This window comes from Chiloscyllium punctatum, chromosome 13, assembly GCF_047496795.1.
Source record: "Chiloscyllium punctatum isolate Juve2018m chromosome 13, sChiPun1.3, whole genome shotgun sequence".
Lineage (NCBI taxonomy): Eukaryota > Metazoa > Chordata > Chondrichthyes > Orectolobiformes > Hemiscylliidae > Chiloscyllium > Chiloscyllium punctatum.
The window spans coordinates 79,922,258-80,204,835 of NC_092751.1; the positions used below are offsets into that span (position 1 = coordinate 79,922,258).

Below are 282,578 nucleotides of genomic sequence, written 5' to 3' on the forward strand. Positions count from 1 at the left end.
AAAGTCTTTTTCCTGTGGTTGGGGAGTCCAGAACTAGACAGCATAGGGTTAGGGTGAGAGGGGAAAGATAGAAAAGGGACCGAAGGGGCAACTTTTTCAGGCAGAAGGTGGTACATGTATGGAATGAGCTGCCAGAGGAAAGTGGTGGAGGCTGGTACAATTGCAACATTTAAAAAGTAGCTGGATGGGTATATGAATAGGAAGGGTTTGGAGGGATAGGAGCCGGGTGCTGGCAGGTTGGACTAGATTGGGTTGGGATATCTGGTTGGCATGGATGGGTTGGACTGAAGGGTCCGTTTCCGTGCTGTACATCTCTATGACTCTATCCCCACTCCCTATTTTCTGCCAGTCAGCCAATCCTCTATCCATGCCAGTATCTTGCCCCTAACACAATGGGCTTATCTTATTTAGCAGCCTCCCATGTGGCACCTTATCAATGGCCTTCTGGAAATCCAAATAGATCGCATCCACTGGCTCTCCTTTTTCTAACTTGCAAGTTACTTCCTCAAAGAATTTCTAACAGATTCTAAGAGGTTTAATTCCCATAGCAACTGAAACCACCAATGGAAGCCCTGCCTTTTCAACCTTGCCTGATGTGTGGTGACCCTCAAATTAAACTCACCACCAATTATCGCTAATGAATTAATGAATGTAAAGTCCCTCTGGAACTATGGCAAGTTTACCACTTTACTTTTCACCTTCACTGGTTCTTCCTTTCGTTGTGTTATAATAAGGCCTCAACCCTGTCAAACACCACCATGTTTTCCAGCAACACTCTTTATGGGTGAGATTTGTAATACCAAAGATCTATTTCTCATGGTATCAGTTTGTATTCTGTGAGCAACCATTTCACTTTAAGGAGGACAGCAAATCTTATGTCTGAAAAGTTTTTATTGTTTTCATTATTCCTGAACATTCCTTCAAGCAGTAACGCTCCAGATGATGCACATGTTGAGTGCTCAGGTCGGATTAACAAAATTTTAGGTCCTAAATTACAACTTTGTTGAGCCTTCAGAGACAGAATTGGAAAAATACTAAAGAAGTCAGAGTAACGTCCACACGTATAATGGAGATACCATTTTCATGCAATGGCAGGCAAGATGTAAAAAGCCACCCAAAAAATTGTCACACATTTATACACCAAATTAATTTGTTATCAGAAAAAGTACTATGTAATAAATCTGTACATCCAAATAAATTTGGGTTCTACGCCTAAAGTTACATTATAAGGTTATATACATTTATTACCCCCTTTCATATTATCTTAAGTAAAGCCTTCATTCCCACCGCAACATAAAACAAGACTAAGCTGCAAGACTAACTCTTGGAGAGAAGGAAAACAAAAACAAAGAAAAATCAGTTTATACGCCCAATTAAAATATTTCACTTAGATCTTTCTAATAAAAACCATTAACAGACCACCAGCCTTTCAAAATGCATACTCCCAGTTTGTTTTATATGCTAACTACTGTGAATTTCAGTGCAGATGATCATCTCTGTCCTTAGTCTTCACTCTTTGGATGGACTGAAGCTGAGAACTAATTTATAACATATCACAGACTTGGCTTTTAGATACAGATATTGAGTTGGTCCAATTATAATCATGACTGATGTGCATCCTATTACTGAAGATAGTATATAAACTGTATCAGATTTACAAATTAAAATAAATGCAATAAGCTCCCATTGATAAAGTACAAAAACATAGCAGTTTGGGTAACGGTCACAAAAACCAGAATGGTCAGTTTTTCCAATAGCCACCTCTCTGATCCACTTGAAAGGTAACTATCTCAGCATGGAGGCTTGAATAACTTTAAACTAGTCAGATTTTTCCCTCCTCAATGGAACAAATGATTTTAAATAAACTGTTTGTCCTCTTCATTGAAGAGAGCTAGTCTATTCTTCATTAATAAGCTATGTTTTATGTGGGAAGATTAGCACTGTATTGTAGTAATGCTTACTGCATATAATCCAAGCGTTTTGCTGAACAGTTGGTTAAAGCAGTCAATACGAGCTCAGGATCAAAGGAAACAAATGTTGCTTTAAGCTTCCATGAATGGAACCCACACTTTACCCAGTGTTAACCCAATGTCTCCTTGCAGTTTAAACTGTGCAAGTTCCAGCTGAATGAACAAAAAGCAGTAAGTGATCCTCAGCTCCCTGGGAGTCTGGCCTTCCATTAGTCAATTTTCACATTGGTGTAGATCTTTCGGACAAAGGCACTTGTTCCCATATAACCAACAGCACCTGGAAATAAAGAACATTGTTTTGCAGGATGAGTACATACTTTTATACAACATCTGATGAAAAATTAACCTTTGTATGCCTTGTGGAAGCAGCACACTGCTACATACAGACATGCAAAGTTTGCAATCTGATGGATTGGAGGAGAAAGAACAGCCAATGTTGTCCATTTCTGATGCTTACCCACCTGAATAAGATCCAGGCACAAGGGCAATGATGGGTGGAGGGAACCTGATGCCTGATGCTGCCAAGATCAAATATATGCCCACACTCAAGTATGCATTTTACAATGCAAAAACGCTCATTTACACAAGGCACTAGATTTGTCAATGGAATCCCACAGCAACTATTTTAAAAATAAGACATTGAATAGAGCACTGGACAAAGACTGGTTGCAGCATGGGTTCATTTTACTTTGTTAAGTGACTGCCTACTCCAGTAATATTTGCCAATAAGCTGATCAAATGCTCACGTGTTATTTTCAGCTGAGAATGCAATGGTACCATTTTGTTTCATGCCAACACTGCAACTTTCAGTTTCCATTTTGGTGTCTAAAATCATTCATTAATTATAACAAAAACAATTGAGTTGAAAGTGCAGGCTAAATGTACAACTGATAATGTTGAAGATCATAGGACATTCTTGAAACGTGCCAAGAATTTTCAAGTCACTGATGGTTCATTTCTTGCAGAATTAAGAATGCTGGCTTACCATCTTGTCAAAAGTAAATAAGGATCCAAGAATTTGCAAAGGGACTCTCATCGGCAGCAGCGAGTGAGTCCAGTGTGGACTCCAAGGTGACCCCAGCGCTTCAGCATTGACGTGGTGGTCCTACTGCTGATTCATGCCTGCTGTGACTTTCAGTTCCTGGTGCTGCCTGCGCCCAGCATAGGCTCATGGCAGCGACAGTCACGTTTGGGCCAGGGCAGTACCCAGCAGCATCAGTGCCAGCTGCATTCACAAGATCCAGCAAGGATGCCGGTGGAGGGGAGATAGCACTGAAGAGTAGGGCAACTCTCAGCCCAGCAGCAGTGGCACAGCGAGAATGGTGGGGCACTGAACAAGGAGGACTGGAAAGTTGAACACTATTTCTTTCTTTTTCTTCCTTAGTGTTCTATCTTTTGGTGTTTTGAGGAGGAATTGGACAGTGACAACACAATGAAACACTTCTCGCTTTGCAACAAAATACATGTGACAATAAATAAGTCAAACCAAATTAATTTGTGGAAAGATAGGGATACTGCTCCATGCAACTTGACTGGAAAGCACGACCAACATGAAGGAAATTAAAAGCTGTGGGGCTGGTCGACACAAATGAGGGACACAGAGGAGCTGAAGGACGAAGGTGATCAGCATACTGATACATACACAGGGAAAAAAAAGACAAATGGGGTGGGGGGGGGTGGTGTGGAGAAGAAATCTCTTGCAGGAAGGAACAAATCATTTGCAGGAGGCAGCTAGCTTTCTGGTTGGGAAGAAAAGAAGGCAGGAGCTCCAACTGATACCGTGCAAGCAGGCTAATAAAAATTTAACATCGCGTGAACTCTAAAAGAACTCCGATCGTAGAGAGGTGAATGTTTTCCCAGAATAATTTGAACCAGGGTGTTATTGGTTGTTCAGTTCAAAAGGAAATCTGGGAAGTTATATAATCAGGATTGTCACAGCTAGAGGAACAGTGTGTTTGTAGAAGTGATGATTATTGCACCCAATCAACTCAAAGTGAAAACTGTTGTCCATTGGGCCCTTGAACTGCATGAATTAAGAAAATAACAAATTGAGGAACAAACTAGCTGCATCATTGGACGTGTGTTCAGGGAGTGATCTGGTGGCACGATGCATCTTTGTATATTGACGATTTACATTTATTTGAAGCATCATTACCCTGTTCATTCATGTGTAATTTGCACTGGTTTGGATTAGTGTTAAAGTAAAGGCTGTAAACAATGAAATCCTTTGGCAAGTTCTTCATTTGAAGGGTCAAGTAAATTGGCTAGTTTGGTTTACAATGAGATCATTTATGAGGTCACAATATTATTGATGTTGAATATTCTACATTGAAGTGTTCTTGGTTTCACACTGCAGCTCAAATGATTGCATTGCTTATAAAGTTGTAAAACATTTTTCATAGCATGACAACATCACTGGCTCAACCAGCATTTATTGACCATCCCTAATTGCCCAAGGGATAGTTAAGAGTTAAGCAAGGAGTCACAGCAAAAACTTGGGTCTGGAGTCACATGTAGAGCATACTGGGTATGGTCCCATGCAAGGGATTATTTATACGAGATTGGAGCTCATGAAGTTAGGAGTAATATAGTAGGAATATAAAGAGGAGCAATAGGCCAATTAGTCTCAGGGGAGGTTCCAATATGCAGCATCATCATGATGATTCTGCAACTTTATTCTCTATCTCTTACTACCTTTGATTGGTTCATGTAAACCTCTCTCAGACTGATATTAGATCAATCATTATTTGCAGAGGAGAATTCTAAAATTTGAAATAGTCTTCATAATTAGAGTTTCCTAATTACACTGCTAAAACATTTGGCTTTTTTTGGGATTACGAACTCTCAACCAAGCCTCCCCAATCAGCTGCACTCCTTAATATCCTGAAAGCATCCCTCAACCTTCTACGTTCCAAGGAATATAAAGCTAATTTATGTAAATACTCAAGTTATCTAATTCAGGTGAACTTATGCTGTATTCCTCCAACGCCAATCTCTGTCACCTAAAGTGTGGTGTCTAAAACTGCTCAGACAACTCAATATTTGAATAACGTTATTACAGCTGAAGCATCTCTCCTTCTGTTATGTCGTGTTCATAGATGTGAAGGCCAGCATTCCATTATTTTTGATGCGTTTCTGTTCCCGTCTATAACATTTAATGTACCTGAACTCCAAAGCCTCTTTGCTCCTCCACTGTTTTTAGCTATTGATCAAGTACTCCATACATTTTAGGTCCCACGTGGATTACTTTTAATTTGCTTACTTTCAAATCCATTTGAATTTTTTCCAATCACTTATGACATCAATAATTCTTTGTAAATTCATACCACAGATTAGGTTAATGGATAAAACAGAGAATCACATTGCCAGACTGCAACTAACAGGAAAATGCAAGAATTGCTGCTTGGGTCCCAGCTATTTATAATCTATCAATGAGGGGGGAGAGTCAAGTGTACTGTATCCAGGCTTGCTGATGAAGCTAAGTAAGTGTGAAAGTGGGTGGCAAGGACACAAAGAGGCTGCAATGGAATGTAGGCAGGTTTATATGAATGGGCAAGATCATGGTAAATGGAATATAGAGTGAAATGATCCACTGTGAAGAACAGATTTCTTTTGTTTAAAATGCTGATGGAGAAATTCAAAGAGACGCGTGTCCTTGCACAGGAATCTCAAAATTAATATGTTGGTACAGCAATCAAGGAGGAAGATAATGGCATATTATCCGATAATAGAAGCAGATTAGGGTACGACAGTAAAGACGACTTACAGATGCTGTACAGGGCCTTGGTGTGTCCACTTCTGGAATACTGCATACAATTCCAGAATTTGGGATCACAGCCTCAGAACGAGGGGTTACATTTACAATTAACTTGATAGAGGTTTATAAGATGATCAGAGGAATAGATAGACAGTCAGAAACTTTTTCTCCGGGTACAACAGAGTGTTACAAGGGGACATAAATTTAAGGTGAAGGGTGGAAGGTAGAGGGGAGTTGTCAGGGGTGGGTTCTTTACCCAGAGAGTGGTGGGGGCATGGAATGCTCTGCCCGTGGGAGTGGTAGAGTCAAAATCATTGGCGACCTTTAAGCGGCATTTGGATAGGTACATGGATGGGTGCTTAATCTAGGATAGAAGTTCGGCACAACATCGTGGGCCGAAGGGCCTGTTCTGTGCTGTATTGTTCTATGTTCTAATTGTGATTCTGTGGGATTCCCATTTCTCGAGAACTGCAGGTAGTCAGTTGTTGAGTACATTCAAACGAGAGGCAGTCAGATTTTCAGAAACTAAACAAAAAGGGACATCACGCAGGAAGGTGCTGTTCAGGTAGAACAGCCTTAATGAATGATGAAACAGAGCTGTGGGACTGAATGGTGCACCCTGCTCCTAGTTATTAAAAGCTTATGTACATCATAAACATGGAGTGTGCAATCTTCATCCTGGTTACCAGCAAATCTGCGTGTTTTGGCTTGCTGCAGGTTTTTTCTCAATTTAGTGAAACTGTCCTTTTATTATCCTTTCCAAAATGACCAACTTCACATTTTTCCACATGTATTCCATGTGCTAACTTTTTGCCCATTTACTTGACCTATCAATATAGAGTCAGAGTCATAGAGAGGTAAGCATGGAAACAGACCCAACTTGCCCATGCCGACCGGCTAGCCCAAACTAATATCCCATTTGCCAGCACTTGTCCCATATCCCTCTAAATCCTGCCTATTCATATATCTATCCACATGCCTGTTAAATGCTGAAATTGTACTAACCTCCACCACTTCCTCCGACAGCTCGTTCCATACATGCACCACCATGTGTGAGAAAAAAGTTGTCCCTTTTATATCTTTCCCCTCTCACCCTAAACCTATACCCTCTGGTTCTGGACACTCACACCCCAGGGAAAGATTTTGTTTATTTATCTTATCCATGACCCTCATAATTTTATAAACCTCTATAAAGGTCACCCCTCAGCCTCCGAAGCTCCAGGGAAAGTAGCGTCAGCCTATTCAGCCTCTCCCCATAGCTCAAATCCTCCAACCCTGGCAAAATTCTTGTAAATCTTTTCTGAACCCTTTCAAGTTTCACAACATCCTTCCACTAGGAAGGAGACTTGAATTGCACACGATATTCCAAACGCGGCCTAACCAATGTCCTGTACAGCCGCAACATGACCTCCCAACTCTTTTACTCAATGCTCTGACCAATAAAGAAAAGCATAGCAAATGCCTTCTTCACTATCCTGTCTACCTGTGACTCTACTTACAATGAGCTCTGAATCTGCACTCCAAAGTCTCTTTGCTCAGTAACACTCCCTAGGACCTTACCATTAAATATATAAATCATACTCTCATTTGCTTTTCCAAAATGCAGCACTTCACATTTATCTAAATTAAACTCCTGTTGGCCCATCTGGTCAAGATCCCATTGTAATCTGAGGTAACCTACACCTCCAATTTTGGTGTCATCTGCAAACGTACTAACTATACCTCTTATGTTCACATTCAAATCATGTGTATAAATGAGAAAAATATAGTGGACCCAGCACTGATCCTTGTGGCACTTCACTGGCCACAGGCCTCCAGTCTTAAAAGCAACTCTCCACCATCACCCTGACTTCTACCTTTGAGCCAGTTTTGTATCCAAATGGCTAGTTCTGTGCATTAGATGTAACTTTGTCAACCAGTCTCCCACAGGGAACCTTCTTAAATGCCTTACTGAAGTCCATATAGATGCTGTCCATCGCTCTGTCCATCAATCCTCTTTGTCACTTCTTTAAAAAACTCAATCAAGTTTGCATCTCTCTTTAAGCCGTCTGTACGTCTCTTGTAACTCAACTTTACACCTATTTTTCTGTCATCGGTATATTTATTGACAGCATATTTGCTTCCTTGCTCCAAGTTGTTAATATATATGGTATAACGGCTGCAGAAAGGAAGTTTGAGGGGGATCTGCCTCTGGAGGTAGTATGGGCTGAAGTCAGAAATAGGAAAGGTGCAGTCACCTTGTTGGGTGTTTATTATAGGCCCCCCAATAGCAGCAGAGATGTGGAGAAACAGATTGGGAAACAGATTTTGGAAAGGTGCAGAAGCCACAGGGTCGTAGTCATGGGCGACTTCAACTTCCCAAATATTGATTGGAAGCTCTTTAGATCAAGTAGATTGGATGGGGCGGTGTTTGTGCAGTGTGTCCAGGAAGCTTTTCTAACGCAGTATGTAGATTGTCCAACCAGAGGGGAGGCCATATTGGATTTGGTACTCGGTAATGAACCGGGACAAGTGGTGGGCTTGTTAGTGGGTGAACATTTTGGTGATGGCGACCACAATTCTGTGACTTTCACCTTGGTTATGGAGAGAGATAGGTGCGCACAACAAGGAAGTTTTTACAATTGGGGGAAGGGAAATTACGATGCTGTAAGACAGGATTTGAGGAGCATATGTTGGGAGCATAGGCTGTCAGGGAAGGATGTGGTGGAAATGTGGGACTTTTTCAAGGAGCAGATACGACGTGTCCTTGATATGTATGTACCGATCAGGCAGGAAAGAAATGGTCGTGTGAGGGAGCCTTGGTTGACGAGGGAGGTTGAATGTCTAGTAAAGAGGAAGAAGGAGGCTTACATAAGGTTGAGGAAACAAGGTTCAGACAGAGCAGTGGAGGGATACAGGATAGCCAGAAGGGACCTGAAGAAAGGGATTAGGAGAGCTAAGAGAGGGCATGAAAAATCCCTGGCGGATAGGATCAAGGATAACCCCAAGGCATTCTATGCGTATGTGAGAAACCTGAGAATGACGAGAACGAGGGTAGGTCCGATCAAGGACAGTGGTGGGAGACTGTGTATTGAGTCGGAAGAGATAGGAGAGGTCTTGAACAAGTACTTCTCTTCAGTATTTACGAACGAGAGGGACCGTATTGTTGAAGAGGAGAGTGTGAAACGGACTGATAAGCTAGAAGAGATACCTGTTAGGAAGGAAGATGTGTTGGACATTTTGAACAACTTGAGGATAGACAAGTCCCCCGGGCCTGACGGGATATATCCTAGGATTATGTGGGAAGCAAGAGAGGAAATTGCAGTACCGTTGGCAATGATCTTCTCGTCTTCACTGGCAACTGGGGTGGTACCAGGGGACTGGAGAGTAGCGAATGTTGTGCCCCTGTTCAAAAAAGGGAATAGGGATAACCCCGGGAATTACAGGCCAGTTAGTCTTACTTCTGCGGTAGGCAAAGTAATGGAAAGGGTACTGAGGGATAGGATTTACGAGTATCTGGAAAGACACTGCTTGATTAGGGACAGCCAGCACGGATTTGTGAAGGGTAGGTCTTGCCTTACAAGTCTTATTGAATTCTTCGAGGAGGTGACCAAGCATGTGGATGAGGGTAGAGCAGTGGATGTAGTGTACATGGATTTTAGTAAGGCATTTGATAAGGTTCCCCATGGTAGGCTTATGCGGAAAGTCAAGAGGCATGGGATAGAGGGAAATTTGGCCAATTGGATAGAAAACTGGCTAACCGGTCGAAGGCAGAGAGTGGTGGTAGATGGTAAATATTCAGCATGGAGTCCAGTTACAAGTGGAGTTCCGCAGGGATCAGTTCTGGGTCCTCTGCTGTTTGTAATTTTTATTAATGACTTAGAGGAGGGAGTCGAAGGGTGGGTCAGTAAATTTGCAGATGATACAAAGATAGGTGGAGTTGTGGACAGTGAGGAGGGCTGTTGTCGGCTGCAGAGGGACTTAGATATGATGCAGAGCTGGGCTGAGGAGTGGCAGATGGAGTTCAACCCTGCCAAGTGTGAGGTTGTCCATTTTGGAAGAACAAATAAGAATGCGGAATACAGGGTTAATGGTAGGGTTCTTGGTCAGGTGGAGGAACAGAGGGATCTTGGGGTCTATGTACATAGATCTTTGAAGGTTGCCACTCAGGTGGATAGAGTTTGTAAGAAGGCCTATGGAGTATTATCGTTCATTAGCAGAGGGATTGAATTCAAGAGTCGTGAGGTGATGTTGCAGCTGTACAGGACTTTGGTTAGGCCACATTTGGAGTACTGTGTGCAGTTCTGGTCGCCTCACTTTAGGAAAGATGTGGAAGCTTTGGAGAGGGTGCAGAGAAGATTTACCAGGATGTTGCCTGGAATGGAGAGTAGGTCGTACGAGGATAGGTTGAGAGTTCTCGGCCTTTTCTCGTTGGAACGGCGAAGGATGAGGGGTGACTTGATAGAGGTTTATAAGATGATCAGAGGAATAGATAGAGTAGACAGTCAGAAACTTTTTCCCCGGGTACAACAGAGTGTTACAAGGGGACATAAATTTAAGGTGAAGGGTGGAAGGTATAGGGGAGATGTCAGGGGTGGGTTCTTTACCCAGAGAGTGGTGGGGGCATGGAATGCGCTGCCCGAGGGAGTGGTAGAGTCAGATTCATTGGCGATCTTTAAGCGGCATTTGGATAGGTACATGGATGGGTGCTTAATCTAGGATAGAAGTTCGGCACAACATCGTGGGCCGAAGGGCCTGTTCTGTGCTGTATTGTTCTATGTTCTATACTTATATATATTGTGAACAGATGCGATCCCAGTACTGATCCCAGTGGAATTCACTGGTTACAGGTTGCCAAACTGAAACAAACTATTAGTCCCATTTGCTATTTCCTGCTCATTAGCTCATTCTCTATCCATGTCAATATACTACCTCCAACAGTATGTGCTCTTATCTCAACTTAAACTTTTGTGAGGCACCTTGTTGAACACCTTCTTGAAGTCCAAACACAATGCATGTACCTCTGCCCTCCTATCCACTGTGGTTGAGAGATCTCGGAATATTCTAATAAATAGGTCAGACACCATCTCCCTTTCATGAAACTATGTTGATCCTGCTTGATTAAATTATGATTTTCTAAATGTGCTATTACTTTCTTAATAATTGATTCCAACTTTTGTCCAACAATAAATGTTAGGTTAATCAGCAGACAGTTACCGTCTTTATGCCTCCCTCCATTTTTGTATAGGGAGTTACACTGGCAGCCTTCCAAACTTGTGGTACTTCTCCAGAATCCAAGGATATTTAGAAATTACAACCAATGCATCCATTATCCCTGCAGTTTACCTCTTTCATGATCCTGGGATGGAAGTCTTTAGAGCCAGAGGACCAGCCTGTCTTCAGTTCCATCAGTTTGTCTAACACTACTTCTAGATGGTACTCAATTTCTCCTCTGTATTCTTCAGCATTAATGGGATGCTTGAAGTATCCTCCACAATAAGAATCGATGCAAAACATCTGTTTTAACTGCTCTGATGTTTTCTTGCTCCTCATAACTCTCACCCCAAATTCATTCTCAAGACCTATGTTCACTTTGACTGCTCTCTCCACCTTATACATTTCAAGAAGCTCTTATTGTCAGTTTTTATATTCCTCACTAGTTTACCATCATGCGTATTTTCTCATTATTATCTTTTAGTAAGTTTTGCTGGATTGTGAATTTAACCCAGTGTTCTGGGCTATCATTAATTTTTATATCCTCATATGCATTTTCTTTCAAATTAATACACACTTTAATCTCCTTGGTTAGCCATGGCTAGCTTATACCTCTATCAGAATCTTTCCTCTTTACTGAGATGCATTTTAGCTGAAATATATTATTTCTTGGATAGCCTGATCTGATGAAAAGCAGGTAAGAGACCATCCTCTCATTTGACTATTTAATTCACATAGAAAAACTAATTTTAACCCATTCATCTTGACCCTTTATTTTCCCCTTATGAATAGCTCAATTTGGTAAAATCCTGTATTGCTGTCAACAATCATATGGTGTACTATACAAATCACAGAGACTTTTGAATCATTGAGAAGAAAAAGAAGATTTCGATTAAACAAATCAAGGCCAGGATTAAATATATTTGAATTGCAACTTGTAATTTACACCATCACTGCCCTCCAACTCTGGATTCCCCCAACCTCAGACCTTTTCCCTGGGGTGGGCGAGTCCAAAACTAGAGGGCATAGGTTTAGGGTGAGACGGGAAAAATTTAAAGGGGGGAACCTAAGGGGCAACTTTTTCACACAGAGGATAGTGTGTATATGGAATGAGCTGCCAGAGGAAGTGGTGGAGGCTGGTACAATTACAAATTTAAATTTAAATTCTGGATCGGAAGTAAACTATCCTCTGAGGGAAGGGATTACTCCTCATCTGTCATAAATATATGACTCTGTCCCTAGATTCTCCCACAAGAGGAAGCAACTTTTCCCTATCTATTTTGTTAATTTCCCCAAGAATCTTAAATAAAAACCAAACGTTGCTGGAAAACAGAAACAAAAACAAATTTCTGGAAAAGCTCAACAGGCCTGGCACCTGTCATCATTCTACATATATGAAGAGAAAGGGTTTAGAGGGATATGGACCAAGTGTTGGCTGGTGGGACTAGATTGGGTTAGGATATCTGGTTGGCATGGACAAGTTGGACCGAAGGGTCGGTTTCCATGCTGTACACATCTCTATCCTTTCCCAATTTAGATCATCCGATAATCTGTAAAATGATGGCAGAATTAAAATGCTTATGACGGCTTAGTTCTGTTCTAATCTCTTAAAATTTGACCTGTCATAATTTCGCAGCAGGAGGTAGATAGTGAACGCTGCTAGAGACACACCAAACGTTTTATAAGTAGCTTTTATGAAGTGACAGACTTTTCTGTTCATAGAAAGAAAGGCTGATTTGCAACTTTAAACCTCAATATGAGCAAACCTGCTTTACAGCCACTTTTGTTGTGCACTTCCTGTAGTAGTGTTGGAGGTATACCTCTGGCCATTGTAAGTACAGCAAGATCCCATAAACAGCAATGTGCTCAGCATCATATTTTGGTTAAAAACCTGAAACATTAACTCTGACTTCTGTCCACAGATGCTGCCAAACCTGTTCAGCTTTTCTAGCAATTTGTGTTTTTGCTTCATATTTTGGTTATGTGCTTTCAGGGAGCAATGCTACCAAATAATCAGCGAAGTATCACAAAATTCACCACACATATACTAGGTGAGCAATAAATGCTGACATAACCAGCAATGTCGCATCCTACTAGGGAATTTAAAAAAGACCCTACGCTTAAGACCATACACATATACCTAGTATACTAGGTATATGTGTATGGTCTTAAGCGTAGGGTCTTTTTTAAATTCCCTAGTAGGATGCGACATTGCTGGTTATGTCAGCATTTATTGCTCACCCCTACTTGCTCTTGACAAGGTGGTGACAAGCTGGATTCTTGAACTCTGGCAGTCCATGTGGTGTAGGTAGACTCACAAAGCTGCTGGGGAGGGATTAGGATTTTGACCCAGTCACAGTAAGTCATTTCCAAGTCAGGATGCTAAGTAAATTTGCAGGTGGTGGTATTCCCATCCAGAACTGTGTTTTAAGGAAGGGTCACTGGACCGAAAACGTTAACTCTGATTTCTCTCTACAGATGCTGCCAGACCTGTTGAGCTTTTCCAGCAATTTGCTTTTGTTTCTGATTTCCACCATCTTCTGATTTTTATTTAAGATTCTTGGGGAAATTAACAGGATAGGGAAAAGTTGCTTCCTCTTGTGGGAGAATCTAGGACAGAGTGAGGAGTCATATATTTATGACAGATGAGGAGCAATCCCTTCCCTGAGAGGATAACGAATCCGTAGAATAGTTTACTGCAGAGGACTGTTGGGACTGCGTGATTAAGTATGTTCAAGACTGATTTTAATCTGTCAGGGATATGAGGGGAGTAAAGACAGGAAATAGGAGTTGCGAATTATCGGATTCCAGAATGGTGGAGCAGATTTATTTGGCTGAATGGCCTACTTCTGCCCCTTTGTTTTATGCTCTCAATTCTTCAGCTCACTAAAATGTGTTCTTGTAATACTGTGATAATTCTGCACCAGACTTAAAGATCAGTACATTGGTACGTGGGAAGAGTTAGTTAAGGTAGAGCGTAGAACAGTACAGCACAGTTCAGGCCCTTTGGCCCATGATGTGCCGAGCATTTATCTGAATCTAAGATCAACCTAACCTCCACACCCCTCAATTTACTGCCATCTACGCGCTTGTCCAGCAGTAGCTTAAAAGTCCCTAACGTCTCTGATTCTACTATCACCACTGGCAGATTATTGCAGAAACTGACTCACACCATTTGAAGGTAGCATGGACAGAGAACTGGATAAGGGACAGAAAACAGCTAAAGAATAAATGGGTCATTTCCAGATTGGCACACTGTTACTAGTGGGGTTGTGCAAGGAACAGTGTGTGGGTTTCAGTCATTTACAAACTACATTAATGTCATGGATGAAGGAACTGAGTAAATATAGATGGGTAAGCAAGATGAGAAACCTGTCTATTAACCTGTCATTTAACCTGTCTATACCTCTGTATCTGCAGAGAGGTATAGACAGGTTAAATGCACTTATAAGAAAGCAGCAGATGAAGCTGAGATAATTTCTGATTTTGCCAATGTAAAAGTACAATCATTTTTAAAATGGTGAATAATTGATGGTGTCTCCAAACATAGAACACAGTGTTAACATGCAAGTATAACAAGTAAACAGGAAAGGAAATGATACATTGACCTTTGCTGAAAATGGTTTGGAACACATGAGTAAAGAGGCCCAGCTGCAATTGTGCTGGACTTTGGTGAGGCCACATCCAGAGTATATTGTGTACATTTTTGTCGCCCTACCGTTGGAAGCCAACATAACCAAGGTTCACAAGAGTAATTACTGGGATAAGACAGCTGTTTAGTGCTGATCCAAAGACACCCAGATGCCCTTTCCAATCCTATCTTCTTGCACACAGTCCACAGCCATGCAGCCTATAGCACTTAAGGTACAGATCCAGGTAATTTTAAAGAGGTTGAGGTCTCTGCCTCCACTATTAATTCAGGTATCACCACCCACTGCGTAGAAATATTTTTCTTCACATCCTCTCTAATCCTTCTGCCATTTAGCTTGAATCGACGATCCCCGTTTTTTTTAAGTCTCTGCCAAGAGAAACAGGTTCCACCTGTCTACTGCAACACTCCCCCTCACAATTTTACATACCTCAATCATGTCACTCCTTAGCCTTCTTTGTTCCAAGGAAAACAAATTCCCCAGTCTCCCCTTGTAGGTACAATTCTCTAGCCATTGAAACAATCTTCCCTACACTCGCCCCAGAGCAATTACATCCTTCCTGAAATGTGGCAACCAGAACTGCACACTATACTCCAGTGTGGCCTGAGTTTCATCATGACTTTTGTCTTCTATACCTCTTTCAATGAAGATAAGCATTCTGTATGCCTACTTAATCCTACCTGTATTTCTACCTTTGCACTTGCATACCAATATCTTTCAGTTCATCTACCCTTCTCAGTATATTCCTGTTACTGTGCATTCCTTTTTACTGTTTGAGCTCCCTAAGTGCATTACCTCACACTCTGATGAGTTGAACTCCATCTGCCAGCTGACAGGAATGGACTCCCTACCCATTCGCTCAACTCATCTATATCATTTTGGAGCTTGCACCATCTTCTATACTATCCACTGCATGGCCATTTTCTGTGTCATCTGCACATTTCCCAATTGTGCCCCCCATGTTCTGGTCCAAATCATTAATGAATAAAACAAACAGCACGGGTCCCAACATCAACTCCTGCGGAACACCACTTGAAACAGCTTTCCATTCGCTAGGGCAGCTATCGGACAGCTAAATTACCCTTTATTTCCTGTTACTGATCCAAACTGACACATTACCCTGTATCCCAAAGGCTTTTACTTTTTAGACCAGTCTGTCACGTGGAACCTTGTCAAACGCTTTAGATCATAGAACAGTACAGCAGAGAACAGGCCCTTCAGCCCACGATGTTGTGCTGACCATTGATCCTCATGTAAGGTAAACCTAATGTACGAATCCGCAAATTTCTGTGACCATATGCATGTCCAGCAGTCTCTTAAATGTCCCCAATGACCTCGCTTCCACGCTCTCAACTCTCTGTGTAAAGAACCCGCCTCTGACATCTTCTCTATACTTTCCGCCAAACAACTTAAAACTATGACCCCTCGTGTTAACTATTTCTGCCCTGAGAAAAAGTCTCTGGCTATCAACTCTATCTATGCCTCTCATTATCTTGTACACCTCAATTAGGTCCCCTCTCTTCCTTCTTTTTTCCAATGAAAAAAGTCAGAGCTCAGTCAACCTCTCTTCATAAGATAAGCCCTCCAGTCCAGGCAGCATCCTGGTAAACCGCCTCTGAACCCTCTCCAAAGCATCCACATCTTTCCTATAACAGGGCAACCAGAACTGGACAAAGTATTCCAAGTGTGGTCTAACCAAAGTTTTATAGAGCTGCAACAAGATCTCACGACTTTTAAATTCAATCCCCCTGTTAAGAAAGCATATGGTGTTTTGGCTTTCATTAACAACCCTGTCCACCTGGGTGGCAATTTTAAGGGATCTATGTACCTGCACACCAAGATCCTGCTGTTCCTCCACACTGCCAAGAATCCTTTCTTTAATCCGGTACTCAACTTTCAAATTCGATCTTCCAAAATGCATCACTTTGCTATTATCCAGGTTGAACTCCATCTGCCACCTCTCAGCCCATCTCTGCATCCTGTCAATGTCACGCTGCAGCCTACAACAGTCCTCTATACTGTCAATGACACCTCCAACCTTTGTGTTGTCTGCAAACTTGCTAACCCATCCTTCAATCTCCTCATCCAAGTCATTAATAAAAATTACAAAGAGTACAGGCCCAAGGACAGAGCCCTGTGGAACACCACTCACCACTGACTTCCAGGCAGAATACTCTCCTTCTACTACCACTCGCTGACTTCTGTCAACCAGCCAATTCTGTATCCAGACAGCCAAGTTTCCCTGTATCCCATTCCTCCTGACCTTCTGAACGAGCCTACCATGGGGTACCTTATCAAATGCGGTACTGAAGTCCATATACACCACATCCACTGCTTGACCCTCATCAACTTGTCTAGTAATACCCTCAAAGAACTCAATAAGATTTGAGAGGCGTGACCTGCCCCTCACAAAGTTACGCTGACTGCATTTAATCAAGCCATGCTCTTCCAGTTGGTCATAAATCCTATCCCTCAGAACCTTTTCTAACACCTTGCAGACGACAGACGTGAGACTGACTCGTCTGTAATTGCCTGGGATTTCCCTATTTTCTTTCTTGGAGAGAGGAATTACATTTGCTTCCCTCCAGTCCTCAGGTACGACTCCGGTGGCGAGCGAGGATGCAAAGATCTTCACTAGCGGCGAAGCAATCACATTTCATGTTTCCCAAAGCAGCCAAGGACAAATCTGGTCTGGCCCTGGCAACTTGTCAATCTTAATGTTTGTCAAAATTTTCAGCATATCAGCTTCCTCAATCTCTATCCGTTCCAGCATGCTTACCTGCTCTTCAATGGTTTCATTCACTACAAGGTCCTTTTCTTTAGTAAAGACAGACGCAAAAAACTCAATTAGGGCTTCCCCTACCTCCTCAGACTCTATACTCAAGTTCCCTATGCTATCCCTGATCTGCCCAACTCTTTCTTTGATCATTCTCTTATTCCTCACATATGTGTAAAATGCCTTTGGATTCTCCCTAATCCTTCCTGACAAGCCTTTTCATGCCCCCTCCTGGCTCTCCTCAGACCATTTTGAGCTCCTTCCTCACCTGCCTGTAATCCTCTAGAGCTGAGCAAGACCCTTGCTTCCTCCACCTTACGTAAGCTGCCTTCTTTCTTTTGACGAGAAACTCCTCCGCTCTTGTCATCCACGATTCCTTTATTCTTGCCTGTCTCAGAGGGACATATTTATTCATCACTCGCAACAATTGTTCCTTAAACAGTCTCCACATGTCTACAGTGCGCTTTCCACAGAACAATTGCTCCCAGTCCATGCTTCCCAAGTCACTTCAGAAAGCATCATAGTTTCCTTTTCCCCAATTAAATATCCTCCCTTTGTGCCTGCTTTCTCCTCCTCCATAGCTATGTAGAACGTGAGGCAGTTGTGGTCACTATTACCAAAATGCTCTCCCACCACAAGATCTGACATCTGCCCCGGTTCATTGCCGAGCACCAAATCCAAAATGGCCTCTCCCCTCGTCGGCCTGTCAACATACTGAGTTAGGAAACCCTCCTGAACACACCTTAATGAAACCCATGTAAAACTCATGGATTTATCAACAATTACTTCTTAGCATTTGAATTTATCCTTAGTTTGCATATTTCCACTATACTTACCACACATGATCCCAAGTGCAGTGCTGAATACTGCCATGTATCCAAAATAGAATGCTGTTTGAAACAGTCCATACATCCTGTTGTGGGACGAAAATAAAATGTCAAGTAGCACAAATTCAATATGTAACACACAAAATTGTATGTCTTGACGTTACCACGTGTAAATGTCAACGCTCCTACAAAATTCTGCATTTTTATTCTTACATATTTAAAACATCCTTTATATGAAAGGCAAACAAGGATATCATTATACCAAAATGGAATACAAATGTAATGGCTTTTGTTCAAAAACATTAAAATTTTGAAACGAAGATGTCACAGGGCCAACGGTTTTCAGTACTGACTTGATGCAGGTACTGTTCAAACATCTGTGGACAGCTCAATGTATACAGGAATACATACAGTGGAGAGAAATGCAAAGAAATTGGTGATGTGGCATCATTGGTAGTATGAAGCATAAATGTTACATTTCAAACTTGGGTACTTGCGAATATAATTGGGTTAGACATTTTACTAAGTACATTGAGCATGCAAAAATGCAGACACTGATATAGCATCAACAGTGCATTTTGACAATAGATTTTCACAGTGAAAGAGGATAAAACATGGAAGGGAACCTGAAATTGATGTTATTGAATTTAAGCAATAGAGGCAAAGGTAATGGGAATTAAGACATTCAAATGTCTCAAACTACAGGAGTTGATTATATACCTTGGCTTGGAAATAAAGACATGGGTGAAAAATTCCAAGTTGGTTTAGTCATAATTTTTCAGGCTTCACTACATACAGGTATTACCCCTCTGTGCTGAAAACTACAACGTTGCTCAATTGCATTGGAAATCATGCACCCCTCCCCCCAATTGCCAAGTAATGACTGTCAGCAATAAAAGATAATTGCAATTTACATTTCACAAAATCCAGTGGCATTATCTTCACTGGATTTCCCTCCACAAGCATCCAGGGGTTACCACTGACCAGAAACTGGACAAGCACACCAACACTATGGCTACAAGACTAATCAAAGGCGAAGAATTGTGGTGAGTAATTTACCTTATCTCTCTCCACAAACCCTGCACATCTACGAAGCACAAGTCAGGAGTGCGATGAAGTATGTTCCACTTGCACAGATGAGTGTAATTCCAAACACACTCAAAGTTCAACATGATCAAAGACAAAGTAGCTCACTTGATTGGCAACTTGTTCACCACATTCAACATTCACTCCTTTCACCAATGCAGTGGCAACAGTGTGCACTGTCTGCAAGATGCACTGCAGCAGTTCACCCAGGGTCTTTTGACAGCACCTTCCATACCTGCAGCACCTACCAGCTCGAAGGACAAGGGCAACAGACACAAGGAAGATCACCATCTACAAATCCTCAAGCCACACACCAGCCTGATTGGAACTATGTTGTCATCCCTTCATGTCACTGGGTCCTGGAACTCCCTTCCTAACAACTATGGATGCACATACACCCAAAGGAAAGCAACTGTGCAAGAAAGCACCACCACCTTCTCCAAGGTAACTGGAGATGGGCTACAAATGCTTGCCCAGCCAATGATTCACACTTAAAGTCATAGAGATGTCCCAGGAACGAATGAGGAAACACTTAAAGGACAGTCGATATTTGGAACTTAGTATTACAGATGAGAAATATGTCATATAATGCTCACGAGTAATCAGGTAGCAACATTAAATGAAAAGTAAACCTTTTCAACTCTGGCATTCAGAGGAAACTTCCTATAGTTGCAAGGGTTTATTATCTCCAACAGAATTCATCCTGTGGAGTGATCAATGGTGACTTGATGACCCCAATATAGTCTGAACTGGCCTCCCACATTCCACCACTCTAAACTTGATATCAGCCAGAGCTCGGCTGCCTTTGCTCCTAACTCACAAGCTCTATTCACTCATCAGCCTTGTCCTCACTGACTGCTCAGCTGTTAACCTGATTAAAACACTTCCATTTTAAAATTCTTAACCTTGTTCTCATACTCTTCATAGTCTGCTCCTTTCCTATCCCTGAAATCTTCTCTGGCTCCACAACACTTCAGGTTGTAAGTTTGCTCGCTGAGCTGGTCGGTTTGTTCTCAGACGTTTCATCTCCTTGCTTGGAAATATCACCAGTGAGCCTCTGGTGAGACACTAGTGTGCTGTCCCACTTTCTATTTATGTGTCTTGTCTGTTAAGGTTGGTGATATCACTTCTGGTTCTTTTTCTCAGAGATTGGGGTCCAATTGGGGTCCAAACTGATGTGTTTATTGATGGAATTTATTGAATGCCAGGCCTCTAGAAATCCCCGTGTGTGTCTCTGTTTAGATGTGCTGTCCCAGTTGAAATGGTGTCCTCCTTCACCTCTGTGTAAGAGTACTAGTGATAGCTGGTGTCATGTCTTTTGGTGGCTAGTTCGTGCTCATGTATCCTGCCTATCTGTCTGTCCGATCTAGTGTTTGTTGCTGTCCTTGCAGGGTATTTTGTAAATGACATTCATTTTGCTGGTTGTTGGTACAGCGTCCTTTAGGTTTATCAGTAGCTGTTTCAGTGTATTGGTAGGTTGGTGGGCTATCATGATGCCAAAGGGTCAGAATAGTCTGGTAGTCATCTGTAGTGTGGCTACAGTTTCTGGGCACAATGTGCCTTCTTGTTTGGGTTTGTTGTTTAAGAATCGGCAGACTGTGTTTATCAGGTACCCACTGCTCTTGAATATACTGTACAGGTAATTTGCTTCTGATTGTTGTAGTTCCTGGGTGCTGCAGTGTGTTGTGGCCCAGTTAAATCATGTCTTGATGCAGCTCAGTTTGTGGGTGTTGGGATGGTTGCTCCTGTGGTTTGAGTATCTGGTCTGTCAGTGTTGCTTTCCTGTTGACCCTGGTCTGCAGTTCTCCACTGACTGTTTGTTCCACTGTGACATCTAGGAAGGCGAGTCTGGCATTGTTCTCTTCCTCTTTAGTGAAATTTATGCCAGTAAGGATGTTGTTAATGATATTATCGGTTTCCTCTAATTTGTTCCATTTCATGATGACAAAGATGTGATCCACATGGCAGACCCAAAGCCTGGGTTGGATCCAACCTCTGAGAAAAAGAATCGGAAATGATATCACCCACCTTAACAGACCAAGATACAAACAGAAAGCAGTACAGAACACCAGCACTTCAATGGAGGTTCATTGATGATGTTATCTAGCATGATGACGAAATGTCTGAGAACAAACCTACCGGCTCAGTGAGCAAACTTGCAACCTGAACCACAAATCTTCTCAAACATCACAAAGTATCCACATTTCTCGAATTTTGACTTCTAGCATATGCCTGTTCTGAATTGCTCCACCACTGGTGAGCTTTCCTATAAGCTGCCTGGACCTTAAGCTCTGGAACTGCCTCTGACCCCTCTTTTTTTTTTCCCCTCCTTTAAACCATGTGCTGCAATCAACCTCTTTGGCCAAGCGTTTTCCTATCTCCTATGTGACTTCACATTAGCGCTTGCTTTCTAATGTTTGTGAAACACAGCAGATCATCTTACTTACCTTGAAGACTGCAAATAATAATACTGCTGTCAATTCAATGTAAAGTGCTACTCTGACAAAATCAGACATAGATTTAAAAAGAGTTTAGAGGTGAATAAAATAACAAACTAGATTAACTTTTTTAAGATACTCCAAAGCCAATTTGCTCCAACTTTAGTTCAAAATCTCCAGAATACCAGACATGAACAACTTTGTTTTGGAACAGTTGCTTAAATATGAAATATAAAATATAACTGCTTACTTTGTTTTGAAGAAATAGTAGTAGAAGGAGTACATGTAAACGTAGACTGCAGTGGATGCTGCAGAAAGAAAGCTTGTCCACTGCCTGCAATAGCAACAAGTTTATTGTTTAAAAATGACTCATTAAGCAAGAATGATGGCCAGCATGCAATTGAGAATGAAAACATTCTATAAACTAGACAAACTTGAAGGACAATACAAGTTTTAGGTAGAAAATGCACTCATCTGTGGAGCTTAGTTTGAGAAAAGAACAGTGCCACAATTGTTTTAAACCAGCCGTTATTTTATAATGTAAAACCCAGTCCAAATTCTGATAGCTATGCCTGTCTTGTCTTAGAAACAGATCTTTGTGCGATAGATTTTTTTTGTCCTGAATGAAAAGCTGCATCTAATTCAAAAAGCAGAGTCACATGGCAAAGGTCTGACCCCGCTCTGTACGGGGCTCTTTATTGCAATAGGCTGTGGGAAGGAGGTGAATGGTTCAAGGTTGATGCTTTTGCAATGAATGTCAAAGAATCCTACGATGTTTATCACACAAAATGTCAGTTTTACATGTAACTAGTACAATGTCAGCTCTTTCGGTCATCATGTTTAAATGATGATTTTAATCTGAGGTTTAAACTCTGAGCAGGATACTTAGCACAAAAAAAGTTAAAAATAAATTTGTATTATTAAAGGTCAAAATAACCATGTCAGGAAATGGGGATTTTGTGTGCAAGGCCAGGAGTCCACAGCAGTGAGCATGTGGCACTTTATGAGGAAGGCGAGGTTGGGGGGGGGGGGGGGGGGGGGCCACTACAAAGCTCTCGAAGACTGATAAAATGTGATTAGGTTTCTACATGAACTGCCACTTGAACAAAAATATTACAGATCATCTGCAAAAGTCAGAAAATGAGATAGAATCAGATTGCTTTACGACAGTGGCAGTATTCGCTCATTCTGGTCTCCCTGCTATAGAAACGTTGTTGCGAAACTTGAAAGGGATCAGAAAAGATTTATAAGGATGTTGCTGGGATTGGTGGATTGGAACTATAGGGAGAGGCTGAATAGGTTAGGCCTTTCTTCCCTGGAGCTTCAGAGGATGAGAGTTGACCTTAGAGGTTTATAAAATCATGAAAGGCATGGAAAGGGTGAATAGCCAAGGCCTTTTGCCCAGGGTAAGGGATTCCAAAACTAGATGGCATAGGTTTAAGATGAGAGGGGGAAGATTTAAAATGGCCCAAGGGGCAACTTTTTTATGCAGACAGTAGTGCACGTATGGAATGAGCTGCCAGAGGAAGTGGAGAAGGCAGGTACAATTAAGACGTTTAAAAGACACACAGATGGATACAAGAAGAGGAATGGATGAAAGAAATATGGGCCAAATGTTGGCAAATGGGACTAGATCAGTTTAGGTTATCTAGTTGGCATGGATTAGTTGGACCGAGTTTCTAGTTGTTGCAAACTATGACTCCATAATAAATTTCAGACTCAGGTAGGATTAACTACTGCCAAGGTTTAAACAGATGGATAGGAGCACTTCAACTTACCACCTATAATCTTCAGCATTGAGCAGAAAATAAGTGCAGACAATGGTCACACAGACTGTCACGATGCAGAGAATAACCAGGACTAGCATCATAAAGCCATAAACATAATAAATCTTGTAGGCCCAAAAAGAAGTGAAGATGAAGTACCTAAAAAAAAAGAGAAAATTACCCAAAATAAATTTGCCAAATAATCTGCTTAATTTGATCAAATGATTAGGCCCAGAGGTAATATAATATCGCACAATTATTGTACACAAATCTGTTCTCTCACACCATAATATACATTAACTGACACACCTGGTTTTCTATTTTACACAAAGGGAGACAGGACGTTGATTCATGCACTGCTGCGATTAATTCAGTAACTAGCACCAAAACGTGTCTCAAAAATATTTAAACTAACACTCTTTAATACTGAAACATTTATTGAGCAATCACCTCAAACTACCTCCAACAATTGCCACTGATACGCCTGTATTAACGACCATGGGCTGAGTAGCTTAGTGGCTGTGTTAAAGGCCCAGGAAAGCAGAGTAATTCCAGTCCTAACAAAGCTTATCAAATGGAAATGGTAATTATGTTTCTTCCATCATGCATGCTGTTACACCATTTGAACACTTCCAGAATTTTATTTAATGTTAGTCACCTAGAAGTTTGGATTGACAGTCTAGACCCAAAGTGAAGTGACACCTTGCTTTTGAAATGCTCATCTCTTAGTTTTCAACTCCTTTCTTGATCTTGTATCTTTTTGCCTCTAACCTCTGCCAGTCCCAAAACCCTCAGACATCCACACTCATCTCATTCTTGAGCACGAGATGGATATGTCCTCATCTGCTGCAGCAGACATTTTCAAATATACCTCTGTCTTTTTTCTCCTTTAAGGTGCTAGAAGCTCTTGACAAAATACCTCAATATGCCTAGTGAGGCTCTCTGTTGAATTTACATCATTACTCTGCAGACATTTTATTTTACAAAATAAATTTATGCAGATCCCACCAAGGCAGCTGTAAGATTTAAATTCAGCAATTCAAATAAATAGAACATAGAACAGTACAGCACAGAACAGGCCCTTCAGCCCACAATGTTATGCCGACCATTGATCCTCATGTATGCACCCTCAAATTTCTGTGACGATATGTCCAGTAGTCTCTTAAATGTCCCCAATGACCTTGCTTTCACAACTGCTGCTGACAATGCATCCCATGCTCTCACAACTGTGTAAAGAACCCGCCTCTGACATCCCCTCTATACTTTCCTCCAACCAGCTTAAAACTATGACCCCTTGTGTTAGCCATTTCTGCCCTGGGAAATAGTCTCTGGCTATCGACCCTGTCTATGCTTCTCATTATCTTGTATACCTCAATTAGCTCCCCTCTCCTCCTCCTTTTCTCCAATGAAAAAAGTCCGAGCTCAGTCAACCTCGCTTCATAAGATAAGCCCTCCAGTCCAGGCAGCATCCTGGTAAACTTCCTCTGAACCCTCTCCAAAGCATCCACATCTTTCCTATAATAGGCCTGGATGCAGTATTCGAAGTGCAGTCTAACTGAAGTTTTATAGAGCTGCAACAAGATCTCACGACTCTTAAACTCAATTCCCCTGTTAATGAAAGCCAAAACACCATATGCTTTCTTAACCCTATCCCCTTGGGTGGCCATTTTAAGGGATCTATGTACCTGCACACCAAGATCCCTCTGTTCCTCCACACTGCCAAGAATCCCATCCTTAATCCTGTACCCAGCTTTCAAATTCGACCTTCCAAAATGCATCACCTCGCATTTATCCAGGTTGAAGTCCATCTGCCACCTCTCAGTCAATCTCTGCATCCTGTCAATGTCCCGCTGCAGCCTACAACAGCCCTCTATACGGTCAACAACACCTCCAACCTTTGTGTCATCTGCAAACTTCAATCCCCTCATCCAAGTCATTACTAAAAATTACAAGCAGGAGAGGCCCAAGAACAGAGCCCTGTGGAACACCATTCACCAGTGACTTCCAGGCAGAATATTTTCCTTCTGCTACCACTCGCTGTCTTTCTGTTGGCCAGCCAATTCTGTATCCAGACAGCTAAGTTCCCCTGTATCCCATTCCTCCTGACCTTCTGAATGAGCCTACCATGGGGAACCTTATCAAATGCCTTGCTGAAGTCCATATACACCACATCCACAGCTCGACCCTCATCAACTTTTTTATTCACATCCTCAAAGACCTTGATAAGGAATCAAGCCATGCTCTTCCAGATGGTCATAAATCCTATGGTCAAGAATCCTTTCTAACACCTTGCAGACGATAGACGTGAGACTTACTGGTCTGTAATTGCCGGGGATTTCCCTATTTCCTCTCTTGAAGAGAGGAATTACATTTGCCTCTCTCCAGTCCTCAGGTACGACTCCAGTGGAGAGCGAAGATGCAAAGACCTTCGCAAGTGGAGAAGCAATTGCATTTCTCGTTTCCCTAAGCAGCCGAGCACAAATCTGGTCCGGGCCTGGCGACTTGTCAATCTTAATGTTTGACAAAATTTTCAGCACATCAGCTTCCTCTACCTCTATCCATTCCAGCATGCACACCTGCTCTTCAAATGTTTCGAAGTTCGTTTCTTTCGTAAAGACAGAAGCAAAATACTCATTTAGGGCTTCCCCTACCTCCTCAGGCTCCACACACAAGTTCCCTATGTTATCCCTGATCGGCCCTACTTTTTCTTTGACTATTCGCTTCTTCCTCACATATGTGTAAAATGCCTTTGTTCTCCCTAATCCGTTCTCCCAAGCCTTTCTCATGCCCCCTCCTGGCTCTCCTCAGACCATTTTTGAGCTCCTTCCTCACCTGCCTGTAATCCTCTAGAGCTGAGCTTGACCTTAGCTTCCTCCACCTTATGTAAGCTACCTTCTTCGTTTTGACAAGAAGTTCCATCGCCCTCGTCATCCAAGGTTCCTTTACCTTACTCCTTGCCTCAGAGGGACATATTTATTCATCACTCGCAACAACTGTTCCTTAAACAGTCTCCACATGTCTATAGTGCCTTTACCATGGAACAATTGCTCCCAGTCCATGCTTCCTAACTAATGTCTAATCGCATCATAGTTTCCTCTTCCCCAATTAAATATCCTCCCATTTTGCCTAAGCGTCTCCTTCTTCATAGCTATGTAGAATGTGAGGCAGTTGTGGTCACTATCACCAAAATGCTCTCCACAAGATCGGATACCTGCCCCAGCTCGTTTCCGAGCACCAAATCCAAAATGGCCTCTCCCCTCGTTGGCCTGTCAACATACTGAGTTAGGAAACCCTCCTGAACACACCTTACAAAAACAGCTCCATTCAAATCTTCTGCTCGAAGGAGGTTCCAATCAATATTGGGAAAGTTAAAGTCACCCATCACAACAAGCCTACTATGTCCACACTTTTCCAAAATCTGCCGACCTATGCTTTCTTCCATCTCCCTGCAGCTATTGGGGGGTCTGTAGTAAACCCCTAATGAGGTGACTGCTCCCTTACTGTTCCTAATTTTCACCCATACTGACTCGGTAGGCAGATCTTCCTCGACAATCTAAGCTTCTGTAGCTGTGATACCCTCTCTGATTAGTACTGCTACACCCCCTCCTCTTTCCCCCCCTCCCTATTCTTCTTAAATGCTCTAAACCCTGGAACATCCAGCAACCATTCCTGCCCCATGTCTCTGTTATGGCCACATCATAGCACCAGGTACTGATCCATGCTCTAAGTTCATCACTTTTATTCCTGATACTCCTTGCGTTAAAGCAAACACACTTTAACTGATCCCTTGGTTCCTTCCCAGGAAAATCCTTCTCACTAACTGGCCTACCTCTTGCTATTGCCTCATCTGCATCAACTCTCACCTCTGGAATAAAAATCTACCATTAACTGGCACCACAAAACTACCGCAAAGTTGTAAAACACTCTAAGTATTTTCTTTGGGGGAAATAGACCTGCCATTTTAATCCAGCCTCGCCTATAAGTGACTCCAGATCCCAAGCAACGAGGATGACCTAGAATTCTCGGAAATGGCCTAGCAAGCCATTTATTTGTATTACATGTCAATGAAAAAGTCTAAAATTGGACCGATCACTGGACTACACAGGTGTGGACTTTACAAACTTACACCTAGCCCAATCAAATTTACATGTTCTTTGAGGTTCACAGGTTGGTTACAGTACCTGATGTGGTCATTTGGCTTGTTATATCTGTGCTGACTGAAGTAGAATTCACCTAGTGCCATTCCTGTGCATCTTCCCCATAGCTCTGCAAACACTTTCTTTGCAGATTATTATGCAGCTACCTTTTAAAAACTTCAATTGACCCATCTCCTCCACACTGCAAAGCAGTGCACTCCAGATTTTAACCATTCTAACCTCTGGAATAAAAATGTTTTCATATTACCATTGCTCCTTTTGTCAACTTACCTTAAATTTGTGCAGCTTTCTCCTAACCTAAAATGTCCAGACCAGTCAATTCTGAATAATTTAATCAAATCTCTCTCAATTCTGCCTCCAAACAGAGCAACCTCAACTTATACAATATTTCTGCATAACAATCTCTGGAACCATTCCCACAAACCTTTTCCGCATTCTCTTGCTGTCTTTCCAACCTTCCTAAAGTACGGCATTCAAAACTGGATACAATACTCTAGTTCAGGCTGATCCAGTTTAGATTAGATTAGATTAGATTACTTCCAGTGTGGAAACAGGCCCTTCGGCCCAACAAGTCCACACCGCCCCGCCGAAGCGTAACCCACCCATACCCCTACATCTACATTTACCCCTTACCTAACACTATGGGCAATTTAGCATGGCCAATTCACCTGGCCTGCACATCTTTGGACTGTGGGAGGAAACCGGAGCACCCGGAGGAAACCCACGCAGACACGGGGAGAACGTGCAAACTCCACACAGTCAGTTGCCTGAGGCAGGAATTGAACCCGGGTCTCAGGCGCTGTGAGGCAGTTGTACAGGTTTAAAACAAAGAACTATAAATCTGAAACAAATGCAGAAATTGCTGGAGAAACTCAGGAGATCTGGCAGGATCTGTGGATAAACAATTAAAAAATTAAACAATTCAACTCTGGTGACCCTTCTTCAGAACCAGGTTGTGGTCACAGAGATTTAGGATGGCACAGTGCCTCTGTGGTTAGCACTGATGCCTCTCAGCGCCAGGGACCATAGCGCAATTCCAGCCTCGGGTAATTGTCCGTGTGGAGTTTGCATATTCTGCCCGTGTCTGCATGGATTTACTCTGGGTGTTCCAGTTTCCTCCCACAGTCCACAAATGTGTGGGTTAGCAGGACTGGCCATACTAAATTGCCTATAGTGTCAATGGATGCATAGGTTAAGTAAATTAGCCATGTGAAATGCAGCATTATGGGTACGGTTTTGGGGGTGTGTGTGATCTGCTTGCAATGTTCTTCGGAGGGTTGGTGTGGACTTGATAGGCCGAATGGACCGCTTCCACACTATAGCGATTCTATTCTACTAGTAAAGCATCAGCTCAAAATTCTACTTTCAGAATCATGCCTTTTAGATAACATTCCAGATTTATCTAACATATTTGGGTATATCCTATCCTAAGAGAGATGACAGCAATCAGTCATGAATGTACATTGAGGAGGCAGTGGCCCCTCAGCATTTCCAGGAAGCCTCATGATATCAAGTCAACAATGAATGAGATTGATTGCCATCTATTATCCAATGCTCAGCTAATGAATCAGTACTACATGTGGAATACCAAGAGTAAGGACACAGACTGGGGACTGCAACGGTTAGCACCAGAATGGCTCCTGGCAGTCTAAAAGCATAGTTGTCAGACTGATCTTGTGACAGGTGGTGGGGAGAGCAAAGGGAAAGAAAAACTTAGTTAACCTCAACTTCATAAGTCTGTTACAGATGCATCTGTCCATGATCATAATTGGTAGGAATGGCAACCTCAGAGTCTGTTTGGACTTGTTCACCTTGACACAGAATGCCCTCTTCCATGTTGCATGACATCACCATTGTGCTAATTTGGTAATTTTAGAACGGATCTAATTGCACAAAACTGGACTCCAAGAATTGTTGTGGGCTACCAGCTGCAGAATTTTATTCATCGTAATCTTGAACTTAGCAGTTGGGATTATTCTCACTGTACCATCACTAGCAAGTCGAGAGATCAACCCTGTTCAATGAGTGTAGAAAAGCAGTCCCAAACACCACCAGACATATCTAAAAATGCGGTGCCACCATGGTGATGCTGCCACACAGCACATGTGTGCTAAACAGCAGAAGCAGCACGCAGTAAACAGAATGAACTGATCCCACAAATATGTGAGATAATACTTTTGTTTAACAGAACTTTAAGGGCCAAAGACAGGCATTTAGAGTTACACCACATTCATCTTACCAAATGGCAGTACAGGTTCACGGGCCTTAATGGCCTACTTTAACTCCTGAAGGATGAGACCCAAGCTCCAGAGTCCTGTCAAACCCATTTGTGGATGAGTGGACAATTAATTAACCAGAGGGTGCTGCTCCATGAACAATGATGATAGAGATGCACATGAATATAAAAGACAACACTGAAGTATTTCTAACCATTTTCAACCAGAAGCACGGAATAGACAATCCATTTCTGCCTTCTAAGATGCCAATTATCAGTCAATTTTATTCACTACAAATGAAATTTAAAAAATTGTATGGAATACACACAAATTCTTGCCCACCCATGTGTTAGAAATGATTCTATTGTTGTGATCCTAGTTGACTTTTCTACTTGAAAAGTCGGATGCCAGATTGAGATTTGCTTAACAGATCGTATTTTTGTTCAAGTCTTCATTCACTGAAACATAAGCAGATTTTATTTGATGATTTTATGTTATCATAACAATAATGACAATAAGAGTATGATACAAAATAAGCCAAGCTATCTCAATATAAAAGTTTGTTTGCTGTGTGTTTTAAGATCTCTCGAAACCTCATCTAATTCCCAACATGATTGCCTTACAGCATTTCAAATCCAGAGAAATTATCTGTCTATGTCAGAACTACTTAGCTACACACTTCATTACAGTCTTGATCCAAACATGGAGAAGAACGTTCAGGTGAATGAATGCCCTTAACAAAAGAGCCTTTGGCCAAGCATCAGGAGCCAGAGTAAGGTTAAAGTCAATGGGATTAGTGGAAAATGCTCCACTGGATAGTGTGATGAAAGGCATGCGATTTGTGTATTTCTATTACCATTTTTAGAGTCTGCGTTTCAAACTAGTGTTGGTTACTTTTGTGAAGTGTTAGACCATCCTTGCTGGAACAGTGATCCAATACAGCATGCGTCAGACAGTAGGTGACTTCAACTCCCCAAGAGTGTTAATGAATGATTGTTGATACTGTGTGGTTTATGACAGAGGTAGTAAACACAATGTATTACCTTGATTTAGGTTTAGGATAGTCAAGGAACAATTTTAACTTAAAAACCCAAAGATTGAAAGCATTTACGGCAACTTTGGAGTCACCTGACTGGGGCAGAAGCAAATGTAGTTTCTCTCCGAGAAAGTATAGAGCAGTTAATTGAAAGCTAAGTGACCTTGGTGCAACTGACAACTTGCGAAACTTCTAAATCAGACCGGGGTGTTTGGTTAGAAATGAATACAGAATGAAGAAACCAAGAAAGTCTAAGCTTTCCGTTTTATGAATATTCACATCAGCAGACTTTACATTTAACTGCTTCTTCCCAGTTGTCCCGTTACATCAAGCCTAAAGACTTGACATGGACATAATTTCTCTGGATTTGAAATGCTGTAAGGCGATCATGTTGGGAAATAGATGAGGTTTCGAGAGATCTTAAAACACACAGCAAACCAAACTTTTATATTGAGATAGAAATGACTAACACGAGGGGTCATAGTTTTAAGCTGGTTGGAGGAAAGTATAGAGGGGATGTCAGAGGCGGGTTCTTTACACAGAGTTGAGAGAGCATGGAATGCGTTGCCAGCAGCAGTTGTGGAGGCAGGGTCATTGGGGACATTTAAGAGACTCCTCGGCATACATATGGTCAGAGAAATTTGAGGGTGCATACATGAGGATCAGTGGTCGGCACAACATCGTGGGCTGAAGGCCCTGTTCTGTGCTGTACTGTTCTATGCTCTATAGCTTGGCTTATTTTGTATAACACTCTTATTGTTATGATAACATAAATCGTCAAATGAAATCTGCTTACGTTTCAGTGAATGAAGACGTGAACAAAAATATGATCCATCAAGTAAATATCAATCTGGCATCTGAAAAGTCAGCTAGGATCATAACAATAGAATCATTTCTAACACATAGGAAGTTGTTGTGGCTGTTGGAGGTCAAGGGCGTTAGCTCCAAAATTCCTGTGATGTGTACTTGGTCCAATCATCTCCAGTTTCTACAGCAAATGACATTTTATCCTAAGTGGAAACATCCATTGATCACTGCAATGTTCAAGCCCATTTGCAATGCCTCATACCAAAGCTACCTGTGCTCCAATGCAGCAAGACTTAAACAGCATTGAGATAAGGAACATTTGCAGCTCACAGGTGCAAGACAATGGCCATCTCCAACAAAGCAGAGGCAAACCAACTCAGCATCACCACTACTAAATTCACCATCTTCCTGAGGAGCAGCATTGTCCAAAAGGTAAACTGTACCAGACCAGACATATGAAGGCAACAGCTAGAATATGTCAGAAGCTGGGCAATATGCATCTAGTGACTGACCGATGCCTGTCCACCATCTACAGGACAAGTCAGAAGCATGATGAAACCATCTCCTCTTGCTTGTCAATGACCTGGTCAAAGTTGCACACCATCTGTCACATTAGACTTTCACTTCCTCCTCAAATCAACACAGAGTGGCTGCGGCATTTACCATTTTCAAGACGCAATGTAGGTACTCTCCAAAGTTCCTTCAATATCCCATTTCAAATCCAGGATTTTGCACGCCAATATGGCAAGGGCAGCAAGTGCGTTGGAAACACAACCATCAATTCCAAGACATACACCATCTTTACAAATATATTGCTGCTCTTTCATCATTGGGTCAAAACTCTGAAACTCCCTATTTCATTGCACAAGTGAGAGAACCTTCTGAAAGATATCTCACTAGTACCTCCTCAAGGACAATAATAGGGATAGACAATAAGTACTAACCTTGTCAGTATCCTCCTAGCCCACTGTATAAGTAAAACAAAATCTTGAGTCACGTAGTTTGAAACAATGACAACACTGGATGAGTGAAAACTACATGTTGAAACTGCTCCTCCTTCCTCTGGTTCAAATTGTTACAGAACAAATGTCTAATTATCGATTTTCCACATTGACTGTTACGTTTCAACTGAAGTACAAGTGAAAATGCTGCATCCTGATATTTCAATACAAGAGTCATCTAACACTGGTTTTGTTATCCTACATCAGGGTATCCAAGCAAAAACTGTCTCAAGCACATTTTCAAACTTTCCGAAGTTTCAAAAATGCACGTTGATAGAATGGTGCATCCAACAGTATTCCCAATAATGATCAGAGGAGATGGATCAACTTGGAAATCAAGAGCACAAGGTGCATTTCGAGCCACTGTGTTTTCTCCTTGCAAGTTAATGCAATGAAAAATAGGACAGAAACAGAAGATTTGCCAACTGAGAACTCTTTCATACATGCCCACACATCTGTCAGAACAGCAAATGATGTTCTAATTGGCCTCAGGAGGAAAGAAACTATTTCACTACGGTCTTTTTGCTGCTTTTTATTCTGTGACTTTCGTGAAACAGGATTGGAGTTAGGTGTGATGCCTACAGAAGTTAAATAACTGGCTAACGCCAAAAATGGGCATTTTGATGAGGAAACAGTCGTCACAGAGTCCTACAGCACTGGGACAGGACCTTTGGGCCAAAAGGCCCAACTCTGCTAACAACATTTCCCTGCACTTGGCCCATATCCTACTAAACCTTTCCTATCCATGTATTTGTCCAAATGCCTTTTAAATGTTGTTAATGTACCTGCCTCAACCATTTCCGCTGGCAGCTCATTCCATATACATACCACCCTCTGTGTAAACAAGTTGCCCCTCAGGTTCCCATTTATTCTTTACCCTCTAACCTTAAACTGATGCCCTCTAGTCCTCAATTCCCCAACCTTGGGAAAAAGACTGAGTGCATTCACCCTATCCATGCCTCTCATGATCTTATACACTCCTATGAGATCCCCCTCAGTCTCCTATGCTCAAAAGAAAAAAATTCGAGCTTGTCCAACCTCTCTCCCTATAACTCAGGCCGTTGAGTCCTGGCAACATCCTTGTAAAATTTCTTCTGCACTCTTTCCAGTTTAATAACAATCTTCCTAAAACAAGGTGATCAAAATTGAACACAAAACACCCAAGTATTGCCCCAAAGTCCTGCACAACTGCAACATAACTTCCCAACTTCTATACTCAGTACTCTGACTGATGAAGGCCAGTGTGCCAAAAGGCTTTGTCACTGCTCTACCTATATGTGACTCGCCATGCCAACCAGATAGGCAAACCTAATCTAGTCCCATTTGCCAGCACCCGGCCCATATCCCTCCAAACCCTTCTGGTTCATATGCCCATCCAGAGAACTTTTAAATGCTGCAATTGTACCAGCCTCCACCACTTCCTCTGGCAGCTCATTCCATAGATGCACCATCCTGTGTGAAAAAGTTGCCCTTTAGGTCTCTTTTATATCTTTCCCCTCTCACCCTAAACCTGTGCCCTCTAGTTGTAGACTCCCCCACCCCAGGGAAAATACTTTGCCTATTTACCCCATCCATGCCCCTCATGATTTTATAAAATCTCTATAAGGTCACCCCTCAGCCTCCGAAACTCAGGGGAAAACAGCACCAGCCTATTTAGCTTCTTCCTATAGCTCAAACCCTCCAACCCTAGCAACATTCTCGTAAATCTTTTCTGAATGCTTTCAAGTTTCACAACATCCTTCCGAGTGAAAGGAGACCAAACTTGCACACAATATTCCAAAAGTGGCCCAACCAATGTCCTGTACAGCCACAACATGACCTCCCAACTCTAATACTCAATACTCTGACCAATAAATGAAAGCATACCAAATGCCTTCACTATCCTATCTACCTGCGACTTTGCTTTCAAGGAGCTATGATCCTGCATTCAGCAATACTCCTTCGGAGCTTACCATTAAGTGTATAAGTCCTGCTCTGATTTGTTTTTCCAAAATGCAGCACCTTGCATTTATTTAAATTAAACTCCATCTGCCACTCCTCAGCCCATTGACTCATCTGATCAAAATCCCATTGTACTCTGAGGTAACCTTCTTCGCTGTCCACTACACCTCCAAGTTTGGCGTCAACTGCAAACTTACTGTGCCTCTTATGCTCATATCCAAATCATTTATATAAATAACAAAAAGTAGAGGACCCAGCACTGATCCTTGTGGCACTCCACCGGTCACAGGCCTCCAAGACTGAAAAACAACCCTCCACCACCACCCTCTGTCTTCTAGCTTCGAGCCAGTTCTGTATCCAAATGGCTAGTTCTCTCTGTATTCTACGAGATCTAACCTTGCTAACCAGTCTCTCATGGGGAACCTTGTCCTCTAATAAATCTGTGAGGCAAGATCTCCCACTCACAAAGCCATGCAGACTACACCTAATGAAATCCTCTTGCTACCCTTCAGTCTTCAGAGACCTTAAATGTGGCTAACAATGATGAAAATGTATCAGCCAGGGCCTCTGCAATTTCTTCTCTAGCCTCTTGCATTGTTCTTAGATATATCAGGTCAGAAACCAGGAGATTTATCCACCTTCATACATTCTAATATGTTCAAACCTCCTTTACTGTGATACAAACTGTTCCCAAGATATTGCCACTAACTTCCCCAAGTTCCCAAGTCTTCATGGCTTTCTCCACAGTAGATAGAGGAGAAATATTTGTCAAGGACCATGACCATCTCCTGCAGTTTCACACATACATGTCCACTTTGGTCTAGTCATTCTTTTTCCTTTAATATACTTAAAGAATCTCTTTGGATTCACGCTAAATCTTCTCAGCCAAAGCTATCGCATGCTCCCTTCTCACCCTCCTGATTTTCTTCTTCAGTAAACTGCTGTATTCCCTATACACCTCCAGGGAATTCCCTTGATTCCATCTGTCTGAATCTGAGCTATGCCTCATTTTGTATGGTCATCCAGGGTTTCCTACTCCTGCCAAATTTGCCCTTCACGTTCAGTGGAACATAGAGATCTTGAACTCTAGCTATCTCACTTTTAAAGACCTCCCAACTTGCCAGAGGCCCGTTTGCCTGCAACAAACTACTCCAATCAAACCCTGCAAACTCCTGTCTAACTCATCAAAATTCACCTTGCTCCAATTTAGAACTTGAATCTATGGACCAGTTTTGTCCCACTCCATAACTACTTTAAAATTAATAGAAGTATGGTCACTGGTCCCAAAGTGCTCCCCCACTGTCACCTCAGTCACTTGGCCTACCCTATTTCCCCAAGAGTTTTGCCTCTTCCCAAGTAGGGTCCTCTATACTGCTTGAGGAAACTTTCCTGAAAGCACTTAAATCCACCCCCATCTAAGTCCTTAACACGTTGGCAGTCCCAGTCTATGTTAGGAAAATTAATATCCTCAATGACCACTCTATTGCTCCTGAAGTCTCTCCAATGTCCCATTGTATTTCTTCCTTTAATTCCCCATGACTACTTGGGGGCCTGACCATCCCCTTATTTCTTAGCTCCACCCACAAAACCTCACTGGATGATTCCTCAGTTATTTAATCTCTGACGACTGCTGTGACACTTCCCCCAATCAAAAATGAAACTCACTCGCCCCTCTTCCTCCACTTCCTGCCTAAAGCACCTGTACCCTCACATTAAGCTGCCAGCCCTGTCCCTCCCTTAGCCATGTTTTAGTAATGGCTATAATATCACAGACCCACGCACCTGTCCACATCTTGACTTCATTGGCCTTACCGGTCAGCCCTCTTGTATTGAAATAGATGTAATTTAATCCAACAGGCATTCCTCGCTCCCTGTTGTGTTGCAGCCTGACCTCTCTCTCTTGAACTTGCGGTTTCTGATTACTGTATGTATCTCCTTCCAGCTTTGCACTTGTCTCCTTGCTGTTGAGGATTTCACTCCCTTGCCAATCCAGTTTGAACCCTCCCTTGTAGCAGTAGCAAACCTACTAGTCAGGATATTGGTCCCTCTCCAGTTCAGGTGCAACCTGTCCCTCTTGAACATGTCACCTCTACCCCAGAAAAGATCCCAACAGACTAAGAACCTGAATCCCTGCCCCCAGCACCAATTCTTCAGCCACGCATTCATCTGTCATATCCTCCTGGTCTTACCTTCACCAACTGGTGGAGAGAAAATTAAAATCCCCTACTGTGACAATCCTATTGCTCCTGCAAGTCTCCCCAATCTCCCTGCATATTTGTTTCTCTGATTCCCATTGACTAGTAGTCTCAGAACTAAATCCCAGGAAGAGTCAGCAACTTCAGGACAGAAAGCAAACCAAAAACAATTTATTAAAACTCCCTTTTCACAAAGCAAAATGTCTCCAATTGTATCTATTTCACATCCAGGCAGGATCTCGCTGTGCCCTTTCTTTGATCACTGAAGCATAAGTTCAGGCATAAGGTAGGGATAGTTTTGAGATGTAGGCACTCAATTTAATTAAAGATAGAATGGGAATTACTACAGTTAAACGACATCAAGAACTAGATTTGGCTTTGACTTTTTGCCCCAAGGCTGAACCTTGATTGAACACAAGTTTAAACAGAAAGGATATAAAACAAGTTGTAATCTGACAACACATCTTCAAATAATGAAACAATATGTTGTGTATACAATTTTACAAATGCTTCCATATTAAATTTCCCTAATGCGGTGTGAATTAAAAATTTTAATTGTCTCAACAAAAGGTGGCTGAATGAAATTTCCACTTCAATGGTAACAAGTGAATTTAAATCTGGACAAGAAGTTATTTCTGGACAAGAACTTGGATCTGTAAATGCAGGTGGTTACTAGGTTGTTAAAACTGTCAGTGGAGGTATGACAATCCTACGTGACAATGAATTAAGTGAAATGTACAGACTACAGTGCAATATTGCCTTCTAGTATATTTGCTGGAAGGTTTGTTTTCAGACATTTTATCACCATACTAAGTAACATCATCCGTGAGCCTCTGGATGAAGCACAGGTAGCATGGCCCACTTTCTATTTCGGTGTTTAGGTTTCCTTAGGTTGGTGATGTCATTTCCCGTGAAGTCATTTCCAATTCTTTTTCTCAGGGGTTGGTAAATGAGATCCAAGTCAATGTGTTTGTCAATAGAGTTCCACTTGGAATGCCATGCTTCTAGAAATTCTTGCCCGCATCCGTTTGGCTCGTGCTAGGACGGATGTGTTATCCCAGTCGAAGTGGTGACTGAAATGTCTGAAAACAAACCTTCCAAATCAGAGAGCAAACCTACATCCAGAACCTCAACCTGAGCTACAAACTTTCTCAAAGCTAGCTATTTGCAGCAATATATGAAGTCCCGATAAAACTCTAAGAATTTCCAGCAACTGGCATATTTACTTTATTGTAGCCAACAAAATGGATTTTTCTTCTAAAAATTTTGATCCAAGCAACTATTCAAAGTTAGTTAACAATTCATTTAGTATTATAAATTTAGCATTTTAAAAATGTCAACTGTCTCCATTTTTCATCCTGACGCCATTTTAACCATTGATGCCAAAATTCCTATGAATATAACATTCAATACATCATGCAGCATCAATGTAAGTTATGAATTCAGCATTGAAGGGACAAGACAATGTGCTAGGACTGAAGGACCATGAATATTTCAAAGTATAAAGAAACTTACATTTCAATAAAAATGGATCCAAAAGGCAGGATTCCACCCAGGCATACAATAACAGCTGGCTCCATGAACCTATAATACAAGACAAAAATTAGCAATAGTCAATTTAATGCAGGATGTCAGAAGTGCGATTGGTATACGAGTCACAGAATCCTATAGCATGGAGACAAGCCCTTCAGTCCAAACTGGTCCATGCTGACCAAAACTGTCAGCCCACTTCCCTGTACTTCGCTTATATCTTTCTAAACCTTTCCTAACCATTTATTTGTCCATGCATTTGTGGTTCTGGTATTTTCCGGAAGAGATTCCTACTATGGAGAAACTCTTTCTTTTGGCTGTGTTCCAGATTCTTTGGCACAAGGTTAGAATGTTCACAACTTCTACACATTTTTACCAACAGAGGAAGGACTCTTTTTTTTCACGCCAATGAAGAAAACTGAATTTTCTCTTGACCCTCATGAGAGGACTGAAGTAAAGCTGGATAAACATAGTATTCTACAATTCATTCGTCATTAATTCAAGTCTATTAAAAAGGTTAAATTACAAGCTTAAGTACCCTGTTAAACGCTCGTGAGGACTATAAGCAAAATTAAATTTATGAAATCAATTTATGTGACAACTGCAATTATATTATCATGTCTTCTACAGAATGGAGCTGATAAATAAGTCAGGCTGAAACATTGGTGGTGGCGAGGATGGGGGTGGGGTGGTGGTAGAGAAGAATCAATCAGATCTGAAATGGTTAAAGTTCCTAAAACAAGAGGCCTGCGGCCACTTATTTTTCACTCCCATTTTGGAGCCGGCTAAATCTTGCATTTTCTCTGCTTGAGATAATTTCTCAGTCACGCAGCAATTCATCTTTCTCAAAATCCGTTCACAAAAAATAATCCTAAATTGTTAACCTCGAACTATGTTGTGACAGTTCATATTCAGAACTCTTGGCTTCTTTCTTCTAGTTTTCTACCTCTCTTATTTTAAAGGGTATGCTACTTCAGTTTCTGAACAAGCAAGACAGGGGTCATAAGTTCAAGTCATGGCAAATTGTGAATCTCAATTTGATAAATTGCCTCTCAACATCCTCTGAAGTGGCCTGGCAAGTCAGTAGTAAAACCACAATCAACAATAAATGCAGCCCTGACCACATCACAAGGATGTAGCACAATTATTCAAGTTTATATGGGTGTAAATTCAAACAATAATTAACCCTTCCTCAAAACAGAAGGACTACTATTTAATAAATATCTTTCACAACTTCAGGACATTCCAACCCGCTTCAACTTCCCAAGTATTTTGGCTCATATTTTCTGCTAGTCAGAAAGTCATAACGCCAATGTTGATCAGGCATGGGAACCCGGTGAAGACCCTCTAAAGAAATTGCCCAGGAAATTGAATTTTCTGCTGGGCAATTCCTCTACACCTGGAATCCTTAGAAAATCTCAGTTTAAATTGGAGTTGTTGGATGTTGTCAATATAATTAAGGAAAATAGTTACTCAGGAAAACTACTAAATACCCAAGTAACTATTAAACTGGCACCTTAACTCTCACATCCTCAACTACACCAGCTCCAGTTCCCTTAGGGCCCCCAGACCCTGATCAAACATCTTACACCACAACTGCCAGACCTGACATCTACCCTTTCCATCCACTGCTCTGGGCCAGAATTCTCCCACCCACTCAACCTGGCCTAAACGTACATTGCCACCTTACACCCTACCCTTATCCCATCTGACATCCTGGTAACCTGGCATCCTATTCCATTACCAATCTGGCAAACTATTCTTCCAACGCCCTAACATCACACTTCGTTTATGCACTTACCATCTTAGTGCAGCTGTCAAAGCTGGTGTTAGGATCTTTAAATTTCAAAACAGGGCAGCTGAAAGCTGTGAAAAGAGGGTACAATTTGCTTTTGACAATTCTGCACTACAAAGGAATGGTCAGAATGGAAATATGGCTCTGCACCAAGCCAAATCTGTTTAGAAATGTAGAGCTCCTGTCTTAGATTTTAAAAAAAAGGGCAGAATGGCAATCTGCATGAGAGAGTGTCTACTTCAATTTATTTCTCTACAGTAAATTACCACAAACAGCACTTTTTAAACAACCAAATAATCTGCTACAGAAATACACCATAGCAAAACGGTCACAATTTCAAAACTTGCATTTGTGAACTTCAAAAAGGCATTGGGGCAAGACGGTGAAATGGGCAGACAAGTGGCAGACGAAATGAAATGCAAAGTATGAAGTGATTTGGTAGGGAGAACAAAGAGGCAACTGAAAGTTACAATTCCAAAAAGGGGGTGCAGATGTATATGCAGCAGGTGAAGGCAGTTTCAATCAGGTATTTAAGGGGAATTGGATTATCTGAGAAGGAGAACAAAGGAAGAGAAGAATGCAGAGGGTTATGGGAAGAAGTGACAGGGAAATGGTGCTTCTTTTCCCCCTCAGTTGGAGAACATCTGCAGACATGAAGGGTCAAATGGCCTCCTTCCATACTTTAACAGTTCTGTGATTCTGGAAATCATGCTTTTTGATGGATAAATATCACCTGCAACATAGGTCTTAATAGTGCTATTAAACTTTTTACATCCATATGATACAATGACTGATACTCTTTAGTATTTCATTTGTAAGGTGTTACATCAGACAGTTAATGCACTTCCTTTAATACTCCAATGGAAGTGTCAGTCTATTTTACTTGCTCAAGTCTTTGGGGTGGGATCTTTGGTTGACACGTTCCAGGTACATATGTTGACGGTCCAACTGTGTATTCCTTTTTTTTAAAATACATAATATAACAACTTTTGCTAAGCAATGAAGTGCGACTCATGTCTCCACAGCTCCAACAGGAAAAAGTCAATGAAATTTGCACAACTGATCATTTTCAAAGAACAAAGAAAATTACAGCACAGGAACAGGCTCTTTGGCCCTCCAAGCCTGCGCCAATCCATACTCTCTATCTAAACCGACAGCCTATTTTCTAAGGATCTGTATCCCTTTGCGCCCTGCCCATCCATGTATCTGCCTAGATACATTTTAAATGATGCTATCGTTCCTGCCCCAACCACCTCCACTGGAAACACATTCCAGGCACCTACCACCCTCTGCGTGAAGAACTTTCCATGTATATCTCTCCTAAACCCTTCCCCTCATCACCCCTTGTAATTGAATCCTCTGCTATAAGGAAAACGTTTCTTGCTATCCACCCTGTCTACACCTCTCACGATTTTGTAGCCCTCAATCAGGTCCCCCCTCAACCCCCATCTTTCCAATGAAAATAATCCTAACCTATTCAACCTCTCCTCATAGCTCAGCACCCTCCATACCAGGCAACATGCTGGTGAACCTCCTCTGGACCCTCTCCAAAGCATCCACATCCTTTTGGTAACGTGGTGACCAGGACAGTACGTGGCATTCCAAATGTGGCTGAACCAAAGTCCGATACAACTGTAACATTACCAGCCGACTCTTGCATTCAAAACCCTGTGCGATGAAGGAAAGCATGTTGTATGCCTTCTTGACCACCTCTACTGACCTGTGTTGCCACCTTCAGAGAACGAACCTGAACACCCAGATCTCTCTGTACCTCAATTTTCCACAGGACTTTTCCATTTACTATATAGTTCGCTCTTGAATTGCATCTTCCAAAATGCATCACCTCGCATTTGTCCGGATTAAACTCCATCTGCCACTACTCTGCCCAACTCTCCAATCCATCTATACTCTGATGCATTCTCTGACAGTTCCCTTCATTATCTGCTACTCCACCAATCATAGTGTCATCTGCAAACTTGCTAACAAGGCAACCTACACCTTCCTCCAGATCATTTATGTATATCACAAACAACAGTGGTCCCTGCACGGATCCCTGTGGAACACCACTGGTCACAGGTCTCCATTTTGAGACGCTCCCTTCCACTACTACTCTCCGTCTCCTTTTGCCCAGCCAGTTCACTTTCCATCTCGCCAGAACACCATGGATCCCATGTGACTTTATCTTCTCCATCAAGCTTCCATGGGGAATCTTATCAAATGTCTTAATGAAGTCCATGTATATGGCATCTACATCCTTTCCCTTGTCAAAGAATTCGATTAGGTTTGTTAAGACATGACCTTCCCTGCACAAAATTATGCTGCCTCTCACTGATAAGCCCATTTTCTTCCAAATGGGTATATACCCTAAACCTCAATATCTTCGCCAACAGCTTCCCTACCACTGATGTCAGGCTCACAGGTCTGTAATTACCTGGATGATCTCTGCTACTTTTTTTAAGCAAGGTGACAACATTAGCAATTCCCCAGTCCTCTGGGACCTCCCCATGCTGCAAACATGACTTTCTACTTTTAGACACGTAATATTGCAACACAAATTAGTGTTGCTAGATTTGTGCACAATCATAGAACATGGAACAATATAGCATAGGAACAGACCCTCTTGCCCACCATGTCTGATGCCATTCCAAATTAATCCTACCTGCACACTGTTCATGTGTGTTTAGTCTCGCCCTCGAAGTGCCACTTTCATTGTCTTTGCTTCTACTACCTCCCCTAGCAATGTGTTCCAGCCATCTACCACCCTCTGTATAGAAAGAAACTTGACTTGCACATCTCCTTTAAATTTTCCCCACCTTATCTTAAGCCTATGTCCCCAGTATTTGGTATTTCTACCTTAGGAAAAAACTCCGACAAACAATGACACTCGATTTTGTCTACTTCTATCAGGCCACCCCCTCAGCCTCCAACATTCTAGCAAAAAAAACCCCAAGTTTGTCAATTTCTCCTTATAGCTAATATTCTCTAATCCAGGCAAAAGCCTGGTAAATTTCTTCTGGATCCTCTCCAAAGCCTCTACATTCTTCCTATAGTGATCAAAACTGTATATCATATTCCAAACGTGACTTAACTGAAGTTATATATAGCTGCAACATGACTCGCCAACTTTTATATTCAATGCCCCAACTGATGAAGTATGCCATATGCCTTCTTTCAGGACTTGCACCCAAGATTGTTGTTTATCAATGCTTCTAAAGGTCCTGCCATGTACTGTACACTTTTCTCTCGTATTTGACCTCCCAAAATGCACTACCTTACACTGCTGTGGTTTGTTCGCCGAGCTGGGAATTTGTGTTGCAGACGTTTCGTCCCCTGTCTAGGTGACATCCTCAGTGCTTGGGAGCCTCCTGTGAAGCGCTTCTGTGATCTTTCCTCCGGCATTTGTAGTGGTTTGAATCTGCCGCTTCCGGTTGTCAGTTCCAGCTGTCCGCTGCAGTGGCCGGTATATTGGGTCCAGGTCGATGTGCTTATTGATTGAATCTGTGGATAAGTGCCATGCCTCTAGGAATTCCCTGGCTGTTCTCTGTTTGGCTTGTCCTATAATAGTGTTGTTCCAGTCGAACTCAAGTTGCTTGTTATGTGTGTGTGTGGCTACTAAGGATAGCTGGTTGTGTCGTTTCATGGCTAGTTGGTGTTCATGGATGTGGATCGTTAGCTGTCTTCCTGTTTGTCCTATGTAGTGTTTTGTGCAGTCCTTGCATGGGATTTTGTACACTACATTGGTTTTGCTCATGCTGGGTATCGGGTCCTTCGTTCTGGTGAGTTTTTGTCTGAGAGTGGCCGTTGGTTTGTGTGCTGTTATGAATCCTAGTGGTCGCAGTAGTCTGGCTGTCAGTTTGGAAATGCTTTTGATGTATGGTAGTGTGGCTAGTCCTTTGGGTTGCGGGATGTCCTCGTTCCGTTGGACAAATTCCCAGCTCGGCGAACAGAACCACAACAATGAGCACCCGAGCTACAAATCTTCTCACAAACTTTGAATTAATTTGCACTAGTCTGCCATTTACCATTTCTCTGCCCAACTTTTCAACTGATCGATATCCTGCTGTATCCTTTGACAAATCCATAACTCCACCAATTTTTGTGCTGGCTGCAGACTTAAATCAGATCACTCATGTTCATCCAATTCATTTATATATTATAAAACAACAGATGTTCCAGCACCAACCCTTGCAGATCTTCACTGGCTACAGAGTCCAGTCAGAAAAACACCCTCCCACAATTACACTCTGCCTTCTATGCCAGTTTTGTATCCAATTTGCCAATTTACTATGGATGGCATGAAGTTTAATCATCTTGATCAGCCTACCAAGACGGACCTTGTTACACAGAGTCATATAGCATGGAAACAGACCCTTCATCCAGACTAACCACATTCCCAAACTAAATTAGTCCTACTTGCCTGCATTTGGCCCGTATCCCTCAACATTTCCTATTCACGCACTTATCCTCATGTCTTTTAAATGTTGTAACTGTACCTGCAACCACCACTGCTTCTAGCAGTTCATTTCACACATGAATCACGATGTTTTTAAAAAAAGTTCCTCTTCATGTCCTTTTTAAAATGTTCCCTTCTCACCATGAAAAAAACCTAAGTTTTGAACTCCCCCACCCTAGGCAAAAGACCCTTACTGTTCACCTTATTTATGCCACTCATGATTTTATAAACCTTTATAAGGTCACCCATCAACCTCCTACACTCCAGCGAAAGTCGTCCCAGTTTATCCAGCATCTCCTGACAACCCAAACCCTCCATTCCCAACAACATCCTCGTAAATCTTTTCTGAACCCTCTCCAATTTCCGAACATCCTTCCTCAAGCTGGGCGATCAGAATTGCATACGGTACTCCAGAAGAGGTCTCATCAATGTCCTGTACGTCCTTAACATAACATCTCAACTCCCATTCTCAAATACTTTACTAATGTCCACATAGACAATATCCACTGCCCTACTGCCTCAATTACAGAGTCATAGAAATGTACAGCACAGAAACAGACTCTTTGGTCCGACTCATCCATGCTGACCAGATAGCCTACATTAATCTAGTCTCATTTTTGCCAGCACTTGGCCCATATGCCTCTAAACCCTTCCTATTCATATACCCATCTAGATGCCTTTTAAATGTTGTAATTGTATCATCCTCCACCACTTCCTCTGGTAACTCATTCCATATATGCACCACCCTCTTCGTGAAAAGGTTGCCCCTTAGGCCCCTTTTAAATCTTTCCACTCTCACAATAAACCTATACTCTCTAGCTCTGGACTCACTCACCAAGGAAAAACCTTGTGTAGTTACCCTATCCATGCCCCTCGTGGTTTTACTTACCTTTATAAGATCACCCCTCAGGCTCTGATGTTCCAGGGTAAACAGCCTCAGCCTATTCAGTCTCTCCCTATAGCTCAAACCCTCCAACCCTGGCAGCATCCTTGTAAATCTTCTCTGAATTCTTTTAAGTTTCACAACATCCTAAAGCAGGGAGACCAGAATTGCACACAATATTCCAAAACTGGCCTAGCCAATGTCCTATGAAACTGCAACATGACCTCACAACTCTTATACTCAATGCTCTGACCAATAATGCAACTCATACCAAATACTTTCTTCACTATCATAACTACCTGCAAATCCACTTTGAAGGAACTATGAATTTCAATCTAAGGTCACTTTGTTCAGCATCTTCCTCACAAAGCACAACTAAATTTGAGACACTAGCATAAAGCCACACGGACTATCCCTAATAAATTTGTTCTTCTCCAAATGAGTAAGTCCTGTCCCTCAGAACATTCTCCAATGATTTCCGTGCCACTTGTCTATAATTTCCTGCAATATCTTTGTTGCTCTTCATAAAGGAAGAACATTGGTTATGCGTCCGTCTCGGGGACCTCGGCTGTGGCTAAAGAAGCTACAAGATCTCTGTCATGGCCCCAGCAATTTCCTCCCTTGCTTCCATCAGGCTCTGGGGATTTATCTATTTTAATGTTTTCAAGACACGCAAGATCTCTTCCTTCTTAATATTGACATGACCCAAAATATCAGCATACCCTAAATCTTACCATCATTAACATCCTTCTCCTTGGGTGAATACACAGTACCCATTAAGGATCTCAACCACTTGCTCCATACAAGTTCTCTCCTTTGTCCTTGAATGGACCTGCCCTTTCTCAGCTAGTCTCTTATTCTTAATATATGTATTCACCTTAATTCTACTTGCCAAGGACATATTATGGTCCTTCTGGCCTTCCTAATTTTTATTTAAGCTCTTTTCTCCTTTTATATTCCTCAAGGGCCTTATTTTATCATAGAGCTTCAATCAACAAGACAATGAAAACACTTGGGTTATGTACCTTCAAAAAAGTTACTGCGCTGTCACAGCACTGCAATGATGCTCGAAGTCACAGAATACATGTGCCCGATATACTTTTGTGACTGACCATGATAAACCATCCTTCGTCATTCATCTTGACACTGACATCATGCATTCACCAGCTTGGCTACCAACCCTGCTCCATTCCTGTCTTTTTAATCAGAGCCAGACAATTACATGCAATGGTTTATCTAACAGCTATTACACCATGAGCTCTGGCGTCCTCTACCCATAATGCTCTATTGCTCACCTCCAGAATCTTTGGTCACATTAGCCAATAACATGCCAGATTCTACATATACGCTGACAAAACAACTCTATCCCATCACTATCTATCTCAACTACTTCAGTGCCTTTGGTTTGTCATGTTGCTTGCCTGGCATCCAGAACTGAATAAGCAGTTGTGCCTTGCAACTAAGTATTTGGAAGACTAGGACACTGTCTCCAGCAGCTACTACAAACTGCCACGGGTTTTCCCTGGAGACATGTCAGAGTCACAACATAGATACAGGTCCTTCAGCCTAAGTTGTCTTCACAAAGCCATCAAGAACTCAAACAGACAATACCAGACTAAATCAGGGTCCTAGACTAACTACACAAATACACATTGACTGCAGCAAGACATACACCATATTATGGAATACAAGGCAAAGTGAAGTAGAGTTGCTGACAACAACACATCCTTCCCTGATGGGCTCAATGTACTTTATGCTCATTTTGAACAGGTTAGTGAAATGATGTCACCTGCCCCAATAGCCTTGGACACACCTGTACCCACAATCACAGCCACAGCCACAGCCATCAGATCGGCCTTCTTGAGAGTTTGAGCTGAATTTGACCAGAGAGAGTATACAAGGAGTGTAATAAGGGGCAGTCACCGCTGTACACCCAGATCCTACACAGACCAGCTGGCAGGATCATTTGCCAACATCTTTAACCTCTCCTTGCTATAGGAGGTTCCCACCTGCTTCAAGAAGACCACTATCATACTGGTGCCACAGAAAAATCAGGCAATGTGTCTTAATGACTATCTCCTGATGGCTCTGACATCCATCATTATGAAGGCCTCAAGAGGTTACTGATGGCACATATCAACTCTAGCCCCCAGACTGCCTCTATCCACTACAATTCACTTACTGGTGCAAAAGTTCAAAGGCAGACGCCATCCCTGGCACATCTGCATAATGCCAGACTCCCATTTATTGACTTTAGCTGGGACTTCAACACCATAATTCTAAGCAAACTCCAAGACATAGGATTCTGCTCCCCTCTGCAAATGGATCCTCGACTTCCTTACCTACAGATCAAAATCAGCAAGGATAGGTGACAACACCACGCCCACAATAATCCTCAATACCGGTGCCCTGCAGGGCTGCATACACTCCTTATATACTGTGTGGCTAAATTCAACTCAAACTCTATTTACAAATTTGCTGATGACACCACTGTAGTGGGTTGGATCTCAAAAAGACAGAATACAGAAAAGAGATAGACAGCTTAGTGGCATGGTGTAGAGACACCAATCTCTCCTTCAATGCCAGCAAAATGATGGAGCTTGATCATCGACTTCAGAAAGCACAGTAGAAGACACGCCCCTGTCTGTATAGGTCGTTCTGCTATAACATGCGATTCATTAACATAAGTTCACTATAACATGATTAACAAATTGGATGCGGACACGGTTTCCAAAGTTGTGAAGTTTAAAAGCATGCATTGGTTATAATGCGATGCTAGCCCCATTAGTCTCAATGGTGCTGCTACCACATGATTTTCTTATAACACTGGATTACACGAGAACAGAACTACCACATTATAGCAGAACTGACTGTACCAATGATGCTGAGGTGGAGATGGTAGAGAGCTTCAAGTTCAAGGGATAAATATCACCCATATACTCTGGTCCATCCATGACAATACTACTGTCAATAAAGGACACCACTTCCTCAGAAAGCTAAAGAAATTCAGTATGTCCACAATGACTCTTGACAATTTTTATAGATGCACCACAGAAAGCATCCTATCTGGGTGCATCACAGCTTGGTATGACGACTGTTCTGCCAACACTGCAAGAAAATACAGAGTAGTGAACACAGCCCAGTCCATTGCAAAAACCAGCCTTCCTTCCATTGACTCCATTGATACTTATCACTGCCTCGGGAAAGCTGCCAATATAATCAAAGCTCCTTCCCACTCCGGTTATATTCACTTTCACCCTCTTCCATCAGGTAGAAGATATAAAAGGTTAAAAACAGGCAGCAGATTCAAACAGCTTCAAGAACAGCTTCTTCCTGCTGTTATCAGGTTTATGAACTGATCAACATTATAGGTGATCTTTCTCTGCATCCTCTCTGTAGTTAGAACATAATACTGTGTGTAGTGTTACATCACCCTGATGAACGCATGTAAGGTATGATTTGTCTGGTTAGCAAACTTTTCACTGTACATGTGAAAATAATAAATCAAATCAAATCTTTACTAACCAACAAACACCAAGCTATACTAATCCAATTTACCTGCTCTTGGTCAACTGCCTACTATGCCTACTAAGTGTTAACCCAGATGCTTAAATGTTGCAAGAACATATGCCTCCAACAGCCTCTCAGGCAATGATTTCCACATTTCTACCACCCTCTGAATGAAAAATGTTCCTTAGTTACTCCTCACTTTAAATTTGTAACCTCTGGTGTTAGACATGTCTGCCTTGGGGAAAAGATTCTCATGATCTACCTTATCCAAGATTCTCATATCTTTTGCATGCCTCAATCAGATCACACCCCTCAGTCTCCTCTGCTCTAAGCAAAACAAATCCAGCCTATCCAGTTTCTCCTCATAACAGACTTTCCATTACAGGCAACATCCTAGAGAATCATCTTTGCACCCTCTCCAGCGCAATCACATCCTTCCAATAGCATGGCGAACAGAACTACATGTAGTATTCTGACTGCAGCCTTAACCAATTTTTTAAATGACGTTGTAATAAGAATTGCTTGCTGCTATGTTCTATACCCAGCTTTTGAAAACAAGCAACCAGTACACCTTCACGTAGGGGGCGGAGTCAGAGGGGATGTCAGATGGGCTGGGTTTTGGGGGCTCGCTCAGGGGCAAGGTGGGGGGGTGGAAAAGAGGGCAGGGTTAGGGGAGTCTGACAAGAGCGGGTTTTGGGGGGGTGGGGGGTGGATGGGTCTCATGCACAATGTGCTGCTGCCTAGTCTTCTGAATGGGGAGCAGACTTAACGAGTGCTAGCTGTGTCAACCCCTTTCTACTGATTTGTATGTATGTATGGGGGCGGGAGAGGGTGCAGGAGGGCTTCAGCAATGCTGCAGGTTCCTTGCACCCGTGTGTGTCTGCTCAGAAACAAACCCTGAGACAGAGAGGGGGAGCAAGGCGGGCAGAATGAGGGAAAAGGAAACTTAAAAAAAACCTCAGAGCCCCAGAGGTGAGGCATTGAATCGATTAACCGAATAATTAATCATCCGATTGAAATAGCTCCCACCCATCTCATTTGGATAATCGAGGTTCCTCTGTACTGACACACTGTTGAGCTTTTGTTATCTTCTCCATCACGAAGACTGCCTCCTAACATCCATAATCTTGAACTCACCCAAACTCAGCTGCTAATGTCCTAACATACTCCATCTCCTGTTTACCTATCAGTGACCCATACTGGGTCCTGATTAAAACAATCATTTAAAGAGTCTCATCCTTGTTTTCAAATCTTTCTGACTTCCGCCATCACCCTCTCTGATCTCCAGCCCTCCGACCTTCAGAGATGATTGCACCCGGCCAATTCTAGCCTTTGTTATCCCTTCCCTGACTCTAATGATTCTAACTCCTCCAAGACTAGCAACTGCACCCCCACCTGCCTCAGTCATAAGCTCTAAAATTTTCTTCAGAAACATCTCCCTCTCTTTTCCAAAATATTTCTCAAAACCTACCTCTTTAACCAGACTTTTAGCCATCTGCTCTAAGTAATTCTCAAGTGTTATATTCTGTTTGATACTTGTTCTTCAGTTTACTATTCATCAATAGTTTGAACATCTGCTCACGAACTCAGTACTATGTGACTTAGACTGGTCCCAAAGACAACCTGACTACATTCCACAATAAAAAAGGTTGATTCTTAACAGTACAGCTGATGTCATGAAGGAGAAGAAGCAGTGGCATAGAGGTTATGGCACTGTACAAGGGTGCTAGGCTAATGATCTGGGCAATACTGAAGAGGAGTTGTATGGAAGTTGAAACCTGAACTTTGTTTCTCTCTCCACCCATGTTGTCAGACCTAGTTTCTGCAGCACTTTCTGCTTTAATATTCTGCCGTCAGAGCTCAAATCCTTCTGTAGCAGATGGTTGAAATTTGAAATTAAAATCTGAAACTTAAAGCTAGTCTAATGGTGATCATGTAACCGTTGTCGATTGTTGTAAAGACCTGCCTGGTTCACTAATGTCCTTTATGGAACACAATCTACCACCTTACCTTGCCTGGCCTACATGTGCCTCCACGTCTTCGGCAATGTGGTCGAATCTGAACTACCCTCCCTAATGATCCAACAAGTCACTCAGTTCAAGGGCGATTTGCGATGGGCAACAAATGTTGACCGTACCAGTGATGCCATTCCCCATGCAAGAATAAAAAAAATTCAAGGTGTCCAATGTCATTTCAACAACACAAAATGAAACTGCAACCTGTTCAGAGCTTCTCCATAAAGTTTAGCTGCACACATGCAAAACTGAAGTTTTAACAGATCTGAAACATGCAAAAAGCAATTTACATATTCAACTTTTGAAGAACAAATCATCCATATCGCAATATTTAATGTTGTCCTGTGTACTTACCACTTCTTTTCTGGAATTGGGCGTGGTACTGCATTAACACGACAAGGAAAGTTGGGCTGTCCTGACATGTTCCGACCAAGAATAGTGCCCACCAAGTTCAGTGGAAGGATGACAAAAAAGCAGATGCAGCACACAGCAACCTTTGAGAAGAGAGAGAACATTCAAAAAATCAACTCAACTTGACTTCATACTTTGCTTATATTGCACATTGGAAACATTTTGATAATTTGTAAACCCAAATCATATAAACTCACATCAGTGTGAACAGCACCCACTGCGATCGGATACATGTAACTGCCAGTGCTGCACAGTCTTTATAAAAAGTGAGCTCAATCCATAAAAATGGAGATTATTCTGAATTTACTTGTACAACATAGGAATGATTAATGGATACACTGGATCCGGTAAGATGGGAAAATTCAAATGGAAAAACAGACGTATTAAGATGAACATAGCTAGAAAAACCTGCCATCACAAAGCATACAACTGATCTGCAATGTCTATTCCTGGTCACTGAGCATCCCTTGAAAACAAGTGATTTCTTGCTATAGACAGCAATGTTGGCCACGAGTCTGTCATTCTTGCATTTTGAACTAAGGGAAAGCTGAACCAATTGCTATTTTTAAAAATCTCTGGCCTCAGGTTTTTGTCCTTTATTATTCTTCTTCCCAGCTCACAAAACAAGCTTGAAACATCAATGCTTATTCACATACAATTCAACAGAAGCTGCCCAGGTATCTTTAGATTAATAAAACCATTTAAAATAACACAAGTGCATTCTAGATTGGAATGATGTGGCCATCCTGACAAAGTGCAATAACCTACATCCAGTTCACTAAGGGAAAAGGTCTGAGCCTAAACAGTGAACGGAAAAGAAAAAGGAATTTTCAATTAGATATCCCTGGTTAATTCATTTATCCAACTTGAGATCCTCTGTCCACCATTAGAAAGACAGTGTACATGCGCCATCCAGAGGCAGATTGAGGCACTGGCATTCATAAGCAACACTCAAGAACACAGCACAGGTTCTTAAGGCAACAAGGAGAACTTAAAATTGGCACTTTTTCTCTGTTGTTTATGTATCGATGTGGTTATCTCATATTTATCTTAAATCAGTGGGCCCAGTATTCAGTTCTCAATTCAGAGGTATACAGTTGGGAGGAGATTGAGCGCTTTGGAAGCATCACTGACAGTCAACAATGAGATGCTAGAAGACTGGAGGATGGCTCATTATTTCAGAAAGGTGGCAAAGAAAAGCCAGGCAACAACAGACCAGTGAGCCAGATGTCACTGGTGGGTAGGTTGTTGACGGGGATTCTGAGGGAAATGATTCCGGTATTTAGAAAGGCAAGGACTGGTTAGGGATAGTCAACTTTGCTTTGGGATGCGAAATCATGACTCATTAACTTGACTGAGTTTTTTGAGCGGATGACAAAGAAAATTGATGAAGGAAGAGTGGTAGAAGCTTCAGCAAAGTATTCAACAAAGTTCTGCATGATAGACTGGTGAGCAAGGTTAGATTACATGCAATCAGAAAGATGCCAATTAGACACAAAATTGGCATGAAGATAGAAGACAGAGGAAGGTGGTAGAGGGTTGTTTTTCTAACAGGAAGCCTGTGACCAGTGGTGTGCTGCAAGGATCATTGCTGGGCCCATTGCATTTTGTCATTTATGTCATTGATTTGGATAAGAATATAGGAAGTATGGTTAGTAAGTTTGATACCAAAATTGGTGGTCAAGTGGACAGTGAAGGTGACTATCTCAAGGTACAACAGACCTTGATCAGATGGGTCAATGGGCTAAGGAATGGCCAACGAAGTTTAATTTAGATAACTGTGAAGTGTTGCATTTTGGTAAGGCAAACCAGTGTAGGACTTATACAGTTAACGGTCGAGACCTGGGGAGTGCTGTCAAACAAAGAGACCGAGGATCCAGGTGCATAGTTCCTTGAAAGTGGAGTCACAGGTAGACAGGGTGATGAAAGTGGTGCGTGGCACGCTTTCCTTCTTCATTGGTCAGTGCATTGAGTGCAGGAGCTGGCATGTCACGTTGCAGCTGTACAAGACACTGATGAGATCATTTTTAGAATACTGTGTTCAATTCTGGTCTCCCTACAACAGGAGAGAAGTTGTTAAACTTGAAAGGGTTCAGAAAAGATTTACAGGAGTGTTGCCAGCATTGGAGGGTTTGGGTTATAAGGAGATGCTGAATTGGCTGGGGCTGTTCTCTCTGGGAGTGAAGACTGAACCTTATGATTAGATTAGATTCCCTACGATGTGGAAACAAGCCCTTCGGCCCTACTGGTCCACACCGACCCTCCGAAGAGTAACCCACCCTCTGACTAATGCACCTAACACTATGGGCAATTTAGCATGGCCAATTCACCTGACCTGCACATCTTTGGAGTGTGGGAGGAAATTGGAGCACCCGGAGGAAACCCACGCAGACACGGGGAGAATGTGCAAACTCCACACAAATAGTCGCCCGAGGCTGGAATCGAACCTGGGACCCTGGTGCTGTGAGGCAGCAGTGCCAGAGGGAAATGAGCCAAATGCTGGCTAATGGGACTGGAGTTTTAAAAATGTATTTGTGGGACTTGAGCATCGCTGGCTGGCCAGCATTGATAGCCAATTCCTGTTTGCCCTCGAGGTGGTGGTGAGCTGCCTTTTTGAATCGATGCAATTCATTGCTGTGGGTTGACCCACAATGCCGGTAGGGAGAAAATTGCAGGAGTTTGACCAACGACTGTAAAGGAACGGCGGTATATATCGAAATCACCATGCTGCCCACCAGCAAGGGAACGTTATTACCTTGGGGTGATTTGCTGAGGAGAACACCCCAAGAATGGCTGGGCCTCCCTACTGATAAAAAGTTTCAGACTCAAACAAATAGTCCTGGTACACAATACCCTGCTGAATTATTGGTTCAGTGGTTAGCACTGCTGCCTCACAGCACCAGGGACCCGAGTTTGATTCCATCCTGGGGTGACCATCTGCATGTGCTAGTGTCTGTATGGGTTTCCTCCAGATGCTCCAGTTTCTTCCCACAATCCAAAGATGTGCAAATTTGGTGGACTGGCAATGCTAAATTACCCATAGTGTTCAGGGATGTGTAGGTTGGGTGCACTGGTCATGAGAGATGCAGGGATGGGATGTGTGATTCTCTTCGGAGTGTCAGTTTGGACCGGTTGGCCCAGGTGGCTTGTTTCCACACTATAGGGATTTTATATTAAAAAAAGCCAAGCTGCATTTGATGAATTTCAATATGCATGAGATGCTGAACATTAGGAGAAAGTATTAGAAGCGTTAATTCATCACGTGCCACTGATCTAGTTACAGAGAGGCTAGACAATCTGAGAATGCTAACAGACAACAATTGAAGTTGAACATCCATTATTAAAGGTAAAGGAATATATTACTTTTATCATAAAAATCAACCGATAAAATGAAGGCTATCTTGCTGAACTGAAACTTTACATTGTTCAAGTCACATTGAGTGCTCCATTCAGTTTCAGAAACTGAGTCAACAAAGGGAGGTGCTGCATTCTGGAACAGTAAATCAGAGCAGAACTTATACACTTAATGGTAAGGTCTAAGGAAGTGTTGCTGAACAGAGAGACCTTGGAGTGCAGGTTCATAGATCCTTAAAAGGAGAGTTGCAGATAGATAGGATAGTGAAGGCAGCATTTGGTGTGCTCAGAGCATTGAGTATAAGGGTTGGGAGTTCATGTTGCTGCTGTACAGAACATTGGTTAGGCCAGTTTTGAAATATTGTGTGCAATTCAGGTCTCCCTGCTATAGGAAGGATGTTGTGAAACTTGAAAGGATTCAGAAAAGATTTACCAGGATGTTGCCAGATTTGGAGAATTTGAGCTAGAGGGAGAGGCTGAATAGGCTAGGGCTGTTTGTCTGGAGTGTCAGAGGCCGAGGGGTGATCTTATAAAGGTTTATAAATTCATGAGTAGCATGGATAGGATAAATAGACAAGATCTTTTGCCTGGAGTTGGGGAGTCCAGAACTAGAGGGCATAGGTTTCCGGTGAGAGGGGAAAGATAGAAAAGGGACTTAAGGGGGCAACCTTTTCACACAGAGGCTGGTACTTGCATGGAATGAGCTGCCAGAGGAAGTGGTGGAGGCTGGTACAATTGCAGCATTTAAAAGGCATGTGGATAGGTATATGAATAGGCAGGGTTTAGAAGGATGCGGCAAAAGTGAGGACTGCAGATGCTGGAGATCAGACTCAAGATTAGAGTGGTGCTGGAAAAGCACAGCAGGTCAGGCAGCATCCAAGGAGCAGGAAAATCAACCTTTCAGGCAGGAGCCATTCTTGATGAAGGGCTCCTGCCCGAAACATCAATTTTCCTGCTCCTTGGATGCTGCTTGACCTGCTGTGCTTTTCCAGCACCACTCTAATCTTACAGGGATATGGGCCAAGTGCTGACAAATGGGACTAGATTAGGTTAGGATATCTGGTCAGCATGGAGGAGTTGGACCAAAGGGGCTGTTTCTGATTACAGAGATAACCCTTAATGGTAGACAGTACTACTGAGAGTGAATACTGAGAGCAAAGTCTTGATACTTTAGCTTTAAAATTATTTAAGAGATACACAAAATACCAGTGAGCAAGCTTAAACTAGTTCAAGACTAAACTCAGCCTAATGGCAAGGAAGAAGCCTGCATATAACATCATTCTATACTGAAAGAACATCAAATGTAACAAATGCAACTCAAATCTACTACAGTAAAAGTCAGTAAAACTTTGGTGTCGGGAACAACCATCTATGGGTGGATAAGATAAACTACTTTGTGTATTTACACTCATTTTTGTGAAGACTACCTAACATGCTTACCATTGTTCCAAAAGGAATAGCTCGTGATGCATGATAATACATTGCAATGAAATTTATGAAGAATGCAGTTCCGCACACCATGGCTGGGATCAAGAATGCTCCAATGAACATCTGCTTTATCCACCTTCTGCCTGTTTATAAATAAAAAGTAGAAAGCCAAAATTAAAGCTCATTTCAAACAACTTCACCTATTCACAGAGAAAGCAAGGAACTGCATTTACATAACATCTTTCACAGGCCAAGGAAGTTCAAATGACTTTCCAGTTAATAAATTATATTCCTCCCAATGTGCAGCAAATGCTTCATTCTCTCAAGTTCCCCAAACCTGACACCAAAGTGTGTTGCTGTTCGTGCGTGGCAAATTGATCTCTGCCTGGCCGAGGTAGAACACCACCAACTCCGGGATACCTACACCTTGAACATAACCACCAGTGAACATCAAGCCTTTGTTTCAAAGATTGCCACTGGCATAATTTCACTATAATTTCTTATGCCAGTGTCCAGCACCTCTAAGCACAGTCCACAAATCTACTGATTTCTGCCTCTTTTATTGGATCCTCGAACAGGACAGCTCCATGAGGCCACTGTTTCAACCTGCTCTGTGTACTCTAACTTGTATCACTCAGAACTAATTTTTTCGCACCTTGTCCAGTCTCTACCCACCCCCTTGTGACTCTTTCAACACCAGTCACTAAACGGTTTCCTAATTGAAACTGACGAATTTTCTTGGCACATCTATTCTTGAGCAGGAAGGCTCCAGTGTTATCATTTCTCTTTTGACCGGAAACCCAGTCACACTCCACCCCACACCACTTGAACTGGTTCTCACATGGAACAATTTCTCCTTTGTCTCAATTTATTCATCCCAATGCAGGACGTTGCCATGGAAACCTGCACAGGTCCCGTGTGTGTTTTTTTTTTGAGAGATGCTTGGAACATTCCTTGTTTTGGTCATACTCAGGTCCACTGCCTCACCCCTTTTGTCTGTGACTACGTATTCAGGGCTCCAGGTAAACAATAACGTGCTTGTAATTCTTTACATTTAGTATACTGCACTCACTCTGCTCGACATGAAGTGAGGAGAAACCAGGAAATTACAGAACCGGCAGTGTAACGTTGATGGTGGGGATGTTACTAGAATCTATTGTCATTTAGAAAGACATGGGTTAATAAAAGAGAGCAGCTGGCATGGGCTTGAGAGTCCAGCTGGCAGGGGGGTGGGAACTTATGCAGGGAGACAGAATTGAAGGAAACAAGGGCAAAAACAAAAGACAGAATGGGAAATGAGAAAAGTGATTCAAGGTCAAGAATCAAACAGGATTATAGCACAAAATAATGCAAATGGGATTAAAAACATGAAAAAGACAAATCTTAAGGCCACGTGTCTTAATGTGCAGAGCATTTGCACAAATCCGTGTGGATAAATTAACAGCACAAACAGGTAAGTAAATAAACAAATAAACATTAATACAATCTGGCTAAAAAAGCAGAGCTGATGATATGAAGCTGTTTAGATTTCAGTAAAGGGGACAAAGGGATTGATTATGACAGAAATATAGAGTACGAGAATATGCTTGCGGGGAGGCATGCAAACTCATGGTAAATGCTTCTATAGATATGTGAAGATAAAAAGATTAGTGAAGACAAAAAGAATAGTGAAGACAAATATAGGCCCCTTACAGTGAGGAGTGGAGCAGCTTATAATGAGCAACAAAGAAATAGCAGCCCAATTAAATACAAACTTTGGTCTGTCTTCACAATAATAGTTCAAATATTGCCCCAAAAATGTTGGGGAACACGGGACCTAATGAGGTGGTGGATTGGAGAATATTATTCGTAGGAAAATGGCATTGGGGAAAATGGTGTGATCAAATGCTGAAAAATATCAGTGCCTGATAATTTACATCCTGGAGTATATAAGTGCTCTGGAAATAGTGGATGCATCCACGGTCATCTTTCAAGATTCTGTGGAGTCTGGAACATTTCCTATGGAGTGGAAGATAGCTAATATAACCCCACTAGAACTGGGGTTAGCTAGAATTGGTCGTGGGGAAAATGTTGGAGGTCATTATAAAAGATTTAATAGCAGAGTATTTGGAAAACAGTGACAAGATCAGACATAATCAGCATGGATTTTGCGTGGGAAATCATACTTTCCAAATCTACTGGAACTTTGAGAGGATGTAATTAGTGAAGTTGCTATGCGGGAAGAGAATTGGAAAAAATGTTTATTTTGTTTCCTGCATGCCAACCAGGTCTCTAACCATGCCAGGACACTAACTTAATCCTACATGCTTCAATTTTACATACTCATCTCTTACGTGGAACTTTATCAAAAGCTTTCTGAAAGTCCAAGTTAAATTCCATATTTAAAGAAATGAGCAGAAAAACGAGAGAGAAAACTGACAGGGAGTCCAGAGCAAGGAGTCACAGTCTAAGGATACAAACTAGGCCACTTAGGACTGAAACAAAGAGAAATTTCTTCATTTAAAGACTGGTGGGCATGTGGAATTCTTTGTCACAGAAAGCAATTCCAAACAAAATACAATGTTTTCAAGAATTAATTAGATATAGTTTGCAGGGATCAAAGGGAAGACAGCGGGAATAGGTACCGAGTGAGCTGATCAGCCATGATCATATCAAATGCCCCGAAGGCTTGAAGAGCCAAATGGGCCTATTCCTATTCATCTTTACTCAATTTCTCGGACTTGTTAAAGGCAAACTGCACCAATCTAACTTTAATGACAGTCATAAAGCATTGAACCAGTCCAAGCCGAACATACTCCCACCTACTTGGTCCTAGCCCATATCTCTCAAAACCTCTCCTATTTTTGTACTTGTCCAAATGCCTTTTAAATATTGTAATTGTACCCACATGACCCCTTATACCTTTTTTAAACCTTTCTTCTCTCACCCTAAAAATGCGAGCTATAGTCTTGAAATCCCGCCATCCTAGGGAAAAGATAACTATCCATAGGGGTGGCACAGTGCTTAGCACTGTTGCCTCACAGCAGCAGGGTCCCAGGTTTGATTCCAGTCTCGGGTGACTGTCTGTGTGGAGTTTGCACATTCTCCCAGTGTCTGCGTGGGTTTCCTTCCAGGTCAGGTGAATTGGCCATGGTACATTAGTCAGAGGGAAATGGGTCTGGGTGGTTACTCTTCGGAGGGTCGGTGTGGACTGATTGGGCCGAAGGGCCTGTTTCCTCACTGTAGGGAATCTAATCTAAACTCATTATTTTATTAACTTCTATAAGGTTGCCTCTCAAACAAGGTGACAGAGAAGAGTGATCAACGTATTGAAGTAAATGTTGCCTTTCACAACTTTCTGAAGGCATTCAATGAAGTGTTGCAAAGGCATTTTAAGACGGAAGCCCATTTAATTGAGGACAATGTGGTAATTTGGATGCATAATTGATACTCTGACAGGAAGCAAAGGGTTGACGTTATGTGGACGTTTTTGGCAGTAAGCTGGTTTGTTGTGGTACTCCCAAAGCATTAGCTTTGGTCCTGTAACTCTTGTAAATGATCTGGACTTGGGTGCAGGGAGAAGCATTGTAATACTTGGAGATGGTATGAAGCTTGGGAAAGTAGATCATGATCCTGACACAATACCCAGTCAAAAATCAGTTCCTTAGAAACTGATGATGGGAGAAGACAGGATATTGAAGTCAAGGCTCAATATTTATTTCTTTTATTTCTGTGTATCACAGAAAATTGTGGTGCTGAATTTGAGATGGTAGCGTAACTGTAAATAACAAAAGCAGCAAAGGAGCAATGGAAGTGACAGGATCATGCAAGCATAAGCAACACTGCAGACCAAATAGGAGCCAAGCTAAATCATAGAAACTTCATGAGTGCTTGGCATTCCTCACATAAAAGTACACCAGGGGGTCAGCTATTCCTAGAGGTTACATAAACTCTATTTAAGACAGTGTGAAACAAGTGGTGCTGTTTAAATAGCAATAGAAGGGAACCAAAGGGCAGTTTCCATGCCTCAGTTTTCCAGCAGTAATAGAAGCCTATTACTGGGAGGATGTGAAAACATAGCAAATGTGTGGTTCAATTACCTTCAAGATTCACACACTTGCGCGAATTAACCAGATCACACTGCATCTCAGCTAAGGCGACAGATGAGTTGCAGTTTGATTCAGGAATGAAAAGAAAAAAAGCCAACCATAATTCATGGAACTGCTAAGTTAGCCAGGGAAATCTCTCGGATAGTATTGGACAGAATGTCATGCAAAATCTTCTGCAGGTGAATGGCCAATCATTTTCTGGTCTAGTCTCATACTCAAGTATAAGCCAAAATCAGAGATTCAAGCTCACGAAGCTCATCTCCTAACATCCTGAATTTCTAACTGCATCCTAAACTGACATTCTGGTCTTCATTATCTTGCCTGGCAGGTCAGTGGAAAGAATTTCAGGGAGTTTAGAAGGCACTCAATTTTTTAAAAATAGATTTTCCACAGTGTGGAAACATTCAGCCCAACAAGTCAACCCACCAAACAGCATCCCACCCAGACCTAATCTCCTCCTCTATCCCTGTAACCTGCAATCTGGTAAATTTATTTCTACCTATTCTTCACTAATTTTCCTTTATGTTTGTGGCTGCCCCAAAGCAGTGTTGCAGTAGCTCCTAGACATTTACATGCAATCGAAAATACTAACCACCATCACAAAGGAATTCCTGTGAAACAGTGACACAATATTTTTACATCATGGATAAAAAGACCAAGTGTTGATTGGGAGGGTATTACTTGCACTGTGTGGTGGATGAGTGAGCATTGTTGAAGCTCCACGAGGGTTCTTCTGTCTTTAATATGCTTATCGCAAGTACAAAACGCGAGGTGGACTTAAAAATAAGGTTACAGATGTTTTAGCTCTGATTCACAACAGCAACTAGAAAATCAATTTTTACAATATTCAGTTCAACTACAACCTTTGTTAATGACTGAGCTTTTCAATCAGAATGACTTCTCATGATACAAAAACAAATTGGAGAATCTCAGCAGGTCTGACAGCATCTGTGGAGAGAAAATAGAGCCAGCATGTCTAGTCCAGGAACCCTTCTTCTAATGTTAAGTGATTTCTCTTCACAGATACTGCCTGACCTGCTGAGTGTCTGAAGCAAGTTCCGTTTTGTTCATTTCAGATTCCCTGCATCTGCAATTCTTTGTTTTATTTTAGGGACCTTCCATAAAAGGTCAATTAAGGTGATGAACAGCCAGGGAGCTTTGCTAGGTAAATCAAAGAGTAGATGAAATTCCACAGCATAATTATAATGGTAAATTTTAAAATAAGCTACGAAAAACTTCCAGTAAGTTATCCAAACAAGTTGGGCAGATGGATGTTTGCTTTAAAACTTTATTATTTTTTTCCTCCAGAGAAGATGAGTCACCGGTATTAATTTTTAAAGTACCCAGAATATTTCAGTGTTCGACTAACACCACAAACACCAGTTCAGCTGCTGCATGCAGCAAAATTTAAGCAGGTCCCATACTACCAAAATCCAGTTGTCCACAGATTACCTTACCACAGTGATCATTACACTTTGTAATGGAGTACCATATGGTGCTAACAAAATTAGCAACAGGAAAAAGCCATTTGGATGAACAGACCCAGCCTTGTTGTTTAGTGGAAAAGCGCAGCAGGTCAGGCAGCATCCAAGGAGCAGGAGAATCGATGTTTCGGGCATGACCCCTTCTTCAGGAAGGGTTTAATTCCTGAAGAAGGGCTCATGCCCGAAACGTCGATTCTCCTGCTCCTTGGATGCTGCCTGACCTGCTGCGCTTTTCCAGCAACATATTTTCAGCTCTGATCTCCAGCATCTGCAGTCCTCACTTTCTCCTTGTTGTTTAGTGAACGAGCTTCCTTTTTCACCACAAATTCTCTCTTTAACCAGTTTATGCTGTCCCCTTTGAGTGTTTTCCTATGAAATTTAATCCATAACTCCTCTCCATTCCACAACAGCATCATAGATTAGTTCCTAGTTCCTTGATAGTTAAACTTATTCTCTTGGATCTGCAACCTTTGCTTTTATAAATTTGTTTGGCTTAATTATGTTAATTCTTTTCAATCTTGTCCATTTTCAAATATCCATTTGGCCATCTCAATTTTCCTGTTTTTAACTAACTATGGCTTAACCTATTCCAAGAAATTATTGTTAATTCAGGACTCCAAGAATGGAATAGTTCTCATCACCAGCTTCTCTATACATGTATGTTGCAACAAAACATTGATTTTCTTCTAAGCTATCCTAAGAGTAAAAATCCACAAGACAGCTGCAGCCTGAGGCCGCCCTGACTCGTGCAACCAAAAAAAAACTTTCCAATTCAATTAATGCATTCAACAGCTTTATGAATGGTTCCAGAGTTTTAATCTGAGATCCCCAACAATCCATCCATTTGCTGATCACAGAGAGATACTCTCTGGAATTGTCTTACATTTGATTGGCTTGACCTGGAGACCAATCTTCCAGTCAACAAGATCAAATATATTTCCTCACTGGTATCAAAATGCAAATATATCTTGATGGTGCTATTAACCAAAACCAGATACAATGCTTAATTCACATACTAATCTTTTGCTCACAATAGTTTAGCTCTGTTTACCTCACGAGTCATGTTCTACAGGCCATGATGTGGATGAGCTGGTGTTGGACTGGGGTGTACAAAGGTAAGAATCACAGCATCATATTATAGTCCAAAGGTTTATTTGGAAGCACTTGCTTTCGGAGCACCGCTCCTTCGTCGGGTGGTTGTGGAGTCCAAAGATCATAAGACACAGAATTTATAGCAAAAGATTACAGTGATAGAAGTCTTTCATCTTTTCGAATGCAGGTTTCAGTTGATTAATATGTAAATTCCACCTTCCCGAGATGACGCAAGGTATTATAACAAAAGGTGACATCTCAGCTCAGATAATGCATGAAAGGTGTGAGGTCAGAATCTGTCTGCATCCCAATCTTGAGTCAGACTGGTTCTATTTCCAAAGTGGAATTTACAAAATATTACATGGATTGACTGCCAACAGATTGAGCGTTTTTTGAGCAAAAATAGAACGTTCTGCAAATACAAATTCATCCCATAGACTTGTATGTGTTTGTGGGTGGGTGTGTGAGAGAGGGGGGGAGAGAGGGGGGGTGGGGGGGGGAGGGAGAGGGGGGGAGAGGAGAGGAGGGGGGGGGGGGAGAGGAGAGGAGGGGGGGAAGGGGGGGGGGGAGAGAGGGGGGGGAAGAGGGGGGCGGGAAAGAGAGGGGGGGGGAAGAGAGGGCGCGCATGTGAATGTGTGCACGTGAGTGCATGTGTGTTTGCTTGTGTGAACGCTTGGTAAAATGTGGGAGAGGGTGTGGTGGAGTATAAGCCTTGTGAGAGGGTGTCTGCATAAGTGAGAGTGTGGGGTGTGCGTATGAGAGAGAGTCTGCGTGTGTGCGTGCGTGTGAGAGCGTGCGTGAAAGTGTGTATAGTGTAATGGGGCCATCTGTAGTTGTGACATGAACACAAGATCCTGGTTGAGGCCACCCTCATGGGGACCACACACACACACTTTACCAAGCTTTCACACAGGCAAACTCTCTCTCTCTCTCGTGCACTTTCAAGATTATGGGGCAAATTTGTATCTGCAGAATTATATTTGCTCAAAAAAACGCTCAATCTGCAGGCAGGACAAAGTGAGGAGGATTCCTGTTGAAGAGCTTATGCCTAAAACTTAGATTCTCCTACTCCTCAGATGACGCCTGTCCTGCTGTGCTTTTCCAGCACCATTCTCTCAACTCAATCCGCAGGCTGTCAATCCATGTAATATTTAGTAAATTCCACTTTGGAAATAGAACCAGTCTGACTCAAGATTGGGTACAGACAGACTCTGACCTCAGACCTTTAATGCATTGTCTGAGCTGAGAAGTCACCTTTTGTTATAAAGCCTTAAGGTATAAGTATGCGCAGCAAGTTAATTTACATACTTAACAACCTGAGCTACAAATCTTCTCAAAAACTGTTAACCTTAAGTTATCTCGAGAAGGTGACTTAAAAGACGTTCTAAGATTTACATATTAAATGAACCGAAACCTGCATTCTAAAAAATGAAAGGCTTAACAATCCAGGTTTGTTCACTGTAATCACTGTATGACACTATAATCTTTTGTTACAAATTCTGTGTCTTATGATCTTATACTCCACAACCATCTGATAAAAGAGCAGCACTCGGAAAGCTAGTGCTTCCAAACTAACCTGTTGGGCTATAACTTGGTATTGTGTGACTCTTAACTATGTTCTAGAGGAGTCAACGTAGAATGTTGACTACCAAGAATTCCTAATCTCTTAGCTCAATCTCTAATCTCAGTTATTTCAACAAGCTATGGAATATTTATGTACCTAAATATTTATTTTCTGTCACTGTTATACCCAGCTATTTCACTCAATCCTTCATGCATTTACTAATCTCTCTCTTCAGCATTAACTCTCCCTCCTGGCACTCTGCCAATCACCAGGTTTGAATAAAATGGATTTAGCAATTTGATTAGAGAAAAACTTCAAAACATTCTGATGATATCAAAGTTGGAGGTGTGGCAAACCGTGAGGATGATGCCAATTGAGGAACTGAATACAAAAGAAGGGAAGTTCTGTTGGACATTCATTAAGCTAAAGAATTGCATCCAGTTCTGGTTGCTAATTCAACGAAGGACCTGATGAGGGTCAGGAGAATTCAGAAGACACTTAAAACACAGCTAAAAAGCAACACAAAGTTGAAGCTTTTCCTAATGCACTCAGCAGGACTGGGACAAGAAACCAACTTGGAAGGAAACACTGATTTCCACAGCCCAGTAAGATTAGTTTGACTGTGGCTGACATTGAGAAGCAATCTGTCAACGGTCACATATTTCTGCTTTATTGTATGTATTATAGATGATTTATTTATTCTAGTTAATTCCTTTAGTTTAATATTGGAATGCACACAAATGCAGCTGATCACATCATTGTGGTTGGCCTGTGCACCCTAAAGATACTGAACAGAAAGGTTAATCTTCTGCTGCTTTCTAGTAAACCCTGCCAGATGATCAATGGTCATCTGTCTCCCTTTGCTATATTCCCTTCTCACACATCACCATTTCATGCCGTTCCCCAAGGTCATAGAACACTGTGACATTCAGCAGTTAGTTTCATAGATCAATTCTGTACACTGGCAAAACACCCAGAACATAGCAAATCAGCTATTACATTGAACCCTACAGCAAGAAATTAAAGTACAAAATACACAATGAAATGCACAAAATACCTCCTTGTCGTGCATAGAGGCTCCCTCCAAAGTAACCATTTAGCGGAGATGTTGCCGCAAACACAAATATGGCCGTACTTAGCATAGATCCTCTCCTGAAAAATGAGGAAAACAAAAAGGAGGTCATGCCTAAAAATTCAATAGCACTTTTGTAGGTAGTTCATAGACACTCAATACAGAAACTGAGAATTTCTCTCTTGCTTGAAGCCAAAATAGTCCAGTTCTAAAGAAACAAGTAGTCCAACTCACTTTAAACAGTATACCATAGGAAATCGTTGTGATTAAACTCAGTAAATCAGAATTCCTAACAGAAACATTAGTTTGTGACAAAGTAGGCAACACAAATCACATAAGATGTGAGGTCATGGCTTTAGCAAATATTAAAATGCCATGACTTGCTGTTAAGCGTATCACTGATGTCACAAACCTTATTAGTTCTTTGAGAACCAAACAGGTGGATGAGGGTAAAGCGGTTGATGTGGTGTATATGGATTCCAGTAAAGCATTTGATAAGGTTCTCCATGGTGGGCTATTGCATAAAATACTGAGGCATGGGATGGAGGGTGATTTAGCGGTTTGGATCAGAAATTGGCTAGCTGAAAGAAGACAGAGGGTGGTGGTTGATGGGAAATGTTCACCCTGGAATTCAGTTACTAATGGTGTACCGCAAGGATCTGTTTTGGGGGCCACTGCTGTTTGGAATTTTTATATATGACCTAAATGAGGGCGTAGAAGGATGGGTTAGTGTCACCCACAAATTTACTAAGGTTGGTGGAGTTGTGGATAGCGCTGAAGGATGTTGTGGGTTACAGAGGGACATAGATAAGCTGCAGAGCTGGGCTGAGAAGTGGAAATGGAGTTTAATGTGGAAAAGTGTGAGGTGATTCACTTTGGAAGGAGTAGCAGGAATAGAGATTACTGGGCTAATGGTAAGATTCTTGCTAGTGTAGATGAACAGAGATCTTGGTGTCCATGTACATAGATCCCTGAAAGTTGCCACCCAGGTTGATAGGGTTGTTAAGGCAGCATACGGTGTATTTGTTCGAAAATTCTACCAATAGAAGCTATGTGGCCATGCAGCAGCTGTATAAAACTCTTGTCCAGCTGCACCAGGAGTATTGCATACAGTTCTGATCACCGCATTATAGGAAGGATGTGGAAGCTTTGGAAAGGGTTCAGAGGAAATTTAGATTAGATTCCCTACAGCATGGAAACAGGCCCTTCGGCCCAACCAGTCCACATCGACCCTCCGAAGAGTAACCCACCCAGACCCATTTCCCTCTGACTAATGCAGCTAACACTATGGGCAATTTAGCATAGCCAATTCACCTGACCTGCACATCTTTGGACTGTGGGAGGCAACTGGAGCACCCAGAGGAAACCCATGCAGACATGGGAAGAATGTGCAAATTCCACATAGACAGTCGCCCGAGGCTGGAATTGAACCTGGGACCCTGGTGCTGTGAGGCAGCAGTGCTAACCACTGAGCCACCGTGCCACCAGGATGTTGCCTGTTATGGAGGGAAGGTCCTATGAGGAAAGGCCAGGGGACTTGAGGCTGTTTCCATTAGAGAGAAGAACGTTAATTGACACATATAAAATAATCAGAGGGTTTGACAGGGTGGACAGCAAGAGCCTTTCTCTTCTGATGTTGATGGTTAGCATGGAGGGGGCATAGCTATAAATTGAGGGCTGACAGACATCGGACAGATGTCAGAGGTAGTTTATTTATGCAGAGTGTAGAATGGATGTGGAATGCACTGCCTGCAACAGTAGTAGACTCACCAAGTTTAAGGGCATTTAAATGGTCATTAGATAAACATATGGATAAGAATGGAACAGTGTAGGATAGATAGTCTTCAGATTGGTTCCACAGGCCAGCTCAACATAGAGGGCTGAAGGGCCTATAGAAGGGCTGTAATGCTTTATGTCGTGCCAAACATGACACCAAATTAAACTAATCCCTTTTGCTTGCCCTTGGTCCATATCTCTCTATTCCTTGCTTATTCAAGTACTTATCTAAAAGTCACTTAAACACTCCTATCGTATCTGCCATCACCACCACCACCCCTGGCAGTGTATTCCAGACTTCTGTCTCTCTCTGGGTACACATCTCCTCATATCTCACATTTGCCCTTCTCACCTTAAATGCATGCCCCTAGTTTTGGACATTCCAACTCTGGGAAAAAGGTTCTTACCATAAACCCTATCCATGCATCTTAATTTTACAGACTTCTTTCAAGTCTCCCCTCAGCCTCTGCCACTCTAGAGAAAATAACACGAGTTTTTCTAGCCTCTCATTATAGCTCATAGCCTCTAATCCAGGTAGCAACTCTTCTGCCCTCCCCAAAGCCTCAACACCTTTCATTCAGAACTGAATTAAATACTCTAAGTATAGCCTAACCAAAATCTTATAAGGCTGCAACATAACATCCTGACTCCTGTACTCAATTCCCTGAACAATTAAGGCAAGCTTGACATATGTCTTCTTTATCACCCTGTCTACTTTTGTGGCCAATTTCAGGTGGGTATGGACTTGAAACCCAAGATCCATTTGCACTTCAATGCTGTTCAGGGTTCTGCTATTAACTGTATACTTTTCCTTAATGTGTGACAAAGTTGCTCCTTTAACAAGGGTATGCAGTCCTTGGCTTCTTTTTTTGAGGAGGTCGTAAACGACGCAGACTCTGAAAAGTCTGGAGGTGGAGGGTTTTAGGGCCAAGTTGATAATAACTAACAGAGCCTGCCTCAGGCAGTAGGCTTATAAGTTTATAAAAAACCACATGCACAACAAAAGGGGTGTGGCCTGTTCTCCCAGCTCAGCTTTTCTCTTGTTTGGGTTTGGTTTTTAGCAGTACAGGTATTCCCCTGCTTTTCGCAAGTTTGCTTTATGCCATTTCGCTTTTACGAAAGACCTACATTAGTACCTGGTTTCACTAACCAAAAGAAATCGAAAGAGCATTTTTGCTTTTACGAAGAAAGACAAGAAGTGAAAACAGTGTTCAGCATTTGTTTTGCAGCGAACCGTTATAGAGGCAGTGCGCACCCTAAGCAGTGAGAGTGGTGCTGCCAAGCTCCTTTTCCAGAATTGTTAATTGATGACCCTCTTCCTCTCTCTCCAACATCCCAGTCTCCTGTATGTCTCACCAATAACTCAGCTGAACATACCATCACCACCACTTCTTAGCCTTCAGGGTGCTCGCTGTATTCCTGATTCTGGTCGGTGAAACAACATTGGAAATACATTATTTCTACTTTATAGAGGCTGTGTATTTATCATACTATTCCTGCTTTTAACGTATGTTTGTGTTATTTGGTAGGTTAGTTATTGGGTCTGAGAATGCTCAAAATGTTTTCCCATATAAATTAATGGTAATTGCCTCTTCGCTGTATGCTATTTCGGCTTACGAAAGGTTTCACAGGAACGCTTTACTTTCAGATAGCAGGGGTTACCTGTTGTGTGTAGAAATGCTGCTAGATCCACAGAAGCAGGTCCAGGCTGGTACTCTGACTTCTTTCCTGTAAGAACTTGTGTTTGTTTCACCTTTTATGCCAAAGGGTGTGTATGGGGATTGTTGCAAGTAGTTGGAACAGCATCATTAAATTTAGATAGTCTGCTGGGTTTTCGGATAGGATAAGTTATTTGGCATTCTGGATTTCTGTTTTGTGTTTCATTCAGTAATCCTGTAAATAAATTCTGTTTTTTTTTAAAAACTAAGTGGCTTGACCAGCTGATTCTGCCCTGGAACATCTACTTTACACCTGCTTAAAAGAACCAGTAAAGTTAGGGTCTGGGCTACCTTCTTGAAATGTTTTGAGGGATCTGACCGGGTCTGTAACAAATGCTCGATCTCCCAAAGTGCAGCACCTCACACATACCCAGATTAAACTCCATCTGCCAGTTCTCTGGCCGTATCTGCAACTGATCTATATCCCACTGTATCCTTTAACAACCTTCCAGACTGTCCACAACTCTAAACAACTACTGTATCTTCTGCAAATTTACTAATCCACCCATCTGCACTTTGTCATATATATAAACGACTTGGATCAAACAGCAAAGGTCCCAGCACAGATCCCTACGGAACATGTTAAGTAAATGTTAAGCAGGTGGCCTTAAGTGCAACCTTAAAGACAGTCTGAAAACTGTGTCTCAGTTACTTCCACAGTTGAAATTTTAAAAAAATTTAATTTCTCCATATCTTTCTGATGATACTAGGAACACCTCACCCAAGAAAATATTTCTCACCTGAAAAGGCTTAGAATGAGTGAGTGTTGCAGGTTGGTGAGGTACATGTGCTATTACAACCAAGCCTGATCACATTCTCACCGAATGTGCTTGCTTGAAAAAGTGTGCGCATATGCAGATAGTAATCAAGGACAGTAATCCTGGCCAAAATTTTAGTTCTCCAAGCTAGAGGACTGATGCTATTTGATACAACCTGAAGATTGTTCGGAATACAAGGTACAGTTGTATTCATATGTACTAATGTTGCCCTCTGTTGGAGGATACCAGTAGCAATATCGGAGAACAAACAACCCCTAATATTGTTACTGAGAAACTTGTTAAAAATGCAGCTTGACACCAGGAAAGTGAAGTTACATCTCACCAGCCTTCATGTCCACACAAAAGTCAGGTGGGAGGTAGAGTGTGGAAGTTTGCACAAAAAAAGTCAGAGGCAAAATTGTGAAAGCTGACAGTGTGTAACAACAGAGCAGACAATTCAGCCACTTGAACCTGCTCCATCAGTTAATACCATCATGGTTAATCTCACTTGGCCTCAATTCCATTTTCTTGCTCACTCTCATTAACCCTTCAACCCGTTACCAATTTAAAAATCTGTAATCTCTTTAAATCTGCTCAATGCCCCAGCAACCATCATGGGCTCAACATTTTGAGAGAAGTAATTTCTCCTCACATTTGTTTAAAAACTGCCACCCCTTATTCTAATACTATGATCTCTTGTTCTACACTGCCCCATAACAGGAAACATCCTCTCTACTTCTATTTCGTCAACCTCCTTGGCCATCGTATAAACCTCAATTAAATCTCCTCTCTTCTTCTAAACTCTTAGCAAGTATCGGCCTAAACTGCTCAACCTCGCGCAACTACACCACTCCTCAAGCAAAGGGAGCAAAGTTGTTCATAAAACTCCAGGTGCAGTCCCACGAATGCCTTGTATAGTGGCTGTAATATATGGCAATAGCCTGGATGTGAGAGGTTCCAATGAATTGGAAAGATTAGAATTTTGGTATTTATTGCTAAAGGTAAAAGCAGTTAAGTGTTGCTGCAACTACACAAGGCACTAGTGAGACAGCACCTGGAGTACTGTATACAATTTTGGTCCCCTTGCTTGAACAGAGATGGAGTGCAGCTGGAGGAGATTCAGTAGGTTTATTCCAGACTTGAGCAGATTTGTCTTATGAAGCGAGGTTGAGCAGTTTAGGCCGATACTTGCTAAGAGTTTAGGAGAGGAGATCTAACTGGAGGTTTATACGATGGCCAAGGAGGTTGGTGAAATAGAAGTAAAGCGGATGTTTCCTCTTATGGAGCAGTCTAGAGCAAGGGATCATAGTTTTAGGATAAGGGGTGGCAGTTTTAAAACAGATGGGAGGAGAAATTACCTCTCTCAAAATGCTGTGAACCTTAATCTTTCAATTCACTGGAACCCCTCACATTCAGGCTAATTCCATATAGTAAAACCAATGGAGCCACAATCTCTGCTGTCACTTCTTTTTAGATCTTAGGATATCGTCCATCAAGCCCTGGGAAATAGTCTGCCTTCAATCTCAAAAGCGTGCTCAGTACATTTTTGCCCTAGTGATGATGATTCCTCCCTTTCTCTCACCTCTGCATTACATGTTACTATTACGATAGTCCTCCACAAAAAGTAAAAGAAAAATATTGATTTTGTGAGTACCGCACTATTAATTCCGTAGTCTCATCCTCAAAGGGACCAACATTCATTTTTGGCTACTCTGTTCCCTTTACATATTTGTAGGAGCTTTTGCTCTGTATTTTGCATTTGTTTTGCTTCATAATTTACTTGTGCTCTTTATTACGCTTTTTAGTAACATTTGTTGAATTTTAAAATGTTGCCAATCACCCAGCCTGCCATCCACCTTTGCAATATGGTATGCCTTAACTTTTGTCTTTATATTATCTTTAGCCTTGTTGTTTAGCCCCTCATTTTTTCCTCTTTTCTGAAATACATTTTAGTCGGGAGCAATTGAGTATCTCCTTAAACATCGCTCAGTTACAACGAGATCAATAACTGATCCCACCTCATTAAACAATCCCAAATTCAGAATAGCCTGTTCCCTCATTGATTCATGAACATAACTAGGAGCAAGAGCAGGCCATCTGGCACTTTGAGCCCTGCTCCACCATTCAATAAGATCATGGCTGGTCATTTTGTGGTCTCAGTTCCACTTACCCGCCCTCTTACTGGAACGCTTAATTCCTTTACTCTTCAAAAAGTTAACTTAGCTTTCAAAACATTAACTGAGGAAGCTTCAACCATTTCACTGGGCAGGGAAATCAACAGATTCACAACCCTCTGGGTGAAGACGTTCCTTCTCAATGCAGTCCTAAATCCGCTACCCTTAATTTTGAGGCTGTGGCCTCTTGTCCTAGTTTCACCCACCAGTGAAGACATCCTCTCTGCTTTTATCTTTTCTATTCCCTTCATCATTTTATATGTCCCTGTAAGATACCCCCTCATTCTTCTAAATTCCAATGAATATAATCACAGTCTACTCAGTCCTTCTTCATAAGCCAACCCCCTCAACTCCGGAATCAACCTAGTGAATCTCCTCTGCACCCCTTCTAGTGCCAGTACATCCCTTCTCAAGTTAAGGAGACCAAAACTGCATGCAGCACTCCATGTGTGGCTTCACCAACACCCTATATAGCTGCAACATAACCTCTCTGCTTTTAAACTCAGTGCCTTTAGCAACGAAGGACAAAATTCCATTTGCCTTCTTAATCACCTGTTGCATCTGCAGACCAACCTTCTGTGATTCATGCACAAGGACACCCAGTTCCCTCTGCACAGCATGCTGCAACTTCTTAACATTCAAGTAATAGTCCTTTTTACTGTTATTCCTACCAAAATAGATGACTTCACATTTATCAACATCGTACTCCACCTGCCAGACATTTGCCCACTCACAAACTATGCCTCTTTGAAAAGTTTCACAGTCAGAGTGCCATCCACAAACTTCAAGATACGACATGTGGTCCCCAATTCCAAATCATCCATCTAAATTGTGAATAATTGCATTCCCAATACTAGTCCCCAAGGCACACCACTAGTCACTGATTGCCAACCAGAATAACACTCATTTATTCTCACTCTTTGCTTCTGGTTGGTTAACTAATCCTCTATCCATGCTAATACATTGCCCCTAATGCCTTGTACCTTTATCTTATGCAGCATCCTTTTGTGCGGCACCTTGTCGAATGCCTTTTGGAAATCTAGATACACTACACCTACTGAGTACCCGTTGTACGCTGTGTTCGTAATGTCTTCATAAAATTCCAAAAGATTACTTAAGCATGACCTGCCCTTCACAAAACCATTCTGCATCTGCCCAACGACACAATTTCTATCTAGATGCCTTGCTATTTCTTCTTTGATACCAGACTCGAGCATTTGCCCCACTGCAGACGTTAAGCTAACTGGTCTATAATTCCCTATCTTTTGTCTACATCCCTTTTGAAGATAGCTTTCAATGCTCTCTTAAATAACAATGGATTTTACTCTAACAGTCTATCCAAAGTGCTTATGTCACAGAGTCAGAGATGTACAGAACCTTTGGTCCAATCCATCCATGCCGACCAGATATCCCAACCCAATCTAACCCCATTTGCCAGCACTTGGCCGATATCCCTCTAAACCCTTCCTATTCATATACCCATCCAGATGCTTTTTAAATGTTACCATTGTACCAGCCTCCACCACTTCCTCTGGCAGTTCATACCATACACACACCATCCTCTATGTGAAAACGTTGTCCCTTCGCTCTCTTTCATATGTTTCCCCTCTCACCCTAAACCTGTGTCCTCTATTTCTGGACTCCCCCACCCCAGGAAAATAACTTTATCTATTCATTCTATCCATTCCGCTCATGATTTTATAAACCTCTAGGAGGTCACCCCTCAGCTTTTGACGCTCCAGGGAAAACATGCCCAGCCTATTCAGCCTTTCCCTATAGCTCAAATCATCCAACCATGGCAACATCCTTGAAAACCTTTTCTGAAGTAAAGAACTTCCTCACATCAGCCCTAAATCCTTTTACTTAATCTGAAGTTTTATATAAAAAAAGTCATACATTGCTAGTGGTCCATGCTTTATTGCCCCAGGGAAAGTGATAGTTGTGAATTTCCTTTTTGAAATGCTGCAGCCCATCTTGTGTAGGCAGACCTTTAGTACTGTGAGAGAACCCCAATACTTTGAATCAGCAATAAAGGGAGTGAAAAATGCCCAATGAGGCTCAGTGGAAAGTTTTCAAGTGCTGATGGCATTCCCACATGACTCTGACCCAGATAATTGGTTTGGAAGGTGCTGTTGAAGGAAGCTGAGTGAGTTGTAGCAGTGTAAAATATAAATGGCACACACTGCTGTGTCAAAAATGGAAGTAGTAAACAAAGATGAGGGATCAGTGCCAATCAAGTGAACTGCTTTGTGATGAACAATTAAGCTTGAGTATTGCTGGAGTTGTGGTCATCCATGCAAGTGGAGAATCAGACTCCCTACTTGTGTAAGGTAGGCAGCATTTAGGAAGTCAGGTGGTGAGGTATTTGATGCAGTTTTTCACCTTCTCTTGTAGCCACAGTATTTATATTGTTAGTCCAGTTTAGTTTCTGGTTAATGGCAAATCCAGAGATGTCAACAGTGGAGGATTCAATGAAGGTTAAATCATTAAATGCCCACTGAAGATGGTTGCTTTTGGCAGTATTGCTACTTGCACAGAAAGTGAGGTGCATAGGTCATTTCAATTCAAAGACAAATGGGTGAAAGTATCAGATTTCTGCTAACACAAAAGAACATAGCAGCTTAAAACTGAATCAAGGGGCATGCAGAAAACTATACAAAATTTCTTCAGGCTATGGTCATTTAAATTTTCAGTCTGCTCATCTTTGCATATTGAGTTTGTTACTGTTGTGTTCAATGTATTTACATTCTCTGAGTGGGGGATGAAACTGAACATAAAATTAAGGACTCTATATTTCAGTCTTGCATGGCACTGGTGAGTCTACATCTCAAATACACTGTAAGGAAGATGTATGTGCATTTGAGGCAGTTCAGAGGTAATGTCATTTATGCAATTGATATTTCAAATGAGCAGCTGCCTTACGAAGTAAGGTCGAATAGATTGTCACTTTTTCACTGGAGTTTAGAAGAGTAAACGGTGATTTCACATTGAAGTATACAAAACCCTGAATGATCTTGATAAAGTAGACATGGAAAGAATGCTGCATCTTGTGAGTGCAGAACTAAGAGACATTTTAAAAATTAGGGTTTGCCCCTTTAGGGCAGAGATGAAGAGATTCTTTTTCCCTGACATTGTCGAACTTTGGAACTCTATCGCATAGGACAGTATCACTGAGATCATTTAATATTTTTAAGGTTGCGCTAGGTAGACTCCTGTCAGGCAGGCAATCAAAAGTTATTGAGAATAGGTAAGAATGTGGAACTCAAAACAAAAAGAGACCAGCCATGATCCTGGTGGAGGTGGCTCACAGAGCTAAATGGCCAACTTTTGCTTACAATTTGTTTGTACGATGGGTCAGTGAGGAGCAAAAGCTCATTTTCCCACACCAACTTAGAATGGGTCTTAAAGCAGTAGCCTGGGAAAGTTCTACATGGTTCATTGCTTAGAAGTCCTTGCCGGAGAGCTAATGTATCACACAAGACAATACAATCACCTACTCAGCTAGAAGAAAGCGATAAAGCCACTCACAGCATCTTAAAAAATGAACTTATCCCCTCAGAGCTGCCACATTTTTCATATCGGAGGAAGCGCTACACACTTTTTCAAAAATACTAATAATTAAAACAACAAATGAGACGCATACTTACTCTGTGTATAGGTCTTCAACCATTGCCACAACAATAACAATGAAGGACACAAAGAATATCTGGCAACCAGATCCTATCAGTGATGAAAATATTAGCGGATGGCTAGATGGTCTGAATACATCACCATGAACTTGTTTCCAACCATACTCATCTCCCAGGTCTCTGTCCTATAAAATACAATTTCACAATGGATTAGATCTCTATCTCAATAAGCTGGGCAAAAGTAAAAGTATTACGAGAAACATTAAAGATCCAATATCAAAACTGGAGAGCAGTGTGAGCCAATTTCAAGATGACTTTGAAAAGACTTACAGTATGACTTGTTTGTGTTTGTCCCTCCTATAGTACTACAGCTTAAATGGCCTTTTTGATGTAAACCATAAAGCCTTTTCTTTGATATAGATTACATCTAAATACTGCAGCAGTAAGTAGATAGGATAAGAACATTTTGATCTTCAAGATAGTAATAATTCGAAGTGCGAAACTGAGACACCATAAATGCTGCAATGTAAGTGCTTAAGAGTATTTGAATTTTATACTAATCCAAAAAAAAGCACAGCAGCATCTCCCAGGCATTAGGTTCTCAGCTGAAGTAAGTAAAGGACAAAATAAAACATACAATAAACAGCAACTGTATAATATCCTCATTCACTCCAAAGAAAATGTCAAGTGCAAGTTAGCCAATCAAAAACAACTGGAGTTATCATTTTAACATTACGCACATCTAGCTATTAAACCTTCACTAGAAGTGCAAAACAGATTTACAGATGGATTATAATCATTGCTACATTTCCCTAGATCTTACAACCAGTTTAGAATTTAGTGTTATGTTGGCATGATGTGCAACTGCACATCTGGAGATGGGTTTGGCAGCCATTAACTCTTAGACAGGCAGAAAGCTGGAAGAACATGTGGGCGGCATGGTGGCACAGTGGTTAGCACTGCTGCCTCACAGCACCAGAGACCTGGGTTCAATTCCCACCTCAGGCGGCTGCCTGCGTGGTGTTTGCACATTCTCCCCGTGTCTCTGGTTTCCTCCACAGTCCAAAAATGTGCAGGTTAGGTGAATTGGCTATGCTAAATTGCCCGTAGTATTAGGTGCAGGGGTAAATGTAGGGGAATGGGTCTGGGTGGGTGCGCTTCGGCAGGTTGGTGTGGACTTGTTGGGCCGAAGGACCTGTTTCCACACGAAGTATTCTAATCTAATCTAAACACAGTGAGCCAGGCGGAGAAGTCAACATTTTGGGTGTAACCCTTCTTCAAAACTGGAGATGGGTGTAGGGGTTGGGGTCGAGGGGGGTGGGGAAGACGAGGCAGGGATAGGTGAAGACAGGTACGATCTGTTTGGTCAGTGAGAGGAAGGAATCCAGTAGGTGGATGGAAGGAGTGAAAGGGAGGGACAGGGTCTGTGAAGGGAGTCAGGAGATGGGAAGGGAGGTTATCTGAAATTGGAGAACTCAATGTTGAGGCTTCCGGGTTGTGGCTGCCCAGGCGGCAGATGAGGTGTTGTTCGTCCAATTTGCAGTTTCGCTCATTGTGGCAATGGAGGAGGCCAAGGATGGTCATGTCAGAAAGGGAGTGAAAAGTGGAATTACAATGGGCAGTGACTGGGAAGTCCAGTCGACCCCTGTGGGTTCGTCTGAGATGCTCAGCAAACCGCTCCCTAAGTTTACGTTTGGTCTCCCCGATGTAGAGAAGACTACAATGGGAGCACCTGGTACAGGAAACTAGGTTGGAAGAGAGGCAGGTGAACCTGTCTCACCCAACTGTGTACCATCTCCCCTCACCTCCATTCAGTGCCCCAAACAGTCCTTCCAGGTGCAGGTGGTGCAGTAAAGTTAGAGGAACACCACCTCATCTTCCAACTGGGCAGCCTACAGCCTGAAGGGCTCAACACAGTTCTCCAATTTCAAATAACCTCCCTTCCCATCCCTCAATTCCGTCCCCAGCTCCTCCCCCTCCCTACCACTCCTCCCAGGCACATACCAGATTCATTGACCCTCTGCCTGTCTGCATCTATCCCCATTTCATCACCCTGACCCTGCCATCCCCTTTATCTGCAGCTCCCCCTACACCTACCTCCAGTCCTGAAGAAAAGGTTAAACCAGAAACTTCTGCACCTGCTAATGCTGCCTGGCTTGCTGCGTTGTTCCAGCCTCATACCTGCCTACCTTGGATTTCAACATCTGCGTTTATTTTTGTCATTAACTCCTAGACATCAAAGTTCAATATCTACTCAGCAAGCATTGGCTGGCATGTACTATGGCTGAAGGCCTCAAGCAGCTCTATGCTGACAACACAATGCAAAATCATTCTGAAAGATAAAAAAAATGTTCTTGGGATGCAGGCATTTATTACCAGGTTCTTTAAAAGTTCTTGAGATGACAGTGAACTACTGCAGTCCATATGGTACACCTAAAATGCTGTTGTGGAGTGAGTTCTAAAAATTTGACCCAGCAACATTATGAAGCACAGTAATGTACTTTCTTGTTAAAATGTATGTGGACTAGAGGGAAACATGGCTAATATTTCTCTGCACCTGCTGTGCATGGCCTTTTGGGCAATACAGTTTGTGGGCTCCAAGTGTATTGTGAAAAAAATTGACAATTTGTCTCATGCATTTTTTTTGTAAATATTTTAACTTAAATTTTTTAACTTCACAAACATATAAAATTAATGAAAATACAATAACAAATATCAGTATAATAAAAAAACACAAGTTACAATACAACTACTGTCGACTTAACCTACCCTATGATACCAAACAAACCCCAACACTGTGCAAAGCAACACCAAAAAAAAGCAAAAAAACCCACAAAATACAAATCTGCTATGCTCGGCGCAAAGCTCTCAAACAAAGGAACGGGAGCATTGTATATATACCTGTATTAACTCAGGAGACCCCCCTCCAGGACCCAGGGCTTGACAAATCTAACCATCCTGGTTAAACAAATGCCCTAGTTAAGATAATTGACAAATCTGTATCCAAATAACTCAAGTAGGGCTGCCATGTCTTATAAAAATAGCTTGTTGTGTGGTGCACCATGTTTGTAAAAATGTCCAAGGGAATGTGCTCCATAACTAATTTCTGACAGCCCAGCAAACCCGGCAGGTTCTCAGACACCTGATTCATCAGGATATTCTTCCATGCACAGAATGCAAAAATATTAAATAGTTTCTTCCCATGCCCATCTGAAGGTAGTAAATTTGGTAGACCTAAGAGGAGAGATATCGGGTCTACTTTGACTTCTGTCCTCAATACCCTCCCTATCTCTCCCGTCATGGCACTCCAATAAACACTGAGTCTGTGGCATACCCAGAAGCAATGGGTAAGAATACCTACACTTATTTTACATTTGGGGCAGACTGAAGATGCCCCTTTTTAAAACTTCGCTAGATGGTCTGGTGCCAGATGAGCCCTGTGCAGAACATTTAACCACGTAGCGCATGTCCTATTACAGATTGAGATCGTTCGAGTATTCTCCCATGTTTCAGAAGAGATCTCCACTCCTAGCTCTTGCTCATAAACCTCACATAACCGGTTAATATCCTGCCAGGCCCTGCCACCCAGCAGACGATAGAGGGCACTAACCGAAAGGGTGCTTGTGGAACATAGCAACAAACTCTCTTCTTCTGGATGAATTCCCTAACCTGAAAAAAAATCTCTGCAAACCCGTATTTGCGGCTCAGTTGCTCAAAAGACATCATTACCTCCCCCTCAAACAAGTCTCCCAAACTAGAAACTCCTCTTGCTGCCCATAGTTTGAACCCTGAGATCATCATCCTTGGTTGGAACCCTGGCATGCCAACTATAGGTGTAAGTGATGAAATCTTGGATAAACAACCCTCACTCTGACGCATTGCCCTCCATGCCTTGACCAAACTAATGACAATGGTCCATAACTGTCCTCATCTTACCCATGAATAACATGTTAATAAGAGGGCACTTTGCCTGGAAGGCCTCGATATCCAGCCATATTGAGTTTGGATTGTTACCTACCCAATCGCAGACAAAGGACAGCAGGGAACTCAATTGATACCTCCTGATGTCTGGGAAATCAACTCCTCCCCCTCCATGAGGCAACTGCAATTTAGTAAGTTTGATGAGGGGCCACCCACAATGCCAGACAAAGGAACCAAACCACCCCATAAGCTTCCGCAGCATTGACCTGGAAACATTATAGAGAGCATACGCATGGGATAAAGCAAGCGAGGAATAAAATTCATCTTAATGAGATATATATGGCCCAGCCATGAAATTGGAAGAGCCTCCCATCTCTGGAGATCTCGCCGAATATTGTTGCGCAAGTGGGCAAAATTAGCCTGAAACAAAAGATCAAACTTGGGGTAATAAAAATGCCTAGGTATTAGAACTCCACCCGTGACCACTTAAAAGGGAACTTCAACTTCCGGCACACCCTTAAGGTTCCCCAAAGGTATAGACTCCCATTTTGCGAAGTTAATCTTATATCCTGAAATAGCACCAAATGAATCGATACATTGTATCAAATGGGGGTTGGAGGTCATCGGGTTTGATAAAAACAGAGGGACATCATCCGCATACAGTGTAATCTTGTGTGCCCTCAATCCCACTGCAGAGCGGTTATGTGGATGTTCTGATGAATGGCCTCTGCCAGCGGCTCTATCACCAATGTAAACAACAACGGTGAGAGGGGACAGCCTTGCCGACTACCCCAATCCTAAAATTCCCACACTTCACCCAGTTGGTGGCGATATAAAATGGCCTCCACCCGGCCATTCCACCCGGTCAAATGCTTTCTCTGCATCTAAGGAAATCACCAACACCTGAATCACTGCTGACAAACTTGGACCATATTCAGCAACCTTCTAATATCATTAGATGACCTACAGCCCCTTATAAAGCCTGTCTGGTCCTCTTTAATAATATGGGGCAACTCACTTTCCAATCTCAGCACCAGGATATTGGACAGAATCTTGAAATCTGAATTTAGTAGAAAGATGGGCCTGTAAGAGGCACAATCCTCAGGAACCTTGCCCTTCTTAAGAATTAAGGAAATATTAGCTTCTCTCAAAGATGGTGGGAGGCACTCACGCATATAGGAGCGATTGTACAACTCCAACATCAGCCCTGACAGAATCCCTTTAAACTCTTTATAAAACTCACCCGGAAGACCATCAGGGCCAGGCGCTTTCCCACTCTGAAGTTGCCCAGCTGCCTCCTGTATTTCCTGAACTGCCAAATGGGCACTAAGGAGAGAGGCCTGTTCCAAGGTTACCCCTGGAGGTCCAAGTTCTTAAAAAAGTCACCATTTTAGCTCTCTTGTCCTTGCAACCTTCAGACCGATACAGTTCAGAGTAAAAGCTCCGAAAAGCCTCATTAATCTTTTTAGCATCATATGTAAGGACTCCGCGCTGTCTCTGATTGCAGTAATGGATTGGGGAGCACGCTTTTTCCTAGTCAGGTACGCTAAATATTTCCCTGGCCTATCCCCATATTTGAAAAGCCTTTGTCTAGCAAAAGCAAGTTCTTTCTTTGTATTTTGTGTCAGTATTGAATTCAAGGCAGCCCAGAGGGCTGTGATCCGTTGTACCTTAGTCACCGAAGGCCGCGTAAAATGTGCTGTCTCAGCGGCTTTTAACCACGTCTCAAGTAGACACTGCTGTTCCTCCTTCTGTCGTTTCCAGCTAGTCGAATACGAAATAGCTAATCCCCTAGCAAAGGCCTCAGCAATCTCCCATAGCCTAGACGGATTACTAGCCGTGCCTGAGTTGATAGTCAAGAATTCCTGAAACTGCTTCAAAACTTACTACACAAATTTGGAATCCTTAAGGAGAAAAGGGTTTGCGGCACTGGCGTTTGGACCTAGCCCTTCACTCTTGGCCTTAACCTCCAAATATACTGCTGCGTGATCAGAGATAGCTTAATTCCCAATTTTACAACCCATAATCAAATCCAGAAGGGCTGAGGGAGCCAGAAAGAGCTCAATCCTCATGTGACATTTGTGGGTTTGAAAAAAAAAAGGTGAAGTCCCTGACAGTAGGGTGAAGACATCGCCAAGTATCCACCAGCCCCAACTCCTTGCATAAGCCAACCACCTGCTTGGCCTGCGAAGAAATAGTTGGGAACCCGCAAGGCATCCTGTCCACTGTCAGATCCAAAAGACAATTAAAATCCCCCCCATAGTAATGCGCAGTGTACCAAAAGCACTCAACTTAGAGAAAGCACTAATCAAAAATTTGAAGGGATGAGCCGGAGGAGTTAGACATTTAAAATGTCATATTCCTCCCCATATATCAAGGCTTTAAGTATCACAAACTGTCACTGCTCATCTTTCATCTGCTCTAATAATGTGAACGGAAGATTTTTCTGGATAAGTATCGCCACTCCCCTACTTTTAGTAATAAAGGATGAAAAGAATACTCTGTTATAACCCTTCTGTTGTAATTTCAGCTGGTCCCCATCATCAAGATGGGTTTCCTGCAACAAAGCGATTTCAACCCTTTCCCTCAAGGCTAGAAAGCATTTTTGTTTCCTTTTAACAGGTGAATGACTTCCCTTAATGTTCCAGGGACACCATTTAATAAGACACTCGCCATATCCCCTTTCAGAGACTCTTGAACACCTCAGAGGGAGAACCCGGCTTACAAAGCGCCGAGCATAAGTAAATAAAGACTCTGAGTCGAAGAACTATATATACACAAAAACTACTCTACCATAACTATAAACACCTATTACTATCAAAAAACTACAAAAAAAATGATAAAACCTTGAATGGAAGACTCTTCCCCCTGCCCACAGATGGCACTCACCCTACCAATCCCCTCCTTCACAGCTCCTTCAAACCCAGACTGTGCCCTAGCCTGAGGCCGACAAAAAAAACAAAGGAGACAATCCTTAAATCAACAGAAAAAAGACAAAGTCAGGATGAGCACTCCACCTATCCCTGACTTCATGTCACCCCTACTTGTGACTAAAAGAGAAACAGAACAAACAAAAGGGGAAAAGACAAGAAAGGACATCCACAAAATTTCCCATCAGAAAATCCAGTTATTAAAAGAAAAGGAAAACATGGGGAAAGATAGAAAAAAGAACAAGCATTAATCATATTCTTCAAGCCAATCCATCTATTTTAAAATGTCCACAAAGGTTTTAGCTTTTTCCGCTGAGTCAATGTATAAAGTGAGTCCTCGTGGCAGAAACGAAACACTGCAGGGTATCTCATGGAGTATTGGATGCCCAGGTTCCTCTTTTTAACTTAATTGAAGGACTTCCTCTTTCGAATTAGTTACTGAGAAATCCTGGAAAAACATGATTTTTGACCCCTTGTACAGCAGTGCCTGCGGATCTTTTCCCAGGGATCTGGAAGCTTCTATGACTTTTTGCTTGTCCTTATATGAGTGGAAGTGCACTGGGCCTGACCTGTGCAGTGTAACCTGATAAGCCCTGTCAATCTGCAGCCTACTGGACTCTATGTGAAAGCCCAAAAACTTGAGCAGCCAGCTTCCAAAGAAGCTGACTGGCTGCTCATCTTCAGGGAGCTTGGCAATTCGGAGATTTATCCTCCGACCTCGTTTCTCAAGGTCGTCGATGCGGTCTCGCAAGGCCCGCACCTCTCGCTCCAGCACCTGGATCTGACTGGATGAGGACTCCATCGCAGTTTCCGAGGCCTTAGTTTGACCCTCAACCTCCTCCAGCCTCTCCCAGAAGCCCTGGATCTCCTGCTCATGCTTCTGTAGCACGGATGCGATAGGTTGGACATGGGCACGAATCTCCCCATGTATCTCCTCAATCACAGCCCCAACTTTCAAGGTATGTCTCTCCATCGCCACAGCCAATTCCTGTGAGTCTACCAGGTCCCCGGGGGTTCAGGAGAGACTGCTGCTGCAGTCTCTGGTGTGATAGGTGCTCAGGGGAATGTCCTCCCTTCTGCAGTTTGCTCGCTTCTTTTCTCTTTGGCATCCTTCCCATTCCCAAATATTAACAAATGTGTGTTCTCTAAGGTCTTAAACTAATAATTCCACCACATAAGTTGGCCAGGGATGGCAAAAATCACCAGTAAGCCTTGGCTGTTAGGCAGAACTGTCAACAGCAGTTCTACAGAATCGCTGCCATCTTGCTGAGTCTGTCTCATGCATCGTATAGATGGTAATCAGTGCACTGAATGTGATGGATGAGGTTATAATCAGGCAGAATGCGTTGTCCCAGATGGCATTTGAATGCTGCTTTTGGAGTGACATATATCCATCTAGATGGAGATATTCCACCAGACTCTGCAGCTAGTAGACAGGCTTTAAGGTCTGGAGTCAAGCACTCAGTCATGTAGTATGGGAACAGACCCTTCGGTCCAACTAATACATGCCAACCATAATCCCAAATTAAACTAGTCCTACCTGCCAGCTCCTGACCTGTATCCCTCCAAACCTTCCATATTCACATCCTCACCCAAATCCACCACTTCCTCAGGAAGTTCACTCCTTACATGAACCACTCAGTGTTAAAAGAAATTCCCTTTATGTTTTTAAATCTTTCTCACCTCACCTTAAAATTGTGTCCCCTCGTCTTGAAATACCCCCATCCTCGCAAAAATATAACTGCCACCAACTCTATCCATATCCCTCATCATTTTATAAATGTCTGTAAGGTTGCATCTCAACTTCCTACACTCTAGTGAAAAAAAATCCCAGTTTCTCCAGCCTTCCATTATAACTCAGACCTTCTATACCTGGCAACATCCTGGTAACTCTCTTCCGAATCCTCTCCAGATAAACAATTCCTTCTTATAACTGGATACAGTATTCCAGAAGAGGCCTCACCACTATCTTGTACAACCTCAACATGACTTCCCAACTTCGACACTCAAAGGTCTGAGCAATGAAGGCAAGCGTGCCAAACATCTTTTTAACTACCCTGCTTATATGTGATGCAAACTTCAAAGAATTATGTACCTGAACCCTTAGATTCCTCTGTTCTACAACACTACTCAACACTGTACCCTTAGTTGTATAATCTTTACTCGTTTGTTGTACTAAAATGCATACCTCGCATTTATCTCCAATGCCATTTTTGAGCCCGTTGACCCATTTCATTAAGCTCTCTTTCCAAGACTAGCATCAGATTTTGGGACATTGGTTGATTTGGATTTATCTCTAATTTTGTTTATGTGATGTAGCTGAGCAGTTTGCCAAAGATGAGACTACATCTTCACAACTATTGATTGGTGGTCACTCACTGGCACTGTGATAGACAAGATGCTTCTACTATAGGTAAACTGTTAAGGGCAAAACTAAGTGGGTTTTCCCCACACGTCAGTTTTCTCACCAACTGGTGACAGGCTCAATTTGGTAGATATGCCATTTAGGACCTGGCCAGCATGGTCATAAAGTGCTACTAAACTACCCTTGATGATCTGCATTGAAGCATCCCAACATTCTTGCTCTTGCTATTCTCAGTAGTACTTCTAGCTAGTGTTCACATGCAAGAGTGCTGAGTTATTAACTAAGGAAGAGGTGGTAGGTGGCAAGCAGATTTCCTTGCTTATGCGCGATGTGATATATGAGATCTGATGTCTATGTTAGAACTCAAAGTTTGCATAAAGATTTGTAGCTCGAGTGCTCGTTGCAGTGATTGTGGGTATGTGGGTTGTGGATACTCCCATAACTTCATCTGCAGGTACGAGCAGACAAACAGCGCGACAAGGACCTGCCATGACCCAACACACTAGCCACACTACCTGATATCAAAAATGTCTCAGAACAGCTCGACTTCAACTACTGATTCATGAAAGCACATAAACCAACAGCCATGCTCAGATAACAGCCCACCAAAACAAAAGACCCTATACCTATCACATACAAGACTAACCTAATTTACAAGATTCCATGCAAAACTGTACAAAACGCCACATAAGATAAACTGGCAGAGAACTAGCCATCTGCATCCACGAACACCACCTAGTGACTAAACACCATGACCAGCTGTCCCTAGTAGTTATACAAATAGGTGACAAAGACCATAAATTCAAATGGGACATCACAACAATAATAGAACAAGCTAAACAGAGCAAAGCCAGAGAATTTTAGAAGCATGGCACTCATCAATCAAACACATAGACCTAGACCCAATATACTGGCCAGTACAACGAACTACTGGAACCGACAAACTGAAGCAGGAGGAATGGATACAAATAAATTCCAGAAGAGAGTCCAGCAGCACTTCACAGGAGGCTCGAAAGCACTGAAGATGTTACCTAGACAAGGGATGAAACGTTTGCAAGTCAACTTCCTAGTTCGGTGAACATACCCACAACCACAGCACTGTTGGGAATTCCTCAGAGCACACGCTCTCTCTCTCTCTCTGGCAGGCTGTTTAGGATTGCAGTCGGTTGGGTAGAAGTGAAGAGTGGATGCGTGCAGTGAAGTAGAAAGTTATCCAAATTAACCCAGAGAAGGAACGTCCACAATTCTGGTCTCCCTGCTATAAGAAAGACGAGGGCAGCACGATGGCTCAGTGATTAATACCGCTGCTTCTCAGTGCCAGGGACCTCTGTTCGATTCCACCATTGGGCGACCACCTGCATCAAGTTTGCACAATTCTTCCTGTGTCTACGTGAGATACTCCCCCCTCCCCCCCCCCGCCCAGTTCCAAAGATGTGCAGCTGAGGTGGACTGGCCATGTTCAATTGCCAATAGCATCCAGGGATGGGTGGACTAGCCATGAGAAATGCAAGGTTACAGGGACTAGGTAGGGAGGTGGGATGCTCTTCTGAGGGTTGATTTGGACTCAACAGGTCAAATGGCTTGCTTCCACAGTAAGTATTCTATGGTTTCTATGAAACATGAAAGGATTCAGAAAAGCTTTACAAGGATATTGCTAGGAATGGAGGGTTTGAGCGATAGAAAGGGGCTGAATAGGGTGGGACTTGTTTCTCTGAAGTGTCAGAGACTAAGAATGAGGAGGGGCATGATAGTCAAGGTCTTTTACCCAGGGTACAAGAGTCTAAAACTGGAAGGCAGAGGTTTATGGTGAGAGAGGAAAGATTTAAAAGGGACCTGAGGGGCAACTTTTTCACGCAGAAGATGGTGTCTGCGTATGGAACAAGTTGCCCAGAGGTGGAGGCAGATATAATTAGAACATATTGTGATGAAACTGCTACTTTAATAAGGCATCCTTGGCATTTTTTTCTTCAGAGAGGTCAGAAAAGACACAGTCTTTGAAAAGTCTGTTTGAAGGGTTTTAGGGCAAATTTGATTGTCGCTAACAGATACTGCCCCAGGCTTTAAAGTTTTAAAAACTCACTTGCACAATGAACGGGGAGTGGCCAGTTCTCCCAACTCAGCTTTTCTCTGATTTGGTTTTGTTTTTAGGCATTCTGGCTACTCACTGAAAGCAGTCAGGCAGTTTTAAAGCTGCTGGACCCAAAGAAACAGGTCAGTGCTGACCCTCCTCTCTCTCTGACATCTCTCCTGTAAGACCATGTGTTTAATTTTTACCTTTAGCACCAAGTGGTGTTTATGGGATTGTTGTAAGTATTTAGAAGAGCATCATTAAGTCTGTTGAGTTTCTGGATAGGTTGTTATTCTGTATTCTGTTCTCTTTGTGTTTCATTTGGTAATCCAGTAAATAAACTTTTATTTAAAAACAAGTGGTTTGACCAGCTCCATCCACCAGAATATGTGTAACACCTGCATAAAACAAAGTTAGGATCTGTGCTACTTTGTTGAAATGTTTTGAGGGGGTCTGGCCTGGTACATAACAACAATAAATGAGCATCTGGACGGGTACACGAATAGGAAGGGTTTAGAGGGATATTGGTGAAATGCTAACAAATGAATCTAGATCAGTCGAGATTGGCGCAGATAAATTGGACCTAAAAATTGGTTTCCATGCTGTATAACACTAAGGCTTTATTCGCTTCTGACTATCATTGCGTTGTCAACCCTCATGCTTCGGTCTCCAATGAACAAGACATATGCATTAATGGTGAGTGAAGAGTGTGGGACACTGGCAGGAAAGGTGCGATTCGGAGACCATGACAATATCAGATTGCTATTCAACTACCCTCTGGGATGACAAGTCTACTGACCTTAATCAGGGGAACTACACAGTGTTGTTGGGTTGGGTGTACTGGGATCAAATACAAGAGGGTCATTATAGTTTTATTCATATCAGACTTTCCTGTAGTTCTTTGACATAACTGGAGGTTTATTAGACTACTGTACTTCAGAGGATAGTTCAAGTCAACAGCCTGTAATAGCAGATAGATCACACAAGGGTAAGAATGCAAATTTCCTAACCTAAGGAACATTAGTGAATCAGATAGGTTTTACAATAATGTAGAAATGTCACAGCCACTCTCACAAAACCAGCTGTTTAATTCCAGAATTTTGAAAACAGGAAACATAACCAGGTAATAATCTCATGGTTTTCAAGTATTTCAGAATCCTAGTCAAACATTTGGGTTCAACAAGGATGTTCAGGTTAAGTGGATTAGCACTGATAAATTGTCCATAGTCCCCTGGGATATACAGGCTAGGTGGATTACCCATGGGAAATGCAGGGTTACAGGGACAGGGTCTGGATGGCATGTTCTTTAGAGGGTCAGTGTGAATTTGATGGGTCGAATGGCCGACACCCACACTGTTGGGATTCTATGAATTGGTAAAGAATTGAACTTGCATTCAGGAAAAAAAACTGAAATTGGAAACCACATTCAGTAATGGTGCCCATAGAACCAGCACTGATTGTCGTAGAGACCCATCTGACTCATTAATATCCTTTAACTCAGTTGATCAGACCCTCAGCAATGTGGAGGACTCAAACACCCTCTGATATGGTCGAGTAAATCACTCAGCTCAAAGGCAATTAAGGATGGATAACAAATACTTGTCTTGCCAGCAATACTGATATCCAAGCAAGAATAAAAGTAGCTAATGCATTTAAATTCAGTTCCTATCGTGTCGATATTTATTCATCAAGATCCCTGGATTTCCAGTTCAATAACAAGTCCACTACATTTACTGGTCAGAGTATTAAATACAGGAAGTTGGAAGGTCATGTTGTGGCTGTACAAGACATTGGTTAGGCCACTGTTGGAATGTTGCATGCAATTCTGGTCTCCTTCCTATTAGAAAGATGTTGTGAAACTTGAAAGGGTTCAGAAAAGATTTACAAGGATGTTGCCAGGGTTGGAGGATTTGAGCTATAGGGAGAGGCTGAACAGGCTGGGGCTGTTTTCCCTGGAGCGTCGGAGGCTGAGGGGTGACCTTATAAAGATTTACAAAATTATGAGGGGGCATGGATAGGGTAAATAGGCAAATTCTTTTCCCGGGGGTCAGGGAGCCCAGAACTAGAGAGCATAGGTTTAGGGCGAGTTGGGAAAGATATAAAAGAGACCTAAGGGGCAAACTTTTCACACAGGGTGGTACATGTATGGAATGAGCTGTCAGAGGAAGTGGTGGAGGCTGGTAGAATTGCAACATTTAAGAGGCATTTGGACGGGTATATGAATAGGATGGGCTTGGAAGGATATGGGCTGGGTGGTGGCAGGTGGGACTAGATTGGGTTGGGATATCTGGTCGGCATGGACGGGTTGGACCGAAAGGTCTGTTTCCATGCTATACATCTCTATGACTAGTGTGCACACCTAATCAATGCTAAAAATGCTTTTGACATAACCTATTTTTGGCTTCCTTAATAATTTTCGTCTTTTCATTATTCTTCTCTATTGATTTGTGGGCTCTTTGAAAGGCTTTTAATTAACCTTACTGAGTAAAATGATCAGTACCATATGAAACCTACAGAAACTACAGTCAAATTTATATCTGCTGTAGCATCTCTTCAGTTATTACAACATCACAACTAAACATTAGTATTAAACTACTGATTGTTTTAAAAACAATAAGTGCTTTGGCAAAACAAAATATGTTCTATTTTCAAGTACAAAATGAAAGTTTGTGGACTTATGACAAATTGTTGTTCAAATAACTGTTTTAATAAACATCTTCTGCTCTCAGCATGAACAGCGAGGGCACACAAAAATTCTCAGTCCAACTGGGAAGATTTGGATTATTCATTTCAACAAAGAGTTTGCAGAAAGGAGTAACTCCCAGTCCATTTGAAAAGTTACTAAATCATCATCATGAGGCATAACATTTGATTTTCCAAGATGCAAAGACTCCCAGTGACCAGCAAAATGCAGATCGCTTATGAGGACAAACCTCATAACACGAAACCACACAGGCAGAAACCGTGCAGATGTTTTTTTAAAAATTTGGTTATCATGTGGTGCCTAAAGGAATTATCAGAACAATACAAGGCAGAACTGCTTCACAATTCTTTCAAGCCTCAAGCTATTCCCATATCCGAAGAGATCAGATCAATCATCAGTGTGAAAGATAACTGTCAAAATGACCATCATTGAAAGTCCTTACCATGTCATCCATTTCTTCTTCCTTACTATACCTAGCGTAATCTTTTCGTAGCGTGCGCATTAAAATCATGGAGACCAATCCAACCAGGAAAATAACCATCATGAAAGAATTGAAGATAGAAAACCAGTGAATCTGTCAGCACAAGAAAGGTGACATCTTACGAACTTGCAATGTTAATTTCACTTTACAAAACTGATAGAATCTAAATGCTTGTTTAGTGATTCAAGTCTGTTACTCCCAGCTTCAATGTACTCTTCAACTAACAGAGGAACTCCATAGAAGAGTTAATGTTGCAAAGTTGAATTTTACAACTCAAAACACTGTTCAATAAGGTAAACATTTATAGAATCACTCGTTACAGTGGCTTGGAGCTGCCAGGCTAAACAATTGACCAACGATTCCAAATTAAACTTTTAGCCTGTGTGAAGTTCAACTCCGCAAAGTCAAATCACCTGTGGCACCACCTGCGCAGAAAAATAAATTCCAAAGGCTTCTCCTAGAAAATGTGCTCCTGGACATAGATTATTCTGGGGTAGGCACAGCAGTGACAACTATCATTATTAAAAACCATGGAAATATCCAAACATTGGACACACAAGAGATGAGGACAATCAACCTTCAGTCAATCTGGCTGGAAGTCAACAGCTTCAGGAGAGGAAAATGGAAACATTAACAAAGACATTAGAAGACTAACAAAAATTGTTACACAGTATTTTGCTGACTTACAATTAACACCAGAAATTTGAGCTAACCTAGCTATTAAATAAGTTTACTTTATTTACATAAATATGAACCAATGACATGATTCATAGTGCACTGTGGCAATTAGACAAATGTTTACCAAGTATCAGAGGAAATACAAGATACTTGAATATGTAATAACATTTATTGTCCAGCATAAACTTTAAAATTGGTACATTAGTTCTCAGTTATCTTGTAATGCAATTTTTTTCCAGTCTCACACTGTTTATAGCTTCCTGGGCATTAGATGGGAAAAAAAAGAAGGCCCATAGTGCTTCTAACATATGTCAACACTCAAAATACGTTTTATTTTTTATTAAGTATCTGTTTAGTGATTCTATCTTTCGCTGCCAAACATATCTCTTCAGTTAACTGCGAGAAACCCCACAGAAGAGTAAAAGTACATTCAAAGTTGTGAACAACAAAAAATTATGCCTGCATTATAATGTCCCAGCAGAATAAATTTTGTCAACCAAGCTATAATCCACTGGTCCCACATTGCATAATTGTGTCAGCTGTGGTTCACAGTTAGCAGCACTCTCACCTCAGTCACACTGTTGCTGAGTCTTGTGTCTTAGATTTGTTCAAAAAACAAAAGAAATCGAAACGGACATTCGACTGCTGTACAGGCAGGATGCACCCGTTCAAGATGCTGTCTCAAAAATGAGTGACTAAGCTGAGGCATTGTCTACTTCCTCAGATGAACCTAAAAGATCCCTTGCACTACTTTGTAAAAGGGTAGATGAGTGTCCAGCCCAATTTTTATCCCTCAAGTGCCACAAGTTGACAATTGCTAACTTTTACATTGATGTTTGTGGAAACTTGCGGCGTAAAAATTGGTTGTTGTATTTCCAACACGACAAAAAACAAATCATTGCCTGCCGAGTAATTTGCGATGTTCTGGGGACGTGAAGAGTGCTATGCCACAGTAAAATTCCTTCAACCACAGCCTCGAGCTCATTGCAAACAATGCTGTGAAAGGTGGATGATCATTAAGACTTATACTAAGGCCATGTGCAGAAAGTCAACGACAACTCTTAACAGAGCTGAAAATGTGTTGCTCGAAAAGCGCAGGTCAGGCAGCATCCAAGGAGCAGGAGAATCGATGTTTCAGGCATAAGCCCTTCTTCAGGAATGAGCCCTTCCTGAAAAAGGGCTTATGCCCGAAATGTCGATTCTCCTGCTCCTTGGATGCTGCCTGACCTGCTGCGCTTTTCCAGCAACACATTTTCAGCTCTGATCTCCAGCATCTGCAGTCCTCACTTTCTCCTCGACAACTCTTAACAGTCTAGTCATTCTGTTGGTTAAAAGCATGATACAGCACAACACGTCATATCATCAGATTTAAATTATAATCCATAGAAGGTTAGAATATAGTAATTTTAAAAATGCAACATACTCTGTGCTGGAAGAAGGATGGGTCAAGATATTTATCAAATCGATCCTCAAACTTCACGTCTGATTTCTTCCATTTCATCTAAAAAGCAGAAAAGATAAATTAAGGAAAACAGAAAAGAGCAATTGACTTGCAAACAATACACTGTGGCACACAAGGTTCAACTGGCAGAAATATTATGAGAAAGGAGAGAAGCTTTTGTTTGAGCATGACTGTATAACTTGATTTATCTGGTCATGAGGTTTTACAATATGGACTAACCAAAATTGCATGTACATATAAATCTTAAATGGAATAGTTTTATAACATTTTAAATGCTGCTGCATTGTCAAAAGATAACTTCATGACATTTTTTCCCCTGGAGTGACATGCTCGCTTGGTCAATTGGCAGATTTAGACTGAATGCAGCTAGGAATTTTAGCCAAAAATCTATTAGAACACTTAGGGTTATTGGGGCAAAGTATACAACCTTCTTAATCTTTACAGCTATCCATGCAACTCTTGAAATCCAAATCTTTCAATCAGAGCAACACAATCATCTAATAATGGGTAAACCAGCGATTCGAGTGTGTGGGGAGTTCCAGTGAGCAACAGATCACCGTCACCACCAACCACAGCCTTGCTACTTAGCCATAATTGTTTCAAGATTTCAAAATGGGAGGATCCTGGGGTGCATGGCCACAGATCTCTGAAGGTGGCAGAGGAGGTTAATAGGATAATTAAAGTGCCATATGGACACGTGCCTTTATCTACTGAGATGTAGATCATAAAAACACAGGTTATTTTGGAGCTATACAGGTCTTTGGTTGGGTCATATGCACAGTTCTGGTTACCACATAAGAACAATCTGATTGTACTTGAATGGGTACAGAGGAGAATCACCATGACATTGCCTGGGACAAAGCATCTTAGTTATGAAGAAAGACTGGATAAGCTTGGCTTGTCTTCTCCAGAGCAGAGAAGGTTGAGGGGCAATCTGATAGAGGTACATATGATTATGAGTGGCATGGACAGGGTGGATATAAAGTAGTAGCCCCCCTACTTGGGTTGATTGGTCAATAACAAGGGGGCAAACGTTTAAAGTGAAAGGCAGGTGGTTTAAAGGAGATTTGAGGAATTTGTTTTTCACCCAGAAGTGGTGGTGGTTTGGAATGCTCTGCCTGGAAGGGTAGATGAGACAGGTAACCTCACAACCTTTAAAAAAAAGCACCTGAACTGTCACAACATTCAAAGCTACAGACCTCATGCTGGAAAGTGGGACAAATATAGATTTAGTGTACTTTTGGCAGTAGACTTGATGGGCCAAAGGACCTTTTCTATACTGCATGATTCTGTGATTCTGAACTGCAATCCCCTTGGGTAAAGGTAATTTATTCAGTGGCCAAACACATTAAGTCTATCAATGGCAGTTCACATAAATTAGTGCCATTGAAGTATAAAATGTCAGTGAAAACGCATGAGGAAATCATTCTCTAAAATTCCTGTAATAGTTTGCTTCATGACACCCACTCTAGTTCCACTCAGTGGAACTAACATAAAAAGTTAACTATTTCCTGTCCAATCAGTAGGACAGATCAAGCAGAGGTGGCAGTAGGGTGGTATACATTCAGTCTCTGGGAGTCCTCAACATTGATTCCAGACTCCATCAATTCTCATGGCATCAGGTCAAACATGGGCAATGAAATACCTGCTGATTATCATGCTTCCACTTGCCCCCTCAGCTGATGAATGGATAGAACAACGAACGAAGAATGCATTAGCAGGCAACACTATTGCAGATACACACTGGATGGTGCATTTCAATGTCTATTAGCAATAGTGGCTTAACGGCAGCACTAATGATCAAGCTGGTCTAATACTAAAGGACACAGCTGCTAGACTGGGTTTACGGGAGGTGGTGAGAGAAAAATATACTTTACCTCATCCTCTACAATCTGCGTTCTCCCAATCGCATCTGTTCGTTATAATATCAGTAAGGGTGACTGCCACACAGTCCTTATGGGGACAAAGTCTTGTCTTCACATGGAGGATACTTTCATATGTATTTTGTGGGGCTATCACTGTGCTGAATGGATTAGACTTCAAAACAGTTCTAGCAACTTAATACTGGACATCCACTAGGCAATGTGGGCCATCGTGGTGGCACGGGTGGCTCAGTGGTTAGCACTGCTAACTCACAGCACCAGGGACCCAGGTTCGATTCCAGCCTCGGGCTAGTGTCTGCGTGGGTTTTCTCCGGGTGCTCTGGTTTCCTCCCACAGTCCAAAGCTGTGCAGGTCAGGAGAACTGACCAAACTAAATTGCCCATAGTGTTAGGTACATAAGAAAGAGGGAAATGGGCCTGGGTGGGTTACTCTTCAGAGGGTCAGTGTGGAGTTGTTGGGCCAAAGGGCCTGATTCCATACTATATGGAATGTAATCTAATCTAATCAGTAGCAGTATTGTACTCTAAAACAATCTGCAATCTCATGGCACAGCATAACACTCACACTAACATTACCATCACCATCAAGTCACAGGATCAACTATGCTTCACTGAAGAGTGCAGGAGCAGCAACCTTAGCATTAACCTGGTGAAGCTGTATAACAAGATCCAATCAATCATTTTCAACTGCTTCATCAATGACCTTCCTATCAAAACAATGTCAGAAGCAACAAAGAGGAATCATGAGGTCAGAGCGGTAGACGTGACCTCTATGGACTTCAGTAAGGTGTTTAACAAGGTTCCCCAAGGTAGACCGATTAGGAAGGTTAGATCTCATGGAATCCAGGGAGAGCTAGCCATTTGGATAAAGAACTAGCTCAAAGGTAGAAGACAGAAGGTGGTGTGGAGGGTTGCCTTTCAGGCTAGAGGCCTGCGACTAGTGGAGTGCCACAAGTATCTGTGCCGGGTCCACTACTTTTCGTCATTTATATAAATGATTTGGATACGAACATAGGAGATATAGTTAGGAAGTTTGCAGATAATGGGGCAGCACGGTGGCTCAGTGGTTAGCACTGCTGCCTCACAGCACCAGGGTCCCAGGTTCGATTCCAGCCTTTGGCGACTGTCTCTGTGGAGTTTGCACATTCTCCCTGTGTCTGTCTGGGTTTCCTCTGGGTGCTCCAGTTTCCTCCCACAGTCCAAAGATGTGCAGGTCAGGTGAATTGGCCATGCTAAATTACCCATGGTGTTAGGTGCATTAGTCAGAGGGAAATGGATCTGGGTGGCTTACTCTTCGGAGGGTTAGTGTGGACTGGTTAGGCTGAAGGGCCTGTTTCCACACTGTAGGGACTCTAGTCTAATCTAATCACACCAAAATTGGAGGTATAGTGGATAGCGAAGGCTAGCTCAGAGTACAACAGGATCTTGATCAGATGAGCCAATGGGCTGAGGACTGGCAAATGGAGTTTAAGTTAGATAAATGTTGGGTGCTGCATTCTGGAAAAGAAAGTCTCAGCAGGACTTGTATACTTAATGGTAAGGTCCTAGGGGGTGTTTTTGCTGAACAGAGACACCTTGGTCTGCACGTTCATAGCTCCTTCAATGTAGAGGCGCAGGTTGGTAGGATAGTGAAGGCAGCATTTGGTCTGCTTTCCTTTATTGGTCAGAGTATTGAGTATAGGAGTTCAGAGGTCATGTTGTAGCTTTACAGGAAAATTCTGGTCTCCTTCCTATCGGAATGATGTTGTGAAACTTGAAAGGGTTCAGAAAAGATTTACAAGGATGTTGCCATGATAGGAGGATTTGAGCTATGGGGAGAGGCTGAATAGGCTGGGGCTGTTTTCCCTGAAGCGTTGTAAGGTAACCACTCAGCTTCCCGAGGTTTATAAAATCATGAGGGGCATAGATAGGATAAATAGACAAAGTCTTTTCCCTGGAGTGGGGGAAAAACTAGAGGGCATAGGTTTAGGGTGAGAGGGGAAAGATATAAAAAGGACTTCAGGGGCAACCTTTTCACACAGAGGGTGGTACGTGTATGGAAAGAGCTGCCAGAGGAAGTGATGGACACTGGTACAATTACAACATTTATAAGGCACCTGGATAGATATATAAATGGAATGGTTTAGAGGGATATGGGCCAAGTGCTGGCAAATGGGACAAGATTAGGTTGGGATATCTGGTCGGCATGGACGAGTCGGGCCAAGTGGTCTGTTTCCACGCTGTACATCTCTATGACTCTATGACCAGGTAGGATGATTACTGAAACCAATGCAATGTTCAGCACCATTGCTAATTCCACAGATGCTGAAACATGTCCAATTCAGCAAGACCTAGACAATGTGCACATTTGGGCTGAGAAGTGACAAGATGCATCAGGCCACACATATGTAATGACCATCTCCATTAAGAGACAATCTAACCATTGTGCCTCGACATTCAACAGCAATACCACTGAATTCCCAACTGTCAACATCCTGGGGGTTACCACAGACCAGAAACTCAACTGGACTAGCCTTATAAAAACCGTAGCAACAGGAGCATGTCATAAGCTCTGAATCCTGCAGCAACTCCTCACCTTAATTCCCAAAGCCAGTCCACCACCTAAAAGCGCATGCCAAGAATGTGATAGGATACTCCCCAGTTTTCTTGAAGACTGCAACTCCAAGAAACACTTTAGGTTGACAACACCAGGGACAAAGCAGCTGCCACTTGATTGGCAGACTACCCTCAAACATGAACACCCTCAACTACAACGCTCAGTAGCAGTGAATGACATTCGTAAGATGTATTACAGAAAGTCAACAAGTTATCTTGGATCGCACCGTCCAAACCTAACGCCACTACCATCTAGAAGAACAAGGGCAAGCTCCCCCACCTTTGCACTCACTATTTAGGCATGGAAATACACTGTTGTTGGATCAAAATCCTGGAACTCCTTCCCGAATGGTGTACCTGCACAAAGTTGACTGCAGCAATTCAAGGTAGCAGTACATCACCGTCTCCTCAGGGGCAACTAAGGATGGGCAATAAATACTGGCCCAATGATGTGTTAAAATTCATCTTGAAGAAGGAAACAGTGGTAGAGGCATGCAGAGATCTGGGGAGTAAATACAAGACTTTGGGACCAGGAGATGACTCCAGTTCCCTGGTGATTACCTCACTGTCGCTGTTTTGGCAAGAGCAATTTATCAGCAAGCACAGAAGAGAACCAGCCTGTGATGGAGAAGAACCTCCCCACACATTCCGCCTACTCTTCCTTTAGGAAGGTGACTTATCTTCCCATGTGCACACATTGTAGCTTACTCTGGGCATTTTGGTACTTTTTGGGAGCCAATTTGCCTACTGACTACATGTATTTTGTGCTCTAAAAGAGTTGTGAACATCAGTTTGCAGGGACAAATTTATTAAGAGCAATGTGGACAGTTTAAAACTGTGAATGATGATCTTCCAAATTATAGAGTGGCACGGTGGCTCAGCGGTTAGCACTGCTGCCTCTCAGTGCCAGGGACCCAGGTTTGATTCCCACCTCAGGCAGTTGCCACATTCTCCCCATGTCGGCATTTCCTCCCACAATCCAAATCTCTGCAGGTTAGATTGGCCATGCTAAATTGCTCATAGTGTGCATTAGTCAGGGATAAATACGGGGTGGGGAGGCAGAGTTGGTCTTCGGAGGGTCAGTGTGGATTTGTTGGGCCGAAGGGCCTGTTTCTATACTGTAGGGAACCTAATCAAATGAAAACGAGGTGACATACATGTAAAATAAAGCACTTACATGTGGGGAAGAGGACAGCAGCATGTTGTCATCAAGGAAATTAATAAGGAACCAGTGAAAGAGAACTAGCAAAATTAATGCAAGCATATCAACAGTAGAACATAAAATACCAGTTCTGAACACTGGCAAATTCTCAGAACCAGATGGCTTTCATCTGAGAGTTTATAAGAACACTGCAACTACCCAATGCCTTTAAGATGATTTTTTAAAAAGTCCTTAGAATGTGAATTTCTCAGATTTGACTACGATTGAAGCAATAACAATAAAGGTTAAGGGAGATTAAGATGTTAATGGAATAAGAGGGTTATTAAAAATGATTAAAAGCAGTGATAAAATGGGATACTAATAGATAACTCATACACAAGACAATGCTGGCATATTCTTTGAATGATTTAGCCACCTGTTTTTATTTCAGAGTACCATGATTAACTTCTGTAAAAATCAAACTACAAAATAAAGCATTGTGTTTTATTTCACTCTGAAAAAACAAAAAAAAAAGAGAAATTGCATTCTGGAAATCCACAATCAAAAAAACATAACATGAATGATCAGAGTTAACCAATGATTTCCACCTAAAGTGTTGACATGCTTTCTGAGTTCACTGTATTCTCAGCATTTTCTAGTTGTAATTGTGAAAATAATTTTCTTACAATAAACAATACTTACAGAATATGACATTGCGATTTTTGTGTTTGGTACCAGCTTGACCTTTCCCTCACTGGTCAAGTTCACATCCACGATACGATTGCCATTGTAGCCAATCTCAAGTTTTTTGTATGTCCAGAGGAAATGATCCTCTCCATTTTCATCGGCTTCCCCTACGATTCCTGCATGCAACAAAAAAAATTGTATTATATAAGTTAAAAACAAGCACTTTCTTCTCTGGAGAATTTGAAATTTCTTGAACGCCTAATAGTGCTTTCTAAAGTGTAAATAATGCATAATATCAAATGAGTAAGGGGACCTCCAATAACAACAGTAAATCTTCAGACCAGTAAATACAAAGTCCAGCAGTGTATGTTGCAGTAACTGATCTGAGTGCAAACAGCAGTTGAATAACCAGAAATGGTATAATTACAATGGGCAATGGTTAGAAAAAGCAAACAAAATTCAGCCAAAGTTCCACCCCTACTTGCTCGTCAGCAGTAAAAGTGGATGATAAGTGAACATCAGGCTGCACTTAACTATGAATTAAAAGCTCGTCAATACTCATTGTCTAAAAATGCACATGCGTGAACCCAACTGCAGCAACACTAATAGATTGTAGAAAAATGGTGCACTTATCCCATAATTCTTCTGCACTCCAATGTTAACATTTCTAATTAATCTTATGTTCACAAACAAAAAGTGTCTTAATCAAGGAAAGATAAAGCTAACATAAATCAATTAATTGCATTCTTTATTTTGAGCAAAATGGCGCTCACAAAATCATTGTCCTTCAATCACTGAAATGTTGAGAAAGAGGAGACGCTAGGTCCGAATATTTGAGATTTCTGATTATTAATAATGTGTCAGGAGTCAGCAAGTGAAATTACCACACAACTGCAAAGGCACTGTCAACAGACGACCTTTCCCAATGAGAGTGGATCATTCTCTCGGTTGACTGTCACTCATCATATCCTGGGTCAGCTCGTACAAATCAATTTTAATTAATTGAAATACCATACATACACGCTCCATGAATGTTACACAATTCCTTGAAGAGGTAACATGAACACGATAAATGGGGTAAAAGCAGAGGATGAAGTATACCTGGACTTTAGAAAAATCTTTGACAAACATGGAGATTATTGGATAAAGTTACAAAATAGACAATTTATAAAGAGGGGAGCCAACAATTAAGAACTGGTGTGAAATGTCAGGGATAAATTTTCAGAATAGTTGGAAATGCTGTCCATCAATGTTCAAATCTATAGTCACTGTGTTTATTGAGTAATTTACTGGATATAGGCTGAGTGGATAGAGTCAAAATTTGTTGATAAGGTAAGTTATAGTTAGGTATTACTAGAAAAAGGTGACATTGTCAAACCTTTTCACCGTCTTCACTAAGACACGCTCCCAAGAATACCATAGAGACAGAGTCATAGAGATGTACAGCACTGAAACAGAATCTTCGGCCCAACTCGTCCATGCCGACCAAATATCCCAACCCAATCTCGTCCCACCTGCCAGCACCTGGCCCACATCCCTCCAAACCCTTCCTATTCATATACCCATCCAGATGCGTCTTAAATGGTGCATTTCTACTCGTCTCCACCACTTCCCCTGGCAGCTCATTCCATACACGTACCAGTCGCTGTGTGGAAAAAGCTGCCCCTTAGGTCTCTTTTATATCTTTCTCCTCTCACCTTAAACCTATGCCCTCTAGTTCTGGAATCCCCCAGGGCAAGGATCTTGTCTATTCACCCAATCCACGTGTTTATATTGCATCTTACTGAACACGGTCATTGCCCAGTATTCTTGTGACATGAACGTTACTTACCACTTTTCAGCTCAAACCTGGTTATTGTCGAGGTTGAGTTGCATTTGAACATGGAATGTTTCAACATTGGAGGAGTGACAATTGTTACTGAACATTGTGGATGTTTGTTGATAATTGCACAATCAGAATTGTTTCTTAAGTGCTATCCACTTTTAGTATCATGTAATATTAGACATTATATTCAGAGCTTTGCAAACAGGGAACGGTAGAGTATGGTTAATACTCTGCTTGCTATAATGTTTTTTTCATAAAAATCAAAGGAATCGCTAAAGGATTATCACTAGAATAGGGGGATGAACTCAAGTGTGAGAAATGAATAACAATACCATTAGTTACAATGGTCCCTTTGATTAATCCTGTGGAAAAACAGGTTATGAGGCCCAGTTTAATTGAATATTAAATACATTATAAAATTTATATTAAAAAATTGAGATCTAGGTTTAAATCACTCAGGGTATGAAAAATGAGACTCAAATCTATAGATGACCTCACCTCAGTTAGAGATCAAATTCCATATTATAGAGAAAGACTTGAGAGAATACAACGTGGATCCACAAGAGCTCCCCAGTATGAGAAAATATAGGCTTGAAAGATGGGTTATTTATTTCATATGAATAATGTAGAAAATAGAGTTAATGCTATGGAAGTGTTAAAAATTCTACAAGGATGGGACAAAATTTAAAACCGTCTCTTTCCAGTAATTGATGGGTTAAGAACAACAAACCAGAAATACAAGATTAAATGAATATAGAAGGTGGGGTTGAAGTCGAAGGCAAGTCATGAACAATGGGGGAGGAAAACTGAAAAATAAATCAATCTTTAGCTTGCCTTGTGATCATCATTTATTAAACTCAACTCCAATAAGCACTTACCCCAAATTGGTAAGTCATCAATGTACATCTGGTACCAATAGTGGTTCTTGATGGCATAAACAAAAGCATCCCGTTTTGGCTTGTCCAGATCAATTTCACAGTAAGTACTCTGCATAACATCCTCTAGATAGAAAACAATGCAATATTAAATACTACCACAATTACACCAGGATATAAATATTAAATTGGATGATTTTATGTACTTGTCGCACTTTATTTGTTTTTACCTCTACCATCTTTATAATAGCAGTGCTTCATTTTCGTAAGTTTAAACATTCTGGATATACAGGTTTCTCCATGGTTCCAAATACAAGTTTTATTGATCACAAAATTGAATCAGACAAACTTACCATAATCCTAAAAGCCTGACCTCTCTCTCTGAGACCATGATCTCTTTCCTCAGAACTTGGAAGGTCACATAAATGAACATTAACTGTTTCTCCCTCAACAGATGCTGCATGATCTGATTTGTTCCAGCATTTACTTCTTGTATTTCAGATTGCCAGCACTGCAATATTTTGATTCTAAAGATCAAGAACTGGTTGCAATTGATCAGTGCTGCTGTTTTTTCACTTCTGGCACCTGAATTTCACATCCATCTTAGATTAAAACCTTCATTTATAAAACTCTATGCTCCAAAATAAACATCTACAGCAGAACAAAAATACAAAAGCTTTCAGTAATGACACCAATGTTGTTCAACAACTAGGGTTGATTGGACTTGGGCAGGAATATTGAATACGAAGAAAGATAGCCATAAGATTTTCAAGATGATGGAATTAAAGGGTAGTCTTCAAAGTTAGGATAGGATAAAAGCCAGAAGATCTCAGAAAGGAATTGCAATGTAAGGGCAACAGCCTTTTAGCACTCACTCATTCAGGATTGATTGTACACTGCTTTAGATTTGCAGCAATCACAAATAAAGCACTGAGAAGAAGAATGTTTTGGGACAGAGTAGGGTGCTTTAGTGTTTGTATGGACATGGTTTTAAGCCCTGAGCAACACTGATCAGGAAAATCAATACTACTGGATTCAGTCTCAGCAACCAGCAGCCAAAGGAAATGGAATCCTAGCAATGTGTTAATGATCGCTTGGAATGTTTCTAAAACTTTTGCCGCCTATGTTAAACTGACTGATCTGTAATTATGACGTTTATCCTTCTCCCCTTTTAGAGCAATGGTTGAATTTATGTAACCCTCCAGCCTCCTGCCACCATTCTAGTGAGAAAGAATCGGCAGATTTTTGCTAGAATCTTCCAAGTTCTTTCCTTCAGCAACCTATGATGCAGCTCACGAAAACTATTAACGCCTACACTCCCAAATACTGCCTGAAGATCACCATTGCCTTTCCTCTTTTGAAAGCCACTTATCTACTCTCCAGTTGAAGTGCTGATCTGATTAATTTTAAATCCAATTCAAACAGCAATGTGCATATATCAATGGCTTCTCTGCACTGATCAAGGATAGTGACAGTAGGGACTTCAGCAGTATGTCAAGGGGCAGTTTGGCAGCACCAAGATGAAGATTCTTCTACAAATTTGCTCAGAGTTTAATGCATAATGCCAGTAGGTTTGTAAATATACTCCATGAAAGTAATGCTAAACTGGCAGTTTGCTTTGAAAAAACATGAATTTAGAACTGCATCTATTCAATTTAGCTTGGTATGAAAAAATTAATACCCCTTAAATTTGCCATTAATTTGAATTTGGGGATCTCTGCCTTCCTCTTCCAGTTTCACAGTTTGGTATCCCAAATGTACTTTCACCATAATCTACTGCTAGACACTCCATTTTACATTTGAAAACTTTTTCAGTCCTCCATCACAGATCAGCTAGTATGGGGAGGTCCCACTAATCTACCTCATTATCATTCATCTATCACCTCAGAACCTCATTATAATAATTACAGCAGTTCAAGATGACACAGCTCTACCATCTGTCAAGGTAACTAGGAAGATGCAACAATTTTTCTTTATGCCTTCATAGTGTATGGGCATTTCAGGAAAGGTCAGGATTTGTTGCTCATCCTTAGTTGTCCTTGAACTGAGTGATTTGACAGAGACATTTCAAAGTGCAGTTAAGAGACACCTAAATTGCTGTGCGTCTGGAATCACATGTCGGCCAGACTTGGTAACGAGTTCCTTGGTCACCAGTATTAAGATTACCATTATAGAACATAAAGCAGTACAGCTCAATACAGGCCCCTCGGCCCTCAATGCCATGCCGACCTTTTATCCTACTCTAAGATCAAACTAACCTAAATACCCTTCATTTCATACCACTCTGTGTAGAGTCAGATACATGCCTATCTAAGAGTCACTTAAATGTCCCAAATGTATCTGACTCTACACAGAGTGGTCGGTGCATGGAATGCACTGCCAGCAGCTCTGACATCTCCCCAAAAACTTCCTCCAGTCACCTTAAAATTATCCGCCCTCGTGATAGCCATTTCTGCACTGGGAAAAAGTCTGTGACTATCCACTTTATCTATGTCTCTCATCATCTTGTACAGCTCTATCTAATCACCTCTCATTCTTATTCACTCCAATGAGAAAAGCCCTAGCTCCCTCAACCTTTCTTCATAAGACATGCCCTCCAGTCCAAACAGCATCTTGGTAAATCTCCTCTGTACTCTCTCTAAAGCTCCCACATCTTTCCTGTAATGAGGTGACTAGAACTGAACACAATATTCCAAGTGTGGTCTAACCAGGGCTCTATAGAGTGGCAGCATAACCTTATGGCTCTTAAACTCAATCCTCCTGCTAATGAAAGCCAACACACCATATGCCTTCTTAACAACTCTGTCAATTTGGTTGGCAACTTTGAAGGATCTATGGATGTGAACCCAAAGATCTCTCTGTTCCTCCACACTGCCCAAATCCTACTTTTAACCCTGTAACCTGCATTCAAATTCAATTTTCCAAAATGAAATCATTTGCCACTTCTCAGTCCAGCTCTGCATCCTTTCAATATCCCCTTGCAATCTCCAACAACCCTCCAAACTATCCACAATTCCAATCTTCGTGTCATTGTCAAACTTACTAACCCACCCTTCCACTTCCTCATCCAAGTCATTTATAAAAGTCACAAAGAGCAGAGGTCCCAGAAGAGACCTCTGCAGAACAGCACTGGGCACCGAGCTCCAGGCTGAATACTTTCCATCTAGTACCACCCTCTGTCTTTTATAGGCCAGCCAATTCTGTATCCAGACAGCCAAATTTCCCTGTGGCCCATGCCTCCTTAATTTCTGAATGAGAACTGCAGATGCTGGAGATCAGAGCCCTTCCTGAAGAAGGGCTCATGCCCGAAATGTCGATTCTCCTGCTCCTTGGATGCTGCGCTTTTCCAGCAACACATTTTCAGCTCTTAATTTCTGAATGAGCCTAACATGGGGAACTTTATCAAACACCTTGCTAAAATCCAAATACACCACATCCACTGGTCTACTTTCAATGTATTCTGTCACATCCTCAAAGAATTCAATGAGGCTTGTGTGGTATGACCTGCCCTCACAAAGCCATGTTGACTATCTCTAATCAAACAATGCTTTTCCTAATAATCATAAATCCTGTCTCTCAGAATCTTCTTCAATACTTTGCACACCACCGAATTAAGACTGACTGGCCTGTAATTCCCAGGTCTGTAATCTCTATTCCCTTTCCTGAACAAGGGAAGAACATTTGCCATCCTCGAATCATCTGATACTACTCCAGTAGACAGTGAGGATGCCAAGATCATTGCCAAAGCCGCAGTAATCTCTTCCCTTGCTTCCTGTCGTAACCTAGGGTATATCCCGTCTGGCCCAGGGGACTTATCTATCCTCAGCTTTTTCAAACTTTGCAGCACATCCTCAACATCAACCTGTTCAAGCATATCAGCCTTTTTCACGCTGTCCTCACAAATGACAAGATCCCTCTCACTAGTGAATACTAAGTAAAGTATTCATTAAGGACCTCCCCACCTCCTCCGACTTCAGGCACAAGTTCCCTCCACTATCCCTGATTGGCCCTACCCACACTCTGGCAATCCAGTTGTTCCTCACATAAGTGTAGAAGACCTTGGGGGTTTTCCTTAATCCTACCTGCCAAGGCTTTTTGTGCCCCCTTCTAGCACTCCTCAGTCCATTCTTCAGGACCTTCCTTGCTACCTTGTAACCCTCTAGAGCCCTGTCTGGTCCTTACATCCTCAACCTTAATATTCCTTCTTAATCTTGACTAGATGTTACATACCTCTTGTCATCCAAAGTTCCTTCACCCTACCATCCCTTTATATTCCAAATTAATTGATTGAAATTAAATTTTAGCAGCTGCCATGGTGGGATTTGAACTTCTGTCCCCATAGTAGTAGCCTGGTCTCTGGATTACTAGTTTAGTGACACTCCCACTGTTCCACAAATGGAAACAACAGCTTACCTGCCAAGAATTAAGAGTCTGCCATTCTATACTCATTAGCAACTCATTCACTCCACACACTCAACTTGCACACTTACCCCTTAAAATAACCTGCTTCTGAAAAAAAAAAGATGGTTTAGCTTTCAAGTAGCACTCCGGAGAATTAATCTCAAAATGTTTAGGATTACACTCCATTTCAGTACTTAGAAATCCCGCATAGTCTTTTGAGTGAATGCTGAAGCCACACCTGCTCTCTCAGGTGGATAGAAGGATCTCATGGCACTATTTTCAGTGTGAACAGAGGGATATCTCCAGCATCCTGGTAAATATTTATTCTACAATCAATAGGATTAAAAACAAAATTACTTAAATCATTAATTTACTGTTTCAGTTGGTCCCTGCGTTACTACCATGACTACATTTCAAAAATACTGCAGCAGTGTAAAGTGTTTTGCATCATCTTGAAGGCAATTAAATACACCACATAAATCCTGTTTCTTTATGACATTTGGAATCAATGTTCAGGTGGTTATTTTGAACTGATAAAGCAACAGATGCAGGGTGGAAGAAACTGTTACGATGTAAATTTGCAGGTCAAAGTGGAATCTTTTCAATAAGTGGATTACAAGTCAAGTACACAACCCTGGAACGCTAAGGAGGAATCACTGAATGAATGCAATCACGGCTGGAATCAATATCAAACACAAAGCAACAGCAAATACAAGGTCAAAGAATGTGAGCAAGAATTAGAGCTGTAAGAAAAATATACAAAAAAGGACACAAAATATTCATGACGGATCTAAAATTGGCTGATGGGCAGTAAACAGGGCAATGGCAGAGGAACAGTTCTCTGACAGGTAGTTCGTTTCCAGTGGCATTCCACAGGACTTTGGGCTATGCCCCTTCCTGTTTGTGGTGCATATTGGTGATTCAGATTTAAATGCGGGGACACAGTCAAGAAGTTTGCAAATTAAATAAAAATTAATATTAAATATTAAAAAGGATAGTTATAGAAAGATATCCAATGGAATGGCCAGCAGGGCAGAAGAAGAACAGATGGAATTCAACTCGAGAAGTGTGAAATAATGCTCTTGAGACAACTAACAAGAGAAAGGCTTACACTACTGCTATAACCTTGGAAAGTACTGAGGATCAGGAGGGGACCTGAGGGTGCATATCCACAGATCCCTGACAATAGCAGGGCAAGTAGATAAGATGGTCAAGGCAGCTGGGATATTTGCCTTTATTAGCTAAGGCATAGAATACAAGAGTAGGGATTTTATGCTGAAACTGAAAAACTCTGGTTGGGCCAGAACTAGAGTGAGAGCAAATCTGGTCACCACATTATAGAAGAAGGTGATTACACTGGAGGGAGTACAGAGGACATTTATCAGGATGAGGTCTGAGCTAGAGGTTTTGAGTTCTACGGAACTGTTAGATAATCTGAGGATGCTCCCCTTGGAGCAGCAAAGGCTGAGAGGGACTTGATAAAAGTGCATAAGATTGAGGAGCATGGACAGGTTGGATAGGAAGGCACTTTTTTCCATTAGTAGAGGGGTGAATAACTAGGGAAAGTAGATGTAAAGTTGAAGTAGAAGGTTAGGAGAGTGGAGGAAGATTTTTACACCAAGACAAATCTTCACACACATTTGAGAATGCTGAATAATCCACACCAGAAAAGCTACAGATATAGTGATGCAACTGAGAGGTTTAAAAGAGATGCTTACTATGCTAAGAGACGTGTAAAAGGTCACTGAATTAATAATGTGAAAGACTTAGCTGATAATGGGTTCCTGGTCACAGGCCAGTACCCTGAAAACACAAATTGTCAACCATTCCTCCTCCTGATTGGTGTGACTGTACTCAGAGTTCCATCAGTTATGAGGCCTTCTATTACTGGTATTTCCTCCACCCCTTTGGCAAGGAGAGATACAGAACCACAACTTATTCATGAATCCTCAGTGGGCAGCACAGTGGCACAGTGGTTAGCACTGCTGCCTCACAGCGCCAGAGACCCGGGTTCAATTCCCACCTCAGGCGACTGTGGAGTTTGTACATTCTCCCCATGTCTGCGTGGGTTTCCTCCAGGTGCTCCAGTTTCCTCCCACAATCCAAAAATATGCAGGTTAGGTGAATTGGCCATGCTAAATTGCCCATTGTTCGGTGCAGGGCAAATGTAGGGGAAATGGGTGTGGGTGTGGGTGTGTGCGCTTTAGCGGGTCGGTGTGGACTTATTGGGCCGAAGGGCCTGTTTCCACACCGCAGGTAATCTAATCGAATCTAACCTCCGCGGGTTTCAGCCTCACCTAGAACATTCCAGTATCAGGATTAAATATATAATCACACCCTCTTCATGTCATAAACATTAATTCAGTGACCTTTTACACGTCTCTTAGCATAGTAAGCATCTCTTTTAAACCTCTCAGTTGCATCACTATATCTGTAGCTTTTCTGGTGTGGATTATTCAGCATAGTATCTTACCAGCATAAATGATGTTAAAGAGGAGCGAGTTCATAGTCTTACCTTTAAATTTAATATCAAGACCACTGAATTCCAGCTCTACTCCTTGTAGAGCTTCTCCTAATGTTTCATGGTAATGGTTAATAGTCTTTTTTTTCCCTGCACAAAAAGGTAGGGAAAAGTACTTGTATGTTTCTTGTCGATTATGATAGGGTCCAACAGTGTTCATCCATAAGACGACTTCCTCTTTATCTGCATACTGAAAGAAATAAAATCAGAAGATTACACTTACCAACTGTTCAGCTGTACTGTAGACTAATTAAACAAATAGATTGTTCAATTCAACAAATATTAAATTACTCAGTGGACATTTTGAGTAAACACTGCAGGAAATTTTGAAAAATAAAATTCCTCATAAAAGTGCCATCCAGTGGTGGAAGGTAAACTAACCACTTTAAAAGGAAGGTCCTTTAGGGATGGCATTTGCAAAATATGGCCCCCTTAGGTGTCCTGGCACATTTGAAAGGGGCCACAGACTGAAAACTAAGAGGAGTCCCAAGGGCTTATGGGGGCCATAGTAACTGAACTGATGAAACACCTAAGCAACAACCTTCATTGGAATCAATAGTTCTCTCCTATTTGTAATATCTTTCTAACACAGTTTGAATTCGGTGCACCTGGTAAATTAATTGCTTAAGCTCGTGCCACACAGCCTCACTTCAAAGTCAGTTGTGAATCAGACTGCACCGGGTCAACATGTTCAATCAAGTGTTCTCACATCTATTATCGCCATACTTCATTATCCGAAGATCAGCATGGCTCAATAGGCCTTTTTTGTAAAAATCAGAGTTCATTTGTTCAATATTTTCCTTGTAAGAAGTGCCTCATGAGTATTTTTAGTATTTTCAGAAATAATTCTGTCCACGAGTTCCTTGGCAAAAAAAAATGTCTGCAGTATTCAGTGGAATACTTATTGTATAGTTTCATCACATCCCCGCAAAACCCATCTTTGCCTGTGTGTTTGAACTGCATGAGCAAGTTCAAGAATCGCATTTGGCCTGATAGATGTTTAATTTCATACAGGCTTTTTTTAAGTTTTGTCCAGTGTGTCAGAAAATACAAATTTTCTAGGTGTTTAATAGTAAATGATTTTCTGTCTATCTGTGCACGTTGTATCCCTGTTTGAAAGAAGGGCCATGGAAGCTGAGAAGAGCTCCTTGGGATAGCAGCAAAAAAAAAGGGTGAGAATTACTGGTATAGAGTATTAATTCAGAAGCAAAACTTTACGATTTCCCATTCGATTCAATTACTATCATCTCAGAATACAACTTACCAATATTTATACAAATATATCAAACAGCTTCTAATGTCAAAATATACAGAACATAGAACTGTAGAGCACAGGAGCGGGTCCTTCAGCCCATGACATTGGGCCGAATGTGACATCAAATTAAATCCCTTCGCCTGCCTTGGTCCACATCCCTTCGTTCCTTGCACTTTCACGTACTTACCTAAAAGTCTCTTAAATATCTCTATCGTATCTGCCTTCGCCACTACCCCTGGCAGCACATTCCTCTGTGTAAAAAAATGTGCCCCTCACATCTCCTTTGATTATTTTCCCTCTCTCACCTTACATGCATGCCCACTAGTTTTGAACGTTTCAACTCTGGGAAAAGATTGAGCATATCTATGCATTTCATAATTTTACAGAATGCTATCGAGTCTCCCCTCAGCCCCACCGCTCCAGAGAAAACAACCCTAGTTTTGTTGAGCTTGTCCTCTTTGCTCTCCTTGAGGCAGTATCGTGGTAAACCTTTTCTGCACCCTCTCCAAAGCCACCATATTTTTCTTGCAACACGGCAACAAGAACTGAATGCAATACTCTAGATGTGACCTAACCAAAGTCTTATAAAGCTGCAACATGGCATCTGATTCTTATTCAATTTGCTGACGAATAAGGGCAAGCATGTCATACACCTTCTTTGCCATCCTATCTACTTCTGTGGCCACTTTCAGAAAGCTATAAGACTTGAACCCCAAGATTGCTCTGAACAGCATTGATGTGCAGAGTCCTGCCATTGACTGTATACTTTTTCCTAACATTTGATCTCCCAAGGTGCTGCATCTCACACTTAGCTGGGTTAAACCGCCATTTCTCCGCCCATATCTGCAACTGGTCTACATCCTGTTGTATCCTTTGAACACCTTCTACACTAACCACAACTCCGCCGAGCATTTTGCTTCAACTCAGTATAGTTTTACCTACTCCATCTTTATTCCAGGCCCTGTACAGAAAGAACGATTGCACATGTGCACAGAAATATGAGTTCACTGTCTTCTCTCTCAAAACAGCAGTTTCTTAAAGAATTATATAGTCATTTTACAGGGAAGAGCATCCAGATAAGGCAACATTCATACTGAATGTTTCCAATATGGTTAAATAGTTCAACGTAATTAATGCTTTTCCACCTTGTTAACCCATTACCCTTGCCTCCAGCACCCCACTGTCAACTACAAGTTCTTACCTGATCTGAGTCATGCTCAACTGAACTTCTTGTTTCATAAAACTCAGAACTTAATTCTTTCCCTACCTGCTCATAGCCAATACACATTCACACACCCAGACCCATTCCCCTAATTATAACTCTATATTGCCCCTAACCTACACATCCCTGAACACTATGGGCAGTTTAGCATGGCCAATTCACCTAACCTGCATATCTTTAGACTGTGGGAGGAAACCGGAGTACCCAGTGGAAACTCAGACACAGGGAGAACGTGCAAAGTCCACACAGTACCGTCTGCAAACTTACTAACCCACTTATCTACATTTTCACCCAAGTCAGTTAGTTATAGGTGTCACAAACAGCAGAAGTCCAAGTACAGATCCCTGTGGAATGCCACTAGTCACAGACCTCCAGCCTGAAAGACAACCTTCCATCACTACCCTCTGCCTTGTATGGGCAAGCCAATTCTGAATTCATGCGGCTAAGTCACTATGGATCCTATGCATCTTAATCTTCTGGATGAGCCTACCATGAGGGACTTTGTTGAAAGCCTTACCAAAATATCAACAAGTACATTACCAAGCCTTACCAATCTGCCTACCCTGAAGTCAGTCATATTTTTATCCAACCACCAGTTGTCATTTCTTTGCTCTGAGCATCTCATTGTTCCATCAAAGAAAACTACAGCACAGGAACAGGCCCTTCATTCCTCTAAACCTGTGCCGATCCAGATCCTCTATCTAAGCCTGTTGGGTATTTTCTAAGGATCTGCACCCTTTGCTCCCTGCCCATTCATGTATCTATCTAGATAAATCTTAAGTGACGATATCATGCTTGCCTCTACCACCTCCGTTGGCAATGCATTCCAGGCACCCACCACCCTCTGCATAAAGACCTTTCTGTGCATATCTCCCCTAAACTTTCCCCCTCTCACCCTAAACTAGTGACCCCTAGTAATCGAGTCCCCAACTCTGGGGAAAAAGGTTTCTTGCTATCCACCTTGTCTATATGTCATAATTTGGTAGACCCTTATCAGGGGTCCCCCTCAACCTCAGTCTTTCTAATTAAAATAATACTAATCCACTCAACCACTCTTCATTCCTAGTACCATCACTACCAGTCAACATCCTGGTGAACCTCCTCTGCACCCTCTCCAAAGCATCCACATCCTTTTGGTAACATGGAGACCAGAACTGTACTCAGTATTCCAAATGTGGCCGAACCAAAGTCTCATACAACTGTAACATGACCTGCCATCTCTTGTATGCAATACGCTGTCCGATGAAGGAAAGCATGCCGTATGCCTTCTTGACCACTATCAACATACGTTGCCATCTTCGGGGACAACGGACCTGAACACCCAGATATCTCTGTACATCAATTTTCCCCAAGGTTTTTCCATTTACTGTATAGTTTGCTCCTACAGTTAGAGTCACAGGTGTACAGCACGGAAACACACCCTTCAGTCCAACTTGCCCACACTGACCAGATGTTCCAACCCAATCTAGTCCCTGCCAGCACCCAGCCCATATCCCTCCAAACCCTTCCTATTCATACACCCATCCACGTGCCTTTTAAATGTTGCAATTGTACTATTCTCCATCACCACCTCTGACAGATCATTCCATTGGATCTTCCAAAATGCATCACCTCACATTTGCCTGGATTGAACTCCATCTGCCGTTTCTCTATATTCTGCAGCATTCTCCGACAGTCCCCTTCAGTATCTGCTACTCCACCAATGTGGAGTGTCATGCACAAACTTGCTAATCAGACCACCTATACTCTCCTCCAGATCATTCACCTACATCACAAACAACAGTGGTCCCAACACAGATCCCTATGGAACACCACTGGTCACAGCTCTCCATTTTGAGAAACTCCCTTCCACTACTACTTACTGTCTCCTGCTGCCCAGCTAGTTTTCTATCCATCTAGCTAGTACACCTTGGACCCCATGTGACTTCACTTTTTCCATCAGCCTACCATGGGGAACCTTATCAAACCTCTTACTGAAGTCCATGTATATGACACCTACAGCCCTTCCCTCATCAAGCACTGCCATTTCTCATTAAAGATCCTAATTTCAACTGACTGCCCAAGTACAATCTGGAAATTTGAACTGAACTAGACCAGTCATATAAATGACATATGAATGTTCATATACATGATCAACTAGCCACAAAAAGACATGACCCACTCTCACTAGCATAGAACATAGAACAAGACAGCACAGAAAAGGCCCTTCAGCCCACGATGTTGTGCCGACCACTGATCCTCATGTAATCTCCACATCCAGATGAGGAAGGACACTACTTCACCTGGGACCAGACATCCATCCTCGGACAAGCCAAACAGACACGCACAAGAATTCCTAGAAGGATGGTATTCCAACCAAATTATCAACAAACACATTGACTTGGATCCCATTTATCATCCCCAGAGGAAACAGGAAATGACACCGCCACAGGAAATGACATCACCAACCCAAGGAAACCTAAACACAAATAGAAAGTGGGCCATGCCACCAGTGCTTCATCCAGAGGCTCCCTGGTGTTACCTAGTATGGTGACAAAACATCTGAAAATGAACCTTCCAGCTCAGCGACCAAACCTACATCCAGAACCTCAACCTGAGCTACATAACTTCTCAAAATTTGCTAATATAAATAACACCCTTAAATATTTGGGGGTGCTAGCACAATAGAGATTATCTCCTAATGGAAATAGTCATTGCCTGGCATTTGTGCACGATGAATGTCACTTGCCACTTGTCACCAAAGCCTGAATATTGTCCTGATCTTGTTACATTTGAAAATGGACTGCTTAGTATCTGAGGAGTTGTAAATGGTGCTGAATATTAAGCAATAATCAGTGAATATCCCTACTTTTGACCTTATGATAATGGAAAGGTCATTGATGAAGCCGGTGAAGATGGTTGGGCCTAGGATACTACCTGGAGAAGCTCCTGCAGAGATGTCTTATAGCTGAGGTGACTGCCTCTACTAACTAAAACCATCTTCCTATGTGCTAGGTATGGCTCCACCCAGTCAATAGTTTGTCCAGTGATTCCCATTGATTCCAGTTTTACTAGGGCTCCTTGATGCCACATTTGGTTGAATGTGGCCATGGTGTAAAGGGCTGTCATTCTCACCTCACTTTTCATATTCAACTCTTTTGTCCATGTTTGAACCAAGGCTGTAATGAGGTCAGAAGCTGAGTAGCCCTGGCAGAACACAAACTGGGCATTACTGAGCAGATTATTGCTGAGCAGGTGTTGCTTGATAGCACTGCTGGTAACTCCTTCCATCACTTTACTGATGATCAAGAGTAGACTGATGGAGTGGTAACTGGCTGGGTTGGATTTTTCCTGCTTTTTGCGTGCAAGACAAATCTGGGCAATCTACCAGATCGTTGGATAGATGCCAGTGTTGTAAAAGTACTGGAAGTGCTTAGAAAGGGTATGGCAATTTGTAGAGTAGAAGTCTTCAGTATTATTACCAGAACATTATCAGGACCCACAGCAGTATCCTCTGCCTCCAACCAATAGCACGTGGATTGAATCAAATTGGCTGAACACTGGTATCGGTGATACTGGGGACCTCTGGGGGAAGACAGAGATGGATTATTCACTCAGCACTTCTGGCTGAAGATTTCTACGAAAGCTTCAACCTTATATTTTGCATCGATGTGCAGGGCTCTTCCATCATTGAGAATGGGGATATTTGTGGAGCCTCCTCCAACGAGTTGCTTGATTGTCACCACCGTTCACAACATTCCACAACTCTTCTTTCTATGTAATATTATCCTCAATTTATTTTATTAACCATGATTGGATAACTTTTCCAGTTGCATTTTGCAACTGAAAGGAAAGGAACGTATAAATGATGCAATGCCCATATTCTTTCCTGAAACATTAGCCATTGCCTAGCCACCACTGTACCCTTTAATAAAGTTGTTCAATCTAATCAAATTAACTCACTCCTCAATTCCTCAGAGTTTCCTCAGTTTACGTTTATGACAGATTAGACTACTTCATTTTGTCAGTGTTAGAAATGCAGGCCCCTAGAAAATTCAATGAGAAGATATTTTTAATCAATCAGCTCAAAGATGCTATTACACACCTATGGAGCAGGTAGGAACTTGGGCCTTCTGGTTCAAAGAGAAAGTGAGGACTGCAGATGCTGGAGATCAGAGCTGAAAATGTGTTGCTGGAAAAGCGCAGATCAGGCAGCATCCAAGGAACAGGAGAATCGACGTCCTGAAGAAGGGCTGATGCCCGAAACGTCGATTCTCCTGTTCCTTCTGGTTCAAAGGTAGGGACACTATGACTGTGCCACAAGGGCCTGAAGAGTAAACCAGACAGCTCAAGAATGTTTCAGAGCAAGTGATGCTCATGAGGCTATATAGTTAAGAATTGGGCTTTCAGGGTTCCTGTGTAGTGGCAGCATCCCTACCTCTGAAACTGGTGTTTGTGCTAAAATATAGATTTATTAAAAAAAACTTTGGAAATCTCTGAAAGTCTTTTGTTGCCTCATTCATTATATATTAAAATAAACTATCCAATCAATGAAAAGTTCTGATTGGTGATGGTCACTCTTCCCTAAAGGATTCAGCACAACAAAATTATTAATTAACCCCTTCTCATTAAGCAACACCAAATCTGTGATAGTTTGTTCCCTAGGTGGTTCCTCAGTTTACAGATCTTAAACGAAACAAATCTTGTACTCATTTCAGGAATTCATCTGTCACAGTCTCATTGCTAATGTGATTAGCCCAGAGTCACACGATGCATGTTTCAATTACTCTGCAACAAGCAACTCACCTCCTGACTCCCCAGTGCCTGTCCAGCAAACCAGGACTGTGATAAAATACTCATCATCATTGGTGGTCCCTTGCAGATGAGGACTCCTCTCACTCTCAGGGTGAGTCTGTAGGTGGCTGCACAGACCGATACAGCATTCGCAGGGTAGAAGGTGGTCACAGGAAGACGTGGATGGGGCACTGGTGTGGCTGTGAGCTCTTTTTTGTTTTTGTCTGGCTTCTGCTTTTTCCCTCCCCGCCACCCCACAGCAAGTCACAAAACATTCAATGCCTTCCCAGATGTTCCTCCTCCACTTTGGACAGTCTTGGGTTGACAATTCCCAGATGTCTGTGCTACATTTTGTCAGCGAGGTCTTAATTCACTGACGTGCTTCCTCTGTCTACCTCGGACTTACCTGCTGTTTTGAAGCTAGTGCACAGTACCTGGGGAGTCTCATGTCGGTCATGCCGACAACGCGCCCAGCCCATTCTTCAATCTTCAAAATTTACTGCTTTGACCACTGACGCAAAAGGGCAGTCATGTACATCATCTACAAGGTGGAGTGCAACAACTCACCAAGGCTCCTTTGACTGTACATTCCAAACTGTCAATCTCTATCATCTAAAAGGGCAATGGCAGTGGATGCACAGGAACACCATCACCTGCATGTTCACATTCAAGTCACACTCCATTCGGACGTGAACTATATTGCCATTTATTCACTGTCAAAATGTTGGATTTGCCATGCTAATGGCACCATGACTGTTCCAACACTGCTATGGACTGCGGCAATTCAAAGCGGGAGCCCATCTTCTCAAGGAGCAATTGGAAATGGATAAAAAAATTTCTGCGTATCATGACCCCTCATGGTCTGTAAACAAATAAAAAACTATCCTAAAATGTGTTCCCATCATATCCACACTGTTTTTAACCCCCAGCTCTCAATTTTATTAGGATTAAATCAGCTACCACTATCACTCCCTTCCCTCACCCTAGCCCATCAGGCAAAATGTCCCTCCAAAGGTTCCTCCCAGCTAAACCTAGAACTTGCATCTTTTTGTAGTTTCTTTCCCATCTCCCCTCACATCCTTTTAGATTTCAAAGTCTCATTCTGTTCTCTTGACCCTATTCTCAAATGACTAACCATCCAACATCATCTTCTCGTTCCCATGATATTTCACATAATTAATGGTTCTCTCCCTCTTATGCTGCTCCTTTAATTCAGCTGTTATCAATCCTCACCTCAAAATACATCACTTAACCATACTAGGCTTAGTCATCTGATCCCCAACCATCCTTTCCTCTCCATTGTGTAGGGATAGTTTCTGCCAACTACTTCACACCCAACTTTTCTGGAACTCAAATGAACTCAGAATGCCATATGTAACTAAGGTAATTATTCTAAGTGCTCTTCCTTCGGTCTACTGTTTTGCTGTGGGTGACTACATCTTCCTTCTGCAATGTCTCTCCGCTGTTATACTTGCCAGATTTCAGTTACAGTATCAAGTTTTCCCCCCACCCCCGACCCCGCTCCTGGAACACCCAAGGATCTAACCTGGGTTTTATCTTATTTCTCACCTTCGCTCTGCTCCATGACATCAAAAATATAATAACAGTGTTCACGTGAAAGCCACCCACTCTACCTCACCCACCTCTCCTGACTCATCCACTCAAGAGTGCTGTAGATTAATATAGAGATGTACAACACAGAAACAGACCCTTTGGTCCAACTGATCCATGCCGACCAGATATCCAACCTAATCTAGTCCCATTTGCCATCACTAGGCCCATATCCTCCTAAACTCTTCCTATTCATATACCCATCCAGATGCCTTTTAAATGCTGCAATTGTAGCAGCCACCACCTGTTGTAGTTCATTCCACACACGCACCACCCTCTGTGTGAAAAAGTTGCTCCTTATGTCCCTTTTATATCGTTTCCCCCTCACCCTGAAGTCCTAGTTCTGACCTCTCCCACCTTAGGGAAAAGACTTTGTCTATTTATCCTATCCATGCCCCTCAAACCTCTAGAAGGTCACCCCTCAGCCTTTGACACTCCAGGGAAAACAGCCCCAGCCTGTTCAGTCTCTCCCTGTAGCTCAGATCCTCCAACCCTGGCAACATCCTCGTAAATTTGTTCTGAACCCTTTTCAAGTTTCACAACATCCTTCAGATACGCGATGAACAGATACTTACTCCAATAAAGCAATTTTCTTCAGCTCTGCTGCAAAAAAGTTGTCTAGCTCATGAAGTCCATCAAATCTATGTATTTACATACATTAACAATTTATTACATGTTTGAATTTTGAATTAGTGGCACATGGATTTTTCTGTATCTGAAAGGTTTAATAGTTAACTCGTAAGTATTTCAACAGCCATTATAATTTCTTTTAGAATGACCCAACAGAGAGGTAGATTTCAGAACAAATGGGTTTTTATCTACATTAGGATAATTTATGACAGCCAACGGAAAGAACGGATCAGAATTTCTTTTGGAAATTATTGGAGTAATTCTTTTACAGATCAGGAAAAACACCCACAACTTGAAATTAACGGCTTTTTACAGTTTCAGCTGGAGGCAGCTCCATGTAAGTTCTTGAATGAAAAGGGAAAAGATAGTGGAAAAAAGACTACCTTCGAGCATGAAGTTTAATAATACTGCAGACAAGGACTATGACTGAATAAAACTCTGAAGAGGTTATCTGAAACAAAGAACGTTTAAAGGCAGGCATATGAGACCTCCAGAGATAGGCAATTAGACTTTCCAAAGTGGGAGTTGTAGACACAGTGAAATTAAACATATTGAGGCATTCGACAAAGGTACAATGGTGCTTTTCGGTACTGTTCAGAGATACTTTTGTTATGTATACATATAGTTTGGGTTGAAGTTGTTTTATTTTGTTCAAAGTTTTGTGAAATAAATTTGTTTTACAGTGAAAATCAAAATTGCAACATTGCATGTTTATTGTTTCAGTGAGAGATCATGCCATTAAAACCAAAACAAAATAAAATTATAATCTATCAAACCAGATTTCAGTCCGGGATTCGACCTGTCCAGTAATAACACAAGCTAGGATTATAATACTGGCAACAGATGAACTCAATCCCTGCCTCAACTTATACAGTCAGAGTCATAACGCATGGAAGAGGACTTTTCGTTCCCGCCTCAGTCGAAGCAAAACGCTCAAATACAATATAGCTTTACCTCCTTCATCTTTATTCTGCCACTGTATCTGGGGTAACATGTGACTGAGTGACTGGGGTTGTCTTGACTGGCATGTGAGTGTGGGGGAGTGGCCAGAGCATCTGTAGGCCAACTGACCTGTAAAAGAGGGATTTGCTTTCTTTTTAAGTGCCTCACTTTGACTCGACCTCACATGCCTGCAATGGGAAAGGAGTGTCACCTTGCTTGTACAAGCTTTAATAAACATTAACTGTTTCCTTTGTTCAGAAAGAGCTTTTTGCCATGACCCCGTAAACTCTTTGAGGTATGTTTTAGAGGTTCCTCCAGAAAGCCTGTACTATACTGTGTTTAATAACTTTGGTTGCTTGTTCACAAAAAGTTGGCGTGCTGCAGTCGCATCAAGTATGTAAGAACCTCAGGAGTAAAAGGACGTAACATTTGGTGGCAGCAGTGGGATTCCAACATACATGGAGCTTCCATATGGACTGAATAAGTGATCGTCTGAGTGCCGGTTGTGAGAGATAGATGGGTGCAAGATTTACCTTGATCTTAACTTACCACTCAGTCGACCCCTCGTCCCCTGTGATGACTCTGTGATGACAGAATCTCCGAGGTAACCTATGCACTTGCATGCCAATGAATTTGCTTTCTGAATCATAAGTTACTGGGAATTTGGAGGTTAAAGACCCCTGAAAAAACTGAGTTAAAGTCCCCCAAACGAAAAGGGGCTAAAAAAGTCAGAAACCAGGAACTTCAAAGAAAGATATCGAAACAAAATTTGATGCTTCTTAAACTTATCGTCTTTATCCCCCACACCTCTCCTTAGAAGTACATTTAGGACAACATGACATCACTGGGAAAAAGGAGAAGAAAGTGGACCCGGTCTGCTCAGATCCAGACAATAAAGTGCATTGACTGCCAGGGAAGCTTTGTCTGGATTTTTGTGTTGTGCTTGACTGAATGTCATAGACTGCGGCTCCATGTGGTCTGCTGCAAGGCCTTTCTCTTTTTAGAAGTGTAATTTCATCGAGAAGATGCAAAAAAAAAGAGAAGTGCTGAAATTAAGGTTATACTAATACTTGGGTCAGAAAAGGCAGTTTCAATGTAAATTATGCCATGCTTTGAGTGTTTAATGTTAAATATTTTGGTTTGTTAAAATACTAGATCAGCAAATCCCTTTAAGTAACTGTTTTGCCTTGTTTGAATCAGGATTTCAATTCAATGTGTTTTGTGGGCTATGTAATAGGGCAGACTTTGTTTCTACATTAAAAAGGACATAATGTTGTACAATTTCAAAATTATCAAACTTGTAACCTTTAAAGCAAATTGATTGAGTGCCTTGAGCCCCTGATTTGTTTGAAATTCTACAATGCCTGTTTAAAAAAAACTTGGGTCTATGGTCATGCTTTAGCCACATGAGAGTATTGTATTAAAAATTCTTTGCTGCGGTATTTTTAATGCAGGGTGCTCATAAAGAGTGCATTTTAATTTTAATGTTTTGTTAGGATTTTAATGAATATTAGAACTAGAGACTGAGCTGTTTCAGTTGTTAATTATTGTTAAGACCTTCATATTGAAAATTCAAAGAATATTGATCTCTACCAAAGTTGCCACTGTAATTTCAACTGCTTTATTTGGAGAACATATTTTAATACATTCTGCATTTGTTTCCCACGAATATTTGAGATGTAAATCTGAACTGAAGCTGCCTCTTAAATGGCTAGAGCACACGAAACATTTTGGTTGTTTTCTTTGTTCCAGACTTCTGAAATAATTTTCCTAACAGCTTTCACATTAGCCAAGAATGAATTTGTTAAAGAAAAATGATTTTTGAATAACCTGAATGGGGTCCCCTGAGGATTTGATTGTAGGGCCATTGATTGTTGTTTATAATTTGAGTGAATTGTTTAGGCAGTACAATTTAGACGTTTATCAAGTTTTGTACAATTCATAATGTCATAAATAGTGAACACAATAATAGATTTCAAGACAACTGAGAATATTGAAATAGGCACACACGATTTAGTGTAGTTAAATATGTGACTGTCTCCATATTGTAAACCACCTTGGCAAGGAAGGAATGAGAGAGGAAACGCAAAGATACTTTCAGCAGCCAACATTGTCTCTGGAGTTTCTCCATTCACAGGTAAAGCACACCTTCGGACCACTACCCGCCCCTCCACAACCTAATCCAACAGATTCAATCAACTCCCCAGTCATGAGCACAAAAAGTGAACAAGCTAACAACAGTGAAGAGGAGGTCGGTACGCTTTTTGTCAGTGGCCTTTCTATGGACATTAAACTACGTAAGCTTTTCCTTCTCTTTCAATCATTTGAGGGATATGAAGGTTCACTGATCAAGCCAACATCACAACAGCCACTACATTTAACGCAGATTGGGAGCAGAAGCAGCAAAAAGATGCTGAGTTTGCCTGGCCTGCTGCTGCAGCTGCAACTGCAACTGCTGCACTGCACACTCAGATGTGTCCATCTAAAGCATCTCCGGGAGGCTGGAAGTCTCATCAGTGTTGTGAAGCCCTTGTGAATCAGATTTCTCCATGGAGTGGTGTGCAAGGACAGACTGGATTGTGTTTTCAGGTTGGACTTTACTGAAGGAGATTTCGGAGAATTGGCTTGTTTCCACTCAACGTGGAGGGGATGGAGTGGTCACTAAGGCATGTGAATTTAAGAACTTTATTATGATCTCTTTTCCACATCGGAGGATTCTTCAAACTCTAATTACTGTAACTGTCTATTAATTTTTGTTATAATCATCGTCTGCTATATATCAATAACTTACTTAAATACTGACTGTCAGAGTCTTATGAAATCTGGTAATGCCATTGGTTATCATGAAATGATAAAAGGAGGGAATGAGAATGAATATCGGGTATGCGCAGGTAGGGAAAAAGTTAAGTTTGAGTTTTGTGAAAAAAAGAGGTTCAGCTGAAAATGACACAGATCAGATAAGAACTTGCAGTTAACAATGGGGTCCTGGAGGCAAGGGTGACACACACACTAAACAAGCCCACTGCCCTGTGGCCAACCACTGCAACTCCCCTTTCCCACTCCCCCAAGGACATGCAAGTCCTGGGCCACCTCCACCACCAAACCAAATTCACCCGCCAATTGGAGGAAGAATGCCTCATCATCCGCCTTGGGGCCCTCCAAACACACGGCATCAACATCAACTTTCACCAGTTTCCAAGTCTCCCTTCTCCTCAACTCATCCCAGATCTAACTCTCCAACTCTGCACGGCCCTCTTGACCTGTCCATCTTCGTTCCCGCCTATCTGCTCCATTCTCCCACGGATCTATCACAATTACCTACCACCTGCATCCACCTATGTTCCTGTGCCCCCAGCCCCACTCCCCCCATTTATCCCTCAGCCTTTCACATTCCTGAAGTGCTTATACCCGAAACATCAACTCTCCTCCTCCTCGGATGCTGCCTAACTTGCTGTGCTTTTCCAGCATCATACCTTGACTTTTCCCAACTTTTATACTCAAAGGGCTGCTGCTGAAACTCCTCACCTCCCATGGGTTTATTGCTTTTCAACCACTTCAACATACTTTCACATTTTAACACACATTAACTTGCTCATTCAGTGTTTCACTACCCATGTCCTGACTCACACCAAGTCTTGTTCATCTATCACCCCCACATTTGCTAACCTACACTGGTTTCTGGTTGAATTATGCTTCAATTTCCAAAGTTACCTATGGTATTGTTCCATCCTATCTCCTCACTCTACTGCAGCTCCCAAATCCTCAGCTACCTGCACTTTTCTAATACTACATTCTTAGTTTTGATTAAGTCATTACTGGTCATACTTCAGTTGCTGAGGGCAAGTCTTTTACACATATTAATAAATCTGTTCAGACTTCTGATGCAAGTGCAAGGTCTATTTGCTTTTCCACATCTCTTTCCTCCTTGACAGTATTCCTTAAATCAAGCCTGTTACCTAATATCTCACTATGTGGCACAAATATCTTTGATGGGAATGCCCTTATTTTAACTATGCCCCTACCTTAATTCTAACTTCCCATCCTCAGAGCATCCGCCCTTTCAAGTCTCTTCAGGATCTTTTATACTTCATTAAGATTACCTATGTGAACTTTGTTTACCACCTGATCAGAGATTATTTACAGAAGCACATTCCAAGTGAAGCTGAATTGTGACCAGGGATTTATCCAATACTTTAATATAGCAAAGTAACTGAAATGTGATTGACTCTTGGTAAATACATTATATTTTCAGAGTCATACAGCTCAAACAAAAACTTTTGTCCAACTCGTCCACACTGACCAGACGTCTAATACTGATCTAGTCCCATTTGTCAGCACTTGGAACATATGCCTCTAAACCCCTTCTGTTGATACGTCCATCCAGATGTCTTTTAAATTTTGTACTTATACCCATCTCCATCTCTTCCTCTGACAGCTTGTTCCAACATGCACCATCTTCTCTGCGAAACGGTTACTGCTCAGATGCTTTTAAAATCTTTTCCCTTTCATCTTAAATCTAAGGAATCTAGTTTTATACTCCTCCATCCTAGAAAAAAAGACCTATGCTTGAGACAGAATATAGGGCTGCATGGTGGCTCAGTGGTTAGCCCTGCTACCTTTCAGCGCCAGGAACCCGGGTACAATTCCACCCTCAAGCGATTTTCTGTGTGGCGTTTGTACATTCTCTGTGTCGGAGTGGGTTTCCTCCAGGTGTTCTGGTTTCCTCCCACAATCCAAAAGATGAGTAGGTTAGGTGAATTGGCCATGCTAAATTGTCCATAATGTTCAGGGAAGTGTAGGTTAGTGAAGTAGTCAAGGGCAAATATAGGGTAGAGGACTGGGTCTAGGTGGGTTATTCCTCAGAGGGTTGGTGTGGACTTATTGGGCGTGTAGCGATTCTAAGTCTAACTGGTAGCTCAGTGGTTAGCACTGCTGCCTCACAGCACCAGGGTCCCAGGTTCAATTCCAGCCTTGTGCGACTGTCTGTCTGTGTGGAGTTTGTACATTCTCCCAGTGTCTACGTGGGTTTTCTCCGGGTGCTCCGGTTTCCTCCCACATTCCAAAGACGTGCAGATCAGGTGAACTGGCCATGCTACATTGTCCATAGTTGTTAGGTGCATTAGTCAGAGGGAGGTGGGTTACTCTTCAGACAGTCAGTGTGGACTTGTTGGGCTGAAGGGCCTGTTTCCACACTATAGGGAATCTAATCTAATCTATTCCCAGTGTTTGCTGAACAAAACATGCTGGGTCACTGATTTAACTCTTGCAATGCTTTGAAGTTTAGAAGACTGGTTAAGTTGCATGTTAGCTTTCCACAGACTCCATATTTTCATTTCTTGACTTTGTTTAATTTGTCCTCATAATAGACTTGGCAGTATTGTATAGTATTCTGGATTAGTGGTGCTGCAAGAGCACAGCAGTTCAGGCAGCATCCAAGGAGCAGTAAAATCGACGTTTCAGGCAAAAGCCCTTCATCAGGAATAAAGGCAGAGAGCATGAAGCGTGGAGAGATAAGCTAGAGGAGGGTGGGGGTGGGGAGAAAGTAGCATAGAGTACAGTGGGTGAGTGGGGGAGGGGATGAAGGTGGGTCAAGGAGGGTGGAGTGGATAGGTGGAAAAGAAGATAGGCAGGTAGGACAAGTCATGGGGACAGTGCTGAGCTGGAAGTTTGGAACTAGGGTGAGGTGGGGGGAAGGGGAAATGAGGAAACTGTTGAAGTCCACATTGATGCCCTGGGGTTGAAGTGTTCCGAGGCGGAAGATGAGGCGTTCTTCCTCCAGGCGTCTGGTGGTGAGGGAGGGGCGGTGAAGGAGGCCCAGGACCTCCAAGTCCTCGGCAGAGTGGGAGGGAGAGTTGAAATGTTGGGCCACAGGGCAGTGTGGTTGATTGGTGTGGGTGTCCTGGAGATGTTCCCTAAAGCGCTCTGCTAGGAGGCGTCCAGTCTCCCGAATGTAGAGGAGACCGCACTGGAAGCAACGGATACAATAAATGATATTGGTGGACGTGCAGGTTATTGTATAGTACACTAATTGGCAGATACTTGATTCTTCCGTCCTCAAAAGTTTCCTTTTTAGCAATATACTGTGGGCATTGCAGGGTGACAGACAAGTCATTTTAACACAGTGTCCTGCTTGTATACCCACATGTCTGTCCTTGGCATGTTGCAGTGTTCAAGTGAATAACTGCGCAAACTTGAAGGAACAATACCTCATCTTCAGGGTCGACACTTCATAGCCTTCTGGACTTGATATCAAGTTCAACACCATTAAATTGTGAACTACCGTGTATTTCTTTTGTTTCTCTTAGCTTGTTACCATGTCCTCCCTTCCCCCCATCCGAGTTACTGTCCTTTCAAGTCTGGCAGGAGACATCATTGTTCTGCCATTCTCACATTCTGATCACTTAATCAGAACTATTAATATCTTTTCTGCACCAGCATCCCACACACACGACCCCTACACCACCTCCAACCTCACCTACCACACTACAGCCAAATTGCTGTCTCCTCCACACTTCACTTCAACTTTGATGAAGAGTCAACTCGACCTTAAACGTCAGCTTGCTCTTTCTCCATGGATACTATCAGACCTGCTGTGATCTCCAGCATTTCTTGCTGTTGGAACACCTTTTTCCCCTTGCTTGCCCAACTCTATTGCATTTAGTTGCAGTGGGGCACTGAGTTTATAGGTATTTTCTAATCAACCAGTTCAGAGATGTTATGACAGATCCCTGGAGCAGGTGGGTCTTGAACCTGAGCCCCCGGGCTCAAAAGTAGGACACTACCCACAGCATCACAAATACCCTGTCTGGGTTGATTTGCCGAGTTAGCTCAGCTCTATGTGCAGAAAACCAGCTGAAATTAGTTTCCTGAAACAGGGAGGCAATTGCTGAGTGGCTTAATCACTGAACTCTTAACCCAGAGACCCAGGTCTTCTGGAGACCAGGGTTCGAATCCTGTCACTATAGATGGTGGAATTTGAATTCAATAAATATCTTGAATCAAGACTCTGAGATGACCAGGAATCCATCGTCGATTGTTGGAAGAACCCAATTGGTTCACTCATATCTTTTAGGGAAGGAAATTGCTGTCTTTATCTGGTCTGGCCTGCATGTGACTCCAGACCCACAGCAATGTGGTTGATTCTTAACAGCCCTCTGGGATGAGCAATAAATGCTGGTCATCCAGCGATGCCCTCATCCTGTGAATGAGTAAAATAAAACTGCTCACCACTTTGTATATCCATGCTTAAGCCTGCATAAAATTTTGATTTTAAGTCGTAAATTTCAGTTAAATATGGAACAAAACTATTTGATTACAAGAATTAAGATTTTTATTGCCCAATTCTCAGCAAAGCGATCAGACATGTCTGTTGTTTGAAAGGCTAAAATTTATAAAGGGAGAGACTTAGCAGAGAAGAATTTAAGTTCCATTGTTTGGAGTCCCTGAAAACAAATGGGTTTGAGCTGCATAAAGCAGATCTTCATCTGGACCGAGTAACAATTTCAGACTGAGATAGAATCATTGAATAACAAACAGCATTATTTATATCAGGTAGCACATGTGTATATTTTGCAGTTTTCAGTCTGGTTTTCATTTTATTCTCTCAAAAGTACTAATCATGTACGGAAGACCAGTGAGTCTGACATCAGCGGTGGGTAAATTATCAGAGGGGATTCGGAGAGACAGATTTACATGGATTTGGAGAAGCAACAACTTCTTGGGAAATTATATCTCTCAAACTTCATCAAGACTTTTTGGGATATGAGCAAGAAAACAGATGAGGGGAGAGTGATAGATGTTGTCTAAATGAACTTTAGCAAGGCCTCAGAATCCCTACAGTGTGGAAACAGGCCCTTCTGCCCAACAAGTCCACAGCAACCCTCCAACCCAGACCCATTCCCCTACCCTACCTGATATTTACCCCTGACTAATGCACCTAGCCTACACATCCCTGAACACTATGGGCAGAAGATCACATCTTAAAAATTAGAAACAAATAAATAAAGAAATAGCCCAGCATTAGAGACCATAGGAATAAATTAGAAAAATAAACACATGAAAAGTTCAGTTTGACTCTCTCTGACCCAGTCCATGCCTGCACCTAACCTCAGAGGAGGCATCCACTGAACCCACCAATGTGGAGGCACCATCTCTTCACCACTTGGTCCACTTTGGTGATGTCACTGAACTCAAGAGTCCTGGCTCCACTGCTAGGCCAGGCTGCCGCTGACCATGAGTCATAGACATGTACAACATGGAAACAGACCCTTTAGTCCAACTTGTCCATTCCAACCAGATATCTTAACTGAACTTGTCCCAAGTCTGCTTCAGTTGTGGGTATTGTCACCTTGTCAGTGCTACCATTTTAAAAGGCATCTGAGGTGCAGCTTTTTCACACAGAGGGTGGTTTATATGTGGAATGAAGTGCCAGAGGAAGTTCCCATCTATATTTGTGCTATAAGTTGGGCTCTATATCACATTATCCATTATGCTGCTTCTTTACTTCTGACAAACCTGTTTAGTTATGCAAAAAAGATGGGGTACTGGGCTAATGGTCGGATACTTGGTAGTGTGGAAGAGCAGAGGGATCTTGGTGTCCATGTACACAGATCTCTGAAAGTTGCCACCCAGGTAAATAGTGCAGTGAAGAAGGCATATGGCGTACTGGCTTTTATTGGTAGAGGAATTGAGTTCCGGAGTCCTGAGGTCATGCTGCAGTTGTATAAGACTCTGGTGCGGCTGCATCTGGAATATTGTGTGCAGTTTTGGTCGCCATACTATAGGAAGGATGTGGAGGCACTGGAACGGGTGCAGAGGAAGTTTACCAGGACGTTGCCTGGTATGGTAGGAAGATCCTATGAGGAAAGGCTGAGGCACTTGGGGTTGTTTTCATTGGAGAAAAGAAGGTTTAGGGGTGACTTGATAGAGGTGCACAAGATGATTAGGGGGTTAGATAGGGTTGACAGTGAGAACCTTTTTCCACGTATGGAGTCAGCTATTACAAGGGGGCATAGCTTTAAATTAAGGGGTGGTAGGTATAGGACAGATGTTAGGGGTAGGTTCTTCACTCAGCGAGTCGTAAGTTCGTGGAATGCCCTGCCAGTAGCAGTAGTGGACTCTCCCTCTTTATGGGTATTTAAGCGGGCATTGGATAGGTATATGGAGGATAGTGGGTTAGTGTAGGTTAGGTGGGCTTTGATCGGCGCAACATCGAGGGCCGAAGGGCCTGTACTGCGCTGTATTCTTCTATGTTCTATGTTCTTTTTTTTCCCCTATACACCTGGATTCTAAATTTTCAACTGCTAATCAGTTTGGCGGGTAGTACACATACACTAATTTTTAGGTGGCTTGGTATACACCTCTAGAGACTAGGCTCCTGGTGATGTTAACCTGTTGCAAAAATTTAATTCCAAAATATATTTTTGGAAAGGGTAATTTCCTTTCAAGTTTACTGGGTACTTAATCCTTGCGTTCAAACTTCCTACAAAGCTCCAAGTTGCCTACCTCTTGTGCATGTATGCAAAAACACTAGGAATACTGGTCAGATAACTAACCAATAGGTTATGTCTCAATTATTCTAATTCATTCCCCTCCATGTCACACACTATTCTAACTTTGAACTATATCACTGTACCATCACTGTCACTGGCGTGGAATCACAGATGAAGGTACAGAAAATTTCCCAAATATGCGACACAACAAATGAAAACTAAATGAAGTTGGTATTAGTAAATAAGCAGTTAATGAAAAATAAATTGGATTGAAGATTGTGGAATATGCATATTCTCCCAGTGTTTGTGTGTGTTTCATCCAGGTGCTCTGTTTTTTACCCCACATTCCAGAGATGTGCAGGCTAGGTGGGTAAGTCATGGTAAATGCAGGGTTACAGGGATTTGTGGGGAGGAGGGGAGGGTGGAGAAGAGAAGATGGGATGCAGACTCAAATGGACCACATGATTTCTATCTGCACTGCAGGGATTCTGTTCCAAAGTAAAAAAGGATTTCTAGTAAATGTCTGGTTGATAACACAAATGAGAATCCAACTAAAAAGATCAGAGAAGTGTAAAAATACAAAGGGAACCAAAGGAAATGAGACAAAACTGGCTGTTAACATAAAATGGAATGAGAGGGATACAAGCAGTAAACGCATGGTAAGGAGGAGGAGTTAGGGCAATGAAGGATCCACAAGAAAGGTTCCACACAGAGGCAGAGGTACTAAATGTTGTCTATTCTGACAATGATGCGACTACAGTTGCAATGAGAAAGATAAGTGAGCCACTAAATAAGTTAAAAATTAACAAAGAGGAGGCATTACGAAGGCTGGCTGAATTATATATTAATAGGTCACCATGACCATATCAGATGCACCTGAGGATGCTAAGGGAAGTAGGCATGGAAATTGCAGAGGCACTTCTTATATTAATCTCAAACCAATTTTTTTCACAAAATTTGATATGTTTTGAATGAGACAAGTTCAAGAGAAGTACAGTAAAAGAGGTGGATTATGGACTCCCAAAAGGCATTTGATACAATGCCAAACAACAGGTGTGTCAGTAAAGTTGAAATCCATGAAATACCAGGAACAGTGGCAGCTCTGATAGAAAGTTGATAGAGTGACAGGCTACAGAATAACGGTGAACAATTGTGTTTCACACTGGAGAAAGGTGTAGAAGGATGTCCAGGGAAGCAAGTATTTGGATTACTCTTTCTTAACCTAGTTTACGATCTAAACTGGAGTGTAAAGATTTCAAAATCTGTGGGTGATCGAAAACTTCGGAGTATAGTGAAGTGAGAGGCTGGTGGAGACTTCAAGAGGGTGTGGAGAAGCGGCAGATGAAATTTAATACAGGAAACTACAAAGTAATACAGTTTGATAAGAAAAACAAAGGTTATGCAAAATAAAAGAACACAACTCTAAAGGAGATGTAAAAATGGCTGTATGAGGCATAAAGAAAGTATTTAATAAGACTGCAAAAGAAAGAAAATTACATTGACCACTTATCAAATCCTGGTTCAGCCTGAACTGCAGAAGTATATCTAGTTCTGACCAAAGTACTAGGCATATCTCAAGGTATTGCAGAGAAGGTGTTGAAAAGATCAATGAGCAAGTTGCCAGGAAGACAGACTTTAATTACACCAACTGAATGGATAAGTTGGGACTATGCTCTCTGACCTGGTCAAAAAGGAAATTTGACAAAAGTGTTGAAAATCACAAGGGGATCAGAATACAGTAAAAGGAGATTAAAATTGCTAAGAGACATAAACCAGAAGACACTGACTTAGGGTGAACAAAAGAATCTGTGACGACATAACAAAACTTTTGTGCACCACCTGTTCAGAATCTGGAGCATACCACTTTAGAGAATGGTGAAGACAGATTCACGCTTTTCAGAAGATTACATTAGATTCCCTACAGTGCGGAACCAGGTCCTTCGGCCCAACACATCCACACCGACCCTCCAAAGAGTAACCCACCTGGACCCCTTTCCCTTTGACTCATGCACCTAACACTATGGGGCAATTTACCTGACCTGCACATCTTTGGACAGTGGGAGGAAACCGGAGCACCCGGAGGAAACCCACGCAGACACAGGGAGAATGTGCAAACTCCACACAGGCAGTTGCCCGAGGCTGGAATCGAGCCTGGGTCCCTGGTACTGTGAGGCAGCAGTGCTAAGCACTGAACCACCGTACCACTCCCAATAATAGATAATTAGACAAGTACATGAAAATAACAAAGATCTTTTACAGGCAGGACTTGTGATTAGATGATTTGCTGTTGTAGATTGCCTATACAAACTTAATGGGCCACCTATACTGCTGTATTCATTCTTTAATCTTTAATTGTCCCACAATGCAAAAGTAGCATAGGACTAATCTGATACTCCTATTCTAACAGGTTGAGAAGGGTCAAGTTTAAATTTTACAAAACCTTAAGATTGCAATGCAATTGCGTTGATGACTGTTGTTTAGTAGTCGGCAACTTGAGTAATATAGACACTTGAACCAAGTTTGTTCAGCATCCACTAGTGCCCCGAAATAAAAATCCCTTTATTTTCACTGCCAGCTTTTTCAATACTCCCCCTTGAGCCAGTTTGCAGTGACTGCAGTGTTGTTCACTCTGCACCAGATTTGAAAGTCTTGATCTCTTCATTCTTGCACTAGGAAACTCATTCTGAAGCAGCAGTATATCAGACTTTGGTCCTTTCTCCACAGATGCTCGCTAGTTTCTCCAGCATTCTGTTTGTTTTAGGAAACTCAGCCAATCTGCTCTGGATTATATTGAGCATCTCCCATAGCTAAGAACCCATCTCTCTCCAGAGACCATGAAGATAGAGACTGATTTTCATCAGTTAATGAATTGAGGTTTATGGGGAAAAGGCAGGAAAGTGCAGTTGAGGATCAGATCAATTATGATCTCATTAAATGGTAGTGCATACCCGATGAGCTGAATGCCTATTCCGCTCCTACTTGTTATTGATCAACTGGTCATGTCAACCTTCAACAAACTGCAACGGCAAGATTTTAACTGTCCTCTAAGTTAGCAGACGTCCAATTGTACAGGGCAGTTGTCAACCATGCTCTCTCTCTAATGTGTCTCCTTCCAGCACTGGTCGTTGCATTCCACTTGCCTTCAAGTTTAGCAATTCCGCTTACATTTTAAAAGGGGACACTGCTCATGAGCAACCTGTAAGTTGCTTGATTAGTGCACTTGATCATCTCTGAACCATGCAGTTGGTTATGCAGTGATGTCAGTTGTCATTCCCAAACTCCTGCATTGCAGTGAAACTTCATCGTCAGTGGCAGTCTTTTGCAGATGAGGATGACTCTGTTCCATACTCAGGATGGGTCTGTAAGGTGGCTGGATAGACTGATGAGGCTTCCGCAGGCACTGTTACATCTGGGCAGGTGGCAGCTGTGGGAAAGACTGGCTGAGACATTGGTATGGCAGCACTCTCCTTTTGTTGTTTTCACCTGTCCTTCGTTTTTTCCTGACGGCAAGCATCGAGGAGTTTGCCACTTTCCTGCATGTTCCTCCTCCACTTTGGACAGCCTATGGCCAGTGATTCCTAGGTGTCCGTGGGAATGCTCAATTTACTAGTGAGGCGTCGTGTCTCACTAAAGTCCTTCCTCTGTCCACCTAGGCCTCATCTGCCATTTCAAAGTTATGAGTAGAGCACCTGCTTGGAGAGTCTTGTGTTGGTCATGTGGATGACATGTTCAGTTCATCGTAGTTGCTCAAAGGTGGTCAATACCTCAATGCTGAGATGTTAGCCTGCTGGTATTGCACTTTTCTTCCCAGTGAATTTGCAGGATGTTGTGCAGGCAGCATTATAATCATGGAATCCCTACAATGTGGAAATAGGCCAGTTGGCCCAACAAGTCCACACCAACCCTCCAGAGAGGATCCCACCCACACCCATTCCTCTACTATTTCCCATGACGAATGCACCCAACCTATACATCCCTGAACAATTTAGCATGGCCAATTGCGCATCTTTGGATTGTGGGAGAAAACTGGAGCACCTGGAGGAAATCCACGCAGACTCCACACAGACAGTTGCCAGAGGGTGGAATTGAACTTGGGTCCTTCATGCTTCTAACTACTGAGCCACCATGCCGCCCCAGTGTTGATGGTACTGCTCCAGCGCCTGAGGTGTCTGCTGGAGACAGCCCACATATAGGAAGGTGGGAACAAGCACAGCTCTGTAAACCATGATCTTGGTGACGAATCTGATGTTGTCCTCAAACACCCTTTTCCTCAGGCAACCAAAAGCTGTTCTCACTGGGGGCGGTGCTGGACCTCTTCATGAATATCTGGTTTTTCCGACAGAACACTCCCAAGGTACTGGAAACAGTCAATGTTTGATAAGGGCACTCTGGGGACCTTGATGATTGGGGTTTCACTCCACACCAGGCCAGGTTGGAGGTCCTTTGCCTTGCCAATGTTCAGGGTGAGAATTTATGTAAGAGTCACAGATAAGAATGCTGGGGAAATTTCAACAATACCTGTAGGTCCAAGTTTAACAAGTGAACTGACTTACAAATGTTTCTGACCACCTTGAAGCTAGCTCTCCAAAATTCAGGCAGAAGTCCTACAAAATCAACTTTGATGAACTGGAAATGGTGTCTAGGTAAGTTCATAAGGCACAGAGGCAAAATTAGGCCATTCAGCCCATTGGGTCTGTTCCACCATTCAATCATGGCTGATATGCTCTTCATTCCCATTTTCCTGCCCAATCCCCACAACCCTTCAACCTATTACCAATTAAAAATCTGTCTCATTCTTCTTTAAATTTACTACTCACTGTTCCAGTATCCATCGCACTTTGGGATAGCAAATTCCACAGATTCACAACCCTTTGGGAAAAGTAGATTCCTTAACCATTTTAAATTTGCTACCCCTCATCCTAAGATATAACCGAGAATGCCTCACAAAAGGAAGTATCTGCTTCACGTGTATTTTAGCCATACTGAATATCATCTTGAATACCTCAATTTGATCTCCCCTCATTCTTTGAAAGTCCAGAGAGTATAGGCCTAAACTGTTCAATCTCTCTTCACACAACAAACCCCTTATCTCTAGGATCAATCTAGTGAATCTCCTCTGAACTGCCTCCAATGCTATTACATCTTTCCTCAAATAAGGGGACCAAAACTGCGCACAATATTCCAGCTGTGGTCTCACCAACAATACTGTGCAACAATACTTCCTTACCTTTATATTCTATTCCTCTATTGAGGACATGTCTGCCCTCAATCCTAACAGCTTGCTGAGTATTTTTTCCCTATCAATGTTGCTTGTTCTAAGTTCGACCTCTGACTTGCCTGTTCTAATAGGAATGGTACTGTTGTCCTCCACCATGAAAACTGAGGCAAAGTATTGATTTAGTATTTCTGCCATTTCAATGTTCCCCACTGATAGCTTTCCAGTTTCATCTTCCAAGGGATCAACATTCACCTTAGCAACTCTTCTCTTTTATGTACCTACAGAAGTTATTGCTATCCTTCTTGATATTTTGTGTTAGTTTTCTTTCATAATATCTTATTACTTTTTATTAATGGTTAGTATCCTTTTGTTTATGTTTCAAAGTTTCCCATTACACAATACCAAATCCAGAGTCGCCTGTTCCGTAGTTTGTCCCATAACACACTGCTCCAAGAAACAGTCCCTAACACATTCAATGAACTCTGCCTCCAGATGGTCAATAAATATCTCTACTGCCAGGCCCGCTATATTTAAAGGCCCCCTTTAAATCGCATTTCATCAACATGATTTGGGCGTAACGCGATTGGTGAATTGGTGAACAATTTTTTTTAAATGTGAAATTGTTAGCTATTACATGATTTCATTCCCAGTTACCTTAAGTCTACTCTAGGTGTTTAATTCCCATTGTGCAATCTTCTACAACACAGTCGCATGAGAACACAACTACGACATTATAGCTGAACAGACTGTATTTCTAAAGTTCAATTGTGCAGGAATTGGTGGGAATGTGTGATAAAATCCATTTCTTGTGTATCCAATTGTATCAGAGAAGCATACATTTTCGAAGAATGCAACATTCAGAGCACAGTCAGTTCTTAATTCTGCCCTGTGACTATTCGAAGGACTATTGTAAGTTCTTCGATAGGTAATTGGGGACAGTTTAGGGGACACAGGCAGCTGGAGAAAGAGAAAGAGAAAGAACTAGGGGTAGTATATGCCATAGAAGAACAAAAAAAAGGGGCATGAAAAAGGACTTGTGAACAAACTTAGGGAGAATCCTAAGATACTTTATATTAAAGGGAAGAGGTAGTGAAAGGGTAGTGCCCATTTGGGACCAAAAGGCAATCGGTGTGTGAACCGCAGGATATCAGAAGGATGTTCAATGAATATTTCTCTTCGGTTCTCCCTTTCCAGAGTGAAAACTGAAGTATGGCATTCAGGAAAAGGCACTGTGAAGAACTTACACATTTTGACATAGGAAGTGGGGAGGCACCAGATGTTCTTACAGGCTTAAAAATGGACAAATCCCCTAGCCTGGACAAATTGTATCCCAGACTGCTATGGAAGTGAAGCAGGAAATTGCAGGGGCATTAACACAAATCTTTCTCTCCTCTCTGCCCATGGGTGGGGGCGGGGGGGGGGGGGGGGGGGGGGGGGGGAGGAGGAGGAGGAAGGGAGGGGGCGGGTGCCGCCAGAGGACTGGAAGACGTCTAATGTGGTTCTAGTTTTCAACAAAGGTGGTACAGATGAACCAGGAAATTATAGACTGGTCAGCCTCATGTCAGCAGTAAGGAAACTACTGGAGAAAATTCTGAAGGACAGAATTAATATCTACCTGCGAAGACATGGGTTAATTAGGGATAGTCAACATGGCTTTGGCAGAGGGAGGTCATACCAAACAAATTTGTTAGAATTTTTCAAAAATCTGATCAAGTGTGTTGCTTGGGGAATTTCAGTTGATGTTGTTTATATAGATTTTAGCAAAGCTTTTGACAAGGTACCACATAGGATCAAGAAGCTTAAAACAGAGTTCAGGAAAACTTGGCAAGAGGGAGCAGAAGCTGGCTTAGTAATAGGACATAAAGGGTAGTATTAGAAGGTTGTTTAAGTGACTGGAGGCCAGTGTCCAGCAGCGTACTACAAGAATGAGTACTGGGACCTTACCGTTTGTTCTCTAATGCATGGTTGCATTCTTTGCAAACCCACATTATAGAAAAATCACACTTTAGAAACAGCGCTTAAAGTTGGTGATGGAACTGCTTGACAGCCAACACACATTTTAAAAAGGTTTGTGCTTTAGAAGCAGTGTCCCCAATTTGTCAATCACATTACAGCAAATTCACATTAACAAAACACATTTTACAGTAGAACAATCTGTATATGAAAATGTAGGGGGAATGTTAAGCAAGTTTGCACATGACACCAAGGATGGTTCTTAGTGAAGATGATGGTTGTAGATATATAGATGGGTTGGTCAGATGGGCAGAGCAGTGGCATATGGTATTGAACGCTGTTAAGTGGAAGGTGATACACTTTGGAAGAAACACAAGATGAGGGAGTATTTAATAAATGGCAGGTCACTGGATTGCTCAGAGGAACAGAGAGTTCTTGGGGTAATTATTCACAGAGCCCTGAAGTCAGTAGTACATGTGAATAGGATAGTTAAGGCGGCAAATGGGACTCTTTCTTTCATCAGTTATGGCATAGAGTACAACAGCAAGAAGGTAATGCCGTTGTACAGAGCGTTGGTTAGGCCACAGCTGGAGTACTGTGTGCAGTCTGGTAACCCCACTAGAGGAACGATATAGCACTCAAGAGATATACAGAGAAGGCTCACCAGGATGCTGCCTGGGATGGAGCAATTGAGATATAAGAAAAGAGACAGACTTGGATTGTCTTCTTTAGAGCAGAAAAGGCTGAAGGAGGAAATGATTGAAGTGTATAAGGTTATTAGGACTGGGGTCAATCACAGAGGAGTTGTAATTTTAGGGTAAGGGACAGGAGATTCAGAGGGGATTTGAGAAAAAAAACCTTTTCACTCAGAATTTGGTGGGAATCTGGAATGCACTGCCTGGAAAGGTAGTAGAGACTGGAAACTTTACAAATGTAAGATCATATTGTGGTGGTGCCTGTAACTGCGGCAGAGTGAGTGATCTCTTAGTCATCAGGAGTTAACTTGTATAGTCAATCGATTCTTGGAAGCTGAAATGGGGCCTGGTCCACCAAACTTGGGGCCAGTCACCTGGCTGATGCAGCAGCTGGAGTATTGGTGGTGATGAGGTGGCGTTGGCAGCAGTGATATTCCAGGTCAGGTCAGCAGGGCTGCTTCAGTGTGCTTCTCCTTGCTGTTGCATCCTCAAGCAATGGCTTGGCTGCTACAGAGTGTGGCAGCATCCCATAACTATTTAGGAAATGAAGAAGCCATGTATAGAACAAAATAATGTAATTGGCCCTAAATTTTTATTATAATTTATGTAACCAAAGTGGCAGTGAATTATGGCAGCTTCTATACATTTTACTGTAACTGCATAAATACATGTAACAAAAAATGTCTATTACTACTACAACCTTTTAAAAAATCTGGATGAGCACTTGAAATATCATAACATTCAATGATATGGCATAAGTGCAGAAAATTGGAATAGTACACCTTTAGTGATGGATATCGTTCGTGCAATTTGATGGGTCTAATAAGGGCCTTTTTTGTGCTGAGGGACCATATAACTCTGATTCTAAATGGGAAAGTTATTTGTGAAGAAGAGATAAAGAAGCTAAAAAGGCATTTACATAGGTTGAGCAGGAAAGCATCCAAATGGAATATAATGTCAGAAAATATGAAACTGACCATTTTAGTAGAAAAAGTAAAAAAAGTGCACCATCTAAATTGCGAAATATGCAGAGATTGGAGGTTCAAATATATCCTCATGGAAAGGTTGCAAAAGGTTGGTACGCATGTACAACAACTAATGAGGTAACCTAGTAGAATATACTGTTAATTACAAGGGGAACTAAATACAAAAAACTAGTAAGGTCATGTTTCACCTCCACAGGGTACCGGTGAGACCTCATCTGAGGTAGGTGTACAACATTAGCGCCCTTAGTTAAGGAAGGATGTAAGTGCACTGAAAGCATTTCAGTGATTCACAAAAATACCTGGAATGGGTGATTTATCTTATGGTGAAAATTTGAATAGTGAGTTCAGGAAAGAGAGAGACTACTGAATTGAAACATAAAACCCTGATAGTTTTAACATGTTACATGGCAAGAATGCAAATAACCAGGAAAGCTAATAGGATGTTATGCTTTATTGCAAGGGGAAATTGAATACCAGAATAGGGAGGCCATGTTTCAGTTATAGAAGGCATTAGTCAGACCACAACTGGAGTACTGTGCACAGTAATGGTGACTATATTTACAGAAGGATGTTAATGCATTGGAGGCAGTTCAGACAAGGTCTACTAGACTAATAGCTGGAATGAGCGGATTGACTTAGGAGAAAGAGTAGACAGCCTCTAACCTCTGGAGTTTAGCAGTCAGAGGGTGAATTAATTGAAACATTTAAGATCACGAGGAAACATCTTCCACCCCGACCTCGAATTTACCTGGACCGTCTCAGACTCCTCCCTCCCTTTCCTAGACCTCTCCATTTCTATCTCGAGCGACCGAATCAACATGGACATTTACTATAAACCGACTGACTCCCACAGCTACCTAGACTACACCTCCTCCCACCCTGCCCCCTGTAAAAACGACATCCCATATTCCCAATTCCTTCGCCTCCGCTGCATCTGCTCACAGGAGGACCAGTTCCAATACCGAACAACCCAGATGGCCTCCTTCTTCAAAGACCGCAATTTCCCCCAGACGTGATCGACGATGCCCTCCAACGCATCTCCTCCACTTCCCGCTCCTCCACCCTTGAGCCCTGCCCCTCCAATCGCCACCAGGACAGAACCCCACTGGTCCTCACCTCCCACCCCACCAACCTCCATACACATCGTATCAGACGTATCCATATACGTTGTCATTTCCACCACCTCCAAACGGACCCCACCACCCTCCCCTCCCCTATATTTCCCTCCCCTCCCCTACCCTATCAGTGTTCCAAAAAGACCACTCCATCCGTGACTCCCTCGTCAGGCCCACATCCCCCACCAACCCAACGCCACTCCCGGCACCTTCCCCTGCAACCGCAAGAAATGCAAAACATGCGCCCACACCTCCCCCCTCATTTCCCTCCAAGGCCCCAAGGGATCCTTGCATATCTGCCACAACTTCACCTGCACCTCCACACACATCATTTACTGCGTCCACTGCACTCGATGTGGCCTCCTCTATATTGGGGAGACAGGCCGCCTACTTGAGGAATGTTTCAGAGAACACCTCTGGGACACCCAGACCAACCAACCCAACCACCCCGTGGCTCAACACTTCAACTCCCCTTCCCACTCCACCAAGGACATGCAGGTCCTTGGACTCCTCCATCGCCAGACCATAGCAACACGATGGCTGGAGGAAGAGCGCCTCATCTTCCACCTAGGAACCCTCCAACCATAAGGGATGAACTCAGATTTCTCCAGTTTCCTCATTTCCCCTACCCCCACCTTCTCTCAGTCCCAAACCTCGAACTCAGCACCACCTTCCTAACCTGCAATCTTCTTCCTGACCTTTCCGTCTCCGCCCCCATGCCCACCCCTACTCCGGCCTATCACCCTCAACTTATCACCCTCACCTTAACCTCCTTCCACCTATCGCATTTCCAACGTCCCTCCCCCAAGTCCCTCCTCCCTACCTTTTATCTTAGCCTGCTTGGCACACTTCCCTCATTCCTGAAGAAGGGCTCATGCCCTAAACATCGATTCTCCTGCTCCTTGGATGCTGCCTGACCTGCTGCGCTTTTCCAGCAACACATTTTCAGCTCTGATCTCCAGCATCTGCAGTCCTCACTTTCTCCTGGATATTGAAAGCATGGGTCCTTTCGTGGGATGATGTAGAACTAGGGGTCACAGCTTAAAAAAAAAGTGGGGTGCGGAATCATTTAATTTTAAGAGTGAAGAGTCTTTGAAAATCCCTTCCTCAAAAGGCAACAGATGGAGAATTTTTAAATATATCTACAGCAGAAGTAGATAGATTCTTGACTACCAAGGGAATGAAAGAATATTCGGCATATGCAGGAATGTAGAACTGAAGTTAAAATCAAATCAGCCGTGATCTTATGAATGGCAAAGCAGACTCATAGGGCTCGTTAGAGTGGTTGCCTACTCTTGTTCCTTAGAACATAGGACATTATGACAGTTCAGGCCCTTCAGCCCCCTTCTTTGTATGTTCGTGTCTATCCCTCAACGTGGGAGTTCTAGAACGAAGAATCACTGTTGTACTGGTGAAGAGCAGCCTTTCTGAACTGCTGCATTCTATGTGATCTAAGTAAACCCATAATGTCGTTGGGAAAGTATTCAAGAATTTTGACTAAACAACACTGAAGAAACAGCGATGTATTTTGATTCAGATGGCAACTTGCTCCTGTTAGGGTCATTCACTGCATAACTTTGCAGAACCACTGCTTACTCATGATCAGGATCACTCATGGTGTAAGTGTCCAGAGTCACTGTCTGTTTCAGGTAACCATGATGTGAAAGAGCCGGTGCTGGACAGGGGTGGGGGAGGAACAAAGTTAAAAATCACAACACCAGGTTTAGTCCAACAGGTTTATTTGGAAGCACTAGCTTTCGGAGCACTATTTCTTCATCAGGTGGTTGCGAAGCAGGACCGTAAAACAGTGTCATGCAAGCAAAATGATGCATTTAACAAATCTGTGTGTTATGGTCCTGCTTCACAACCACATGAAGAAACAGGGCTCCGAAAGCTAGTGCTTCCAAATAAACCTGTTGGACTATTATGTGTTGTGTGATTTTTAACTTATTCCAGGTAACAATCAGTCACCACATCACACCTTTGAGTACCTCAAACCAATTTTTAAATTGTCTGCTTCCTGTTCTGGAGGCATCAGTCCATTGAAGTTGTAAAATGTTGTTCACAAATAGGTCATTAAGGTACACATGCTGTTGGTCTGTATGAAGCTGGCACTGGACAGCAATGGCATCACGCACAAAATAGGCATAATTTCAGTGAGTCAGTATTACTGTTGCGCTTTATACATTGTTGAGGGCCAATGTTTGTGTATTAGGGAAAAAATGCAAAGCTAACTAAGGTTTGGATTCAATCTGCTTAAGCACATGCAACGTGGTGATAAGTTGCTACCGTGCAGACACACTGGAACGGAGAGGTAGCAACACAATTGAAGCCCTGGCTCAAATTAGGAGATGATTGTGAACTGACTTTCCTGACAAAGTATTCAGGAAAGGCAAGGAAGGAAAGAAAGAAAGATGGGAGACTTGGCACTTTCTGTAGAAGGAACTGTTACAGCACTGGTAGGGCTCACATACTATGGCATACAAAGACAGAATCTATTGGTTAAAATAGATGAACTATTTCACTTCTGGGTGATGGCCACCATAGTGGGAAAGAGACAGAAGAGTAAATCTGCACGCAATTACAGGATTAGACAAGTGCTAATGGAGAAATTTCATTTTTCTAATGGGATAGTTTCAACAGAAAGAAAATAACTGCGTAAATGTATGGCAAAGCACTTTGGCAAGAAGAACATGAATAAAAGCGAAGGCAAAGTCACCATCATTCTAGCAGATTATAGGACTGTTCTCTATAAACAGAGTTACTACATATTTCAAAGAACTAGATTCTATCTGAAGGTAAAACAATTTATAAATCACCAACATATAACTGTATCAGTTAAAAATCTACCCCCCCGCCCCCCCAGTCTCACTTAATTCCACCTCAAAACATACACAGACTCAAGAAATTGCTGTTATGGGCAGAGTAAAAGTCTGGGAAAGCATTGACATGGTGCCTGTCCACAGAGTTTGTCCTTTTGTCAACCAGAAAGCTTCTTCTCAATCTTCCTGCTTCCATTATTTTCATTTGTTTGCAGGAAGCACACGGTGACTGGTTCACATTTATAAAACTCTCTGATGTATTAACTGAAAGCTTACAACAACCGATGAGGGGAAACAAACAGGCTATCTTCAGGCTTGAGATGCTTTTTATTGCTGAGCAAAAATAGCTTCCTTCCTCTTCCAGAGTTCAAGTAATTTCTGAACATTCACACCATAAGCTATTCAGCTACCTGGGAACCAATTACAGTTTGTCTTGATGACTGGTCTCTAGCCCACAGACCAATCAGCTACTTGTTGTCAGCCAAACTTTGATTTGTACACACCTCTTGGCTCCAGCTAATCTGCAACTCGACCTTCTCTCACTGCTTAAACAAGCAATTGTGTAAACAGCACTTATAATGAATATCAGGAAACCTGTTTTTAAAAAATCTTTCAACAATCTTTGGTTTCTAAACCAGTTCATTCAATTTTACCACATAATCAAAAATACAGAAAAATAAACAAACTTTACACTGTTTAACAATAAATTATACCTATTCAAAGCAAGAGATTAGACTAAGTATTTTCTCACAAAGAATTGAAGGACTTTGGAACTTTCTTCCTTGAAAGGCTCTGAAAGCAGAGTCTGTGAATATTTTAAAGGAATAGATAGATAAATTCTTGATGAGTAAGACAGAATGTCCATTGGGGTAGACAGAAATGTGAAGTGATCAGATCAGTTAACAATTTACTGAATGGTGGAACAATCTCAAGAGGCTGAATGGCCTACTCAAGTTCCCAATTCAGATTAACTAAACTCATGACTTTCATTATTTGGCACTTGTACCATGGCTATCAGCCCTATGTCATAACAAAGGAAAATTGCTCATTTTAAAACGAGAAAATGTCATCAGATCACAAGCAGACGTCAATATTGGGGAAAAGCATGCCAGCAGAGCAGATCCATGTCACAAATTGCACAGGTCAGGTGCTGCTTTAACAATCCCCTATACTGATTAACTAATACCATGCATTAATCGTTATCCACACAGGAGTTTGAATTTGATCTCAAGTTTCTTTGGTGCGCTGATCACAGAGCTTCAGTTCTACTTGATGATTTGAAATCAATGACCATTTGCCCCGTGAAACCCTGCATTGTTAAAGTCTATACAAAGTTGATTAAACCGCAAATAGATTTTGAAAAATACATTTTGACCCATTTATCACAGTTTTGTATTTCAGTAACATGTTTTAACTATGAATCAGTGTCTTTTAGTGGCTCCAGCTGTGTTAGGCCTCACTGTATCCAAAATGCCTACAGAAAGGTTTGCCTTTCAAAACTAAATGGTACAATTTTAAATGAGAGCTGGAGGCTCACATACACAGGTTTGACAGCAGCGGGATAAGCTAGTGAGGTTGCTGAAACAGCAAACAGGATCCTCAGGCAGCAAACACAAAGGCAAGAAAATATTGCATCTTGCTGCCTCTCTCTCTCTTCTCCTTGTAAGATGCATTGTACAAACAGAACTACACCTTTATTCAAGATGTTAGTCACGTGCTCTTATATCCCAAATGGCTCAGCCTCAAAATTTGTTTGATAATGTACCTTGGGACATCTTAGGAGTATAAGGTGCTTTACAAATGTAAACTCGTCTTGTAAATTTCTGTACATCACTGCTTATGCTACAGAGTAAAGTGTACAATTCTGGATACCATTCATTTGAGAAGGTTCATTGCCATAGTGGTATCAGTCATGAGGGAGTTTAGCTACCCAAAGGAACAGAGAAGCTGGATTTGCTCTCATTATAGCAGAAGAGAGACTTAAATGGGGCGTTCAATACTGTTGAAAGTTAGGAGGTTTATTTCAATAGCACAAAGGGCACATTGGTCTGTAACAGAAGAACAAGTATGAAAATTAGGAGTAACAATTTTATAATGAACTGATGTGATATGAAATGCACTGTCTAAAAGAGCAGAAATAAATCCATTCATAACTTTCAAAAATGAACTTGAGCATCTATCTGAAAAAGAAAACAATGCTGTTGTGGAGCAAACCAGAGCATTGGAACTAACTTGAGCCTTCAGCTCATTAAACTGAATTCTTTCAGGCAACCCCTATAACTTGCGTGGAGGTGGTGAGGATAGTCCAGAAACCGAGGCTAATCTTGAGGACATGGAGTCAAATTCTAACACTTCTGATGAAATTATCATGTAAACACTGCTGAATGATTTAAAACCCATCTGGTTCACTAATTTCTAAGGGTAGGAAATCTACCATTTTTACCTTAACTGGCCTACTTTTGATTCCAGATCTAGTAATGTGGCTGACTCTTAACTGCCCTCGCCATTCACTGAGTTGTCAAAACTGCTGCAAAGTCTAAAGAAAGGAATGAAAATCAGACAGACCACCGCATTGATCTTGGCCCTGTTGATCCTTCAAAGTCGTCCTTAATAACATCTGAGAGCTTGCATAAAAATTGGGAGTTGTCCCACAGATTAGTCAAGCAACAGCCAGACAGTCACACTCACTGAATCATATCTCAATGTCCTAAACACCACAATTCCTGGTCTTCACCTGTCCTAGAGGTGTTCGCTCAGTTGTTTATAGTTAGGAGGATGATACTCAACATTAACTCAGAACCCCACAAAGTCTCATAGCATCAGGTCAAATATAGCCAAGGAAACATCCTGCTGAGTATCACCTAGTCTATGATCCTCCACCCAACAAGAGAGAAAAACATTTGACCTTGGCCCCAGTATTCTATCACTGATGCACCTGTCCATGACAGTTTTGGTCAGAATGCAGAGATAATATCATATTATGCATATCCTGCATTGTGCAGTGTGGCACTAACATAATGTTAAATGGACAGATTTTGAACAGATCTAGCAATATAAAACACCATATCTATGAGGCATTGCATGCCATCAGCAGCAGTAGACCCAACAAGCAGGAAGCTGGAAGAACACGGCAAGTCAGGCTGCACCAGGAGGTAGAGAAGTCAACGTTTCAAATATAACCCTTCTTCAGGACTAGGGTCGGGTGTAAGGGGAGCCACAGATAAAGGAGTGGGGTGCAGACTGGTGAAGTGGGGATAGGTCAACACAGGTAGAGGGTATGACTTGGCTGGTCAATGGTAGGAATGAACCTGGTTGGTGGTAAGAAGGGTCGATGAGAGGAATGGAAGGGAGGGGACATCCATCAACAGCAGTAGAACCACATTTTATAATCTCATGGCTTGCATATCTCCACAATCTACCATGATCATCAAGCCAGGTGTTGAACTCTAGTTCAATGAAGAGCTCAGCGTCAGGTGTATCTAAAAACAAGGCAACTACTTTGGAAAGCTATAACACAAGACTGCTTGCATGCAAAACAGAAGCAGCTTGCAACAGACATGGCCAAGTGATCTCACAAACAATGCATTGTATTAGGTCCTGCTGTCCTGTCACATCCTTGAGGTTAGAAGAGCAAAGTAAACCAGGCAGTATCAGGAGGTGAAGTCGTCCATGTTTTGGGTATAACTCTTCTTCCTGTCATCAATGGTGGTGGACAATTAAACAACTCACTGGAGGTGGGGGCTCGAAAAATATCCCATACTCAATGTCAAGATCAATGAACTTTAAGCCAATGCTCCATGAATTACCACCTTAAATTTGAATATTAACAGAATTAAGGCTGTGGATTGACCTTTTAAATTCACCAATGTCACAGAGTCAAAACAAGCCCATCTAAACCTCCAGTCCCACAACATTTTAAGCAGGAAAAAATAGAGTGAATAAAATTAAAAGGACAAATTGTCCAGTTGCTTCCTATGGACTAGTTTAAATATTCTGCTCCAAGATACACTCCTGTTCAACTTTTAGAAATTATTTGCTCTATAAACGGGTTGCATTCCACCTCTCCTTAAAACAGCTGCATTCCAAGCAGTCTCATACTCAGGTCACAAATTTTATTTTCACCAATCTCCAAAACATGAAATCCATCCAGACTATAATGCAAATTAAAAGCAACTGCCATGCTGAGTAGATCATTAGATTATTTGGAAATCAAATCTGATTTCGCTCATTTCTTCCCTCCTCTGCATAATTCAAACTGAAACTGCAAGAGTACTCAGGGAGTTGTTAGAAGTGTTTTACTAAAGACAATGTTCAACCAAAGCCGATCTGCTGTTCCACTGGTGCAAATTGATTTTAAAATTTTCACAGCCCTACTAAAAGCAGGAAACTCTTCAATATTCATCTCCATCATAAATAGCACAGCTACTTGAAATCTGAAAAAACAAAATTTCTTATATCATGACTCTTCCCCCCATTGTACATTTTTTGAAAAAAGCAATGGTCTACACAATTCTCTTCCCTTGCTCTAGTTTTTCCTAGAAGCTCTTCATTGTAATATCTTCTACTCATGAGTTATATCTGAAACATTTACTTCTATGTTTTCAACAGATGCTTCTTGATCTACTCAGAGTTGACATAAGTAGAGACCAACTCACGAGTACTCATTTGTAGGACATCTTGTGTTCAAAATGACAGTGTTGTGAAACTGACAAATGTTTGAACATTTGGGACACAGTAATCTTTTTCCTGAAATTGAGTTTTGCTTGCTTTCTTTGTTGTCTGACTTTTGAGGTTTCTGGAAGCTATTCATAGAATCCCTACAGTGTGGAAACAGGCCATTTGGCCTAATAACTCCACACTGACCCTCCAAAGAGTAGCCCACCCAGACTCATTCCCCTGACTAATACACCTAACTGATACATTCCTGAACACAATGGGCAATTTACCTAATCTGGTCATCTTTGAGTTGTGGGAGGAAAGCCACGCAGACACAGGCAGAATGTGCAGACTCCACATAGACAGTTGCCTGAGGCTGGAATCGAACCCAGCTCCCTGGAGCTGTGAGCCAGGGCTGCTAAACACTGAGCCACCATGCTACCCCTCAGAATCTCTTCTTGAAATTAAAGTTCACTTAAGATTTGCCTACTGTGGTTTTTTCAGTCAAGGACCGCAAATTATGAAACTCTCTTGCCCAACTTTAATAACCTTACACAGCTCAAGTTTAAGCTTATCACCTAAAAGCAATTCTGATTTACCTGGTCTTTTAAGCACATTTCCTCAGCCTAATGTCCTAAACTATGCACATACTAGCTCAAAAGAACTCCCTCTTTTTCACATTCCATCCATTTATTTGTGCTGAATTTGACACTATTTACCTTGATTACAAGATAATTCTACAATACAATTCAGCTACTACAAAGATTACTGCTCTGCTTTTTAGGTTATCAAAATATCTTATCACCAGCACAGCACCCCTACTAAACAGGGCCTGGTTCTTTAAAATAAATTGCTGCTAAACATATAATTTGCAAGACAAAATGTAACAGTTTATCGAATACTTTCAATGTAAACAGAACAGGAATGACAAGTAAACAGACATTTCAAGGTTCTGGATGCATTATCAATTACCACTGATATATAACTCTGGTAGTTCATAAGCACCAGCTCAGTTCTAGCTCCAGATCTAACTTGCTATTTTAGTATATTAGCAAACATTTCTGAGCTCTGGTACAAAAACCAAGAAATAAATAAAGAAGTAATATAAACCGATATATTCCACCATTAGTACACAGTGGAATTATTTCACACATAATAAAAACAATAATAGAGTGGGACTGGATAATTATAATTAGTTACTGCTGAGAGAGTGTATAATCTTCCCAGAATCTTCCCTTTTATAAAAGATTGCAGATAAAAGTACAACTTTCAAATAAAACCAGACATCCGATGAACATTTGGCAGCACAACTGTGAAATACGCTTTTCTCCCTTGATTCAACGTAGATTTTAGCATTATATTTTACTTGTAATCTACCCATTACATGTTCAAGGCACAACAACTTGAACTATGACTGCCACTAACTTAAAATATAATACAACATGATAGTACTCTCTTTAATATTGAAAGAATCCCAAGACCACAACACAATAAGTCTCTTTACCTCAAGTTCCAATGAGTTGCTGCTCAGTGTTCTGGAATACAGTGAACCAGTCTGGCTCAGGTATTAGACCGCAACGGTTACAGAAGGATGAACCTGATTCCAATTTTGCACCATCAGGTGTATTATCGAGTTGAAAGCTCAGCCCAAATGGATAGAAAGCAAGTTTGCCGTTTTCTAGTTGAAAGGTTTCTAATTAAAATGCATTTGGGAAAACACCTATCCAATTTCCTGAGGATATTGTTCCACAGGACAAACTTACACCTCAGTACTAAATCAGCAATCTCACTTGGCCAAAGGATCGGCTTAGATATGAAAGTGATACTTTGAAGTTGGGATGAAATGGAAGGGAGCAGTACTCTGCAGTAACTTGACCTGGCAGAGCTGAAAGGCAACAGTGAGTGCCAAAACAGACGTTCATTCCTCTTTTGATAATGTCATTTAGTACGAGGACAAAGTACACAAAATTGTTCATGTTGCTGTCAGTATTTCACATCCTGTGATTTCAAAAACAGAATAAGGCATTGAGTGCAAAAGATTTATCTTGTACATCAAAACTTAATTTACTGGAAGTTTTACAGACTGCTATTACTGGATAGTGATCAATTTGGAATAGTGATTTATACTGAATGTGGAGAGTATAACTACATATTTCAATGGCAGGACAGTATCTGTTCATTGCTTCTTTACTTGAGATCAGGTTGATAAATTCACTGCTCACTATTCATCATCTATCAATCAGGTCCTGTGCAATCTCTAATTTTTTTTCTGTTTAAGATTGCAATTAAGCAATAGTTCTCAGACTTTGCAGAATTTTTTTGCAACGGAGTTGAGGCAAACAACTATTAATAACATATTCAACTGGAGAGAAACACAGATTCATAGAACTTTATCCTCCCAAGTATCTCAACAGGAGACAATGAAAAGGAACAAAGACTCAGAGCATGGGTCATCTCCCTCTTATAACCCACAAGGACTGAAATCTGCATTAAACATGGAACTTCATGATCTGTAATACTTAGAAGATCATTCCTGTATTACAGAACCTTTTCATTACAAATCGCATTATAACTTTCATCTCCTACTTGCTCATACCTTGGGACCTGTCAAGCCTGGCCATGAATACTTAGACTGGATTTTCTTACAAAGAGAAAGTATGCTCATAAAGTTATTTCAAATGCTATCACGATAAGCACAAGAACAACTAATAAAAATAAACGTGTTTGGTTACTGGCAGCTGTCACAACCAATGTGAACACAATTCCATCCTGTCCTTATGTACAGTTCAGAGAATCAGGAATAAGGCTCCATCTGTCTGAACTACTAACAGAAATAGCGATAACAGTCAACCAAGCACACCCAAAAGTCAATTATTTCACACTTTACAACACAGATTAATATTGGAAGCTGGAGCAAGGAAATTAAAAGGTTGTTTCTATCACTGCCTCACTGTTAAAGTACAATTTCAAAGCGTTCAGACACTTGCCACAACTACACAACATAGATCCGCGCCGCTGGCATCCCCGGCCCGTTGTCACACGCGAGGCCCAGGCCGCAGGCCAAGTCCGGCCTGGGGAGCGAGAGGCAGCAGGGCAAGGTCAGCGCCGGGAAGGGGAATCCATCAACAGGGGCCCAGGCATTAACTCCAGGCCGGGGCCTGAGCGAGGCCGGCCGCTGCGGTCCACGATCCGGGCCCCCGGCCGCCACCAACACCGGAACCAGCCTCACCAAGGCCCGCATCCAGCGGGAGACACGGGCCCTCCCCTCACCCTCGGCTCTGGGACGCCTGCCCGCCGGTATTTCCCCCTCGCCGCTTACCGTATGATCGTGTTCGTCGGCTCGGGCCCTCAGGATGCCGATGGCGAGGCCGACACAGGCCAACAGTAGGAGTTTGCAGGGGGCCATGTCGTGTGGGGCTCTGGCTCCGAGCGCCGCTGTCGCCGGGTGCTCACCAGGCACTCACAGGCTCCGCTCCGGCCCCGCCTCGCCTCGCACTCTGCTCGGCCTCAGGAGGCGCGCGCCACCAGCCCGCCGTTCCGGCAGCGCCACGTCATCGGCGGCTCCGGGGGGGGGGGGGGGGGAGCACGCTGCAGCGTTGGGAGAGGGCGGGGGTGAGCGCGCCGAGGCGGATCAGGGCGGGAGCCACAAGGTTCAGTGGGCGAGGCTCAGCGGGTCAGTGGGCGGGGTCACACCGCACCGTGGGCGGAGTCACAACGCATTGTGGGCGACGTCATTTGACTCAGTGGGCGCGGGGGACGGGCGAGGTCTGCAGCGCCGCGTGGGCGGGGCCAAGCTTGACGTGCAACGGAAGCGTCAATAGGCGAGGCCATGACCCGAGGGGTAAGGTTGGGTTGACCAGCCCGGGGGTGGACCAACAGCCGGTTGTGGGCCAGGCGATCAGCGTTGGGGGCGGGACAATGAGATTCAACCAACGGGCGGGACCATTAAAGCCCAAGGGCGGGGCCAACAGTATTGGGGCGGGGAAATCAGGCCATGGGCAGGGCCATATCGCTGTGGGCGGGGCCATATTACTGGCGACGGGGGGGGCCGTGTCACCGGGGCGGGGCCATATCACCGGGGGCGTGGCAATCAGCCCTTGGGGCGGTGCTACCATCTGGGGGCGGGGCTAGTGACACGGGGGCGTGGCCAATGGGAGGGTCAGGGTCTCTCGCAAAAAGCTAGCCATGCCTTTGGAAATGCAGAAAGGTTCACTGGACTGATCCTTTGGATGGAAGGTTTCACAGACTCATATAGTCTACAGCTCAGTGAAAGGCCCTTCGAGTAATGTGTCAATCAAAAAAAAAGCACCTAACTATTCCAATTACAATTTTCAGCACTTAGCCCATAGAGTTGTAAAGTGCACATCTAAATACTTCCTAATTATTCTGAGGGTTTCAGTTTTCTGGTGAACACTGGAACAGTGAATATTGGCATGACTGAACCTGACCACACAGTAGATCCTAAGCTGTTACCCCCTTGCAATTCCAATTGTAAACAGTAGAAAGGCAGACGTTAGAGATGTTTCTCACTCCAAGGGTCATGAGTACCTGAAACTCTCTACCCCAGGAAGTGGCAAAGGTAATGCTACTGAATTATTTTTCATTGGACCATGGAATGTGCGAGTTGTTACCTGAATCACTATTTATTGCCTGTCCCCAATTGCACTTGAGAAGGTGATGGAGGAGTTGCTTTCTTAAACTGCTACAGTCCATGTGCTGCAAGCAGACCCACAGTCATTTTAGGAAGGAAGTTCCAGGATTTTGACTTAGTGACACCAAAGGAATGGCTGTACATTTCCAAATCACGATGGCAAGTGGCTGGGAAGTGAACTTGCAGGTGATGCGTTCCCATGTATCTCCTACCGTTGTCCTTTGAAGCGGTCATGAGTTTGGAAAAAGTTATAATCACTCAACACCAATATTCCAATCTTGAGTCAGAATGGTTCTATTTCCAAAGTAGAATGGGAGTGAAAAGACTGCCAGGCATCTCTTGCTGAAATGTACCTTTGGAAAGAAGGTCTGGGAGCAATGCAGTGATTTTTGTGGGATCTGTCCCAAGCAGATTTGTGACATGGGACTGTGTTCTACAGGCTGTTTCCTGGGATGCAAACCGAGGCAAACATTGGCTGCAACTAGAAGACCATCAACTTCGTGAAAGACGCTTTTAAGTCTGCCCAAACCTTGTTGGGCTTTCAGTGCAAAGAGTTGACAATGACCAAGTGTGCAGACTTGCACATTCTAAGGTCCAGGATTACATGCTGAGGGATGCATTAAAGCTTAGAGCAATTGTCACCAATGTACAGTGAGGAAAGACCACCATCTAAGGAATTTTTGCCAAGACCCAAGAGTATACACATTCTTAGACCCGAGAGTGCCTCCAAATTTATGTAGATATTTTTCCTGCATGAGGGAAAAATGCACAGTAACTCCAATTGTGTTTCTTTTCTTGCTCTGCAAAGACTGTACAGAACATTTGAGAGCCCTTTGTTTGTATATACTTATAGACAACTTTGTTATGAATAAAGCATATTTTTGCAATTGAGAAAGCAGCCAGAGACTAGGAATTCACTATTGTGTAATGCACATTGCTTGTTTACAAGGCATTAGTCAGTAGTATGATGGAATCCAATTGTCTGGATGAGTGCAATCCTAACAACAGTCAAGAAACTTGACATTACCTAGGATAAACCACCCTGCTTGATTGGCACCACATCCACAGACATCTACTCCCTTCACCACCAACATTCAGTTGCAGTGTGTACCATCAACAATTTAGAAATTCATCGAGGCTCCTTAAACAGTACTTTCCAAAGTCATGATGTGGAGATGCCAGTGTTGGACTGGGATGCACAAAGTTAAAAATCACACAACACCAGGTTATAGTCCAACAGTTGATTTGGAAATACTAGCTTTCAGAGCACTGTTCCTTCGTCGGGTAGCTAGTGTAGCAGAATCATCGAACACAGAATTTATAGCAGAAGATCATAGTGTCATGCGATATATTGAACAAATCTAGATTGCTGTTAAGTCTTTCATCTTTTAGAACGGGTTGTGGGGTTCAATTCATTAATATGTAAACCCTAGAACTTCTTTCAAGTCACATTCCCGGATAACTTAAGGTTTTATAAAAAAAGGTGACATCTCAGCTCAGACAATGCATTAAAGGTGTGAGGTTCGAGTCTGTCTGTAGCCCAATCTTGAGTCAGACTGGTTCTATTTCCAAAGTAGGAATTTATAAAATGTCAAATGGATTGATTGCCTACAGACTGTGTGCTTTTTGAACAAAATAGGATGTATCTGCAAATACAATTCTGCAAATGCAAATTCATCCCATAGACTTAGATGTGTGTGTGCATGCATGTGAGGGAGGAAGAGAGAGAGAGAGAGTGAGAGATAGTATGTAAGTGTGTATGCTTGACAGAGTATATGCATGAGTGTGATGGTGTATATGCCTGTGAGAGTGTGAGAGCATGGGTGTGACTATGTGGGGTGTGTGTGTGTGTGTGTGTGGCGCATAGCTGTGCAGTTCACAGTGCTTCACATGCAGATCCAGTTTCTTATAATCGACATCAAGGTTTCCACCTCAACCTAATAAACTGGGCCACAAATTACTGACACCCACCACTCTCCGAGTGACTGTTTTTCTTCATGATGTGTCTAATTCTTTTACCATTCAACTTAAATCCGTGCCTTTGACCATTAGCCTCTCCACCAGGAGAAACAGGTCTTCCTTGTCCACTGTGTTGAAGCCACTCATTATTTATCTCAATTAAGACCACCCCTCAACCACCTCTTCAGAAGAAAACAATCCTACAATACCTTGGCATTTTTAGTGCTCATCCAGATGCTTTTTAAGTGTTGCAAGGGTATCTGCATCCATCATCCTCTCAGATAGCACATTCAATTTTTCTACCACTCTTGAGTGAAATTATTTTTCCTCAGATCCTCTCCAAACCACTTACCCCTCACCTTAAACTTACACCTTCTGGTCTGAGATACATCTGCCATGGAGAAGAAATTCTCATGATTTATTCTACCTATGTCTTTCCTATTTTTCTTTTATCTCAATCAGATCCCCTTTCAGCAAGTATCCCATATGCCTTCTTTACCACAGGTGCTTTACCTGTGCTCGCACCTTTCGGGATCTATGGACTTGAACACCATGGTTCCTTTGTTCCTCAGTTTACAATGTGTAAAAGACATTTGGATAAATACATGAACAGGAAAGGTTTGGAGGGATATGGGCCAGGCAGGTAGGATTAGTTCAGTTTGGCATGGACTGGTTGGACCGAAGGCTCTGTTTCCATGTTGAATGACTCTATGACTACTCCCTAGGATCCTACCATTCATTGTGTATATCCTTCCTTTATTAGACCATCCAAGATGCATCACCTCGTACTTATCAGGATTAAATATCAAGTGCCATTGCTCTGCAAAGTGAACTAATTCCCAGCTTTCAAAAGTCTCCAACAGCATCCACCTGTACCTGAGTTCCTACTCAGGTAGTCTGCCAGATCAGATCAGACAACTGCAAGAAACATTCACTGGACACTGACTTACTGGACTCTGCTTCACATGAAGTAACATTCATAACTTTTGATTTTTAATCTATTCCGAGTTGCAACCTCTTTTTTATTTTTTTCTGTATCTTCTTCTTTGTATGTTTGTGTTTGCATGTATATGTGTTTCAACAATTATGTCCTAGTTTTGGAATGCATGAATAAATCATACTTTTGTTTTAACTGAAAGAGATTTTATTGCAGTTCATTTAAGAACTGGATTCACAAACAAAGAGTGGTGAGTGTTGATTATGGGGGAGTGGGGGTGATGGTAACACAACACAATCTATTTCCAAAAGGAACAAAAGAAAAAAATAAGTAAGAACAAATGTTTAGAAATCACCTTTGCTTATGGCAAAAAATTAAATCATATTTCTCTTTTGTCCATGTGACTAATGTAACTTGTTTAGATTCATTTTAGATTACTTACAGTGTAGAAACAGGCCCTTCAGCCCAACAAGTCCACACCGACCCTCTGAAGAGCAACCCACCCAGACCCATTCCCCTACATTTACCCCTTCGCCGAACACTACCGGCAATTTCACATGGCCAACTTACCTAACCTGCACGTCTTTGGACTATGGGAGGAAACCGGAGCACCCGGAGGAAACCCATGCAGACACGGGGAGAAAATTATTATCTTTATTATCATTATTATTATAAAGATAATAATTTTATTTCCTCTGAGTTCTCTTTGCTAAGCCTCATTTCAAGAAACCTGAAAGTTATGTTACATGAAGCTTTAGGGATGCAAACCCCAGGTTTGTAGCACTGGTTTACCTACTGTTGGATAAAGAAGGATGGAGTACCTGTTGCTGATGTCCTCTGTGTGAATCACCGTGCTGTGGAGAGTCATCATGTTGGCACACCTTGCTGACATGGGAGGAGGCAAATTGTGACACGTGTCAGCCCAATTATTGCTGATTTGGCACCTGAGCTGCCAACTTGGACTACTCCTGTAAATTCTGTGTCCTAAGTGTCCTAAGCTAACCTGTGTTCAGCTGGGTGAGGGATTCCCCCAGCTAGGACATTTAAAAAACTTTGCTGTCTACCCTCCAGGTGAGGTGCTGTTTATCCATTTAATTGCTGTTGCAGAATTACTGGAAGTGTGGTTTGCATTATCAAGGCGTGGTGCTTTTTGTCTGGAAAGGATTTTGTGCTTCAGTAAGGCCCTTGAGCATACTATCTACTGCCAACTGGTGGGGCAAGAGGAACTATATTTGCAGTTTCAACAGGGGGAGGTTGCAATATCAGAGAGAGAAAGTACAGAGGCTGCAGACATTGCACAGAGAAGAAGAGTCCCTATAAAAATGAATATTGGTGTTTCAATAAAAAGTTATTACATTGTGTTTGTTTTTCTAAGCAGGTCCGCAGTTCTTGATGAGGTAATTTTCCTACAATCTATACATATCCTGTAACTTAAACCCTCAGGCACTCCTTTCAGAGTTACGAAAGCTGCAATTGTGAGAGTTTTATTCCTTGGCAGGTAAACAGGACGTCATTCCTTTACCAACTTCCTAAAACAATTGCTCAATCATCATCACTAAAATGGCTTGACTTTAAGCAAACAGTCCCTTATTGCACAATATGTTAGATCAGCTGCTACTTAGCACCTTCAGTATAAACCTACTAACAGAAACAATTGTGCAGACACACTCCAGGTTTCCCACAATGAAGATTCTTTTCCTCCAAATACCTAAATTACATGCTCTTTGGCTGACTCTTGATTGGTTTTTGCACAGAAACATTGAACTATTAGAGACACAAGTCTTTAAATTCAACAGTCATGTTCCTGGTAAAGCACACATATGGTGAATTCCCCATACCACAACATAGCCCCCAGGAAAATTGACCTTTATAACCAAAGAGTGGATTTGAAACTGAAGTAAAATTCAGGAGATTGAATAATTGAGATTACAGTTGAGATAATTTTTATGCCGTTTCAGGCACATTTTTCAGGCTTGTAAAGATATGGGCGGCATGGTGGCACAGTGGTTAGCACTGCTGCCTCACAATGCCAGAGACCCGGGTTCAATTCCCGCCTCAGGTGTGTGGAGTTTGCACATTCTCCCCATGTCTGCGTGGGTTTCCTCCGGGTGCTCTGGTTTCCTCCCACAGTCACAAAGATGTGCATGTTAGGTGAATTGGCCATGCTAAGTTGCCCATGGTGTTAGTTGAAGGGTCTGGGTGGGTTGTGCTTCAGCGGATTGGTGTGGACTTGTCAGGCCAAAGGGCCTGTTTCCACACTGTAAGTAATCTAATCTAATCTTTCACTTAGGTCCTCACTTGGCGAACAGAGGAACTTAAGAACAAAATTAGGTTATCTAGCTCCACAAACTTGAGCTGCCATTCAATGAGATCATCAATGATCTGTGGCCCAACTGCATTTATGTATCTTTGCCCCATTACTTTGCATTACAGAAATCTACCAATCTTAGTCTCAAAAACATCAGTCATTATTTGGGAAGAGGTTTTCAAAATTCTCGCACACAGACTTTGCTTGCAGAAATAGTTCCTAATTCCAAGCCTGAAGGTTCTGGCTTCAATTTTTAGTTGGTGCTCCCTGGTTCAAGACTCCTCAGGAGAAAGTGAGGACTGCAGATGCTGGAGATCAGAGCTGAAAATGTGTTGCTGGAAAAGCGCAGCAGGTCAGGCAGCATCCAAGGAACAGGACAATCGACGTTTCGGGCATAAGCCCTTCTTCAGGAATGAGGAAAGTGTATCCAGAAGAAGGGCTTATGCCCGAAACGTCGATTCTCCTGTTCCTTGGATGCTGCCTGACCTGCTGCACTTTTCCAGCAACACATTTTCAGCTCAAGACTCTTCAACCAACATTTGGTCCTCTTCAAACTCTCTGGAACCATATCTATTGTATCAATGTAAACTGTAACCACTTGCTAACATGAAATAAACGATATCTTGTTAACTGCAAGGGATTCCTCTATTTAGACCAGAAAGTGGGTTTCCTCTACCTCACTAAACTAAACTGATCCTGCAGTTTTCTACATTTTAAAAAGCTGCTTACATAAACATTTCACCAGGTTGTAGTCCAACAGGTTTAATTGGAAGCACGCTAGCTTTCGGAGCGCCGCTCCTTCATCAGGTAGTTGTGGAGGACACAAGTGTAAGGCACAGTATTTATAGCAAACGTTTACAGTGTGATGTAACTGAAATTGTACATTGAAAAATACCTCGATTGTCTGTTAAGTCTGTTGGACTATAACCCTGGTGTTGTGTGATTTTTAATTTTGTACATCCCAGTCCAACGCCGGCATCTCCAAATCATTACTACACAAACATTCTTCATGAGCAGCAATTCTTACATTGTTGTGAGCTGACATGCCCAGACAACAGCTGCCATGAGAACAAATTAAATGAAACATAGTGAGGAAAGTGTGAAGTTGAGGTTGGATGATTTTTTTTTTAAGAGCTGTTAAAGTGCCAGCTACAAGAATAATTAAAACTGTGGTCTGCATCTTTGAAGTGCTGAGGCAGTCAGGACTATAACTTTTCCACTCCATTCAAAGATTGAGATTAATGGAGTTATGAAACAGAATTGCATTCTTTTTCCAATCTCTGTGGAAAAACAATGAAGTAGTTATAGAACTGAGTAAATAGACTAAGCAAATAAGCATTGTAATCCTGCTATCAAAACTGGGAATAGCGTACTGCAAAATGTATTGCCACTAAATCTCACTGAGTAGGACCCCAAACAGTAAAGATTATGAAGGATTTGAAGACATACTTTGAACCCCACACTAATGTTATTTGTGAACAGCACGTGTTCAACACAGGAGCTCAGAAAGAGGGAAAATAATGATTAACCTGTGATCTGAGGAACACATGTCACTGAATCCTATTAATTTGTAAAACTGAAACTTGATCTAATCAGATGATATTGTCTTAAAAATTACAGACCCTATCATGAGAGTATGTCTACTGAGGAAAGAAAAATGTACTTTTAAACAAACTATCAATATGCAGAAGCTCTGAGATTATTGCTTCTCACCAAGAGTGTATTAATAGGCGAATGGATGAAGCTTTGCATTATGCTGAGAGAGATTCTAAGCCAAATGAGAACAGCATATTAGAAAACAAAATTGTAGTAGAGCCAGCAAACAAGACAAAGCCAGAAAGCAGGATGTAGTCATAAATAAAAGAAGCAAAATAAAGAAACATGTCCAATGAGAGAAAATTAGTGCCCAAACTGCTCAAACCACTTTGCACATCAGTGTTTAGCAGGCACATAACGGAGGCTGCTGGAGAGATGCCAATTGATTATTCTGATAAATCATGTAATAATGTATAGCAGGTTGTCAGTGTCATTGTCAGGATTAAAGGTGATAAATGGTTTGTGACTCACAATGGTGCTAAAAGAAGGAAAGCAGCACGTGAATGTGGTGATCTTGCAAAATCATAGTTTTGCACAACTGTTACCAAATAATGAATACCTAAAAGTAAGATTGAGGCCATATGATGGAACAGTACATATCCCAAAAAGACAAATGAACCTAAGAGCCCAATGCAATTGGATAGTAGACATTTCGCAAAATCCATTCATCTCCACACAATGAAGTCTAAAGATTGGATTGGAAGCTCTGCATGTGCCATGTACAGTATTTCATACTAAGACATAGAATGCTCAATAGATCCTTGAAGATTCCAATAATGTTTTTAGGAATCTTGAATATCTTCTGGTGACTAGTATCTCAAAGTAGATGAGAGTGTGAGACAACTCAACATCTGCTGAGGATGTTCCAGAATTGCCTGAAAATACAACCTGAAAGACAAGATAGAGGAGTTCGCAGCCAAGCCAACTGTGGAAACCCTAATAAATGGAAAGAAAGGCAAGAAGATGAATAAATTATTCTTTGAGGAGACAGTAATCAATGATAGCAAGTGAAAGTAAAAAAGGCAGTCATCATGGAACAGCAAAAGAGAAAGCATGATAAGAGAAAAAGAATGGAACAAGAGGAAACTTAGATTATTGAGGATGACTTAGGAAGGGTTTGGAGGGATATGGGCTGGGTGCTGGCAGGTGGGGCTAGATTGGGTTGGGATATCTGGTTGGCATGAATGGGTTGGACCAAAGAGTCTGTTTCCATGCTGTACATCTCTATGACTCTATGACTTGAGTCAGGTATATGGAATATGTACTGAGAACAAAAGGACTTCACTTGAATCATGACAAGGCAGGGGATTGTAGTGAGATACAGCAACCAACAGATATTAAAACATTGTAATGATTTGTTAGATTTGTGAGCTACTCCTCGGAGCTCTTGCCCAATTTGTCATTAGAGTGTGAATTTCTATAGAATCCCACAGCTAAGAAGGTTCAGTGGAGTTGGGACACAGGACAAAAAAAACTGCTTTACTTGAATCAAAACACCTGGCATCAACAAGCCCAATGTTTGTAAGGAGCACAGTCAGGGTACAACTCCAGCAGAGTGGGAGAAAGACTGATTGAATTGGGCATTTGATGCAAAAGGGGACAAGAGGTACTTTAACTATTGTTTATTACAAGAGGCCCTCTCGAGAATGAGTAGTGAGTGTGAGATGACTAAAGGCATAGATCTACAGGCTTACTGGCAGTGAGACCGGCGGCAGAGTAGTGGCACAAGCCACAGCATAATGCAGATACACGGAAAGAAGCTGAGTAGGATTGTTTAGGTTTGTGTTTAGGTTTTCCATGCTTTGCTTTTCCTTTAAAAGTAGCTGCTGAAGTATTAGATGGAAGCTGGTGATTTTTTTTTAGTTTATGAAAACAAAATATTATTACAGTGAAGTGTAAAAGATAGGGAATCTCGAGAAGTTAAATCAAATATAGGATAGTGATGGTAGGAAGGGAGGTGTGTTGTTGATGCATCATGTTGAAGTTGCTGAACAACAATATGATCCAGAGGAATATATTTGTCGCGAGTACCTTGTGTACCCTCTTCACTAGGCCCACACACATTGGAATTTATAAGAAAAGGCAACCTTATTGAAGTACACACAATTCTTAGGGGATGTGAGGTCCTAGTGGTATTATGGCTGGATTGTTAATCCAGAGATCCAGGTAATGTTTTGGGGACCTGGATACGAATCTAACCACAGCAGATGGTGGAATTTGAATTCAATAAAAATCTGGAATTAAGAGATAATGATGACCCTGAATTCATTGTCAATTGTTGCAGAAACACAACTGGTTCACAAAAGTTTTTTTAGGGAGGGAAACTGCCATCCTTACCTGGTCTGGCTCCAGACCCACAGCAATGTGATTCTTAACTGTTCTCTGGACAATTAGAGTTGGGCAACAAATGCTGGCCTCGCCAGTGACATCCTCATCCCATGAATGAATAACACAAACTTGACAGGGTGGATGTGGAAAGGTTATTTTTTCCTGTGGGTGTGTCTAGGAACAAACAGCATAATCTCAAAATAAAGGATTTGATATTTAAGACTGAGATGAGGAAGAATTTCCTCTCTCAGAGGACAATGAATGTGTGTAATCCTTTACTGCTGGGTGGTTAAGTACAGTATATCCAAGGTTGAGAAAGGCAGATTTTTAATCAGCAAGGGGATCAAAGGTTATAGGGTATACTAGAGTTAAGAATGATAAGGTCAGCTGTGTTCGCATTGAAGAGCAGAGCAGACTCAATGGGCTGAATGACTTATTTCTACTCCTACACTCTATGGCCTTTTGCTCTGGAAGACTTCAAACTAGCAGAGGCTGAATCACAAAGACGAGTCTTGTTCTGCTCAGTCATTCACCTCAGGTACAACAATCACCAGCCTAGGACCAAACAAAAACCAGAAAAAGAAACCACACGTCAAATAAATGTGATTAGAGATTTGAATGCTTTCGGATGAAAGTGAGAATTATAGTTTTGTCCATGAATTTCCTTTTCTTTGTTGTTTATGAAAATTGAATGACTTGGTACTGTTTTTAATAGCATATATACTTTTTTGTATTTTGTTTGAAAAGAGCATTTGTGCATAGTATGCTGTGTGTCCCAGTGGATCAGTTTTTACCATTTGTTGCCTCCAATGTGATGGTACCATCAATTCAACTTCTCCTCTCCCACTTCAGCATTCTGAGAGGATTGTTCCCTCCATGACATCCTGGTCTAATCTGTGATACACACTAAAACCCTCCTCCCCATCCCACATAAATGAAGAGGTGCAATACCTCTCTCCCCATCTTCCAAAGACCCAAACTCAATATGAAGCAACAACATTTATTTTTCTTTTCAATTTAGCATACTGTGTTCACAGCTCTATATTGTGGAGACCAAAAGCCATTTGTCTGAATGCTTTGTGGAACACCTCCACTTACTTGGGAAACATGACCCTCAGCCCCCAGTATTTTGTCATTTTAATTCTCCACCTTGCTCTCGTGCTGACATCTCTACTTTCAGCCTGTTGCACTGTTCCACTGAGCATCAACGTTGAGGAATAGCATCTCATCATTCAATTAAGCATTTTACAGAATCAACATTGAGCTCAACAATTCTGACCTCACCCACCATGCTGTTCCCTTTTCTTTGCGTGTTTCTCTTCTTTTAGCTTTCAGACATGAGCATACATGCTCTTGGAGCACCTTTTGTTTCTTACCTTTGAAGAGAAAGTGAGGAACTGCAGATACTGGAGCTCAGAGTCTAGAGTGTAGTGCTGGAAAAGGTCAGGCAGCATCCGAGGAGCAGGCGAATCGATGTTTTGGGCATAAGCTCTTCATCAGGAACATCGATTCTCCTGGTCCTTGGATGCTGCCTGACATGCTGTGCTTTTCCAGCATTACACTCTCAACTCTTGTTTCTTATCTTGCCTCATCTCCATTTCTGTCAACAATGTAAGACCACCCCTGCTGTCATTCAATCTATCCTGCTTTCCACTCCATCACAGACCTTTCTGTTGTCCATGACCCATCTGAGCCCAAGACTCGAAACCTTTTCCATTTCTTACTCCCTCAGCTCTGAGTGATTTGAAGGGTTAACTCCGTTTCTCCACTTGCTGAGCATCTTCAGGGATTTCTGATTTTATTTCAGATTCACAGTATTCCACTATTTCATTAATACCTATCTTTTATAAGTTCTCTTTGTATTTTCACCTTTAGTATTGAAATCCAGGTATCATTTTGTAAGGGCCAAAAAGACAAACATTCAAAATAAACAGTATCTGATTAAAAATCAACACGAGTAGAGATCTTTTTTGTAATCAAAAACATGAAAAATGTATTTTATTTCAGTGTTCAGATTAAGGGATTAAATCCGACACTTCCAACCAGAACTCCATCAATAAACACATTAATTTAGATCCTATCTACCTTCCCTTGCAAAAAAAGTGGAGTGGAAATGACATCACCCACCTTAAGAAACCAAGACCTGTAAATAGAGAGGTGGGACATAGCACCAGCATTTCACCGGAGAGTCTCACTGATGATGTTACCTAGTCATGGTGACGAAACGTCTGAAAACAAGCCTTCAAGCTTAGCGAGCTAACTTATATACTTATCATCAACCTGAGCTACAAATCTTCTCAAAATCCATCCTACACTTCAGTTCAATTTTCTGTAGAAGTTGCACCCCAATGATCCAATCTATAACACATCAAGATAATTAGCTGTGATGAGAGTGTAGGACTTCAGCTGTCGATAAATGTCAATATTCCATCACTTTCATCACAAGAAATCAAATTAAAAGGAGGAATAAGTAGAAAGTTAAGACAGTTTTGGAAGGAGAACCAGAGTCACATCCTTCAGCCCTGAAATCTATTCATTTCAACTCCTTTCCTGCCTGTTAATAATGTTCTCAATTGAGAAAGTATTTGGGCAGAGTTGTAGAGATAGCACTTTTTAAAGATGTAGATGAGCCTCTGAGGTATGCCGCGATGTCACTTGGACGGCAGCAATCATGTGATAGCATTCTGTTATAAGGCTTTATCTAAAGTGGTTCAGAGCAGAGAGCTCTGCCGCCTTATTATCATCAATGCACAATAAACATTGTTTAAAAGAAACGTAGAGCTCTTGTCTGGTCTGAGCTTGTAGGAAGAACTAAAACATTGCTGCTCTCTCTGTTGTCCTTTTTTTCTTTCCACTGTTGAGTTGGTCCCTTACTTCGTTCTCACATTGATGTCCTTCCTCTTTCTCTATGTTGTTTACCTCTGTCTCTCTCTGTCACTACCCTCCCTTTATCTCTGTCAATTGCCTCCCTCTGTCTCTGTCTCTGGTTCTCTGCCTCTCTGTCCCCTTTGCTTCTATCACTCCCTATTCTCTCTCTGTCCCTTCTCTAGGTTATTCCTCTTTCTCTATTTTGTTCATTTCTCTTTCTCTCTTTCAGCCATTCCCCTCTATGTGTCACTCCCTTTCTCTCTCTGTCCCTATCTCTGTCTCTGTTGTTTCCCTGCCTGTCAATCTCCTATCTGCTGATGTGTCACACCCCATCTCTCTCTGACCTGCTCTCTGCAACTCTGCCCCCTTTCTGTCACTCCCCACTCTCTCTTTCACTCTTTTCTCTCCCTGTAATTCCCATCTCTCTGTCACTACCCTCTCCCTGTGTCACTCCCCTGTCTGTTTCTATGACAATCCCCTCTCTCTGTGTGCCACTCCGCTCTTTCTCTCTCTGTCACTTCCCTCTCTTTCTCTGTATCACCCCCATCCCCGTTGTCACCCCCTCCTTGTCACTTCCCTCTCTCTTCTATTGATCCCCTTCCAATGTTACTCTTCTCTCTCTTTATTCCTCTCCTCGCATTCTCACTGTTTCTTCCTTCTCTTTTTAAGTCTCTATCTCTCTCTACCTCTCTCTTTGTTGCTCTCTCTGTTGTCAGTTATAGTTTCTTAGTTTCTGCTACAACAGCTGCTGCTGAGCTGATTATCGGATGAAGTCCAATTGAAAGCAGTCCTGGCTCCACCAATCTCGTGAAATAATAATTCCATCCTGTCAAAATAAAACTCAGCAACAGTGTTACCAAATTCTTTCCAAATTGACACTGGGAAAGGAGCTGTGAGCACTAAGCTTTCAATAAACCCGGGACCTCTGCCCCTTAACTGCTTTATTTCAATGCTGTCCAACCATATCATGGCAAACCTGCACTCCCATGCAGAGGCTGATCAATTCAAACCAGTGAAAATATCTTTTAAATGACTTTAGCTGAAAAAGATGATCATTAATGCAGGTTCCAGAGCAGGTTATTCACACATACCGCAATCCTACAAAATGGAAGTGGGTACATTGGAGATTGTTACAATTAGGTTTGGATTTTTTGTGTTTTTAACTTTCAACAGCAACTCCCCCCCCCCCCCCCCCCCGAGCCCACGTTCACCACCTCTCTCCTGCTCATCACCAGGGATGAACATTTCCTCAGTACGGTTGAAGGATAAATGTTTGAGACCCTTAGTCGACACCAAGACTGCCAGCAACCCACTTTCCTCTGCTTATTCCACCGATGTACATCATGGTCTGAATTGAAGCTGCCAACACTTAGCATGTTGCAAACAGCAAGTTAGACCAATCAAATTTTAGATGCTTTTTAAAAACTAAGAGGGTGTTCCACAGATTAACAATCCTCTGCAAATTAAAATTCTCTTCACCGCTGTTGTTCACGACCAATCCCTGAGCAAGGGTCCCAAATTGGTTCTGACTTCAGACAAAATACCTTGAACCATCAAGCTCGTGGGTGGGGAGGGGTGAACTGGCTCCCATTGGCTGTTCACCTGATTCCATGGTTAGTTGCAACAAGGTTAATTTGAAAAGGACCTCTTCCCTTGCACATACCTTTCTCTGAGACCCAAGTTAACTTATGATTTGAAAGGAGCCAATAAAAGCAAACTTTCTTGAATTAGCAAAGAAAAACATTATTAATTACAAAACACAAGATGAAAGTTAGAAAATATATACAAATTCATTTCTGAATTGTCTGTGAAGAGCAAATAGTTGAATGTTGCAGCTGTCACTTTGCTTATTACCGGTTATATTGATATGAGCAGTTGAACAATCAATTTGAGATGCTTGGCTGTGTAAGCTGATTAAAATTCTTTTATCCTGATTCCTTTCAGCACTGCCCGACTGGTAACACTCAGAGTGAGGAGTTTTTCTTTCTTTACCTTTCTTTACCTTTACTGCACGTGTGTTTAAATGGCTGTTCTCAGGGCTATACCCCTTGCAGCATACTAGTGCTCACACGTGGGCACCAGGCAGCTAACACACACAGTTTAGATCAGAATGGTGGAGGACCTGATGAAGGGCTTTTGCCCAAACCATCAATTTTCCTGCTCCTCGGATGCTGCCTGACCTGCTGTGCTTTTCCAGCACTACTCTGATCTAAACTCTGGTTTCCAGCATCTGCTGTCGTCACTTTTGCTTAGCTAACACACACAGGCCTAGTTTCAATCTTAATCCTTGACCCTGTGCATTCTTGATAAGGGAAAAATCCAAACAGGGAAAAATCCAATGGGTCTCTCACCTAAGATTGCTGTCTTATTTTTACCATCATGTTCACAATCTGAAATATTCCCAACCAATTAAAAGCCACTTTGTAGTGCATCTTCTTAGGCATTTTTGATACCTCACCAGGCATGATGCTCCAGATTCACTGTCTCTCTGCAGGCAGCCACTACATCCACAGTCAACCTGCAGGTAAAGGTAATAGCCAATAGGTATAGGTCAAATTTGTTCATCCTTTCTTCACAAGATAATCTCTTCATCTCAGAAAAGAGTCAGTTGAACTTTCTCTGAACGGCTTTGACTATAATTATGTCTTTTTTTCAGTACAGAGACTACACCAAATGTGACCTCACCAGATCCCCGTGCCCTCATGTAATAGTCCAGTCCTCTAGGAATAAACAGCAACACACCACTTACCTTCCGAATTACATGATGTACTTGCAAAGTTTTTGTGACTCCTAGAACCCTCTCAGATGCCTCTGTACTTACAGATTCTGCAATTTCGCTCCATTGAAATAATTTTTACTTATTTCTGCCTAAAAGGGCAAATTCTCATTTCTCCACAATATATTCCATCTGCCAAACTTTTACCCACCCACCTGTTTGTATTTCTGGGCAGACTCTCTACTTCCTCTTGACAACATCCCTCTCACCTATCTTAGAAAAGTCAACCTTCTCCTCCTGACTGAAATTGTTCAGAAACCTTCGTTGACATGTTTACCGTTTCCATTCATTGAAATTATAAAATGTAAATGCAGCAATAGGAAATGGTTAATGGGAAAGATGATCAGCAATGTATTACAGCTATTGCACAAACAAATTTCAGTAAGAATTCTTGAGAAAATACGCTAGCATTGTTTATACTATTCCTGTCTTGACCTGATGACCTGACACTTCCCTCTAATTTAGTTTGACAAAACAAATATCCCTGCTTCCTTCCAGAATTTACAGATAGCAATTGCAAAACCAAATGACAAGGTAAATTTGTTGAATTGGATGCAAAGGCCTGTGTTGGTTCATTTTGTTTAAGATGTATTTATTTAATTGTTTTTTAATTCAATCTCCAGTGAAGCAATGCCTCATTCTGGTAGTGGGGTTTGGTGGGTGGTGTGAAATTTCTTTGGCTAGATATAAAATTATCCATGCGACTATTTGAAGAGGAGCAGCAAATTTCAGGCTAATATTTATCTCTCAATCCAGTATTAGTAGAACAGATTCTATGGGCATGATTGGAGCCATGACTGCCATGTTTCTCCCACCGCAATAATGTCTGCAGCTCAAAATTTAAATTCTAATTTCTCACCATTGTTCATTATCTCACCCCCTCCCCATTGCTGTATTCTTTTCCAGATCCCCAACCAACCACAATATCTGCCCACTCATGTAAATCATACCTCCTGGGCATCCTTTTGGAGATCACTTAGCTCAGTTGGCTAGATCGCTGATTAGTGATGTAAAATGATGTTGACAGCATGGGTTCAATTCCTGCATCCCCAGCTGAGGTCCAATCTTCCTAATCTTTGCCTTGCCTGCGGTCTGGTTAAACTCAGCACAAATCAGTTTTACCTCCAATGCAAGAACAGCCATGTAGCCCTCTGGGACTTGACCAGTTTACCCATTTCAATCACTGGTGGTTGTATCTTCAATCGCCTCTGTTTCACATTCTGAAATTCCCTCCTCTTTGCTTCCTGTTTCTTTCTCCTTCTTTAAGACATGCTGTCAGACTTTTTGACAATCTGACCTCGGTGAGTCAAGGTTTAATTTGTCTGCATTTTGCAATGCTTTGGAAATTTTATTACATGAAAATTGCTGTATAAATACAAGCTGTTTTTGCTCCTTCAATGTTTATAAAGCACATTGGGATGTTCTAAGAATGTCAAAGATATTAGATAAAAGCAATTATTTCCGTAAAAATGTAAAATAACATTCACCTCTGAAAATCTATTTCCACCTCTGTAATGTGGCCTGACTTTTTCAGTTCTTTTTCAGTTCTTCTGCTGCTGAAACCTTCATCCATGCCTTTGCTTCTTGCAAACTTGACTATTTCACCATGCTTCTGGATAGCGTCCCATATTCTACTCCCCATAAATTTGGGCATTTAAACCTCAAAAGCCTCTTGCCATAACTCTCACTAAGTCCCTTACCCATAATCCAATCCTCACTGACCTATACTGGTTTTCTGCCAAGTAATATCTCATTTTAAAATTGCTATTCTTAGTGTTAAATCCCTCTGTGCCATTACCCCTTCCACTTCTTTAATCTGCTCCAACTCCAGTTGCCTGAGATATCTGCACTCCTCTCATTTTATGCATTCAGAATTTTAATTGCTCCACCATTGGTGGCTGTGCCTTCAGCAGCCTGGACCCTAAAACCTCTCCCTACACCTCTCAATCTCTCTAGTTTGCTTGCTTCCTTTAAAACATTGCATAAAATGTGCTTCTTTGTCAAAGCTTTGGTCCTTTGATCTAATAGAGCCATAGAGATGTACAGCATGGAAACAGACCCTTCGGTCCAACCTGTCCACGCTGACCAGATATCCCAACCCAATCTAGTCCCACCTGCCAGCCCATATCCCTCTAAACCCTTCCTATTCATATACCCATCCAAATGCCTCTTAAATGTTGCAATTGTACCAGCCTCCACCACATCCTCTGGCAGCTCATTCCATACACATACCACCCTCTGCATGAAAAAGTTGTCTCTTAGGTCTCTTTTATATCTTTCCCCTCTCACCCTAAACCTATGCCCTCTAGTTCTGGACTCCCTGACCCCAGGGAAAAGACTTTGTCTATTTATCCTATCCGTGCCCCTCATAATTTTGTAAACCTCTATAAGGTCACCCCTCAGCCTCCAACGCTCCAGGGAAAACAGCCCCAGCCTGTTCAGCCTCTCCCTATAGCTCAGATCCTCCATCCCTGGCAACATCCTTGTAAATCTTTTCTGAACCCTTTCAAGTTTCACAACATCTTTCCGATAGGAAGGAGACCAAAAGTGCACGCAATATTCCAACAGTGGCCTAACCAATGTCCTGTATAGTTGCAACATGACCTCCCAACTCCTGTACTCAATACTCTGACTAATAAAGGAAAGCATACCAAACGCCTTCTTCACTATCCTATCTACCTGCGACTCCACTTTCAAGGAGCTATGAACCTGCAGTCTAAGGTCCCTTTGTTCAGCAACACTCCCTAGGACCTTACCATTAAGTGTATAAGTCCTGCTAAGATTTGCTCTCCCAAAATGCAGCACCTCACATTTATCTGAATTAAACTCCACCTGCCACTTTTCAGCCCATTGGTCCATCTGGTCAAGATCCTGTTGTGATCTGAGGTAACCCTCTTCGCTGTCCACTACACTTCCAATTTTGGTGTCATCTGCAAACTTACTAACTGTACCTCTTATGCTCACATCCAAATCATTTATGTAAATGACAAAAAATAGAGGACCCAGCACCGATCCTTGTGGCACTCCACTGGTCACAGGCCTCCAGTCTGAAAAACAAGCCTCCGCCACCACCCTCTGTCTTCTACCTTTGAGCCAGTTCTGTATCTAAATGGCTAGTTCTCCCTGTATTCCATGAGATCAAACCTTACGAATCAGGGGAACCTTGTCAAACGCCTTACTGAAGTCCATATAGATTACATCTGCCCTCATCAATCATCTTTGTTACTTCTTCCAAAAACTCAGTCATGTTTGTGAGACATGACTTCCCACGCACAAAGCCATGTTGACTATCCCTAATCAGTGTTGAAAAACGTGGTGCTGGAAAAACACAGCAGGCCAGGCAGCATCCAAGGAGCAGGAGAATCAATGTTTCGGGCATAAGCCCTTCTTCAGGAATGAAGCTGGTGTGCCAAGCGGACTGAGATAAAGGGTAAGGGGGACGGGCGCTGGGAATATGATAGGTGGAAGGAGGTGAGGGTGAGGGTGAAAGGCCGGAGAGGAGGTGGGGGCAGAGAGGTCGGGAAGAAGATTGCAGGTCAAGTGGGCGGTGTTGAATCCGGTGATTGGGACTGAGATAAGGTGGGGGGAGGGGAAAAGAGGAAGCTGGAGAAACCTACATTCATCCTGTGTGGTTGGAGGGTTCCTAGGCGGAAAATGAGGCGCTCTTCCTCCAGGTGTCATGTGGTCAGGGTCTGGCGATGGAGGAAGCCAAGGACCTGCATGTCCTTGGCGAAGTGGGGGGGGGGGGGGGGGGGGGGGGGAGTTAAAGTGTTCAGCCACGGGGTAGTTGGGTTTGTTGGTGCGGGTGTCCCAGAGGTGTTCCCTGAAATGTTCCGCAAGTAGGCGACCTGTCTCCCAATGTAGAGGAGACCACATTGGGTGCAATGGATACAGTAAATGATGTGTGTGGAGGTGCAGGTGAATTTGCGACGAATATGGAAGGATCCATTGGGGCCTTGGAGAGAGGTGAGGGAGGAGGTGTGGGCACAAGTTTTGCACTTCTTGCGGTTGCAGGGAAAGGTTGGGTTGGTGGGGGGTGTGGACCTGACAAGGGAGTTGCGGAGGGAGTGGTCTTTCCGGAACGCTGAAAGGGGTGGCGAGGGAAATATATCCCTGGTGATGGGGTCCATTTGGAGGTGGCAGAAATGACGGAGGATGATATGATGTATCCGGAGGTTGGTGGGGTGGAAGGTGAGGACCAGTGGGGTTCTGTCCTGGTGGCAATTGGAGGGGCAGGGTTCAAGGGCGGAGGAGCAGGAAGTGGAGGAGATGCGGTGGAGAGCATCGTCGACCATGTTGGAGGGGAAATTGCAGTCTTTGAAGAAGGAGGCCATTTGTATTGTTCGGTAGTGGAATTGGTCCTCCTGGGAGCAGATGCGGCGGAGGCGAAGGAATTGGGAATACGGGATGGCGTTTTTACAGGGGGCAGGGTGGGAGGAGGTGTAATCTAGGTAGCTGTGGGAGTCGGTTGGTTTGTAGTAAATGTCTGTGTTGAGTCGGTCACCCGAGACAGAAATGGAGAGGTCTAGGAAGGGGAGGGAGGAGTCTGAGACGGTCCAGGTAAATTTGAGGTCGGGGTGGAAGGTGTTAGTAAAGTGGCTGAACTGTTCAACCTCCTCGTGGGAGCACGAGGCAGCGCCAATACAATCATCGATGTAGCAGAGGAAAAGGTGGGGGGTGGTGCCAGTGTAGCTGCGGAAGATGGACTGTTCCACATATCCGACGAAGAGACAGGCATAGCTGGGGCCCATGCGGGTACTCATGGCTACTCCTTTGGTTTGGAGGAAGTGGGAGGATTGGAAAGAGTGAGGACCAGTTCAATGAGTCGAAGGAGGGTGTCAGTGGAAGGGTACTGGCTGAGTCAGCGGGAGAGGAAGAAGCGGAGGGCTTGAAGGCCTACGTGATGGGGGATGGAAGTGTATAGGGACTGGATGTCCATGGTGAAGATAAGGCGTTGGGGGCCGGGGAAGCGAAAATCATGGAGGAGCTGGAGGCTGTGGGTGGTGTCCCTAATCAGTCCTTGCCTTTCCAAATACATGTACATCCTGTCCCTCAGGATTCCCTCCAACAACTTGCCCACCACTGAGGCCAGGTTCACCGGTCTATAGTTCCCTGGCTTGTCTTTACCGCCCTTCTTAAACAGTGGCACCACGTTTGCAACTTCAAATCTTCTGGCACCCCACCTGTGACTATCGATAATACAAATATCTCAGCAAGAGGCCCAGCAATCACTTCTCTGGCTTCCCACGGAGTTTGCGGGTACACCTGATCAGGTCCTGGGGATTTATCCACCTTTAACCATTTCAAGACATCCAGCACTTCCTCCTCTGTAATCTGGACATTTTGCAAGGTCTCAACATCTATTTCCCTACAGTCTATATCTTCCATATCCTTTTCCACTGTAAATACTGATGCAAAATATTCATTTAGTATCTCCCCCATTTTCTGTGGCTCCACACAAAGGCTGCCTTGCTGATCTTTGAGGGGCCCTATTCTCTCCCTAGTTACCCTTTTGTCCTTAATATATTTGTAAAACCCCTTTGGATTCTCCTTAACTCTATTTGCCAAAGCTATCTCATGTCCCCTTTTTGCCCTCCTGATTTCCCTCTTAAGTATACTCCTACTTCCTTTATACTCTTCTAAGGATTCACTTGATCTATCCAGTCTGTACCTGACATATGCTTCCTTCTTTTTCTTAACCAAACCCTCAATTTCTTTAGTCATCCAACATTCCCTATTCCTACCAGCCTTCCCTTTCACCCTGACAGGAATATACTTTCTGTGGATTCTTGTTATCTCATTTCTGAAGGCTTCCCATTTTCCAGCCGTCCCTTTACCTGCGAACATCTGCCCCCAACCAGCTTTTGAAAATTCTTGCCTAATACCATCAAAATTGGCCTTTCTCCACTTTAGAACTTCAACTTTTTGATCCGGTCTATCCTTTTCCACCACGATTATAAAACTAATAGAATTATGGTCACTGGCCCCAAAGTGCTCCCCCACTGACACCTCAGTCACCTGCCCTGCCTTATTTCCCAAGAGTAGGTCAAGTTTTGCACCTTCTCTAGTAGGTATATCCACATACTGAATCAGAAAATTGTCTTGTACACACTGAAGAAATTCCTCTTTATCTAAACCTTTAACACTATGGCAGTCCCAATCGATGTTTGGAAAGTTAAAACTACCCTATTATTCTTACAGATAGCTGAGATCTCCTTACAAGTTTGTTTCTCAATTTCCCTCTGACTACTGGGGGATCTATAATACAATCCCAATAAGGTGATCATCTCTTTCTTATTTCTCAGTTCCACCCAAATAACTTCCCTGGATGTATTTCCGGGAATATCCTGCCTCAGCACAGCTGTAATGCTATCCCTTATCAAAAATGCCGCTCCCCCTCCTCTCTTCCCTCTCTTTCTATCCTTCCTGTAGCATTTGTTTCCTGGAACATTAAGCTGCCAGTCCTGCCCATCCCTGAGCCATGTTTCCGTAATTGCTATGATATCCCAGTTCCATGTTCCTAACCATGCCCTGAGTTCCTCTGCCTTCCCTGTTAGGCCCCTTGCATTGAAATAAATGCAGTTTAATTTATTAGTCCTACCTTGTCCCTGCCTGCCCTGACTGTTTGATTCACTTCTGTTCTCAACTGTACCAGTCTCAGATTGATCTCTTTCCTCACTGTCTCCCTGGTCCCATCTCCCCACCTTACTAGTTTAAATCCTCCCAAGCAGTTCTAGCAAATTTCCCTGCCAGTATATTAGTCCCTTTCCAATTTAGGTGCAATCCGTCCTCCTTGTACAGGTCACTTCTACCCTAAGAGAGATTCCAGTGATCCAAAAATGTGAATCCTTCTCCCATACACCAGCTCCTCAGCCATGCATTCATCTGCTCGATCCTCCTATTCCTGCCCTCACTAGCTCGTAGCACTGGGAGTAATCCAGATATTACTACCTTCGAGGATCTCCTTTTTAAATTTCTGCCTAACTCTCTGTAATCTCCCTTCAGAATCTCAACCATTTCCCTTCCTTTATCATTAGCTCCAATGTGGACAATGATCTCTTGCTGGCCCCTCCCCCCCCAAGAGAACATTCTGCACCCTCTCTGAGACATCCTTGATCTTGGCACCAGGGAAACAACACACCATTCTGCTTTTTCTCTGCTGGCCACAGAAACGTCTGTCTGTGCCTCGAACTAGAGAATCCCCTAACACAATTGATCTCTTGGAAGCCGACGTACCCCTCGTTGCATTAGAGCCAGTCTCAATACCAGAAACCTGGCTGTTCGTGCTACGTTCCCCTGAGAATCCATCACCCCCTACATTTTCCAAAACAGCATACCTGTTTGAAATGGGTATAGCCACAAAAGACTCCTGCCCTAGGTGCCGACCTCTCTTGCCCTTCCTGGAGATAACCCATCTATGTGACTGTATCTGAGACTTTCCCCCCTTCCTATAATTGCCATCCATCACATACTGTTGCTATTGCTGAAAAAAACACATTTTGTTGAAGTTTCCTGTCTTTCACTCATTGGGGCAGTCTGCACTGTAAATGAAAAGCAACGTTGATGCTGTGTAAAAGGAGAGTACAAATTGGTTGGCAAGTGGATTGATTTAGTAGTGCTGCTATAATGGATAATGCACCAATTACACGATGCCTGACAATTGCAAAACTCAAAACAATGCCCAACAGTGCAGATCTGATTCTGCAATTGGGCAACATTTATCAAATAATCCAAAATATGCAAAGAATTATGCTGACAACCCATTTAAAATGGACTGTCAGGCTTGCAGTGTGGGCCACTGTGTATGATATCACACAGAGCCCTGCTCTTTGCAGACATAAAGAACACCATATACACAATCTGCCTGTTTCAACTGAGCAAAATAAGCAGCAGCCATTCTTTATTTCATTACTTATGGAAATGCCTTGACCAATCAGAGTCAACCTGCCTGGTTTAACATTAAACAAGCTGGGAGAGGTGGGCGCCGCAGGGAGTGGAGTGCATTATTTCCCCCTCCAACTCTATTTTGATTTAGTCCCTACCCTCCCCTTCACTGTTTGATCACACAGCATTGCCCTTTGATGTGAAGGGCAGTGCTTGTCACTGGCCACTCGGGTGTTTTTCATATCTTCCTGGTGGTGGCAATTGAATAAAGATTATTGCACCTTGTTTCTCTCACTGTCTTTTACACCTGCACACACACACACACACACACACACCATGGGTGCTGGGGAAAAAAAATAAGCACTACTGCACTTAGGCGGTAGTGTAGGGGTTAAATTTTAAATGAAAAAAATATATAAACAGGAGAATTGCCCAAAAAAAACAACATTAAACAAGCTGGGAGAGGTGGGCGCCGCAGGGAGTGGAGTGCATTATTTCCCCCTCCAACTCTATTTTGATTTAGTTCCTACCCTCCCCTTCACTGTTTTGATCACACAGCATTGCCCTTTGGTGTGAAGGGCAGTGCTTGTCACTGGCCACTCGGGTGTTTTTCCTATCTTCCTGGTGGTGGCAATTGAATAAAGATTCGTGCACCTTGTGTCTCTCACTGTGTCTCACACCTGCACACACACCATGGGTGCTGGGGAGAAAATCAGCACTACTGCAGAAAAAAAAACAACAAACAAGCTTAAAAATAAGCACGACCGCAGTTAGGTGGTACTGTTGGGGGGGGGGGGGGGGGTGAGGGGGTAAAAGGAAAAATAAAAAGGAGGAAAAAAAAATAAACAGAAGTGACAGGGATTCCGTTCACTTTGGGAGCTGGCTCTGAGAAAAGAAAACATTGAGCAAGCTTGTTAGTCACCACCAAACTGGTGCATTCTCCATAGCAATGTCTTGACCAGCCAGACTCTGTTTACTAAACAAGCTGCACGCCTTTCTGATATAGGATTAAAAACAGCAGTCACTTTACATTGGTCTTTGGGGCGGCAGGGTAGCTCAGTGGTTCGCACTGCAGCCTCACAGCACCAGGGTCCTGCCACCAGGCAACTCTCTGTGTGGAGTTTGCACATTCTCCCCGTGACTGTGTGGGTTTCCTCCAGGTGCTCCAGTTTCCTCCCACAATCCAAAAATGTGCAGGTTAGGTGAATTGGCTGTGCTAAATTGCACGTAGTATGAGATGAAGGGGTAAATGTAGGGGTCTGGGAGGGTTGCGTTTTGGCGGGTCAGAGTGGACTTGTTGGGATGAAGGGCCTGTTTCCACACTGTAAGAAATCTAATCTAAAATGATTGGACCGATGTAGTGCACCAGTTGGAGGATGATCAGGTGTGCGGTGGGATCCTGTCCGCGCTCACCCCAGCCTGGACGGAATTTCACACTGGCCACTTGGGTGTTTCCTTTCTTCCTGGTGGTGGAAACAGAATAAAGATTCGTGCACCTTGTGTCTTTCACTGTGTCTCACACCTGTACACACACAACATGGGTGTGGGGGGGAAAAATAAGCACTACTGCAGTGAGGTGGTAGTGTGATAAAAAGAAAGGAGAAAAAAAGAAAGAAAGCAAAAAAACAGGAGTGCCAGAGGTAAAAAACGAAATAAAAATAAAATCATCAGTCACTTTACATTGGTCTTTGGGGCAGCATGGTGACTCAGTGGTCAGCACTGCTCAAAATTCCAGGGAACCAGGTTTGATTCTACCCTTGAGTGACAGTCTGTGTGGAGTTTGCACGTTTTCCCCGTGTCTGATGGGTTTCCTCCAGATACTTTGGTTTCCTCCCACAGTCCAAAGATGTGCAGGTTAGGGTGAATTGGCCATGCTAAATTGTCCCATAGTGCCCAGGGATGTGCAGGCTCGATGGGAAAGCAGAATTTTAGGGCAGGGGGATGGGTCTGGATGGGATGCTCTTCGGAGTGTCAGTGTGGACTTGATGGGCCGAATGGCTTGCTTCCCCACTTGAAGGGATTCTACAATCTTACAAATGTCTTGATGATTGCAAAATGAAAAGCTTTGGAAAAATGACTTGCCAAAAAAACCCCACAAATGTTATGTCCATGTGAACTGTTGTTATGCATTATTGCAGAGGCGACATGGAATCTTGTTGGTTTGGGTCTTGCCTAACACTTTCCCAGCTGATTGAGAGTGAACTTATCATTGCTGGAGGTCATGAAGGGAAATTTTGAGATGCTTGGGAGATGCACTTTGTTAAAACTTCAATGTCTCTCAGGGAGTGTTGGAAAATAGATTGACATCCAGCGTACCCTGCTTCCATCCTAAGTTTGTGGGTTTAATAAACGCTGCACTACTCCAATAATCATGAATGCTTTTCTGTCACTGAGCCCAGGGAGCAATCAATAAACTCCATGATACATTGTTGATGTATCACTGCAATGCATGCGCAGAACAGACAATGCGTCTCCAGGCAGTTTAAAATGGTTAAATGTCGAGGGGGGGCGGGGCCCCCGGAGTACAACAACAACCCACATTTATATAACCCCTTTAACGTAATAAAATATCCCAAGATGCTTCATAAGAATATGATCAGATAAAATTCAGTACTGCGTAAGGAGATCAGGCCAGGTCGCCGAAAGCTTGGTGAACATATAGGTTTGAAGGAGATGAGAAGATGAGAAGCAGAGAGCTGGAAAGAGAATAGGCAGAGGAAGATATTCAGTGAGGACTTTTAAGAAGCCACCAATGGTGGAGTGTTGGAAATGAGCAATGTTCATGACTCCAGAATGGGAAGAAAGCAAAGATCTCAAGGGTCTACCGGACTGGAGAAGGATGCAGTCAGAGGACAGAGGCTGGAAGCCATGACTACTCAGTCATACCATTGGTGAATAGTAACCATATGGTTGACAGATAAATGTAGAATCACTGAGGCAGAAAAACTGCTGATAGTTTATAGTAACATTGCCAACAATGGTGATTTCATTACAGAGGAATCTGTGATTGAGAGATTTGATGTGGTGTAGCAAAAAGAGATTTAGTGAAATTTAGCACAAACAGTCAACAGTTGGATCTTGTGCAGGGTGAGAGGAGAAGAAGGAGTTAGTATGCGGCAAGAGGTGGCAGTCAGATGTAGTACAGGGTGAGAGGTGGCAGTCAGATCTAGTACAGGGTGAGAGGTGGCAGTCAGATGTAGTACAGGGTGAGAGGTGGCAGTCAGATGTAGTACAGGGTGAGAGTTGACAGTCAGATGTAGTACAGGGTGAGAGGTGGCAGTCAGATGTAGTACAGGGTGAGTGGTGACAGTCAGATGTAGTACAGGGTGAGAGGTGGCAGTCAGATCTAGTACAGGGTGAGAGGTGGCAGTCAGATGTAGTACAGGGTGAGTGGTGACAGTCAGATGTAGTACAGGGTGAGAGGTGGCAGTCAGATGTAGGACAGGGTGAGTGGTGACAGTCAGATGTAGTACAGGGTGAGAGGTGGCAGTCAGATGTAATACAGGGTGAGAGGTGGCAGTCAGATCTAGTACAGGGTGAGAGGTGGCAGTCAGATGTAGTACAGGGTGAGAGTTGGCAGTCAGATGTAGTACAGATTGTGGGCGGCACGGTGGCACAGTGGTTAGCACTGCTGCCTCATAGCGCCAGAGACCCGGGTTCAATTCCCGCCTCAGGCGACTGACTGTGTGGAGTTTGCACATTCTCCCCGTGTCTGCGTGGGTTTCCTCCGGGTGCTCCGGTTTCCTCCCACAGTCCAAAGATGTGCAGGTCAGGTGAATTGGCCATGCTAAATTGCCCGTAGTGTTAGGTAAGGGTATGGGTGGGTTGCGCTTCGGTGGGGCGGTGTGGACTTGCTGGGCCGAAGGGCCTGTTTCCACACTGTAAGTAATCTAATCTACAGGGTGAGAGGTGGCAGTCAGATCACGTACAGGGAGAGAGGTGGCAGTCAGATCTAGTACAGGGTGAGAGGTGGCAGTCAGATCTAGTACAGGGGGAGAGGTGGCAGTCAGATCGCGTACAGGGAGAGAGGTGGCAGTCAGATCGCGTACAGGGTGAGAGGTGGCAGTCAGATCACGTACAGGGAGAGAGGTGGCAGTCAGATCGCGTACAGGGAGAGAGGTGGCAGTCAGATCTAGTACAGGGTGAGAGGTGGCAGTCAGATCTAGTACAGGGGGAGAGGTGGCAGTCAGATCGCGTACAGGGAGAGAGGTGGCAGTCAGATCGCGTACAGGGTGAGAGGTGGCAGTCAGATCACGTACAGGGAGAGAGGTGGCAGTCAGATCGCGTACAGGGAGAGAGGTGGCAGTCAGATATAGTGCAGGGGGAGAGGTGGCAGTCGGATATAGTGCAGGTGAGAGGTTGTAGTAGGATCTAGCACAAAGTGAGAAAAGCAGGAGAATCAAATGCAGAGTGAGAGGATTAGGATAAAATATAGAATATAGAAAAGTACAGCACAGAACAGGCCCTTTGGCACATGATATTGAAAATAAAATAACCTAACCTATGCACCCCTCAATTAACTGCTGTCCATGTGCATATCCAGCAGTCGCTTAAATGTCCCTAATGACTCTGCTTCCACCACCACCGCTGGCAACGCATTCACAACTGTCTGTGTGAAGAACCTACCTCTGACGTCTCCTCTATACCTTCCTCCTAAGATCTTAAAACTCTGACCCCTCATGCCAGTCAATCTTGCCCTGGGAAAAGTCTCTGGCTATTGACTCTATCCATGTGTCTCATTACCTTATATATCTCAACCAAGTCCCCTCTCTTCCTCCTTCTCTCCAGAGAGAAAGTCCGAGCTTAGTCAACCTCTCTTCGGAAGACAAACCCTCCAATCCAGGCAGCATCCTGGTAAACCTTCTTTGCACCCTCTCCAAAGCATCTGCATCTTTCCTATAATAGGGCAACCAGAACTGGACACAATATTCCAAGTGTGGTCTCACCAGGATTTTGTAGAGCTGCAGCAAAACCTCACGCTCTTAAACATGATCCCCCGAAACACCATATGCTTTCTTAACAACACTATCCATTTGAGTGTCAACTTGGAGGGATCTATACACTTGAACACATCCCCCTGATCCTCCACCCTGCCAAGAATCCTGTCTTTAATCCTATATTTAAGTTCAACGTTCCAAAATGAATCACTTCGTATTTATCCAGTTGAACTCCTTCTGCCATTTCTCAGCCCAGCTCTGCATCCTGTCTATGTCGCACTGCAGCCTGCAATAGCCCTCGATACTATCAACGGCACCTCCAACCTTTGTGTCTTCTGCAAATTTACTAACCCACCCCTCAACCTCCTCATCCAAGACATTTATAAAAACTACAAAGAGCAGAGACCCAAGAGCAGAGCCTTGCAGGACCCCACTCAACACTAACCTCCAGGCAGAATGCTTTCCATCTACAACCACTCTCTGCCTTCTTTCAGCCAGCCAATTCTGAATCCAGATAGACAAATCTCCCTGTATCCCAAAGCTCCTTACTTTATGAATGAGCCTACCGTGGACAACCTTATCAAATGCCTTGTGAAGTCCATATACACCACATCCACTGCTCGACCTTCGTCGACCTGTCTTGACACCTCCTCAAAGAACTCAATAAGATTTGTGAGGCGTGACCTGCCCCTCACAAAGCCATGCTGACTGCCTTTAATCACACTATGCTTTGCCAAATTGTCATAAACCCTATCCCTCAGAATTCTTTCCAAAACTTTGCTGACCACAGATGTAAGACTGACTGGTGTGTAATTGCCAGGGATTTCCCTATTACCCTTCTTGAAAAGAGGAACAACATTTGCCTCCTCCAAACCTCCGGTACGACTCCCATGGAGAGTGAGGAGGCAAAGATCTTCGCCAGCGACTTAGCAACCTCCTTTCTCACTTCCCGGAGCAGCCTGGGATTAATCTGGTCTGGCCCGAGGGACTTATCAATCTTAATGTTTGCCAAAATTTCCAGCACATCAACTTCATCAATCTTGATCTGGTCAAGCCTGTATCCCAGCTTCTCAAAGTTCTCATTCACAACAAGGTCCCTTTCCTTCGTGAAAACTGAAGCAAACAACTCATTTAGGGCCTCCCCTATCTGCTTAGACTCCACGCACATTTTCCCTACGCTATCCCTGACTGGCCCTACCTTCTCCCTGATCATTCTCTTATTCCTCACATATATGAGGAAAATGCCTTTGGGTTCTCCCTAATCCTTGCTGCCAAGCCTTTTTCATGCCCCCTCCTGGCTGTCCTCAGTCCATTTCTAAGCTCCTTTCTAGTAAGCCTGTAATCCTCTAAAGCTGTGCTAGATCCTTGCTTCCTCCACCTTACGTAAGCTGCCTTCTTCCTTTTGATGAGAATCTTCTCTGTTCTTGTCATCCAAGGCTCCTTAATCTTACCCCTTCTTGCCTTTCTCAGAGGAACAAATTTGTGCATCACTCGCAACAACTGCTCCTTAAACAGTGTCCCCATATCTGGTGTGCCCTTTCTGTGGAACAATTGCTCTCAATCTGATTCGTGAAGAAGGGCTTATGCCCGAAGCGTCGATTCTCCTGTTCCTTAGATGCTGCCTGACCTGCTGCGCTTTTCCAGCAACACATTTTTAACCTCTGATCTCCAGCATCTGCAGTCCTCACTTTCTCCTCAATCTGTACTTCCCAACTCCTGGCTGATCGCGTCATAATTTTCTTTTCCCCAATTAAAGATCTTCCCATGGTAACTGCTCCTTTCCCTCTCCAAGGCTATGGTAAATGTGAGGCAGTTACAGTTACTGTCATCAAAGTGTTCTCCCACCTTGAGATCTGACACCTGTCCTGACTCATTGCAGAGCACCAAATCCAAAATGGCCTCTCCCCTCGTCGGTCTGTCTACGTACTGAGTAAGGAAACCCTCGTGAACATACCTGACAAAAACAGCTCCATCCAAACCATCTGCACGAAGGAGGTTCCGGTCAATATTGGGAAAGTTGAAATCACCCATAACAACAACCCTGCCACATCTGCATCTTTCCAGAATCTCCCCACTTATGAGTTATTCGATCTTCCTACTGCTATCCCCAATGAGATGGTTGCTCCCTTGCTGTTCCTAACTTCCACCCATACTGACTCAGTAGATAAACCTTCTGTAGCTGTGATACATTCTCTAATTAGCAATGTTGTACCCCCTCCTCTTTTTCCACCCTCCCTGTTCTTTTTAAACATTCTAAGTCCTATAACACCCAGTAACCATTCCTGCCCCTGTAAAACCTACATCTCTGTTATGGCCACAACATCATAGTCCCTAGTCCCAAGTTTGTCACTCTTATTTCTGACATTCCTTGTGTTAAAGCAGACACACTTTAACCAATCCCTTGGTTTCAATACATGATAATCCTTTCCGATAGATTCACCACATCCTGTCACTGCCCCATCTACAACTACCCCCCTCTCAGATGTGTAGCTCTGTTTCCCACCCCACTACCAAACTATTTAAAACCCTTTATTTTGAACAGACTGGGAAGGAGAGAGGGCGGAGAGAAGTGAGGACTGCCAGATCAGTCAGTTTTTCTCACTTATAAAGGGACTTACCTCGAGAGTCGGGTCTCCATTTTGAACAGAGCAGCGAGGAGAGAGGGCGGAGAGAAGTGAGGGCTGCTGGGAAGTTTTAAGTGAGTGAGATCCTGCTTAGTCCTGCGTGGGCTTTCAGATTAGCGGGCCATGGGTGATAGGGCAGTGGCACGTTCCTGCTGCAGAATGTGGCAGGTGAGAGACACGACATATCTCCACCGACCACATCTGCGGGAAGTGCACCCAACTCCAGCTCCTCAAAAACAGAGTTAGGGAACTGGAGGTGGAACCGGATGAACTACGGATCATCCGGGAGGCTGAGGGGGAAATTGAGAGGATGTACAGGGAGGTGGTGGTCACTCCCCAGACACAGGATAAGGACAGCTGGGTTACAGTCAGGGGAAGGAAAGGGAACCAACAGATAGAGCAAGGATTCACTGTGGCTATTCCCCTTCGCAATAAGTAAACCGTTTTGGATACTGCTGGTGGGATGGCCGACCAGGGGAAAGCCATAGTTGTCAGATCTCTGGCACTGAGGCTCGGAAGGGAAAGGGGGAGAATAGAACAGCACTAGTGTTAGGGGAGTCAACCGTTAGACAGATTGACAGGAGATTTTGTGGTGGGGATAGGGACTCCCGGAAGGTATGTTGCCTCCCTGGTGCCAGGGTCTGGGATGTCGCCAATCAAGTTTACGGGATTCTGAAGGGGGAGGGTGAGTAGCCAGAAATTGTGGCAAATTTTGGCACCAATAAGAAAGCCAGGAAAGGGACTGAGGATATGAAAAGTGACTACAGAGAGCTAGGTTGGAAGCAGAAGAGCAGGACAGGGAGAGTCATAATCTCAGGTTTGCTACCAGTGGCACGAGATAGTGAGATGAGGAACAGTCAGCGAATGCAGCTTAACACGTGGCTGCGAGTCTGATGCAGGAGGGAGGGCTTCAGATACCAAGACCATTGGGGTGCTTTTGGGGAAGGTGGAACCGGTACATGAAGGACAGGTTGCAGCTGAACTGGAGGGGCACAAATGTCCTGGGTGGGAGATTTGCTCATGTGGTTTGGGATAATCCAGGGCAGCATGAGAGATTGCAGGAGGATCAGGTGCAGAGGGAGAGACTGTGGGAGGAAATGGGGCAGGGTGAGAGACTGCGGCAGGATCTAGTGCAGGGTGAGAGGCAGTGGGAGGATCAAGTGCAGGGTGAGAGACTGCAGGAGAATTGAGTGCAGAGTAAGAGATTGCGGAAGGATCTAGTGCAGAGTGAGAGACTGTGGGAGGATCAAGTGCAGGGTGAGAGACTGCAGGAGAATTGAGTGCAGAGTAAGAGATTGCGGAAGGATCTAGTGCAGAGTGAGAGATAGTGGGAGGATCTCGTACAGAGTGAGTGACGGAGGGAGGATCTCGTGCAGAGTGAGAGACAGTGGGAGGATCTCGTGCAGAGTGAGTGACTGAGGGAGGATCTCGCGCAGAGTGAGAGACTGAGGGAGGATCTAGTGCAGAGTGAGAGCCTGCGGGAGGATCTCGTGCAGAGTGAGAGACTGTGGGATGATCTAGTGCAGAGTGAGAGACTGTGGGATGATCTAGTGCAGAGTGAGAGACTGCGGGAGGATCTCGTGCAGAGTGAGAGACTGTGGGAGGATCTGGGACAGAGTGAGAGACTGTGGGATGATCTAGTGTAGAGTGAGAGACTGCGGGAGGATCTGGGACAGAGTGAGAGACTGCGGGAGGATCTGGGACAGAGTGAGAGACTGTGGGATGATCTAGTGTAGAGTGAGAGACTGCGGGAGGATCTGGGACAGAGTGAGAGACTGCGGGATGATCTAGTGCAGAGTGAGAGACTGCGGGAGGATCTCGTGCAGAGTGAGAGACTGCGGGATGATCTAGTGCAGAGTGAGAGATTGCAGGAGGATCTAGTGCAGAGTGAGAGACTGCAGGAGGATCTGGGGCAGAGTGAGAGTCTGAGGGAGGATCTAGTGCAGAGTGAGAGATTGCAGGAGGATCTAGTGCAGAGTGAGAGACTGCGGGAGGATCTGGTGCAGAGTGAGAGATTGCAGGAGGATCTAGTGCAGAGTGAGAGATTGCAGGAGGATCTAGTGCAGAGTGAGAGATTAAAGGAGGATCTAGTGCAGAGTGAGAGACTGCAGGAGGATCTGGGGCAGAGTGAGAGATTGCAGGAGAATCTAGTGCAGAGTGAGAGACTACGGGAGGATCTGGGGCAGAGTGAGAGACTGCGGGATGATCTAGTGCAGAGTGAGAGTCTGAATAAACAGAACGTGAAAGGAACAGGATCTGGCAACCGGATAATAAAGGCAAGGTCAAGCTTGGAGTTTGAATGCAGGGTTGAAGGGAAAAGCTTTACGTCATGGATGGAGTTTAGGAGGAGGTGATAAGAAATTGATAAAGCCAGGATGTGAATTATCAGACACTAAAGTAAGCAGAAAGTCAGGAATGAGACTTAATTATGGAAAAGGAGAAAGGAACATGAGGAATTGGCTAAAATTCACTCACACCCAAGGATGCGGAATGGATCATTGACCTGAGGAAGAAAAGAGGAGGCCATGCTCCTACCTACATCAACAGAGCTGAGGCAGAGGGGGCTGAGAGTGTCAAGATAACCAACAATCTGTGGTGGACCTACCATATAGATGTGATGGTCAAGAAGGCACAACAATGCTTCTTGCTCCGCAGGTAGCTTCAGAAATTCGGCAAGTCCATAAGGATCCTTACCAACCTCCATAGATGCACCACAGAAAACATTCTGTCCAGGCGCATAACAGCCTGGTATGGTAATGACTCTGCCCAGGACCATTAGGAACTACTGAACGTACAGACCAGACCATCATGAAACCAACCTCCCAGACACAGACTCCATTTACACGTCTCATTGCTGCAGAAAGGCAGCTAACCTCATCAAAGACTTCTCCCTTCCCAGTCATGCTCTCTTCCAAACTCTTCCATCAGACAGGAAAGATACAGAAGCTTGAACACACGCATCAACAGGTTCAAGAACAGCTTCTTCCCCATATTATTGGACTGCTGAATGACTTCCCTAACTTCAAATAATATTGATCTTGCTTTGTGTGGTTCCTGTGTACCTGTATGCCTTGCTCTGTCTAAGCACCTTATGATCTGTATGTTCTTGTTTGTTATGATCTGCCTATCCTGTTCGCAAAACAAAACAAAGTTTTCACTGTACCCGGGTACATGTGAGTGCAATAAATCAAATCAAATCAAAATCATCAAGACGATGCTTGGTAAAAAGCGCCCACAGCCCCCAGGGGAAAGGTATCCCAGCCCCCAGGGGAAAGGTGTCCCCGCCCCCAGGGGAAAGGTGTCCCAGCCCCCAGGGGAAAGGTGTCCCCGCCCCCAGGGGAAAGGTGTCCCAGCCCCCAGGGGAAAGGTGTCCCCGCCCCCAGGGGAAAGGTATCCCAGCCCCCAGGGGAAAGGTGTCCCCGCCCCCAGGGGAAAGGTGTCCCAGCCCCCAGGGGAAAGGTGTCCCAGCCCCAGGGGAAAGGTGTCCCAGCCCCCAGGGGAAAGGTGTCCCCGCCCCCAGGGGAAAGGTGTCCCAGCCCCAGGGGAAAGGTGTCCCAGCCCCCAGGGGAAAGGTGTCCCCGCCCCCAGGGGAAAGGTGTCCCAGCTCCCAGGGGAAAGGTGTCCCAGCTCCCAGGGGAAAGGTGTCCCCGCCCCCAGGGGAAAGGTGTCCCAGCTCCCAGGGGAAAGGTGTCCCAGCCCCCGGGGAAAGGTGTCCCAGCTCCCAGGGGAAAGGTGTCCCAGCCCCCAGGGGAAAGGTGACCCACCCCCAGGGGAAAGGTGTCCCAGCTCCCAGGGGAAAGGTGTCCCAGCCCCCAGGGGAAAGGTGACCCGCCCCCAGGGGAAAGGTGTCCCAGCCCCCAGGGGAAAGGTGTCCCAGCTCCCAGGGGAAAGGTGTCCCAGCCCCAGGGGAAAGGTGTCCCAGCTCCCAGGGGAAAGGTGTCCCAGCCCCCAGGGGAAAGGTGACCCACCCCCAGGGGAAAGGTGTCCCAGCTCCCAGGGGAAAGGTGTCCCCGCCCCCAGGGGAAAGGTGTCCCAGCCCCCAGGGGAAAGGTGTCCCAGCTCCCAGGGGAAAGGTGTCCCAGCTCCCAGGGGAAAGGTGTTTCCAGGCCTCAGTTAAAATGTGGTCCTGGCTCACAGATGAATGGTCAAACCTGCTCCAGGTAATGTGTCCCATACCCCCAGGTACAATGTGTCCCAGCCCTCCAGGTGAAAGGTGTCCCAGTCCCTGGTGATAGGTGTCTCAGCTGCAGGTGAAAGGTGTCCCAGCCCCCAGGTGAAAGGTGTCCCCATCCCCAGGTGAAACATGTCCCAGCCCCCAGGTGAAAGGTGTCCCAGCCCACAGGTGAAAGGTGTCCCCGCCCCCAGGTGAAAAGTGTCCCCACCCACAGGTGAAAGGTGTCCCCATCCCCAGGTGAAAGTTGTCGCAGTCCCAGGTGAAAGATTTCCCCACCCACAGGTGAAAGGTGTCCCAGACCCAGGTGAAAGGTGTCCCAGCCCCCAGGTGAAAGATGTCCCCACCCACAGGTGAAAGGTGTCCCAGCCCCCAGGTGAAAGATGTCCCCACCCACAGGTGAAAGGTGTCCCAGACCCAGGTGAATGCTGTCACCAACCCCAGGTGGAAAACTTCCCCAGCTCCAGGTGAAAGGTGTCCCAGCCCCAGGTGAAAGATGTCCCCACCCACAGGTGAAAGGTGTCCCAGCCCCCAGGTGAAAGATGTCCCCACCCACAGGTGAAAGGTGTCCCAGACCCAGGTGAAAGGTGTCCCAGCCCCCAGGTGAAAGATGTCCCCACCCACAGGTGAAAGGTGTCCCAGCCCCCAGGTGAAAGATGTCCCCACCCACAGGTGAAAGGTGTCCCAGCTCCAGGTGAAAGGTGTCCCAGCCCCCAGGTGAAAGATGTCCCCACCCACAGGTGAAAGGTGTCCCCGCCCACAGGTGAAAGGTGTCCCAGCCCCCAGGTGAAAAATGTCCCCTCCCCCAGGAGAAAGGTATCCCAGCCCCGGGTGAAAGTGCCGCCATCCCCAGGTGATAGGTGTCCCAGCCCCAGGTGAAAGGTGTCCCCATCCCCAGGTGGAAGGTGTCCCCTCCCCAGGTGGAAGGTGTCCCCTCCCAAGGTGGAAGGTGTTCCCATCCCCAGGTGAGAGGTGTCCCCATCCCCAGGTGAAAGGCGTCCCCAGCCCCAGGTGAAAGGTGTCCCCATCCCCAGGTGAAAGGTGTCCCAGACCCAGGTGAAAGGTGTCCCAGCCCCCAGGTGAAAGGTGTCCCAGCCCCCAGGTGAAAGGTGACCCCATCCCCAGGTGAAAGGCGTCCCCAGCCCCAGGTGATAGGTGTCCCAGCCCAAGGTGAAAGGTGGACCCATCCCAAGGTGAAAGGTGCCCCCATACCCAGGTGAAAGGTGTCCCCACCCCCAGGTGAAAGCCGTCGCAGTCCCAGGTGAATGGAGTCACCAACCCCAGGTGGAAGGCGTACCCTGCTCCAGGTGATAGTATCCCAGCCCCAGGTGAAAGGTGTCCCCCTCCCCAAGTGAAAGGTGTCCCCCTCCCCAGGTGAAAGGTATCCCTGCCCCCAGGTGAAGGGTGTCCCAGCCCCAGGTGAAAGGTGCCCCCATCCCCAGGTGAAAGGTGTCCCCATCCCCAGGTGAAAGGTGTCCCTGTCCCAGGTGAAAGGTGCCCCCATGCCCTTGTGATAGGTGGATTAGTGATGCTGGAAGAGCACAGTAGTTCAGGCAGCATCCAACGAGCAGCGAAATCGACGTTTCGGGCAAACACCCTTCAGCTTTTATTCCTGATGAAGGGCTTTTGCCTGAAACATTGATTTTGCTGCTCGTTGGATGCTGCCTGAACTGTTGTGTTCTTCCAGCACCACTAATCCAGTATTTGCTTTCCAGCATCTGCAGTCATTGTTTTTACCACCTTGTGATAGGTGTCCCCATCCCCAGGTGAAAGGTGTCCCCATCCCCAGGTGAAAGGTGCCCCATCCCCAGGTGAAAGGTGTCCCCATCCCCAGGTGAAAGGTGTCCCCATCCCCAGGTGAAAGGTGCCCCATCCCCAGGTGAAAGGTGTCCCCATCCCCAGGTGAAAGGTGTCCCAGCCCCCAGGTGAAAGGTGCCCCCGTTCCTAGGTGAAAGGTGTCTCATTCCCAGGTGAAAGGTGTCCCTGTCCCCAGGTGAAAGGTGTCCCTGTCCTCAGGTGAAAGGAGTCTCATTCCCAGGTGAAAGGTGTCCCTGTCCTCAGGTGAAAGGTATCTCATTCCCAGGTGAAAGGTGTCCCTGTCCTCAGGTGAAAGGTGTCCCTGTCCACAGGTGAAAGGTGTCCCCATCCCCAGGTGAAAGGTGCCCCCATCCCCAGGTGAAAGGTGTCCCCGTCCCCAGGTGAAAGGTGCCCCCATCCCCAGGTGGAAGTTGTCCCCACCCCCAGGTGAAAGGTGCCCCCGTTCCTAGGTGGAAGGTGTCTCATTCCCAGGTGAAAGGTGTCCCTGTCTTCAGGTGAAAGGTGTCCCTGTCCCCAGGTGAATGGTGTCCCTGTCCTCAGGTGAAAGGTGTCTCATTCCCAGGTGAAAGGTGTCCCCGTCCCCAGGTGAAAGGTGCCCCCGTCCCTAGGTGAAAGGTGCCCTCATACCCAAGTGAAAGGTGCTCCCATCCCCAGGTGAAAGGTGCCCCCATCCGCAGGTGAAAGGTGCCCCCGTCCCCAGGTGAAAGGTGCCCCCATACCCAAGTGAAAGGTGTCCCCGCCCCCAGGTGAAAGGTGTCCCCGTCCCCAGGTGAAATGTGCCCCATCCCCAGGTGAAAGGTGCCCCATCCCCAGGTGAAAGGTGTCCCCATCCCCAGGTGAAAGGTGTCCCTATCCCCAGGTGAAAGGTGTCCCTATCCCAGGTGAAAGGTGTCGTCATCCTCAGGTGGAAGGTGTCCCCACCCCCAGGTGGAAGGTGTCCCCACCCCCAAGTGAAAGGTGTCCCCATCCCCAGGTGAAAGGTGTCCCTATCCCAGGTGAAAGGTGTCGTCATCCTCAGGTGGAAGGTGTCCCCACCCCCAGGTGAAAGGTGTCCCCATCCCCAGGTGAAAGGTTTCCCCATCCCCAGGTGAAAGGTGCCTCAGCTCCAGGTGAAGGTGTCCATGCCCCCAGGTGAAAGTTGTCCCCGCCCCCCAGGTGAATGGGGCCCCAGCCCCAGGTGAAAGGTGCCCCCATCCCCAGGTAAAAGATGCTCGCATTCCCTGTTGGAAGGTGTCCTAGACCCAGGGGAAACGTGTCCCCACCCCAGGTGATAGGTGCCCCAATCCCCAGGGGAAAGGTGTCCCCATCCCCAGGAGAAAAGAGTCCCTGCCTCCAGGTGAAAGGTGTCCTCACCCCCAGGTGAATGGTGTCCCATCCCCGGTGTAAGATGCCCCCGTCCCCAGGCGATAGGTGTCCTAGCCCCAGGTGAAAGGTGCCCCCATCCCCAGGTGAAAGGTGTCACCCTTTCCAGTTGACAGGTGACCCAATCCCCAGGTGAAAGGTGCTCTCATTCCCAGGTGAAAGATGTCCCCGTCTCCAGGTGAAAGGTATTCCCGCCCCCAGGTGAAGGGTGTCCCATCCCCAGGTGAAAGGAGTCTCCGTCCCCAGGTGAAAGGTGCCCCATCCCCAGGTGAAAGGTGCCCCCATCCCCAGGTGAAAGGTGCCCCCATCCGCAGGTGAAAGGTGTTGCTATTCCCAGGTGAAAGGTGCCCCTGTCCCTAGGTGAAAGGTGTCCCGTCCCCAGGTGAAACGTGCCCCCATCCCCAGGTGAAAGGTGTCCCCGTCCCCAGGTGAAAGGTGCCCCATCCCCAGGTGAAACGTGCCCCCATCCCCAGGTGAAAGGTGTCCCCGTCCCCAGGTGAAAGGTGTCCCCGTCCCCAGGTGAAAGGTGCCCCATCCCCAGGTGAAACGTGCCCCCATCCCCAGGTGAAAGGTGTCCCCGTCCCCAGGAGAAAGGTGTCCCCGTCCCCAGGTGAAAGGTGCCCCCATCCCCAGGTGAAAAGTGCCCCCGTCCCCAGGTGAAATGTGTCCCAGCCCCAGGTGATTGGTGTCCCCGTCGCAAGATAAAAGATAGTCCCAGCTCCCGGTGAAAGGTGTCCCAGCCCCAGGTGAAAGGTGCCCCCATCCCCAGATGAAAGGTGCCCCCAACCCCAGGTGGAATGTGTCCCCGTCCCCAGGAGGAAGGTTTCCCATCCCCAGGTGAAAGGTGTCTCAGCTCCAGGTGAAAGATGTCCATGCCCCCAGGAGAAAGGTGTCCCTGCCCCCAGGTTAATGGGGTCCCAGCCCCAGGTGAAAGGTGCTTCCATCCCCAGTTGGAAGGTGTCCCAGACCCAGGGAAAAGGTGCCCCCATTCCCAGGAGAAAGGATTCCCTGCCTCCAGGTGAAAGGTGTCCTCACCCCCAGGTGAAAGGTGTCCTCACCCCTGGGTGAAAGGTGTCCCATCCCCGGTGTAAGATGCCCCCGTCCCCAGGCGATAGGTGTCCCAGCCCCAGGTGAAAGGTGCCCCCATTCCCAGGTGAAAGGTGTCACCCTTTCCAGTTGACAGGTGACCCAATCCCCAGGTGAAAGGTGCTCTCATCTCCAGGTGAAAAATATCCCTGTCCCCAGGTGAAAGTTGTCCCTGTCCCCAGATGGAAGGTGTCCCAGCCCCAGTTTAAAGGTGTCGCCATCCCCAGGTGAAAGGTGTCCCATCCCCGGTAAAGGTGCCCCTGTCCCCAGGTGAAAGGTGTCCCAGCCCCAGGTGAAAGGTGTCCCGCTTCCCAGGTGACAGGTGTCCCAATCCCCAGGTGAAAGGTGCTCTCATTCCCAGGTGAAAGATGTCCCCCTCCCCAGGTGAAAGGTGTCCCCCTCCCCAGGTGAAAGGTATCCCCGCCCCCAGGTGAAGGGTTTCCCAGCCCCAGGTGAAAGGTGTCCCCATCCCCAGGTGAAAGTTGTCCCCATCCCCAGGTGAAAGGTGTCCCCCTCCCCAGGTGAAAGGTATCCCCGCCCCCAGGTGAAGGGTGTCCCATCCCCAGGTGAAAGGTGTCCCCATCCCCAGGTGAACGTTGTCCCCGCCCCCAGGTGAAACGTGCCCCAGGCCCCAGGGGAAAGGTGTCCCGTCCCCAGGTGAAAGGTGCCCCCATTCCCAGGTGAAAGGTGCCCCTGTCCCCAGGTGAAAGGTGCCCCCATCCCCAGGTGAAAGGTGTCGCCATTCCCAGGTGGAGGTTGTCCCCATTCCCAGGTGAAAGGTGTCCCAGACCCAGGTGAAAAGTGTCCATGCCCCCAGGTGAGAGGTGTCCCCGATCCCCAGGTGAAAGATGTCCCATCCCCAGTTGGAAGGTGTCTCAGACCCAGGGGAAAAGTGCCCCCAGCCCCAGCTGAAAGCTGTCCCAGCCCCAGGTGAGAGGTGTCTCCGTCCCCAGGTGAAAGGTGCCCCCATCCCCAGGTGAAAGATGCTCCCATCCCCAGTTGGAAGGTGTCCCAGACCCAGGGGAAAGGTGCCCCCAGCCCCAGCTGAAAGCTGTCCCAATCCCCAGGTGAAAGGTGCCCATGCCCCAGGTGATAGGTACCCCAATCCCTAGGGGAAAGGTGTCCCCATCCCCAGGTGAAAGGTGTCGCCATCTTCAGGTGGTAGGTGTCCCCATCCCCAGGTGAAAGGTGTCCCAGCCCCAGGTGATAGGTGTCCCAGCCCCAGGTGAAAGGTGTCCCAGCCCCAGGTGATAGGTGTCCCAGCCCCAGGTGAAAGGTGCCCCCATCCCCAGGTGAAAGATGTCCCCGTCCCCAGGTGAAAGGTGCCCCCATCCCCAGATGAAAGGTGTCCCCAACCCCAGGTGAAAGATTTCCCAGCCCCAGGTGAATTGTGTCCCCATCACCAGGTGAGAGGTGTCCCTGTCCCCAGGTGAAAGGTGTCCCAACCGCAGGTGAAAGGTGCCCCCATCCCCAGGAGAGAGGTGTCCCTGTCCCCAGGTGAAAGGTGTCCCCGCCCCCCCATGTGAAAAGTGACCCCATCCCCAGGTGAGAGGTGTTCCTATCCCCAGGTGAAAGGTGTCCCCGCCCCCCCATGTGAAAAGTGACCCCATCCCCAGGTGAGAGGTGTTCCTGTCCCCAGGTGAATGCTGTCCCCTCCCCCAGGTGAAAGGTGTCCCCGCCCCCCCCATGTGAAAAGTGACCCCATCCCCAGGTGAGAGGTGTTCCCATCCCCAGGTGAATGCTGTCCCCTCCCCCAGGTGAAAGGTGTCCCAGACCCAGGTGAAAGGTGTTCATGCCCCCAGTTGAAAGGTGTCCCCGCCCCCCCCCAGGTGAATGGGGTCTCAGCCCCAGGTGAAAGGTGCCCCCATCCCCAGGTGAACGTTGCTCCCATCCACAGTTGGAAAGTGTCCCAGACCCAGGGGAAAGGTGCCCCCATCCCCAGATGAAAGTCGTCCCAATCCGCAGGTGAAAGGTGTCCCAGCCCCAGGTGATAGGTGTCCCAATCCCCAGGAGAAAGGTGTCCCCATCCCCAGGAGAAAGGTGTCCCAGCCCCAGGTGATAGGTGCCCCAATCCCCAGGAGAAAGGTGTCCCCATCCCCAGGAGAAAGGTGTCCCAGCCCCAGGTGATAGGTGCCCCAATCCCCAGGAGAAAGGTGTCCCCATCCCCAGGAGAAAGGAGTCCCTGCCTCCAGGTGAAAGGTGTCCTCGCACCCAGGTGAAAGGCGTCCTGTCCCCAGTGAAAGGTGCCCCCAACCCCAGGTGAAAGATGTCCCGCTTCCCAGGTGACAGGTATCCCAATCCCCAGGTGAAAGGTGCCCCTGTCCCAGGTGAAAGGTGCCCCCATCCCCAGGTGAAAGATGTCCCCATCCCCAGGTGAAAGGTGTCCCCCTTACCAGGTGACAGGTGTCCCAATCCCCAGGTGAAAGGTGTTCTCATTCCCAGGTGAAAGGTGTCCCTATCCCCAGGTGAAAGGTGCCCCCATAACCAAGTGAAAGGTGTCCCCATCCCCAGGTGGAAGGTGTCCCCGTCTCCAGGTGAAAGGTGCCCCCATACCCAAGTGAAAGGTGTCCCCATCCCCAGGTGAAAGTTGTCCCCATCCCCAGGTGAAAGGTGTCCCCATCCCCAGGTGAAAGGTGTCGCCATCCTCAGGTGGAAGGTGTCCCCATCCCCAGGTGAGAGGTGCCCCCCTCCCTAGGTGAGAGGTGCCCCCCTCCCCAAGTGAAAGGTGTCCCAGCCCCAGGTAAAAGGTGCCCCCATCTCCCGGTGAAAGATGACCCTGCCCCCAGGTGAAAGGTGCCCCCTTCCCCAGGTGAAAGGTGTCACCCTTTCCAGTTGACAGGTGTCCCAATCCCCAGGTGAAAGGTGTTCTCATTCCCAGGTGAAAGATGTCCCCGTCTCCAGATGAAAGGTATCCCCGCCCCCAGGTGAAGGGTGTCCCAGCCCCAGGTGAAAGGTACCCCCATCCCCAGGTGAAAGGTGTCCCCATCCCCAGGTGAAAGGTGCCCCTGTCCCCAGGTGAAAGTTGTCCCCATCCCCAGGTGAAAGGTGTCCCAGCCCCCAGGTGAAAGGTGTCCCCATCCCCAGGTGAAAGGTGCCCCTGTCCCCAGGTGAAAGTTGTCCCCATCCCCAGGTGAAAGGTGTCCCAGCCCCCAGGTGAAAGGTGTCCCCATCCCCAGGTGAAAGGTGTCCCCGTCCCCAGGTGAAAGGTGTCCCGTCCCAGGTGAAAGGTGTCCCCATCCCCAGGTGAAAGGTGTCCCCGTCCCCAGGTGAAAGGTGTCGCCATTCCCAGGTGGAAGTTGTCCCCGCCCCCAGGTGAAAGGTGTCCCAGCCCCAGGTGGAAGTTGTCCCCGCCCCCAGGTGAAAGGTGTCCCAGCCCCAGGTGAAAGGTGCCCCCGTCCCTAGGTGAAAGTTGTCCCCGCCCCCAGGTGAAAGGTGTCCCAGCCCCAGGTGGAAGTTGTCCCCGCCCCCAGGTGAAAGATGTCCCCATCCCCAGGTGAAAGGTGTCCCCATCCCCAGGTGAAAGGTGCCCCCATACCCAAGTGAAAGGTGTCCCCATCCCCAGGTGGAAGGTGTCCCCGTCTCCAGGTGAAAGGTGCCCCCATACCCAAGTGAAAGGTGTCCCCATCCCCAGGTGAAAGGTGTCCCCATCCCCAGGTGAAAGGTGTCGCCATCCTCAGGTGGAAGGTGTCCCCATCCCCAGGTGAGAGGTGCCCCCCTCCCTAGGTGAGAGGTGCCCCCCTCCCCAAGTGAAAGGTGTCCCAGCCCCAGGTAAAAGGTGCCCCCATCTCCAGGTGAAAGATGACCCTGCCCCCAGGTGAAAGGTGCCCCCTTCCCCAGGTGAAAGGTGTCCCATCCCCAGGCGAAAGGTGCCCCAATCCCCAGGTGAAAGGTGTCCCCTCCCCCAGGTGAAAGCTGTCCCCATCCCCTGTTGAAAGGTGTCCCCATCCCCAGGTGAAAGCTGTCCCCATCCCCAGGTGAAAGGTGCCCCTGTCCCCAGGTGAAAGCTGTCCCCATCCCCTGTTGAAAGGTGTCCCCGCCCCCAGATGAAAGGTGCCCCCAATCCGAGGTGATCGGTGTCCCTGTTGCCAGGTGAAAGATAGTCCCAGCCTCAGGTGAAATGTGTCCCAGACCCAGGAGAAAGGTGCCCCCATCCCCAGGTGATAGGTGTTCTCGCCCCCAGGTGCGAGGTGTCCTCGTCCCCAGGTGAGAGGTGTCCCCGCCCCCAGGTGAAAGGTGTCCCTGTCCCCAGGTGAAAGGTGTCCTGGCCTCCAGGTGAAAGGTGTCCCAGACCCAGGTGAAAGGTGCCCCCATACCCAGGTGAAAGGTGTCCCATCCCCAGGCGAAAGGTGTTGCCATCCCCAGGTGAAAGGTGCCCCCGTCACCAGGTGAAAGGTGCCCCCATCCCCAGGTGAAAGATGTCCCAGCCCCAGGTGAGAGGTGCCTCCATCCCCAGGTGAAAGGTGCCCCCGTCCCCAGGTGAAAGGTGTCCCACCCCAGGTGAAAGGTATCCTCATCCCCTGGTGAAAGGTATCTCCTCCCCCAGCTGAAAAGTGTCCCCGCCCTCCAGGTGAAAGGTGTCCCAGACCCAGGTGATAGCTGTCCCACCCCAGGTGATAGGTTTCCCCACCCCCAGGTGAAAGATGGCTCCATCCCCAGGTGAAAGATGTCCTCGTCACCAAGTGAAAGTTGTCCCCATCCTCAGGTGAAAGGTGCCCCCATCCCCTGTTAATAGGTGTCACCATCCCCAGGTGATAGGTGTCCTTGCCCCCACATGAGAGGTGTCCCCGTCCCCAGGTGAAAGGTGTCCCCGCCCCCAGGTGAAAGGTGCCCCCATCCCGAGGTGATGGGTGTCCCCGTCGCCAGGTGAAAGATAATCCCAGCCTCAGGTGAAATGTGTTCCAGACCCCAGGTGAAAGGTGTCACCATCCCCAGGTGAGAGGTGTCTCAGCTCCAGGTGAAACGTGTCCCGTCCCCAGGTGAAAGGTGCCCCTGTCCCCAGGTAAAATGTGTCCCTGTCCCCAGGTGGAAGGTGTCTCCGTCCCAGGTGAAAGGTGTCCCCATCCCCCAGTGAAAGGTGTCCCTTCCCCCCATCCCCAGGTGGAAGGTGTCCCCATTCCCCCAGTGAAAGGTGTCCCTTCCCCCCATCCCCAGGTGAAAGGTGTCCCATCCCCCAGTGAAAGGTGTCCCTTCCCCCCATCCCCAGGTGAAAGGGGTCGTCTACCCCAGGTGAAAGGTGTCCCCGTCCCCAGGTGAAAGGTGCCCCCATCCCCAGGTGAAATGTGTCCCAGCCCCAGGTGAAAGGTGTCCACATCCCCAAATGGAAGGTGTCCCCATCCCCAGGTGAAAGGTATCCCCATACTCAGGTGATAGGTATCCCCATCCCTGGTGAAAGGTGTCTCTGCCCCCAGCTGAAAGGTGTCCCCTCCCCCAGGTGATAGCTGTCCCCACCCCAGGTGATAGCTTTCCCAGCCCCCCAGGTGAAAGATGTCTCCATCCCCAGGTGAAAGATGTCCTCGTCGCCAAGTGAAAGGTGTCCCCGCCCCCAGGTGAAAGGTGTCCCCATCCCGAGGTGATAGGTGTGCTCGTTGCCAAGTGAAACATGGTCCCAGCCTCAGGTGAAATGTGTCCCAGACCCAGGTGGAAGTTGTCCCAGCCCCAGGTGAATGATGTCCCCATCCCCAGTTGAAAGGTGTCCCAGCACCAGGTGATAGGTGTTCCCGCCCCATGTGAAAGGTGCCCCCATCCGCAGGTGAAAGGTGTCCCCTTCCCTAGGTGAAAGGTGTCGCCAGCCCCAGGTGAAAGGTGTCGCCAGCCCCAGGTGAAAGGTGTCCCTGTCCCCTGGTGAAAGGTGTCCCAACACCAGGTGATAGGTGTACCCAACCCCAGGTGAAAGATAATCCCAGCCCCCAGGTGAAAGGTGTCCCCGCCCCCAGGTGAAAGATGTCCCTGTCCCCAGATGAAAGGTGTCCCTGTCCCCAGGTGATAGGTGTCCCGTGCCCAGGTAAAAGGTGTCCCTGTCCCCAGGTGATAGGTGTCCCGTGCCCAGGTAAAAGGTGTCCCTGTCCCCAGGTGAAAGGTATCCCCGCCCCCAGGTGGAAGGTGTCCCACCCTCAGGTGAAAGGTAATCCCAGTCTCCTTTGGTGAGTGAATAGCAATGCTGAAATTACTCTCACTGAATAGGAGTACAATCATGTTTGGGAGGGGAAGGAAGAACAGGACTTGATGGAAGAATGCAGGACATTTTCAGAGTGATAATGCTGCTAGTATCAAATGTACTTCTTGATTTCATTCAAAAATGTGTCGAAGCAAAGACTCAAGGGGTTATGACAAGCTGAAAAAGAGCCTCAGTTAGTGTGCTGATGACAGTATTGGACATCACGCTATAATAAAGTGAATTAAGGCTTTAGAGAGAGAATAGCACATAGAATAAAAAGTGCCCCTAGGTGATAGATATAGGACAGATGTCAGAGGTAGTTTATTTACTCAGAGAGTAGTAGGGGGCGTGCAACAGTAATAGGCTCGCCAACTTTAAGGGCATTTAACTGGTCATTGGATAAACATCTGGATGAAAGTGGCATAGTGTAGGTTGGATGGACTTCAGTTTGGTTCCACAGATCGGCTCAACATCGAGGACCCTGTAATGTTCTATATTTTATGTTCTAGAACCAGTAGGAAGCTGCCTGGCAGCCAGAAAAACCAAAAGAAAATGAATGAAATTTATATTTTTTTTTGTTGGAACAATGAGAATGAGGAAGTTGAGACAACAGAAACATTTAAAACCACGAGAAAGGAAAAATAGATAATTGGTCGTTCTATCTAAGCTCATTGAGATAATTGAGATAATTAAGATCATAAGCCCTAGGGCAAAAGGAACTCTCCACAGAACATTACGACACCATGGAATTCTGTACAGGAGTTGGTGGCTGTGACAGAAACTATGGGGATGATTTGAACCAGAACCATCCAGTAGTAAAGGCTATTGTAATTGGCTGGGTGACTAACCTGCCGTGGAGCTCACTAGCCCTAATTTCAGCTGACTAGGCACGACGGACAGCCAGCCAACATCTCCGGTGTCCCTTCTCAATCTACATTTAGATTCCCAATGGAATTTTTGGAAGCTGGCAGGAATTTACAGTCAATCTGAATGGGATGTATTAGTCACCTTTCCTGCTTCATTTGAAGTCTGATTCCGTGACACATCAAACAAACTTAACACAGTGAAGACGGTCTTCAAAAAATTCCTTTAATTCCGTTTTAATAAGCTTTAAAAAGCAATTCTCTCTTGGAATTGCCTCCAGTAAGATTGCCAAAAGTGATTAAAGATGTTCCTGAGGTTGTATCACATGACCTATTTTAGCCATTATTAGACCAACACTCCAGCTGCTTGATTCAACTGGAAAGCAAAAACATTTATTACCAGATTGAATGATGCAGCCAAACAACACTTTCTCCCTTATTTCATATTTTAAAATTGAAGAGAAACTTTTTTTTCAGTATGCATTCTGTAGCAATTGCAATGAGTTCCCTGATTTGGCTGTTAATCTGGTCCAATCATCTGGCTGACAGATTAAAATGAGTGAGTCATGGAGACACTGGCGCCTGACTCTGTATGAGATATTACCATAGGCAAGCACTATTCGTGTGTAAATAAAGGGTGACTTGCTGATGGGATACCGGCCTCTGTGAAGCTACTTCATATTCACTCAGGGGGTGTGAGTTACCCGGCAGAATCTGCAGATATTTCCCATCCTTCATTGCCCTCAAGAAGGTGGTGATGAACTATCTTTTTGAACAGCTGTAGGAATTGAGTCCCAGGGTTTTTGTCCCAGTAATATTGAAGAAATGGTGCTATATTTCCAAGTCTGGATGGTTGCCATTTGGAAGGCAACTTACAGGTTATTTATATTCCAAATAAATGCTTTTCATGTCATTTTAGATGCCAGTGTTTGTGAAAAGAGTAGATGTTTGCAGATGTGGTGCCAATCAAGTGGGCTGCTTTGTCCTGGATAGTGTCACAATCCTTCTGTACTGTTGGAGCGGCCTTCATCCAGGAGTTTTCCATCACACTCCTGACTTGGGCCTGGAGATGGTTGACAGGCTTTGGGGAATCACCAGGTGAGTTACTCGCTGCAGTATTCCCAGCCTCTAATCTGCTCTTGTAGCCACAATATTTATCGCAAATATTTTATTATCTGGCATCTACGGGACTAGGAGTGTGGCAGTTGATCAATTGTTCCAGATGATCAAGAGATTTAAATAATCAATCAATATAAAAACACACACTAAGTAATAGAAACATAATGCAGAAGGTATATGCATCACACGATCACATTCTTTATTTACTGAATAAATCACTTAAATAAACAATGCAACTTTTCATTGAATAAAACTTAATAGCAATGAGCCTTCTCTTTCACACCCTCAACTGACGACTTAGACATCCAAGTAGAGCATGGTATTGAAGGAGAAATTGACTTAAAGTTGAATCAACTGCTGATATTTCATGTGGCCATTTGATCGAACAATATGTATATTTACACAATTGGACAGAATAAGTACAATAAACTTCATGGTATTTGAGATACATAATTTTTGCCAATTTATCAAGAGTGCCAGTTCATAAGGTGTTTAAAATGAAGTTTGCTGTACTGTACATGGCTAGTCTAGTGCTGAAAATGTGTTGCTGGAAAAGCGCAGCAGGTCAGGCAGCATCCAAGGAACAGGAGAATCGACGTTTCGGGAATCAGCCCTTCTTCAGGAATCTGGCTAGTCTAGTCTTTGGTCAACAGTAGCACCCATGATGTTAATAGTAGTAGATTCAGTGGTGGTAATGTCATTGAATGTCAAAGGGCCCAGGTTAGACTGTTGTTGTAGCTGGTAATTTCCTGGCAAATTATACTTGCCATTTTTTAGCCCAAGTTCCTGTGACTTTTTTTCTGCACACAAGAGTGTTCAGGATGTTAATCTTTAAGTCCTAGAGAGTCCAGTCCAATCCTGAAGTGAGTTATAGGAAGAGAAACAATTCGCACACTCTTTAAAAGGTTCAGCAGCCCATTGGGTTCACATTGTTCAAAGGAACATTGTATTAAAATGTTTTAAATCAAAGAGTATGGTACTGGAAAAGCACGGCCAGTCAGGCAGCATCCGAGGAGCAGGAGAGTCGATGCTTCAGGCATAAGCCCTTCATCGCATAAGCCCATCATCAGGAAAGGGTCACGTTATGCCCGAAACATTGATTCTCCTGCTCCTTGGTTGCTGCCTGACCAGCTGTGCTTTTCCAGCGCCACACTCTTCGACTCTGATCTCCAGCATCTGCCGTCCTCACGTTCTCCTCCTTAAAATGTTTTAATCCCAGCAAAAAAACTCACAATATTTCATTTGATCTAATCACGGTGTTTAAAAATGACGAAGAGAGCTGATTAGGCTAAAAGATAAACAGACCATTTCCTCTCAGGTAAGGGCCCAGCACAAGAGGGAATGATATTGAAGCTGGAGCTTGGCTATTCAGGATGGCAATCACCGAGTACCTTTCCGCACAAAGGTGGTGGAAACCTGGACACCTCTCCCTTGGATATGCAAAAGCTTTCAAAACTAAGATCACAGATCTGTCCCGACCAAAGGTGTCAATCAGCCACAATCTATTCAAATGTAAAAAGGAATAGAGGGTCTGATGGACTCTTACAATTCAAACTTTCCAGCTGGTGCTTGAAACATTTATGTAACATTTAGGGGCCCAATAGTGGAAATCATATAGAAGACTGGAATCAGTGGCACTATGGGTCAGCTGATACCAGGAAGGTTGGTGTCTGAGACTATCCAGAGCTCCAGATCAGTAATCATTCTCAAACAATTGTTGGCTTTCAGTTGGTATTTTAGGCTCCTGAGGTGCAGTGATAGTGTCCCTCCATTTGTGTCAGGAGCCCCAGGTTCAAGTCCCACCTGAACAGTTTGATTAAAAATATCTACACAAGACTAGCTGTTGGGAAATTCTGGGAACATGCGAATAGTAAGAGTTTGTTCAGCCCGTTGAACCTGCTCAGTTAGACAATGACTAATCTGTATTGAAACTCCAATAACCCAGTTTAGTTCTGTTAATACTAACAATCAAACAAAATCTGTAAAGTCAATTTTCAGATTTTCAGTTGATCTAACCTAAGAGTTAAGATCTCCATACTTAAGGAAAGGATCTACTCTCATTGCAAGTGGCACAACAATTGGTCCTTGGGTTGAAAGGTTTATCATCAACTCAGAGAAAGCGAGGACTGCAGATGCTGGAGATCAGAGTCGAAGAGTGTGGTGCTGGAAAAGCACAGCCGGTCAGGCAGCATCTGAGGAGCAGGAAAATCAACAGTTTGGGCATAAGCCCTTCATCAGAAATGGGTTATCCTATGGTGAGAGGCTGAGTAAATTGGGTTTCTCTGGCATTTAGAAGAATCAGAGATGATCTCATTGTGAGCGGCACAGTGGTTCGCACTGTTGCCCCACAGCGCCAGAGACCCGGGTTCAATTCCCGCCTCAGGCGACTGACTGTGTGGAGTTTGCACATTCTCCCTGTTCTGCGTGGGTTTCCTCCGGGTGCTCCGGTTTCCTCCCACAGTCCAAAGATATGCAGGTTAGGTGAATTGGCCATGCTAAATTGCACCGTAGGGTTATGAGTGGGTTGCGGGTTGGTGTGGACTTGTTGGGCCAAAGGGCCTGTTTCCATACTATAAGTAATCTAATGATTGGGGCATACAGGATTCTGAAGGGGGTTGGTAGGATAAGGAGTGAGAGATTGTATCTATTGTTCAGAGGATTCTAAGGCACAGTCTCAGACTAAGGGAATGATCCTTTAAGAGTGAGATGAGGAAAAATTGCTTCCCTCAGAAGATTGCGAACCTTTAGAATTGTGTCCCTGAGGGTTTGTGAATGCCCTTTCATTGAATATATTAATGACAGTGATAGAAAGGCAATAAGGGATAAGGAGAGAAGATGGCAAAGTAGAGTTGGAGCCCAAGATAAACCATGATCGTGTATATTATATCCTTAGATATAATCGCTCTGTAATATTCTATATTGCTCTGTTAAGACTTTATGAGCATGAAGACCCAGGTATACTCAGTACTATATTTAATTCATTCCAACAATTGCGACCAACAGGGGTCCCTTCTCTTGTTCTCATCCCTTTTCTGATTTTTTTTCCACACTGCCTCTGGTGGGCAGCACTTGTTATTTGATTAATTGGATGATTGGACAAGTCAGTAGTTTATCATAACAAAAAGTAGAGTTGGTAGTGGTGGTAGAGTGATAAAGTTACTAGGTTAGTAATGCAGGGTCTAGGGTTAATGTCTTGTGGATATTGTTTCAATTTGCACTGCAGCAGATAATGAAATCTGAATTCAATAAAATTCTAGAATTTTTTTTAAAAAGCTTTAAAAATGTTTGTCATTTATATAAGTGATTTGGATGAGAATTTAGGAGGCATGGTTTGCGGACGTTACCAAAATTGGTGACTTTGTAGACAGTGAAGAAGTTACAGAGAGATCCTGATCAACTGCTGAGGAGTGGCAGATGGAGTTTAATTTGGATAAATGCAAGGTATTGTATATTGATAAAACAAACAAGGGAAGGATTTATACAATTAGAAGTAGGGCCCTGGTTAGTGTTGTAGAAAGGAAAGACCTAGCAGTTCAAGTACATAATACTTTGAAATTTGTGGCACAGCCAGATAGAGTGGTTAAGAAGGCATTTAGCATGTGTGTCTTCGTTGCTCACACCTTCGAGTAGAGGAGTTGGGATGTCATGTTGAGGTTGTGAGGAGGTTGATGAGGCCTCTTCTGGCATACTGAGACGAGGCTTGGGGATGGACGGGACAGGCAGCTTAATGTTCCAGGATACAAATGCTATAGGAAGGATGGAAAAGACGGGCAAGAGAGGAAGGGGAGTAATGCTTTTGATAAAGGATAGTATTACTGCTGTACTTAGGGAGGATATTCCTTGGAATAAATCTAGGGAAATTATTTAGGTGGAACTGAGTAATAAGAAAGGAATGATCAACTTATTGGGATTGTATTATAGACCCCCTAATAGTCAGCAGGAAATTGAGAAACAAATTTGTCAGGCGATCTCAGTTACCTGTAAGAATAATAGGATGTTTATGGTAGGGGATTTTAACTTTACAAACATAGACTGGGACTGCCATAGTGTTAAGGATTTAGATGGAGAGGAATTTGTTAAGTGTGTACAAGACAATTTTCTGATTCAGTATGTGGATTCAGAAGGTGCAAAACTTGACCTACTCTTGGGAAATAAGGCAGGGCAGGTGACTGAGGTGTCAGTAGGGGACCTCTTTGGGACCAGTGACCATAATTCTATTAGTTTTAAAATAGTGATGGAAAAGGATATACCAGATCTAAAAGTTAAAGTTCTATATTGGAAGATGGCCAATTTTGATGGTATTAGGCAAGAACTTTCAAAAGCTGATAGGGGGCAGATGTTTGCAAGTAAAGGGGTGGCTGGAAAATGGGAAGCCTTCAGAAATGAGATAATGAGAGTCCAGAGAATGTATATTCCTGTCAGGGTGAAAGGCAAGGCTGTTAGGTGTGGGGAATGCTGGGTGACTAGAGAAATTGAGGTTTTGGCTAAGAAAAAGGAGGAAGTATATGTCAGGTATAGACAACAGAGATCGAGTGAATACTTAGAAGAGTGGACCCAAAACAGATCCTTGCGGTACAGCACTAGTAACTGAACTCCAGGATGAATACTTCCCATCAACCACCACCCTCTATTCTTTCAATTAGCCAATTTCTAATCCAAACCATTAAACCACCCACAATTCCACGCCTCCATATTTTCTGCAATAGCCTACTATGGGGAACCTTTTCAAAGGCCTTACTGAAATCCAAATAACCCACATCAATGGCTTTACCCTCATCCACCTGATTGGTCACCTTTCAAAGAATGTAATCAGGTTTGAGATGCATGACCTACCCTTCACAAAACTATGTTGACTATCCCTAATCAACTTATTCCTTCAGATGATTATAAATCCTATTGCTTATAACTTTTCCAACACTTTACCCGCAACCAAAGTAGGGCTCACTGGTCTATACTTACCAGGGTTGTCTCTCCTCCCCTTCTTGAACAAGGGGACAACATTTGCTGTCCTCCAATCTTCTGTCACTATTCCTGTAGGCAATGACATCAATAAAGATCAAAACCAAAGGCTTGGCAATCTCCTCCCTGGCTTCCCAGAGAATCCTAGGATAAATCCCATCTGGCCCAGGGGACTTAACACTTTCCAGAATTGCTAACACATCCTCCTTGTGAACCTCAATCCCATCTAGTCTAGTAACCTGTATCTCAGTATTCTCCTCGACCACATTGTCTTTTTCCAGTTGAATACCACCAAAAAATATTCATTTAGTGCTTTTCCTATCTCCTTGGACTCGACACACAACTTTCCAACACTGACCCTAATTTGCTCTGATCTTTCTCTAATCATTCTTTTATTCCTAATATACCTATAGAAAGTTTTAGGGGTTTCCTTGCTCCTATCTGCCAATGACTTCTCATGTTCCCCTCCTGGCCCTTCTTAGTTCCCTTTAGGTCTTTTCTGGCTAACTTCTGACTCTCAAGCACTCTAACTTAGCCTTCATGTCTCATCCCAACATAAGCCTTCTTCTTCTTCTTCTTGAAGAGAGATTCAACTTCTCTAGTAAACCACAGTTCCCTTGCTTGACCACTTCCTCCCTGCCTGACAGGTACATAATGCAAGGACACACAGTAACTGTTCCTTGAATAAGCTCCACATTTCAATTGCGCCCGTTCCTTGCAGTTTCCTTCCCCATCCTATGCATCCTAAATCTTGCCTAATCGCATCACAATTGACTTTCCCATAGTTATAACTCTTGCCCTGCAGTATATACCTCTCCGTTTCCATCACTAAAGTAAACATAACCAAACTGTGGTCACTATCACCAAAGTGCTCACCTATCTCCAAACCTAACACCTGGCCGGGTTCATTACCAATCACAAATCCAATGTAGCCTTACCCCTTGTTGGCCTGTCTACATACTGTAGCAGGAAACCATCCTGCACACACTGGACAAAATAGATGCTCTAACTATAATATTTCCAGTCAATATTTGGAAAGTTAAGTGCCCCCATAACAGCTAAGCTGTTACTCTCGCTCCTATCAAGAATCATCTTTGCTATCCTTTCCTCTACACCTCTGGAACTATTTGGAGGCCTATGGAAAACTCCCAACAGGGTGACCTCTTCTTTCCTATTTCTAGCCTCAGCCCATACTACCTCAGTAGACAAGTTCTCAAAACGTCCTTGCTGCCCCCATAATACTGTCCTTGACTAACAATGCCACACGTCTCTCTTTTACCATTTTTTTCTGTTCTTACTGAAACATCTAAATCCCAGAACCTGCAGCAACCATTCCTTTCCCTGCTCTATCAATGTCTCCAAAAAAGGCCACAACATCAAAGTCCCAGATCCCAGATGCTGCAGGTTCACCCATCTTATTCCAGATGCTCCTGACATTGAAGTAGACACACTTCAAACCACCTTCCTGTTTGCTAGTGCAGTCTTGCAACCTTATTTCTGACCTCGCCATTCTCAACCTCCTGGACATTGGAACTACAGTTTAGGTTCCCAACCCTCTGGTGAATTAGTTAAACCTTCCCAAAGAGCATGAGCAAACTTCCACCACCCCCCTCCCCAGGATATTGTTACCCCTCTGATTCAGGTGTAGAGCATCCTGTTTGTACAGGTCCCACCTACCCCACAATGAACACCAATTATCTCAGAGCTGTTGCTGCCTAAGTCTATATATGGATGTCAATGAATGAAGCAGGAATGGCAGGGCCTTACACTGAGACTATGTCCCTGGAAGAGGGGATCTTGAACAGACAAAGCACTGTGCTATGTCACGGTTACATGCACCAGCAGTGTTTACAATAATAACACTGTGTTACAACATGGAGGTTGAATCCTCTGTTCATTAAACCAAACACCCAGAAAAGGTCACCTCACCATTTGTTAAACGTGTGAGTGAATGATAAATCCTAATTTCCACTAATTAAAGAAAAATAGCAATTTATTTTCCGAACTCTAATAGTGAACATAAACAAAACTAGTAACAAACTGAACACTTTTTCTCAACTAATTACTATCTGACCCCCAACTCTAAAAAATGCTGCTCCAATAACAATTATTAAATATTACATTAACTTAATCACCAGTCCACACAGTCTCAAATATTACCTTCTGTCTGGTCTTCTGGTTCTGCTGTCTTTTTCCTTTTTACAGCAAGTATTTTCTAATAGAGACAAGCTTCTCATTTCTTTGAGAGCAAGTTATTAGATGAGCAGTTAGCGTTCTGGGAGTTGCTCTGAAGAATTTTCAAAATGCCCTGGCTTAATACGCCCCCCCCACCACAAAACATTGCTTCCTCTCATTGACTGATGTTGTCAATACAATAATCTCAAACTCAATTGGGTTTTCGTATCCTAGGCATAATTGAAATTAGTTGGTTAAGTTTGAACTGTTGTCAAAACAGCAACCAAAACATCCATTTAACAGCCAGTTGTAGTTATTTCAATCAATATGGTTGATCCAATAATCCTCAACTCCCTTTTCCCGCTTTTCCCCCGTAGCCCTCAATTCCCTTACCAATTAAAAACCTGCTTTGTTCATTATGAGAAAAAAAAAATTTAACATCTGAAAAAAATAGAGCCCAACTGGCACTCCAGAGCCTTTGGGGAAAAAAGCGTTAACAGCCAATTGTTACATGTATCTATTTTGGAATAGCCCATCTCTTCGCTGGTCTGTTCTGGCAGCTGAGATTGTACTTTAAACTTATTTTGAAATTCAGAAAACTCTTGCTATCGTAAAGAGAACATACACTCTTTCGACTTTGTGACAGCTGTATGAGCTTTAAATGGCCACTTGAGAAAGCCTTAGTGGGGTGAAGAGGAACTACAATCAGCTGAGGGGGGAGTGGGGTTGACATCACTGGGTCAGTCAAAGGGCTCATCTGATTCCAGCTCAGCAAGCTGGTCCTGGCAGAGTCTGGAATCTCTGTCCCTGTTCTCCAGGGCTTGGGACACAGTCAGTCCTGCAGGTCAAGTGCAACCAGTATGTACACAGGCTTGCAGGGATGTCAGTCAAAGTGCGGCGGAGAAATCCTCTTCCGACAATGAGACAAAGGGAGGGATTGAGTTTGATGGAAGTGCATAGAAAATCAGTTGTCGGTGATGCACGAGCAGGTGAGGTGGTGAGTCATTCCCAGTCAGTGAGTAGGCACTGTAGAGGGTAGAGATGGTCAGCAGTTTGGGAGATGAGTTGGATGAGAGCTATGGAATGAAATATAGAAACAAGCTAGGAGCAGGAGTTAACCATTTGTACCTTGATCTTGCTCCAGCATTTATATCATCATGGCTGATCCTTGAGCTCAAAGTGAGAGGGGAATCATTTAGGGGAGATATGCGTGGAAAGTTCTTTAAGCAGAAGGTGGTAGGTACCTGGAACACGTTGGCAGCAGAGATGATAGAGGTGGGCACAATAGCACCATTTAAGACGAATCTAGACAGATTGGGCAGGGAGCAGAGGGATGCAAACCCTTAGAAAATAGGCAGCAAGTTTAGATAGAGGATCTGGATTGGCACAGGCTTGGAGGGCCGAAGGGTCTGTTCCTGTGCTGTAATTTTCTTTATTCTTTGTCTTTGTAATACCCTAATCCTGTCCTCACCATATTCCTTGATCCCTTTACTCGTGAGTTATATCTACCTCCTTCTCCAATGTTTTGGCCTCAGCCACTTTCTGTGATAGTAAATTCCACAGGTTCCCCATTCTCTGTGTGAAGAAATTTGTCTTCATCTCATTCCTGAAAGGTTTACCCTTCATTCTTAATCTACGACTCCTGTTTCTGGACTCTCCCACCATCGGGAACAACGTTGCTGCGTTTCAATGTCTAATCCTGTTAGAATATTATAGGTTTCTATGAGATAATTTCTCATTCTTCAAAACTCCAGTAAATACAACCAGACGCGACTCATAAATCCTCATCCCAGCAATAAATTTGGAAACCCTTTGTTGCACTCGCTCTCTAGCAAGAGGATCCTTCCTCAGACAATATACAATATGCTAGGTATAACCTGACCAATGCTCTGTGCAGTTGCAGCTAGACATCCCTGTTCCTGCACTGGAATCCTCTCGCTATGAAGGCCAACATACAGTTTGTTTCTTTGACTGCCCGCTGCACCTGCAACTTACTTCCAGTGACTGGTGCACAAGGACACCCATGTCTCATTGAACGTGCCCCTCTCTTAACTTACATCCATTCAGATAATAATCTACATTCCTATTTTTGCTCCCAAAGTAGATAAATTCACATTTATCCCCATGATGCTGTATCTGTCATGAATTTGCCTAATCACACCACAACATCGCTGAATCCCCCCTCACACTCACCTTTCCACACAGCTTTGTGTCACATGCAAAATTTGTGATGTTAAATTTAGTTTGTCGTGAAGTTGAAGGCATGTACTGTACCTTTAAGGGAGACTGTATGCTGTGCTGAGCTGAAAGCTGACGAGCTAGCAGCCTTAGAGTGTACTAGAAAGTTGAAAATGTGTAAGATTTGGCTGTGAAATAGATACCCGAGTTGGTTGCCTATTTGACAACAATTTACATTTAATCAATCAGTTTACATTATGCCCCAGAATACTGAAACCGAATTGAGGCATTTTGAAAGTCAGACAGAGTAACTGCCATCAAGAAGGACTGTCATTCAAAAATACTCTCTATCAAAGGTACCTTTTCATATGAAACATCTTCACAGTAAACGAAAGAAGATGACTCAGGGAGATCTTCGGCCAAGCAAAGACAGACGCTGAAGATGACAGCCGCTGTATGGTTTTGAAATTAAGTTGATGTAATTTTAATAAGTGTTTTTTTTATTGGAACAGTATATTGTTATAGTGTTGGAGGCAGATAATAAGCAGTTAAGACAAAACAAGGCTTGGAATTGTGAATTGTTGTTGTTTAATCTTCACTTTTAAAGTTAAGGGACAAATTGATATTATTTTCTCTAAACAGTTGAATTTGGGAGTTCTCTGTCACTCATACTTTAACAGATTACGAGGCGAGGTGATCTTTTCTGGCTGTTTGGTTTAATTAGCAGAAGGGAGTGCTCATACCAATCCTTGCAGTAGCCCAGTAGTCATTGCTCGCCATCCAGAAAAAGGCCCATTTATTCCCACTCTCTGTTTCCAGTCTGCTAACCAATTTTCTACTCTTCTCAACACACTACCCCCAATCCACGTGCTTTAATTTTACACATTAATCTTTTCTGTGAGACCTTATCAAAAGCTTTTTGAAAGTCCAAATGAATTATGTCTACTGGCTCCCCTGATCAACTCTCTCAGTTACATTCTTAAAGCATTCAAGTAGGTTTGTTGAGCACAATTTCAGACTGTTTCTGATTCTACCACTGTTTTCTAAGAGTTCTGCTGTAAAGTTCTTGATAATGGACTCGAGCATCTTCCCCAGCACTCGTGTCAGACTCACTGGTCTATAAGTCCCTGTTTTCTGTCTACCTCCCTTTTGAAACAAAAGTTACATTAGCTACCTTCCAATCTGAAGGAACTGTTCCAGAGTTTAAAGAATCATGAAGCATCCACTATTTCTGAGGGTAATTCCATCAGTACACTGAGATGCAGATTATCAGGTCCTGGGGATGTATCTGCCTTCAATCCCATCAAGTTCTCCAATATTATTTCTCTACTAATACAGATTTGCTTCAGTTCCTCCCTCTCACTAAACCCTGGGTTCCCCATCATTTTTGGTTCAGGTGATTCTCCTATAATGTGCATTTATTAAACCCAATTGGTCTGCAATGTGATTTGTGAATTGCAGACCCCTTTTTTAAATAAAGTGAACTCCTGTTCACTGACACGTGATTCTCATCCCCGGCATTAGGTGTCACGGTGCACGGGGGACTGGACTCCCCGTCAGCATCATCATGTAATCAGTCGGCTCATGTGCTTTCTGGTGGAGAACTTTGTGAAAGGTATTGTGAAATGTTTGTGCTAGTGGACTTGGAAAACCATTGTGAAAATGTCTCAAAAGCCCGAGGACAAGAAAGCAATCTTTTAATTTAAAAACTTAAAGAGGTAAGAGTGAAATTTCACAGGAATTGACTAACAGTAGAAGGACAGTGTTGAGGAGCAGTTTGAAACTTGGCTTTGTTTGTATTAAGGGCTTTTTCCCTCTCTTATTTAAAAAAATATGTTTTGACGCTAAAGAATATTCACAGACTCATGTGAATCTGTTTCAGTGATTAAACACTTTGGTAATCAGCTGCAAAAAAACATACCAGTACATGATCAGTCAGCTACTCAGGGTGTAGGAAACTCTGCACATAGTGGGTGAGGGGGAGAAAGGTGAGTGGCACACTGTTCCTTTTGGTGCATGTGTGGAGGTGTCCTGGGGAGGGGGTGGGGAGGAGTAGGCTCTGCAGAAGAGTTCAGGGTTAGTTAAGATCAGAGGTTAGGGACGATGAGAGTGAGTGTGAGGTATCAACGAGACGATGGTGGCCCTTTCACTGGCAGAGTGGAGAAGGTCATTGATCTTCTTCCTACATTCCTACAGATGGCTGAGTCTGCACTGGCCTGGATGGTAACCCTGGTCCAGGTTGGTGTGGTTCCAGTAGAATGGCATCCTGTATTGCCCTGGGAGAAAAAAGGACATCCTGCATCACCCATCCCCATCAACAGCATCTTCATGTCCGTGCCCACAAAGAGAGACACCAATTTTTCATTGTCTGTCATGTCCAGGACCAACGTCAGAGACCATGCAGGGTAGCTCCAGACTTGTCAGGGTGCACAATATCTTTTTAAAGATGATGTTGCAGCATGGATGTTGGTCAATTTTGGGATATCCAGGAAGTGGTGAGTTGTTTTGGAAATGACACATGGAATGATGGTGGTAGAAAGTGTGAGAGAGGAACTGAAGGATGGGGTAGGTAATAAATGAGTTAGGTTTTGTAAAATAAGGTGATAGATATCCCCAACCATCACGGTGTGAATCCCTCCGAAAGACTTGACAAAACTGACACTTCGCGAACTGACACCCACCCTCACCCTCAATTTCTCCTTCGAATCCTCCCATTCCCTCCACCCGCTTGGGCCCCAGCTACTCCTGTCTCTTTGTTGGTTACGAGGAAGTCCACCTTCCACAGTTACACCGGCACCACTCTCCACCTTCTCCTCCGCTACATTGATGACTGTATTGATGCCACCTCATGCTCCCACGAGGAGGTTGAACAGTTCATCAACTTCACCAAAACATTCCACCCCAACCTTAAGTTCACCTGGACTATCTCAGACACCTCCCTCCCCTTCCTGGGCCTCTCCATCTCCATCAATGGTGACCAATTCAACACTGACATCTTCAACAAACCCACGACTCCCACAGCTGCCTGACTACACCTCCTCCACCCCCTAGCCTCCCTGCCTCATTCCTGATGAAGGACTTCAGCCCAAAACATCGATTTTCCTTCTCCTCGGATGCTGTCTGACCTGCCTGTGCTTTTCCAGCAACACACTCTCAACTCTGATCCCCAGCATCTGCAGACCTCACTATCTCCTACACCTCCTCCCACCCTACCTCCTGTAAAAATGCTATCACTTATTCCCAATTCCTCCACCTCCACTGCATCTGGTTCCAGGAGGAGCAGTTCCACCACAGAACACACCAGATGGCCTCCTTCTTTAAAGATCGCAGTTTCCTCCCACATGGTCGATGATGCCCTCCAGCACATCTCATCTACTTCCTGCACCTCCACCCTCAAACCCCACCCCTCCAACCACAACAAGGACAGAACCTCCACCCACCCCCACCATCCCCCCCACCCGGTCCTCATTTCCATCCCATCAACCTCTGTATACATCGCATCATCCTCCATCATTTCCGCCCCGACAAACAGACCCTATCACCAGAGATGTATTTCTCTCCCCACCCCTATCTATTTTCTGTAAAGACCATTCCCTCTGTAACTCCCTTGTCAGATTGACGCCCTCCAACAATCTACCCTCCCATCCCGGCGCCTTCCCCTTTTACCGCAGGAATTGCAAAACCACGCGCCCACACCTCTTCCCTCATCTCCATCCAAGGCCCCAAAGGAGCATTCCACATCTATCAAGGTTTCACCTGCACTTCCACACATCTCATTTATTGTATCCGTTGCTCCCGATGCGGTCTCCTCTACATTGAGGAGACAGGACGCCTGCTCGCAGAGCGCTTGAGAGAATATCTCCAAGTCACCCGCACCAACCAACCCCACTGCCTTCTGGGTGAACAATTCAACTCCCCCTCCCACTTTGCCAAGAACATGCAGGCCCTAGGCCTCCTCCATCACCATTCCCTAACCTCCCGATGCCTGGAGGAAGAACGCCTTATCTCCCGCCTCGGAACCCTTCAACCCCAGAGCATCAATATGGATTTCACCAGTTTCCTCATTTCCCTCCCCCCATCTTATCCCAGTTCCAACCTTCCAACTCAGTTCCACCCTCATGACCTGTCCCATCTTCCTTCCCACCTATCCACTCCATCCTCCTCTCCGACCTATCACCTTTATCCTCACCTCCATCTACGTATGCACTCTCAGCTACCTTACCCCCAACCCCAACCCCCTCCCATTTATCTCTCCACACCACATCCACCCCCCACCCCCACCCCACACTGGCCAACAGTTTCATTCCTGATGAAGGGCTTTTGCCCGAACCATTGATTCTCCTGCTCCTCAGATGCTGCCTGACCTGCTGTGCTTTTCCAGCACCAGACTCTAGAAAGAAATTAAGTCAGTCTTTGATCTATCAAGGCAGGCTTCATTCTGGGATCTGACTTGTTCAGTGTTACCATTGGATGGGATCAGAAAACTGGCTAGAATGTAATGCAGCCAGCAGGTACAGATGCCAATCAAGAGTAATCAGTTGAAGTTTCTGATGAATTGCACTATACAGTATTATGAAGTTGAAGGTGTGTATTGGAAAATTGAAAATATGTAACACTTGGCTGTAAACTAGACACCTGAGTTGTTTTGATCACAATTTGAATTTAACCAATCAGTTTAAATTATGCCCCAGGATACTAAAACCCGATCCAGTTTGAATTTATTGTTTTTGCCGATCTCAAACCAATGAGATGATCCGATGTTTGGAGTAAAAAAGAAGCAGACATTTTGACAGTTAGACAGAGAGAGAGACCAACTGCCATTGCTAGAGTAACTGTCAGCAAAACACTCTCTATCAAAGGTACCTTTGGCACATGAAACATCTTTGCAGTAAAGACCAAAGATGACCCAGAGAGATCTTCAGCCAGAGGGAGACAGACACCGACTGTGCTATGTGCTTTTGAAATTAAGTTAATACGAGTTTTTATGGGAATAGTATATTGTCATAGAGTGGGAGGTAGATAACCAGCACTTAAGGGAAAGGAGGTTTAGCATTGTAAATAGTCATTGTTTAATGTTCACTTTTAGAGTTAATGAATGAATAGAGATTATTTTCTTTCAACAGTGGAATTTGGGAGTTCTCTGTCACTCATACTTTAATTGATTACAAGGCGAGGTGAGCTTTTCTGGCTGTTTGGTTTAATTAGCAGAAGGGTTCACTGCCAAGTGTAGCAGTTAAAGTATGACCACAAAGAACTCCCAATTTCTTGGGGGCTCGGGTCCGTGATTTGGGCAGGTTTAGACAGATCGAGTCTGAGATTTGGACAGATTCGGGATATGAAAGATCTCAGCAGATTTAAACACTTGTCCTAGATCTTTAAATAACATGTCGGCGAGGCAATTTGTTTAATTTCAGTTACTTGTGACTGGTTAAATTAAAAGTGAGAGAAATGGCTCTTAGGTTTGCGATAGGGGTTCTGGAGTTTGAAGATGATTCGCAAATTTGCCAAGAAAGTTTAGAAAGACAAGAAAAGCCCATACTTTTAGAATTAGCAAAGAGGTTAGAATTGGGTTTAACCAAGGACAAAAGCAAAGCTGAAATTGCAAGGGAGTCAGTTAAGCACTTAGGTGTGTCAGAGAAACAGATAAGTGCAGTAGAGTTAGAAGAACTTAGATTGCAATTGAGGAAAATGAAGTTAGAAGATAAAGAGAGTGAGAGGAAACAGAAAAGAGAGAAGCTGAGCAAAGAGAGAGAGAAGAAAGGGACAGAGAAAGAGAAAGATAAAGGGAGAGAGAATTTGAACTTCAGAAGTTGTGATTTAGTCAGGAAAGTCACGTTAACAGGATGGAGATGAAGACAGAAGGTAGTGATATATACAAATATGTTAAAACTGCCACATTTTGATGAGAAGCATGTCAAAGTCTTCTTTATTTCATTTGGAAAATTGGCTTGGCAGATGGAGTGGTCAGGGAACTTGTGGGTAATTCTAGTGCAGACTAAACTGGTAGGTAGAGCAGCGCTGTCAGATGAGGGGTCAAGAGATTATGAAGAAGGCACAGCATAGAATGAAGCAGGTGACAGATGAAAACTCTAAAATTTGGACGTTTTCCCGTGGGGATGATGTATTCGTTTTGTTACCTTTTATAGGAGATCCCTTCAAAGCCAGGTTTATTGGTCCCTATCAAATTAAGAAAAAGTTGAGTCAGGTAAATTCTCTGGTAAAGATGCCGGATAGGAAAAAAAATTGAATCCGGTATGTCATGTTAATATTTTGAAACCTTATTATCATAGACAGAAGGACCTGGAGAAACAGGTGTTAGTTACTGCCCCACAGAATGAGGTATCAAATCCAGCCGTCATGGAGTTTGATGTGCCTCAAAATATGTCAAATAATGAGGAAGTCCTTGAGGAGTGGGATAGGCTAGTGAACTATCTGTCTCAGGAGCAAAGAACGCAGTTGCAAGGTTTGTTGCAGCAACATGAGGACATATGCAGGAATAAAATGGGGAGGACTAATGCTACTGTGTATGAGGTAAAAGTAGAGAATGCTGTTCTGATAAAGCAGCACCCCTACAGGCTTAATCCTTTCAAAGCCGCACAGGTCCAGAAAGTGGAGGCAATGGGCAATGAAAATATCAGATTCTGGATTAGTGGTGCTGGAAGAGCACAGCAGTTCAGGCAGCATCCAAAGAGCTTCGAAACCGACGTTTCAGGCAAAAGCCCTTCATCATCAAACCAATTGGAGTTCGCTGATCATGTTAGTTCCCAAACCCGACAGGACTCAACAATTTTGTGTGGACTATTGGAAGGTTAACGCCTTAACAAAATTGGATTCATACCCAATACCATGATTGGAGGACTGTATAGAGAATGTTCGACATGCCATTACACCCAAAAAGTTGGACTTATTGCGTGGTTATTGGCAGGCACAGGTACACAATCCTATATCCGGAATTCCGAAATCCGAAATTTTTTTGTGGAGTGTGGAGCTTCATTTTGGTGTGCGAACAGGTGACCCAACTCCACACCCACTCGAACCACACCAGTCAGGTGTGCAGTGGCGGCATGGCCCAGCATTGACAGGTGTCAATTGTATCTCAGCACTCGTACTATTCACATGTGTGGCTGCTGTTAGGCTTTCTTTTTAGATTTCACTGTGAAAATGTCATTTATTCCAAAATCCCAAAAGTTCTGATTTCCAAAGAACTGGCCCCAAGATTTTGGATAAAGGATTGTGTACCTGTACATTTATCACAGAAAACAAAAGACGTTTCTGCGTTTGTAACCTCAATTGGACTTATCAATACCAAGTCCCTTTGGAATGAAGAACGCACCAGCCACATTCCAAAGATTCATGAACAGAGTTGTGGCTGAGTTAACAAACTGTACAGTCTATCTGAATGATCTAGTGATCTTTAGTGAGTCATGGTATAGTTGGCAGAGCTATTAGAACAATTTAAGAGAAGGAAAACTGTAAGAAAACAGAACTCACGAAGGCATCCTTGGGACATAACATTGGTTATGGAAGGTTGATCCCAAGTTACGCAATGATAAAGGCTGTCGAGGAATTTCCACGACCAACCTCAAAGAAAGAGGTACTTTGATCTTTGGGACTAAGTGGTTTCTACCAGACGTTTGTTCTAAACTTTAGCAGTGTACATAGAACATAGAACACAGAAAGGTACAGCACAGAACAGGCCTTTTGGCCCATGATGTTGTGCCAAGGGTTAATCTTAATGTAAAATATAAGAACTTAACCTACTCACCCCTCAACTCACTGCTGTCCATTTACATGTCCAGCAGTCACTTAAATGTCCCTAACGACCACAGCTGGCAACACACTCCATGTATTCACAACCCTCTGCGTAAAGAACCTACCTCTGATGTCTCCCCTATACCTTCCTCCCAAAATCTTAAAACTATGAATCCTCGTACCAGTCAATCCTGTTCTGGGGAAAAGTCTCTGGCTATTGACTCTATCCATTCATCTCATTATCTTGTATACCTTGACCAGGTTACCTCTCTTCCTCCTTCTCTCCAGAGAGAAAAGTCCGAGCTTAGTCAACCTTTCTTCATACGTCAAGCCCTCCAGTCCAGGCAGCATCCTGGTAAATCTTCGTTGCACCCTCTCCAAAGCCTCTGTATCTTTCCTATAGTAGGGAAACCAGAACTGGATATAATATCCCAAGTGTGGTCTCACCAGTGACTTGTAGAGTTGCAGCAAAACTTCGCGGCTCTTAAGCTCGATCCCCCTGTTAATGAAAGCCAGCATAGTGGCACTGCTAACATATTTTCTGTGGACAAACTTTCTGTGGACAGAACAATGCCAGGAGGCATTTGACAATGTAAAAGCAGTATTAACTACCACACTAGTTTTAGCTACACCAAAATCTTTGAAACCCTTCAAAGTTGCAAACGATGCTAGTGATATAGGAGTTGGAGCTGTACTGCTACAGGAAGATGATAATGGAACTGAACTGCCAGTTGGTTACTTTTCAAAGAAACTCAACACCCACCAGAGAAAATACCCTACCATCGAAAAGGAATTGAGTTTGGTATTGGCCCTACAACATTTTAATGTTAATGTGATGACAATGTCTTAGAGACAGTTGTGTACACGGATCACAATCCTCTTACATTCTTGGAATGATTTAAAGACAAGATTATGAGACTATTTCATTGGAGCCTTATGTTACAGACTTTTAATTTACAAATTGTACATGTTGCGGCTCGAAAGAATGTGATAGCAGATGCGTAATCATGGATTTAGTGGATTAAGTATAGATAGATTGAACATACCAATGTTTTATATGTGTGCAGAAATTAGTATGAACTTAGATTAATGCCCTGTTTTTTCATTATAATGGGGTTAATAAATAGAAAAAAGAAGCTATCTTTTCATTATGATGATTTATTTTTTTCTTAAGGTGTGAGGTGTTATGAAGTTGAAGGCATATAGTGGAAAATTGAAAATATGTAACATTTGGCTGTAAATTAGATACTTGAATTGTTTTGACTGCAATTTGAATTTAATCAATCAGTTCAAATAACACTCGGAGAAAGTGAAGACTGCAGACGCTGGAGAGCAGAGTTGAAGAGTGTGGTGTTGGAAAAGCACAGTCAGTCAGGCAGCATCCAAAGAGCAGGAGAGTCGACATTTTGAGCATATACTCTTCTTCAGGAATCAGAGCTCATGCTCGAAACATCGACTCTCCTGTTCCTCGGATGCTGCCTGACCGACTGTGCTTTTCCAGCACCACTTTTCCACTCTGATCTCCAGCATCTGCAGTCCTCACTTTCTCCTGACTACTATTTTTGTTTTGATTTTTACTGGCATTCCTGTGGTTCATCCCTAACACTGTTTCTCCCGTGGGCCCCATTATTTCTATTGCACGATTTTTGTTATAAAAGTGCAAATGCGTTCCCATTTGCACGGCTGCAAATGGGAATGCAACTATAGCATTACAGGAGAACTATCTGTATGTTTGTGTGCTTTGTGATGACAGAAGCAAAACATCAATTTAGTTTGTCAGCTGTTTCCTTTTTCCACATTATAAACTCTCCTGTTTCTGTAAGGGACCTACATTAGTTTCCATCATTCTTAATTCCCAGTATAGAATGGCCTGTTCCCTAGTTGTTTCCTTATTGTACTGGTCCAGAAAACAATCTTGTATACACTTGAGGAAGTCCTCCTCAACAGTTTTGTGGCTAATATGATTTGCCCAATTCATATTCAGATTAAAGTCACCCATAATTACAGATGTCCCTTTACTGCATCCAGCTCTGATTGCCTGTTTAACGCCATTCCTAGTATCACCACTACAGGTTAGTGGTCAACATATCGCCCCCCCCCCCCCCCCAATGGATTTTGCCCCTTGGTATTTGTCAATTCTACACACACAGATTTTGCTTTGCCTGTGCTAATACCTTTTCTCAATAATGTGTTTTTTTTAGCAAGTAATGCCACTTCACCACCTTTTCCTTTTAGTCTGTCCTTCCTAAATACTGAATCCCTGCCTGTTAAGTTCCCATCCCTGGTCACCCTTCAGCCATATCTCTGTAATCCCAACTACATCATACCTGATTACATCTATTTGCATGACTAATTCATCCACTTTATTTCAAATGCCCTAACATTCCATTACCCCATTTTGTTTTACTGTGGCCCTTGATTCCTCTGCCTATTACTTCTCTTCTCCCCTTTGTGTCTTTTGTTCTTGTCCTTGATTCCCCTTCCTCTTCTTCCTTGCATAAGTTCGGATCCCCCTGCCAATTCAGTTTAAACCATCTCCAACCACTCCAGCAAATGCCAATCCTACCTTCCCCTACCCCCACCCCAGAGCATTTGATTTGGTACTGCCCAAGGTCTGTCGAGAGAATAGGATTCCTATGACATGAGAGCAACTACACAGTGTAGAAAACACCAGCAAAACTGACCTACAAAAGATGAAATCCGATGGATCCAACACATCCAGATTCTGTGGACTACCCAAGGTTCACCACAAAGCAGGAGCACCCCTCAGTCTTGTTTTATTACTCCCAGGGACACCTACCTACAGGCTAGCCAAGGAGCTGCAAACAAGATCAAAACACCGAATAGAATACTCCACCCACTCCATTCTCTCCTCCCAAGAGTTTCCCAACGTCATCAGAAATACCACAATGAAAGAGGATGTCAGAATGATTTTAGTTGATGTGACACACTCTTCACATCTATAGACATTGACCTAGCCAAGGATACCATTGCCATGTTATTGGACAAAGGGGTTGCTAGGATAGTGTGACACCAGCAGCATCAACAAGAACAGCATATTAAAACTACTCGACCTATGCCTCACAACCCACTTTATATTTATTGGACAAATTAATGGCACACCAATGGGCTCCCCGATATCAGGGCTGTGATGTGATAATGTGATGCTGAGAACGGACTGCCCTCCCCACCATCCAACCCAAACTCTGGATCCAGTATGTAGATGTCACCTTTGTCATCATTAAAAGAAATGTCCAGATTACAGAGGAGGAAGTGCTGGATGTCTTGAAACGGCAAAAGGTGGATAAATCCCCAGGACCTGATCAGGTGTACCCGAGAACTCTGTGGGAAGCTAGAGAAGTGATTGCTGGGCCTCTTGCTGAGATATTTGTATCATTGATAGTCACAGGTGAGGTGCTGGAAGTCTGGAGGTTGGAAAACGTGGTGCCACTATTTATGAAGGGTGGTAAGGACAAGCCAGGGAACTATAGACCGGTGAGCCTGACCTCGGTGGTGGGCAAGTTGTTGAAGGGAATCCTGACGGACAGGATGTACATATATTTGGAAAGGCAAGGACTGATTAGGGATAGTCAACATGGCTTTGTGCGTGGGAAATCATATCTCACAAACTTGAGTTTTTTGAAGAAGTAACGAAGAAGATTGATGAGGGCAGAGCAGTAGATATGATCTATATGGACTTCAGTAAGGTGTTCAACAAGGTTCTCCATGGGAGACTGAATAGCAAGGTTAGATCTCGTGGAATACAGGGAGAACTAGCCATTTGGATACAGAACGGGCTCAAAGGTAGAAGACAGAGGGTGGTGGTGGAGGGTTGTTTTTTAGACTGGAGGCCTGTTACCAGTGGAATGCCACAAGGATCGGTGCTGGGTCCTCTACTTTTTGTCATTTACATAAATGATTTGGATGCCAGCATAAGATGTACAGTTAGTAAGTTTGCAGATGACACCAAAATTGGAGGTGTAGTGGACAGCGAAGAAGGTTACCTCAGATTAACAGGATCTTGACCAGATGGGCCAATGGGCTGAGAAGTAGCAGATAGAGTTTAATTCCGATAAATGCGAGGTGCTGCATTTTGGGAAAGCAAATCTTAGCAGGTCTGAAACACTTAATGGTAAGGTCCTAGGGATTGTTGCTGAAAAAAGAGACCTAGGAGTGCAGGTTCATAGCTCCTTGAAAGTGGAGTCACAGGTAGACAGGATAGTGAAGAAGACGTTTGGTATGCTTTCCTTTACTGGTCAGAGTATTGAGTACAGGAGTTGGGAGGTCATGTTGCAGCTATACAGGACATTGATTAGGCCACTGTTGGAATATTGCATGCAATTCTGGTCTCCTTCCTATCGGAAAGATGTTGTCAAACTTGAAAGGGTTCAGAAAAGATTTACAAGGATGTTGCCAGGGTTGGAGGATTTGAGCAATAGGGAGAGGCTGAACAGGCTGGGGCTGTTTTCCCTGGAGCGTTGGAGGCTGAGGGGTGACCTTATAGAGGTTTACAAAATTATGAGGGGCATGGATAGGATAAATAGACAAAGTCTTTTCCCTGGGGTCGGGGAGTCCAGACGTAGAGGGCATAGGTTTAGGGTGAGAGGGGAAAGATATAAAAGAGACCTAAGGGGCAACGTTTTCACGCAGAAGGTGGTACGTGTATGGAATGAGCTGCCAGAGGACGTGGTGGAGGCTGGTACAATTGCAACATTTAAGAGGCATTTGGATGGGTTTATGAATAGGAATGGTTTGGAGGGATATGGGCTGGGTGCTGGCAGGTGGGACTAGATTGGGTGGGGATAGCTGGTTGGCATGGATGGGTTGGACCGAAGGGTCTGTTTCTATGCTGTGCATCTCTATGACTCTACGACTGGAAGAAACCTACCACCATATCAATATCATCCTCAATAAAGTTCACTGAAGAAGAGGGAAACAACAGCAGAATCCCCTTGCTGGATATATTAGTGGAACACACATCTACCGGGGAACTCCAGACCAGTGTGTACAGGAAGAACGCCCATACTGAACAGATATTGAACTATAACAGAAAACACCCCAGCACCCACAAATGGAACTACAGAAGAATACTATTCAAATGGGCAAGGACACACTGCAACAACCCAGAACACCAGGAGGCAAAACAGGAACACCTATTCAAGGGATTTAAGTGAAACAGGTACCCCATGAGCATTATCCTACAGTACTTACAGGACAAGCCCAAAGAAGCAAACCCTACATGACCAGACCCGATAGTGACCATACCATACATCAAAGACATACCAGAGATAACCATCCAACTGCTCAGACCCCTGGGAATCTTCGTGGCCCACAGATCGGCAACACCTTACACCAGCTCCTCACAAAGGTTAAAGACCCAACACCCACATCCAACAGGACAAACGCTCTCGACAAGATACTCTGCAAGGACTGTGAAAAACACTACATAGGGCAAACTGGGAGAAAACTGACCATTCAAGAGTACGTAAATCAGCCTGTCACTGCCAGACATGACCAGCACGTTCTCATTTCCAACCACACAGGCAACAAAGGACACAAATTCAACTGGAATGATGTAACCATCCTAGCACAGGCAACACAGAGACACACCAGAGAGTTCTGTGAACCCAGCACTCCAACCAAAACTCAATCAATAAACGCATTGAACTGGACCCTGTCTACAAACCACACAGATACCCAACTAGAAGTACCAACAAACAGAGACATATAAATACCAGGTGGGACAGACCACCAACACCTTATCAAAGATGCACTGATGATGTCACCTAGCGAGCCGACAAAAGGTTTGCAGAAAAAAAACACACCGGCTCGGTGAATAAATTCATGATGTCTGTTTCGTTTGTACTGGTCCCACATCTGGCCCCAATGTCCCCAAAATCTGAACTCCATCTCCCCCCCGACACCATCTCTTTAGAGTCAACATGATACATGATACAATGAGTGTTCTAATCCGTGATTGCTGGGGCGAGGTTTGCACAGTGCCAGAGTTAGAGTGAGTGGTAGCCCACTGAGTGTGAGCTCTCAGATGGTGGCACATAATTGTGTGGAATGCAGAAGATCATTGGCCTTCTTCCTGCACTGCTGCACCTGGACACAGCACTGACCTGGAATGCAAGTCAGGTCCAGGCTGGCTGAGTCTGGCTTTTGTGGCTTCTGTGGTGTTAAGTTGCAAAGGTACAGTCCATCTCTCTACCAACACAGGGTGGCATGGTGGCTCAGTGGTTAGCACTGCTGCCTCACAACGCCAGGGACCATAGCTCGATTCCAGCCTCGGGCGACTGTCTGTGTGGAGTTTGAACATTCTGACCGTGTCTGTGTGGGTTTCCTCCGGGTGCTCCAGTTTCCTTCCACAAACCAAAGATGTGCAGGTTAAGTGAATTGGCCACGCTAAGATGCCCATAGTGTTCAGGGATGTATGGGGTAAGTGCATGAGTCAGGGGTTAAATGTATGGATGTGGGTCGGTTACCCTTTGTGGACCTGTTGGGCCAAATGGCCTGTTTCTCCAGGCCAATGTCAGGATTCTATGAACATGTCCACCAACACCTCCCAACACCTAGGGTCTCTGATGCAGGGATAAGCTGCCCTTTCCTTTGGGTCATGTCCTGAATGTAGCGGTTCGAGAACAATAGTATGAGGCGCAGATCCTGGCTTGGTGTGACTCAAGTGGGCAGCTGGACACTAAATGTACACCATTTAAATATTCTTGAGACATCCTCTCTGTTACAGCTCTCACACTGGCAGCCCGCTTTACTAAAGCTCCCACCATTAGCCTGTTGGCATTGGAAGCGCACCCACTGTCTTTAACCGGAGGGCAGGCTGGCGCTCTGAACATGAATTGGCCACCTCGCCATAAATTTTGTTGCACACTGGGTGCAGATGCAATGTGGGGGTGTGGTTGGATGCGCCCTTGGTAAGTCAGGGGCCCCAATCTCAGAACAAGGATTAAGGTGCAAGTCTTTGAAGGACACAGTAAATCCAGAGGCAAAACTACTGCCACTGCCACAAAGCTGACTCTTTTAAAAGAAGATTGAGTGACATTTTCTTTCTACTTTATTGGTTAAACTTGGTTATATGATTATGAAAGGATTAACATACTTAAAATTTCCATCATTCAAGTGAGCTGATAAAGCCTGTCCTAATGCAGAGTGTTCACAATCAGCTCCAATGTGAAATGCGACGCTGTGTGTATTGTAGATCGAATGGATCAATTGCACAAAACAGAATCCTCTCAGCTCTTGGGGGATGTACACTGTTTCTTGAAGACTCTTTTGGATTCCTGTCCAGCAATCTTAATGATCTACGTTTTAGGGGAAAGAATTTTAAAACAGCAGGGAATTAAAAGTCGGTTCTTAAAAAGCCAAATAAGTATCAGCATACCCCCGGATGGTGGGAATGAGCTCACAGGCACTCACTCTGGGTGGAAATGGGCTCAGAGACAGACACACTCTGGGTGGGAATGGGCTCAGAGACAGACTCACTCTGGGTGGGAATGGGCTCAGAGACAGACTCACTCTGGGTGGGAATGGGCTCAGAGACAGACTCACTCTGGGTGGGAATGGGCTCAGAGACAGACTCACTCTGGGTGGGAATGGGCTCAGAGACAGACTCACTCTGGGTGGGAATGGGCTCAGAGACAGACTCACTCTGGGTGGGAATGGGCTCAGAGACAGACTCACTCTGCTGGTGCGAATGCCCCAGAGACATAGACTGCATTGTTGAACTATCAACAGACTGATCCCAGAGGAAAACGTTCACGGTGGAATTCTGTCAGTATCTGGGAAAAGAGGACTGGTCGGAATTTCCATGATGGATAACAACAGGTCATTGAACAGGAACAAAGGGCCAAAACCGGAAGAAAGGTGAAGACTACCAGCATAAACTCAGGGTTTTGGGGAAAGATATTTTATGTTTACCAGGCTAGAGAACTGGATGGGGTATAGCATGCATGAGGAGAGAGGGTACAGGTTTAATGGGGAACAAATTGTAAGAGAGGGTGGGGAGTTGGATGGGGTACAGATTGTGAGAGACCGTGGGGAGTTGGATGGGTATAGTGTGTTAAAAAGGGTAGGAAGTTTAATGGGCTACAGATCCTGAAGGAGGGCAAGGCGTTATATGAGTAGAGTGTGTGAGAAAGGGTGGGGAGTTTAATGGGGTACAATGTGTGAGAAGATGGGGAGTTGAATGGGGACAGTGTGTGTGAGAGTGTGGGAGTTACGAATATTGCGTGTGAGAGAGGGTGGGGAGTTTAATGTGGGACAGTGTGTGTGAGAGGGTGGGGAGTTTAATGTGGGACAGTGTGTGTGAGAGGGTGGGGAGTTTAATGTGGGACAGTGTGTGTGAGAGGGTGGGGAGTATAATGGGGTACAGTTTGTGTGAGAATGTGGGGAGTTGAATGGGGACAGTGTGTGTGAGAGGGTGGGGAGTTGAATGGGGACAGTGTGTGTGAGAGGGTGGGGAGTTTAATAGGGGACAGTGTGTGTGAGAGGGTGGGGAGTTGAATGGGGACAGTGTGTGTGAGAGGGTGGGGAGTTGAATGGGGACAGTGTGTGTGAGAGGGTGGGGAGTTTAATAGGGGACAGTGTGTGTGAGAGGGTGGGGAGTTGAATGGGGACAGTGTGTGTGAGAGGGTGGGGAGTTGAATGGGGACAGTGTGTGTGAGAGGGTGGGGAGTTGAATGGGGACAGTGTGTGTGAGAGGGTGGGGAGTTTAATGGGGTACAGTTTGTGTGAGAATGTGGGGAGTTGAATGGGGACAGTGTGTGTGAGAGGGTGGGGAGTTTAATGTGGGACAATGTGTGTGAGAGGGTGGGGAGTTGAATGGGGGACAGTGTGTGTGAGAGGGTGGGGAGTTGAATGGGGGACAGTGTGTGTGAGAGGGTGGGGAGTTTAATGGGGTACAGTTTGTGTGAGAATGTGGGGAGTTGAATGGGGACAGTGTGTGTGAGAGGGTGGGGAGTTTAATGGGGACAGTGTGTGTGAGAGGGTGGGGAGTTTAATGGGGTACAGTTTGTGTGAGAATGTGGGGAGTTGAATGGGGACAGTGTGTGTGAGAGGGTGGGGAGTTGAATGGGGACAGTGTGTGTGAGAATGTGGGGAGTTTAATGGGGTACAGTTTGTGTGAGAATGTGGGGAGTTGAATGGGGACAGTGTGTGTGAGAATGTGGGGAGTTTAATGGGGTACAGTTTGTGTGAGAATGTGGGGAGTTGAATGGGGACAGTGTGTGTGAGAATGTGGGGAGTTTAATGGGGTACAGTTTGTGTGAGAATGTGGGGAGTTGAATGGGGACAGTGTGTGTGAGAATGTGGGGAGTTTAATGGGGTACAGTTTGTGTGAGAGGGTGGGGAGTTTAATGGGGACAGTGTGTGTGAGAGGGTGGGGAGTTTAATAGGGGACAGTGTGTGTGAGAGGGTGGGGAGTTTAATGGGGACAGTGTGTGTGAGAGGGTGGGGAGTTTAATGGGGACAGTGTGTGTGAGAGGGTGGGGAGTTTAATGGGGACAGTGTGTGTGAGAGGGTGGGGAGTTTAATGGGGACAGTGTGTGTGAGAGGGTGGGGAGTTTAATAGGGGACAGTGTGTGTGAGAGGGTGGGGAGTTTAATGGGGACAGTGTGTGTGAGAGGGTGGGGAGTTTAATGGGGACAGTGTGTGTGAGAGGGTGGGGAATTTAATAGGGGACAGTGTGTGTGAGAGGGTGGGGAGTTTAATAGGGGACAGTGTGTGTGAGAGGGTGGGGAGTTTAATAGGGGACAGTGTGTGTGAGAGGGTGGGGAGTTGAATGGGGACAGTGTGTGTGAGAGGGTGGGGAGTTTAATGGGGACAGTGTGTGTGAGAGGGTGGGGAATTTAATAGGGGACAGTGTGTGTGAGAGGGTGGGGAGTTTAATAGGGGACAGTGTGTGTGAGAGGGTGGGGAGTTTAATAGGGGACAGTGTGTGTGAGAGGGTGGGGAGTTTAATGGGGACAGTGTGTGTGAGAGGGTGGGGAGTTTAATAGGGGACAGTGTGTGTGAGAGGGTGGGGAGTTTAATAGGGGACAGTGTGTGTGAGAGGGTGGGGAGTTGAATGGGGACAGTGTGTGTGAGAGGGTGGGGAGTTTAATAGGGGACAGTGTGTGTGAGAGGGTGGGGAGTTGAATGGGGACAGTGTGTGTGAGAGGGTGGGGAGTTGAATGGGGACAGTGTGTGTGAGAGGGTGGGGAGTTGAATGGGGACAGTGTGTGTGAGAGGGTGGGGAGTTTAATAGGGGACAGTTTGCGTGAGAGGGTGGGGAGTTTAATGTGGGATAGTGTGTGTGAGAGGGTGGGGAGTTTAATGGGGGGCAGTGTGTGTGAGAGGGTGGGGAGTTTAATGGGGGACAATGTGTGTGAGAGGGTGGGGAGTTTAATGGGGGACAGTGTGTGTGAGAGGGTGGGCAGTTTAATGGGGGACAGTGTGTGTGAGAGGGTGGGGAGTTTAATGGGGGGCAGTGTGTGTGAGAGGGTGGGGAGTTTAATGGGGGACAATGTGTGTGAGAGGGTGGGGAGTTTAATGGGGGGCAGTGTGTGTGAGAGGGTGGGGAGTTTAATGGGGGACAATGTGTGTGAGAGGGTGGGGAGTTTAATGGGGGACAGTGTGTGTGAGAGGGTGGGGAGTTTAATGGGGACAGTGTGTGTGAGAGGGTGGGGAGTTTAATAGGGGACAGTGTGTGTGAGAGGGTGGGGAGTTTAATAGGGGACAGTTTGTGTGAGAGGGTGGGGAGTTTAATAGGGGACAGTGTGTGTGAGAGGGTGGGGAGTTTAATAGGGGACAGTGTGTGTGAGAGGGTGGGGAGTTTAATAGGGGACAGTGTGTGTGAGAGGGTGGGGAGTTTAATAGGGGACAGTGTGTGTGAGAGGGTGGGGAGTTTAATAGGGGACAGTGTGTGTGAGAGGGTGGGGAGTTTAATAGGGGACAGTGTGTGTGAGAGGGTGGGGAGTTGAATGGGGACAGTGTGTGTGAGAGGGTGGGGAGTTGAATGGGGACAGTGTGTGTGAGAGGGTGGGGAGTTGAATGGGGACAGTGTGTGTGAGAGGGTGGGGAGTTTAATAGGGGACAGTTTGCGTGAGAGGGTGGGGAGTTTAATGTGGGATAGTGTGTGTGAGAGGGTGGGGAGTTTAATGGGGGGCAGTGTGTGTGAGAGGGTGGGGAGTTTAATGGGGGACAATGTGTGTGAGAGGGTGGGGAGTTGAATGGGGACAGTGTGTGTGAGAGGGTGGGGAGTTTTATAGGGGACAGTTTGCGTGAGAGGGTGGGGAGTTTAATGTGGGATAGTGTGTGTGAGAGGGTGGGGAGTTTAATGGGGGGCAGTGTGTGTGAGAGGGTGGGGAGTTTAATGGGGGACAGTGTGTGTGAGAGGGTGGGGAGTTGAATGGGGACAGTGTGTGTGAGAGGGTGGGGAGTTTTATAGGGGACAGTGTGTGTGAGAGGGTGGGGAGTTTTATAGGGGACAGTGTGTGTGAGAGGGTGGGGATTTTAATAGGGGACAGTGTGTGTGAGAGGGTGGGGAGTTGAATTGGGACAGTGTGTGTGAAAGGGTGGGGAGTTGAATGGGGACAGTGTGTGTGAGAGGGTGGGGAGTTGAATGGGGACAGTGTGTGTGAGAGGGTGGGGAGTTTAATAGGGGACAGTGTGTGAGAGAGGGTGGGGAGTTTAATGGGGTACAGTTTGTGTGAGAATGTGGGGAGTTGAATGGGGACAGTGTGTGTGAGAGGGTGGGGAGTTTAATAGGGGACAGTGTGTGAGAGAGGGTGGGGAGTTTAATGGGGTACAGTTTGTGTGAGAATGTGGGGAGTTGAATGGGGACAGTGTGTGTGAGAGGGTGGGGAGTTTATTGGGGACAGTGTGTGTGAGAGGGTGGGGAGTTTAATAGGGGACAGTGTGTGTGAGAGGGTGGGGAGTTTAATGGGGACAGTGTGTGTGAGAGGGTGGGGAGTTTAATAGGGGACAGTGTGTGTGAGAGCGTGGGGAGTTTAATGGGGACAGTGTGTGTGAGAGGGTGGGGAGTTTAATAGGGGACAGTGTGTGTGAGAGGGTGGGGAGTTGAATGGGGACAGTGTGTGTGAGAGGGTGGGGAGTTGAATGGGGACAGTGTGTGTGAGAGGGTGGGGAGTTGAATGGGGACAGTGTGTGTGAGAGGGTGGGGAGTTTAATAGGGGACAGTGTGTGTGAGAGGGTGGGGAGTGGATGGTTACAGTGTATGAGAGAGGGTGGGGAGTTTAATGGGGTACAGTTTGTGAGAGGGTGTGGAGTTGAATGGTTAGTGTGTGAGAGTGTGGGGAGTTATGAATATTTTGTATGAGAGAGGATGGGGAATTTAAAGGGGTACAATGTGTGAGAGAGGATGGGGTTTCAATGGTTACAGTGCATGAGACAGGGTGGGGAGATTAATAGGGTACAGTTTGTAAGAGGGTGTGGAGTTGGATACAGATTGTGAGAGGGTTGGAGTTGGACGAGTATCGTGTGTGTGAGAGAGTATTGGTAGTTGGATGGGTATAGTGTGTGAGAGAGTGGGGAGTTGGATGGGTGTAGTGTGAGAGAGTGGGGTGTTGGATGGGTGAGGTGTGTGAGAGAGTGGGGAGTTGGATGGGTGTAGTGTGAGAGAGTGGGGTGTTGGATGGGTGAGGTGTGTGAGAGAGTGGGGAGTTGGATGGGTATAGTGTGAGAGAGTGGGGAGTTGGATGGGTGTAGTGTGAGAGAGTGGGGAGTTGGATGGGTGTAGTGTGTGAGAGTGGGGAGTTGGATGGGTGTAGTGTGAGAGAGTGGGGAGTTGGATGGGTGTAGTGTGAGAGAGTGGGGAGTTGGATGGGTGTAGTGTGAGAGAGTGGGGAGTTGGATGGGTGTAGTGTGAGAGAGAGTGGGGAGTTGGATGGGTGTAGTGTGAGAGAGTGGGGAGTTGGATGGGTGTAGTGTGAGAGAGTGGGGAGTTGGATGGGTATAGTGTGAGAGAGTGGGGAGTTGGATGGGTGTAGTGTGAGAGAGTGGGGAGTTGGATGGGTGTAGTGTGTGAGAGAGTGGGGAGTTGGATGGGTGTAGTGTGAGAGAGTGGGGAGTTGGATGGGTGTAGTGTGTGAGAGTGGGGAGTTGGATGGGTACAGTGTGAGAGAGTGGGGAGTTGGATGGGTGTAGTGTGAGAGAGTGGGGAGTTGGATGGGTGTAGTGTGAGAGAGTGGGGAGTTGGATGGGTGTAGTGTGAGAGAGTGGGGAGTTGGATGGGTGTAGTGTGAGAGAGTGGGGAGTTGGATGGGTGTAGTGTGAGAGAGTGGGGAGTTGGATGGGTATAGTATGTGAGAGTGGGGAGTTGGATGGGTGTAGTGTGAGAGAGTGGGGAGTTGGATGGGTGTAGTGTGAGAGAGTGGGGAGTTGGATGGGTGTAGTGTGAGAGAGTGGGGAGATGGATGGGTGAGGTGTGTGAGAGAGTGGGGAGTTGGATGGGTATAGTGTGTGAGAGTGGGGAGTTGGATGGGTGTAGTGTGAGAGAGTGGGGAGATGGATGGGTGAGGTGTGTGAGAGAGTGGGGAGTTGGATGGGTATAGTGTGAGAGAGAGTGGGGTGTTGGATGGGTATAGTGGGTGAGAGAGTGGGGAGCTGGATGGGTATAGTGTGTGAGAGTGGGGAGTTGGATGGGTGTAGTGTGAGAGAGTGGGGAGTTGGATGGGTGTAGTGTGAGAGAGTGGGGAGATGGATGGGTGAGGTGTGTGAGAGAGTGGGGAGTTGGATGGGTATAGTGTGAGAGAGAGTGGGGTGTTGGATGGGTATAGTGGGTGAGAGAGTGGGGAGCTGGATCGGGTACAGTGAATGTACAGTATACCACTGTACTAACACCAATGCTGGGTCTATGTTACTTTGGGACAAATCATACCCAGGGTTGGTCATGGCAGTGTGTGGGTTTTGTCAGGTATAATTCTATGCCTATGACTATGTGGCTGACAGCTCTGTGAGGCTGCTCTCTCAATTTTGGCATAAGCTTCCAGATGTTAATAAGAGGGACAGGTGACAGGGGCTGTTTTCGCCATTGTTTTCACACACACTCTTCCCATTCGACTCCCTACCTTCTCACACAGTGTACTCCATTAAACTCCCCAATATCACTCACAATCTGTAACCCCATTAAACTAATTAAACCTAGGTGGTTCATCTGGTTTCATTCTTTGAGATTTTCCGGAAATTGGTATGTCTGCTGGGCCATTTCAGAGGGCAGTTGAAAGGCTGGAGTCACATACATGCGAAATCAGGTAAGGAGGCAGATTTTCTTCCCTAAACAGCTTCAGGAAACCAGATGAGTTTTTATGACAATCACCAGGGATTGCATGGTCATCATCAAACATGTTTAATTCTAGATTTTTAAGAAGAGCTCAAATTTTGCCATCCACTATAGTGGAATACGAACATGGGTCCCACTTAATTACCTAGGTGTCTGGATTATTGTTCCAATGAAATTACCACTAGCCATCACCTCCACCATCATCTACCCCTTTTTACACCCAATACCCACCTTAAATCTATCCTGTTATGTCCCAAACAGGTTCACTCTGTGATTCTTTCATTCTCCCTTACCCACCTGCTCCAATTTATCTCCCTCAGCTTCTCTGATTATGATGAAGTCCTTTCCATCAGGAAGTATTTTAAAATGTCCCTCTAGACGGTTTGACTTGATGAGACTAAACGTTCCCTGAAAAGGTAAAAGAAGGAATTTTTTCAGAGTGACCTGGGGTCTCGGATTACTGCCAGTCAATTACAGACCAGTAATTTTAATTTTGGTGGTGGGGAAATGTCTGGAAACAATTATTCTGGATACAGTTAACACTGATATGGAAAAATGTGGATTGATTCGGAAGATTCAGCGCGGATTTGTTAAGGAAAGGTGTGTCATGAATTTGCTGCAGTGTTTTGAAGGGCTAACAGAAGTAGCCAGAGGGGAGTGATGAGGGCAAAGGTGTTAATGTGGCGTATATGGACTTTCTAAAGACATTCAAAACAGTGCCTCACATCAGATTTATGATAAAATTTATGGGTCATGAAATAAAAGGATCTTAGCAACATCAATACAAAACTGGCTGAGCATCAGGAACAGAGAATAATGGCCAATGGGCATTCTTCAGGCTGGGGGGAGGCTTGTAGTGCAGTTCCCCAGGCATCAGTATTGAGCCCTTTGCTGATGTATCTAAATGATGTAGAACTTGGTGTACATGGACAATCTCAAAATTTGCAAATATAGATGGGGGAGGGATGAAAGTAAATTTATGGATGACATGAAGGTTGGCCAGGTGGTTGATGGTGTTCAAGAAGGTTACAAGGTGGCGTGAATGGATTGGTCAGGTGGGCAGATCAGTGGCCAGATGGAATTTAACCCTGATTAATGTGAGGTGGTGTACTTTGAAAGAAGGAACAAAACAAATCTACCAAATAAGGAAAAAAATCTAAGGGTGGCTCAGTGGTTAGCACTGCTGCCTCACAGCGCCAGGGACCTGGGTTCAATTCCAGCCTTGGGCGACTGTCTGTGTGGAGTTTGTACATTCTCCCTGTGTCTGTGTGGGTTTCCTCCGGGTGCTCTGGTTTCCTCCTACAATCCAAAGATGTGCAGGTTAGGTGGATTGGCCATGTAAAATTGCTTGTAGTGTTCAGGGATGTGTAGCTTAGGTGCATTAGTCAGGGGCAATGTAGAGTAACAGGGTAGGGAAATGGGACTGGGTGGGTTACTCTTCAGAGGGTTGGTGTGGACCTGTTGGGCTGAATGGCCTGTTCCCACACCGTAGGGATCCTATTAGAAAGAAGAGTGCTCAGTGAATGGCAGGAAATTAGAAAGCTCAGAGAAACAGTGGGCTCTTGGGGTGCTTGTCCACAGATCCCTGAAGGCACCAGACCAAGTTAATAGGGTAGTTAAGGAGGCACGTGGGACACATGGCTTTATCAGTTGAGGTAGAGATTATAAGACCAAGGGTAAATTTGTAGGTGTACAGAACTTTGGTAAGGCTACAACTGTGTGCAGTTCTGGTCTCTGTGATTCCACTGAAGGGGATGCAGAGGAGATTCACAGAGTGTGGCCTGGGATGGAGCATGTTAACTATGAAGAGAGGCTGAATAAGCTCAGATCGTTTTCTTTGGAACATACAAAGTTGAGAGGGAAACTGATTGATGTGTATATGATTTATCAAGGGTCTGGACAGGATGACTAGAAAGCAGCAGAAGGGTCAATACAAGGAATCATAACTTAAGAAGAAAGGCAGCAAGTTTAGAGGAGATTTGAGGAAAATCATTTTCACCCAGAGGATCGTGAGGGTATGGAATGCACTGCCTGGGTGGGTAGTTAAGGAGGATGCTCTCACAACCTTTAAAAGTACTTGGATGAGCACTGGAAATGTCAGAACATTCAAGTCTGTGGGCCCTGCCCTGATAACTTAGACTTGCACAGCTTTAACAGTACAGTCTCAAAGGCTCTGTTCTGTACTGTATGATTCAATGAACTTGGGGAGAATTGTAAGCTGTGATGAGGTCAGTGTAGAACTTGAAAAGGACATTGACTTGTGGGTGAAATGGGTGGCTAGGTGACAGATAAGGTTCAATGTGGGGGACTGTGAGGCGATGCATATTGGTATATAGAACATGGAGAGATAGTATAAAATAAAGTGTGTTATTATTAAGGGTGTGGAGAAGCAGAGAGACCTGGCTCAATATCACATTAGTGATTAAAGTTGGTAGAACAGATAGAGAGCAGTTAATAGAGCGTAGAGTGTTCTAAGCTTCATGATGAGAAGTATAGAACAAGGAGGTGATGTTGAATTTATATAAGACACTTCAGCTGGAGTATTGTGACCACTTCTGGGTACCACAGGAAAGGTGTGATTGGTCAGAAAGAGAGCTGATGAGGTTTACAAGGATAGTTCCATCGATGAAACGCTTCAATTAGACAGAACATTGAGGCTGTTTTCCTAGGAGAGAAGGCTAAGAGGAAATTGGACAGAAATTTTAAAGTTCACGAGGAGTGTGGACAGAGTGGATAGAGAGGGCACAGTTTTAAAGTGTTTTGCAAAAGAAGCAAATGAGAAAATAGTTTTCACACACAGTCAGTAATTAGGGTTGAGAATGCACAGCCTGTAAGTGTGATGGTTCAATTTTAGCCTTCAAGAAGGCTTTATGTAACTGATGGTTATGGGAAAAACACATCAGATTGGTACTAAGTTAAAATGCTCAGACAGCCATTGCAGATACAAATAGCCATCTGTTGCCTGTAGATTAAACTACATTGAGTCATAGAGATGTACAGCATGGAAACAGACCTTTCAATCCAACTCATACACACCAACTAGATATCCTCACCTAATCTGCCAGCACCCGGCCCATTTCCCTACAAACCTTTCCTATTCACATACCCATCCGGATGCCTTTTAAATGTTGCAATTGTACCAGCCTCCACCACATCCTCTGGCAGCGCATTCCATACACATACCACCCTCTGCGTGAAAACGTTGCCCCGTAGGTCTCTTTTAAATCTTTCCCCTCTCACCTGAAACCTATGCCCTCTAGTTCTGGACTCCCTGACCCCAGGGAAAAGACTTTGTCTATTTATTCTATCCATGTCCCTCATGATTTTATAAAACTCTATACGGTCACCCCTCAGCCTCTGACGCTCCAGGGAAAACAGCCCCAGCCTGTTCAGCCTCTCCCTATAGCTCAGATCCTCCAACCCTGGCAACATCCTTGTAAATCTTTTCTGAACCCTTTCAAGTTTCACAACATCTTTCCGATAGGAAGGAGACCCGAACTGCACACAATATTCCAACAGTGGCCTAACCAATGTCCTGGACAGCTGCAACATGACCTCCCAACTCCTGTACTCAATACTCTGACCAATAAAGGAAAGCATACCAAACACCTTCTTCACTATCCTATCTACCTGCGACTCCACTTTCAAGGAGTCATGAACCTGCACTCCAAGGTCTCTTTGTTCAGCAACACTCCCTAGGACCTTACCATTAAGTGTATAAGTCCTGCTAAGATTTGCTTTCCCAAAAATGCACCATTTCACATCTAACTAAACTCCATCTGTCACTCCTCAGCCAATTGGCCCATCTGATCAAGATCCCATTGTAATCTGACGTAACCTTCTTCTCTGTCCACTCCACCTCTAACTTTGGTGTTATCTGCAAACTTACTATCTATACTTCTTATGCTCACATCCAATTTATTTATGTAAATGAAAAAAAAACCTGTACAATTGTTGCAGTACTTATTTATATCTCTACTCCATCCAATATATGCAATAAATATTATTTGCTTTCCTCACTGCTTTCTGTACTTAAATATAACTTTCTGTATTCCTTTTATGAGCAAAACCAAGAACATCTGATCAGTCACATCTGTAAGTTTCACACCTTTTAAAAATAAATCTGCTCCTTTATTCTTAGAACCGAACTGAATAACCTCAAACTCCTACACTTCTGCCATCTTGTGGTCATTCTCTTAACCTGTCTATATCTCTTTATATACTGTCTCCTTGTAGTTTACATCCCCACTTTGCCTTATACTGTCTGCACAGTTAGCTGGCTGACTTTCTGCCTCATCTCTACATCATTCATATGATGATTTTGTCAGCAATAATCCTTGTTTCATTCCATTTGTTACAATGGCCAACTTAAGAAGGAGGAGGTTGAACAGTTCATCCACTTTACCAACACCTTCCACCCTGACCTCAAATTTACCTGGACCGTCTCAGACTTTTCCCTCCCCTTCCTAGACCTCTCCATTTCTATCTCGGGCAACCGAATCAACACGGACATTTACTATAAACCGACCGACTCCCACAGCTACCTAGACTACACCTCCTCCCACCCTGCCCCCTGTAAAAACGCCATCCCATATTCCCAGTTCCTTTGTCTCCGCCGCATCTGCTCCCAGGAGAACCAGTTCCAATACCGTACAACCCAGATGGCCTCCTTCTTCAAAGACCGCAACTTCCCCCCAAATGTGATCGACGATTCCCTCCACCACATCTCCTCCACTTCCCGCTCCTCCGCCATTGAGCCCCACCCCTCCAATCGCCACCAGGAGAGAACCCCACTGGTCGTCACCGACCCTCCCACCAACCTCCATATACAGCGTATCATCCGTTGTCATTTCTGCCACCTCCAAACGGACTCCACCACCAGAGATATATTTCCCTCCCCTCCCCAATCAGCGTTCTGAAAAGATCACTCCCTCAGTGACTCCCTTGTCAGGTCCACACTCCCCACCAACCCAACCTCCACTCCTGGCACCTTCCCCTGCAACCGCAAGAAATGCAAAACTTGTGCCCACACCTTCCCCCTTACTTCCCTCCAAGGCCCCAAGAGATCCTTCCATATCCGCCACAAATTCACCTGCACCTCCACACACATCATTTACTGCATCCGCTGCACCCGATGTGGCCTCCTCTATATTGGGGAGACAGGCCGCCTACTTGCGGAACGTTTCAGAGAACACCTCTGGGACACCCGGACCAACCAACCCAACCACTCCGTGGCTCAACACTTCAACTCTCCCTCCCACTCCACCAAGGATATGCAGGTCCTTGGACTCCTCCATCTCCAGACTATATCAACACGACGGCTGGAGGAAGAGCACCTCATCTTCCGCCTAGGAACCCTCCAACCACAAGGGATGAACTAGATTTCTCCAGTTTCCTCATTTTCCCTCCCCCCACCTTGTCTCAGTCCCAACCCTTGAACTCAGCATGGCCTTCCTAACCTGCAATCTTCTTCCCGACCTCTCCGTCCCCACCCCACTCCGGCCTATTACCCTCACCTTGACCTCCTTCCACCTATCGCATTTCCAACGCCCCTCCCCCAAGTCTCTCCTCCCTACCTTTTATCTTAGCCTGCTGGACACACTTTCCTCATTCCTGAAGAAGGGCTTATGCCCGAAACGTCGATTCTCCTGCTCCTTGGATGCTGCCTGACCTGCTGCGCTTTTCCAGCAACACATTTTCAGCTCTGATCTCCAGCATCTGCAGTCCTCACTTTCTCCCCCAACTTAAGAATGGCCCGTTTATGTCATCCTCTGCTTCCTGATAATCAATCCTCTATCCATGCTCATATACCACCCTCAACGTCATTGGCCCTTACCTTATGTATTAAACATTTGTGTGGCACCTTATTGAATGCTTCTTAGAAATATAAGCGTATTGCATCTTCTAGCTCTCATTTATGTACTGTCCGAGTGACATTGTCAAAAAATTCTAATAATTTGTCAAACAGGATGTTCCTTTTCTAAAGCATTGTTGACTTGTTCCAATCTTGCTTTCTAAGTGTGTTAACTGAAATCTGTTTTCGTTGAACATTTTGAGTTGCTAAGTCCGTTGGAGGTCTATTCCAGTTAGACAGGGCTACACAAAATGATAGAAAGTATGTGAAGATAAGGCCTTGTCTTCACAAGGGCTATGCCATGGTCACTTCTACCTTTTTGATCATGGACAGAAGCATATGTTACAGGCAGATTGGAGAGTCTAGTACGTATTTCTTTCTTCTTGGTTTCTTCACTACCTGGCCACAAACCCAGTCTAGCAGCTGCATCCTTTACAACTTGACCAACGCAATTTCTAGTGGTGCTGTCAAGCCACTCTTGGCGATGGACATTCTGCACCCTGGCACCCTCAGTCCTTCCTCATGTGATATTCAACATGGAGGTGTACTGATACATCAGCTGAAGGAGGGGGGTATTGTTACAGTTTGTGGTAATCAGTAAGTGTCCATGCCCATGTTTGAACTGACATCGTGAGCCCTCATGGGGTATGGATTCAATGTTGAGGGTTCCCAGGGTAGCTCCCACAAGATTGTATCCCACTGAACCGATCTGTGAGGCAGGATTCTGTGAGTATGACAATGTCAGGCTGTTACTTGCTGAGTCTGTGAGACAGCACTTCCAGTTTGACACTGTTCCCCAGATGTTAGCAGAACTCTGTACTGTCAACAGGGCTGAATACTTTCCTATCACCTCAAATTTTATCATAGAAGCTTTGAAGTTTTAAATCTTCACACAAATTTCCACACAAACCCTCTTTCTCCATTTTTCCTTAATGTTATTTTTCTACAACAATCATACTTAGTGGTGCATTCTTACTCAGAGTCATAGAGATGTACAGCATGGAAACAGACCCTTCGGTCCAATTTGACTATCCCAACCAGATATCCAAACCTAACCTAGTCCCATTTGCCAGCACTTAGCCCATATCCCTCTAAACCCTTCCTATTCATATACCTGTCCAGATGCCTTTTAAATGCTGCAATTGTACCAGACTCCACTACCTCCTTTGGCACCTACTATCCTCATACTACATGCACATACACAATACACATACTGCCCTCTGCATGAAAAAGCTGCCCCTTAGGTCCCTTTTTAAGTCTTTCCCCTCTCAGCTTAAACCTACACCCTCTCATTCTGGACTCCCCCACCCCAGGGTAAAGATTTTGCCTATTTACCCTATACTTGCCCCTCATGATTTTATAAAACTCTATACGGTTACCCCTCAGCCTCCGATGCTCCAGGGAAAACAGCTCCCACCTATTCAGCCTCTCCCTATAGCTCAAATACTCCAATCCTGGCAACGTCCTTGTAAATCTTTTCTGAACCCTTTCAAGTTTCACAACATCCTTCTGTACATCCTGTCCTTTCCTGTTATACTCAGTTGCTGTAAGCTGTACTGCTGCCCTACAATATTGCTCTGCTCTTTATCATCAACTTTCTAAACGTTCTGTCACAGGAAATCCTCTCCCTCCCTATTTAGTCAAAGCCCACTCTATTGTATTAGTGAAATAACTGCACTGAGGCTGGTATCTCATTACCAAGTCACCCTTTATTAACTTGTGTACTGTACACTTACAGTGGCCAGCCAGCTCAGAGTCAGTCCCCTGGACTGAGGAGATTCTAAGTCCCCTGTTAATACTGGTGAGCCAATGTTTCCTGATAGTCCCAGGTTAACAACCCCAGTCTATGACCTCTTTGACCATGAGGTCAACTTAGTTCCAATCATTACAAATATGTACACAATTCAGCGGGATGCTGGTCTCAGTGTGCTTCAAGTGTTGAGCATCCCAATGGTCAACATGACTTAAAGTCTTCCATGAGTTAAAGCCCATTTCTCACATACCAGTGTTTGAACTGTGCAAACCACTCTCTGATCTTATTGACCTCTGCCAATTTAACTCGTGGGCCAAGATAGAAACCCAGAGATCATTAACTTTGAGCTTTTGCTTTTCCATATAGCTCCAAGGTGTCCACACTCCCTTGACAGGCCTTTCCTGGGCCTACCTATGTCATTGGTAGCTTCAAGCACATTGACAATTGAATCTGTCTCCTCCCATTCTCAGTGTCTGTCCAGCCCACAGGACTTAAAAATGTGTTGCTGGAAAAGCGCAGCAGGTCAGGCAGCATCAAAGGAGCAGGAAAATCGACGTTTCGGGCATGAGCCCTTCTTCAGGAATCCCACAGGACATCTCCTTACACCTTACACTGGCCAGTTGACACAGCCTTCTGGATTTTAGTAGATCCAAAAAAAACCTGTTCCCCTACTGATATTATCTCTCAGTACGATGATATTCCTTTCAACCCTTCACCTGAAGGGCTCCTACGCCGTAATGCTTTGGTCAGTTTGCTCATTCTCCCTGTAGTTCTTGCTTGCATCCACAAAAACCGATGCTCCTCTGTTGCAGTCATAGTCAATTGTTGTAAAAACCCATCTGTTTCACCATTTAGGAAAGGGAATCTGCCATCCTTACCTGGCCTGACCTACATGTTACTCTAAACCCAATGAATGCGCTATTGGGCGGCACGGTGGCACAGTGGTTAGCACTGCTGCCTCACAGCACCAGAGACCCGGGTTCAATTCCCACCTCAGGTGACTGACTGTGTGGAGTTTGCACGTTCTCCCTGTGTCTGTGTGGGTGTGCTCCGGTTTCCTCCCACAGTCCAAAGATGTGCAGGTCAGGTGAATTGGCCATGCTAAATTGCCCGTAATGTTAAGTAAGGGGTAGATGTAGGGGTATGGGTCGGTTGCGCTTCGGCGGGGCGGTGTGGACTTGTTGAGCCGAAGGGCCTGTTTCCACACTGTAATGTAATCTAATCTAATCTAAACTCTTAACTGGAAGAGCAGAGCAATAGAAGCTGGGCCAGGTAGTGATGCCTGCATCCCAGCTACAAATATGAATGGAAGTTTCTAGGTGAAAGCAGCTTGCAACATGGCGGGAAAGAGCCAAGTTGGGGAGTGGGCTACCCAAGATTCAGAATCTTACCCTACATGGAGGGGAACCTGACCCTGAATACGGTGTGTCTGATTGACAGCGCCAAACCCCTGAACTGACATTGGAGGCTGCCCTTGACTAACTGTACCAGCAGCCTGTTACTGAATAGTGTCTCCCTTGACTTGACTGAGGACTACTCTCCTTATACTTTGAGATATGGCTATTTGCATGTAGCACATGTAGCAGGTTTGCTGTACGGGCTGCTGTCACATGCTGCAGGTATGAGATTAACCTATCATGGAACCACACATCACACATTTACCATCTTGAGTGGTGACTGCTGACAGGTCGGTGCTGAACAGAAAGGCAGAATGGAAGTACTGTCAACACTGAAGCTGTGCCTGGGGGATGGTGGGTGGGGTTGGGCGGGTGGGGGGGGGAGGTCGGTGTACAAAGTCAAGGCAAGAGAGAGGTTCTGTGAGCATCCGGGAAGCTGAATGCGTGAGTTCTAAGAGAGCACGTGATCAGCCCTGGGATGCAGTCTGATCCAATCGGTGAGCTGGGTGTCTGACTGTATGCAATGCTACGCTTTGTGCAATGAGAGGCGATGGCACTCTCTAGGGTACAAGATTAAAGTGCAGTAGCATGTTGCAGCTGGATCAGAGTTGTGCCAGGATGATGCAGAGAGCCTAGTGCACGTCAAATGCCAACATCTGTGGATGTGAGGTGTGTGCAGCCACTGCCCGTGGAGTGTGGTCCGAAATGTTGGTTCTGGGTGTCCAAGATAAAGGTCCAGTGGAGCAAGTGATGGGTTGGATTCAACAGGAAATCACTCTGACCCTCCCATCACCAATCCCTGGCATCTGGCTTCTATCCAGCAGAAGAGAGCGTGGGAAAGTGCACTTTAATGAGGTGAGGTTAAGATTAATGACCTGATAAAGACTGGTAATCCTTGTTAGTAATCCTCTCACCGCTCACTCGTGAGAATCTCAACTTAACGTATGGGACTTAGTTGGACAATATGACTATTTGGTCCTAACAATAAGAAAGGCTTTGATTGACATCCCATAAAGTTCTCCCAAAATTAGTGAGATAGATCAAGTTTTTCAGGATTCTGCCATATACATTTGTGTATTTGAAGAATTTAAACTGGTTTATTTATTCATTCACAGCTGTGGGCGTCCAATATTTGTTGTCCATCCCTTGAGAAGGTTATGATTCCTAAACCACCGTAATTTACTTGGTGCAATTAGATTTGCACTGTTGTTAAGGTGGGCATTCCAGGATTTTGACCCACTGACACTAAAGGAATGGCAATATATTTCCAAGTCAGGATAATGAGTGACTTGGAGGGAAAATTGCAGTTGGTGGTATTCCCATGTATCTGCTGCCCTTGTCCTTCTAGATGGAAGCAGCTGTGGGTTTGGAAGGTGCTGTCCCAGGAGCTTTGGTCAATCCCTGCAGTACATCTTGTAGATGGTACACACTGCTGCTACTGAGGGTTACTGAGATAATAGATGGTTGTAGATGAGCCAATCATATGGCTGCTTTGGCCGGGATGGTTTCAAGCTTGTTGAGTTTCAAGCTTGTCGGAACTGCAGTTATTGAGGCAAGTGGGGAGTATTCCAAGGCATTCCTGATTTGTACTTTGTAGATGGTGGACAGGCTTAGGGGAGTCAGGAGGTGTGTTACTTGCTGCAATATTCTAACCTCTCACTTGCTCTTGTAGCTATTATGTTTATGTGTGGTCCTGTAAGTTAGACCAGGTAAGTATGGCAGATATCCTTCATAAAGGCCATTAGTGAATCAGATGGGCTTTTACAACAATTGACAATGATTTAATGGTCATCATTAGATTTTTAGTTTTAGATTTTTCAAAATTCCAACTTCACTATTTGCCACGGTGGGATTCAAACCCAGGTGCCCTGGACATTATCTGGGTCACTGCACCAATGTCATTATTTCATTGCCTCCCCATAAATTATCAGGTAAATGTTTCTTGTCGAACCATCCCAGTTTTCAAAGAGTAAAAAAATTGACCACAGGGTCTGGTCTGAAGTACCTAATCTTAGCTGGACACCAGCTTGGGTGTTAGAATGGCATCTACAATTCAATAAACAAACAGGTTTGGAGAGGGGAGGAATTAGCTGGGAATTCCTGTTGAAACGTTTCAATGTGGCAATAGAATGCCGCTGATCCCACAGCCACAATCCCTACCCGAGCTACAAACCTGCCAATGCCCATAGCCGAGACTGATAGGATCCAAAGATAACATGAAAAACCAGCAAACATCGAGTCCATTCAGCCCATTGGGTTTGCATCAGCTTTTCTAAAGATTGACTCAGTTTAATTGCACTTCCATTCTTTTCCCATTTCCCTCCATCTTTGTTTTCGCCTTCATATACTGTATGTATCTAGTTCCTTGTTGAAGGCTGTGATTGAATCTGTATCAGACAGTGCTTTCCAAATCCTAACCATTCATTAGATAATAAGAGTTTTTCCTCATGCCGTCTCTGGTCCTTTTACTAATCACCTCAAATCAACTGAACTCTTAAACCCACTAGAAACGGTTTCATTTTCTTTGTTTTAACCCTCCACAGTTTTGAACACCTCTGTCAAATCTACCTCTCTCCTCTGCTCTGAAGTGGATCATCCTTGATTCACCAGCTGTCTGCCTAACTGTAAATTCCTTGGAACCATTCTGGAAAATCTGGTAAATAGAAACCCTCTCCAAATCCTTTTTGAAATGTGCTTTTCAGAACGCAACATCTGGAGCTGAGCGAAGGCTTGAAAGCTGTGTAGCCTAGCTTCCTAACCTTTTCATTCTGTACCTCTATTTTAAAAATCTCACATGTTTTGTAATAAGTCTTCAGCATCACATTTTTGTGCTTTAACATTGTCCTAGTCAGCTTGTACTGCCTCTCCTCACCATACTTACTAAAATGGATCACCTCACATTTCTCCAAGTTGAATTTCATCCACGATGTATTCCCCATGCATTCACTGGCGAAGCCAGGCCCTGTTGAAGACTGTTAATTTCTTAATCATGCAGAATGAATAGGTAAGAAACTGAAGGAGAGTCTGTGGATCCCCACCTATGGACTCAGAATGATGGATGACCATAAAGGGAGTAAAGGGAAGATAGGTTGACAATTAGATAGATTCCCCACAGTGTGGAAACAGGCCCTTTGGCTCAACAAGTCCACATCAACCCTCCGAACAGTCCCATTTCCCTCTGACTAACACACCTAACATTACGGGCAATTTTAGCATGGCCAATTCACCTAACCTGCACATCTTTGGACTATGGGAGGAAACCAGAGCATCCGGAGGAAAACCACGCAGACACAGGGAGAATGTGCAAACTCCACACAGACAGTCACCCAGAGGCTGGAATCGAACCTGGGACCCTGGTGCTGTGAGGCTGCAGTGCTAACCACTGAACTACCATAGGTAAAAACAATGACTGCAGATGCTGGAAACCAGATTCTGGATTAGTGGTGCTGGAAGAGCTTCCTGATGAAGGGCTTTTGCCCGAAACGTCGATTTCGAAGCTACTTGGATGCTGACTGAACCACTGTCCTGCCCAAAATTCCTCAGGCAAGTTCAGCCAGAGCCAAGTCTGTGGTCCCTCGGACAGCTCAGCTGTACAAGGGACAGAGGGAAAAGAATAGAAGAGCGATTAGTAATAGAGGATTGCATAGTCGTTTCTGTCGCCACCAGTGTGACTCCAGGATAATATGTTGCTTCCTTGGTACTAGGGTAAAGGTTGTTATGGAGCAGCTGTAAGATATTCTTCTGGGGGAGACTGTTCAGTCAAAGGTTCTGATCCATGCTGGTAACCGCAACTGAGGATGAAATACTGAAAGCAGAATTCAGGGAGTTAGGTAGGAGATTTGAAGGCAGCGCCTCAAAAGCAGTAGTCTTGGGATTCCTCCCGGTTCTACGTGCTGGTGAGCACAGAAATAGGAGAAATGAGTGATTGAATATACAGTTGGAAAGTTGTTACATGAGGGCAGGCTTCGGATTTCTGAGGGTTTTGGACCAATTCTAGGGAAAGTGGAACCTGTACAAGTCAATAGTCTACATCTGAACAGGATTTGGACAAATGTCCTCACAAGCAGATTGGCTAGTAATGTTGAAGAGTCTTTAAACTAGAACAGCAGAGAAATGGGAACCTGTGGGCAAATTCAGAGCAGGGAATGGGAGACAGACTCTGAAAGGCAGAGGAAGCAGAAATTTAAAAATGTACCATGCAGAAATGCGGCGATATGGAAGGGTACATATGAAAACACAAGGTGCACAGTGGATAAAGCCAATGACCCCAGGGCACAGTTAAACAAATGCCTTTGTGATAACATCAACTTGGCTTAAAGAGGGGCAAAATGGGAGATAACACTCTTTGCGTGAACAACTTTCCACGTATATCTCCCCTAAACGTTTGCCTTTCACTTTGAACTAGTGACCCCTAGTAATTGAGTCCCCTACTGTTGGAAAACATTTCTTGCTATCCACCCTGTCTACACCTCTCACAATTTTGTAGGCCTCAATCAGGTCCCCCCTCAAATTCTGTCTTTCTAATGAAAATAATCCTAATCTACACAACCTCTCTTCATAGCTCAGCACCCTACATACCAGGCAACATCCTGGTGAACGTCATCTGCACCCTCTCCAAAGCATCCACATCCTTTTGGTAATGTGGTGACCAGAACTGTACACGGTATTCCAAATGTGGCCGAACGAAGGTCGTATACAACTACACCATGACCTGCCGACTCTTGTACTCAATACCCCGTCTGATGAAGTATGCTTTCTTGACGACTCTACTGACCTGCATTGCCACCTTCAGGGAACAATGGACCTGAACACCCAGATCTCTCTGTACGTCAATTCTCCACAGGACTTTTCCATTTACTGTATTGTTCGCTCTTGAATTGCATCTTCCAAAATGCATCACCTCACATTTGTCCAGATTGAACTCCATCTGCCATTTCTCTGCCCAACTCTCCAATCTATCTATATTCTGCTGTATTCTCCGACAGTTCCCTTCACTGTCTGCTACTCCACCTATCTTAGTGTGATCTGCAAACTTGCTAACAAGGTAACCTACACCTACCTCCAAATCATTCATGTATATCACAAACAACAGTGGTCCCAGCAGGGATCCCTGTGGGACACCACTGGTCACAGGTCTCCATTTTGAGAAGCTCCCTTCCACTACTACTCTCTGTTTCCTGTCGCCCAACACGTTCTCTATCCATTTAGCTAGAACAACATGGACCTCATGTGACTTTACCTTCTCCATCAGCCTCTCATGGGGAACCTTATCAAACGTCTTAATGAAGTCCAAGTATATGACATCTTCATCCCTTCCCTCATCAATCAACTTTGTCATCTCTTCAAAGATTTCGATTTAGGTTTGTAAGACATGACCCACCCTGCAAAAAACCATGCTGCCTATCACTGGTAAGCTCATTTTCTTTCAAACGGATATATATCCTATCCCTTAATATCTTCTCCGGTAGCTTCCCTACCACTGACATCAGGCTCACAGGTCTGTATTTACCTGGATTATCTCTACTACCCTTCTTAAACAAGGGGACAATATTAGCAATTCTCAGTCCTCTGGGACCTCCACTGTTTTCAAGGATGCTGCAAAGGTATCTGTTAAGGCCTCAGCTATTTTCTTGCTCGCTTCCTCAGTAACCTGGGATAGATCCCATCTGGACCGGGGGACTTGTCCACCATAATGCCTTTTAGAATACACAACATTTCCTCCCACCTTATGCTGACTTGACCTAGAATAATCAAAGATCTATCCTTAACCTCAACATCCATCATGTCCCTCTCCTCAGTGAATACTGATGCAAAGTACTCATTAAGAATCTCACCCATTTTCTCTGACTCCACGCATATCTTTCCTCCTTTGTCCTTGAGTGGGCCAACCCTTTTCCTTGTTATCCTCTTGCTCCTTATGTATGAATAAAAGGCTTTAGGGTTTTCCTTAGCCCTGCTTGCTAAGAATATCTCATGACTCCTTTTAGCCCTCTTAATACCTCATTTCAGATTGGTCCTACATTCCCAATATTCTTCCAAAGAGTTGTCTGTCTTCAGTCACCTAGACCTTATGTACGCACCCATTTTCCTCTGAGCTAGTCTCACAATTTCACCTGTCATCTATGGTTCCCCAATCTTCCCATTTCAATCCCTCATTTTCACAGGAACATATCTCTCCTGAACTCTAACTCAACTAGTTTGGTTGGCTGTGCTAAGTTGTCACATAGTGTCCGGGGATTAGATTTGATTCCCTACAGTGTGGAAACAGGCCCTTCAGCCCAACAAGTCCACACCGATCCTCCGAAGAGTCCAAGTGGCATGGTGGCTCAGTAGTTAGCGCACCTGCCTCCCAGCACCAGGGACCTGGGTTCGATTCCACCCTTGGGCAACTGTGTGTGTGGAGTTTGCATGTATGAAATGATTACACCTAGTTTTAGGAGATGAAACTGGGCAGGTGACGATTTTGGAGATAGTAATCATAATGCAGTTAGATTTAGCATCACTATGGAAAGAGACACAAATAGAATTGGATTAAAAGTTCTAAACTGAGAAAAGAAAAAGTTTACAAAGCGGGGGGACGATTTGGCAAATGATTACACCTACTTGAAGGAAAACCACTGGCAAGTCCAAGTGGCATGGTGGCTCAGTAGTTAGCGCACCTGCCTCCCAGCACCAGGGACCTGGGTTCGATTCCACCCTTGGGCAAATGTGTATGTGGAGTTTGCATGTACATCCCATGTCTGCATGGGTTTCCTCTCAACAATTTAAAAATGTGCTGGTTAGTTTGGTTGGCTGTGCTAAGTTGTCGCATAGTGTCCGGGGATTAGATTTGATTCCCTACAGTGTGGAAACAGGCCCTTCAGCCCAACAAGTCCACACCGATCCTCCGAAGAGTAACCCACCCTCTGACTAATACACCTAACACTACGGGCAATTTAGCATGGCCAGTTCACCGAACCTGCACATCGTTGGAATGTGGGAGGAAACCGGAGCACCCGGACGAAACCCACGCAGACACGGGAAGAACATGCAAACTCCACACAGACAGTCGCCCACGGCTGGAATCGAACCTGGGACCCTGGCGCTGTGAGGCAGTAGTACTAACCACTGTGCCACCCGTGCAATGTGTGCAGGCTAGGTGGGTTAGCCATAGGAAATGCAGGTTATGGGAATGAGGTGGGTGCGGGTGGGATGATCTTCAGAGGGCTGAATGGGCTGCTTCCACACTGTAGGGATTCCATGAAATCAGTGAGAGACATTGAACAAATAAGAGTCTGCCGGCACAATGCAGACATGTCCCCAAAATGGAAGTGGGTGCTACTGCCAAGTTTAGAGTGCCCTGATTATCCAGAAACAGACAGGATAAGAAAAAGCAGAAAGATCAAGTTCATGACAATCTCAAATAAAGAAATGTTTTAGGAAGCTATGAGGAGTATCAAAAATAGAGGGTAGAGGAGTGAGAAAGCAAAGACAGGACATGAGAAAATATTCGAGGAGAAAGTGAGGACTGCAGATGCTGGAGATCAGAGCTGAAAATGTGTTGCTGGAAAAGCGCAGCAGGTCAGGCAGCATCCAAGGAGCAGGAGAATCGACGTTTCGGGCATCAGCCCTTCTTCCTGAAGAAGGGCTGATACCCGAAACGTCGATTCTCCTGTTCCTTGGATGCTGCCTGACCTGCTGCGCTTTTCCAGCAACACATTTTCAGCTATGAGAAAATATTGGTGAGTAAAGTTAAGGAAAATCCAAAAAGGTTTGATGACTGAAGAAAGGGGTGGTCTTATCAGGGGTGTACACTGTAACAGGTACATGGTTGCAGAAGATGGAGTGAGGATTCCAAATGAATATTTTCTTTTTGTTCTCACAAAGGACAGGGATGATGCAGACATTCAAATTAAAGAGGACGAATGTAAAATATTAGATAAAATAAACATAATGAGAAGGAAAGTACTGAAGGGACTGACCACCTTAAAATGGATAAATCAACAGGGACAGTTGAATTGTATCTTTGGCTGTTAAAAGAGGGCATACAGGATGCCCGGAGGATAGTTTTCCAATCCCCACTAGCTCCAGGTACCAGGGGATTGGAGGTCTGCAAATGTTGTACCATTATTCATAAAGGGAGAGGCCAAATAACTATAGAGCCATCCGTCTGATCTCGTTGTTGGATACATTCAATGCTATAAGATAAGATAACTATTACTTGGAGATGCACAGATTAATTGGTGATAGTGAGGTTTTGTTCAGGGAAAGCCGTGTCTTACCAATCTAATTTAGCTCCTCTATAGCGTCCCTACACTGTGGAAAAAGGCCATTTGGCCCAACAAGTCAACATCAACTCTCTAAACAGCATCTCACCCAGACTCCCATCTCCCTGTTCTATCCCTGCAATCCTGCATTTCCCACAGCTAGTCCACCGAATTCACACATCCCTGGACACTATGGACAATTTAGCATGGTCAATCCACCTCATGTGCCCACTTTTGGACTGTGGAAGGAAACCCATGGCAGACACGGGGAGTATGTGCAAACTCCAAACAGACAGTCACCCGAGGCTAGAATCGAACCCAAGTCCCTGACGCTAACCACCGAGCCGTCATGCTGCTATGAGGCAATAACAAGGAGGTTCAATGAGGGTAGTGCAGTGGATGTTGACTGCACGGATTTCAGTATTTCATAAGGTTCCGCATGGCAGACTGGTTAGAAAAATGAAAGGCCAGTGGGATACAGGAGAACATTAGTGAGTTGGATCCAAAATTGACTTAGTGACAGCAAATAAAAGGAATTAGCCAATGGATGTTTTTGTGAATGGAAAAATGGTGCTCCACAGGTCAGTATTGGGTTCCTTGCTGTTTGTGATATATATCAATGCTTCAGACTGAATGTCGGAGATACAATTTGAGAAATGTAGCTGAAAAGTTGATAGTGAAGAGAATGGCTGTCAAACACGGAATGATATCAGTCATTTGGTTGAGTGGGTGGAAACGCAATAAATTATATTCAAACTGGAGAAGTGTGGTGTAAATTTATTTTGGAAGGGCAAATAAAGCAAGGGAGTATACAGAAACAAAAGACAGAAGTTACTGGAAAAGCTTAGCAGATGTGGCAGCATCTGTGATGAGAAATCAGAGTTAACATTTCGGGTCCAGTAATGCTTCCTCAGAATACAGTAAATTGGAAGGATATTAAGAGGGTTAGGGGAAATTAGAGACATTGGAGTGTCAGTCCACTGGTCCCTAAAGGTAGCTGGACAGATAGACAAATTGGTAAAGAAGGCGTATGTAATGCTGTTTTTTATTGGCCGAGGTATTGCAGGGATGCAATGCTGGAACTCTCGCAGATACTGGTTAGGTCACTGCTGGAGTTTGCTGCACAGTTCTGGTCACAACAATAAAGGAAATAAATAATTGCTCGAGACAGTGTATATAGGGTATTTCAAGAAGGCTGTAGTTATTGAGTAAGATTGGACAAGCTGGGATCATTTTCCTGAGAACAGAGGAGCTATTTAGTTGAGCTGCACAAAATAATCAGGAGCTTGGATAGAGTGGGTAGGGAAGAGCAGTTTCTCTGGTGGACAGGTCAATGTCCAGGGAACACAGTTTTACGCTGATTGGTGGAAGAAAATTATTTTAACCTTTTGAGGCGGGGAGAGAGTAAGTGGCTATCTGTGGGCATCTGGTTTGATTTTTAGATTAGATTGCTTACAGTGTGGAAACAGGCCCTTTGGCCCAACATGTCCACACCGACCCGCCACCCACACATTTAACACTACGGGCAATTTAGCATGGCCAAGTCACCTGACCTGCACATCTTTGGACTGTGGAAGGAGCACACCCATGGGGAGAATGTGTAAACTCCACACAGTCAGTCACCTGAGGCGGGAATTGAACCCAGGTCTCTGGCACTGTGAGGCAGCAGTGCTAACCTTTGTGCCACCGTGCCACCCTCAAGCTTGCTGCTCGAGATGGAAATCTCCAACTCATTTCAAAGGAACCTCGATCTGGCCCTGAACTGCTGGAACCTGCAAGGCTACAGACCAGGTTCTAGAAAGTTGGATTCCAGTTTATTCAGCTGGTTCAGGCTTGATGAGTTGAATGGCCTCCTGTGCTGTGTCATTTCTATGGTTCTGAGTCAGAGAAGTGAGAAATGCATTATTCTTGTAATACCTTCACCTGACTCCCATTAGCAAGAGTATTTTCAAATTCTTCATCCAAAGACCATTCTGAAGACTTGGTGCCAAAGCAACTTTTCTCCACTACTGTGAATTTGTTTCCTTGCTGCTTTATCTCCATTTCCAGGTTATCATCCATTGCCAACTTTCTCTGATTTGCAGGTATACCTGTTCACACAAAACCAGGAGGAAGATTGTTATTCACAAGAGGCAGCCTAACCCACAACCTGACGGGCCCATGATGTTTCGTCTGCAATGATACAAACCTCACCTCTGCAATGTGATTGCAGTGTCTGTTCTCATCAGTTAGTAAACCAAGAAATAAGAATACAAGAACAACTTGCATTGTGTAGCACCTTTTGTTGTGTGTGGTTTCCTTCAAGCCCAAAGTGGTTCAATATGCGGGTGGGTAGCACCTCGCTGGTCTAACTTGTTAAATGAACAATGTGGAGTTAATTGCAGTACTGCAGCATGGTTCATGATTATGACCTGCAATATTACAGACTGTGAGGAACATACTAACCACAGATACGTCCCCTGCCAGCTCTTTCTTTATTCTGACCAAGTCCCCATGACATTATCACAGTGGGTCATGCTTATCACATGCAAATATTAACCCTTTCAGGCCGCTATACAGCAGCGTTGACATTTTAAAACATGCTAGCCTCTTGTTATGCAACATTAAAATTACAGCAGTCATCATCAGATGATTCCAAAACAGATGATCAAATGCTTGGTCCAAGAGCTAATCGAAGGAGCATTTCTGGAGTTTCAGAATGTGGAGCCTGGGCAACTGAAGGAATGGCCACCAACGGTGGAGCAATTAAAAAGAAAATTAAAAAACACACACCAGGTTTATTTGGAAGCACTAGGTTTTGGTGCTCCTTCATCAGGTGGTTGTGGAGGTTAAGATCATGCTCACAGAATTTATAGCCAAAGGAGTCCAGTGTCATGGAGATGTGATACAGTAACAATCTTAGATTTAAAACTTTCATCTTTTATAATGGGCTATACTGGTTTCTGTTCTTTGATATATAAACCCCAGAAATTCTTTCAAGTTACACTCTCAAAGTTGCTCAGCTTTTCAAACATTAGGTGTGAAGTCTTGTCTGTGTCCCAATGCTATGTCAGACTGACAAATCCTCTGTCTAGCTTTCTAGATTCATGTGGAGTTATGCAGTTTTTGAGCAAAATAAAATGTAAATCTGCATAAGCAAATTCACCCATTAAGTTACATGTGTGCGCATGTAGGAGCGACAGATTGAGTGTGCTTGTGGGTGTGAGTGCAGGTGACTGTGTGTGTGTGTGTGTGCGCGTGGGGCGCTTGGTTAAAGTGAGTGTGATGGGGTATGTGTGGGAGGATGCGTGTGTCGGTGAGAGGTGGAAGCGTGCGGAAGATCTTGGCAAGGTGCTCATCCTCATCGATAAGGTGTTGCAGGCTGCAAAGTGCCACAATGAGAAACCGTTATAACCTCCTCAGGAGACACACAGGCTGCAACAGACGGGGTACCCTTTGTTGTCCGGTACTTCCTGGGAGCAGAATGATTACGCCATGTTCTTTGCTGCCTGCAGTACATTAATGATGAGGATGAGCACCTCCCTAGGACGTTCCCTTTGCTCCCACGTTTCGCCTTGAATCAACCACCAAACCTTAAACAGATCATGATTCGTAGCAAATTGCCCTGCCTTCAGGACAACAACACTATGCAACCCTGCCACAGCAGCCACTGCAAGGTGAGTCAGAGTATCGACACGGATGGCACCATTACACGTGGGGATATCTTCCACCAAGTATGCTGCAACTACTAAACAGGCCAATGAATTCCAGCCACCCACCACCCTCTGAGTGAAGCCTTTGTCCACATGTGCCCTCTCATCATTCTTCTAATCATCTTAAATCTCTACCCACAGTGACTGACCTCTCTATGAGGAAAAAGAAATCTTTTTGCTCATCCCTGTTTGCTCTATCTTAGCCCCTCATCACTTTGTGTCCCTAATTTTTACATCTCAATGAAGAGACCCCTCAGCCTCTTCTGTTGAAAGAAAAACAACCCTAGCCAGTCCACCTTCCAAAAACCTGCATTTTCCAAGCCTTGACAACACTGTTGTAAATTTTCTTTGTGCTCCCTCCAGAACAATTACACCGTTTCCTTAATGTGGTCACCAGAACTGTACACAGACTGCAGCTGGTCATAGAATCATAGAAGCCCTTCAAGTGTGGAAGCAGGCCATTTGGCCCATCAAATCCCTCAAAAGAGCCTTCCACTCAGGCCCAAACCCCTACCCTATCCCTGTAACCTCGCATTTCTCCACACGTGCTAATCCATCTTGACACTATGGGGGATGCAGACATGAGGAGAATGTGCAACTTCACATAGACAGTTGCCCCAGGTTGGAGTCAAATCCAGGTTCCTGATACTGTGAAGCAGCACTGCTAGGCAATGAGTCACTATGCCTCCCTTGGCCTGATCAGTGTCTGCACACTTCTAGCATTACATCCCTGTTTTTGTGTTCAATACCTCATTTGATGAAGAAAGACATCCCGTATATCATAATTAACACTTTCTCTACTTGGTGTGTCACCATCTCAAATCTGTGGACATTCACTCCAAAGCTTCTCATATTGTCTATACCTTTTAATAACCTCCCATTTAATTTATTGTATATTCCCTTGCTTTGATTGCCCTGCCCAAGGGAATACCTCACACTTCTTGGGATTGAATTACATTTGCCACTCCTCTACCCACTCAACCAAACCATTTACGTCATCCTATTGTCTACAGCCATGCTCTTCGCCATCAACAACACAGCTAATTTTTGTAATCTCTGCAATTTCCTAGTCATGCTGTCCACAATAAAGTTTAACTCATTAATACATACCCCAAACAGCAAGAGATCCAACATCAAGCCCTATTGACTCCTATTGGAAACTGCTGCCCATTTCGAAGAATATTTGTCAATCATCGCCCTTTGTTTCCTGTCACTGAGCCAACTCACCATATTCCCTTTGAAACCCACAGGCTTTGACTTTTTTGACCTGTCTGCTATGTTGGACCTTGACAAAGGTCTTACTAAAATCCATGGAGGCAGCGTCCACTGCAGCACCCTCATCAATCCTGCTCGCTACTTCCTCAGAAAATTCAACTGAGTTAGCCAGACATGATCTTCCCAGAACAAAACCATGCTGACTATCCCTGATTAAATTGTGCATCTCCAAGTAACAGTTAATCTTCTCTCTCAGTATCAGTTCCAGGAATTTGCCGAGCACCTAGGTCAGACTGACGAGCCTATAATTATTTAGCCTATTCCTCACACATCTTCTGAAACTCCCCCAGCTGTCATGGTGGGAGTTGAACCATGCCCCTAAATCATTAAGCTAGACCTTTGCACTACTCATCCAGTGACATCATTGCGGCATCATTGATATACCACCATGAGAACATGCATGGTTTTGATTCATTGATCGCTGGGTAATGAGTGCTTCTTAATCCAGAGAAGACAGAGAGATGCTTCTGGTTGTGATATGTGAAACTCATTGGAGGCACCATTGATTAGGGAGCGTGGATGGAGTGGGGAAGCGGGGGAATGATTGAGTACATTATCGAACAGGCAGCCAGTAAGACTGCAGTGTGCGAGATGCTGTGCAGCTCCGAATCAAGGTGGGGAAGATCTGTAACTCCCCACAAATTAACCTTGGGTTAACATTAACTCATTAGCATTTAATTGAACACTTCTTTAAGCTCAACAATGGCTGACTTACCCAAGACAATGAGGAATGCTTCAAAGTTATGATTTTCAGACACTTGCCAAACTCCATCGAAAGCCATTGCTAAATCGTTTGTGTTACTTCCTACTAGTGACCTGGTGAAAGAAGTTACAGATGAGATGTGTTTATGATAAAGTTCAGGTAGAGATAGAGTTTCAAAATTTTACAGCACTGAAGATAGCCATTCAGTCGGTCTTGCCTCTACTGGTTCTTTGAAAGAGCAATTGCACTTCATCCCTGATCACTGCCTCTTGTTCATCATTTGGTAAATGTCAGGTGCTGCATTTTGGGAAAGCAAATCTTAGCAGGACTTATACACTTAATGGTAAAGTCCTCGAGAGTGTTGCTGAACAAAGACACCTTAGAGTGCAGGTTCATAGCTCCTTGAAAGTGGAGTTGCAGGTAGATAGGATAGTGAAGAAGACGATTGGTATGCTTTCTTTTATTGATCAGAGTATTGAGTACAGGAGTTGGGAGGTCATGTTGTGGCTGTACGGGATATTGGTTAGGCCAGTATTGGAATATTGCATGCAATTCTGGTCTCCTTCCTATTGGAAAGATGTTGTGAAACTTGAAAGGGTTCAGAAAAGATTTACAAGAATGTTGCCAGGGTTGGAGGATTTGAGCTATAGGGAGAGGCTGAACAGGCTGGGACTGTTTTCCCTGGAGCGTTGGAGGCTGAGGGGTGACCTTATAGAAGTTTACAAATAATGAGGGACATGGATAGGATAAATAGACCAAGTCTTTTTCCTGAGGTGGGGGAATCTAGAACTAGAGGGCATAGGTTTAGGGTGAGAGGGGAAAGATATAAAAGAGACCTAAGGGGCAACATTTTCATGCAGAGGGTGGTATGTGTACGGAATGAGCTTTTGGAGGAAGTGATAGAGGCTGGTATAATTGCAACATTTAAGAGGTATTTGGATGGGTATATGAATAGGAAGGGTTTAGAGGGATATGGGCCAGGTGCTGGCAGGTGGGACTAGATTGGGTTGGAATATCTGGTTGGCATGGACGAGTTGGACTGAAGGGTCTGTTTACCTGCTGTACATCTCTATGACTCTATTTAGTAAGTTCCTTATCATCAAGTTTGTATGCAATTCCCTTTCAAAATCATTTGTGGAATCAGTTTCCATCATATTTCGAAGTTCTAACAAGTCACAGATCGAAAAAACAATTCACCTCATCTCTCCTCTGGAACTCAATAGTTTTAAATCCACTGGCTATTGATCCATTCAACTGAGGGAAGAGATTTCTATCACTAACTGATCAGAAACTCTCATTATTTTGAACCCTCTACTACCCCACCCTTCAAGCTTCTCACTGTTCCAAGGAGAACCATTTTAACCTTTTCAATGTCTCTTCATACTTAAGCCTCCATCCCTGGTTGGAAAAAGACACAGCGTTAGAGAATCTCTTCCCAGGTCGGGTTCAGTCAGGCACATTGTGACATTTAAGATATCGGATCCAGTTTGTAGCCTGACACAAAATGGCTTCCTTTGATGTCGTTAACTCACTCCTTGGAGTTTTAATTGGATTTTAATTCTCAGCCAATTGTAATGTCCACTGGATGTCACAATGCGATTTCATTTATTCTCATTGACGATAATGATGGCTTTTATATCATTTAAATCACTGATTCTACTGATGTACTTCAGGACAAGACTTTGGTCTCACAATGTTCAGTTAGTTCAGTGGGATAAACTGTTCAGGCACTTCACTTGATGGAAGAGCAGTACTTTGAAAGCTTATGACTTCAAATAAACCTGTTGGACTATAACCTGGTAGTGGGTGACTCCTGAATTTAATTTGATTAGATGCACTACAGCAACTCACTGAAAAATATCACCCAGTTACTCTTCAAGCTGTCTCAATCAATAAAACTTTAAAGTTACAAGTGAGCTTTAAACACCTTTTATATTTGAACATTTCTAAAATGATATCATAGGATGAAAATATTCTAGGGGCAGCATAACGCTTAGCACTGCTGCCTGACTACACCAGGTCCTGGGTTTGATTCCACTCTTGAAAGTAGAGTTTGTACATTCTCCCCATATCTGTATGAGTTTCCTCCAGGTGCTCTAGTTTCCTCCCACAATCCAAAGGTTAAGATGGATTGGCCACGGTAATTTGCCCAAGTGTCCTGGGATGTGCAGACTAGGTGTGTTAGTCATGGTCAATGCAGGGTTACAGGGATAAGGTACAGGGTGAATCTGGGAGGGATGCTCTTCAGAGGGTCCGTGTAGACTTGATGGGCTAAATGGCCTGCTTCCACACTGTAAAGATTCGATGATGCTCTTACTAAGGAATCCTGGAGGCCTTTGAGGGATGTGAAAATCAAAGCTCAAACTTGGGTTTTCTATTTGCTTGTTGAAGGTGGGTCAGAATTTGTGGTCCATGGTTAGTTACCCTGGAGAAGGTAGTGGTGAGCTGCCTTCTTGAACAATTGCAGTGCACTTACAATTCCATTAAGGAAGTTGTTCCAAGATTTTGACCTGGCAACAATGAAGAAATTGTGATACATTTCCAAGCGAAGATGGTGAGTGGCTTGAATGGTGCTAGTCTTCCCAAGTGTCTGCTACCCTTGGCCTTTTAGGTGGTAGTTGTCATGGGTTTGGATGGTGCTGTTGAAGGTATCCGAGTGAGTTGCTGTAGTGCATCTAATCAAATTAAATTCAGGAGTCACCCACCACCAGGTTATAGTCCAACAGGTTTATTTGAAGTCATAAGCTTTCAAAGCTCTTCCATCAAGTGAAGTGCCTGAACAGTTTATCCCACTCAAAACAATGGAAGCATCTACAACTGAATTGGTTCAAATTGCAACACACACAGTGAACAGAGTCATGATAAATTAAGAGGACACACTTTCAATAATTGCTGCAAGTTTCTCTATTACCAACATTACCATATGCTAACTCTGGGTGTTAGAGTATGAGGAGAAAGTGACGACTGCAGATGCTGGAGATCAGAGCTGAAAATGTGTTGCTGGAAAAGCGCAGCAGGTCAGGCAGCATCCGAGGAGCAGGAGAATCGACGTTTCGGGCATAAGCCCTTCTTCAGGAATGAGGAAAGTGTGTCCAGCAGGCTAAGATAAAAGGTAGGGAGGAGGGACTTGGGGGAGGGGCGTTGGAAATGTGATAGGTGGAAGGAGGTCAAGGTGAGTTGGGGGAGGGGCTTTGGAAATGCGATAGGTGGAAGGAGGTCAAGGTGAGTTGGGGGAGGGGCGTTGGAAATGCAATAGGTGGACCTCCTTCCACCTATCGCATTTCCAACGCCCCTCCCTCAAGTCCCTCCTCCCTATCTTTTATCTTAGCCTGCTGGACACACTTTCCTCATTCCTGAAGACGGGCTTATGCCCGAAACGTTGATTCTCCTGTTCCTTGGATGCTGCCTGACATGTTAGAGTAAGAGTTGTATGTGGTCTATAGATTGTATTATTATTGTAATGTTATATAGTGAAGCTTATTATTCTTTGTTCAAAACCATGGGACCTTTATTCTCTTAGCAAGTTCACTGGATTTCACACTTTCTCTGCTGGAAGGAAATGTTACTGGCCCCTCGCCAGATTTATAACAAGCTGCCTGTCTGGCCCGGGATCAGAACCGCTTGATCTCATCTCTTTGGAGTCACCTCGTATCCAATGTGTGATTTAATTTGTCATGACTCTTTGCTCACTATGCTTTGTTACAATTTGAACTAATTAAGTTGCAGATACTTCAGTTGTTTCAAGTGGGATAAACTGTTCTCTTGCTTCCTCTTGACTCGCATTTTGCCTCAAAGCTGTTGTCATTTGCAATTTGAACTCTCTTCAATACAGGTAACAATGATAAACATTTCCTCTGGTATAGCTAGTGGCAGCTTTCCACCTCATTGATAGCATGAAATAAGTTTCTTGTTCCAATTCAGGAAGTTTAAGTCCTGTTCTAGGCTTTGCCTTGGATTTATGGAATCCTGTAAAATCTTCTAGCAGCTGTTCCTTGACCTTTCGCAGTTAAACCTCTTTCACCTTTTGAATGAGACTGAGGTTCAAACATACTTTCCTACTCTGGAATGAAAATTCCTGGCTGTGACATATCTATCGCAAAAAAAAACCTGGCCCAGTCCTCTCTTGGCGAGCAGTAACATCATCTACAGTCCTCTCAATTGTTTACTGAAGTGTACTTGTCCAGCTTCTGATTTAGTGTGTGATTTAGAAGCTATTCCATACCTCAAGGATAGTTTTCTTCCAGAAAGTTAAATTTTATTTTCTATTTATCCCCTCTCTGAAATTAAATTATCCTAGCAAAACTAATTCTGATCTCAAGGCTTATTCAGCAATTCATTTAAAACAGTGCATTAACTAGCCAAGTGTAGACTTCACTGCTTTTAATATTGAGTGTGCTTTCTGTTTTGACCTCATTGTGACACAGGAAATTATATTCAATGCAGAATGACAAAATATAATACTTGAGTTTAATTCATTCATTCATTCATTCATTCATTCATTCGTTTAATTCACATCAACTGTCGGACAGGGCAGGGCTTTCTACTGCATCTGTAAATCGCAATGACTAAGCGGAAACGCCTGACTGAATTATATCAATGTTGCCAAGTGAGGATTTGAGTCAATTGACTGGATTCTCTCTGCTCAATAGAACAGAGTGTCTTTTTCTGGTAAATACTATTCGTGATCAGAGCATGGTACTCAGTACAATCAAAATGCCTCAGGACTTGGTGAAAGATTGAAGTCTTTTTAAAATGCGTCTGGGTAGCTTGGACCAATATCAGCAAAGTATTGCCTGTGAAGCAATATCTAATAAACTTACAATTTATTACACAATCGTGGCTACATTGTGTGTGTGTGCACGTGTCTGTGTGTGTCTACATGTGTGTGTGTCTGTGTGTGCACGTCTGTGTGTGTGTGTGTGTGTCTGTGTGTGTGCGTGTCTGTGTGCGTGTGTGTGTGTATGCGTGTCTGTCTATGTGTGTGTGCGTGTGTGTGCATGTCTGTGTGTGTGTGTCTGTGTGTGTGCGTGTCTGTGTGTGTGCGTGTGCATGTGTGTGAATGTCTGTGTGTGTGTCTATGTGTGTGTGTGTGTGTATGTGTGTGTGTGCGTGTGCATGTGTGTGCATGTCTGTGTGTGTGTGTATGTGTGTGTGTGCGTGTGCATGTGTGTGCATGTCTGTGTGTGTGTCTATATGCGTGTGTGTGTGTATATGCGTGTATGTGTGTATATGCGTGTATGTGTGTGTGCGTGTGCATGTGCATGTATGTCTGTGTGTGTGTGTCTGTGTGTATGTGTGTCTGTGTGTGTGCGTGTGCATGTGTGTGCATGTGTGTCTGTGTGTGTGTGTATGCGTGTCTGTGTGTGTGCGTGTGCATGTGTGTGTATGTCTGTGTGTCTGTGTCTGTGTGTATGTGTGTGTGTGTGTGCATGTGCATGTGTGTGCATGTCTGTCTGTGTGTGTCTGTGTGTGTGCGTGTGCATGTGTGTGCATGTGTGTCTGTGTGTGTGTGTATGCGTGTCTGTGTGTGTGTATGTGTGTCTGTGTGTGTGTGTGCATGTGTGTGCATGTCTGTGTGTGTGTGTCTATGTGTGTGTGTGTGTATGCGTGTATGTGTGTGTGCGTGTGCATGTGTGTGCATGTCTGTGTGTGTGTGTGTGTGTGTGTGTATGTGTGTGTGTGCGCTTGTGTGCCAGAGCTCTGATTTCCTTGGTTTGAATCCTCATTGTGCTCAGCCCCTGAGCTGTCCCATACCAAGTTGTGAGGGAATTAGGTCAGCCATACCATCTCAGTGGGAAGGGGAATATTGGCACCAAAAGCATCAACCAAAAAAGAGGAGCCTCGGAGTAGGTCACCACTGAATTTGGAAAAATGTGGCAACGGTAATGTGAGAAAATCCCTTCTCGCATGAATTGTTTGGTTCTGGAATGCACTTCCGTGGTAAAAGCCAAGTCATTTGAGGCAGTGAAGAAAGCATTGAATAATTATTGAATAGGAACAAAAGACCGGGTAAAAGACTCTGGAGTGAGCACTTAATCATAGTGCTCACTTCAGAGCTGGGACAGAATGGACTGAGTGACCTCCTTCTCCAATGTACTACAACTGTGTGAGTTCGTGATAAAGGAATTCTGCAGGGACAATTGCTCAGGTTGCAGAAATGTGGCATGTTCTTTAACTGCCCATTATCAACCTTGGCTGTTCTGTTTAAGATGTACAGCTGCAGCTAATCACATTGCTCAACTGTCTGGAGTTACTGGCTATAATCTGGAAAATAGAGGTACCGATTGAATACTTCTCTTGTTACCTTTTGAGAACTTCATGCTCAACGCTTTCCACAAGACCAGTCGGCTAGTATTTCAGAAAACCAACTGCAATCTTACGAACAATGAGAGCTTTGCTTTGTCTGCCTGGTATGACTGGCAAATGGCTCTTACAGGCTGGATTGATCCCAATGAAACATGACCTTTTTCTAAAGATGGACAACGCTTGAGGACCGAACATCTGAGCGAGAATTAATTCTAAAACAGAGAGCACTCACCTCAGTTGCTGCTGTTTCTTCTGCAGGGAGCTATGAGATGATGTGAATCTTCTGGCACATCTGATCTCTGTATGCAAATTGTCACATCTGACTCGATTTATCCATGGCTCCCTTGTGCCTTTGGGCATTTACAATGTGCAAATGTGATGACTAAATCAGAAAAGGTAGCTCCACCAGTTCTGGCTTGTTCCTTTCAATGAAACAATATCTGTTGTATGAAAGGTATGAGAGGGCTTTGTTAAGAGGTGGAGCTGTCGAGACTTGAATCCATCAATCCCTGCCCAAAACTATTCACCAGCATGTTGAAGTAAGAAATGAAAAGTTGAGATTAACTGATTTCATTAACCCAGACTTTGCCAGATCCCCCACTGATAGCAGAAACATTGACAATATGCAGCAAAGCCCAGCTCTCCATGACAAGAGGGAATGGCTGCAATCAGTATGATGTATTGTGGTTGTTGTTTGACTTCAGTGTAAAACTTCTGCTACCTGTCTCCCATTCCCAACAATGTCACTGAAGAAGGGCTAATGCCCGAAACGTCGATTCTCCTGCTCCTTGGATGCTGCCTGACCTGCTGTGCTTTTCCAGCAACACATTTTCAGCTCTGATCTCCAGCATCTGAAGTCCTCACTTTCTCCTCCCATTCCCAACAAGCAAGAGTGGACGTGTACAATCTGTGTCGGGCCAGACCAGTCCCAGTTCCTCCGGACACCCCAAAGTCAGCATGTTACTTTGAAACTTCAACGATGTGGGTAAACAGTGACAATCAACATGCAGACTGCAAGGTCCTATAAAGAGCAAACAGCAGTCCTTGACCTGAACGAATAACTAACCAGAAAACAAAAATATGGTCAGCTCTCTAAATCATCATTTATCCTAAGGATCAAGCAGTTCTTCTGTGAGAGACTGTGAGACTGAACTTCACTGCTAAAGGCAGGTAAGGAGGAAGCAGTTACTGGGGTGTGGCTGACTGGATTGAGTAGCACTGCCAAGTGTGAGATGTGTCTCACTAAATAGTGTGCTAGACCTTTGAACCAGACACTGTGGTTTAAAATCCCACTCCACAGACTTCAGTTCAAACCCCAGCCTGATGTTTGACTATACTGTCAAAGTATTGCTTTCTGTCAAACAAAATATTAAATCAAAGCCTGGGTGAATATTAAAAAGAACCATGGTACTGTTCTGAGGACTTGGAGAGAGTGTAACAGGTTGATACTCGAACATATTAGAACATGGTCTGCGGTACAGGAACAGACCAACCATGGAGACTACAGAAAGTCAGAGTTGGTGAAGTGTGGAGCTGGATAAAGCAGCATCAGCGGCTTTGGGAAGTCAATGTGTCAGGTTGGAAGCTCATGGCAGCTTCCAGGGTTCCTGATGCAGACTCTATGATGTGATACTAGTGATTAAAGATCACTTGTACATTGATGAAATGGAATGCTTTCTGTTTATTAAGTCAAACACTTTAGGATATGGCACTCTGAAAGTGATGTGCATTCTATCTGTCATACCCTACCCCCTGGGGATCCTAGCAATGTTGAGGCAAAGCTTACTACTAAGGCTGCAGTGAATTCGTCATGGGGAAACAAGATGAAGTGCTCTGCTCTGACACAAATTGCATTGGTAACAGCATCGAAACATTGGTGTTTGAATGATTGAGAGATCGTACACAGGACCCCAGTGGGTCCTTGGAAAGAACAGATTAAATGAAGGTTCAACTCAGTTGTCACCTTGACAACCCACCAGGATGGGATGGCCACCCATTCTTTGGGGTCTCAGGCCCTTCACCAGCAGTTGGCATAGTTCAGTGACAGTGTCCCAGGTCATCCTCAGTATGTGGTGATGCTGCATCTTACTCACCTTAGGAATGATGAGGGGGTGCCGATGTTGGACTGGTGCGGACAAGGTCATAGGTCAGGTGGCACCAGGTCGGAGTCTAACAGGTTTGTATAAAATCACAGGCTTTCGGAGCATTGCCCTTCATCAGGTTTGGCAGTCACTGAAAGGCTGATGGTCCTAAGCTTGTGGTGCATTTGATCCTCCTCAATTCCTCCTTCTGAGCAGCATGGCCACAGTGACAATGACCTCTGCTGTTGCTGGATCCATTGGGCACGATTGCACCGACTGTGTGAGGGGAATGTTAGAACCTGAACAGGTCCTCAGTAATATGAGAATTCATACTAGGGTGGACAGTGAGAGTCTTTTTCCTCCGATGGTGACACATAGCATGAGGGGACACAGCCTTAAATTGAGAAGTGCTAGATATAGGACAGATGTCAGAGATGGGTTCTTTACTTAGAGAGTAGTAGGGGCATGGAATGCCCCACCTGAAACAGTAGTTGACTCGGCAACTTTAGGGGTATTTAAATGGTCATTGGATAGACATATGGATGATAATGGAACAGTGTAGGATAGGTAGGCTTCAGGACCTATACTGCGCTGTAATGTTTATGTTCTATAACTGATGGTCTAGAACCTTCCATATAGTAGGGCATGAAGCACTCTGACAAGGAATGCCTCTTCATACGCCCTTGACGTAGGGTCAATAACAAAACATCGTTCTGATGAATGCCGCATGAGCATCATTGCCCAAATGGAGCAGGACAGTGAGTACTGTAGGATTGCTGCTGCCTGGTCTCCCTACCTTCCATAGCCAATGCCCCATATCCTCACACTCGCATCTCCCTCCACCCACTCCAATCCACTGCCCTTGATTGATGACTGCTGACAACTTATGACAAATTGCTTGGATTTGTATCTGCATCACAATATAAGGTGGGACAAAATAATCCGAGCCTGAATGAGGTAGCAATGTCAAACAGGCAAGGCAAGACAGAACTACTGTGAATATCTAAGTGGACACAAAATAGTGAGAGCTAAGAGAGCAGATGAGGAGCTCCAAGATGCTTCTTGTCCAATCCATGGGTGTCTCTGCATGCAATGTGTCCTTGAAGCAGCATTACAAAATGTAGCATTGAAGTGCAGCACTGTATTGTAAATGAGATATACCATATGGTGAGGCTGGTACTATGGATAGCGACTGTTGGCAGTCATTATCCATAGAGTATACCCTGAGAATGTTAAAGACTGCTGTTGAAGATGGAGCAAGATGTGAGAGGACCAAGCAGTGAGCTCGAGCCAGCAGGTACCACTCTCGACTTGGTTGCAGGTTGAAGAATCTTATTTCTTGCAATCTTGCCATTTGTCATTTTCTAAATGACTTGTCATTGCCTACATTATTCAATGGTTTTGGAAGATTCGGCGCAATGATCATCCAACACAACACTTTATCTCAATTGTAAGGGGAGGGGAAATAATGATTTATTTGTATATTCTATCAGGAAACACTTTCAAAACTTAGTTCTTTAAATGATTAGTGAAGCTTATGTAGAAAAATGTTCAAAACATCACAAACATCTGCCAGAAATATCAGCTCAGATAGTTGCTAAGTCTTGGGCAGGCTCAGCTCACTCTACAATGAACTATGTAGCAACATCTTCTACATCGACCTCAATAAATTGAAAGGAGATTGACAAAGTAGATGTAGAGAGGGTGGTCCCACGCCCCCCCGAATCAGGTCACGATCCTGTGGCAACCATCACCTCAGAGTGCGGTGGATGCCAGAACACTGAATAAATTTCAGGAGGAGATAGACAGATTTTGAAATGGTAATGGGTCAAAGAGTTGAGGAGAACAGGCCAGAAAAGTGGAGTTGAGGCTGAGATTGTATGGAATAGCCGAGCAGGCTCGAGGGGCTGAATAGCCTACTCGTGCTCCTGGTTCTTATGTTCTAATTCAATGGAAAGATTGGCCTTTAGGTTAAAATGTCAGTGATAAAAGAGCACAGCACCTCAGACAATGCATTACTTGTATGACAATGGAGAATGAGCACTTGTCTGAGACCAGCATTTAAACACACAAGTCTCCGTGATAGATGTAGGGGTACTTTTAGCTCAAGCTGACACAATGTCGAACTAACTCAACAGAGAGTAAGAGCAAACTCCAGAGTTTTTCAGTTCTGTATGGATCTGACAGATTGCACAGTACGCTTCCCATTTGAGCAAGTCTGTAACACATGTTACAGCCATGAAATGTGAACTTTGTCCTTTGCTTTGTGCAACATTTGTCAGCTCATCACAGTAAGATGGAGAAATCCTAAACAAATACAGAAAATGTTGGGAACACTCAGCAAGTCTGACAGCATCAATGGAGAAGAATAATCAAAGTTTGAAATAATTCCACAGAGGCTGGTAGCCTGTCACCAAGTCACCTTTTATTCAACTTTAGTACTGCCTCTTCAGATTCAACTCCCCCTTTTTTTTCCTTATTTTTGTTTTTTCTTTTTGTTAGCCCCCCACACTACCACCTAACTGCGGTAGTGCTTATTTTTTCCCAGCACCCATGTTGTGTGTGTTCAGGTGTGAGACACAGGGAAAGACACAAGATGCACAAATCTTTATTCAGTTTCCACCACCAGGAAGATAGGGAAAACACCCGAGTGGCCTGTGACAAGCAGTGCCCTTGATACTCCCCTTTTTGTCTGTCAGCCAGGGCTCCATGATTGGAGCAGGTCAATACCCCAATGAAGGAACTCAGGTTCTATCAGGTCCAGCTGACTGACCTTGTTATAATCACTACAGAGTTGACCTTTTCAGATTGACGATCTTTCATCAAGGCTGGAACAGGTTAGAGATGTCACTGGTTTTGATCACAAATGAACATTCATACAAGGAGCAGGAGGGCCTTTTGAAGCCTCCTGGTCGCTAAAATATTAATAGATGACTTGGCCAAACAGCAAGGGATGATGGGTACATGGATTAAATAAAACTCTGAAATCAAAAAACCCTGAAATCATAAAACCCACACACCAGACACAGTCCAAGCATAGCAGCCAGGTGCTAATGACATTAGCATCATATAAAAGGCAACAGCTATCCTGGATAGATATACCACCAACAATTTATCCACCAAACAAAGGGAAGGCCTAAACAGACAGGCCTTGGGTCCTGCTACACAAACAGCAGCATGTAATCCGAATGATTGACACTGTTTCAAACCATTAAGTGAGTCTCCCTGATTGGCCAGATCTATAAAAAGTTCCAGAAAACCATCTAAAAGGTATTTTAAAAAGGGATTCGCCCGCAGATTGCTCTCTTGGATCCTCTTGGACCTTCTGAGGAGACCAGCACGCCAAGAGGCAGAGGCCAGCTGACCATCTGGAGAGAGAGAGGAAGAAATCAGCTTCGAACTCTCACAGACAGAGACAGAGATATGTAAATCTACAAGAGACTCAGGCAGAATTGTAACCTTAAGGGGCTAAAGAGGGTTAGAGAGAGTGTGTTTAGTATAAAGGTAATTGTAACTTTGTTCCCTATAAAGTTGGGACTGTTGTGCATTCATACTGGCTTGTGTGCATATTGATTTGACTACTTTGGTATTGTGGGACACCGGGCAAATTCATTCATAACATTATGGAAGGAGTTGTCTTATTTGGAGGTACTGAACAACATACTTCTGTTAAATCTTCATCCCCTTACTTAGCAAAAATCTATCCACTGCCATTTTCCCTGGAACGTTCGAGAATGAAGAGTGACATTTATGATAGTTTATAAAATCATGAGGGCAATGGATAGGATAAATAAACAAAGTCCAACCTAGAGGGTTTAAGGTGAGAGCAGAAAGATTTAAAAGGGACCTAAGGGGCAACTTTTTCACACAGAGGGTGGTGTGTGTATGGAATGAGCTGTCAGAGGGGCAAGATGCTGCCTGACCTGCTGTGCTTTTCCAGCACCACTCTAATCTTGACTCTGGCCTCCAGCATCTGCAATCCTCACATTCGCCTGCCAGAGGAAGTGGTGGAGCCTGGTACAATTACAGCATTTAAAAGGCATCTGGATGGGTAAATGATCAGGAGGGGTTTAGAGGGATGGGGGCCAAATGCTGGCAAATGGGATGAGATGAATTTAGGATATCTGGTCGGCATGAACGAGTTGGACAGAAGGGTCTGTTTCCGTGCTGTATGTCTCCATGACTCTTCCTTAAAAATATTCAAGGATTCTGCTTCCACTGCCTCCTCAGGAAGTGCGTTCCGGACAGTCTCAACCCTTTGAGAGGATAACGTTCACTCTACCTCCATTTTAAATGGACGACCCCCAATTTCCAACAGTGACTCCTATTTCACAACTTTCCCAAAAGGGGAAACACCCTCTCCACATCCACCCTGTCAGGATCCCTTGGGATCTTATCTGTTTCAAACAAGTCATCTTTTACTTTTCTGATATCCGGTTTTCTGCCTTATCCATCCAATCCTTCCTCATAAGATAATCCAAAATTCTCTGAATTGTTTGTCCTTCTCTCCTTTCCTTGCCTTGGTACTTGTTTAAACTCTGTTATGTCACACTTTCCCAATCTTTTTTCCAGTGCAGAAAAAGACTGAAATGTAGGCCAGAATACCTGGGTGGCTTCACAGGACAGCGGCCTGTTAAAATTCTGCAGCAGCCTTTCCAGCTGCCTGCCCTTAATATAAGGTAAAAACAATGACTGTAGATGCTGAAAACCAAATACTGGATTAGTGGTGCTGGAAGAGCACAGCAGTTCAGGCAGCATCCAACGAGCAGCGAAATCGACGTTTCGGGCAAAAGCCCTTCATCAGGAATAAAGGCAGTGAGCCTGAAGCGTGGAGAGATAAGCTAGAGGAGGGTGGGGGTGGGGAGAAAGTAGCATAGAGTACAATGGGTGAGTGGGGGAGGAGATGAAGGTGATAGGTCAAGGAGGAGAGGGTGGAGTGGATAGGTGGAAAAGAAGATAGGCAGGTCGGACAAGTCTGGACAAGTCAAGGAGACAGTGCTGAGCTGGAAGTTTGAAACTAGGATGAGGCGGGGGAAGGGGAAATGAGGAAGCTGTTGAAGTCCACATTGATGCCCTGGGGTTGAAGTGTTCCGAGGCGGAAGATGAGGCGTTCTTCCTCCAGGCGTCTGGTGGTGAGGGAGCGGCAGTGAAGGAGGCCCAGGACCTCCATGTCCTCGGCAGAGTGGGAGGGGGAGTTGAAATGTTGGGCCACGGGGCGGTTTGGTTGATTGGTGCGGGTGTCTCGGAGATGTTCCCTAAAGTGCTCTGCTAGGAGGCGCCCAGTTTCCCCAATGTAGAGGAGACCACATCGGGAGCAACGGATACAATAAATGATATTAGTGGATGTGCAGGTGAAACTTTGATGGATGTGGAAGGCTCCTTTAGGGCCTTGGATAGAGGTGAGGGAGGAGGTGTGGGCACAGGTTTTACAGTTCCTGCGGTGGCAGGGGAAAGTGCCAGAATGGGAGAGTGGGTCGTAGGGGGGTGTGGACCTGACCAGGTAGTCACGGACCACAACTTAACAAGCAAGACCTTGGACAACCCATCTACCCTCATGCTAATGGATGCCCATATCTGGTCAATTGAGGGGCACTTCCTTTCTCTAATTTTTCAGCTGGTGGGTGGAGTTTGGAGATGTGCCAGAGGAATGTGAAAGGCATTTCAGGAAATAGGTGCTTTTTCTGACTTGAGGTTTGCCAACTAAAGTCTGTCTGCTCCCCCTCACCCAGACCTAATTCTAAATGTTGGGTATGCAGTGTGGGCCATCAGCAGCGTCCCCTCCTTGCCAACCTTTGTCCATCCTCCTGGATCTTGCTGACATGACCCCATTTGTGACATGCGACCCCTATTTGTTGATTAGTGGCTGGGTTTCCTTCTTGAGGACCATTTGCAGTTCCAGCAGTGGCCACTGCTCATGGTGGCACTGCTAGGGGCAGAGAGGGATGTTGGCTCAATCTGACTATCCAGTAGCTCCTGTCATTCTTTCACACAGACAGACAGAGCACCAGGGCTGCCAAAAGTGCCCAGGGGTTAGTCTAAAAAACATGCCCACTGCAGACAGCATCCATTAAAGATTTTAAAGATATTGAAACATGCAAGATTCTTAGGGTGCTTAGAAAGTAAATGCGGTGTTACTCAGAATGGTAAATGGTTGTGGGTAAGCCTACTAATTAAGATGAGTTTTTAAGGTGAAATTTTCAGCACTGGGCAGCAATAAAATTCTGTCTATTAACTCTGTTTCCCTCACAGATCTCTTACGTATTTGCAGCATTTTTCTGTTTTAATTTCAGGTTTCCAGCATCTCAGAGTTTTTGCCTATGCACGGAGAAAGTTTTGTTCAGATATTTGCCACGTTGCATTCATGGCTTTGATTTAAATTGAGAGGTGGGTGGTGATGCATTTTGAGTCAGGAGCCAGCTACCCACAGAGACCGCAGAATGAGAGCTGGTCTTTATGAACTGCTTATTGCAAAGATTCAACCTCTGTTGCTGAGTACTCTCGGCAAATTCTCATCTCACCTCGGCACACTGTTCTGACAGGGCCAGGAAATTGAAACTGCAGCCTTTATCATTGACAAAGTTGCTGATGATCACTGGCCAAATTTCAATTCATAGGGTTGAGACCATAAGACAGAGGTTGTAGAAATAGACCATTCAGCTCACCATGTCTGTTCTCTAGTCATAGAGTCATGCAGCACAGAAACAGATCATTCGGTCCAACCAGTCCATGCCAACCATAATCCCAAAATAAACTAGCCCCACCTGCCTACGCTTGGCCCTCGTTCCTCTGAATATCTCTTATTCATGAACTTATCCAACTGTCTTTCAAACTGTACCCGCATCCACCACTTCCTCTGGAAGTTCATTCCACACACAAAATGGGTGGCACAGTGGTTGGCACTGCTGCCTCACAGCGCCAGAGACCCGGGTTCAATTCTAGCCTCAGGCGACTGACTGTGTGGAGTTTGCACATTCTCCCCGTGTCTGCGTGTTTCCTCCCACAGTCCAAAGATGTGCAGGTCAGGTGAATTGGCCATGCTAAATTGCCTGTAATATTAGGTAAAGGGTAAATGTAGGGGAATGGGTGGGTGGCAGATTGGTGTGGACTTGTTGGGCTGAAGAGCCTGTTTCCACACTGTAAGTGATCTAACCTAATCTAAAACAAAACACTCTCTGTGTGAAAACATTGCTGAGATTGTGGGTGATCTGAGAACACTCAACTCAACTCACTTTTCCCCCTTATTGTCTCAGCCTTGAACATACTTGCTGACCCAACTTTGCAGCCCTCTGTGGTAAGGAATTCCAAAGATTCACTACCCTCAGAGGAAAGATTCTTCCAGAGCTCTATTTTAAATGGGTGATCCCTTATTCTAAAATCATACCCTCTGGTCCTAGACTCTACCACAAGAGGAAACAAACTTTCCACATACACTTTGTAAGCACCCTAAGAATCTTGCATGTTTCAATATCTTTAAAATCTTTAATGGATGCTGTCTGCAGTGGGCATATGTTTTTTTTAGACTAACTCCTAGGCCCTTTTGGCAGCCCTGGTGCTCTGTCTGTCTGTGTGAAAGAATGACAGGAGTAAACAAGCCAGAAGCAGTGGCTCATCCATTTACTGTTCCCAGAGTCTTGTTTTCCAGCCACTAACATTGTCCACATAATAACGTAAGATCATTTTGATTCTTTGTTGAAGACAGGCTAACATAACTTAGATGGGGTGGATATAAAGATTGAGCTCATAACCAAAAGGATTGTACTGTCTCAGGTCCAGTAACTCTTCTTCAGAATTCCGTTCTGATGAAGGATCACCAGAATCATTCTCTCCACAGGTACTGTCAGACCTGCTGAGTTGATCTAGCAATTTTTTTTTGCTTCAGATTTCCAGTATCCTCAGTTCTCTGTTGCATTTATTCCCACGTTATTTCAGTTAATTGAATGATGTCTTGCAGATGATTTTAAGAATATGAACAACAATTTCAATGATACATTTAGAGTCATAAAAACACAGAGTTTTCACAGCATGGAAGCAGATCTTTGGCTCTTGTGCCTGCACCAGTCATGAAACACCTATCCAGGTGGTGTACAGAGGTAAGTCAATGGATGTTGTTTATGTGGACTTCCAGAAGGCTTTTGATAAAGACCCACACAGGAGACTATTAGATAAGCTGAAAACCCATGGAGTTGTCGGCACGTTACTGACATGGATAGGAAATTGGATGAGTGGCAGGAATAATGACTACGTACTCAAATTAGCAGGCTGTGACTCATGGTGTCCTGGAGGGATCTGTGTTGGGCCTCAGTTATTTACAATATTCATTAGGATTTGAATAATGGAAAACAAAATCGAATATCCAACTGGGCAGCATTGTAGACAGTGTTGACAACAGCATAAAATTACAGTAGGATATTGATACAAGTAAATGGGCACGGCTTTGTCAGTTGGATTTTGATGTAAGCAAGGGGGAGGTTATCTATTTCGGACTGAAATATTATAGATCAGGGCTTTTTTTAAAAAGGCACCAAGTTAAATACAGTGGATGTCCAATGGGATTTGAGATTTCAGGTGCATAGCTCTTTCAAATGCCACAAACAAGTACAGAAAATGGTCAAGAAGGCTAATGGAATACTGGCCTTCATATCAGAAGGGCCTAACATTATGCTGCAGTTATATAAAACTGTAGTTAGACCCCACGTAGAGTACTGTGAACAAATCTGGGCAGCATACCTTAGGAAGCTTGTTTGGGCCCTGGAGGGAAGTCAACACAGGTTTACAGATGATATCTGGACTTAAGGGGTGATCTAATTGATGTCTTCAGAACAATAACAGGGAAAGACATGGTAGATAAAGATAAAATATTTCCACTGGATGAAGATTCCAGAGCCGGCGAGCATGGTCTACAAATTAGGTCCAGGCCATTCAGGAGAGATGTTAGAAAGTGTTTCTACAGGCAAAGAGTAATGGAGGTTTCAAACTCTTTTCCTCAAATGGTAGTCAATTCAATTGTTAAATTTAAATCTGAGTTAGATTAGTTTTTATTGATTGAGGGTATCAAGGGATATAGGTCTAAGGCAGACATATAGATCATGGCCTCAGATCAGCCAAGATCTTATTGAATAGCAGAGCAGGCTTGAGGGGCTGAATGGCCTCCTCCTGTTCATATGTCCCTATTTTCTTATGTACTCTAAACCGATTTTCCAGCAACCGATCCAGAGTCTTGTATGCTATGTGCCTTCAAGTGATCCTCTAAATATTTCTTAAATGTTGTGGATTCCAGATTCCCACCACACTGCTTTTTAATTAAAATTTTCTTATTACAGGGAAAAGAAATCTTCATTTAATGTCTTCTAAATCTCCTGTTCCTTACCCTCAATCTAAGGCCACTGGTTATTGATCCCTCTACAGAGGGGAATGTTTCTTCCTATCTACCCTTTATATCCCTGCATTTTAAATGACAGCTGACTTCAAGCCCTGAGTGTGTATGAAATGCAGACTGAGATGACATTGCAGAAGTGGGGGTGTGCAGCATTGTCAGAGATAGTCTCTCTTTGATGAGACACTAAACTGAGGTGCAGACTGCCTCTTCATATGGATATCAAAGATCTCTAGGTGCTACTTGAAGCCAGCAAAGAAAGCCAATATTCACCCACAAACTAGCTTCATCACAGTGGACAGATTAAACTGTTCATTTAGCTCATTTATGGGTTGTGGTATCTTACTGTTTGCAAATGAAGAACGAGATTCCCAGTAACTGCACTTTGAAACGTAATTGCAAGGTGTAAGGTGCTTTACCAATCGATGTTTTCCCTTTGTGTCAATAATAACATTTTTGTTCTTGTATCTTTCAAGTCATAGCATGTTTAACACATTTTTCTTGATTTGCAGGTTGTGAGCTGAGTAAAACTTTGTTCTGCTGTTTGACGCTGATCTCTGAATTCACACGAATCACATCGTCATAACATCATAACCTCAAAGATCTTATCAACAGGAGTTTTACAATATTATACCATTACAATGCAGTTTGTCATGGTGGTTGACGTCATCACCATTTGTAGTTGAGGATCTGCCAATTTAATGCCCTGCAAGACTTGAAGCTACATCATTAGAGAAGTAGAAACCAATTCTCAGAAAAGCTCATTGTCCCGAAACATTGACTCCACAGACGCTGTCCATCCTGCTGAGGTTTTTATTTACTCCATAAGACCCAGGAGCAGAAAATAGGCCATTCAGCCCATCAGATCTGCCCCACCATTCAATCATGGCTGATAAGTTAATCAACCCCATTCTCCTGCTTTCTCTCCATAACCCTTGATACTCAAGAACCTATCTATCTCTGTCTTAAATATGACCTGGCTTCCACAGCCTTCTGTGCCAATGAATTCCATAGATTCACTACTCTGGCTGAAGACATTTCTCCTTATCTCTGTTCTAAAAGTTCTTCCCTTTCCTCTAAGACTGTGCCCTGTGGTTCTAGACTCTCCTACCAATGGAAACATTTTCCTGACATCTGCTCTATCCAGGCCATTCAGTATTCTGTATGTTTCAATTAGATCTCCCCCCCCCCCCACCACCAATCCTTCTAAACTCCATCGGGTATACACCCAGAGTCCTCAAACGTTCCTCATATGTTAAGCTTTTCATTCCTGGGACCATTCTTGTGAACCGCTTCTGAACATGCTCCAGGGCCAGTATATCCTTCCTGAGGTATGGGACCCAAAACTGCGCACAATTCTCCAAATATGGTCTGACCAGAGCCTTATCGAGCCTCAGAAGTACATCCCTACTTTATATTCAAAATAAATGCCAACTTTGCATTTGCCTTCCTAACTACTGACTCAACCAGCAAGTTTATCTTGAGACAACATTGGACTAGGACTCCAAAGTCTCCTAGCACTCATATTTCTGGATTTTCTCCCCATTTAGAAAATAGTCCATGCCTCTATTTTTCCTACAGAACTGCAAGACCTCACACTTTCCTACATTGTACACCATCTGCCACTTCTTTGCCAATCTCCTAACCTGTCCAAGTTCTTCTGCAGCCTCCCTGCCTCCTCAATGCTACCTGTCCTTCCATTTATCTTTGTATCATCCGCAAATGCAGCCAGAAGGCCCTCAGTTCCATCATCGAGATCGTTAATGTATAAAGTGAGAATTCTGGTCCCAACACTGAGCCTTGCAGAACACCACTTGTCACCGGCTACCAAACTGAGAAGGACCTTTTATCCCCACTCTCTGTTTTTCACCAAGCCTCTATCCATGCTAGCATCTTGCCTCTAACACCATGGGCCCTTATCTTACTCAGCAGCCTCCTGTGCAGTACCTGGTCAAAAGCATTCTTGAAGTCCAGGTCGATAACGTCCATTGGCTCTCCTTGGTCTAACCTGCTCATTACCTCCTCAAAGGATTCAAGCTGATTTGTCAGGCATGACCTCCCCTTGATGAAACCATGCTGACTTTGCCCTGTTTTACCATACGCTTCCAAATATTCAGAAATCTCATCTTTCACGATGGATTCCAGGATATTACCCACAACCAACGTTAGGCTAATTGGTCTGTAATTTTCCATCTTTTGCCTTGCTCCCTTTTTAAATGGGGATGTTAGGTTAGCAATTTTCCAGTCCTCTGGGACCCTCTCTGATCCAAGTGATTCCTGAAGGATCACCACGAAAGCCTCCACTATCTCTTCAGCTATCTCCCTTAGAACTTTTTTTTAGATTAGATTACTTACAGTGTGGAAACAGGCCCTTTGGCCCAACAAGTCCACACCGACCCTCCGAAAAGCAACCTACCCAGACCCATTCCCAATGGCCAATTCACCTAACCTGCACATTTTTTTGGACTGTGGGAGGAAACCGGAGCACCCGGAGGAAACCCACGCAAACACTGGGAGAATGTGCAAACTCCACACAGTTGCCTGAGGTGTGAATTGATCCCGGGTCTCTGGCACTGTGAGGCAGCAGTGCTAACTAATGTGCCACCATGCCACCCACTCTGTGGAGTATTCTATCTGGTCGAGGTGATACATCCACCTTCAGGTCATTCAGTTTTTCTAGCACCTTCTCCTTGATGATGGTCACCACACTCAGCATTGTCCCCTCACTCTCTTGAATTTTTGGGATATTATTCATGTCTTCCACTGTGAAGACTGATGTGAAGTAATTATTCAGTTCCTCAGTCATTTCCTTGTTCCCCACTACTATCTCTCCAAAGTCATTTTCCAATGGCCCAGTGTCCACTTTTGCCTCGCCTTTGCCCTTTACATATCTAAAGAAACACTTACAGTCTTCCATTGTATTACTGGCTAGCCTGTCTAGCATATTTATCTAGCATGGCTAGCAGATTTAATCTTCTCCCTTCTTATTTCTTTTTATTGCCATCTGCTGATCTTTGTAACATACCCAATCCCTGGTTTCCCACTGCCCTTTGCCACATTACATGTTTTCTCTTTTGCTTTTATGCTATCCCTGATTTCCCCGGTCAGCCATGGTTGCCTCATCCTCCCTGTACCATGCTTCTTTATCCTCGGGATGGATCTCTGCTATGTCTCCTGAATTACTCCCAGAAACCCCTGCCATTGCTGTTCCACTGTCTTTCCTGCTAGGCTCCTCTCCCGGTCAATTCTACCCAGGCCTCTGTAGTTGCCTTTTGTCAGCTGTGATACTATTACCTCTGATTCTACCTTCTCCCCCTCAAATTGAGGAGTAAATTGAATCCTATTATGATCGCTGCCTCCTAAAATTTCCTTCACCTTATGTTTCCTTATCAAGTCTGCCTTATATCACAACATTAAATCCAGTATTGTCTGTTTCCTGGTGCGATCTACCACAAGCTGCTTCAAAAAGCCATCTCACGGCCATTCCACAAATTTGTTTTCTAGCAGTCCGCTGCCAACCTGATTTTCCCAGTCCACCTGTATATTGAAATACCCCATGACCACTTATAACTTTGCCATTCCTACACATCTTTTCTATCTCCTGGTGAATCTTGTGCCCCAGCTCCTGACTACTGTTTAAAGGCCTGTACATAACTCAGTCTGTGGTTCTTTGACCTTTGCGGTTCCTCAATTCTACCCACATGGATTCTACACAATCTGACCCTACTTGGTTTCTTTCTATAGATTTAATTTCATTTCTTACCACCCCCTCTGCCCACCTACGTATCTTTTAAATGGGACATACATCCTTGAATATTCAGATCCCAATCCTGATCCCCTTACAGCCACGTCTCTGTGATGCCCACCACATCATACCTGCCTATTTCAATCTGCACCACAAGCACATTTACCTTATTCCTTACACTGTGTGCATTCAAATATAACACATGCAGCCCTGTATTAACCACCCCTCTTCGCATTGTCATTCATTTATCCAGTGTGCTTGAAGTTTGATTGCTAACCTGTTCCACTTACCTCCTCCTTTAATTCAGAATTTCAAATTTCCCCTCTAACTGTTTCCCCCGCACACTCATCCCATACCCCCATTTAGTTTAAAGCCCTGCCTACAGCCCTAGTTACATGATTCGCTAGGAGTCTGATCCCAGCACAGTTCAGATGAAGACCATCCCATCGGAATAGGTCCCTTCTTCCTCATTACTGGTGCAGATAGCTCATGAATTCAAACCCATTTCTCTCACACCAATCTTTAAGCCACACACTTACCTTCTTAATCTTATTGACCCTGCGTCAATTAGCTCGTGACTGAGGTAGTAATCTAGAGATTATTACCTTTCTGGTTCTGCTTTCGAATTGAGCTCCTACCTGTTCATACGCCCTTAGAAGGACCTCTGCCCTTATTTTATCCATGTCATTGGTACCTACGTGGACCGTGACCACTGGATCTTTACCGTCCCACTCCAAGTTCCTCTGCAGCCCTAGATGAGATTTCCCGAACCTAAGCAACAGGCAGGCAACACAATCTCCGGGACTCTTGATCCTGCTCACAGAGAACAGTGTCTATACCTCTAACCATACTATCCCCAATTACAACAACATTTCTCTTCTCTCCCCTCACTTGAATGGCTTCCGGCACCATGGTGTGGGAGAAATGGGTCTGAATTCATGGGACATTTGTACCACTACTGGGGAAGAAGGGACCTGTTCCAATGATATGATCTTCATCTGAATCATGCTGGGACCAGAGTCCTAGTGAATCGCGTAACTAGGCTTAGATAGGGCTCTAAAAGAAAAGGGGGTGTGGGATGAGAGTGCGGGCAAATGAGTTACACAGGAAATTAGAAATTCTGAATTGAAGGAGTAGGTAAGAGTGTAGAACTCAGGAGAGGCTATTAAAATCTCTGGCACAGACACAAATAGAACAGAGTGTATGGAAAGGGTGAGCAATCAAACTTCAAGCACACTGGACAAATGAATGACAATGAGAAGAGGGATGGTTAATACAGGGCTAAGGGTGTTCCATCTGAATGCACGCAGTATAAGGAATAAGGTAAATGAGCTTGTGGCACAGATTGAAATTGGAGGTACGACTTGGTGGGCATCACAGAGACGTGGCTGTAAAGGGATCAGAATTGGGAGCTGAATATTCAAGGATATACATACTATCGAAAAGATAGGGGGGTGGGCAGAGGGGGTGGGATTGTCTTATTAGTAGGAAATGAAATTAAATCAATAGGAAGAAACCAAATAGGGTCAGATGGTGTGGAATCCGTGTGGGTAGAATTGAAGAAACACAAAGGTTAAAGAACCATAGATTGAGTTATGAACAGGCCTCCAAACAGTAATCAGGAGCTGGGGCACAAGATACACCAGGAGATAGAAAAGATGTGGAGGAAAGGCAAAGTTACAGAGATCATTGGGGATTTTAACATGCAGGTGGACTGGGAAAATCACGTCGGTAGGGGATTGCAAGAAAAGGAATTTCTGGGATGGCAGCATCCAAGAAGCAGGACAGTCGACATTTTGGGCATAAGACCTTCATCAGGAATGACCGAAACGTTAACTCTCCTGCTGCTAGGATGCTGCCTGACCGGCTGTGCTTTTCCAACGACACATTTTTCAACTCGGATCTTCAGCATCGGCAGTCCTCACTTTCTCCCACGAGAGAACAGGAAATACTTAGATTTAGTGTTGTGCAATGAGGCAGATTTGATAAGGGAGCTTCAGGTGAAGGAAACCTCAGGTGGCAGTGACCATAACATGACAGAATTTACTCTTCAATTTGCGAGGGAGAAGGTGGTCTCAGAGGTCATGATATCACAGCTGAATAAAGGCAAATACAGAGGCATGAGGGAGGAGCTGGGTAGAATTGACTGGGAGAGGACCCTAGCAGGGAAGACAGTGGAACAGCAAAGGCAGGAGTTTCTGACTTAATTCAGGAGACACAGCAGAGATCCATCCTGAGGAAAAAGAAGCATGATACAGGGAGGATGAGACAACCATTGCTGATTAGGGAAGTCAGGGACAGCATAAAAGCAAAAGAGAAAACATATAATGTAGCAAAGGGCAGTGAGAAACCATAGGATTGGGAAGTTTACAAAGACAAAAAGAGGACAACAACAAAAAAAAGAAATAAGGAAGGCGAAGATTAATTATGAGGGTAAGCTAGCCAGTAATATAATGGAAGACCATAAGAGTTTCTTTGGGTATATAAAGAGCAAAGGAGAGGCAAAGGTAGACATTGGGCCACTGGAAAATAACACTGAAGAGATAGTAGTGGGGAACAAGGAAATGGCTGAGGAACTGAATAAATACTTCATGTTGGTCATCATGATAGAAGACACATGTAATATCCCAAAGGTTCAAGAGAGTGAGGGGGCATGGTGGCCATCACCATGGAGAAGGTGCTAGAAGAACTGAACAGCCTGAAGATGGATAAATCACCTGGACCAGATGGATTATTCCACAGAGTTCGAAGGGAGATAAGCATGGAAACAGGCCCTTCAGCCCTTCACTCCTACCCTAACACTACGGGCAATTTAACATGGCCAATTCACCTGACCTGCATATCTTTGGACTGTGGAAGGAAATCAGAGCACCCGGAGAGAGTGTGCAAACTCCACACAGTCAGTCACCTGAGGCGGGAATTGAACCCGGGTCTCCGGCGTTGTGAGGCAATAGTGCTAACCAATGTGCCACTGTGCCGCCCACAAATAATGTAGGTGTTAGTGGTGATCTTTTGGGAATCATTCGAGTCAGGGGCTACATCCTTGCAATGGTCATTAAATCATTACCATTCATCTCAATTAAATTCATCAACCATTTTATGAATGCTACATGCATTCTGTTAGAGTGCCTTTAATTCAGTCTTTTTAATATTATTCTTTATTTTGATTCTATGCGATGCTTGACAATATTTAGTCTGTCTTTTACCTTTGCATACTACATTTCAACTTCTTTTTAATCATTTTGTTTTTCTTGAAACTGAACTCCTTTGAAGTTCCTATTTTGATTGTCCATGACAATTAAAAAGTCAACCCATTATTGAGTTGTACAAAGTAGAAAATCACACAACACCAGGTTCTCGTCCAACAGGTTTAATTGGAAGCACACTAACTTTCGGAGCAACGCTCTTTCATCAGGTGATTGTCACCTGATGACAATCACCTGATGAAGGAGCGTTGCTCCAAAAGTTAGTGTGCTTCCAATTAAACCTGTTGGATGAGAACCTGGTGTTTTGTGATTTTCTACTTTGTACACCCCAGTCCAACACTGGCATCGCCAAATCATTATTGAGTTGAGTATTGAGTACAGGAGTTGGTCATGTTGCGGCTGTACAGGACATTAGTTAGGCCAGTTTTGGAATATTGCATGCAATTCTGGTCTCCCTCCTATCAGAAGGATGTTGTGAAACTTGAAAGGGTTACGAAAAGATTTACAAGGATGTTAGCAGGGTTGGAGGATTTGAGCTATAGGGAGAGGATGAGCGGGCTGGACTGTTTACCCTGGAGCTTTGGAGGATGAGGGGCGACCTTATAGAGGTTTCTAAAACCCGTAAGGAGCATCGATAGTAAAAATAAACAAGCTATTTGGGGGTGAGTGGGGCTGGAGGTTAGGGTTTGGAGGTGAGTGGATCTGGGGATGGGGATTTGGGGATCTGGGGTGAGTGGGGCAGGAGGGTTTGGAGGTTGGGATGAATGAGGCAGGAGGGTTTGGAGTTTGGGGAGGGAGTGGGGTTGGGTGGGGTGGGGTGGGGTGGGGTTTGGGGGTGAGTGAGGCTGGATGGGGTGGGGGTTTGGTGAGGGAGTAGGGCTGGAGGGTGGCTTTTGGAGATTTAAAGAATGGAGAGTCACCAAGATGTGGTCTTGCTGCTGATGAGTGAATTTGGAAAACTTGAGTTGATGGAACGTTACTGGAAGTTTCGACCTGGTGTGTGAAGGAGAAATGAGCCTGCTGGCATGCTGGGAGTGAATTTGGGATGGTTCCTATAAAATTATATATCTGTTAGAAGCCCAGCGCACAATTTAAGGGTTTTGTAAGCCCACTTTCTGTGGCATTAATTAGTTCACATGAAAGTATGCTTCCTTTGATTCAGAGTATTGGTGATGCACTAAATAGTGTTTGATGTATGTTGATTTTAGTTTTTTGTTACAGTAAAACCCTTAAAATATTCAATTCCCTTCCTCGGATTCTTTCTGTTGGTCACGAGGAAATTAATCTGTAACATTGCAGAAGTGAAACTGACAAAAGGATATGAAAATAAATGGAAATAAGAGGAGGGAGAACTGATAGGCTCATTGTCACCCGAACTACACCATGGCAAAAAACCAACATTAATCTCTAAGATAAATGGAACAGAATTCCAGAAGAAATTGTTCAGGTTACGTCAGTCAGGACAATGAGTTTCATATGATTAAAAGGATTCACAAACTAAACTTATCTTCATTTAAGAAAAATGGAAAAATCACCGAAAGTAACGTGAAAACAGTTAATCCATACAGTGGGGACAGTTTATCCAAATTCATGCTGTTTATTTATCTGCAACTGTGTTTTGGTTCTCAATGTTGAGTTGCAGAATTGAGTAGTGTCAGGTAAACATAAGATCTGAAAATACCCAACCAAGTGTAAACTAAAAAAAAGGTGAATATTAAATTGGAAACAGATGTTCTGACTCAGTCTTCCCCATTTATGCTACCACTGTTTTAATCAGTGTTTACAATTTCATTGGGATCAAAACAAAAGGACACACATGAGCTTAAAAGCTGCATCTTTAAGTCTTTTTAATTAATTAATTTTAAAAGAAACTAGTTTGTAAGTTTAGAGACTGAGAGGTCAACAGCAAAAAGGCCCTTAGGGTCATAGAGTCATATAACATGGAAACAGACCCTTTGGTCCAACTAGTCCCTGCCGACCATGTTCCTAATTTAAACTAGTCCCACCTGCTTGCATTTGGCCTATATCCCTCCAAACCTTTCCTATTCATGTACTTATCCAAGTGTCTTCTAAATGCTGCAACTGTACTTGCATCCACCACTTCTTTCAACAGTTCATCCCATGTACAAACCGCTGTGTGTGAAACAAGTTGCCCCTCATGTCCTTTTTAAATCTTTCTCCTCTCATCTTAAAAATATGTTCCTCACCCTGGGGAAAAGACCCTTGCTCTTCACCTTATCTATGACCCGATTATTTTATAAACCTCTGTGAGGTCACCCCTCAACCTCCGAGGCTCCAGTGAGAAAAGTCTGAGCCTATCCAGCTCAGCTTTATAACTCAAAGCTTCCAAACAAGGACAGAACATAAAAACAGGGAGGAAAAGTTTTTATAAATATATAAAGTGGACGTAGGTCCCTTGCAGGATGAGAAAAGGGAATTGATATTGGGTCATGCTAAAATGGCCGAGGCTTTGAATAACTATTTTGTGTCAGTCTTCACAGTGTTGAATATGCCAAAGAACGATGTGAAGGAAACGATGGGAGGTGAGGACGTCCATTCAACTGCTATCACTGAAGGGGTAATGTTGAGCAAACTTGAGGGTCTAAAGGTAGGTAAGTCTCTTGATCCTGATGGAATGCATCCCTGGGTGCTGAAAGAAATGGCAGAAGTGATAGCAGGTGCGTTAGTGGTAATTTACCAAAATACACTGGAATCCAGGTAGGTCCCGGCAGTTTGGAAGACAGTCACGCTGCTGTTTATAAAAGACTGTAGGCAAAAGGCAGGTTACTATAGGCCAGTTACGTTAACATCTGTAGTCGGGGAAATGCTGGAGGCTATCATTTAAAGAAAAAATAGTGAGACATCTGGATGGAAGGGGTTCCATCAGGCAGACACAGCAGAGATTCAAGAAGAGTGCTTTGAGGATGTAACAAACACTGTGGATGAAGGGATGTTGTATACTTGGTTTTCCAGAAGGCGTTTAATAAGGTGCCACATAAAAGACTCATCCATAAGGTAAGAGTGGATGGAGTTGCGGGGAATGTACTAGCATGGATACAGGACTGGTTAACCAATAGAAAGCTGAGTGTTGGGATAAAGGGGTGTTCCTCCGGTTGGAGTTCAGTGGTGAGCAGGGTGCCACGGGGTTCGGTGTTCAGCCCGCAATTGTTCATGATTTATATAAATGATTTGGAAGAGGAGACTGAGTGTAACATATCCAAGTTTGGTGTTGACACTAAACTGAGAGGAAAGACAAACTGCAGAGGATGCGGAGGGTCTGCACAGACATTTAGATCGGTTGAGTGACTGGGCAAGGATCTGGCAGATGGAGTACAATGTTGGTAAATGTGAGGTTATCCACTTTGGAAGTTAAAATAGTAGTTCAGCATATTGTTTAAATAATGAAAGATTGCAGCATGCTACTGCAGAGAGGGACTTAGGAGTGCTCGAACATTAATCACTAAAAGTTGATTTGCTGGGGCAATGGGTAATCAGGAAGGTAATGGAATATTGACTTTCATTGCTAGAGGGATTGAATTTAAGAGCAGGGAGGTTCTGCTACAATTGTACAAGGTGTTGGTGAAGCTGCACCTGGAGTATTACACTCAGTTCTGGTCTCCTTACTTGAGGAAGGACGTACTGGCTTTCGAGGTGGTGCAGAGGAGGTTCACCAGGTTGATTCCAGTGATAAGGGGGTTACCCTGTGAGGAGAGGTTGAGCCACCTGGGACTGTACTTGCTAGAATTTAGAAGAATGAGAGGGGATCTTATTGGAACACATACAATTATGGAAGGAACAGATAAGATAGAGGCAGGCAAGTTGTTTCCACTGGTGGGCGCGACTAAGGCGAGGGGACATGGCCTCAAGATTAGGGGGAGTAGATTTAAGACAGAGATGAGGAGGAACTGTTTTTTCCAGAGGGTAGTGAATCTATGGACATCTCTTACAAGGAAGCAGTACAGGCAGCTTCATTAAATATATTCAAGTCACAGTTGGATAGGTTTTTGCATGGTAGGGGAATTAAGGGTTATAGGGTGAATGCAGGTAGGAGGAGCTGAAACAGTGGATAGATCAACCATGATCTTAATGAAAAATTGGAGCAGGCTTGATGGGTCAAATGGCCTACTCCTGCTTCTATTACTATGAAACTATTCCCAAGAACCCCGTCAGCCCATTGAATTCACACTGGTCAAAAGCAAGCACCTAACTATTCTAGAAAATACTCATAATGGAGTTTAACAATAAACTAGAAATATATATTTATTTTCTTGTGGTCAGATCTTGTGTTCAGAAGTAGTTAAAATTCAAATCCTTGTTAAAAATCCAGCAACCTCTATTTTTTTAGATTACTTACAGTGTGGAAACAGGCCCTTCGGCCCAACAAGTCCACACCAACCCTCCAAACAGCAACCCACCCAGATCCATTCCCCGGCATTTACCTCTTCACCTAACACTATGGGACAATTTAGCCTGGCCAATTCACCTGACCTGCACATCTTTGGATCGTGGGAGGAAACCCACGCAGACACGGGGAGAACGTGCAAACTCCACACAGTCAGTTGCCTGAGGTGGGAATTGAACCCGGGTCTCTGGCGCTGTGAGGCAGCAGTGCTAACCACTGTGCCACCGTGCCGCCCACTCTTCTGGAACAAGGCCGAGCATTTTACAGTGGCTCAGCAGTGGAAAGAGAGCAGGCAAGTGGAAGTTTTTATCACATCAGTTGATTTCATGATTGTGGGTTCTGACGAAGGTGGAGGCCGTGGTTTGAGTGGGGTGGGAGAGTCATGGAGCAGCACGTTACACAACAGTGAACGCCAACTCCAGATTTCTACCATAACCTGAAGAGGCCACCAGATTCCGAGGTATAAAGACAGTGAGTGTTGACAGTTCCCCAACAAACCAGAGCACATTCTGGACTGATAGTCAGATGTGCCTCTACAGAGACGGGGTAAAGAGAAAATGCCCGGTGTACAGAAAACAAAAAAGGGAGCATCCAACTGAAAAGGTTTCTGCCAAACCTACTGTGAACAAAGTGGTTTATCACATCCCTCTCACTCTCCTGGGCACGAGACATACTGCTCAGCAGAAATGGAAAGTGGTTTCTCCTCTGCATCTGTTTTGTATATTAGCGCTGTGTAATATTCCCCTACTCTGAGGATTTCTTTTCTCTGGATAAACCACAGAAAACAGATTTGAGAGACACCTTACAGGAACTCAGTATCCAATGCGTCACGTCCAGCTCGAAATCGATTGAGAGTTGTGTGGCTAGCCCTGTTTGAGCGACATCTGAAGGGTGTGAATGTGAGTGTGTTCTTCCAATGAAATGTGAACCTCGATGGGTCAGACCCCAGAGACAATCAGGCAGAAACGTGTCTGGGCCTGAGGAGGTGAAGGAAGGGGGGGTGGGGGGGGAGAGTACACAAAGAGGGAAGCAAGTGAGAGGGAGCTTCAGGAATGGGCAGGAGGCTGAGTGGGGTTAGAGGAGATGGAAGGGGTAAAGGAGGGAAAGGGTGAGAGGAATGAGAGAATCTGGGGAGAAGGAGGCAGAAGAAAGGAGGAGAATGGGTTACAAATAGAAGGGAGGGGGAAATGAAAGGGAGAGAGAGTGATGAACGGGGAGAGAAGTGGTTGGGATAATGAGCAAGGAGGACCCCCCCCCCCCCCCCCCATGAAGATGCTGGCTGCTGAGAGGACGGTAGAATTGTGAGGAACAGGCAAGGTTAAAGAGAATGTTTGAAAAACCTGCCTTTTGTTGGCAGTTGCTGGTGAAGCTGCAGTAACTATGTGATAACGATGGCTCCCAAACCATGGGCAACTAACTTGGGAAGGAAGGAGACTGATTCAGTATTGTGTTACATCAGGGAATTATTCTTATCTGGGTTGGTATTTGGAATTGAGAAGTAACTTCTCAGATGGTTGGTTTACTTGTTCACGAGCTTTACTTAATGCCCATCTCTACTTCGTTGAGGTGCATTAAGGGGGCCCACATAACGCAGCACAGAATGAGGTCACAAACGGATTCAGGAAGATTTTAGTACAACTTCTATTCAGGGAATAATCTTGTGCTGCTGACACGGTTTCCTGTGAAGACGTGATGAATCTTCCAACTACAAACCCTGAGATTCTCCACTCTAACTGAGCAGTTGGTAATGAACACAATCTGCTACCGAGCAGGCCAGGCACTATCCGAGGAGCAGGTGAATCAACATTTCGGGCATGAGCCCTTCATCAGTCATTCCTGACCTGCTGTAACTTTTCCAGTATCACAATCCCGACTCTGATCTCCAGCATCTGCAGTCCTCACTTACTCCACAATCTATTTCCTGATTAAAACAAAACATGCAGGTGCAGGACAGCATCTTCACCTTTAACAATTCAGGCCGCAGGCCCTCCTGGAGGTTTGACCATATGCTATTGATTATACACCATCAAATCATTTCACTTCTACAAATACTATTGCATTGACCCAACAAACATTCACACAAGAAGCAACAATACACCATTCAGTCCCCTGCATCTCCTTCATTACTCAGTAAAATCATGACTGCGCTGACCATAATCTCAAATCCATGTTCCTGCCCACCCCTAATAACCAGTACACTACTCGAAATCACACGCAGTGCTCGGTTGTATTGGATGCTTCTACTTATATGGATCTAAGTTAAGGCACTTGCCCAGTCCTGGTCCTGAA

At 43.9% G+C, this 282,578-nt stretch overlaps 2 protein-coding genes across 2 annotated transcripts; both read right to left on the bottom strand.

Moving 5' to 3' along the window:
- Positions 1 to 873: 873 nt before the first annotated feature.
- Positions 874 to 149,007, bottom strand: tm9sf3 (transmembrane 9 superfamily member 3). The gene is made up of 15 exons (XM_072582943.1): positions 148,775 to 149,007; positions 108,081 to 108,276; positions 101,168 to 101,290; positions 98,480 to 98,640; positions 92,121 to 92,198; positions 89,981 to 90,112; positions 75,569 to 75,735; positions 65,481 to 65,575; positions 56,208 to 56,338; positions 51,357 to 51,496; positions 38,332 to 38,400; positions 23,476 to 23,622; positions 21,948 to 22,031; positions 18,183 to 18,259; positions 874 to 2,247 (listed from the first exon to the last, which is right to left on the bottom strand). The coding sequence occupies exons 1-15, from the start codon at positions 148,859 to 148,861 to the stop codon at positions 2,180 to 2,182; spliced, it is 1,755 nt and encodes a 584-aa protein (XP_072439044.1). The 5' UTR covers positions 148,862 to 149,007; the 3' UTR covers positions 874 to 2,179.
- Positions 149,008 to 221,014: 72,007 nt separating this feature from the next.
- Positions 221,015 to 257,820, bottom strand: LOC140484565 (fatty acid-binding protein, intestinal-like). Its single transcript, XM_072582944.1, has 5 exons — positions 257,715 to 257,820; positions 251,189 to 251,289; positions 247,424 to 247,596; positions 228,554 to 228,664; positions 221,015 to 221,279 (listed from the first exon to the last, which is right to left on the bottom strand). Exons 2-5 carry the CDS (start codon positions 251,253 to 251,255, stop codon positions 221,211 to 221,213), a joined length of 420 nt encoding a protein of 139 aa, XP_072439045.1. The 5' UTR covers positions 251,256 to 251,289; positions 257,715 to 257,820; the 3' UTR covers positions 221,015 to 221,210.
- Between the last annotated feature and the right edge of the window lie 24,758 nt (positions 257,821 to 282,578).

Coding starts and splice junctions, on each gene's coding strand:
- LOC140484565 (XM_072582944.1), bottom strand. CDS start 251,255: ATGGCTTTCGATGGAGTTTGGCAAGTGTCTGAAAATCATAACTTTGAA. Junction 228,665..247,423: donor CTAATGGGAGTCAGGTGAAG/GTATTACAAGAA, acceptor TTACCTTTTCAG/GGAACGTTTAGTCTCATCAA. Junction 221,280..228,553: donor AGGGAGATAAATTGGAGCAG/GTGGGTAAGGGA, acceptor CCTAAAACGTAG/ATCATTAAGATTGCTGGACA.
- tm9sf3 (XM_072582943.1), bottom strand. CDS start 148,861: ATGGCCCCCTGCAAACTCCTACTGTTGGCCTGTGTCGGCCTCGCCATC. Junction 101,291..108,080: donor TCTTGATATTAAATTTAAAG/GTAAGACTATGA, acceptor TTTTCTATCTAG/AGGATGTTATGCAGAGTACT. Junction 18,260..21,947: donor TACTATTTCTTCAAAACAAA/GTAAGCAGTTAT, acceptor GTCCCACAACAG/GATGTATGGACTGTTTCAAA.